Source organism: Furipterus horrens, unplaced genomic scaffold (genome assembly GCF_987537825.1).
Source record: "Furipterus horrens unplaced genomic scaffold, mFurHor1.1.pri manual_scaffold_2, whole genome shotgun sequence".
Taxonomy (NCBI): domain Eukaryota; kingdom Metazoa; phylum Chordata; class Mammalia; order Chiroptera; family Furipteridae; genus Furipterus; species Furipterus horrens.
This window is the reverse complement of record NW_028327172.1, coordinates 40,918,565-41,177,453: the sequence shown is the minus strand read 5'-3', so window position 1 is coordinate 41,177,453 and position 258,889 is coordinate 40,918,565. Positions and strand designations below refer to the sequence as shown.

General features: G+C 43.0%; 8 protein-coding genes, 1 long non-coding RNA gene and 2 pseudogenes across 9 annotated transcripts; 5 read left to right on the top strand and 6 right to left on the bottom strand.

The window, feature by feature from the left end:
* Positions 1-27,627: 27,627 nt before the first annotated feature.
* PPFIBP2 (PPFIB scaffold protein 2) lies at positions 27,628-122,681 on the top strand. The gene is made up of 27 exons (XM_090264317.1): positions 27,628-27,724; positions 39,446-39,660; positions 64,052-64,144; positions 67,967-68,080; positions 78,662-78,793; positions 88,817-88,999; positions 92,204-92,296; positions 96,770-96,881; positions 99,569-99,630; positions 100,747-100,822; positions 102,238-102,341; positions 104,167-104,234; positions 105,781-105,838; positions 106,753-106,794; positions 109,546-109,684; positions 110,856-110,888; positions 111,306-111,447; positions 112,095-112,223; positions 113,675-113,825; positions 114,119-114,230; positions 114,470-114,558; positions 114,769-114,891; positions 116,068-116,193; positions 116,855-117,043; positions 118,071-118,241; positions 120,451-120,516; positions 121,708-122,681. The coding sequence occupies exons 1-27, from the start codon at positions 27,661-27,663 to the stop codon at positions 121,777-121,779; spliced, it is 2,958 nt and encodes a 985-aa protein (XP_090120443.1). The 5' UTR covers positions 27,628-27,660; the 3' UTR covers positions 121,780-122,681.
* A 2,351-nt stretch (positions 122,682-125,032) lies between these two features.
* Positions 125,033-134,487, bottom strand: CYB5R2 (cytochrome b5 reductase 2). Its single transcript, XM_090264309.1, has 8 exons — positions 134,350-134,487; positions 134,035-134,107; positions 129,441-129,547; positions 129,051-129,180; positions 128,413-128,496; positions 127,598-127,683; positions 126,345-126,444; positions 125,033-125,460 (listed from the first exon to the last, which is right to left on the bottom strand). Exons 1-8 carry the CDS (start codon positions 134,425-134,427, stop codon positions 125,288-125,290), a joined length of 831 nt encoding a protein of 276 aa, XP_090120435.1. The 5' UTR covers positions 134,428-134,487; the 3' UTR covers positions 125,033-125,287.
* An 8,709-nt stretch (positions 134,488-143,196) lies between these two features.
* On the bottom strand, positions 143,197-157,611 carry OVCH2 (ovochymase 2). The gene is given in 13 exon segments (XM_090267280.1): positions 143,197-143,387; positions 143,901-143,994; positions 145,437-145,567; positions 145,927-146,067; positions 146,816-146,940; positions 147,060-147,150; positions 149,791-150,016; positions 151,159-151,310; positions 151,556-151,651; positions 152,000-152,169; positions 153,652-153,743; positions 155,352-155,461; positions 157,524-157,611. Coding segments are annotated over 13 exon segments (1,707 nt in total).
* Positions 157,612-165,933: 8,322 nt separating this feature from the next.
* On the top strand, positions 165,934-166,869 carry LOC150018227 (olfactory receptor 5P4-like; annotated as a pseudogene).
* Positions 166,870-184,351: 17,482 nt separating this feature from the next.
* Positions 184,352-185,323, bottom strand: LOC150018226 (olfactory receptor 10T2-like). The gene has a single exon (XM_090267667.1). It carries the CDS (start codon positions 185,321-185,323, stop codon positions 184,352-184,354), a length of 972 nt encoding a protein of 323 aa, XP_090123793.1.
* An 11,934-nt stretch (positions 185,324-197,257) lies between these two features.
* On the bottom strand, positions 197,258-198,220 carry LOC150018225 (olfactory receptor 5P76-like). The gene is given in 3 exon segments (XM_090267279.1): positions 197,258-197,600; positions 197,602-197,869; positions 197,872-198,220. Coding segments are annotated over 3 exon segments (960 nt in total).
* Positions 198,221-206,376: 8,156 nt separating this feature from the next.
* On the top strand, positions 206,377-218,082 carry LOC150018223 (uncharacterized). The gene is made up of 3 exons (XR_016509196.1): positions 206,377-206,539; positions 216,889-216,963; positions 217,643-218,082. It is a non-coding gene; the product is annotated as an uncharacterized LOC150018223 (long non-coding RNA).
* LOC150018224 (olfactory receptor 5P1-like) lies at positions 209,744-210,676 on the top strand. The gene has a single exon (XM_090267666.1). The coding sequence runs from the start codon at positions 209,744-209,746 to the stop codon at positions 210,674-210,676; it is 933 nt and encodes a 310-aa protein (XP_090123792.1).
* A 2,860-nt stretch (positions 218,083-220,942) lies between the features above and the next one.
* Positions 220,943-228,765, bottom strand: LOC150018221 (olfactory receptor 5P80-like). Its single transcript, XM_090267665.1, is given in 3 exon segments — positions 220,943-220,962; positions 220,965-221,880; positions 228,757-228,765. Coding segments are annotated over 3 exon segments (945 nt in total).
* On the top strand, positions 227,457-228,415 carry LOC150018222 (olfactory receptor 5M11-like; annotated as a pseudogene).
* Positions 228,766-257,377: 28,612 nt separating the features above from the next.
* LOC150018220 (olfactory receptor 10A3-like) lies at positions 257,378-258,358 on the bottom strand. Its single transcript, XM_090267664.1, has one exon. The coding sequence runs from the start codon at positions 258,320-258,322 to the stop codon at positions 257,378-257,380; it is 945 nt and encodes a 314-aa protein (XP_090123790.1). The 5' UTR covers positions 258,323-258,358.
* Positions 258,359-258,889: the final 531 nt, after the last annotated feature.

Below are 258,889 nucleotides of genomic sequence, written 5' to 3'. Positions count from 1 at the left end.
GGTTGTTCATGTCTCAGGAAGGACTTCTGCAGAAGTGAGTGGCGGAGTGCCTGCTACTAACAAATCTTTAGGAAAGATTGTTAACCCAGGTGAAGCTATGGCTAGGCCTCTCCCTGGGCCTACAGCTGCTGCAATGTTCTCAGGTGGCTCTGATTTGGGTACACAGGCATATCTTGTTTTATTGAGCTTTGCTTTATTGTACTTCACAGATGTTGTGTTTTTGAAGGCAGACCCTTGGCCAACAAAAAGGTTACAACTAGTTTTATTGCAATACTCACTTTATTGCGGTGGCCTGGAACCAAACACGCCAGTATCTGTTTCCTCCTTGAGAACAGGCATAGGGGAGGAGGTGACCCAAGTCTCAGGGGTTCTGTGCCTGCTTAGGGAATGACAGGGCTTGCTGGTCCCTGGGAGTGTGTTTCAGTAGCATAGTCAGAACTCTTGCTCTGACTCCCAGGTAAAGATATAAATCTATAGTGACTTATGAGCAGGAATGGAATGTAGCAGTCAGATGTAGGTGGGCCTCTCAGCTGGGCAGGGACTACTGTGGCCTGGTACTGGAGTTCTTAGCAAAGTTCTCCCACCTGCTTCTGGCAGAAGGGCCCAGAGAGCCCTGCCAGGAGGAACTGTTTGGGTTGACAATGAGAGAGAGAGAGAGAGAGAGAGAGAGAGAGAGAGAGAGACAGAGAGAGACAGAGAGAGACAGAGACAGAGAGAGACAGAGAGAGACAGAGAGAAAGAGAGAGAGAGACAGAGAGAGACAGAGAGAGACAGAGAGAGAGAGAGAGAGAGATCCTAGTCAGGGCACATGCCTGGGTTGTGGGCCAGGTCCCCAGTTGGAGGTGCACAAGAGGCAACCAACCGCACATTGATGTTTCTCTCCCTCTCTTTCATCCTCCCTTCCCCTCTCTCTAAAAATAAGTAAATAAAATCTTAAAAAAAAAAAAGAAAGAGAGAGTTATGTAGGAACTAAAAGGTCTGTGGTAGGGATTAAGCCACAGCTCATCTAGGAAGACCAAACACGGGTTATCTTTATTCCCTGCATGCATATGAGGCAACTCCTTTCTCTTCAGGGGCCAGTTTCCTTCCCCCAGTCATTTCCCCTGAATCAAGGAAGTTTTTGAATGAATAGCTAGCTCCATGGTGGACTCACTGCTTTATGGAGACAACAGAGAGGTAAACAGACCCCTCAGAAAGCTGATGCCCGAGGGAAGCTAGAGTGGAACTTTGCCTTTGGCAGATTTGACAAAGGGTTGCCTCATGAGGTAGTATTATTCCCATTGATAGGGGAACTCCAGAGTTAAAGATTTTAGCCGTAGCCATAGTTGATAGGCTTAAGTGATTAATGTTTGTGGCAAGGAGGTCCACAAGCAATTCAACCTTTGTGCCCCAGGGGTGTTTGCAAAAAAATTGTATCTGAGCCATTGCATGCCAGGGAGGATGCAGATAAAAAAATGTTGATCAGCAGATTACAACTCTTATTACTATTTTTTTTATTTATAATTTATTTATTTGTTTGTTTATTTATTTTATTTTTAGAGAGAGGGGAAAGGAGAAAGAGAGGGAGAGAAACATCACTGTGTGGTTGCCTCTCACTTGCGCCCCCAACTGGGGACCTGACCATGCAACCTAGTCATGTGCCCTGACTGGGAATCGAACCAGCGACACTGGCTTGCAGACCGACGCTCAATCCACTGAGCCACAGCAGCCAGGGCTACAACTCTTATTTGATTAATCTTTTTTTCCACAAACCTTTTACCTACCCTTTTCATCTCCTTATGAAAAGGTTGGCTTGAAATGAAATGTTAAGATGATTTTTTTTTTTTAGGTTATATAACCCTCTGTCTTCTCAGATCGCTGGCATCTGAATAAAGCACCCATAAGATTCAATCCTTGTCTCTATGTTGATTCTGGTAGTGACAGGAAGCAGGAATGTCAACTTTTCCTGTTTCATCATTTTATGGGAGGGAAGCAGGTGTGAGAGAAATAAAGTGATATTTTTAAGGTCCCAGAATATTAGACTTAATTTATTGTCTAATCAGGGACACTTTTGAGAGTGAAAGGAGGTGAACACATGCTGAATTGGATGGGACCCTGGGATGACAGGAATGTCCCAGGCACACTGGGATGTGTGGAATCAAACTTTAAATTCAATAAGGGACCAGGACATACAAGGAGAGGGGGGACTGGGGAGAATGAATTACAACAGGGAGAAGAGAGAAGTTAGAACTTGAATTTGGGTGGGAAAGGCAGATGCTTCTAATTCAACATTTTGCTAAAGCAAAGGAATAGTTCTTGACTCTGACACCTGACCTTGAGTAGATGTCATGAAAAAGTTTTATTACATAAACTCTTCCTGCAATCAGCCAAGACATCTGGCTCTTCGATACAAGGCTGCTCACCCGGTAACAACCTCCACCACCCCGTGTGTTCGGCTAGGTTTCTCTGTGCTGGCTCATTGGAAATGAGCAATGCCTCAGTCTGGGATTATTGTCCTGTTTCTGAAGATTTGGAAACTGACTCCTTCTGCGTGGCAGGCATTAGGTTTTCTCCACCATGAGGACTTGGCCTCCCTAATCTCTGAGGATCCTGGTAGCTCTAGAGTGTGGACTTCCAATCAGACAGGGCTCCATTTCAATCCCAGCTCTGCACAGACTTATTGTTGCTCCTCTGAGCAAGTATTTACCTCCCTGAGCTTTAAGTTTCTTATCTGTCAAATGGGAACAGGCCTATTTTTTTGGTCATTGTCAAGATGAAATTAGATGACGCACTGAAAATGTTGGCTGCAGTGCATGGCACATTGTAAGTAGTCAGTAAATGTTGTTATTATCATTATCATCTTCTCAGGAAGCCTGGGAAAAATGCTTTGTCAAGAGGAGTGATTTATATCATCCAGATATAAACTTACACTGAAATTTCAGGGGGAGGTAGAATTTTTGGGCCTCCAGGTGTGACACAAAGGAGAGCCGTGGTGGAGATGAGCAGAAGTCCAGGAGGCAAAAGTGCGCGGGAGGGTAGGGAACAGCCTGGTTTCAAATGGCCAGCTCAGGGCAAGGGCAGCAAACAGAGGGAGTTCAGAACCCAAACCAGCTCAGTGAGACGTGGCAGGGTGAAGTGCAAAGTCCTGTCTTTAGGCTCCAAAACCCATTGGTGTGAGTATCCTACCTGACCATGTGGAAAAGCACACATAAATTGGCTTAATTCAGCGGCATTACTAGAAGTCCTGGGTTTAGACCTTGCTCAGGGATCATCCCCTTTTCCCTGCACTGGCCAAGACTGGCCACACCTGGAGGTAGGACCCTGGACAGCACACTTTGGGAGCAGGTGGAGGAGGGACCGTAAATGGTGCCCTATACGCTTTGGAAGGACCCGGGGACAGACTGGAAGATACCAGGCTATGATTGCGATTTTCAGGTGGGTGGGGTGGCTACCATGTTCTGTGTTGCTCAGAGGGCAGAGTTGAGGGTTTGTGGTGGTGGTGGTAAAGGGAATTAAAGAGGAGGTAGATTCCAGTTTTAGGTGATGTAAGAAATTCCAAATAACTCAAGCTTATCTCTAGGTCCAGGCAGCTGTCTGAAAGCATGCGATACACTCCATGAAGAGGGTATTGTCCAAGCAGTATTGACTAGAGAGAAGTTTATGAAATAACAGGGGAGGCAGAGTTTGCTGAAAGGTTACAGTCTAACTAAAAGTGCTGTAGAATTTGGGGGCGGATAATTGGTGGCTTCTGAGCAAAGATGACTTGGAGCAAATATAGGGTGGAATGAGGGTGAGAGGCTGGGGAAGGGCAGCCATAAAGCTGTGCTGAAGCTTCTCTGTCTCATGTCACCAGCTGAAGCCCCCCCACTCAGGAACAGGGGTTGGGAGAGAAGAAAGGCTCTGAGGAAATGCCTTTGTGGGCTGAAACGGAGGCTATGATCCCAAAGAAGTGATTGTACTATGTATATTCTCTGCTGATGGTCACCTTGGCCCATTTGTCTAACAGGGGCAGGAAGACTCTTACAGAATCATGGGCCACCCTCGAAGATTTTGGGGACACGGTATCCTGATCCCTGGAGAACTGGGGCCATGTGGTCTGGGGCACTGGGCTCACAGAATGCAAGACACTGGGAATTCTGACTGTTTGCAGCCTGGGCCACAGAACAAGATTCCCGCCCCTAGTGGAGGTGGGGAAGGCCTGTGGGCAGCAGGGCCTTATTCAAGTAGCCTGAGGTTTTGGGTGGGGTGCATGAATGGGGGATGGAGAGTGCTGTGGTTAAGCAACGTGGATGTCTGAGGGGCACGATATCCCAGCCTGGGTGGCAGGGAAGGGAGCCTGATTAGACGCTAGAAGGGGAAGCCATGGAAGCCCCAAAGTCAGAATTGCAGTGGGAAATGCTTACCCTTTTCAGAGCAGAGGTAGAGTGTAATTCGTAAGTACTGTAGAGTCAATGGATTTGTGGCCTCGTGTATTATTTCAGTCACCAAAAGATTTTTGACCATCTTCTACGCTGAATACTGAGGTGGTGGGAACAGGAGATGAATAAAACATACCCTTCCTAGATGAAATTTAAAGAATGTATCATTTACTCAAAATAGGCTGTAATACCTGCAAAGAAAACACAGTGAACATTCATAGAAGGAGAAGTTGAGGCACCTGGCTTGCTGAGGAAGTGGCATTTGATGTGAGTGTAGAAGGAAAGACAGGGGCCAGAGACATCGCTTCCTATGGGGATGAAGGGCATTTGTAGCAGAGGGAGCAGCAGTGAGCAAAGAAAAGCATGGGGCTGGTAAATTATGGGCCGTGTGTGGAAAACAGCCAGTGGTTTGGTTTGGCTGGAACTGAGGAATAAGGTTAAATAGGGAACCAGGGGTTGAAGTTATTAAGTCCCTACCATGCACCAGGCATGGAGCACAGGGTCATGCACAGTGTCATCTGTGCTCACATCTCACAGGAGCCTTTCAGGGCTTTAACCCGGGAGGAAACTGACTCAGGATAAGTGACTTTCCTCTGGTTCCTCATTTGGCAATTGGCTGAAGTAAGACTTTTGTACAGTCTACCCAGTCCCTAAACCCATGTTCTTTCCACCGTGTCTTGCCATCATGTTGAGAGTCCAGCTCACTGTATTTAGTTTTAAGTTTGCTATGAAGGTCAGCTCTTCATGTTGAGGCAGGAAATTGGTCAGTGTACACACGTCAGATGACATTAACCTTTGAGAAGCATTTGGTGGATGTGGCCAGATTGTTATGATACACACCTGGCCCCAGGAAATATGTGTATATATACATACATACGCATATTTAGTAGATAAATCTCAGACAGAGTAGGAAGTTGCATAGAAACTTACTCCTTGAGTACTATAGGCAATTGCTGATTTCCTGGCTAAATTCCTCTATTTTCTTTCCCATTCAAGAAAGTATATTATAATGGGCAAGGTAATCCAGAATCTTCTCTAATTTTACAAAAAGATTCTTGGCTTTAGCTGCTTTATCATACAACTCACCTCACCTGTTGGGGACCGTGGAGGGATGATAAGATGGTGCTCTGGAGTGGGTGGGAAGGGTGGGGTGAGGGGTGGGAGTCAGAGAAACCTGGGCGGTGACCCAGGTGGGGCTGTAGGGGTAGAGAGGAGCAGCCAACACAGTTCCGTAAGCATGTTCCAGGAGCCTGCCATGCAGGGGTGTGGAGTGGGTGCCGGGATACCTGCATGAAAGGGGAGCATTGTTTCCATGGTGACATGTTCAGGCTCTGAGCAAGTGGGTGCTGGGGGTGGCTGCCTGCTGAATATGGGGTTCCTATCCTGTGTCCTAAGAGCCAGCCAGTCCTTATTGTTGAACAGGTCTGCCCAGGGCCCCATATTTCATCCATGCCTGGTACCTGCACCTTGCTTCTGTCCTCAGGGTGAATCTGGGCTCCATCCTAATGGGAAAGTTTACCTCAGCCCTGAGAGAAAGCCTAAGACCATCTAGGGAAGCTGGGGGGCTACACAGGTAGTATTTGGGCTGCAGTGACTCAGGATCTCATTTCACAGGGGACTTCAGGTGGGACAAAACTCTACCTCCATGTCCTGCCTACTAATCATGAGCACTTTGAAAGCTTAAGAGCTACTCCAGGGTCACAAACCCAGTCCTCAAATGTCATGATTAATTATATGTGAAAGAGAATTTTAAATAAACAGGGACAACTGAATAAGGACTGGCACCGATGGGAAGGGACCCTGTATCTACAAGACACGCATCTCATGCATCTGTTACGCCTCACGATCATGTGGTGAAACCTTTCTTCAGTGACCCCAGGAGTGTTCACCTGTTTGGCTCTAGGTGTTCTGTAAGATGTGATGTCCACCAGGAGCAATTGTGGGGCTTCTCTGAGTCACAAGTACAACGTGGCTATCATCTCTCAATGCCACCGCTGAGTTAAATGGGCCTCCCGAGACAAGTGCCGGGGGACTGATGCCTCCTCTCCCAGGGCAAAGCCTTTCACAAACATAATTAGGATCTGGTCGTTCCTCTCTCCATCCCCTAGAGCCCTGTTTCAGCCACAGCCTCCATGTTTGGGGTCTCCCAAATCTATCTCCCCATCTCCCCCTGCCAGTTACCTCCTTGATCATCATGAACTCTGCTCACTGACATTAAACCAGGCACCTGGTGAGACTGGCAGAATGACCGAGGAAGGGACTGTAAGAGCCTGGTGGCCCAGCCTTCCTGTCAGACACTGCTAGAGAAAGACAGAAAGCTCAGAGCATGTGCACTGTGGCTGTTCCCCCCACATCTGCCTAACTGGCTTCAAGAGATCTGGCAACTTCTCAAAGTCACATTCTCCCCCTAGATCTAACATTTAGGTCCTAGTACAGGGTCTTGGTCTTGGCTAAATCCATCTTGTGGAATAGTGCAGTTAGGGACATGTTCTTCAAGAGAAGAGAGACTGGGTGTTGCATATTTACTGGCCAGGACTGAGCAGATGGTTTACTCTGTCCTCTAACCCTCTGACCTGTGGAGCAGGTATTCTTATCTCCATTACACAGTAACCTGAGATGTTAATATGCATTACCAGAAGCCAGGATTTAAACCCAAGTCCATCTGACTCCAAGGCTTGGACTCTTTCTACTTCTTCCTGCTCTTCTTCTTCAGGGGCATGAGAAAGGAGTTGCAGAAGGCTTGGGGTTGGGCTGGGTGTGGGGACTCGTATCAGCACTGCATTCCCCTTCTGTGTCCCTTCTGAATCACACAGACTTCTCCACCTTTCATTTTGAGACTGAGGAACTATTTAGGTTTCTCCTATGGGAAAATAATGGCCCAGCTTTATGGACAAAAAGAGGTGAGAAAAGAGAAGAGAGGCCCAGAGGTGAGAAAAGAGAAGAGAGGCCCCCAGGAAATTCTGCAGAGGATGTCACTCCCCTGGGGTCAGACTGGCAGACTTCCAGGAGCAAGACCTCCCAGCCTGAGGGAGGGGAGACCTCCAGGAGTGTCGTTCTCCAGCCAGGTTCTCTTTGATCTGCAAGAGTTTGTGTACAAATGGGGGATTCCTGGATCACTTTTCCTGGGAAAGTCCCTGAGCCATTTTCTGGCCCAAGTGCTCTTAGGGGAGGGAAGTGATCCAAGTGGCAAGTGTCTTATGACTGCTGAGCCGAGGGTAGGGGCCCATCTTTGCCCGGCCCTTCCCTTCCCCTGCTTACTGGGAGTTGTTGACTTGGCTTGAAGAGATGAGGGCTGGGCCCAGGGCTCTTGGCTCCTTGAATGCAGCTTGACAGCTGATCAGGCTGAGGGATCTTAGGGTTCCTCCTTGCAGCATGCCAAAGTCTGGCCTTGCTAAATGGCCTTGGTCCCCAGTCGCAACTGCCTCAGAGCTGACTTACAAAGAAAATAAAGGACTCTTAGGAATTGTCTTTACCTGGGTGTTGTTTAAGGCTTGAAAATGTGAAGCATCTCCCTTAGACTGAGAGGGAAGGGGCACCAGTGGATGAGAACAGAGGCCCACAGCTCTAGAGAGGAGTTCTGCTTTCTTCTGATAGTCTTGCCATGTGTCCAAGATCAGTTTGCTGGGAATGTCAGCACAAAGTACCACAGCCTGGGTAAACAACAGAAATTTATTTTCTCAAAATTTCAGAGGCTAGAAGTCCAAGATCAAAGTGTTGTCAGTGCTGATTTTTTTCTGAGGCTGCACTTTTGGCTTCTAGATGTCCATCTACTCCCTGTGTCTTCACATGGTCTTCCTACTATACCCATCTGTTTCCTTGTAAGGATGCTAGTCATATTGGATAAGGGCCCACCCTAATGTCCTCTTTTTATCTTAATTACCTCTGTTATCGGAGAAACCCTGGTTCTTCTCACTGATGCAGTGAAGAATTACAGATCAGTGAGCCTGTTAACATGCACACAAAATTTATTTGTGAATGGGAGAGCAAAAAAGCAAGGGTGGCCAAAGGCCGGGTGACAAGCTTGCCCTCGGGTGGCGAGAGGCCCTGTGGCCAGAAGGCCAAGAGCACCAAGAGCGTGTGAGAGCCAAGGACCAAGATAGCGAGTTCTTTGTTCTGAGGACTTATATATAATAGTTGGTGGGATGGGAGTGAAGAAGTTACTTATTGATTGACAGGTAAAAGTGGTGCTAACTTTCCAGGACTGCAGCATGGATACCTAAAGGTGTTAATGGGCTTCTTCCTTTAGGCTCTATGGGCCTTTTCCTGCCTCTCCTTGGAATGTAAACAGTTTCAAAGGCTTTCCTTCCCAGATAGTGGAGAGAACAGATAGAATTCCAAGGACTTTTCTCTTCCTGTGCTAAGACAGTGTTTCTTGTGATATTGAAACACCTGGCGGTATCATGGGACCAGGCCCTAGACTGTAGTGTTAGCGGGTGAGATATGTCTCCCTCTGCTACTCATTCAACTGTAACACCTCTTTTTTAAAGTACATTTTATTAATTATGCCATTACAGTAGTCCCAGTTTTTCCCTCTTTGTCTCCCTCTGCCTGGTTTTCCCTCTCCCTCCAGCAATCACCCCCTTAGTTCATGTCCATGGGTCCTGTGTGTAAGTTCTTGTCTTCTTCATTTCCTATGCTTTTCTTAACTGCCCCCTATTTTATTCCTACCAATTATGCTTCTTAATCCTGCACCATTTCTCCCTTCTCTCCCTTCCCCCTCCCAGCTGATAACACTCCCAAATGAGTTCTGTATCTGTGATTCTGTTCCTGTTCTGCTTGCTTGCTTCGTTTGATTTTTCTTTAGATTCAATTTTTGGATAGTTGTGAATTTACTGCTTTTTAAAAATGGTCATGGTTTTGATCTTATTTTTCTTAAATAAGTCCCTTTAACATTTCCTTTAATAATGGCTTGGTGGTGATGAACTCCTTTAGCTTTATCTTTTCTAGGAAGCACATTATCTGCCCTTCCATTCTAAATGATAGCTTTGCTGGATAGAATAATCTAGGTTATAGGTCCTTGCTTTTCATCACTTTGAATACTTCTTGCCAGTCTCTTCTTGCCTGCAAAGTTTCTTTTGAGAAATCAGCTGACAGTCATGGATACTCCTTTGTAGGTAACCCTCTGATTTTCTCTTGCTGCTTTTAAGATTCTCTCTTTATCTTTAACATTTGGCATTTTAATTATGATGTGTCTTGGTGTGGTCCTCTTTGGATCCAACTTGTTTGGGACTCTGTACTTCCTGGACTTGTATGTCTATTTCTTTCACCAAATTAGGAAAGTTTTCTTTTATTATTTTTTCAAGTAAGTTTTCGATTTCTTGCTCTTCCTCTTCTCCTTCTGGCACCTCTATGATTCAGATGTTGACACATTTGGAGATGTCCCAGAGGTTCCTAAGCCTATCCTCATTTATTTGAATTCTTGTTTCTTCTTTTTGTTCTGCTTGAATATTTATCTCTTCCTTATGTTCCAAATCATTGGTTTGAATCCTGGCTTCCTTCCCTTCTCTGTTGATTTTCTGTGGATTATTTTTTATTTCATTTAGTGTAACCTTCATTTCTTCCTTTATGTTGTTGCCGTACTCAAGGAGTTCACTGAGCATCCTGATAACCAGTGTTTTGACCTCTGCATCTGATAGGTTGGCTATCTCCATTTCACTTAGTTCTTTTTCTGGGGTTTGGTTCTGTTCATTTGGGACATATTTATTTGCCTCCTCAATTTGGCAGCCTCCCTGTGTTTGTTTCTGTGTATTAGGAAGAGCTACTTTTACTCCCTGTCTTAACAGCAGGGTCTATGTAGAAAAGGCACCTGTAAATTGTGTGGGGTGGAGCCTTAGGTAATTTCCAGGGCAAGGTAACCCACTTCATCGCTTTTTGGCTGTGTGGGGAGGGCTTGCAGAGGGGACAATGCCTCCACCTGCTGAGGGAGCAATAGAGGATGGGGGACCCAGCCCTGCCAATGGTGGAGGAAGTTTGATTGGCCTTGTGCAACGGCTCAGCCCAGGAAAGTCTGGACAGAGCTACTCTCCTGTAGTCTGGGCTCTCTGGCTGTGGTGGTTTCTGTGTGGTGTCTTCAGCTGGCTCCCATGTGTCCCTCAGCCCTCAGTGAAGACAGAGCTGGTAATCAATATCCTGCTAACAACATCCAACCCAGGCTTGCAGAGGAAGCCCCCTTCTCTCACTGAGGCAGGAGCCAGGCTGTTTTTGCCAGTGCACAAAGCCTGTCTTGAAGGAAATTCTTTGGTCTCTTACTGGTTTAAATTTTTTTTTTAATGCAAAAGAAAAACTATTGCATTGATTCAAAATTAGAATGTTTAACAAATGTTGAAATGAGCATTCAAAATGCAGGGTAAGTTTTGCTTAATTCAATTAGTATTTGCCTAGAATCTGCCAAATTCTGGGGCCTGTGCCCCTCCCCAGGCAGCATGGGAGGCTTCTTCTATCAGGCACTCTGCATGATAGAGAAAACGTGCTAATTCAAATTTGTTTTGTTTTTTCTTGTTGCTGGGCATTCCAAAATAATAGAATGAGGAGAAATGCCTGGTTTTATCATCTATTAGGGGAAGTTACATCCTCTTCTTCTCTTGGTCCTTTGGGAGTATAATTGCATTCATCTATTAGGCTTCTTGTTCATGCCAGGCCCAGGCATGGCCAAGTCCCTCTAATGTTAGAGCTGCCTTCAGCTCTGAATATCAGGCTGCAAAGAGATGGGCCTCAATTATGGAGAAAGTGAGCTTGGAGAGGCTGCTATGGACAACTCCCCACCCCTTATTTCAGGAAGCTGACCATGTCTGTCTGTGTGTGTGTCTGTCTCCATCCCCTCTTCTCCCTTTTCTTGCCTCTCAGATACACACACCTTTAACATTTATTGTCAGGCCACATTTAATGAATGTTCACTTGTATCAGGTTCATTGCTAGGCTCTGAGGATAGAAAGATGAATAGCACATACTCTTTGCTCTCAAGCTTCTTGATTTAGAAGTGGAGACAGACACATTGAAGAATTGTATAAACAGGGCTATAAGTGAGATGATAAAGGTGGGTACCAAGTTTTTCAGGAGCAGAGTGGGGCAGGAGTGGTGTCAGGAAAGGTTTCCTGGGGTTGGTGCATTTGAATAAAGCCTTAGAATGGGTGGGATGAGAAAAGCATCCCAAACAAAGGTAATAGAGAAAACAGGAAAATCTTTCTGGATTTAGGGATTAGGGAGTGGCTTGTTGTGACTGGGCCTGAGAGTGTGACATGCAACCGAGAGGGTGGATCTTGTTGGAGAAGTTTGATGGCCAAGCTACAGAATGCAGCTTTGTTCCTGAAACAGTGGGGAGCCAAGGAACGTTTGAGAGCAGAGGAGTTATGTTACGAGCTTTATGGACACATTCTGTCTGCACTGGGAAAGAGGTGCGTTGAAGAAGAGTCAGCCAGAAGAAGCTGAAAAGTGGCAGCTTTGGCGATCCAGGTGAGGGTCTGAGGATGGTGAGATGAGAGTTTGGTTCGATGTTAGGACCTGCAGGGAGTCTGTAGAAAGAACATCATATGAGACATCAGGAATTTAGGTTCAAATCTCAGCTCTGCTGGCCCCTAGCAAGGGAAGGTGGGATCCCGTTCCTCCCTCTGGAAAAGCCCAGCTCCCTAAGTGGTGTGTATGTGTATGTTTCATCTTTTACTATAAAAAAAATTCAAGCATACAAAAAAGTAGAAGGAATGGTATAATGAGTCTCCTTACCCATCCCCCAGCTTCAACAATGACCCCTGGCTGGTTATATTTTTTTAGGTGGTAGTTTTTGATATGAAATTTTTTGGAAGTATTCAAGTTGAGGTTACATTTGAAGCATTTCTCTGAATCTGTCTATCTTCAGGTTGAGGCAGTGAAATGACTTGATGTCCATTTGTTCCTCTCTGGAGGTAAATGTGTGTGTGTGTGTGTGTGTGTGTGTGTGTGTGTGTGTGTTCTCTGCTATGAGAAGGAGGATGATGGTAGCTTTCTTTGAAGGGTGTATTCTTTCTTTGAGGGGACTGATGAGGTCCACTGCCAACAGGTTCCTGTCAATGGGGTGAAGTTCTCTCTGCCATGGGGGCAGGCAGGTGTGGACAGAGCAAAGAGAGGTAAAGATGGCTTGATCTATTCATTGAAAGATGCTTGTGGCCTGGGAGGTTGGTTCATGATGACCAAACTGACAAGGCTAATCTATAAACCAGATACCAGTGGACTAATTCACTTTGGCAGGCATTGTCCAGTGGTTATAACACAAACGCCTGCCCTCCCAGACTGCTTTCCTGGCATTATCCTACCTGGGAAAGTGAATTACAGGGTCATGTGCAGGTTGCTGGGGAGCCGGGCTCCCAGACAGGCGCCGTGTGGATGGTAGGGCTATCACTCAGGATGCTGTGGGGCATCCTTGCTAGTGACCAGTCCTCGGCCCCCAGAGATTCCTTATCAGCCACCACTGTGCCACACAGAGCAACACCGACCAGTTCTTTAACTGAGAGTGACACAGATTTGGTGGGCGATGTGGTAATTATAAATGCCACTTAAATGCCCTCTGAGTTTGGCACCAATTGAAAAAATAAGACCAGGAGTCAGACAGATGAAAACCAAAATATCTGCTCTAGGGCTAATAAAGGTACTCAAGAATGTGGCCAGTAGGGTTCGCAGTGCATCCCTTTGCTGAGTTAGCATACCCACCTCTGTTAGGGACCTAGATGAATGTAGGCCTCCTCCTGGCAAGGCAGCTCTGGAAAAAGAGAGGGAAGGGTGGGGCTGAGTCGCACATGCTCAGTTCCTTCTTTCATTCCACCAATCAGATACTTTGCTGCCCCCCCAGGTGAGGAGGTCCTGGGAAGAGAGAATGTCAGTGTCCTCCCGTTGGATATCCCCCTGGCCCCGTGAAACAAATTAAATGAAGGTTTGAGCATGTGTTGAGGGTCTCAGTAGAAGCTCTCTTGGACAGGTAGCAGTGGAGATGCTGTCATGAGGAAGGAGAATCATCAGGGCTTTGAATAATTAGTTTTGATGGACAGAGATTAGAGAAAAGACCTTTAGCTTGAGGGGACAGCATGAAGGAGGCACAGCAAAATGAGAAGTCACTCCTGTGGCTGGAGTATCAGGAACTCAGAAGACTATGGTTGAAGGTAGCCAGGCTTGGCGAGGAAGTGCTGCATAGGGGTTAAGAACATAACCTTTGAGTCAGACAGCCCGGGTTCAAACCCCATTTCTACTTCTTCCCGGGTGTGTGATTTGACTCAGTTACTTAACATCTCCAAGCTTCGGTTTTCTTGTCTGTAAAATTTAGATAATAAGAGTTATGCATATTTACATATGAGATACATATAAACAGTTGACTCAGTGCAGGGGGAGTGCTTAGTAAATGGTAGCCATTATTACCATCATGAGTCCTGGACAATTGGGGGTCTGCTGAGAAATGCCTTGAGTGCCAGATCATGAGTTTGGACTGCTGTGGGCGAGGCCAGGTATTGCTCAAGTGAGAGGAGGCACTCAGTGCCTAGGTTCTGAGTACCCGAGCCCAGGCTGGGGCAGTTGGCATGGAGGCGGTAAGACAGAGAAGAGCCTCCTTGCAGGGAGTCATCCACAGGGACCTGCCCGCTCTTGGAAGGTGAGGGAGGGGTCACAGGTGAGGCAGGATATAAATAGTTCAAAGAGGTCACAGGAGCTACCAAGTGAGGGCAGGACCACGCCAAGAATTTCTGAGAATGTAGAAATCTTAGGGGCTGCTAGGAAGTACTCAGTAAGCAAATGAGTATTTGAATATTTTGGTCTGGAGCTCACAAAATCAGTCTAGTTTTATGAGCCAAAGCATGGAGGTGAAATATGGATTGTCCAGAGAGAGACTATAGAAAGAAAAGAGAAGAGACTGAGCATAGAATCTGCCCCAGGACAGTGAGGGGAAGCTGAGATGAGGCATTTAGTGAAGGGGGAGGATCAGAAAGAACCCAGAGAGAGCTTTGTCCCAAATACCAATGAAGAAGACTGCCTCCGTCTTTGGGGTTTCAGCACTGATGAGGTGCCAGGGAAAGCAATCCCAGCCAGCACTGACGGACTGCCAGTCACAGTGCTTTCGCTGTATTAACTCATTGAGCCTTCACCACCACCTTCAGGTTAGGTACTTTTATTCTGCTCATCTTATAGATGAGGAAGCTGAGACACAGAGGGTAAGTGTCTTGCCCTAGGACACATTATGAGTGGTGCCAGAAACAGGGTTCAAAGCCAGGCAGTCTGACGCTCCGGCTTGTGCTTTAAGCCCACCCTAGACTGTCTCTAGGAATAAAAACCAAAGGAGCTCAGTTGAGAGAGCAGCAGCAGGGTACTTGGGTGGAAATCTCATCGCACCAGGAGTCAGAGAGAATAAGAGATGAAACATGAAGTGATAGCTGGGGACGTAGGGCCAAAGGAAGGATTTGGGGATAGCTGAGGCTTTAATATTTGCGGGTAGAGAGGAGGAAGCAGGAGAGGGGGAAAGATGCAGATTCATTTTAGAGAGGGAACAATTGAGAGGCTGGACCTCAGTGATGAGAGATTAGGGGATCAGGGAGCTGGGAGAAAATTTGGGATGGAGAGAAAGGGAATTGCAGGATTCCTTTTGTCACCAAAGAAAGAGACACGGTGGTTTGTTGAGGAAGAGTCTGATAAGAAGGAAACATGAGATTAAAGGTCTGGGTGCACGGCCATCTGATGAAACTGTATGCATTGTTAAGCATCGTGGAGCAGAAGGAAGAAGACACCTGAGCTTGCCTCCCCAGGCAGGGGGAGAGTCAGGGCAAGTTGTGACGGGAGAGGCAGGGTGAGCTGGGAGCAGGTGCAGTGAGAGCTGGGGAGGTGGTTGGAGAGAGGTAGGCAGCATTTCAGGGATGATCCTGCACGCTGACTGCTGACGTGCACAGGGCTGACAGGGCCTGGAGTAGAGAGGCCCCATCCTTATTGTCCAGAATGAGGGGGTGGTGAAAGAGAAGTGTGGGAGGGTGTGGCAAGGTTCCTGAGGTAGGCAGGTGGTGGGGACAGGCTGCCATTAGCCTGCTTGTACTCAGAGAAGGCGAGTTCTGAGATGGATCCTTTCCTCCGATCCTTGTATCCTTCTACATTATTGCAGAAGAACAGCAGCTTCCAGGTAGCTCCTTTCAATGGTTCCCTTTTGCCCAATCGATAAAGGTCAAGTTCTAGAGTGAAATGAGGCGAGCTGGTCCCAGTTCTTTCCCAGTTCTCTGACCACACACAGCCATATGCACAACCCCTCCCCGCCAAGACTCTTTCGTACCTCAGGATGTGCTCTTTGCTCTCCTTGCAGTGTGTTTCTGCCTGCTGTCATCTGTAGAAATATCTCTTGCTCTGTGAAGCCTTCTAGGATTGCCCCCACTGCACTGTTGCTCCTTCCTCCTGCTGTCCTGTCCTGCCTGGCATGCTGAGCTTCCCCCTCCCGGGCATGCTGGGTTGTAGCCATGCATGTGTCTTTCTCCCTCGGGATCCTTGGGGCCTCTGTGGTGCCTGGCACCCGTGCTCTTCCCCTAGGATGTTCATTATCTGTGAAATGATCAGCAAATGATCGACTTTTGAAACTCAGCTTGTCTTTGAAACTAATTTCTATGTGATGTTTTGCATATTAATGACACTAGCAGCTAACTGCCATCTGAACTTAATTTAGAGATGATGGGAATTTCAGGGAAATGATGTTTTTCTTCTCACAAGGGAATACCATGACTGCTTTAAACTTAGATCATTAATTAATTTATGAATTTGAAGTCTAAATTGGAAAAAGCCAAAGTTTATTGGCTTTGGCTCATGGATTCCAGATAGAGGCCCAATTCTACATGCAGCCCTCTTGTTCTAATTGACATGGATGAGAAATGAAAGATTTTCGGCCCTTGGTAGATAAATAACTTAGTCTTAACATTCATTTTTGCCCCCCTCATAGCATCCACTAGCACAGGTTTTTACTGATAATAGGGGGCAAATTATATTTGGAAAATGGCTAAACAAATCTAAAATAATAATAATAGATTGATATTTGTGGGTCATGCATTTTTATGCAAATTCTTTTCTGTTCTGTGTATTTTTTTTTTTTTTCAAGTAAATACTATCTGTAACAGAGTCTAAGGGAGTTGGCAGTGGGCAGCTGAGTGGGTAGCAACCAGTATGTTTCTTGGTCTCATGAGTTTTGAGCTCTGATAGTTTTGAACATGGAAACCACTTTCCTGTCACACAGCTCTTCAGTGCTTTGGGTCAGTCTACAGGGCAAGGTAGTGTAGGGAGAGAGCAAGCAGGGGCTTAGGTGATAGACAGGCTGGACTCCACAGGAGGACTTTCAGCAGCTAGTGACTTCATCACTGTCTTAATATCTTTCTTCTGCTGTCTCTGACTCTTCCATATAAAACCCAGTCCAGCTCCTATCATATGTCACTACTCCCTCACCAGCCTCATTTGGTGCTTGTAATTATTGGATTGGCCAAAAAGTTCATTCGGTGTTTTTCTGCACGATGGCTTAGTTGTCTTTAACTTCATTTGAAACAATTTTGTTAGATTGTATTGTGACAACTGTCATATCAGCGTGCATTTTTTAAAAACTTACCAAATGGGTGAATTTTTGTGCGGCCATTTTAATAATTGTAGATGAAAGAAAATATGCAACATTTTTGGCCTATTATGCTTTATTATTTCAAGAAAGGTAAAAACGCAACTGAAATTCAAAGAAAAAATTGTGCAGTGTATAGAAAAAGTGCTGTGACTGATCAAACATGTTAGAAGTGGTTTGTGAAGTTCCATGCTGGAGATTTCTTGCTGGACAATGCTTCACGGTCGGATAGACCAGTTGAAATTCATAGCAATCAAATTGAGACATTAATTGAGAGCAATCAATGTTATACCATGAAGGAGATAGCCAGCATACTCAAAATATCCAAATCAATACAGTTATTGATGAAAATGAAAAATCCGTCCTTCATTTTACAGAAAAAATGAAATGAACTTTTTGGCCAACCCAATACAATAATATATCACTTACAGCATCACCAAGAAGGTGAAATGAGATAATGAGGACAGAGTCTTCACAGGGGCTGCTGCTTCTGGAGGAGATAGGAAACCCTCCGTGTACTTCCTGAGCAGGCAGCACTTACAGACAGGTGGAAACTGCACGCACATGAAATAATTTGCTCCTTCTAGTGGGCTGGGCTGGGGGTATCTCATGCTCATGGCTTTGGGGTGGTGTTTTTCTTAAGAAGCTTGCCATTTCAAGTAGGAGACAGGATGTCGCTCCTGCTCCTGAGTGGGGGGGGGGGGCAAGCTGGGAGGAAGTCTGGCCTCATGGCGCCTGGAGGTGAGGTGTCGGTGCCTGGTGCTACTATTCCTGGTATTTTTTAGCAGAAGATGGGGAGGGGGTTCAGCTATGTGACCGAGTCGCATGCTATTATTACATGTTGGTGGAAGAGCTGGTTGGGATCTGTTGAAAGGGCTGTGGTTTGGTGAGAAGGGCCTGAGCTTTTTGGGTAAGTGCTTAAGTGGAAGCATCTGGATTTGGATGTACCAAAGGAGGCTGGTGGAGGAGTGGTGACATGTGACAGGAGCTGGGCTGGGTTTAAGTGGAAGGGCCAGAAAGCAGCCAGTGGGTTCGAGAGAGCTGGGCTCTAGCACAGATGTTCTTGGGGATCTTTGGACCTCGCCCAACAAGGAGTGGCTGGGAATGCCCAGTGCATACAACTCCCTCACCTGGTACAGTGGGAAAAAGATGCTAAGCAAGAAATATTGCTTTTGTCCCCAGCCGCCACCCAACACTGCCAGCCTACACCTAGGCTAATGGGGCCCTTTCATCAATTCTGACAGATCTTGGCCCCCACTGGTCTCAGCTTAACTAGCTGACAATTCAGAATAACCGGATCTGGGGTGTTTAGGTGGGAATGAGGCCTGGCGTGTGAAAACATTTTCGAAGCTGAAAGCTCTAAATAAATGTTTGTTATTAGGAGTCACTGATACTGTGATTAGATGGGGACAAGTTAAGCATGCTTGTTCGCCTCCGGCAGCATTCTTTCCTTTGCCACTTAAGCTTCTGTTCACTGACAAAAGAAATTAAGGCTCCACCTCTTCACTTTTATTAGGCTCAGATAGTCACTAAAGGCATTCAGCAATTCTGATAGCAGCTTTCTCAGCATCCTGGTCCCTCTGCCCTGCTCCGACTCCCCTTTGTTGGGACTGGATGTCTCTGTGTCTGGCTCCTCTGTCCTGATGGAAAGTTAATACCTGTGGCCTTATCCTTTGGTCCTGGTACAAAGTGGGTGTCTGTGGGCCCTGCCATTGCTCTGAGGCCAGGCATGCTGCTTTTCCTCACTGTCAAGTTCTTCCCTGTGAAGAAAAGACCTCAGGACTGGACCAGACCTCAGTCAGGCCTCAGGGATCCAGGTACAGCCTGTGGCCCTGGCAGACTTGCCCTGCCACTCCTGGGAGCCTCTCAGCTTTCCATTTAGACCAGTGAGCTCTTCACTTTTTTTTCCCTTTTGGAATGGGAATGTCTATCCTCTATTACCTGTCCCATTGTATTTTGGAAGCAGATAACTTATTTCACAGAGCCACAGGTAGAGAAGAATTTTGGCCCTAGTCAGCCTCCAGCTGTCTTCCTCAGGCAGATATGGGTCCCAGCAGATGGTCTTCCCCAGCAGATGGAATCTGAGACCTGCTCTGTGCCCAGTCCCAGCTGCGCTCTGGGCTCAGAAACATGGACCTGCCCACTAGGAGCTTACTGCTCAGAAAAAGGAGTCACACACTGAAGTGGCCATTGCTCTAGAGAGTTCCAGGTGCTGTGAGAGAAGTCTGTTGTCGGAGTGGAGGGGGGAGTGAGTCGGGAGCAGTGACTTCTGTGTGGGGAATGGGAGAGATCCCAGGAATCACAATGCTGGAATTGGGCCTTGGAAGAAGAGTGGGAATTGAGCAGGTGGAATGCGGGTCCTGGGGTAAAGCATTGCACAATGAGGAAGCCTCAGATGTAAAACAGGCAGGGTGAAATTAGCCTGGCTGTCGTGTCTAATGGTTGGTGCTCAGGGCGATGGCCAGGTAGGGCTGAGAGAATTATCACTGCTGTGGTTGCGAACTCCCACCAAATTACGTGCAAAGGACTTCTACGTACCCTCATCTCATTGTATCCCCGCAGTCCCACCATGTGTATATTTTCACCCATGTTTTATAAATAGGGAAGATAAAGCTTAGTGACACTGTGGAACTTGTCCAAGGGCCCAAGCCCTTATGGGAAGAACGTGGGTCCAAATGCAGACCTGACTCAAGAGTGCACGGTCTTGACTATCTCATGGGTCCTTAACTTCCTCTCTGGTATCAGGAAGCTGACGAGGTGTTGTGCAAGCACTGGGTGCCTGGATGGGATTTGTGAAACAGACCTGTCCTCCTGGCAGCAGTGTGAAAGATGCGGGTGCTTGGGGGTGAGGCTGCAGGCAGGAAAACCGGTCTGGAAGCCATTGCAGTCATTTTGAAGGGAAATGATGTGGCCTGAAGCAGGGCAGGTGAAGATGAGGGGACAGATCTGAGCTGGGATGAGAAAGGAGACTTCACCGGACATGGTGACCAACTGGCTGGGGGTGAGAGAAGGGAAGGCCAGGGATAACTCCTGGCCTGATGATTGAGGTGGGGTAGGGAGCACCATCTGCTGGGGAAGACCATCCATTGGGGCCCACTGAGCATGAGGACATGGAGAAGGACGAGGGGCCACTTGCTGCCACCTCCCCACTCCCAGCCTCCATTGTCGTCCACGGTTTCCCACCAGTAATGAAGTTTTGTTTCACAGGTTCAGTAAATCTGGGAAACTTTCTTCAGGGCTTACAGATTGGGGATGCCCTCAGGGGCCCAGATGTATGGGAGGCTTGCAGGGAGATGGCTGTGCACAGCTTCTTTCATCCCTTTCCTGCAAGGTTAGAGATGGGGAGGTCACATTTAGGTGGGCAGGGTCAAGCATGGTTTGCTGGAAGAGATGGCTTGAAGAGAAGGGAAAGCTGCTGGCCTGGGCATGAAGCAGGAAAGCAGCTGGTGCAGTCAATAAACAGCAATTAGAATTTCTCCGCTGAAGACAAGGGTGGTTAGGGCAGAGATGCACCAAGGGGTATGATGGAACTGTAAGTTGCAGCCAAGAAGTTTGAGACCTTACGGTAAAAGGCACGAATTCTACCCAGATACTTTAAAACAGAAGAGTGGTTGGGAGCTGTGTTTGCATTCGATCAGCCATTCCGTTGATCAGTCAGGTCAGTTTCAGAATATGAAGGTCAGGCCCTCTGCTATTTAAAGGAGGCTGGGCCTCTGTGCTTGTGATTCTGATAAATACCAAAGTCTGAGGACCGCTGCATTAGGTGAATCTTCACTGCAGAGTGAGTGGAGAGGCCGCGTGGAGGCTCACATGAGGTAATGTGGGCACAGGTGAGGCTGTGGGGGCAGATGAGATCACCACCAGCAGAGTTTGGAGAGGATCGCCTCTGGTCTGACTCAGCAGCACCTGGCTCCCATCCTCCACCCTGAACCCGTCATTTGGTTTCTAGGGCGCCACTTTCTCAATTATGACTGATGCTCTGTCTCCTTTGTTGGTTCATCTCCCTGATGGCTGCATGTTGGAGTGTTCCAGAGAGTCTGGGACCTCTTCCTTTTCTTCTCCTTCTCCTCTTTTCCCTCTCCTTCTCCTTCCTCTTCTTCATCCTCTTCTCCCCCTTCCTCTTCATCCTCTTCTTTCTCCTCCTTCTCCCTCTTTCTACACTAAAGTTACTTTGTGCAGTTGTTTTAAATACCATCTTTATGTAGATAGCTCCTAAATAGCTATCTGCAGCCCAGACCTCTCTCTGAACATCAGACTCAGATTTCTAAAGGCCTTCTCAGCATACCTTCCTAGGTGTCCTTAGGCATCTTAAACATTTCCAAAGCCAGTCTCCTGGATTTCATTCCCCCATCCGCCCTCACCACACACACACAGCTCCTGCAGACCTCACCATTCTCCCAGAGTCTCGGGGTGAAAACCTTGTTGTCATGTTTGACTCTTCTCTCTCATGCCCATGTCCAGTCTATCAGAACAGAATAGCTTACTGGCTTTGTCCTCAACATACATTAAGGATTAGAATATTTATCACTGTGATTCTGGTCCAAGCTACCTCCTGCCTGGTTTTTCTGTGTTCACTGCTGCGACACCCCTGACCCTTGCCCTTGGTTCATTTTCCAAGCAGCAGCCAAAACGTTCCTTTTATTTTCATTTATTTAATTATTTTTCACCGTGTAACATTGCTATACAACATATATATCAGGTGTACAACAGTATAATTCAATATTTGTATCCGTCACCTGCACTGGCGCCCCTTCACCCATTTTGTCCTCCCCTCACCCCTCTCCACTCTGGCAACCACCCATCTGTTCTCTGTATCTGACTTTGTTTTGTTTTGTTTTGTTTGTTTTGTTTTATTAGATTCCACACATAAGTGAAATCATGGTATTTGTCTTTCTTGCCACGTCCTTGTGGATTTGTCTTTCACGATAAATTCTACTATTGTCTCAGTGGGTGGCTAAATAAGGTGTTTAGCATCAATCTGCTCTGTTTATCTGAGGTCTGTCTTGTTTATTTTTGGTTAAAACAGTGTGATTGGTTTACACTGATTTTTTTAGACAAGAAAATTGAGGTTCAGAGAGATTAAACAACTTGTCTAAAGGCATACAGGCATTAGCGGTAGAGCCCAGGTTTTAACTCAAGACTGTCTTGACTATAGAGTTGACAAGGGATGTGATTTAGCACTTAGACACTGCCATCAATTTCCTTTGTGTGTCTTCCTCCCTCTTTTTTTTTTTTTAATGCTGTGCATGGCTTCTTGCTCTACTATCCCAAAGAAATACTGCATTTTTTTGCACTATAAGACACACCTCATCATAAGATGCACCTAGGTTTAGAGGAGGAAAACAAGAAAAAAAATATTCTGAACCAAATGCTTTACTAAAATATTTAATAAAATATAACAGAATAATATTTCAACCATGTGAAGTGAACAGCAGTCAACAACGGTATTAAGAACCATCATCACCTGGCTGCTGTGGCTCAGTGGATTGAGCATCGGCCTGTGAGCCAAGTGTCACTGGTTCGATTCCCAGTCAGGGCACATTACTAGGTTGCACGTCAGGTCCCCAATTGGCGGCGCAAGTGAGAGGCAACCACACAGTGATGTTTCTCTCCCTCTCTTTCTCCTTTCCCCTCTCTCTAAAAAATAAAATAAAACAAACAAACAAACAAAAAAAGAACCATTATCACTGTCATTAACAAATGAGGAGAGACTTTAAGGGTCAAGTACTCTTCTAGTTTTCTGGGAACCCCAGGAACTCATCATCGCTAGAGTCAGAATTTATGGAGCTCGGTTGCTCATAATCACTGATATCACTTTATTCACTATCTTCATATATAATACTATGTTCAGTTCCATCTAAGGCATTGCTAATGCCACATTTTTTGAATGATCATATAATGGTTTCATCCTTCACTGACAGGTAAGGTAATACACATCACGCGGTCTGTGATGCAATATTTGCTTCATAAGATGTACAGATATTTACCCTCACTTTTGGGTGGGGGGGAAGTGTGTCTTATGGAGTGAAAAATATGATAAGTTTTCTGTATCATTTAAGAGGCTTTCTCCCAAGTTTAGAGATCTATAGCATAGCCAGAGGTATTTCTTATTTCTTAACCATTTAAGAGTAGTCGTGGTTTATAGGTGACCTGCAAATTATAAGGAGAAGAGTTTGGTTTATTGTGATATGGTGACGCTCTACAACCTGCTGGCCACTTAGGGAAGGGAGAGGCATGCGATGTTTGGTGGCGGTGGGTCCTTGGCTGAGAGTTCCTTCCCCAGGCCTTGCCTTCTACTCAGGGACCTTGGTCCTCAACTGGATGCAGCCGCCAGGGAGGCAGGTCCCAGCTCTGGCACAGGAGACCCAGGAACTCTAGATCTGTTTCTGATTCCTTCCTCTCTCCAGAATGCTGTGAGCCTGCCCAAAACACTGGCGGCCCTAACCACTCTTACTGAGAGAAAAGTAGTTTATAAAATGAAATGGAAGCTTGTGATTCAGTATGAGTGGGCTATGTTGAGGTTTATTTGTGCAAGACTTACCTTAATCAGTGCTTCCTGCCTACTTCTGATTCTCCTTGGCTGAACTCAAAAGTACAATAGTTAATACATTATCTAAATCACTGCTTGCCTCAGAGCATAGCAGATGATGGGCAGCAAATTGTGGCTCACTTTCTAAATTTCATAAGACAAACAAACCCTGCATCCTAATCAAATCTAAGGAGCCAAACTGGCCTTTGTGTGGTGCAGTTCATGTGGCCTTGACATCTGTCCCCAGATACTGTCATTCTTAAACATGGCTATTCCCTCTTCACTAGCTGATCTTACAGCTATTTTCTCCTGACTGGTAGCAAAGAGGAGGGAAAGTCCTGTATCGGGGAGCGGCAGCTTCAGACGCTGTCATGGATAGAGTGACGGCAGCATCTAGAGAGGCCTTTGGGTGAAGGGAAGGAGGAATTATGAATGGAGTACACCTTTCCTCAGACAACATTTTCCTTGGTATAAGAAGCCTGCCTGCTCATCATGGTCCAGTGCAGGGCTCTTAATTGTCCCTGCGTCCAGAGAGAAAAAAACTTTCAGGCAATATAACAGCTCTCACTGTAATGATTATTTTAAGAGCAATGTCCTCCTCTATCTGCTCCTCTTCCTCCTGGGCTGGTGTGGCACCTCTCCTTAGAGTCCCAAGGGCATCTGCCTATCCCTGTGTCTTCCGCTCCACATCAGCCCCTGGGTGGCTGCTATAGCTCTCCTCTCACTGGTAGAGGACATGATTTCAGTTCTGTTTGCCACCACCTGCTGGGAGGTTGCCCTGATTTTGCTTGTCCCTTTGGAGTGTGCTCTGGATCTGGCTCTTTCTCAGTCCCTACAGTTGTTGCCTCTTTGCCTCACTTCTCTCCAGGAGGCCTCCTGGCACTCAAGCCCCAGGTCCCTGGGGAACCCAGTCTCTCAAGGGAGGTGATGGGTCTCTGTGGGGATGAACAGACACACAAGACATCAGGCACATTGGATGCTGTGAGATGACACATTTGCCTCTGAGACCCCACGTTTCTGGAGGGCAGGGGTTTTCCCATCATGCATTACTGATGGGAGCTCAAACCTTGACAGTGGTGAGGGAAGAAAATGGCGGTAGTTGCCAGATGGAAATGGTTGGTGACCTCGTGGCTTCCTGATTCAATAAGTGTCTGTGTTCATAGATGGGGGCTAGAGGCTTCACTTCCATTGCACGTTTTTCTCTTCAAAGTTCTCTTCTGTACCCCACTGACACCTCACAGCCACCTGTGGCTGAGGCTGGCAGGGCCTGTTCTTATTCAGTTGTCCTGCCCTCTTCTCAGACTGAGCTCTTCAACTGCTCACAACAGGTTCCCCACTCCTGAGAGCTTCCCATCTTACCAGCCCCAGGCTCCTGGGTTGTAAGTATGATACGCCCTTGACGCATGTTTCACCTCATGCCAGCTCCCACGGGTCCACCCAGCTTGCTGTTTGCCAGGTACCAAGTCATCACTGGGCATAGGGCCCAACGGTCATTTTTTTTTTGTTTGTTTGTTTTTTGTTTATTTATTTGTTTCCAAGTTCATTTTTTAATGGCCCTTCTGTTCCTGGGGGATATAGCCTGGGCTCTCTGGGCCTGGTACCTTCTAACTGCTCCCTGCCTTTCACCTTGGTAATAAGGCCCCAAGTGGGGCCACTCTACTGAACTGTGAGATCTTTCTTTTTAAAATCTCTGTCATGTTTATAGCTGAGGTCACTTGATTTGCTGCTCACTGATATCCAGACCCCTGAGGTCGTGGGTGTGATTCCCAAGCACTTCTCATTAATTGCACTTGTCATGCTTACGTGTATTCTCTGCAAGGTTTTGACTCATCTCTAGCAACTGGTTGCTTCTATATAATCTTGTCAATCATTTTGACACTTGCCAACTATATCCTGCCCTTACATGCTTCTCTTCCTTTTACATACCACATCCTCTGTGTGGAATAGCATCCTTCCCTTTATCTTCTGAGAAAACCCCTACTCACCCTTCAGGACCCAGGGAAATTGCATACCTACCTCTTTCAGCATGCCTCACACTGTGTCATAATGATCTGTTCATAGTTTTGCCTTCTGCTCTAGACCGTGTGGCCCGTGGGGACAGAGACAAGGTCTGATTTATCAATTTCCCCCAGTGCCCAGAATAGCAGGATTCAGGGAATGTTGGCTGCATGGATCCATCCATTTATTCACAAATATTTACTTGAACTTCCTTGTACCAGGCACTCTGCCAGGCACTGGACACACAGGGGTGAACAAGCAGATAGGGTCCCCTTCCTCCATGGAGAGGGTTAACAAGGCCAGTAGCAAGAAAACAAATATGCAGACAAAATGCTTTTTAATTGCTGTTTTTTCCAGGGACTACTTTAGACGAAGTTGTGCAAGGAAGTCCTCTCAAGATGCTCTGTAGCTGAGACCTGAAGGATGAGAATAAATCAGTGGTTCAGATTGCTGAGGACTGAGCTCAGGGCAGAGGGGATGGCAGGTGTAAAACTTGGACGAGAGACCGAACCACGAGGAGCCATCCTGCCACACCTCTTTGGTAGATCACAGGAAGGAGTTTGGATTTTTTCCTGGGAGTAGTGGGAAGGCCTCAGAGGGGAGGGTTTCAAACTTTTACTATCCCAGGTGGCTGAACAGGTGTGACTGCGCAGAATATTGCCCTGCTTCTGCTGCATCCCTTTTCCTGCTGCCTCTTTTTTCATCCTCAGCCAGGTTTGTTTCCATTCAGGCCCTGAGCTGTTCACACCGTGCTCGCTCTGTGGCCACGTGGGCTGCTCTGCTTACAGCGGATCAGCTCTGTTCCTTGTTGGAGCCTCGCCTGGCTCCTGCCCCGGTGCTGAGGTGCCAGCGAGGCTCTGCCCCTCTGCAAGCTCACGTTCTCATTCCCGAGACTTGTGCTTCTAGCTGAGAGGCTTCCACTGCCACTTTCACTTTTGAAATGGCCCGATGTGCCCTACCTAAGAAGGCTGTGGGCACACTGTCATGGGGAGAGTACAGTATTCCCTCACTTATCACGGGTATTACATTCTAGACGCCCCCGCGATAGGTGAAAATCCACGAAGTAGGAACCTTACACTTATTTTAGTATTTATATATATTTTAAGGCTTTATAAACCCTTCCCACACACTTATAAACTGTTCCCAGTTCCTTATTAACCTTTCCCACTCCCTTATTAACCTTTTCCACACTTTTTCATAAACACTACTTATGTTCTTAAACATATTTTGTACTCTTAAACCTGCATAACTTTAACAACATATGTATACAATACTGCAAAATCCTGCGATATAGCAAAAAAAAATCCATGATAAATAATTAAATATAATATTTTTAAAAATCCCGTGATCCAGTGAAGCCGCAATAAGTGAACCACGATAGAGAGAGGGACTACTGTACTGTCCCAGGAATCAGGAGCACTATCTCGTAGAATTTTATTTATTTATTTTTAAGATTTATTTATTTATTTTTAGAAAGAGGGGAAGGGAGGGAGAAAGAGAGGGAGAGAAACATTGATGTACAAGAGATACATACGTAAAGAATGCTAAGTACAATCCCTTGCCCATGAAGGGCTCAATATATGTTAGTTTTTTTGTTTTTGTTTTTGTTTTTAATTTAAATGAGGAGGTAACCTCAGGGTGTATTTGTGCCAGGATATCTCAGTGGATGAGAGGCTTCAAACTAAACTCCTTTGGAGGAGGTAGGCATGGCAAAGAAAGATAAGCAAACATGCATGTGGAGGGGGAGGGCAGTGATTTATAGGTGCAAAGGCCAAGAAAAGTTCAGGCACAGACACTACACCTCAGCACTCCTAGAAGCACAAGGCTCAGGGGAATGAGAATGGGAGCTTGAACGGAAGCCGCCCCTGTCCCGCTGCTACAGGTGACTCTGGAGAGACCTAGTGGCTTTGCACCACAGAAGCAAATGGCATCATGTGTTAAAGATTCATGGAAAAAGAGTACTCATGGCAGGACGGGGAGGCCACAGAGATGGCAGAAACCACAGGTCAGCCACCAGGATTCTTATGAGAGCTCACTGTATGACGAGGGAATAAAAGGGCTTTGCAATCTTGTGCACGTAATGTGGAACGCTCTGTAATTTTTCTTTTGTTTTTTATTTGAATTTTCAGTAAGAGCAGGAGGAGACTGAGCCGGGAGAAGGAGTCATGGCCTCTGAGGCCAGCCACGCACTGGAAGCTGCCCTGGAGCAGATGGACGGGATCATTGCAGGTACAGAAGGCTGTGACTGACGGCTCATCCTCCACACCGGAGAAACGGTTTTCTCTCACTTTGCTTTTCTTGTTGGCACACAGAGGAGCTCCTTGTTAGACCTGTTTTACTTTATTGTGCATGCCATCTCTTTTTGAAGAGTACAAACTTCTAGAACTCTGATATCTGGTGTGAGTTCAGGTCTCTGCTGAAACCGGGTAGGTGTACCATGTATTAGCGTGAGTATAACTGGGTCACAGTTTAGATCCTGGCTGCGCGGCCAGAATCTAAACTGTGCAATGAGATTGAATTTGTTGTAAATTCTTCAGGGCACATCATGGCTTCCTACAGTCGAGCTGAACCTTGAAGTCCAGCCGACTTTGCCACCTAACACAGGTGTCAGCTCACCTCCCCAGCTGGTCTGCAGTGTGTTTGGGAGTCAGGAGGCAATTTTGTATTGTTTCATTGCATCACCCAGAGAACATTCTTTATGCCATACTGCCTTTTATCCATTGCAACTGTTTGGTTTCAAGTTTGCATTAGCTGGTTAGAAGCATTTTCTAGAAAACATCCAGCAAAACTGGGTAGGAAAGGGCTGCCAGTGGGCTGTTTGAGCCAATTAATTCCTTGATAGTGGCAACCGAGCCCATATTGGTTAAAACAAACCTGTCATTGAAAGTCTTTCCCAAAGGGCCCTGGTCTTCTTTCTGTCCTTACCTAACGCAGATCAGTGGCCTGGCTTGCTGACTTGGCGTAATTCTCTGGGGCTTTGCTCCTTGTTGTGTGGAGCTGTGGCTGGAGGAGGAAGGCTTGGGCTGAGTGGCTGGAGCCCAGGATTTGCACAGGTACCTCATGCTGTCCCCTTTCAGGCCTTTGCTTTTCCTTCCATTCTGCAGAGACACATCTGACTCACTGAGGGCTCTGGGTGTTTGCACCTGGAATGGGGAAGTCATCTGTGTGTAGAAGGTTCTTCATGTTATTGGTGGCACTGTACCATGTTCTAGCTGTCATCTGTCAGCTGCTTAATTTCTCAGGGAACACAAGGGCCCTTAAGAGGTATGACTCATGTCTCAATTTCCACAGGCTCCAAAGATTGGGATGTCCTGTTCTAGGTTAGAGCCCCTGAAAACCTATTGAGAGGTAACTGTCAAGAGGGTGGATTTCCCAGCACACTTTTCAGAGAGTCTCATCCGAATGCTCCCAGGGGCTTGTGTGCACTGAGATCAGAGCCACGGAGTCAGACCCTCAGACTGGCTCCAGTTGTCAGCACTGCTGAGCCCTCAGCCAGGAGCAGGGAGGAGACTCTGAGAGTCCCTGGTAGGGCACAGAGCTCCTACGCGGCAGTGAGTGGTGAATGAGACACCTCCTGAATTAGGCAGCCTATGTAGGCTTAGTCCCTCTTCCTGTCTCCTGACATCTCCACACTGGCATTCCCAAAATGACAAAGTCTGTGACAGAATTCCCTCTGTCTCCATGAAGATTCTGTGGCTGGATCCTCGGGGCCTTGCCTTGGTCCAGGATCTGCAGGTGAGGATCTGGGGTGGGTGTGGAAGGAGTGGCCCTGGTTGGGGGTTGTGTGGAACCTGGGAGAACCTTCCTGCTCTTACAACACAGCATGCTCCCTCCTTCTTCCTTTTCCTCAGTCCTCCATCCTAGCAGGTTTTGTCTGAAAGGGCTTCCTGGGCCACTGTCAGGAACAGGTGTCAGTTTTGTAGTGTTGCTCTAAGTCATTCTTAGCATCTGGAGCCGGACTGATTAGTTCAAATTCTAGCTCTACAAATCCTACAACAAGTAACTTGTATGTTCTGTGCCTCAGTTTCTTCATATTTATTTATTTTTATTTATTATTGATTTTAGAGACAGAGAGGAAGGGAGAGAAAGGGAGAAAAACACCAATTTGCTCTTCCACTTGTTTATACATTCATTGGTTGATTCCTGTATGTGCCCTGACTTGGGAATTGAACCTGCGATCTTGGTGTATCAGGTGTATCGGGGCGATGCTCTAACCAACTGAGCTACCTGGCCAGGGCTGTTTCCTCCTATTTAAAATGAGAATGATAATAGTGCCCAGGATAGAGGGTGCTGTGCTTACATATGCAAGGTGCTTAGAACAGTGCCTGGGATGTAGCACTATAAAATGCTAGCTCTTGATAAATTAATGAGAGATTTAAAAAAATCTCTATCATGTGAAGTCTTCTCTAGAGACACAGGAGAGTTCTCATTTATTCTGGCCCTTATTTGACCCATTGGAGCTTTGAGGTTTTCATTGTGTAGGGCTTACACTTGCCTCAGTAGGCTTGCCCAGGGTCCACAAGATTAATGCATAGTCTTCTGAGTGGTCTTTGCTCCATTCTTACCCTCTTATGGACTGTCGTCCACAGTGTAACCCTTAAAACATAATTCACATCACTCCTCTCCCCAAAACTCTTCAATGGCTTCTCATCTCAGGGTAAAATCTAAAGTTGCCATAGCCAGCAATGCCCTATGTGATCTGGCCTTAGGCTGCCTTTTAGGCTGCATCTCCTACCACTTTCCCTCTGGCTTATCTCATGTTAGCCGTTAGCGGGGAGCACTGGCCGTCTCCGGGCCTCTGTGCCTGTCATCCTCTCTGCTGGAATGCTATCTTCCTGGTACACAGTAATCAGGTATCTGCTGAAATATCATCGTATCAGAGAGGCCTCCCGTGACACCTCTCCCACATCACTCTCTGTGCATGTATCTTGTTTATATTTCTTTATAGCACTTAACACCACCTGACCGATGACATCCATTTTTGTCTCTTTGTGTATTATCTGCCTCCTGTACTAGAATGTAAGTTCCACGAGGACAGAGGCTTTGCTGTTCCATCTTCATTACCTTGATTGGTCTGCAGCACATAAACATTTGTTTCGTAAACATTTGTCACATGTATGTTTTATTTACTTTTGTGAATAAGTTCTCCTTTTCATTGGTTAGAAGGCAGTTAGTGATTTCTGTACATACCTTCTATCAGGCTGTATGCTGAACTTCATTTATTATTTTCTCTATTAGTGCCTTTGTTTGGCTGGTTTCTTTTGGAATAAAAAATCACTAAACTTTTTTTTGAAAAATTGGTGGTTGGCACATCCTGTGAACCATCTCTTAAGTAGTAATTGGCTCATAAAATGTTTAATAGGCACAATTTGACAGATAATTCAACACAGGTTATTAGTGAGTGTCTGGAGGGCCTATGTTCTATGCCATTCATGATCAAAAGAATGATAATTATTGAATGCCTTTTGTGCTGGAAACTTTGCCTCAAGATTTTTAATATCCTCAGTTTTAAGTTGGTTAGGCTGAACTGGACCAAAGAGCTTAGGAATTTTAATGGTTTTTAATGTAGACTATTGGGGATTGAATCCCAGCTCAGCCACGTACCCTGGCTGTGGGATCTTTGGGTAAATTGCTTAAATTCTCTGAGTCTCAGTTTCCTAATATATCGTCGGCAGCCATCCGTCTCGAGAGACGATGGTGTAGCTTCTTAAGAGTCTATCTGCACCGCCGAGAATGGCTGTGCAGTCCGACTCGGGAGTGACATGGTATCTGTCTCCTCCCGTGTTGAATCGACATCTTGTGATGACGCTGAAGCTACAGAGCCTGGGCAGGGTAATATGGAGGGTCTGCTGTTGCCCATGCAGCAGACCCCCCCTCTCTTCGCAGCTGAAGGGTCCAAGGGAAAGACGGAGTCGATACAGCTTGGGTTCAGGTGCGCCGCAGGAGTTGCCAGTGTTGACTACAACGTCAAACCGCCTTAGGGACTCCGGCTCCGGATTTTCTGTCGGGGTTTACTCCCTTAGCCTTTCCCCTGAAGAGGTATGCCACAAGGCAGCGGAGGTTTTTTGGAGTCAGAGTTTTCCTTCTCTGAAAGTTTTCCTAATATATACAAGTGATAATAACAGTACCTATATCATATTATTGGGATGGTTAAATTAATGCAAATAAGGCATTTAGTAAATGCTCAGTTGGTATAAATTACTGCTTATTTTGCTGATATTACTATTGACTTTATTGTTTTTACCACCCAAGGTCATAGTGCTAGTAAATTGCAGAACTAAGATTTGAGTCCAGGGCTGTCCAAGTCTCTCCTGGGCTCCTTTTATTCCTGTGTTAGTTTTATGATGGTGTGTAGTTGGGCCTCTGGAACTCTGTGGGGCTGTCTGTAGGAGAAAAGAGTTCGCTGGGAGCAAGAACCAATTCTGTTTTGCTCCTTTAGCTAGAGTGACTTTGCTCTCATCTCTCTTACACATTAGACTTTCAAGTAAGGCTTCCTTTGCGTAAAGAGTGGCACAGTTAAAAGAAAGTTTCAAACTGTAGCACTATGTTATGATACCAAAGATCCTGCAGAAATGACATTTTGTGTTAATGTTTAAATCCTCATTTCTTTATTTCAATTATTATTAATTTGAAGTCAAATGATATCAAGTAATGCCAACACTACCAAAACACCATTGCTTTTGCGTCTGTTAAAGTACACAAATGGGTACCCAAGGGCTATATTTCTCACTTTATGAAAATACAATTACCACTTACTTCAATGGAAGAAAATTCTATGGACTTCCTGCACACCTCAACCCCAAATAGGAACCGTTTATGCAAAGACATTGATTCCTATTAAAACAGACACAATTCCTTCAATAATGATTATTCATAATCATAACACTACATAACAAGGAATTTCCTTTTATAAATTACTCTGTAATTTGATAGGCTACTGTTTACTTTCCAAAAAGAGTATACTTAAGTATGTGATATCAGTGTTTATGTAATTAAGTGTTTAATAACAAAAAAAGGTGCCCCCCTCCTCCAATCAATGCAGATGATGCAGGAAATTATCACTCCCATAAACAATTGGGCCTGGAATGTTCTGAGAGGACATCCTGATGCTCAAGTGCCAAATATACCCATCCTGAGCCATAGTATGATGACCTTCACCCCAGGTATTCAGAGGCTCTGAAGGCGTGTGAAAAAAAAAAAAAAAAAAAAGCCTTATAAGCAAAAATAGGGCCATTACATGAAACCTTCTTGAATTCTTGAAGCCTAAGGTGGTATATCCTGGGTGTGACTACTTCTTTGAACCCTGGAATTTTATGCCAGAAAATTGGGAAGAGGTTACTGTTAAAGACTCCAGGACCCTTGTCAAAATGATTTGTTTTTAGTACAAAAGACTCTTGTAGCTTCTGGTATATGTTAACTTTCGATCTGCTCTTCCTCTTGGTTAGTTCCTTTGATGTACCTGCAAGTAATACTATAACTGAATTACAGTGTCGATGATTGAAATTGAACTCTGCGTTGCTTAATCACATCCCTCTGGATGGCCCAGAGCAACTGCCACATATGCTAATTTTGCATAGGGCTTAATTTGTGGCCTTACAGGCTCAGTGGCTGCTCAGTGAGGCCACTTCTGTAATAGGACCAGAGAACCACATGGTGAGGACACAGAAGGAGACTTATTCCTCTTTACTGTGGCAAGTTACTCGTGTGGTTATTTGCAAGCTGTATCTATCAATGAGGAGTAGTTAAAAGGAGTCTGTTCTATGACAGTTATAAAAGAGATTGCTCTGTCTGGGCCTTTCTGCCGATTCTGGTTAGTATCTGGGGTTGGGTTTTTGGTTGTTTTGTTTGTTTGTTTGTTCTTTAGATTTAAAAATTGAGGGTAGAAAAAGTTCTGATCAAAACTGAAATTATTCACCTTGGCCCATAATGATTTTAGCTGTGATGTTATAAAGAGTCCATGCTCACAACAGATGGTTGGTCTTGTCTTTGGCTTTTTCTGAGGTAGGTCAGCATATAGCAATCATCAATAACAGACTCACCTGATTTCCATTCAGGAATCAGGTTGAGAATGTTTTGCTGTGACTTTGATCTGAAGAGAGTCAGAGTAGAAGTTTGGTGGTATCTAGCAGGCTGTGATGTCAAAGACTACCCTTTGTGTAAGGAGGTAGAAATGGCCCACAGAGGCAGGCACTGTTCAACAGCATCATATTCTCTTTTTTCTCGTTGATTTACTAAGGATATTGCCCTTTTGCATCCTGGCATTATGCAGAGGTCCCTCATCCAATCTATTCCTTTGCTCAAGTCCTAAGCTTTGTCTCTTGTCCCCCTCAAGTGGCCCACTCAAGCCCAGATATTAGGACATCAGGGAATTGGTGGTGGCCTACAGGGCAAGCACTAGCTCAATGCTTTCACCCCTGAGGTTCTGAGCTCTGAAGGTTTCCTTCAGTTTAGTTGCTTTAAAAAGTGTGTGTGTGTGTGTTTCTGCATCTTTGGAGAATTTTCTCTGTACACCTCATCTGCCCCCGCCTGTCCCATTGCTGCAATGATGCCATCACCTTCCTTTGCTTATGGCCCCCTTTCTCCATCTTCCAATAGCAGTGGCAGGTGAGTCCTCACATCTCATCTCTGATGTAATCATCAGCCTCCATTTTCTGATTTAAGAGCTCATGTGATTAATAATGCAGGATGCAAATCTCCTAATCTCATGATTCTTAATCTTAGTCACATCTGTAAAATCCCTTTGGCCACATAAGGTAACACATTTATAGGTTTCAGGGATTAGGTTGTGGGCATCTTTGTGGGAGTCATTATTCTGTGTAGCACAATGATCGGGAAAAAACATCCCTTATTCCACTCCCTAGCTTTAAACCAGTTAAGGAATAAACAGAAAGGCAGACCAAAATATCAGCTTTATCATTAGTTTTATTGATTAGGAAGGTCAGCTTGACCTAAAGCCATGATTAAGATCTTGACAGCTACCCATTCTACACACACAAACACACACTCCAAAATTAACTTAATCCCAAACTACAGACTTCTTGCTGGGGCAGAGCTGGGCTGAGAATGCTTCCCTGAGGAAAATGCTCTCAACCAGGGACAGGTGGCTTCAGAGAGAATTCCTTTTATCAGAAAAGTCATTCCTCCTTTGAGAAAAAACTGAGGGGAGGCAGGGGAGAGGCCACAAATGTGGCCTTAGTGAAAACCACCCTCCCTTCCCATGGAAACATGGATGCAGGAATGGGTCCCCCTCACAGCAGTTCCTGATTTTTGTTGAGACTTCCTGTATGGCCTCGTCTATGGTCAATTTTGAAAAAATCCTTTACATGTGCTTTAACATAATGTGCCATCTCTAGTTGTTTGGGACATATTTCACTATTTGTCCTTTGTTCCTTTGATATATCACTCCTTTATTTTTTAATTTTATTTTTGATTTTTTAAATTACATTTTATTCATTATGCTATTACAGTTGTTCCAGTTTTCCCCCTTTGCCTTGCTCCACCCAGCACTGCCCAGTCCCTCAGGCAATTCCCACATCATTGTTCATGACCATGGGTCAGGCATAGGTTCTTAGGCTACCCCATTTACTATGCTGTACTTTAAATCCCCATGTCTATTCCGTAACTACCTATTTGTACTTCTTAATCCCGTCACCTCTTCACCCATTCCCCCACACCTCCCTCCAATCTGATAATCATCAAAATGCTCTCTGGACCCATGATTCTGTCTGTTCTTGTTTGCTTAGTTTGTTTTTTAGATTCAAGTGTTGATAGATATGTATTTTTTGCCATTTTATGGTTCATAGTTTTGATCTTCTTTTTCTTAAATAACTCCCTTTAGCATTTCATATAATAATGATTTGATGATGATAAACTCCTTTAGTTTCTCTTTGTCTGGGAAGCTTTTTATTTGCTCTTTGAGTCTTAATGATGGCTTTGCTGGGTAGAGCAATCTTGGCTGTAGGTCCCCGCTTTTAATGACTTTGAATATTTCTTGCCAATTTCTTTTAGCCTGTAAAGTTTCTTTTGAGAAGTCAGCTGACAGTCTTATGGAACTCCCCAGTAGGTAACTAACTTTTATTCTCTTGCTGCTTTTAAGAGTCTCTCTTTATCTTTAACCTTTGGCATTTTAATTATGATGTGTCTTGGAGTGGGTCTCTTTGCATCCATCTAGTTTGGGACTCTCTGTGCTTTCTGAACTTGTATGTCTATTTCCTGCACCAAATTATGGAAGTTGTCTTTCACTATTTTTTCAAATAGATTTCTAATTTCTTGTTCTTTCTCTTCTTCTTCTTCTGGCAACCCTCTGATGCAAATGTCAGACCTCTTGAAGTTGTCCCAGAGGTGCTTACACTATCCTTCTTTCTTTGGATTCTTTTTTCTTCTTGTTCTAATTGGTTGTTTTTTGCTTCCTTATGTTCCAAATCATTGCTCTGATTCTTGGTTTCACCTACTCTACTGTTGTTTCCCAGTAAATTGTTCTTTATTTTAATTAGTGTATCCTTAATTTCTGATTGGATCTTTTTTATGCTGTTGAGGTTCTCACTAAGTTTACCCTTGAGTATCTTCATAACCAGTGTTTTGAATACTGCATCTGATAGATTGCTTATCTCCATTTTATTTAGTTCTTTTTCTGGAGTTTTGATCTGTTCTTTTATTGGGGCCATGTTTCTTTGTCTCTTCATTTTGGCAGCCTCCCTCTGTTTGTTTCCATGTATTAGGTAGAGTTGCTTTGACTCTGTGTATTGGTAGTGTGGCCTAATGTAGTAGGTGTCCTATAGGGTCCAGTGGCACAGCCTCCCCTATCACCCAAGCTGGGTACTTGCGGTGTGCCCTTCATGTGGGCTGAGTACCCCCTTCTCTTGTAGTTGAGACTTGATTGCTGTTGGCAGGTCAAGAGGAGGGATTTACCCAGGCCAGTCAGCTGCAAGGACTGGCTGTGACCACAGACCACCAACCTCTGCCCTCCTTGGAGGATCAGCTGTGCAGGGGCAGGGTGGTGGTGCTCTGATGTGGTCTGTAGGTATCCATTGGGTGCACAGACTCTGGGGTTTCCTGGGTGATGGAGACCAAGGTCAGACCCCACCTGTGTTCTGCCTGGGGCCACCCTACTGAGCTATGAAGCAATCTGAGATGTCTGCTACTTGTGCTGGGCTTGGAGATTCTCAGGCAAAGCCAAGCTGTGAATCTAGGCTGGTTGCTGCTAGTGCCAGGCCTAGGACCACTTAACAAGAATTCTTGTACAGGGGCTTGGAGCTCACTGAGGCCAGCTGTTGCTTGTTTGAGAGGATTTAGGAAATTGTGAAACATGACCCAAAACCAGCTGTTCATATGGAAAAGGAGCTTGTGTGGGACCAAGTCTCTGGGGATCTCCAGGGTGGGCAAACAGTATTAACCAGGTTGATGGAGTTTCAGATATGGCACCAGCCTGCTGGCTCTGTGACTCTGTAGGGGGAGGGTTCAGAAAAGGGACAATGACCTCTGCCCGCCTTTCTGTCCCCTAGTTGTTGCCTTAATGCCAGACACTTCGGATTCTCCCTATATGCCGCTAGTGCCTTTCAAACTGCTACCCTGGTGCTGGAGCTCAGATGGAGTAAGTCTAAGTTCCTGTATGGGTTCTTTAAGAGGAACTGCTTGGGACTCCAGAAGTTTCTTTCTCAGATTCAATCCTCACTGTTTTTTGCATCCAGAAGTTATAGGGACTTATCTTCCTGGCCCTGGAACCCTGGGCTGGGGGTCCTGGTGTGGGTCTGGGACTCCTCACTCCTGAGATAGCCCTCCCAAATTTGTATGCACCACACATGGATGTGGGTCCAGTTCATTCCACATCTGTGCCCCTCCTACCAGTCTGGATGGATGTGGTTTCTTTAATTCCGTAGTTGTCAGACTTCCATTCTACTCGGTTTCTGACAGTTCTGAGTAATGATTGTTCTATATTTTGGTTGTAATTTTGATGTGGTTGTGCCAGGAGGCGAGCCATGTTTTCCTATGCTGCCTTTTTGACCTGAAGTCTGTGTAAAAGCATTTGGCCTGGTATTTTCTCCAGGGGGAAAAAAATATATGGTTCAATTTTTTTTATAGGACTATTTAGATGATTTTAAAATTTAGTTTATAATTTTATCCAGTGATTGTGTGTGTGGCTGTTTTAATAATCTACTGAACATATCTACATCATTGTATGGAATGCTTAGTTTTATTTTTTGAATATTTTATATTTTTATCATTCAGTATTATAATTTTTGTACATTTCTTGATAACATCAAAGAACTAGATTTCTTTTATTCCATTATTAAAGATTTTGAGTTTGACTAATTGAGTTTAATGCATTTATAATAATTATATTTACTAATATAACCATATGTGTGTACTTACTTCTTTGTTTTATGTTGTCCAAGACCACAGAGTTGATAGAAGGTTAATAAAAATCTCAGTCTTACCACCTACTTTTGGCCTAACTTATTCTAAAAGGTGTGTGTGTGTGTGTGTGTGTGTGTGTGTGTGTATCCAGTACAGGGAAGGATTACTCAGCAGTTGTGGGGAAATCGGGGGTCTTGTTCTGCTTTTGTCCATTTTCTTGCCTGAAGTTTGCTTGGCGTCCTCCTAGTCTCCAGAGAGTGCTGAGCACGCACCAGAGTGTGGGCAGTCTTCTAGCTCCGAAGAGCCACAGACTTCTTTGTGGATTGTGATCCACTATTCCCTCTACCCTGCACTTTAGAAAGCAAACCAGCAATCAAATGGTAATTGTTTCCTTCTGTGTAGATTTCTCATTCCAGAGACTGCCATGGTAAGTAGGCAATTGGCTCTTAGAAGAATAAAGGGACTGGGATTAGATGTCAGGCCTGCAGTGTAATCATGGATGGGGTGGCCCTACAGCCCACATTTTCCAGCTGTTGGCCTTATAAACAATCCAAATGCCCTAGAAATTCCACCATCTAAACCATACTTTCAAAAGTGTTTCTTACTGCTGAAAGAAGCACAGAAATCCTTTATTAGAGTGTGTTGCCCCAGTTTTGGTTTGAAAAAAATATATCGCTGTACTTAAACAAAAAGAATAAGACTTTTTTTTTTTTTTTTAACAGTAGGGTTTAGAAAGGCAAAAACAGTCCTATTGGGGGCTATCAAATTAGAAAGAGCTGACCCAATATCCCAGATTTCTGAGGAAGTCTTAAGTCCTCTTCCTCTTAGCTATTCATCCAAGCAACATGTGCAGACATTCAGTCCAATTCCCATTCAACATCTACTGGGCAGGGGCATGGTGCTAGGAACTCAGCTAACTATGACAGGGACTCTGCCCCCAGATACTCCCCTGCCCGTAATGGGTAGTTGAGATGTGGATATACTGAGTAATTAACACAGGTTAAAAGTGTGTGTATGGCAGCGAATGCAGAGTTTTCGCAACTGGGCATATCCAGAAAGCAGTCCAAGTCACTGAACCCTCACCAGAACTGACACAGTATTACTTCTGCTGCATTCTTCTGATCAGAGCAAGTCACTAGGGCAGCCCAGAGTCAGAACCACCTGGGGACCACAGGACTGGAATGCACATACAAGAATGGGAGGAATTTTTGGTAGTCATATGTGCAGACAATCTACCACATTAATTTAAACAAAAACAAGATTATTAATCTAAGAGCTTAAGAATGGCATCTCATTGTTTTAGCTAGCATGTTTTTGGTCAGTGGGGATGGCTGGCTGTGTTTTCCCAGTTATCTAATGGTGTGAGGTCCGTATGTTAGCCCCAATGGGCACAACTATCTGCCTCTGACAGGTCTCTTCCTATCACACCCAGCCCAGGATTGAAAATGGTTTCTGCAGAGTTGACTTTGTGAGCAAGTCTGCTGAGGCTTCTTACCCATCCCTTCCCCCTCTCCTTTCACTACCGTTGCCCTTTACCAGTTCCCTGCCCATGGCATCCACCCTTCTTACAAGGTTCCTGCCTCTCTCTTGTTTTAGGCACGAAAACAGGCACAGATACTAGTGACGGTACCTGTGAGCCTGGACTGGCCTCACCAGCCTCCTACATGAATCCCTTCCCAGTGCTCCATCTCGTTGAGGACCTGAGGCTGGCCCTGGAGATGCTGGAGCATCCTCAGGAGAGAGCAGCGCTCCTGAGCCAGATCCCGGGCCCCACAGCGGCCTACATAAAGGAGTGGTTCGAGGAGAGCTTGGTGAGTAGGCCCGTGGCCAGTTTTGGGGGCCACTGGGCAACATATCACGACGTCCAAGGAATGCCACCACTGCCCGGGATGTTGCTTCCTCTGTGCGCCTTCCTGTCCTTTCTTGCTCCCAGTCCAGCTTTAGTCAGCCCCCACTGTGTGGTCCTGCCCAGGAGGAGGGTGGAACCCAGTCCAGTGGTTAAGCTACACAGTCAGCCTGCAGGTTGGGTCTCAGGTGGGCCTGTTACAGTTCAGGTTTGAAAACCTGCTCCTGATCTCCCCAAATGAAGACAGTCCTTGGTGGTCCTCTCAGACTTGTGCTGATTACAGACAGAAACCCCCATTGCTCGTCCACTCACTCGTTTAACCTTGGTTGGGAGTTGCAGGGGGAACAGCTTCAGTAGTTAGTTCTCTCTCTCCTCTCCTGCAGCGGAAGGGGCCCCCGTTGCTTCCCTAGAGTTGCATAGGAGCCCTCTGCTGTGACTGCAGCCCCAGCACCACGAGGCTGATCCGGGCTTCTCTCCAGTCACGTCCAGCACCTTTTGCACACCTCTCTGGACAGCTGCAGCTCCTATGGCCCACTTTTCCCCAGGCATGATCACCGACCTCTCCCTCTGTTCCTGCTCGCACTGCTGACTCAGGCTGCAGTGTTTAAAGATAATTTCATGACAGGTCCATAGTTCCTCAGTCTGAAGCCCTTGATCCATATGTGTTTTAGAACTCAGAGCTATTAAACTGTAGAAAGGTTAAATAGTACATATATATCATATAATGTATGCCATCTCTAGCAGATACAGGGCAGGAAACACATGAACATTCCTCAGAAAAAATTTGTGGGCATTCACGTGAAGAGGGATAAAGAAAGACTATAAATATTCTCCTGCCAGTTTAGGTTGGGTTTGCTGCCTAATACGTTTGGCACCGACATTATTTAAAAAAAAAAAAAAAAAAAAAAGACTTGGTTTTCAGAGGATTTTTTAACTTTAGAATTGCAGGTGAAAGATGATGAACTTACATGAAGAATATTCCAATGCAGAAAGCAAAACTTAAAACCAAGTATTGGATATTGGACGTCACCATTCCCAAGTTCCGTCAGCCACAGTCCCTCTCCAAGGATCACTTGCTAACTCTGTCCTTGGGCTGGCCTGTCACCACGTGCCTGGGTTCCTTTGGTAACTCCCAGCCTTCTTCACAGTTCCCTGAACATTTCATCAGGCTGCTGAGCAGTTTTGCACCTTTTTCTTTTAAATGTGCCATCACAGCTCTGCTCAGGACCTTACCACACATAACCGAGAGATTCATTGACGTGTCTTCCCTAACAGACCAAGTCTGCCCAGAGTACACAGAATAGCTAGTGTTTTCATTCTTTACTGTACAGTAACTATGTATTTTCACCTTGTATGGATGCAGCTGAATTTGTGACCATTTCTCTAATATTGACATTTCAATTGTTTTTAATTGTTCACTGATACGTGGCATTGCTACAGAGGATATATTTGTCCAAAAATATTTGCCTTTATGTCTAGATATTTCCTTACCGAGTCCTAAGAGTGGTACTACAGAGTTAAAGTAGGGCTAACAGACAAAATACAGGATGCTCACTTAAATTTGAGTTTTAGACAAGCAACAAATAATTTTTAATAAGTATGTCCTATGCAGTTTGCTAATTCTGGCAACTCTAATCCAATGTATTTTTGACACATATTTCCAAACCACTTTTTAGAAAAATTTTACTCATTTATATTTTTATTAGTAGGGCTTCCATGCATCCTGGCAAACAATAATTACTAAAATTAAAAAAAATTTAAAAATTAATAATTTCTTAAGGAAATGTTTTCTTTTTGTTGTTGTTGCATTGCTTTGTTTAGTAGGAAGGTTAAGCATTTTTTCCGTTAGTTTAGTATTTATTCTCTGAATGGTCTCCAAATTGTTAATCTCATATCCCTATTTGGAAAAAAAAGTATTCTCCTTATATACATATTCACCTATGCAGTAATATCCTAACATATGTAAATTATAATATATTTTTGAGATTTTTAAAGGACAGGTTAAAAACAGTTCCAATATTTTCTTTAGACACACCTCAGAGATCACTTTTGGTCCCTGATTATGTCTATCCTATCCTGGTCTTTTCAAATTCTTTGCTTTTTCTTTTTCTATTAGGATTTTAGTGCTTTCTTCATGTATTAGGTTGGCCAAAAAGTCCATTTAGTTTTTTCCATAGGATGGCTCTACTAGTGCTTAGTTACTTTTTAACTTCATTTGAAACAATTTTGTTAGATTGTATTGTGACAACTGTCATGTTAGCCTGCATTTTTTTAAAAACTTACCAAAACTGGTGAATTTTTGTGCAGCCATTTTAATATTGAAGATGGAAGAACATATGCAACATTTTTGGCATATTATACTTTATTATTTTAAGAAAGTTAAAAATGCAACTGAAATGCTAAAAAGGATTTGTGCAGTGTAGGAGAGGTTTCTGTGGCTGATCAAATGTGTCAAAAGTGGTTTGTGAAGTTGCTTTGTACTATTGACATTTTGGCCAAATTATTCTTCACTGTGGGGCTGTCTTATGCATTGGAAGATGTTTAGTAGCACCCTGGCCTCTACCCATGAGAAGCTAACAGCGGGAGACAGCTGACATGCTCAAAATATCCAAATTAATAAAGTTATTGGTAAAAATGAAAAATGTGTCTTTTATTTTACAGAAAAAAAGAGAACTTTCTGGCCAACCCAGTATTTAAATGACCCTTATTACTGGCCCCTTGCTTTATTTTGCAACATTTATTTTCCGTGTGTGGTTTTTAAATGTTTTAAATGTTGTTTATGGTGCTTTTTGAGACATGGAATTTTAAAGGATTGTAGTAGTTAACTACTATCAGTCTTTCCTGTTTGGGTTTCCTTTTTTCCTTTTTGTCTCTAGAAAAGCCTTTCCCAGCCTCAGGTTAAATAATAGTCACCTTTATCTTCCTCCAGTAGGTTTATGGTTTGATTTGTATTTTACGGTTCACTCCAGTTAATCTGCAATGTTTTTTAGTGTGTCATGTGAAATATGGATCTAACGTCTTAATAATTTACCCAGAAAGATTCAAAACTTTTTTTTTTTTAACTCAAAGGCAGTCGATGTGGTTATTAGCTTTTGCAGGATTCATTGCAAAAACAGCTTGTGTTCCGATTTGCAGATCTCTTTTGGGGTTATTTACAATGGTTGGGGAAATGCCTTCCTTTGGAGAGATTTTCCTAAAAATCGTTGCATTCATAAATCTTTTAGAGTAATTATGGCCATCAACAACCTATGAATGGTGTACTTTTCAGGAGTCAAAAGTTCATATAAACATTCCATGATACCAGGGCTGAATGTTGATATTTTGATTTTGGACAGAGACAGCTTGTCTGTAATTTAGGTCTTAGAGACCTGAATTTATTTTACAATCTGGGTGCACTCAGATTCCATAGTCAGTCTTATCTGTATGGAATTAGCATCTAAAGCAGTGGTGCTTTTTAGATGGGCACTTTTAGTTAGAAGCCCTTTCTACTCAAATTGCGGTCTATGGACCAGCAGCCTTGGCATCCCTGGTAGCTTGTAAGAAAAATAGTGCGGAATACAGACCCCCTACCCTAGACCCACTGAACCATTGCCAGGGGATTCATCTGGACATTAAAGTTTGAGAAGCACTGCCTCAGACCACAGAGACTCACTTGAATTCTTTAAAAAAGAAAGCACAAGTGGCTTAGAATTGGAATTGGAACTAGTAAGGCAGCTTGAGGGATCAGGCAGGCAGTCCATGTGCCTTCTCATTCATGATATCTGCATCTCTTGAATGTTTGCACTATTTTCCTTAGACAACTGGCTTTGTCCTATACCTCAGTTACTGCTTTGTCATACATTGGCCTGTCATGGTCCAACGCTGTCTGTGACATCTCTGTCAGTTGGGATTCTTTCTTCAATAGAGTGGCATAAAATGATAAGGAAATTATATGTCACTAACAAGATGTTCAGAGGATGGGGGGTGGGGAGTCCCAGGGATAAATCAGTGGCTCTGAAATGATACCAAGGGCTCTGGCTCTTCCCATCTTCCTGCTGCACCATCCTCAGGGGATTGGTTTCCCTCAGACATGTCCCCTAGAAGTTGCTGGATGGTTACTGCAGCTCCGGGCAACACATCCTCACACATATACAATCATGTATCTGTCTTTTTAACTTTCCTTTAATTAGGAGGGGAAGTCTTTCTCTGAAACCCTCCTGCAGACTCCTGTATGGACCCAGTGGTCAGTATTTGTTCATATGTGTATACCCTAGCTGCAGGGGAGGCTCGGAAATGAGTATTGGTACTTTCATTCACCAGAGTGGGAGGTGGCCTCTGTCAGGAGGTAACAGTGATGAAGTGGGGGAAATGAATGGCCCTTAGGAAGACAGCTCAGAGCAACTGTCACACATTCTTAAAGTTTTATTTTATTCTTTCGACTGACAAATTCTTTTTATGTTTTCTCCCTCTGAGTTTGTGTGTGTGAACTCAAATTCCTGAAGGAGAGAATCAGATTAGCATAGCCCATAATTTTTGAGCTAAGTCTTCGAGGCCTGCAAAGGAATGTTAAGAGCAAAAGAAATTAAAGACTTCTAATTTACATAAAATTTTGGATTAGCTGTCCTTGGGCCAGGTGTCCACTCAAGAGCCAATCAGTTGTGGTCGGAGGAGAAGAATCACATGGTAGGAAACGTGGTTTTTCTCTTGTTGCTATTCATAAGGGATTGTGGGTTTTTAGGCACAGATATTGGCATTATGTTGTACCCAAGGGAAACGGAGGCTGCAGAGGAGGCGGTGGTAGATGTAGGGGAGTGGTTGGTGGTCAGAATGGAATAAAGAGCGGACAGACTAGTCCTGGACCCCCATCTACATGTCTTCAATGGAGAGGGAGCTCTTGATTCTAGCGCATCAAACTCATAAAGACTATAGGCAGCTGCTGCTTTATGGGAGGGGGGGCTGGTTCCTCCTCTGCTGAGTGTTGACGACACAGAGTGCTTGGCAGCAGCGAGTACTCTCTGAAGGGATAATTACGAACAGGTTAGACTCATCCTAAAGACCAAGTAGAGCAGACCTGCCCAATATTCAGTGTTTCTGGGCTGCGAGTGAGTCTCCAGGGCTCTGGGGCCTCAAACAGGGTCCTTCCTTCCTTGGCAGCCAATAAAATGAGGAAAGATGGGCTCCTGGCCTTGAAGGGTTTGTGTGGGGCTCTCTGAGCTGGGGACATCCTTTGGGGCTTCAGCTAGGGAAGAAACACAGGGCCTGGATTCCCTTGTTCTAGGAGTAGTAGTATCTCTTTCTGAAATCTGGGCCTATTCCCAGAAAGCTGGTAGAGCACCAGGGAGCTTCATATCAGGCTCCTGTATAGGGTATGTTTTCTGCAGTCTGAGCGAGCCAGGGCCTGGCCCACAGAGAAGCGCTGGTGAGGCTGCCCTGTGCCGTGGTACAGCAGAACAGTGTGACCCTCAGAAGGTGAAAGGTCTTCCGTGTTTGGCAGACCAAGCTCAGGGTCAGAAAGGGCCATAGAGGGGGAAGCTGAGGCCTAGACCGGAAGGCTGAGGCATCTCTGCTGTGATGGGAACACAGTTGACTTCCAGAAAGGGGCAGCCTCCTTCCCCTCCCTGCAGCCACCTCCGAGACCTGTGGTGAAGTGTGCAATGATGCCCTGAGGGAGAACATGGTCATTTTTGGTCAAGAGCCCCTCACCCCCACCAGATGGTCTTGAAGTTAAGAAAGGAGAGCGGTGCTTATCAGTGATGCTGACTGCCATGGGCAAGAAGGGGCTGTGGCTGCGGCTGCTATGACTTCCAGGAATCTCTCTGTACCTTGATTCTGGAAGGAATGTCCTTGTTCTTCCACATCTGCTCAGCTTGGCTGGTTGGAGGCTGGTTAGGCAGAGCTAGGATCAGGATGGGTGGTAGAGGTCATACAGGAGCTAGTCAGCCAGCTTCCAGTGGGCCCTGCAGGGCTGGGGACACCTATCTGATGAGGGGTAGGGGACCCATCCTGGAGCACAGTGATGACCAGTGATGCAGGTCTCTGGGAGATACCCATGAGATGCCAGAGCCAGCAGTCTCTAAATGGAGCAGCTCTGGGTACTTCTCTAACATTCTGGAATACACTCCTTTTGGATGCAATTTCCTTAGTAAAAATGGCTGCTTATTTGATGGTCTGTCTGCAAAAACGGGCCAAGCATTCCAGTCCTGTAGTTCATTCAGGGGCTCTATTGAGCAGCTTCCTGTAGGCCCCTGCCTTTACCTTCCTCAGTGTACACCTTTGGTTTGCAGAGTGAAGACAGGTTAGGGAGCCTCTCCAGGTGCAGCTGCAGTATCAGGGCTCAGAGGTGGGGTGTGAGGGTGGAGGCTAGCATCTCAGGTACAGTGGAATAGGATGTCCTGAGTGGGCAGCCTCTGCCGGGCCTGACTGGGCTGGGGAAATGAGGCCCCGTCGAGGATATGTGCTCACCTGCTAGTCAGTTCAGGGGCCCTCGGTTACATTCTTAACTTGTCTTTCAAGAAACAAAGAAAGAGACCCAGTCCCAGTAGGGTACATGGCCACCCCCCTCATCAGTTCAACTACTTTGTCACAGATGGCACTTCTTCAGCTCCCAGATCCTCAGCAAAGCCCAGACGGTCCTGCTAGGTCTAGCTTGCAATCTTTGATTCTGGCTAAAGAAGCAAATCTGTTTACCATATTGAAAAGCCAGAGGAGTTGCAAAAAAAGGTGGGGAGAAAAAGCTGTTTTTTGAATTATAAATTGTGAGCTTGGGTTTCTCATTGGGTCTCTGTATCTCGTTATCCACCCAGGGCCTGGAACACATGATGGGTCAGGACATATACATATTGAACATTTTCATTTGAAAATTTAGACAGACGTTTCATAGGAAAACATTTTTCTTTTAAAAGATAGAAGGGGAAAATTGGTGCCTATTTTTACTTTTCAAGAATAAAAAAAGCAGAGCGTATGGGAGCCCATTTCCAGTCTGTGTTTCTTGCCCTCCACCTGTCACAGGTGTGAGCTCAGAAAGTCGGAGGTTTCGGGGCTTTCTTTCCTGTGCTCGGCTCTGAGGAACTCCTGCTCTGGGCGGGGCTGGTGTGCGTGTGGGGTGGGGTGCTTTGTGCCTGTGCAGTACTGAAAGAAGCCACTAGGTGGGAGTCAGGGACAGATTCTGGGAAGTCTAAATCCCAAGGAGGAGGGTACGGATGGACTTTACATAAGAAAAATACCTTTTTTTTCCATTTAAAAAGATGACATGAGCACCTCATTAGTGAAGCTGCTGGACAGTGCACCTGGGTCAGCTGGCAAAGATAGTTCTCTTCCATTTCCCTTGGAACCGAGTGGATAAAGAGCAGACCTGGGGGGCGCACACTGTTTGTGGTTGGGGAGAGGATAAGGGAGGGCTGAGGGCTGAGGGCTGGGGGTTGGCCCTGACCTTCCATTGTCAATGGCAACAAGGCCTGTCCAGACTTCTTAATTTCAGTGCCTTTTGCTGGGACACTGTTAGGATGGCTCCCTCCTTTCAGGAGGCATTTTCTACCCCACAGCTGCCACACCCTGTCCTAGAGAAGCCTCTAGTACTGTGGGGGATTTTGAATACACTTTTCCTGGCACAGCACCCAGATTGGGGGCCTTCAGTGATTGCAAATTTAGCAGTTTTATTTTTCCTGAACTTTGACATTTTCCTCCCCAGAAGTAATTTCTACCCTAAATTCTAGAGATCTGGCTCCCTTCAGACCTGACTTGAGGAGATTATTTCAGTCCCTAAGAACCAATGTTTATAAATGACCAAGAATGTGCAAACACTGGTGAAAAAGCAAATAAATCCTTCCCCACTCAATTTCCTGCTTCAGACCCCAGGGACATGGTGGGTGATGTTGCCAGGTTAGCGTAACTTGAGGTCTGAGCATGTAGACACCCAGCCATCAGAGAAGGCCTGCCAGAGCCACACCCCCAAGAGTCTTCTGCCCTCTCAGGCATGCAGGCTTCTGGGAATTCCTGCCTTCAGGCAAACTTGTTCAGTACCCTCTGATTCAAGGAACTTCTGAAGAGTTTCCTACTCAAATACGTAAGGTCCTGAGACCAGTAGTGTGAGAATCACCTGGGAGTTTGTTCACGATGCAGAATTTCAACCTACTGGGTTAGAATCTGCATGTTTACAAGAACTCCCTCCTGACCAGGCGGTGTAGTGCAGGTGGGGAAGCATGGTCCTGGCCCAGGGGTCTGCAATCTATGGCCTGCCTTCAGCCCGCTGCCTAGTTCTTACATAAGCGCCATGAGCTAAGAATGATTTTCACATTTTTGCATGATTGAGAGAATTCCCCTCCATCCCAAATATATTGTGATGTGAAATTGGTATAAAATTCTATTTTTAGTGCCCATGAATAGTGTCCCTGGGACCCAGCCACCCTCATTGGCTTACGCGTTGGCTGTGGCTGCTTTTGCACTTCCAGTGGCAGTCGAGTATGACATTGACTGCGTGGCTCACAAAGCCAAAAATATTTGCCATCTGACCCTTTATAGGAAGACTGTGCTGACCCTTGTCCTGACTCATCTGGGAGGTGAGTTCTGGTGCTAGTGCACTATGGGGACCTTGGGCTGCAGTGGCCAAGATGCTAGTTTCCAAGCAGAGCTTGCTTGTCAGCCCAAAGGAGCAGTGACCTGGGCTCATCCTGCTCCACCTCCTCTTTTCCCACTGTGCAGCACACGTGTTGAAAGACTTACCAGGGCCATCCTGACACCTGTCACCATGGCCCAGAGGACAAGGCTCAGGGCTGAGCCGGAGCTCAGGGTTCAGGTGATAGGTCAGCGGAATGGCACGTGACCCACAAGACCCCTCTCAGTCCACAGTTCTGCCTGTTTAGATGCTACTAACTCCTGGCAGCTGGCAGGAGGCATAAAACCTCAAGAACCCCACCCCGACTCACTCCCACATAAACCTGGGATTCTAGCCAAGTAGGTGACTGTCCCAAAGTGCCCTTGTAGGCCCTGAGATGAGGAGGGAGGGTAAGCTTCATGAGTTCCCCTGTTTAAACTTGACCACTGTGCTATCCTCGCTGTTTTCACTCCCCGAACATTTAGTCTCCCCACATTTAGTCTCCCCGTCTCCTGCCTGGTTCCCTCAGCTGGCTGCCTCACATTCCAGACACTAATGAGCGGAGTCTGCTGGCCAGTGAGTGGGCTGCTTTAGGGAAGGCACCGAGGGCTGTCAGGGTCACTGTAACGATCCTCATTTGTGTACCTGTATGGTTCCCGAGAACTTCTCTCTTTGGAGCTGGGTCCAGGGACTGAGACTCTGCCTCAAAGAGGCAGTGTAACGGAAGCAGAAACCCCACCTTGCCTCCACCCTTCCTTCATAAGGGGTGCCTAAACCTTTCAGAGTAGTAACTGCTCAGGTCAAATAAAACCCAAACTTCAGTCTTTTGGGAGTCATGGATCATTTTCTGATGAAACTTTGTTTTCAGAGACATAGTGATTTATACATACAAATACTAGTACTTTGTATACATTTTATGAACATGTTCAGGAGCCTATCTGATCCCCTAAGCCCCTCTGTGGACCACTGTGAGGTGCCCCTGTGGGATGGTCTTCTGAGTCAGACCATGCAGCCAGAGCTTGGCTCGCCAGCGCAGTGACCGGGCCACATCTGGGCCAGCTGCCACCAGGGGGATTAGTGTGTGCAAAGGTGCCTGTTGCTCCTGTATCCATCTCATCTCACTCAGCCCACCAGCCACACGCACCACCCTGCTCCTAGGTCTTTAGGAATATCATTTCTTGGATTTTGAGTTGTATTACAAAGAAATAAAATGTACTTAGGTTTTTAAAAAATGTGGGAGCGGGGGGGAGGTCCGGAGGTAAGAATTGCTACTTGAGGGTACCATCAAATTATGTCAAGAATTTAGCTGCAACTTGGGTGGATTCCTCTGTCTCTCCCTCTCCTTTCCCTCTCTCCTCCCCACAACCAACTCATCACGCATGAGTTGAGTTAATAGGTGAAACTGGCCCTGTCCTTTCCTCTTTGAGTCGAGCATCTTTACTCTGGGACGACAGGCCTTCAAGACTCATTTTCTCCACGTAGAACTTTAGTCTTTCACATCTTGCCAGTCTCACCCTGTGAGCCTCGTTCTTTCATTCAGAAGAATGTGTCAGTTCTTACTGTGTAGCAAGAACTGTGCTAGGAATGGAAGTTAGAGCAGTGAGTCAGGGCTCAGACACATGTCCTCCAGGCTGGTAAAGAGGACAGATATGTAAACTGTCAGCTGTGGTTCAATACAGCAGGGCAGGTGGGGAAGTGGAGAGGCACGGGGACACTCGGGAGGGTGAGAGGGGAGGGGCTGCCTCCTGAGCCAGCTCCCCACGGCAGGTGCGGGTTAGGCAGGCTGAGAGGCAGTCGTGTTGCCATGGGTCGCCTCCTTCCTCCTCTCACCCTGGAATCTGTGAAGGGCACCGAGCCTCCCTCCAGGGTGGGGGGGCGGTGGGGCGGCAGGGGCTGGGACTAGCCCCCAAATCAGCTCTCAGGCCTCTTCCTCCCTGGAGCCCCAGAAATAACTTTACCACGTACCATGTGATAATTCCTTATTTTTCCCAGAGCCGGAAGTCAGTTTCATTTGCTTTGGATCCTGGGCAAATGTGTGAAGACTTCATTTGACTTTCTTAGGCTCTTAGAAAAAAACTAAGAAGGCCTGCCCACCCCTGCAACCTTAGGGATGTTCTTTATTAGCACAAACTGCCATGGTTCTGGGTAGGGAACCTTGCCTGGGTGGGGCCCAGGCTGCACCCTGGAACAGGGCCGGAGGCAAGAAGGGCGTGGAGCCCAGTACTGGGGCAGCAGAGCCTGCTTTTCCTTTCTGGCCTGGGATCTGGGTGTGTCTCCAGGAATTTACTCCTCCCCTCGTGCCAGCTGCTGGCCAGAGCTCTCCTGTGATCTGTGGGCTGAGCCAGCCTCCTCTGATGTGTTTCTGCTTCGCTTGTCTTTCAGGCCCTGCTTCTGGGCCGTGGGGAATGTCGCTGCTGTGCCGAGGGGCATGCTGACACCCAGCTGAGACTTCTGTTCAGGCTCAGAGTTCCTAGTGGCTCTGGAGGGCACCTGAGGACCCCTGCAGTCACAAGATGTGTGTCTGCAAGTCATTTGCGCACCAGATCTCAGAGCCCTTTCATGTAACCACAGTCCCCACTGCACCCACATCAAAGATGGCTTTTGTAATCAGTCATAGCCCAAGGTTGCCTGTCAAGGGCTGGGCAAAGGAGAAAAACTGTTTTAGGGAAGCAGTGTGAGGTGATGGGGCAGCATCTGGGGAGCGCTGGAGAGGCCCCTGGAAAGCCAGCATGTGACCTGCCAGTAGGAAAAGAGACAAAGTGCCCGGTCTGCCAGTGACTGCCTTCCCTAGGCTCCGGCCCAGAGCTCTCCCTGCCTGATGGACTCACACAGGCATCAACCTTACCTTCCTCCTTCCCTGGCAGCGAGTCTGGAGAGGTGGACAGCTAGTGAGGCAGGCCTGGGATTTGACAGAAGATGTACAGCTCCCCCCACCCCTAACCTGGTTCAGAATTTGGCCCCAAGGAGCCCAGCAGTGGTGGCTGGCAGCAGTTGGGAGCCAGACTCCCCCACGTGGTGGAGGGCTCTGGGGTTGCAGCAGTTGGTCTCCAGTGGCTAGTGCCACCAGCGCCAAGGACAGCATACACCCAGCAGGGCCAGGAACCCAGACCGGAGCTGGTTCTGAATGTTCTTTTTTGGAAATGATAGACTTTCCTCAGGGCACAGCCAGGACAAGGGGTAGGCGTGGGCTTCGGGGTGGGGGTCAGGCTGTGTGTGGGAACCAGCAGCTCCTCCAAGAGCAGCGCTTATTTTTAGTCTTCTCCCCAGTCCCAAATAAACCGAGAGCAGCTGGGAGCCTGTGGGTAAATGCAGAGTGCAGCAGAGACAGGAAATCGGGGTCTGTCCGTAATGAGTTCCAGCCACTCCAGAAAGGGGAAGCCAGACGAGGAATTTTCTTCAGGACTGTTTCCCTCTGGCAGGCTCTGGTATTATCACCAAAAGAATGTTCCCGTCTGTGTGTGTGTGTGTGTGTGTGTTTACAACTTCTGTCCAAGTCTGTCCTTCCCCTACCTTTGTGTTAGCTGTGATAGCTCCACCGGCTCTGCATCTCAGCGCTGGTGCCTGTGAGTGTCCGTGGGGGCGGTGGGGGAGGATACCGGAGCTGCACCGTCTGGGCTGAGCCCTTGCGTATCTGAAACTGTTTAGGGAAAGGCTGGAGGAGGACACAGGCCAGGGAACCGGGGAAACTTGAACACAGCTTGACGTTCCTGAGGGGGAGGGGCAGAGACAAGGAGGAGAAGATAACTTGGTCTCTGGCCAGAAAAAGGGCTTTTCAACCAAGGAATCTAACTGCTGACATGGGTGCCCAGCATGGATGGGGACATTGATGTTTACAAGCATTTTGCGTGGCTGAAGAGGGTAAGTGAACGGCTGCTTTGTCTGGGTCTCCGTGGAGAGGAGTGATGGAGAGACCCTTGGAGGGGGCGGGTGTTGGGGGGGGAGGTATTTGTCCTGCAAAGCCCTGTGTGGCCAAGTTCTTCATGAGAATCTAATTATAGACACCAGGAGAGAAACGGCCAGCTGTCTTTGTTTCTCCTCTGACATTCTGGCGAACGAGCCTCTGTCCGGCAAGGCCAGAATGGACTGAGGAAAGTTAGTTGCTTTAACTTTGGCACTTAAACAGTTAGAGGTTCCAAACACCATGCCCAGAAAAGGGTGTCTACTGCACTTCGGTCTGAGGACACCAACTGGAAACTGCTGCCTTTGAAATGGAAATGCCCCAAATTCAGAGGCTGTTGAGCTTATTCTCAGCTCTGATGTTATCCAGTGTGGAGAGGAGGGAGCTGTCAGTCCAAAGAGCTCACAAGTTCCCAGAGGCGGGCCCTCAGGGGAGCTCTCTTCTCAGTGCTCTGGGGCTCCAGGGTTTGGGCTGCAAGTTGCTCTTGCCCTTTCTTAAAGGAATGAGCGTGAGTGTGTGGTGTGAACTGAGCAAGGAATGAATGAATGCTGGGCACTGGAGTCTCATCTGCCCTCCCAGAACTCAGGCTCTTTCCTCATTTGACCCTCTTTAAAACTGGCTAAGAGGGGTATCCCTGTATTTTCACTCTGAGGCTGGATGTTTTGCAGAGGCAGGAGGGCCCAAAGCAGCTGACAGATAAGAGATCTGGCATTGTAACTGGGGAGACATAGGAAGGACAGGAAGTATCTAGTTCAGAAGGCCCCGACCCCGATGCCCAAATATTGGGCCTGTTGGCTTTTGTGTGCACCTCCCGCACTGTGTTCAGCAAATATTTATTGAGGTCTGGGTGCTGGGAGTCCAGAGAGCAAAGCAGAGCCAGTCTCTGCCCTTGTGGATCTTCCTCTAGTGTGGGAGCTGGAGGTTAAGTAGTCCCAGCAAGTAGGTCCCACATTACTAATTGGTAAGTGCAGCGAAGAGAAGCAGGAGGCCCAGGAGGGCTATTGAAGATTGAGCGGGAGCCTTCAGGGAGTCTTCTTTAAGGAAGTAACACTTAATTGAAACAAACCTGGAAGAGAAGTAGGGGTGAGTCAGGTGAAAAAAACGGAATGAAAAACATTTTAGGCAAAGAGGGTAATATGTGCAAAAGTCAGAAAGCAAGAGGGAGTCAGGTGAGTTCCAGGGGTGAGCGCGAGGCAGTGTGGCTGAGCTCAGTGACCACAGGGAGAGGCAGGCAGATGCCAGACCACACAGGACAGTGAAGGCCGCAGTGAGGGTTGTGGCTGAGCTGGTTTGTCTAATGGGGGACTTGGAGCAGAGAAGTGGCATGGGATACACTAGTGGAACCAATTTGTATTTTAAGAAAATGACTAACTGTGATGTGGTGTATGGTAAGCAGTGTTGCGAAAAGTGAGGCAGCTGAACAGAATTCAAGAGCCCGAGGGCTTATCGGGATCAGCTAGTACAAACCCCTCATTTAACCAAGCCCAAGAGAGGCTAAGCCCCTTGTGCTCATTAGGGTTATAGCTATTAGTGGTGCACCCTGGTCTTGAACCCTGTTCTCTGTCTCCCCGTTTGGTTTTTTTCCCTCATCTCTTCTGCCAAATATGTAGAAAATGATTGGTTTAGAGCCCAGCAGAAATCCTGTCTGTGCTCAGTCCCTGCTCAGCTTTGGGATGGGGCATTGCAGCCACCAGAGAGTATGCTTAAGAGACCAGACATTTTGACAAAAGTTTGCATCCATCATCTTAAGCATTCAAAAAGCTCTTTAGGGTGAGATACGGGGGATGGTGGGGGAGAATAGATAAGAAGTACACTCCCCATCATGTAGTCTTTTATTTTCCTATATCCAAAATAAGGCCTTTTAACCATGTCTTCCTGCTGTGATTTGCCTGGGATAGTTGGTGCCACTACCTTAAACCCTGTGGCTAGATTCTTCTTTTTAAAATCCCCCTTTGAAAAAATGCTTTTTCATCCTCTGACCTAATTATAAGCCCCCAGTACTTGACCTTCATCTGGAAGAGAAAGCCCAGGCTCTTCTGCTGGCTTGACCTTAGAGATCTTTTACAACCCCGCCTTAACTTATTAGTTTTATCATTTATATCTACTTTGATGGGCTCCCAAGTATCCTCCCTCCCTTTTCTGAGCTTATATTAAATGCCCTCCTTTTCTTTAATTCCCACCCACTTCATCTGGCTCCATCAAGGCCCTCGCTGACCTCATCCCCGTAGTGGACTCTTCCCTGGAGGGCAGGTCTACGGCACTTCCTGGCTGCCCAGCTCACCCACCCCTCCTCAAGCCAAGGTGGCTTGGAGCAGGGGTTTCTCTTAGCCTTTGTTTTTCCCATTCGTTTGGGGTGGTTCTAGAAGAAGAGGAGCCTGGATGGTGTGACCTGTAGCACAGTCGAGGAGCCTTTGACCTTTGACCAGTCCAGGAGGGCAATGCCTCAGAGCAAGACAGTCTTTGAATTTAGGGCAATGAGGGAGACACCTATGGTCAGGGAGGCACAGAGCTTAGAGGGGAACCATTTGCTCAGAAAAGAAACATTGTTCAGTGGCCTTGGAGTGGGGGGAGGGGTGGATATTCATTTTTAAGTAAGGCCTGGATGGAATCTTGGTTTTGCCACACTTATCAGCTATGTGATCTTAGGTAGATTACCTCAGAAGACTGGATTGCTTCACCTATAAAATAAGGAAGATAAGTGCCTGCCACTTACAGGTTTTGTGAGGCTCAGGTAGGACGATGTATGTAAAATGTTTAGCATAGTGCCGTGAACATAGGAGATATTCGATAAGAGTGAACTGCTATTGCGCATTACCAGGCAGGGGAAATTGAAAGAGGAACAGATGGGACCAGTTGTGTTCTCTACCAGCTATGCATCGTAGGCCTTTCATTCCTTCATTTCTCGGTCCCGTTTCACATTTCAGGTCAAGGTTTCACACCAAAGCATCCTAAGGGCCTAGAAGAAGCAGCTACAACCTGGCCCACTGTGAGTAACCAAAGGCCCCAGGGGCTGTTGGCTCTGGCCAGCTTGGCACTGGCTACTGAGTGAACACTGACCAGAGCTGGTCCTCCAGCTCCTTCCCCGATAGAAAGAGGCCAGGGACCATGTAATCTCCTGCCACAAGTATCCAGAGGCTCATCTGCCCCTCAGCGATTTGATTTCTGACTCGCAGACAGCTCACACCTGACTTGCTTTGAGAGGAGTGACTCCAAGCTACTACATAGTCCTGACAGAGCCTCTAAAAGGAGCTCCAAGCAGGGTTCATTTTCCCAGGGATAGAAATCTCAACCCTGTCAGCATCTTCACACTGTTGCTGGCTTCTATCACTCTCAGTCTTTAAGCCAAATTCCAACCCAAAGTCACAAAGAAAGTGGAATCCCCCATGGATCCCCCCATGCAATTGGCTTGGGTTCTGCAATAGAATGTGGAAGGAACTCAAGCTGCTACTGTGAGAATTCATGTTGTATCATCTGGTGCTCAAATGGTTGATACAGTAGCATGGCCACTTGGGCCAGAGAGTGGCAAAGACAAATAGACACTCAGGCATCCTAGACACTGCCTGGCCTTGTACTCAGGTCAGACTGCTTCGGAAGCTGGAGAAGCAGTTGGCAGCTTCTGTGAAAGCTGCTCCTACTGGCTAAGAGCATGAATCCTGGATCAAACTCCATGAATTCATATCTCAGCTCTATGTGACCTTGAACAATTGATTTAACCTCCCTGGAATACAGTTTCCTTGACTTTAAAATTTGGATAAATAATGCAACATATGTATAAAGTGCTTAGGGAAGATTCTTTAAGTGTTGGTTAAGATGGTGATGACCTTGACCATAACTGGCAGCCTCTGGTTACTCAAGAGCCATGTGCCAAACCTTGAGAGGTTTTCCAAGACCATAAGGAGAATGACAGTAGGTATGGCTCCTGGAGGGTTCTAGATGTCTGCAATTTCCTGTAGGTACATCCCATTTTTAGCCAATGCACCCAAAATGCCTACCCCTTATATTCCCCAGTATAATTTAGGAACTAGAATTCTGCCATCTCTGATCCCTAGCACCTGTGACTCCTGTCTGCCAGCTCCTGGGAGAGGCCCTCAGGCTTCCTTCCCAGTCGGATTTAACAAAGTGGCATCACACCAGTCCTTACTGAGTAGCTTGTAGAGACTCCAGAGCCACACAGCTGTGGGTAGTTCTGTGGCTGGCAACAGCACTTGGGGACCTTGACACATCGTCCCTGCATTCCCCCCTTCCCCATCCTTGTAACAGCTCTTTCACCTTTCCCTTTGTCCGAACTCTATGCTCCCCTCTCAACTGATGCCAACACTTAGGCCACTGGAAAAAAAAAATAGCCACACTTTGATGACTCTCTCATCTTCCCTTTCTATCACCACAAAATTAACTATGTTCACAGCCATCATTTTTCAACCTTTTCTTCTGTTTCATGGGCCAAGAGTCCCTTCTCTTGGTCAAGGCTAGCCCAGTATCCTGTCCTCCTGACTCAATACTGTTCTACCTCCTCTTATGCCTCTGATTTTCTTCTCTCAGTTCCTACTCTACCTACTTGTCCCTTGCCTTTGGCAGAAAATGCTTCTTCTCAATCCTTAGGGGAAAAACAAATCAAAACCATCTCTGACCTTGTGCATGCATGCCTTTCTGAGCTAACTTATGACTTACATTCCTTTTGCCGCCAGGAATCTTAAAAGAGCAGGCTAAAAGTTCACCATCTCCTCCTGGTCACTCCCAAGCCCACAGCACACTGCCTTTGTCTCTAAAGACATCTTTAAAATACCTTCTATTATATTGTTCTCACTGCCTCTGGTTCCCAAACAACCTCTCCCATTATTTCCCCCTGAATTCTTTTCCATTTGGGAATCCCATAGAGTTAATGCCACTCTTGTGCCAGCTTCCCACTGTGGTCCTCACCTAATCCCATATTTCCACCTATGGATCTTTCTCTCATGCCTATTTGATTGTTGGCTCTTCAGATAGAAGGTCCAGGCAGTCCCAGAGGCACTGGGCAGTTTGCTTCTAATGCCTCGGGTGAGCTAAAGCAGTCATAGCACCCCCTCCACCTCCAACACTGGCACCTGATGCTGCCCCTCTGTCTCCAGTAGTCAGTGTGTCTACTGGAGTTGGCAAGATGAGGAAAGAGCATCACTCAAAGAGCCTCCATTGTTCCTCTCTGCCTGGCTTTAATACCATCCTTCATAAGATACCAGCACATGTACAAATACCCCTTCTCCTATGGCCCAGTGCTGTGGGTCCTTTATGCATCCAGCCACCTGATTAAGAAACTTCAGCAGGAACTAAGCTTGTCCAAGGCTGTGATTTTGGAAAAAGATCTTGGTAAATCGAAAGCATTTCTCTCACTCCAAATTCCCCCAGGATGATCAGTTAGGAGCCTTTCTGTGCAACACAGCCACTGCTTGGTTGGAGAACTTAGAGACAGACTGGCCTCAAGTTATCCTTTGTTCTGCTAGTTCTGGAAACTGGAATGTCTGAAGGGTAGTGATTGTTGTAGCTTCATGGATAGCCTGTCTGTATGGGAAGACTCCAAGGACGCTGCTCTCCCCTTCTCCTGGAAAGTTACTTCATAGCTTTTAAGACTTAATCATTCAAGTGGTGACTCCACTATAAAGCCTCTCCTGTCCTTTGAAGGTGTAATTGATTCATCCTTCCCTTTTGCCACTGCTGCTGGCTTATGCACAACTCTGTGGTAGTACTGATCACATCTCCTTGTAAGACTACAGAGCTTTTTGATGGCAGGAATGGACGCATTTGTTTAGCACTGAGTGTGACGTCTTGTAGGTGTTCAGGAATACTTGAGTCATTGAATACATAAATGAATAAACACAATTACATGAACATTGGTCAGCCAAGCTAATTTGCTTTATGAATTTTGTTTTGTTCTCCCATAAAGGTGGGCACTTAGATCATTTGATACTGACAACCTCACCATCAACACTTAGTCTCCACTTACATATCACTGAAACCAAGAGGCTGAGGGCATAAGAAGATCAAGGTCAGGATAGGATGTCTCTTGTTGAACTTCTGGTAGCTAAAGGTCTGATTGCACATCACTCACACTACATTTGGAAGAAACTTTAAACTATGCCAAAGGTAGTAGATTGGCTTGACTATTCCTTGCCTAGAAAAAGTGGAACTGGTTCTGGGAACTGTTGGTTTTATAACAATTGCTAGATAGCCTTTAAATCCTTACCCAGAGAATCTAGGGAGGTTTTCTTATTTACAAGCACCTGCCTATACTCACGCTGCTTGGTTCTGTTGGTGATGGGCAACCCGAGCCATGTAATGGGAATTGACTATAACTGCTGTTATCCACTTATTTTCAGTCTTTATCTTTTTGGTCTCCTTATTTTCAAGCTGTACATTTTTCAAGTTTCCAAAAAGCTTGCTATGTGAGTGATGCTTCTGAATGTGAAGTATAACTGTAGTGACTTTGGTGTGTCCCCTGTGTCCAGCAGTCATGGCTCACTCGAAATTGATTTTCTGGATTGGATAAGATCCATTTGAGCAGGCAGCCTGAAATATGACACATTTTCGTTGTTGTTGTTTTCTTATTCAGCTAAAAATACATCATCTATGTATTTAGTGGCTAAAGAAGGGAGAACCACCCCAAGACTTATTCAGGGCCAAGGCTTACCCAGCGTGTTGTGTTCAAAATCTCAGCGTATTTTCAGGCAAGGAGCCATCATATAATTTAAAATGATCTGACTGGCTGGGACAGCGTATATATTGTGACCAAGATCCTAAGGGAACTGGAATCTGTAGCTTATTAGAAGGAAGTAACTTCACCTGGTGAAGGCTGCAGACTTTGAGACCAGAAAAAGGAGGGCAGCTGTGTTTTTGAGGTCCCCAAGGCAGGAGTGCTGAGAAGCAGCTGTGGCTCTGAAGAATGACACACGTTGGTTAGAGCTGCCACACTGGGGAGCTGACTGCCTTAGGATTTCCCCACACTCCATGCTTGCATATCAAATGACACCCTCATGTGACCCCTGGTCTGCCCCACTTGATGGTTCTTGAACCAGCTCTTTGCCCACGTTCAGCAAATTGCAGTGCTGACGGCAGGTCTCCGGGGGCGTGCCAGTCAGGGAACGCTGCAGGATGCTCTCACCGCCATCCCTGGGAGTGTACCAGAGCACGTGTGGAGGCCCTGCTCTCCTGGCAGAGGCAGGGGTCATGCTTCTGGGGATTCTGCATGGCCCCCAGCCATGGTGGCAAGCACACATGCCATCCAGAGCTCTGCAGGGACCTAACATGGCTCTCCCTTGGCCCAGCTCCAGTGGAGGGGCCAGGCCAGGAGTGAGCAAGCATCGCGGAATCTGACCAGCTACGAGAGGCAGAGGGTGATGGCTCTGAGGAGGCTGCTGGGCGTGATTCGGCTGGAAGGCTCATGTTTCACCTAAATTTGACCTGACTTCTGGGTTGTAACAAATAATAATCCAAGTTTTATGATTGTTTGTTACTAGCTATTGATATCCTCAATGTGGCTCATTATAAACATGTGTATAGCATGTAGAATTTATAGTGTGTAGTAAAATGCTTATAAAGAGGGAAAAATTGTGGTCATGTAGATATGACGCAAAACACAGGCAACTTTTCAGGGACAATGGAAAAGTGACCATGTCCCTCTGCCGTTTGCACCACAATCGCAGTTCCAGCGCTCTCAGCTAGAGGGGGTTCTGTGTTGTCACGGAGGCTGCATTTTGTTTTTTTCCAGCCTGAAACTTTATGGTTGTTTTCCCTTTGTGTTGTTTGTGCAGATCTTTACAGATACTTCATAGGTGTCTTGATCAGAAATGTTGCCTCTTTTTGTTCTCTTGTACAAAAAGAGTTAATTAAAACTGTCAGGACAAGGGATGAACTGCTTCTGATGCTGTTTTGGTCTTTTGGCTTAAACAAAGCCATTTTAATGCATTCCGTATTTCCATCGTCATTCAGAAACTGTTTATATTACACAGAGGAAATATTAGAGTATCCTGCTATAAAGAGCATTTTGTACTTTTATTCTCACATGTGTTGTGTATAATGACCTGAGGGACCCTCTACGTCGCTCTGTGAGATATAATCTTCTCTATTTCAAGGATGGGGCATCTGAGATGAGGTGACCTTCCTGAGATCACACATGGTTAGAGCCATTTCTTGCTGCCCTTGTTCTGTGGGGAAGACTTAAGCCCCACCCCTGCCCCCAGTTGATGCCCATGGGCCTGCTGAATCTTGTGTCATTCCCTGTCTTACTGTGTCATTTCCCTGTCTTGTTTTACATGGGAAATGAGAATGGAGGCCAACAGGTGGTAGATAGGAAGCCATCCATTCCACACAAAGGAGACTGGGTGCCTTTTTTATCCCGGTACATCCCACATAGACGCACCCTGTGCCACAAAGTAGATCCCCATTAGCCCTTGATGATAATCCTGACTTTAACAACAGTTTGCTCAGAACCAATAATGCCATCTTCAAAATTTCCAGTTCAAGCAAATCAAGCAACAGTAGGCAGAATTCCTTTGTAATTTATTCTATATCCCAGTAGCAGGAATTCTTTCTTGTAAGTCTGTTTCCAAAGGAGTAAATTTTAGTCCATTGATTGATCAATCACCATTTGAGATAAATGCATCAACCTGGGCTTTTGGTTGCAAGTAACAGAAACTCAGTCTGAACCAGTGCAGGCCAAGAAGGGACTAACAGGAAGGGCAAGGATGGATCCCTGCCATTAGACAGCATGAACCAGGGATGAGAATGCCACCACCCTCTATCTTTTCCTGACTTTCATTTGCTTCTGTGCCTATTGGCTTCATAGCCGACTCTGTCTGCAAACCTGCTTCCTCTGCATGGAAGGGGACGTGTCCACTAACAACCTCAGAGCCTTCTAGCACCACCAATAACAGTTTTCTATTCCCAAGTATAGAAATTCAGAGGAAAGATTCCAACCAGTCAAGCTTGAATCAGGTGACTGAGAGGTGAGGACCTTCTCTAAAGAGATGACAGCCCTCACTTCTGCCATGTGGTGACAGTCAAGGTGATGATCCCAGCCTATTCTGCGCAGACAGACAATAGATTTCATTAAAGAAGGGTTCAGAAGCATTGTCTGTATTGGTCTTCTCCATTTCATTTCTTTAGCAAAGGAGAAATTGACTAGTTTGAGCTTCTCTACAACTAACGATAAGGTTTCTTTTGGGGGGCCTTAGACATCCACTAATAATCTCTACTTAAAGTGCAGTGTTTCCCAAGATATGCAAACACACTTTATTTCTTGAGTCTGCTAGTGTCCAGCTCTCGAAACATAAGGAACTTACTAAGAATAAACTTCTTTTACACTCACTGTAAGAGGGGTGGGGGCAAGACTCAGTTTCAATTAGGCTAGTGTCCTTGTGTAGCCCAAACAGCCCTTTGTGTAGGGACTCTGCCCATGCTGGAATCTTGTTGGTCAGTCCTATCCTTCCCGGGAACAGCACAGTCCACTCTCCATCCTCTGTTGCTCTCCTAAGCATTGTGGCTAGTTAACTATCACCATCAACTCCCTGACCCCCAACCACAGAACACTGCACAGCTGCTGGCGAAACATGAAGCCTCTCCCTTCCACTTCGAGATGGCTTAGAAAAGAGCCCCACCTTACACTGTTGACTGCTGAAGCTGTACATTAGGCCTGCCTAGCCCTAGTGGTGATAACATTTTGGGTCTTCTAGAAACAGACCCATAATCTGTAGGTGTCAAGGCACTGTGTTGTCTCTGTTTCTGAGCACTTTCAGCAACATCACTCTTAAGATCCGGGAAGACCTTGATCTGACAATTCCGGGCTATGTTTTATATTTTCCTTCTACAGACCTGGGTTTTAAAGGCTGCATTTCTTGCATTCAAGATTTTACCCAGCCTCTTGACAGCAACGTTTTGATAGAGGCAAGGGTGGTTTAGCTTCAAAAATGTTGACTAAAGTTGCTGAGTTATTGACTATATATATAAGAAAAACTCCTGTCCCGGTTCAATGTTGTGATACAAGAGAGGAATTATGTTTGACTGTGGCATTCATTCTTTAATCGAGATGCAAGAGGGCATAGAGACATCAATCTATTCTCTCTATTCCCTGAAAGTCACCATCATGTGAGTTCTTTGACAGAGAACCATTTGACCTGACGTTAGGAATTAATTTTCTCTCTTTTCTTGTAAGATTCTGAGAAAATGTAGGTTATAATTATATCCTTAAATACTAGTCAGAGAATTTGACCATGCGAGGACTGAAATATTAATTAATGTAACAACAATAAACTGCCATCAACACAAAGAAGCCATTTGTGATTGTTAAGGCTCTTTGTCTATGGTGTGGAAGAGTGTCCACAAACAAGATGCAGACTGCAGAGAGGCTGGTAAAAGGCAGTGGTGTGGCAATGGTCTTGGGTCTTGTCTAGCCTGTGCCTGGCACAGCCGCCCTGAGAAATGGCCCCTGTGCTCCCCCCCCCCCCCCCCCCCACTGCATCTTCAACAACCAGCCAGTGCTTCCTCCCAAGTGAGACTCCAGGCTTCAGTGCAGAATGCTTGGTCCCCATTTCTGTTCTAGGGCCAGGCTTGTTTCTGCCACCTGCCCTCACCTAGGCAGTGAATTGGGGAAGGGATGGGACAAGGGAAGGAAGGAGGTTCCCTTTCATTATGGAGCGGGGTTGGAAACCCATTCTGAAGGTTAGAATGTGGGGAAATGGGTTTAGGAGAAGGGGACCATCTCGGGTCCCCTGTGCCCAGGTTCCTCTCTGACCTCTTCTTTTGCACAATCATGACTTTCCTTTGGGGTAGAGGGTACTTTCCTCATGAACATTGGGGCATTGATTCCTGTGAAGTAGCCCAGATTATTATGACAGTCACTTTCCCGTTTAGCAATAGATCACTTTTTCAGACTGTCAAGCCCCTGGATGGCCTCTGGTTTCAGCCTCCGTTCAGCATAGAGGAAGGGAGTGTATGTTGGCGTTGGGCCAACTCTATTCCATTACCCCGCCTACAACCAGGTCAGACACACCCTGAAAGTGACTGCAGCTCCTGTCTCTAACTCAGGGCATTTTATAAGATTCTGCCTCTCCTCTGCCATTTCAAATCTCCTTTTCCTCTATTTTCCATGGTTTATGGCTACTTTCCATTTACTGTGTTTTCTCTCTGCTTAGCCTTTTGAGATCCCTCTGGGTTATTTGGGTTCTTCTCAAGATGTTTCATCTTAGCTTGCTTCTCTCAGCCTGAGCTCTGTAGAAACACAGTGTTCCAGCCTGGCTGCCAGAGACTTTATCAGGGGATGGGCTTGGCCACTTGTGGACGGGCTTGGCTACTTGTAGAAGGGACATGTGAGTAGATGAAGGGCCTTGAAGTTGGCATCCACTGTCCTCCGTGCTCACGGTGATGTTTAGGACGGACCTCCGTGCTGTGAGGTGTGCCTTGGCTCTAGAGAACGCTGGCATGAGAGTTAAGAGATACCCAGATCTGTGAAGGAGTTGCTCTCACATAGTTCCTTGGTGAATAGTACCAGCTCCCTGGTCTCCACAAAGAGTAGAACCAATTGCTGTTGGTGCCTCTGGCAGGTTGTGCCTCCAGCTAAACCAGACCCAGCACATCCTGTCAAGGCAAGCACCACTGGGGCTGAAGCTCCGCTGAGGCCTTCCCGGCCAAGGGTGAGGTCATCGAGTGGGTGGTTTTGCCAACTTTAAAAGCACACCTATCAACAGCATCTGGTCAGGTTCTTCTAGTAGTAGTTTTGAAATTCTGTGGTTTCCTGTTTAGGTGGGTAGTTTTGCACATACGATCAGTGAAACTGTCCACACAAATTACATATTTCATTTGGGAGTTGGTAAGATGTTTTTCCAACCTTTTAAGTAATTCTTTGTTTTTTTTCCCCCTTCTCTTTAGTCCCAGGTAAATCACCACAGTGTTCCTAGTAATGAAACATACCAGGAACGCTTGGCACGTCTAGAAGGAGATAAGGAGTCCCTCATATTACAGGTGGGTCCTTTTTGGTGGGAACCAGCACACCCTATTACTTCCAACTCTGTAGCTGTCCTAAGTAGGAGAGACATACAGGGATTTTCTCTGTTGGATTTATCTTGTTCTCAAAGTGTGTGTTTTTAGAAAGACTTTTTCTGAAACAAAGCAGGAAGTAAGGGCACAATTTAACTCTGGACTTGGCATTTGGGGGCTTTGAATGTGTTCACCCGTCCCTATACACTGTAAGTTCTGTGACCAGGCTGGTTAATGGGGCCTTGTCTTCTAGGAGCCCAGGAGTCTTGCAAGGATGATGAGCTCTGTCCTCCTGTCACTAATAAAACAGAGCCGTGAGTGATATGTGCCTAAGGGTGCATGTTAATGGGATCAGGCCCAAAGAATCTGTAGGTGGATCTAGACATACACTTTGAGGCCAACTCCCCTAGAGCTGGTAATATGGGTTAATAAGCCTTTGATGACTCTCTGGCTTCAAAGAGAGGAACTCCAAAATATTTCATGGAGAAAGATAGTCAGAGGAATACTTTCAGTTCTGAAAGCATGCATTCCTTGGTAGGACATAAAGTTGAGTGTTCTTCTGAGAGGCCTATTGCTGTGACCAGGGCTCTTTGCTATGTTAGCTCTCACCTGCATGAATTAAGCATCAAGGCCTGGTATGCCCTGATGATTTGGAGAATAACAAGATCAATATCCCAATCCTAGTTTTTTAAAAAGCTTGAAGAGCAGTGGACAAGACTAGTAATGGAACAGAAGAGAGGGCAGGTAGGATTCTAGAACCCTCCCAGACTGTGGGCTTAGGGCCCTGAAGTGAGCACTGGAGTTAAGAGGCCATAGTAGGTTTGTTGGTTTTTTCTTTTATTTTACCTTATTTATTTTATTCATTTTACTTTGATTTATGAATGTGAGAGTAATTAATAATTATTTCAGAAACTTTGGAAAATCAAAAAGAGTTTAACATTTTGGCCTTTTTTTCCTGTCCTACCCATAGCTTGAATAAGTAAGCTCAAACCACTAATACAGTTACACAATTTTGCATCCTAGTCTTTTTTTCCTTCATGTCATTAATTTTGTTCGTTAAAAAATATCTGAGTGCTGACAACTTGGTGGACACTGGTTTTAGGTGCCAGGGACACAGCAATAGAGCAGTGAAGAAAACAGATTAAGTCAGTCCCTGTTCTTGAGCTTCCGTGTGTGTGTGTGTGTGTGTGTGTGTGTTCAGTAAACCACACAAAATGTGTCAGGTGGTGATAAATACTATGGAGAAAAATAGAACAGGATAAGGATTGTGTAGTTAGGGAAGACCTCCCCTGACAGGAGGACACTTGAAGGAAGTTAGAGAACGTGCCACTTGAGTGCCTGGAGAGGCACATTCCGGGCCAGTGAAGGGGTGGGTCCAGCACACGCCCTGAGCTAGGTGTGTGCTTGGTGTATGAGTTGAACAGGAAGGGGCCATGTGGCTGGAGCTGATGACCTGCAAAGAAGCCTGGTGGGAACTGCCTTCAGAGAGGTAGCAGGGGCCAGATTATATGGCACATTAGAGCAAAGACATTTTGAGGGATGTTGAAGTTGAAATGCCATCTCAATGAGATGATTAATGAGTGTCCAGTTTAGAATTCTGCAGCAAACACTATGAAATTGCAAACATTTGAACCAGAAACCTTCATGGCTGACATAACACATTCCTATTTAGGAGACTACATTTTAATAAAGAAGTCCTATTTGATCATCTCTTTGTTCATGGGTTTGTTTTTTTAACTTTCAAATTCTTGAACAATCTTTATTTAAATAATTCCGACACAATTAGGAACCTGCTTATCGAAAAGTCAGAAGTGGATCCTAGCGATCTCTATTCTGCCAGGAGCTTGTGGACAGACTGTCAGAGCTGCGCTTATGTGAGCACCGCTGCTTTGCAGTGGCCCCCCCGTGGAGGCAGTTAGACAAACCCTCAGCATCGTAAGGCCTCTTGCTTAAGTCACAGGGCAGCTCAGCCAGTCAGAAGTAATTAAAGTCCTTGGCCCAGAATGTTTTCCTGGGTTTACTTATAGAAGAACAAGGAAAATCACACAGAACAAAATAGTGTGTTTCCAGGATTAGCTAAAACCAAAACAAACAAACAAAAAACAACCAAACCCCCAGTATCTTCATTGGAATATAAGTTCTTAAGGCTTTCCTTTCCTTTCCTTTCCTCTTCTTTTTTTCACTTCTGTATCTCCCCCAGTGTCTAAAATTATGCCTAGCATGCAGTAAGGGCTCAAAAAATTTTGTTTTTATTATGTAAAGGTCACATTCTAGGATCTTTATATTCCTTGTCCCGGTTCTCCGCACTTCTCCATTCATTGTGCTTAGACTGAGTATTCAGGTTCCTAAGGCCCCTGCAGCCCTGTGTACCCCGAGTCTGACATGCAGCTGAGCTATGAGCTATAGCATGCTACAGACCACAGTTGGTCCCCTGGGTACCACCAGTGCAGGGCCCAAGGCCCAAGGTGTGGTGCACACCGTTTGTGGTAATCCTCGTAATAAGATGAACCATAACACATCCTTCCCTCCCAGAAACTCTGGAACCCAGGGATCAAAGGCCACCTCCTGGAATCCTACCCTTTCGAAAGTAGAGTTAGTAATTGAAAAGGCCAGACTATGGAGGGTATTGGGCAATAAAAATTTAAAAACAAACAAACAAACTGTAATGGTTTGTGTTTAAAACGGGCTCAGTAGGCAGAAGGTGCCCGTTTTTGAACTGTAATTGAAACGTTAGCACACCATGCCTCAACTCCAGGAATATGTTTCAATAATTTATTAATCACTTGGGAACAGAAAAACGGAAAGCTTAATGTAGCCATATTAATTTAGATTAGTTCCTCTGTGAGGGGTGCTTTATAATTCATAAAGTTTATTTAAACACTCGTAAGTGAATTCACAGTAACTATTTCATGCTCCAGCTCTTATTCCTTTATGGACTAAGAAATCATTCAAAATAATCTATTGTATATGCAAGTGGCAATTGCTGAACCATTGGTGAAAAACCAAAAGGGTCTAAAATATCTCAGCTTACCAGGCACTGCTTTCTTTATTTTAGGGAGGTCACCCATTTGATTTCTTCACCTTCCTGCTCTGAGGCAACTTTTAATTAAGAAAAAGAAAAAGGAAAAGGATCCTGAGGCAGTTTGCTAATAGAGTAGGCTATGAAAAATTTTTTTCAGTATATATCTAGGGTATAATTAAAATAATTTATTAAAATGTATTTTTCTGAATTAATTCCAAAAAATGTTCTCAATGCTTTTCCCTGCCACTGTGTATGCAATGTGGCTTATGTATATTTATGACTTAGAGTCCTGTTTTGGCCTGTGAAGCACAAAAACCTTTCGGGAGCCAAGTTTTGTCAGTGCTAATACATGCCCTTTACGTCCCACATTCCTTAATTGCTTCAGAACACTCACCTGATAGGTGAGCAGTCCTCACACCCTTATGAGAGAGGTGAGGTCATTGGCCAGTCTCCACACAGCTTGGCTCGCTCCTCCACGTGGGGCAGCAGAAGCCCTGGCAGGCCAGCCGAGATATGCCTTGAGGTTGGGGCTGCCCGAGTGAGCTCTAGAAGAGGAATAAGAACAAGAATTCAGCCCAGAGGCAGTTCTCGTGGCTGTTGGGTGTTTTTCTCTTGAGTCTGCGAAGAGCAGTGGCTGAGACTCCCTGGCAAGGTAAGAAAACAACTGGAGTTTCCTTCGTTCAGCACACTGCCCCCACCTGCCACCCATCAGTGGTGTGGCTTCAAGACTCTCCCCTGTGGGGAGCCAGTCCTGCTCCTACACCATTGCTTTATTTTCCTGTCAGGTGAGTGTCCTCACAGACCAAGTGGAAGCCCAAGGAGAGAAGATTCGGGACCTGGAAGTGTGCCTGGAAGGGCACCAAGTGAAACTCAATGCTGCTGAAGAGATGCTTCAACAGGTAAGGGTGGATGGCGCTGAAGGCCCTTGGGTTCTATCAGAGCTCCTGTGTGAAAGCCCCTTTCTGTGTCAGGGTTACAGCTCTTCCTTTCCAGTCCTTCCTGGAGCCAGTGTGTGGTGTTGATTCAGCAGGTGAAACCAGCGGGGTGGGGGTGGTGGGGGAGGGCCTGACCTGCAATGAATAACCTGTTGGGCTGGTTAGACAGATTCCCAAGCAGCACTTTCTCCAGGTCTGGTTCAGTGAAGGAGCTCTCATATTATGACCCTCACATTATCACGTGTACTGCAGCTTCACTGCAGGTGGCATCTGGGGTTTTAGAAAGTCAACTAGTTAGCTTATTTTGTGCCCCTTTTCCACTCATTCTTACCCCCTCACTCTGTATAGTCTTTGTTGAAAGGTGTTACATAAATAATATTTCAATATAATTTAATACATGTCAAAATGAAAAAAAGTTAGCTCTTGTCCTACTAGTCAGATAAATAAATCTCTTAAATGTCTTCTTATTTTCTTTTGGTCCTTGTCGTTATGTATACATATAACTTGCAAAGCTCTATTCACACCAGAGATACAATTTAGTCCTTAGATTTTGGTATGCTTCATATCATAGAGCTTTTTCCATTTTTAGATTTTGCTGTATAGTTGTCTTTACTCTCTCTTATAGATTTTTTTTAAACAAAAGTATAGTTAATTGACTCTTCTTCTCTTGAACAGTTTTAACCTGTTGTAAATTATGAGCTACGATTTTTAAGAATACTGAATTATTATCAAAAGTCCTTTCAAAATCTGTTGAGAAGCTAATTAGACATTTTATTTTATGAAAATTATTAATGTATTTAATTAATACATTTTCTTAACTTGCATACTTTTTGCATTTTCAGTTATTCTGAATAATAAACCATGACTAAAGTTTATGTGTGTATGCTTTGTAGCTCCCAGTATAGTACTGGCACATAAAAAGGGCTCACTCATTAGTTAAAGAATGAAAGTCAGTCCCTTCAAATGAGTAGGTTTGATTAGATGACCACTTATAATAATCTTTCCTCCAAAGCTCTAATGGTTTTTTTTATTGCTGTGACCTTTGGTCTTAAGATAAATCTCTTAGTTCCCAGGTGTCTATTAGTTTTGTTTGAGAGTGTTTGAAAAACTATTTTTTTAAAGTTAGTATTTTTATTCAGATGCTTTATAAAAACTAATTCCAACAGCTAGAATCTTTTATTAGTTTGTTATTTTTTCATTGCTGAGTAGTAAGTTACCACATTCCTGGCTCCATTTGATTTTCTGTTTAAATTGTGTGCCATTTCTCTTCCCACTCCCTGAAAATCTGAGTAGAGATAGGAGTTGTCTTTCTATTTTATAAAAAAATTTTTAAAAAAATTTTTAAAAAGTTTGGTCTTTCTTTTGAGAACCCAGGAGAGAAAATAAGCTGATAGAAAAATCTCAAAGGGCAGAAAAGCATTTTCACAAAGAGTGCATAGGACAACCCACTAGACTGTATTTTTAAGGCTGCACAAGGTGTGGTTTTGGGGTGGGGGTGAGAGAGGAAGATGATGGAGTGTTGTAACAAAAAAAATAAATAAATAAAGATAACAGAAAAAGAAAACTTGGATGTGGCAGGGAACCTGTCATAAAATTGTCAGAAGGTGGATGTTTCAGGAAGGCAGTGCTTGGCAAGTAACCGTGGGATTTGTGGTCAGAGAATGGCTGCATTGTGGCTCCTGAGTTCTCTGACCGCCATTCCTGGCTGCTCTTCCGGGACTGCCCCACACCCTCTCTGTGGCACTGCTTCTGAGCGCTTGTCAGAGCCTCTGTGCCCAGCAGTCACGCTGGTTCCTAGCACCACCTGGGGGAGTGTGTCTTGTCCTTCTATGGACTGGATTTTAGAATTCTGAAAAAGTCTTAATCTCATTTACCCTTTATGTCTTGTGTATCCTAAATCTTCTTTCTTGTGTGCTATGGGTTTGGTAACAGGCATGTCATTTGCATGTACCATAAAAGTAGATGTCTTGGCTTGGCATCTTTTGGTGTATGGTTGCTCTTATTAGCCACCTCTAGGGTTTAAAGATCTTCCTGAACTTAGCCATAACTTTATGCTCATAACTTTCATTGCATTCTTTCAGTCTTTCAAGGGTAAAATGAAAAGAATGTAGAACACGCCTTTCGTGGAAAATTCTGAGTTGACTTCATAGGACACATATGAGCCTCAGCTCCCACGCAAGTGTTTTTTGGACATGGTGGTGCCCGAGCTTGAGATTTTTGAGGTCCCAGCTCCAAATCCCAGACTGAATGTGCTGTTGCATACGTTAATGCTTTCCCGAAGTCTACTTGATGCTGTTTTAAAAGACACTTACTTCTTGCACCACAGTGCTAATACAGTCCCAGCTGTAGCTTGGAGTACCTACGTATGTGTGTCTTCTGAAAGGGGGACAGGCAGAGACTTGCCTTTTTGACTGTGTTATCCTGGACTGCAGGGCTCTTGGCTTCTGGTGATAGGAGCAAGAATGACTAATGGCCTTGAGGCTGAGAATGGAAGCAAACAATTGCCTCTTTCTGTCAGTCCTCAGAAACCATTCCTGCCCTGAGCCAAGCCTGGCCCCTGCTTAAAGGCCTGAGGAACTCTGAAAAGTCTCTTTCACTGTCACAGCATGGGGCCTTCTGACTGCCTGTTGACACTGCTTGAGTATGCTGCTCCACACTCTGAACCTGTCTTGTCAAAGGAGGCAGCTACTACTCACCTCTAGCTGACTGCCCATGTAGGCCCAGTGTTGTTAGATAGTCCCATTTTTCACAAGAAGCTGGAAATCCAGATTTAAAGATAAGTTTCTGTTTTAAAAACATTGGTGACTAATTAAAGTGAAAAAAACAAAATACTGTTTGAACCACATGGTATGCACCATCAGGTCAAGCCTGTCCCACAGACCTCTAATCTACAACCTCCACTCTAGACTTTGCCCCCTTTACTGGCTGGAATAGCACTTTGGAGACTTAAGGTACCCAGACCCAACCAGCATAGCCCAAACCCTGTGTTTACATGGGCTCCAAAACCCCACTGAGTCTCCTCTCCCCATATTTATTCTCCTGACCAAAGTCAGCCTCCCTTCAGGAGCCCAAGAAGGAAGGGAGTTCCCCACCCAACTCATGAGCCATGCAGCCCTCAGCCTGGCTAGGCCCCTGCTAAGTACTGATCTCTAAGTTCCCATCTGTTTTCTTTTACGCATTAACCCATCCGGTCTCCAGAAATCAGAAAGAGCATTAAGACCTTGGGGTTGGATGGGCAAACCAGGACCAAACAGAATCAGCACAGGGGTGGGTCCACCTGGGCAACACATGGACACAGTTTGCAGCAAACTACTACTTGTCTGCAACCCAGTACAGCTACGGAAGGGGGCAGCTACAGCATCTCTTGGGACTGCCTAGGAATCACCTACTCAGATACAGTCTCAGAGTCACTGAGCAGCTCTGGATTTCCTGGGAAATGTACAATTGGATTTTCAAGGGGCCACAGCCTGGATCAGTTTTCACAGGTCTGTGACAGTCTTGAGTGCAGAGCTTACAGGGCTGAGCCTTGCCCTCTGTACCTTAAGCAGGTCAAGGCCTTGTCCAGCTGCATCTCTGAGTGCTGCACACTGGACTGTGTGAACCCAGAGCTCAAAATAACACCCTGGGAATACAAGCATGTGCTAGTGCCCTTCTCCTTGTGACTGGCTCAGCTGGCAACAAAACCTCTCCCCTGTGTCCAGGGAGAGTCCCCCATGGTGTGTTGATGTATCTGAGGTCCCTGGTGACTTTTTCTGAAGTGGCCTTGTGGGTTGTCTGAGGGCTGGGGTCCAGAAGGTTCATGCACAGCAAGCTCCTCTATCTCCCATCATGGACCCTTTTCCAGAGGCAGGAAGGTGATGCTATTCACTGGGTAAGAGATTTTATACAAAGCCGGCAGCCAAATGCAGCACTTTCCAGAGACTGGCCATTTATGATGTGATCAATGTCAAGAGCAGTAACGATGTTGACTGCCAAAAAGAAGAAGGAATAGGGAAACCAAGTGGATACAAAGAAAGAGAGGATACAGGCCTCCTTGTAAGGACATAGCCCAGCTTTTGGGAAACCCTGAAGGCCACCAGGCTCTATTTCAGTCCTCCTACCTGATCCAGAGCTCCAGGAATCAGGCAATCTCATTGTTTTGGCTGCCTTCTGGGTGAGGTGTGGAAAGTGACAAATTTAGTGGACTTGGAGTCAATGGACATGACTTCCTGTAGATTCACCACTTGCCTTCCTATTTAGAGAGAATGGGGATGACAATGTGGACTGGACAGTACCCACCTCTTTGCACGGTAGTACGGTTTTTCCAGTTTTGTTAAAACTGCACACTAATGGTCAGTGTGAATCAAGACACTGAGCAGGAGATACAGGGCCCAGTTCCTGCCCTTGAGGTGACTGAGAGAACAATGTGCCCAGATGTGTAAATTCAACAAAGCCTCAGCAGCTCCCCCCACCCTCCCCACTGATAAATTTCCCCAAAGCACCTCTAAGGGGGCATTTCCATCTCAAAAAGAATATTCAGTAGAGCTAGGGACATGGTACTGTGGGAGCACAAATCTGTCTGAGGGGGCGAGAGGCTTGAGTCAGGAGTGAAGAAAACAGGGTTTTGCCTGTTGTTCCCTAGAATCCCCCGGGAGATTTATGAGGCAGAAACAACCACTTTGCTCAAGTGTCTCATGTGATCTTTGATCTCCAGGCCACAGGGTGAAGTAGGTGCTCTGCCCTTTTTACAGATAAGGGAACTGAGGTTCAGGGACACGATTTCAGTGGTGGGAACTGAGTCTGGACTCAAGCTCAAGTTGACTACAAGCACCTCTCTGCACAGTGTTACTCATGAAAGAGGCTTTCCGGCAAGGTCTGGGCCTCCTACTTCAAAGGGCAAAGGACACATTTTCCTTTTCATGTCTTTCCATGGCCTGTTCTTTTATTCTGGTTTCAGATTGCCAGACTGGCTCCAGCCCTCTGTCATTGGTCAGTAACTCCCTGGGTCATGTTCCACTTAAAGATGGAGGTAATTGCTTCAATATGTAGCCCTTTAAGGAGAGAATAAGTTGAAAGGCAAACTCTTTTTATCAGCTCTAGTCTGAAACTGAGCTCTGGAAACAGGAAATGACGATTTGCTCTGAGATGTATTTGTCCTTCTGGAAGAAATTACTGGTAGTGGTGAAGTGAGAGGAGTGAGTGATAATTTTGTTCACTCGTTTTTCCTGAAGTTTTATTACCCAGTTTCATGGATCTTCATAGTAAGCAAAACAAAACACCCGCCTCCCATACTACCTCCTCCTCATCCCTTGCCCTCACTCGTTTACACAAGTTGAAACAATTGAAAGAATTGGGAGAGAAGAAGCCAGGGCTGCATATAAAACCTGTGCCCCTCATCTCCTGCCCCCTGCCTCCCCTCCCCGCACCTCCCACGCATTATGGCGGCTGCATGATTCCAAGAGATTCCCAGCAGGACCTAACCCTGCAGGTCTAAGCAGGGGCAAAGCCTTACGTTGGTTCTCCAGACAAGCAGGCTGGATCCAGAGATAGATAACTCCAGTCTTGGGGTTTGAGAGCTAGGGACCCAAGACTGTTTTTCTTAAGGGGTAGACAGAATAAAAGAAGCCAGCAAAGAAGACGGAAAAGAAAAAAAGAAAGCTCAGAAGAACTAAAAGAAAGGAAGGAGTGATAAAGAGTAGCTTTCACTGAGGAGCGGATGAGGGGTGAGTGGGTTGAGGGCTGAGATGTGTAAGTTACATCTGCAAGTTTGGACAATGGTCCCCAGAACCAGAACAGTTTCTGTGCCCTACCTAGTGGGGGCAGAAGCCAGCTTGCAGGCATGCAGACATCTTATTGAGAAGGGGCAGGAAGATGAGGAAGAAGATGCAGCAGGGGCATCTTATTCTTTCTAGAACTTGGGAAGGGAAGAGATGGGGAGAGACAGCATTCATACGTGCCACACACGCAGAGCATGCACTTGCACAGTGAGAGCACGGGAGTTTGTGGTAGTTGCTTGAGGGGAAGGCCAAGTCCAGAGGGAAGGTTCTTTCAAATGTCAGAAATTTGATCATGTTTATCGCCTGAGGAGTATAAGCTGATGGGGAGAGAGAGATTAAATGCCTGTCAGAGTGGATGATTAATGGTCCTACCTTAGAGTAGCGCACAGACTTTCTGGGAACTCCCTCAAAGGCAGCACAGGGGTGAAGGAAAGCCTAGGACCGTGTGAGCAGGCGTCATTCTAAGTTACCCTCTAGGAAAAACAGGGCCAGAACTCAGAGAGCAAAGCCAAATGCCACCGGTTAACCAGGGAAGTAGCCTGAAGTTTCATCAAGCTGTTTGAGGATTCCGTGAAGAGTCTAGAGACTGAGAAGTGGTCGGCAGCAGGAAGGTGGGTCAGAGGGGGTGATTGAGGAGCAAACTCTGCAATCCCTGTGTTTTTTCACATATGCTTTTTATGTGCAGCCTGGAAACTTCTGGGCTGGAGAACAGTTCCTGAAGGTGAAAGAGCCTGACTGAGAAGTTGCTTATGTGCAGTTCTTTCAGACTCACCTGGGAAAGGAGTTGTGGACTGGCCTCTCTAAGACGTGGATTTAAGATATATAAATGAAAGACGATTGGGGAAAATTTTGAAATAGAAAGGATATAAAAGTTCAATGAATGATCAGGTGATTAAAAAATATATTTTCAGTAACACAGGAAGGTTATTTAAGGAGAAGACAGGGGCAGGGTGGGGTTTAGGGATTGAGGAGAATGGAAAAGACTTGGAATGATCTCTGAAAGGAACCAGCCAGAGATAAATACGAATTTTGCCAGGCAGTATTGGAAGATCAGCTGTAATTAGTGTAAATTTGTATGGAAACCAGTTGGCATCATTAAGTGACTTTTACCAGCAATTCTCAGGCAAGCAGAGACAAAAGGCTTTGAGGTTTGGCATGGCCTGGGCTGTGGTAAAGCAAATGCATTTCAGGTCTAGGGGCCTCAGGGATGAGCTGGATGAGGAGTTTTCTGCTGCTGATATGATACAATTAAAATGACTAACCTCAAAGGCATAGAGAGGATAAGGAGGCAAATACTGCTTAAAGGAAGTTGATACTCTAGGAAAATAGAGAGTTATTAAGTAACTAGTGGCCACCAAGGAAGAAATTAAAGATTATTCAAGTGAGTAAATGGGACAGTTGAAAGGTCAGAGGATTGTGGCCAGGAGAGAATTTCTGAGGTGAAGATTTTAGAAGCAGAGCAAACATTCTGGACAAAGACGAGAGCCAGGTTGTTGCCATCCTGCTGAGAAGCCGAAACAAAGTGGAAGCAAAGCCTGTTCGTGTGAAGTCAAGAAACGTGCAGCCCAAGTGGATATGGAAAGGAAGAAAGACAAGGATGTTGAAGCTACTGAGGAGGCAGAATGTGCCCACAGTAGGTAAACTATTGCTCAAAAGACAAAAGCCTCAAGGAAAATGGGCAACTCTATTGGGTTCTAGATATTTGGGGAGAAGTGATATTATTGAATGCACTGCCTTAGAAGAGATGGGCAGACATAGATGATCAATAGGGACAAAGAGTGGTCTGGAGGGAGAAAGGTGTTCTGGAAGTTGGGTTGTTGAAGCGGAGTGGTCTTCACTTGAGATGACCAGGGAGGTGTGTCATATTGTGCAAAAGTCAGGACTTCAGCTTGTGAAAGAGTCGTTGAGAATGTAGGGTAGTTAAATGCTATGAAGACACATTGATAGAGGTGACAGTACCTAATAGTGGCCGGAGCCTGGCGATGGGGAAGTGGAGCTGGACTGGGATAAGCTTGCTGAAGGCTGATTTTGAGTTCAGGACGTAAGATAGTATTTATTAATGACAAAGTTGACAGGTGATGATAATGAAAGGTAGAGGTCATGGTAATAGATACAAGCTGAGAGAGAGTGAATAAAACTTTTGTTATCAATGGAATATATGAAATTAAGCAGCCCCAGGTTTCTAATTAAAACTTTGGTGTGTCAAAGTGGAACAACCACTTGGAATGTTAGTGTGACCAACGAGAGCACTGGCATGACCAATCAGAATGGCTATTGGAACGTTAGTGCAACCAATTAAAATATTATCCTCATCAGCTGGAACATTGGTGTGACCAATGACAGCCTGGCAGTTAAAATAGCTGGTAGGATTTTGGCAATGATGGGAGTAGATTAGAATCTTAGCTTTCAGGAGAGATACATGCTGAGGCTTTTTTGAATCCCACCAAAGCAGAAGCTTGAATGCTGGTTAGTAGACAAAGTGCACGAATATCATCTTATGATAGTCAAGTCTTCAACAGGGGCTGTTTTTAACTGTCATACTCCTGGGCCTTGCCATCTGGTAGATATTTAAAAGTGTGTTTGTTGAATAAATGATTGAAGTCTCATGGACGAATATTTTCCATTCTCTGCACTATAAAGCAATGTTATTATCTCATGGCCTTTGATTTATAAAGTTTTCCTTTTTACCTTTGCATGGGTGGCTGGGAGGTTCACATGCACATTATAGTCCATCTCTAGCTGTGTATAGAACTGTAATGTATGACTTCAATACTAACTATAACTCTGGCTTCAACTTCTTTTCCTATCTGCTTTAGTTTTTATTATTTATCTTCTAACTTGAAATATCTATTGTGCAAACCTCATAGAATTATGAGGTGGTGCAGGCCAAGAGGGAGAAGGAGGTAGGAGATGCCATCATCTTCACTCAGAGATGATTTCTTTAGGGACTTTTATGTTCTGCATTGCCTTAACACCAAGCCCTAGTAAAGAGTACGTAGTCAACAAAATCTTGTCAGTTTGAGCGCGTATTTCCTGGGCTCCGTGAATGTTTGTTGATTGCCTTTTTTTCAGCATGTAGTTTTTATTTCTCTTAAATTCTTGGACTCCTTCCTCTGTTTACGAAACTATGATACATTAGGCAGCACTAAGTTTTGGAGTCAACAGACCTTGGTTTGAAAACTAACTCTGCTATTGATTGGCATGTGTCCTTGGCCACCGTAGGTCAGTCTCTGGGCCTGTTTCCTAATCTGTAAAGTTGGGAAAATAATATTTACTGCTAAATCCATGGGAGGGTTTATGAAGAGAATATATGTAAAGTACCCAACAGTGTCTGGCACAGAGGATACACTCCGTGAGTTCATGCCCCACCCCTCCATTACACTGGCATGCTTATCTGGCTGACTCCTCATAACCAAGGCACCCACAATTCTAGTGTGGCTGTGCTGCTGTCTGCCTTGTAAGCCAGCTTTACAGCTGGCCGGCCAAGGAAGACCGGCCTTCTTAGCCCAGGGCTCGGGGAGCTTATTTTGCTGATTTGACTTCTAAATACTCATCCCCTCAGATAGCAGATGGATAGTTTGTATCCTGGCTTTCTGAGGTCCTGAGGGTCTTTTAGCATAGGGAATTATGTATTCCAAGTTCACATCTGTCCTGTGTGGTTTGCTTTATGATCTGAGAACAGTTCAGATATGTAAAATCACAGCTGTTGGGTCAGAATGGTGTTGAGATCACCATTCTTGTCCTAGGACTGGGCTGTGCGAGGTGTTACATAATACAGTATTCTGCCCATGACAGGGTAGTGTGTCTTTACTGTCTGCTCATTTAGCCTGCTGCTTGCTTAGTTGCTGTATTATATTTTCCTTGCTAGGACCTGTGTATTCAATGTCTACCATATGCTAGGATTTTGGACCACATGGAACATGGCTTTTATCCCATAGAGAAATGTGTTGCCCCTGGATTTTGGGAATGCTTCTGTTTGTAGAGGTTTTTCATAATTCCTAGTGGTTCTGAGCAGGTGTTTTGCCTGTCACCTTTGTTTTTTGCCTTATTTATGCCTATTAAGTATATGTATTAATGGCAAGTTTCTGCTACTGTTCTACTGATGGCAGGACTAGTAATAGCCCCATTGGGAATGCTCACAATAAGGAAAGTCTTCTTACTTATATCCCATACTTGCAAAATTATAATATGGGTACAACCCAGGAAATATCATCTCACATAATAAGATTCTACTGAGATTATTTAGTAAATACTCATTAAACATCTATGGTACTTGATGCTCTAGCTCCTAGGTTCTTTGCAGTGAGGCCTTACACTGAGATGTGTTAAAGACTGTGCTGAAGATTGATTGAGCTCAGGAGGTGATAGGGAAATTTTGGTTTTGAAAAATATATTACCATAGCTTTTTTTTGTTTGTTTTAGTGGAGAAGGACCTGCTGCGTTGTCTGAAAAGTAGATATAAAGAAATTTAGTACTTCAAGAGTACACATTCATTTTTTTCTACTTGGAAATAATGAATAATGGTTTCTATGGGCAAATGTAGTATTTCTGAAAAAGTGTAGATCACATGTCTGTCATAACACAGTGGGTAGTGGCAGGGGCTGTGCTCTCCCCTGATGACTGATTACCATCCCAGGCCCATCCCTCATAGGCCTGTGGCTTACAGGCAGCAGTCTCAGCTCTGTGTTGTCCAGCACACCACTGAGAGATTGCCTTATGTGCTTATGGAGCTAGAGTTGTCCTTGTTACCATGGAGGTTTATGATTCTGAGATCTGTGTTTGCTTGCAGGAGCTGCTAAGTCGCACATCTCTTGAGACTCAGAAGCTCGATCTGATGACTGAAGTGTCTGAGCTGAAGCTCAAGCTGGTTGGCATGGAGAAGGAGCAGAGAGAGCAGGAGGAAAAGCAGAGAAAAGCAGAGGTGAGTGTGATACACTGAATTCCAGGGGGGCCCATACTGTCTTAAGCTCAGACCACGGGACGTTGTCCTAATGTAGACTCAGACCATCTGGTCAATCTCAAGCCTGGCCACCACTGGCTGCCAGAAACATCTATGCACTAGAACCACAATGATCTGTTAATACCAAGTTATCAGATTTTGCTGTGCCTGAAAATTTCAACAAGGCCCAAACCACCCAATTTTGGCTTGAAGGCTTTGCCCTCCCTCCAGCTGCTGACAGGGATGAAAAGGGATGCAGTAGTGGGGGGAGGATCAGACAAGCTGTAAAGGGACACAAGATGTCTTCTGTGAAAGCCAAGGTAATGACCAGGTACTGGGATGAAGTCAGCTGGCTAACAGGCCAGTCACTATGTCCAAGGAATCTGATGTGCATTTCACTAACCAAATGGAGCCCTTAGATTATGTACAATATTTCTTTTCTCCTGATGGGTCATAAGGGGTGAGCACATGCGTAGGACTCTCTTAGAGAACGTTTTCTTGTTTTGTTGTGTTTTTATTTCCAGGCTCAATATGCCATTGGCTAGAACATGCTAGACTTTTTTTTTTTTTTTTGATAAACACTTAGAGAATTTTAGGCTCAGAGTGACTACTTTAGAGCGAACAGCCTGTTTGAACATTAGATAACCATCTTCTGTGTACCTCTAGCTACAAGTCCCTGTATTTTCACCTGGTGGAAATGTGAGATGTGGAAGGAAGACAGGCTCTAGGCTTAGAAATACCTTGGCTCAATTACTAGCCTAACTGCTTAATAGCTTTATGATCATCAACAAGTTAGCTACTTAATCTCTCTGAGCTTCAGTTACTTTAACCACAATATAGGTAACTATGTGAAGTCCATGTAAAATCATGAAAGTTAAGTCCCTATTATAGATTCTGGCATTTTGTAAGTAGTTGGTTTATCTTCATCCCCTTCCCCCATTTAGGCATCTCCAAAATCTAAAGATGAATGTTGTTTCTTTCTATTAATTGCAAATGGTACTGTTTACTGGTAATTGAGGCACTTCGAATATGTAGGGCATAGTCTTTGCATTGCTTTTGAGAACATGCTCATTAGTAAGAAGAACAGTTGCCAAAAGATCTCTCCATTAAGCTGAGGACAGTATCTCCTAGTGATTAAGTGTGCAGGCTCCTGAATCAGATCTCCTGGCTGTAATCCAAGCTTGGCTACTCAGCAGCTTTGTGATTTTAGGCAAGTAATTTAACCTCCAAACCTCTGTTTCTTCTTCTGTAACATGGAGAGAGTAATACATTCTTCCTGTTTCCTGGGTTGTTCTGAGTAAGGAGTGACATAATCTATGTGTAGCCAATAGTATAGTGGTGGATACACAGTAATAGCCAGGTTTTAGAGATCATTTACTGATCATGTCATTAAGCATGGCTATAAAAGGAAATGTAGACTTAAATACATTAATATAGATGACAAAGATCACACAAATGAAACTACCTGTGTGAAGTATTCGTTGAATGGGCTCTACTTCTTGAATATTCACAGAGAAACTGGTAAATTTTCTGTCGGTTAAGAGTTAATTTTACCAGTGTTTCCAGATGTGTGATTACATGTGATCATGTGTTAGAGCTTTGAAGAAAGAGTTCTGTGAGAAGGCTTCAAAGAGATAGACTCAACTCGAAACCACTTAATTTTTTCTTTTCTTTTTTTTTTTTTTTAACACAGCAGAAGGGTTATTAGCTCATAGAACTTGGAGAGGCCAGGGTTTAAAAATCCAGCAGCACTAGGCCCAGGCGACCTCACAGTGTCAATAGAAATCAGCCTTAGCTTATCACTTGGTTCTGTTTTAGCCTTAGTCTCAGGAAGGCTCTCCCCACACGGGGACAGAGATGACCACCCACAACTCTACATCCTAGGAGCCTGGCAGATGCAGATTCTCCTCAAAGGTTCTGGCAAAAGCCCCGGGATTGTGTCCTATTGGACCAGTTGGGCCATGTGCCTAGTTCTGGAGCACATACCCACACACGTGTGTGTGCACGCGCATGTGGGGGTGTCAGTGAGTCTGTGTGTGGAATCACACAGAGCCAGCACCAAGTGGGCAGCTCGGTTCCTTCGTAGGGAAGAATGGAAGGAAGGAGAATTCCCACTTCCAGGCCACATATAGCTAAAGCAGTCATTTTGCTACTCGCTTTCTTTCCTGAAAGTTTTTCAATCTGAGATTTTTGTTTTTGTTTTCCAATAGGCTACTCATTTCTGAGGCCATATAGACCTGGGAGCTGCTGGCCTTAGTCCTATCAGATAACAGCCCTTCCTAGTTGCTAGTACAAACATTAGCTTTCCACCTGGAGGAATTTTTTAGGCCGTTTAAACCTGTGATAATCAGTGAACAGCCACATGACCTGAAACACATTTTCCATTCTTGTAATTGAACAGAATGCTTCCTGGTATGTCCAGAACCTCCACACTGTCTAACTATCTGGAGCCCCAGAGGCTTAACAACACAGAGTGCTGCTGAAGCAGCACTGTCGTGTGGTGCGTGGAGATGTTTATTTTGAATGAGACATTAGCTAGCTGAGGTTACCAAAGGCTGTAGTTTCTGAGTAAAAGGAATGCTGCTTTCCATTCTGCACACTGCTGTTTTTTCCAGTGTTTAGCCTGAGGCCTGATTGCTTGTGGTTTGGAAAAGGCAAAAACATTTTTTTTTAAATTGAGGTAGCCAGATCTGTAATAAGCTTCCTTTATGTAGCCCTGGCTTTATCCTCAAATTTCATGTTATGTTTCAATGAAAAAAACGAAGATGCTGTTAAGGAGAGCATTGCAGACTGTTCTTTCTGTCTGGTCCTACTGCCTGGAGTTGTGGAAGCCATTACGGATGGTTGTCTGTAAAGGCTGAGGACTGTGAGGGGCAGGCTTCTGGTCAGATGGCAGGAATCCTTACAGCCACCTTGCTCAGGAGTGCCTCAGTGCCGTCAGCGTCAGCAGCCTGAATGAGATGGGGGTGATTGCTGGCCTTCCTGTATTTTGCTTGTTTTTTCCTTATCAGCCTTTGGCATGGGTCTGGGTCATTTCAGGGAATATTAAGTGTGGAACAATTAGCTTTACTCCTGAAAAGCAGGACTGCAGAAGAGTGACCGACCTGGAAAGTAAATATCGGGGTTAGGAGGTTGGAACACAAAAGAAAGAGAACCAGAGGCAAAGGAAAAGCCCTGAGTGGTTCAGCACGTCAAAGCCATGACCTTCAGAGGGATCTTCCGTAGAGAAGGGAGGCTGGCTTCCCTAAGCAGGGGCTGCAGGGATGCTGCCGCCGGCCCCTTTGTGGGATACAGAGGGTGCTGCGAGGAGTGCCACTCAGCAGTGTGTGGAGAGCCAGCCGGGCCCAGCATGTGCTGCGATGTGAAGTCAGCCCAGCTGATTAGGGATATGCACGAGCAGGAAGAAAGCCCTGAAGAATCTTTAGGATTTCCTGGCAGAAAAGGGGATGTCTTACAGCCCAGGTGGTGCAGCCATGCCTTCTCTCTTCCTCTGGGGAGGCCCTTGGAAGGGAGTCTGGCTTCTGAGCTGGGCAACCGGATGATGGGCTTGGCTTTCAGAACAAGGGCTGGGAGGATTGCATTTTCTCAGAGAAGGTCTGGCCTTATGAGGAGAGTTTTATTCTTGTTTTTACCTGTTTTGTCTTATGTACTTATTTTTTTTAACATAGAAAATACTCTCCAACAATTCAAAAAATCAAAAGTTCACAAAGGTATATATAGCAAAAGTCTCCTTCCATGTCTTAGCCAGCAGTCAGGAACCAATGTTATCTGTTTGATTTTTAACCTTCCAGAGTTATTTTATGTATGGACAAGCAAATTTATTTGTATATCTGTCTGTATCTGTGAATATACAAACACATATACATTCCCCCTCATTTAAAAAAAAGTTCTCGTTTATACTTATGTCTGCATATTATTTCACTATCAGCCTATGCTCTTAATTTATTTAATCAGTTGTCTTTTGATGAATATTTAAGTTGTTTCTAAGTTTGCTATTATAAATAATGCTTGTACATGTGTGAGAATATTGAAGTGGAACTGATGGGGCAAAGGGCATATGCATTTGAAGTTTTGACAGACATTTCCAAATCGCCGTGCAGGCTATAGAAGTTATATTTTTACCTGTGATGTAGAAGAGTTCCAGGACAATATGAAACTGAACATAAAGGAAGAGGGAGAAAAAGAACTAAGTAAAATTGTGAACAAGTTTAACAGGAAGGATAGGGTGGGAAAGACTCTGATTATGGGAGGTGCCCAGAAGTTTTACATAGAAAAGAACCATGGAAAAGAACTTTGATGGTTGGCAAAGCAGAGTAAATGAACCAAGATTACAACACAGAACAGCAATTAGAACCTCATAAATGTCACCTGGACTTCATGATGTGGGACCCAAGAATGGAAGAAACAGACCTGTTAAGAGAGGTGATGGGCTAGCCCTGTAGATAAGGAGTTATAAAAGTAAGTTGAAGTGCCAAACCCGGGGATGGACATGCAGGGCAACAACAATGCCACATGCGTGGGGAGGATTAAAGGACAGTGTCCCAGCAGAGTCGGGGCGTACCACACTGAGCAGAGGAGGGAAATGCGCTCCTGATGCAGATCCCAGACTGGTTGAGGCAGACAAGGGGCAGTTATGGAAGGGAGCAGCAATTTGGATAGCTCCTAAAAATCTCGAGCTAAACACTTAAATATTTGAGTTGGCTCTTGGTCCTTTCTACCTCTTTTTATAGTTTCTACCAAGAGGGCAGATAAAGAAACTGGGAAAACTACCAATCTAACTCTAATGTTGACACAAAGGGAGAAACTAGTTTATGAAGTAAAAGTGTTGGGTACCTTGAGAAGGAGTGGCCATTGTCATTTGAGAGTTCATGACAGTGAGGGAAGAAAAAATTATGCATAGATAGTCATGCACATTGCAGATCATGACTCTGAAAGTTCAGAAACAAATTAGAAGATGACTCAGGAACACTGAACTACTTTAAAATAATACAGTTCTTACTGAACAATCTCACAGACAATGCCAATAAAAAGAAACAGCTTAGAGGCACCTGGAGAGAGAAATGCATTATCAAAGGGGCTTGTACAAAAGATAGAAAGGGCAACTGAAAGTGCACCTGCATGAACAGCACCGGGAAGGGCAAACCCCAAACCAAAGGCCAAGGCTGAGGACAACAGAAAGAAGTTATGTTCTCAATAAGGTCAAAGAAAGAATGGGCGCAATTCTACTGATGTGTCTGACAGGTGCAAAGAAACCAGGACAGCAGTCCCCAAACTTCTTGCTACAAGCAAATTTTCAGGAATCCAGTGATTTATTTAAAAACTAAAAGTAAACCTCCTACTCCACTTCCTCTCCGTCCCTCTCCTCCTTCTTCTAACTGACAAAGTTAGATGGGTTTTACAAAATATAGTCTATTGAGTTTGGGGTTAACCTTGTGATGTTTGTGAGAGACTAGAAGACAAAGTAGAGATCTGTGTCCACTGAGCGTGAGTGATGTCGGATTGAGCTCATTGACTTGGCTGGGAATGCATCTTGTGGTGGTACACCTGGCAAATCCTCACTTCAGCAAGGCATCGCAAAATCATTGTTTGGAGCAGACTCATGGATATGATAGAGGAATATAGGATGAGCATAAAAATAGGTGGGTTAGCACCCAAATGACCATAGGTATATTCAGGGTGGGGTAAAAGTAGGTTTGCAGTTGTTTGTATGGAAAATAATACAATAAGTAATAATACAAGAATAAATTGTGTTTTGTATTCTCAAAAATTTTTTGCCCTACCCTGTATACTATATTACTACTATTTTTGCTCTACCTTGTATACTATATTAGTACTTTTGAAAGATATTTCTGTAGAGGGTAATAGTAATCTGCCCTTAACCCTTCTGCCTCTTTAGCATTTTTAGTCTATAATTTGACGTGTCTTTTGTTTGTTTATTTGTTTGTTGTTTTAGATTTTTATTTATTTACTTGTTTTAGAGAGAGGGGAAGGGAAGGAGAAAGAGAGAAAAAGAGGGAGAGAAACATCAGTGTGCCAGAGATGCATGGATCAGTTGCCTCCGACACTCCCCCAAATGGGGATCTGGCCCACAACCCAGGCATGTGCCCTGACCGGGAATCGCACCCCCAGCCTTTCAGTTCATAGGCTGGCACTCAATCCACTGAGCCACACCAGCCAGGGCTAGTCTATAATTTGGATGCTAATATAGAAGGTCTTGAAGTGGTGAAGACAGGAAGCCAAAGAAAAACTAAATGGATCAGTTGACACTGGACTTCATAAAAATCACTTGATTTTGATGATTCCTGAAAATTTGCTTATAGCAAGAAGTTTGGGGACTGCTGTTCTGGGTTCTTTGCACCTATCAGAGGCATCAGTGGAATTGAGCCCATTCTTTCTTTGACCTTACTGAGAACATAACTTCTTTCTGTTGTCCTCAGCCTTGGCCTTTTGTTTGGGGTTTTCCCCTGCAGGTGCTGTTCATGCAGGTGCACTTTTATTTGTCCTTTTAATCTTTTGTACAAGCCCCTTTGAAAATGCGTTTCTCTCAAGGTGCCTCTGAGGTACCTGGAGCGATAGGTATGTTGGTAGAAAAAGAGTAAAAGAGACCAGAAGAACCTAATAGTGCAAAAGCACTGGAGGTAAGGTGAGGCATGAAACACTTCAAGAGGGAGCCAAGCGGTCTGCAGGCAGAGGGCATACCTATGAATTTGACCAGCAGGACAGCACTGAGGAAGAGCAGTGCCCCTGGGTTAGTGGAGACAGAACTTGTCTACCTGGAAAGTGGAGGCAGGAAACGAGGTGCTGAAAATCAGGGACAGCAATATCCTCATCTGAGAGGTTTATCGATGGAGCGAACAAAAGAATGGAGAAAACAGCGAAGTTCTAGAAAATTATGTAAGAGAAAAGAGCAGGCCTGAGGACAGGCAGGGCCAGAGGACTAGGTGTGTGTGCCAGGGCATGGGAGCCGCTGGGCTTTTGTCATCAGGAATCAGTGTCACATGGGCCTTGACTGTGTCCTATGACTGCTAGGCATTTCCTGTTGTTCTCCCAGTTTCTCCTGTTCACGTCTTAAATGTCAGCTGATGGTACAAGGAGAAGCATTGGAGGAAGTGAACTTTCATTTCTCAGTGCCTCCCTCCTCTATGCCAGGTGCCTTACCTAAGTCTCCCTTGATTTAATCCTCCCAACAATCCTATGAGGTAGTAAGACTCTCATTGTACAAATTTGGAAACTAAGTTTGAAAAGGTTTCATAACTCACCAAGTCACACAGAAAATAGTGACAGGCTTGCATGAAACCTAGGTGATGCAAGTTCAAAGCCTGTGCACTTTTCACTGCATCATGATGTCACTCGTCATAGCTTAGCAGGACGTGACAGGCTGAGTCTCCCCCTTTGGGGAGATGCAGGCCAGTCGTTGCTGTGGGAGTCGTTTTCAACTCCATCTTTGATTAGCTGCCATCCTTCCTCCTGCCCCAGGGTTTTTGGTCAGAGGATTGGATGGTAAAACACAAAACAAAACAAAGAATAAAACCCCATGCTAATTGATTTCCAGCCTCAACTGTATTGGCCCCCTCCTTGGTATTATTGCTTTTTCCACTCCTGACTTTCCTTTTCTCATGTCTCACAATGACTATTCTAAATCTGTACCCCCTTTTGTTCCACTGTGTTCTTTTAGCAGGCAACCTTGCCACCTTCTCTACAGAGGCCATTGGGGAAGATCTCCCTTAACTTCCTGTTTTTCATCTGGAAACTTGCTTTCCCTTTGTGCTTAACCAGACCTTCCACCTGGGGCTGCTGATTCCTGCTCCTCTCCTTGCTCTGTAATTCCTTCTCCTCCAGCTTCTTGGTCTTCAAAGGTTGTTCTAGGACCTACCAGCTAAACGATGAAAGCTCCCAAAGGCTGACACTTCTCAGAAGAAAAGGCATGAACAAACTGAATATAGATGGTCTCTTTCTATTTAGTACCTTCTGATGGTGGCCCAGGCCAAGGGCTGCAGAGACAGAGCTAGACTTGACTTAGTAGCTAAGGCCAGTCAGGCAGGAACTCTCTGCCCTTGTCAGGCATCTGAGCTAAGGCAGCATTGGGTTCAGAACTTAGAGGCACATGGAACAAAGACCAAGTCAGAGCCCAGGGTCTGCACTGGGACAGTAGGTGAGAACTCAGGAGGCAGATATAGTCTAGCCCAATAGTCAGTGCCCCATCAAGGTTCATACACAGGCAACAGTGAAGGAGGGAAAACTGCTAGGGTCTAGGCACTTACTCAGGCCCACAGGGTCACCTTGACTTTTCACCCCAATCCTCTGGTCTCCATAGGGAAATACCTTGTTAGATGACCCTGAGGGAAGACAGCCTGGGGCTGTCTGTGGGTTAAATCAGGTGAGCGTGTTCAAGGGGAGAGTGACTGGGAGGCCAGAGGCTGTTTATGACAGTATCATAAGCTCTTCCCGTCCAAATGGCATCATTGGAGAGGAGAGCAGGCTGGCATGGGGTCTTAGCCCAGCTCCCTCTCTGCCCTAAGCTGTCCCCCAGGTCCTCAGTTTCTCTTCTACATTTGAAAAGGGGATTTATAGCCCTGACCAGTGTGGCTCAGTTGGTTGGGCATTGTCCCACAAAGCAAAAGGTCGCTGGTTTGATTGCCAGACAGGGCACATGCCAGAGTTACGGGTTCAGTCCCCGGTCGGGTCATGTATGAGAGGCAACCAATCAATGTTTCTCTCTCACATAGATGTTTCTTTCCCTCTTTTTCTCCCTCCCTCCCCTTCTCTCTAAAAATAAATGAATAAGATCTTTACTAGGTGGTGGGGGGCATTTATAGAACAACAAGATATGGGATGGGAGCTTTTCTTCTTTTAGACAATACTGTCACGGTTGGGGTTGGACAACCACTTCCAGCATGCCTCAGTAGTTACCATGGTGCCAGTGGGCAGACCTCTCAACACTAGCTGCCAGTGCATCAGAGGATGTCTGTCACGGTGGACAGAGAGGGGGATAAACAATTTGGCTGGCTGCTCTCCTCCCACCTCTGTTCTACTCTATTGCCAGCTATTTCCTTAAATCCTTAACCCTGAGCATAGGTTCCCCATAGTCCTCCCCAGCCTCTGGGCTCCTTCCCACGGTGAGGGGCATCATCACCTCCCCAGGCCATGACTCTGCCTCCTTTACTCCCACACCTGGCAAGTGGCTACTTGACGCCACTGAGACTCATCCCATCCCTTCCCCTTGACCCAGGCAAAGTCAGTCACTCACTGCTCGCCAAGGTTTTCTTACCTACCTGTTGTGGTTGTTATTTTGTGGGTCTGTCCCCACTCACCTGTGAGTGCCATTGGTCCCTGCAAGAGTGACACTAAATGTCTGTGGAGTAGGTAAAGGAAAGTTCAGGGGAGCTGTTAGCCAAGGATCCAAAATTGAGTAGGTGTGAATTCCAAGGACTGCAGCTAGTTTTCACAGTTGCTGTACAAGGCCGCAAAGTTCCCAAGGCTACAGGGGAGTCGGGTTTGGAATGGGAAGTGAAGGAGTACAGTTTGGTGTAGCGTGGGAGGGCGAGTCTAGGGTTGGAGGCACATCAGCAGGCATGAGCGTGGTGTGTGCTCTGTGTCACCTGCGCATGGGCGTTGATGTGTTTCAGGAGGGAGTTGGTGTGTGAAGCATGGGCGTGTATACAGAGGAGGTGTGTCCGTATGTGCCCCTTCCTCTGCTGTGGCTAGACTCTGTGCCTCAGCCGTTGACATGCAAGAATGCCCCCTCCCCGCCGTGTGGCACGAGGATCTGCCAGGTGTTTGTTCAAATTGCAGAGCAGGCCCAGGCATGGGGCAGGCCTCGGGAAAAAAGCCGTGTCCTTTGGTTCCTGTGAAGAAAGCAGGTGGTGGCAACCAGTGCCCGCCGGGTCCCCGCTGCTGCTCACCCTCAGCACCCTTCCTTCCTTCTGTGCGGCTCCCGGAGGGAGTTCGGTGTCCGAGAGCTGACTGACCCCGAGCGCTTTCTCTCCCCTCTCTCCCTCCCCACAGTCGGTTCTGAACGTGATCAGTGAGCTGCAGGAGCAGATGTGTAGGCTGCAGCTGGACATCCACAAGCAGATCCAAGAGCGCCTCTTACTCAGTAGGGGCAACCCTGAGGAGGTGGCCGCTGGCGACCGTGTGGCTGCGCCCCAGGCCTGCGGCCAGGACTGTGCCCGTTGGGAGGGGTCACCTGTAGGAACCACACTTAAGTATCTCAGAGCATGCGTGTGTGGGGTGTTTCCCTGGAGGAGGGGCTGGGGCTTTTCCTAACCAGAACAGCGTGCCGTGCCTTAACAGGGATCTGTCGTTACCTCTGGGCAGAGTTTGGGACTCACATACTCCCTCTGGACGTGAGCTGAGCTCTGTGACCCTCACTGAGCAGGGTCTGAGCAGGTGAGGCCACCCCTTGGGCAGGGGGTGCTCTCATCTCCCTCAGGGCTGGGATGAGAGCGGGGTGTGCACAGGAAGCCTTGGGACTGCCCATCCCGGTACACTTCAGACACGGATTCCTGCTTCTGGGCTGGGAGAGGAAATGAAATTGCATCTCTTGTGACATTTTTTTTAAGGAAACAAAAAAAGCATTACAAAAGAATCCCTTCAAGTTTACTTTTAAAGGTTTATTCCCAGTGAGAAAATAGAGCAAACGTTTCTGCTTGCTGTGATGATTAACTTATCATCTGAATTTGCAGCAGCATCCCCCACTGAATCACATGGAAGGGATTTCATGACCTCTGGGTCCTGTGGGCTGTATCTGACTGGGATTTTGGACTTGGCCCCTCACACTGATGTGACCTGACAGGGGCCTGGTGATGGCTGCTGTACAGAGATGAGCCTGCGCCCCCCAGGGGCCACTGTCAGAGGACTTGGAAGCCCAAGAGAAGGTTAGGGTCCCTGTAGCCATGAGCACTGCAGAGGGTCTGCCTCAGCCCAGTAAGAAGTTGCCATGGTCCATACTCAGCTATGGATTGTGTTGAAAATCTCTAACCAGACTTAGGCATTAGGGGAGGCACTCAGTGGGGAAGATTTCCTCCTGTGTTAAAGGATAAGGGGGAAAAAATGAGAGTCAAGATATAAATGTAGATTTGGAGAGGGACGCCCTGAGAGGGTGTGGGGCCATGTTGAGTGGTTACCCCAGAAACACTTCTAAAGGAAGCGAACATTTACACCAGTGTTTATGGCCACTGATGGGCCTCGGAGAGCTTAGAAGAAGGAGAATTGCCAAAGAGGCTACGAGAGCCCGGAGCTCATCATTCTCTGTCCCCACAGTGGCAGCCCCTCGGAGTAGTAACCTGCATACTGCTGGTTCAGCTATCAGCAGGCCTGGCGCCCCCAGAATGCAGGGCCAGAAATGTTCTCAGAAAATGATCCCGGACCGGTTGCAAGTCCCAATAGGCCTACAAGTCTAATGCTGTAGATCATGGATGCCATACCCTTAGCATAGAAAACTTTTTTTTTTAAGGGGCATCAACAAATGCTCGCCTCAACTCTATGAAAATCTTAATAAATTGCCCTGCAAAATTCAACTGTAAGCAATGTAACTTTCTGGTGGATTGTTTCAGAATGCAAAGAGCTCCAGGCCAGTTAAACGATGACTTGAATTTCATGGGTTCATTCATCAAGAAATAATGCATACCTACTATGTGCCAGAGGTTAGCAAAACCTCTCATGGAGTTCAGTATAGGTGAACTAGCCATTAGCAATCATACCAGCAAATGTTTAATTGCGAATGGTGTGGGAGATGTCCAGATCCAGGATGCTGTGAGAGGGTATAGCAGGGGGACCTGCTAGAGGTGGAGGTTGGGATGGCTTTGCTCAGGAAGGCCTGAAAGTTAGCCAGGAATTAACCTGGCCAGCAATTTCCAACAAAGGTAACAGCGTGGATTAAGGCCCAAATCAGAAAGAGGAACTACAAAGTTTCCAAGTATGTCTGGAGCAAAACCAGGAGACAAAGTAATATGTGAGGCAGGCAGCATGCCAGGGTCGAACAAGGCTGTGTTGGTCATGGGTTAAAGTTTATAAACTTTGAGAAGCAGGGTTGTGCCAAGATCAGATTTGTGTTTTAATGGTGTTGTTCCCCTGGATGCTGTGGGGGTGAGGGGATTCAAGGGTAAGATGACAAAGGAGCAACCAGTGAAGGGACTGAGCCGGCTGTCCACACTAACAGCCAGACCAGAGTAGTGATGTAGTCATGCTATTTCCATGGAAGAGGAGTTAACAGGGCTCAGGGATGAATTACACACATAGGAAGAAAGGGAGAGGAGGTGCCAAGGCTGGGTCCAGGTTTTACACAGACGATTTGGTGGAGGGAGCTGCCATTCAGTGAAACAGGGAAGTCTAAGGGGGCCATTAAGAGTTCCAATTGGGCCCAGACAGTCATGAGGTACCTGCACTCCGCCTGGAGAGGTTGAGTAGGAAGTTTGTTAGATGAGTCTGGAGTTGAGAAAGTCTGTGGAAGTGATCACTTTTATGCTAATTTTTCTGATAGGACCCAGTCAGCAGGGCCAATTGTCTGTTAAAGGGCCCTTAGTTTGGGTCAAAGGTGCCATCTTTGCTGAAGGGGGCGGTTTAGAAAGCAGGGGCCCTAGAATCAGAAGACAGAGGCTTGGATTCCAGCTCCTCCATGGGCAAGTTGTTTAAATATCACTTCCCCACTCAGCAACCTTCAGTGGCTCCCTACTGTCCAAGCAGTGCCATCGGAACTCCTTGTGTTCTCATCCAGAAGCCTTTTCAGTGGGGCCCTACCTTAACTTCACAGCCTCATCTCCCATCCTCTCCCCCATGCCTCCCCTCCCTCCTTTCTTTAAGCCCACACCCTCCTCTGACCTGGAACACCCAGACTGGCCTCTGCATTTGGTACTTAGCATTTGTTTCCTCGGTGTTTTATGTCTGTCCTGCTGGCTGCCACTCCCTCTGTGAAGCCCTTCAGGATCACTGACCCCTCCTCTGGGTTTCTCAACCCTCACTCAGCACAAAAAGATGCTCCCCATGAACCTGCTTCCTGCTACTTTGTCTGTAAGAAGCTTCCTTGTTTCTACATCTCTTTTCCTTATGCTCCCACGCCCTACCTGTCCTGCCCCTACACATACATGTTTGATGTAGGCACGCCCCACATAGGACTCAGATGTCAGGAAGGGGCAGGCAGAACAGGTTCTAAAAATAAGCAGAAAGTTTTCTCTTTCTTATGTCAAGACTTTCCTGGCCTTTGTTTTTAAATGGCCGGACAGCTTCTCCTGAAACAGCACCATGTGTAAAGGTTTGGACTGCAGTGTGGAGCGTGCTGTGGTTGCTCCTGCCTGGGCATCCTCTGTGCACGAGCTTAACCAGGGTTGTAGATCCAGGGAACAGCGCCCTGCTCAGTAACCATCAGAACTTTGTCTTTCTCCCTCGTCTCCCTAGGAGTTGCTGCAAGAGCTCAGGCACCTCAAAATCAAGGTGGAAGAGCTGGAAAATGAACGGAATCAGTATGAGTGGAAGCTGAAGGCCACGAAGGTAAAAGGCAGTTCTGATGCTTTTAGGGAGACACCGAGGCCCAGTGGGGAGTGTTTGTGTTTAAACTCTGGGTTTGCAGGACCCCATGCTGGAAAAATGCAAACTGACCCTACCGTGTGCACACACAGCAGCGGCCAGATTGTGGAGCAGACAGGTTTGATCCAGGAGGGCTCTTCTCATGGGGGAAAGCCCACGAGATTATGAGCTGCTGAAGTAACTGAGTCTCCCTCCTCTTGGTGTGTCCCGCAGCACCGTCAGCTGACATTGGGCCAAGAAGAGGCAAGTGAGTGAGCAAGTGATGAGTCCTTAGACAGATGAACACCACCGTTCTGATGAATGCCAGCATTATACCGGCTGCCTCATTTTAGGGTTAGCCAGTCCCTCTAATGATCAGTTTTTTTAAAAACAGCATGCTTTATTCCCAGCAGTGAATATATTCCTTTAAAAAATGATGTATACTTTGAATATTTTTAGAAATCAAATCAGGCTTCTGTTGAACTAGGGAGCTTGCTATTTAAGGGACATCAAGAATAACTTCTTTTGTAAAATAATTTTTTCTCTCCTTCCTTCATTTCCCCTAATAACTGAAATGCAGAGATTAAAATGAGTGGGCTGGATTCAGCCCACAATTTTTTTGGGGGGTGGGGGAAAGGAAACTCTCACAACCCTGGAACAGCACTCCTGCTTGCAGGAGCCTGGGCAGGGCTGCCTCTAGGTGGGGTACAGACCTGCCATTTCCCTAAGGTCTCCGCAGCACCACCTATGGGTGTGGGTGCATGGCAGCTGTAGGCATTTTCATTTTTACTACTTATTAGCATTTTCTTAATACCTAGTTTTTTAAAAATTTTTTCTGTGAGTTCTCTTTTAATGATTATAAAAACAATAATATTCATTATAGAGAATTTTTAAGCCAGAAAAGTTAAAGGAGTAAAAAATCACTCATATACCACCCAGGAGCTACCACTATTAATATTTCTTTCCTGGCATTTCTCTTATTGAGACTCAGTCTCTCTCTCTCTCTCTCTCTCTCTCTCTCTCTCTCTCTCTCTCTCTCGTATTGATAATTTATATACAACTTTATGTCATGCTATTAAAAGAAAACTCTGAATACAATGTTGATGTCAAGAGTCTATATAATATTTTTGCTTAACCATTTTACACGTGAGAAAACTGAGGCACCTTGTGGTTAATTAACTTCCCCAAGATCGCACAGCTAGTCAGCACCAGCCCTCGGAAACCCAGCTCCATTTAGCTACAGCTCTGTTTTCATCCACTCGTACCCTTGTCTGCACTGTGCTTCACAGTCACTGGGTGTAGGAGCCCTGTTTTCTCAGAGAGCTCAGAGTGTTCCATCACAGTGCTCCCCTCAGCAAGCCCTGCCTCGGTGCAATCTTTGAAGTTGTGCGTACCACCTTCTCGTATGAAACCAAACAACTCTTTCCCTTGTAAATTCCCTAAGCCCTGTGGCTTGGCATGTAGACTTGGAGACACCAAGAGTTATTTAATAACTACCAGGTGTGGAGCACGTCCTAAATGCCAGAATGCACCAAGCCCTTTGCACACCTTTTCTCATTCGATCCATAAAATTACCTGATGAGGTCTATTGGTTTATCATTCTCATTTTACTCATAAGGAAACTGAGCTCAGAGTGGCCAAGGTGAGGTTTGGATCTGGATCTGTGTCATTCCAAAATTTATGCTCTCTTTCCCATACCATCCTGATTCCCTGAAGTAAAAACCTTCACTGGTTTTGAAAGTTCTTCACTTTTCTTTGTAAAGGTTCTCAGGTCCCTAAAGAGGGTTTATGCTCCAGTGCAGCGGCAGTAGAGTGTGGTCGCGGGTTTAATGAGGCACAGCACTTGCTGGGAATCAGCACTCATGTCTGCCTGACACCAGCTCTAGCCCTGGTGGCTATGGCAGTAGCACACTTTGTCCTCATGATCAAGTAGAGGACCTCTGGGCTATTGTTGACTCCCCAGCTATGGGGACAGCTACCACTTAAAGGGTATCTCAGAGCACCTGCCATTTCTGGCCTGTTTTGTGGAAATTGGCACATGGGAGGTTGGGCCCAGCCACTTGGTTTGTGGAGTTTTAAATAGATGATGTTACCCTGTCTGGGTGACTCAGTTGGTTAGAGCATCATCCTGTGCACCAAAGGTTCCAGGTTCAATCCCTAGTCAGGGCACATACCTAGGTTGCGGGTTCAATCCCCAGTTGGGTGGATGGGAGGCAAGCAATTGATGTCCCCTCCCCCCTTCCCGCCCGGCCAATCAATAAAAACATTTTCTTGGGTGAGGATTAAAAAAATAAATATAAATAAATAAGTAGCCTCACCCAGAGGCAGATCTCAGGGAGCAGAGACTTCCTCGTGCCCGGGGTCTGCCTCATCAGGTCCGCACCACTGATGCCTACTGTGGGGCCCACAAACAAGCATCGGGTATCCAGGTTCCTAACGGAGACCAGCCTTAACCCTGTTTGCAAAGAAAGGGAGAAATGGGCATGGAGAGGTTCAAGAAAGTTTTAGAGTATTTTCCAAGAAGAGTTTGGCTCTTGTAGAACGAGAGACATTTGGGTTGATCTCCAGGGTAAGCTTTTCAGAAGGCGCTGTCACCATTCATGGGAAGCCCATGAATGAGCTGTGGAAAGCTGCTGTGGGCTGTGAGTGTCAGCAGGCAGTGTGGCACACATGGATGTGGCTCCCTCTGGCCTCTGTGGGTAGGAACCAGAGCACAGGGGCCGTGCTCCACAGGAAACTTAGGAGTAAGGACGCCCAGCCTGTGCCAACTCTTCTTCTTTACATGGTTGTCTCTGTCCCATTTGGGAGATGTTAGGGAAAGTTTATTCCGAAACCCTCAAGGTTTCTTAGGGAGCGCAGACTGTAAGAGTGGCTCTCGTTTGCCCTATTATCTTAGAAGCAGATCTGCTGTGGTAGGTGAGACCCTGCCTTTGGAGCAAGTGGGGATTACATCCTTGCCTGGTCACTAAATGGCTCTGTTGCTTGACCACTGAATCTTGAATGACTTCTATATTCTCCCCAGTGGCACGAAGGGACTTTGCTTCCTCCCATGGTTTCCTGTGGAGACAGAGAGGTTTGATGTAAGAAAGCAGCTGTCACAGGGGTCCATGCAGAGTGGCTGCCCAGTCATGTGTCCTGAAGCTGAACACAGGTCTGATTGGCAGAGGAGCCACCAACAGGACCAGTGGTCTCTTGGCTACTTGGAATTGTTCAGAGATTAACTGGTGCCTCTGTGAGAAAGGACAGCCTATTCCATAACTCCGAGGAATGAAGGCAGGGCATCACTGGGCTCCCACATGGGGAGGGGCGCAACCAGAGTAGATGTCTTTGCTGGGTGCTTTGTTGCCTGGCTCAGGGGGTCAGTTCTCAACTCCTTATTTAGTCTGGTCTGATGCTCAGGGAACTAGCTAGTTATCATAGGAGAAAGAACAGGATGAGAGCAGGAATAGTAGCATTTATTGAACACTTACTACCTACCAAGCCATTATCTTATTTAATCCTCTTTACAGCCCCATGAGGTAAATGCCATTTTTCCCATTTTATAGGTGAGCTAAGACTCAGAAAGGTGAACTCACTTGCCCAAGGTCACTCAACAGGAAGTGGGGGAATCCATTTGTTTTACTCCAAAGCCATTGTGCCTCTTGGAGTGGAACCTACACTGTTTTGATCTTCTAATGAGTATGGGAAGTCAGGGACACAACCACGCCTACTGTTAGGTGTGAAATTTAACCTGCTATATGTAGTAGGGACATGGGAACCATCATTGCACCTGCCCATGTGCATACATGTATGGATGTGTATATGCACTAGTGTGGCTGTACTTACCTGCTTTATTTGCAAAAGTATTTCTGCTCAGCACACCTGAATGCTTGTATGTATATACATGTGGATGAGCATGCCCAGGTGGGGCAGAGGCAGTGGCTATGCACAAAGGTAGGGTATTGTTTGAGGGAGGCAACTCTTTGCTCACTCTTTGTCTACCAGTAGTGATTTGTTTTCCGCTGTATTTCCTGAATGGGGTGGAAGAATGAAGAATGTGTGTACTTGTAACAGTGGAATACATACATGCCGTGGCATGACTATCTTGGGGGAAGGAAGACCACATCCAAAAAGAGATTATCTATTTCTAGATCAAGGGTAGCCCCTTCCATTGCACACAATCCCAGCTCCTCCAACCTCAGTGGCATTTGGACCACAGAGGGCAGGGGAGGGAAATAGTCTGGTCTTGTGGGAGGATGCATGACGAGAGAAGGTGGATGTTGGAAGACAGGCGGGGCCAAAATGGCCAGAAAGAATGAGTGGAGAGAGCAATGAGCACCTCTTAACTGCTCACTTCTGGCACCTCTGCTCCCAGTTTTCTAATGTGTCCCAGGACCCACTGGCTCTGGGCTCTGACTTGAAACATATCTTTATGGTTAGGTAGGCCCTCTGAACTGGTGGGGATCCTCTCTCTTCCAGGCTGAGGTGGCCCAGCTACAAGAACAGGTGGCCCTGAAGGATGCAGAAATTGAGCGTCTGCACAGCCAGCTCTCCCGGACTGCAGCTCTCCACAGTGATCATGCAGAGAAAGGTAACTGGTTTGACTGTGACAGAATGCAGTTGCCCCCAGGTCCTGTGCCTCCTCTTATAAGTGGGCATGTATGTTTATGGATGAGCATGTGAATGCCTGTGTGCTAATATGCATGTAATTATATGTGTGTGCAAACATGACCCAGTGAATGGATGCATGCATGTGTACATGACTGGGCCTATAAAGCACAGCTCTATTGTGGAATCATTGCCATGAACCTTTTCCTTATCCAGAGGACTCAACTCTAGAGGCTTTTCTGAGATGCATTCTGACCATTGAATCTCTGTGTGGCCACCTCTGGAGCTTTGGACGTTCACCTGATTGAAAGGACTTGTTTTTGTGTCATCACCAAAGGGGAGGTTTTAGCTATTCATTCAGTCATTTATTGGATACCTGTCTAATACTTGTACAAGGCCCTGAGTTTATAGAAACAATTACTTATTGCTCATCCTTTAGATCTCAATGTAAATGTTAACTGTCAGAAAGACACTTCCTGGCCTCCTTACCTCATGTAGATGCCTCTAATCCTATTTTCTAAGTCAGTGTTCTCTCTTTCTCTCTCTGTCTTTTCTTTTTTTTTTTTTTTTCCCACAGCATTTATCATACCTTGTCAGTATTGTACTTTGGGGGTTCTCTTTGTATAGACTGTCGTTTTCACTTTGGGGCAGGAACTGTTTCTAGCTTTTCTTTAAGACCATATCCACAGAGCCTAGCACCATATTTGGCCCACGGTAGGGTCCTAAGAAATATTTATTGGTGAATGATCCCTGAGGAGTTCAAGTCTTGCTGATTAGAACTAGAAGATAAATTCTCATATTAACACATTTTTAGTACTTATGGCTATTTGTTTTGTATACAACGTGATCACACATCTTCCCACTTTTCCTCTTACCTCAGGCTGCAGAGTAGTGCTGGGGGAGAGCATGTGGCCCTATTACCTAATCTTATTTTGGCCAAGCACTGCTTAGCTCAGATCCCTGGATGGGGTGGGGAAGCCAGGTAGCCATGGAACAGTGGCTTAGACTAGTGAAAGAAGTTAGCCACCAATATACCATCCCTTTCCCAGGCTTTCTCTTCCAAAGCCATTGAGTATGTCACTCACCTGCCAAGCCTAATGTGGAGGCTGGATCCCCCTAAGTATCATCCTAGACAACCTGTGATGTTAAACCAGAACAGAGAGCTCCCTGATCCATGACTTCTAGATCAGGCAGCCTTCCCCCTGGACCTAATACAACTCCACAGGCCAAGCCTTCCAGGCTCTGCCCCATTCCATCACCAGGTACCTCTTGGAGATGGTCCTTTGGTCATTTGCTGCTCACAGCATCAAGGTGTGCCAGTCCTCACATGGAGCTACTGCTTCCCTACATGCTGGGCTGCAGAGATGGCCTTCAGCTGTCAAGACCCTAGATAATGATCAAGTACTCTGCACTTTCCTCTGAAAATATATCCCTACAGCCACTTATACCAAGTACATAAATCTGTTCTTCCTATTCTTGTTGGATATAGCAAGCATCCTAAAAGGAAATGGGGTGCCTATACTTTTGTTGCCTTGTCCCCTGTACTTTTCTTTATTTTTTTTTAAATATGTCTCCTTTTTCTTTTTTTCTTTTTATAATTTATTTGTTCGGTTTTTATTTTTTTATTTTTTTATTTTTTTTAGAGAGAGGAGAAAGGAGAAAGAGAGGGAGAGAAACATCACTGTGTGGTTGCCTCTCACTCATGCCCCTAACTGGGGACCTGACGTGCAACCTAGTAATGTGCCCTGACTGGGAATCGAACCAGCGACACTTGGCTCGCAGACCGATGCTCAATCCACTGAGCCACAGCAGCCAGGGCTCCCTGTACTTTTCTTATATAGACACTGCCATTCCCTTTGCAGTACCCAGTTTGGGTATGGGTATATCCTTGTTTGGAAAATCTATGTGTACTTCCTAGTCCTCCCAATATTTGGCAGAATGACCTCCAGTGCCATTAGGCATTGGCCTTTCCAGACCACTTTGGAAAAAGTCAAGAAAGCCCCTGTTGGGTCCAAATTGAGAGAAGGCCATGAACCGTCCACCACAGACTAAAACAGATCCCTCAGCCCATAGGGAAATTCTGTAGATATGTGATGAAACAGGATTGTTTTCCTTAGCAGTAGAGTTTAGACAAAGATGTATCTAAGCATTTGTTAGTTAATTGTGGCTATCCCCTTTTAAATTAAGCTAAGTAATCAACTCTTCTACCTAATTATTCTTTGCCAGTTTCCATTCAGCTATAGAATTCCCCTCCCCCTTATTTTAAATTCTCTGCTACAGTCCATGTGACTGTGTGATTTGCTTTAAAACTAGTTTCAGCCTAGGTATATGCCCACTCAAGTTATAAAGAATAAATGTCTATATTCCTGTGAGATGTTGGTTGTGAAAGGTTTTTCTCTGTGTGACCTTTGAGTAAATGGCACCTTGTTTTTTCCCCACACTTGTCTGTAAAGAGAAGACAAAATGATAGGTACATTCACTTATGAGTCCAACAAATATTCGATGAGACTGAATTCTATGCCAGACACCATTATGGGCTCTTTAAAGAAGTAAAGAAGTAATTTATTCACATGGAAAGTCCTCTTGTTTTCACTTGAGGAGCATCTTAGCAAGTGGGGATAGCTGTCTGCATTTAGATAAATAATTCTTTCCACACCTTAATTCTTTTAGACCAAGAAATTCAACGTCTGAAAATTGGGATGGAAACTTTGTTTATTGCCAATGAAGATAAGGTAAGATTGTCACTGGGCAGCCTGTCTTCTACCTGCTGGCATCCTTGGCTCTGTTTGGTCTCTGCTGGTCTCTGCCATTTTGAACACGGCCATTCCCCTCAGGCTGTTGACTCAGGGCTGTGTCAGGAGAATGGCTTCTGCCTTCTGGAGACAAGACCTCAGCCACCTGTTTCTGGCTTTGATGTCTGGGAACTTTGTCTAAATGGAACCTCCCAAAGGCAGATTAAAGCCATGCCTGTTCATGCTGGTGTAGCAGAAAGAATATACTGTGATTACATGTCATACCTGTTGCTGAGACTTCTGGCATAACTGGAGCACATATCCACCGATCTCCCCCACGCATGACCCAGTGATAGAGCCATCAGAGAGACACCAGGCAGCATGCTGTTTGCCCTGCCGTCTTATATTCTTCACACACAGTTCCCTCGTAATTGTAAAATAACACCTCTATAAACACAGAAGACCCACCTGGCACAAAAATCACCTTGGAGGATCACACTCCTGAGTTTTGCAGATGAGGAAACAGACCCAAAGTGCTTTAGTAGTTTTGTGCAAGGTCAGGTAACAGCGGATGGCAGAGCTAGAGTTTATGCCCAAGTTTGTTTTACTCCAGGATCTGTGTGGCCTCCCAAGTTCCTAGGCCTCTGCTGAAATGACCCTCTAGGAATACCCTCTCTTGTGTAAGGAACCTCAGACTCCTAAAGATGAGGTGAGGCTATTGGGAGAAATAGACAGTTTTAGTCTTTTCATTTTTTTGTGTGTAGTTCCAGAGGCAAACACTTGGATCAGGAGGCAGATTTTAATGGTTACCTCAGGAGGGTAGGGGGACGTGAGTTTCCTGCTTCTGGAACTGTTTCAGCCCCTCGAAGGCTGTGTCAAGCAGGGATTGTTTTATGACTAGAGATTGGACTCAGCCTTCAGGGAGAGGCAGGAGTGCCGGCAGCTACCTGGGAGGCAGACCACTGAGAAGCCAGGCTCTGGGACAGGCCAGGACAACGTGTGTCCACACGGCATCTCCCCTCAGTGGGCGCAGAACACAGCCTGGGCTCCCAAATGAACTCACTAGAGGTGGCAGTGGTGGTGTTTACATGTGAGTCTGCTTTTGTACTGTGACAGGACCGTCGGATTGAGGAGCTCACGGGGCTGTTAAACCAGTACCGAAGGGTGAAGGAGATCGTGCTGGCAACTCAAGGTGAGAGCACCATTTTCTCTCAGAGGTTCCAGCTGCTGTGTTAAATCCAAGGGCAGTCCTTCCAGAAGATTCTTCATCTTCATTTGGAGGAGGTCCTCTGCTGGAAAACAGAACTGGTTAGACTGTCCTGAATTGTAAGGCAATTGGCAACTGTTAAGATTTCCAGAAATTTTGTCATAGAGTAGAAAAATACTGAACAGAATGAAGCATTGCTCCCCTTCCCCCCCCCCCCTCACCCCCCCCCCCCCCCCCAGCCCTCAATCCCTGCCAGGTATAGTAAGGTCACAATTAGTGATAGCAGTGACAATGATTAATGCCTTGCACTTTTCACAAGCTGTGTTTGGCTGGGATTCTGTTTCGGAATCAAATGCAAATTGGAGAACATTGTTCCAACTGTGAAGATTTTGCAATCTACAATGTCTGAAATAAAAAGGCATCATGCAATCCAAAAAAAATAAATAACTAAATGACTTCCATAAATTTTGCCAAATGGCACTCAGTTCAGAACTCTCAAGGACTATCCAGATCACCAAGAAAATAAAGCCTTCAAATTGAGCCCTTGGGGACCCCCATCCTTGGAAGATCTATGCATCTTCCCAGGTTACCCCTTAGAGAGTCATTGAGTGGAGTCAAACCTGGATCAAAAATCAGTTCAGTGCCGTTATTAGGGATTAGAGCTTGTCCACCTCCCAGAGAATGGAAAACTCCCCCAGCAGACTCCCAGGGACTTGGGAGGCTTCTCTGAGTCTCTAGGAGCCTAGGATTCCATAGAAAATCACAGGGCAGGGAGAGTTGTTTGCATTTCGTATTTGCTGCCCAGACTGAATGCAACATGCAGGCAGCATTCATGTTCTTATGGGCACAGTGGGGCATGTGCCAGGCTGCCTGCCTTGTTCACGCCATCGACCTGGGCTTCCATCACAGATCCCAAGGAAGCAGCTGTTTCATAGAAAGGACTGCTCTGAGGGTATCCAGGAATCTCTGATTCCGGCTGAGCTGCTGCCTCATCTTAGGAAGAAACCAAGCCCCAAACTGGGTTGAGGGTGACTGGTCAGTGCCCAGGACCTGTAAGCTCCATCCCACCACCCCAGTCCTGTACACAAGTCACTGCCCTGTTTTCTCTAATCTTTTGAGATCCTGGGTCAGGTCACTCTCAAGGCCTGATTGCCTATGGCCAAGGAGTCAGAAGGTTGGGCGGGGACACCACAGGCTGCCTTCTCTTCGTTCCACACAGAAGCTTTGATCTTAAGACAACCTTCTTGGCAGCCCTTGCTCAGATGCCCTGGAGAATCTTCCAAATGACGCTTAAGGCCCCCATGTATATTCCTCAGTTTGTCTTCATGGAGGCAAAACAATGTTAGAATTTTGTGGTACAATTATAACAGTGATCTCTTTTTCTGCATTAATGCTTCCAGGGCCTTCAGAGAGAAGTCTCTCCATCAATGAGGAAGAGCTGGAGGGAAGTTTCAGAAAGCCGAACACTACAAATAAAGGCCCCGAAGAATTATTTAAGCCAGAGGTGCTATGTTTCCCTCGGTGATGTGGGATTTCAGCAGGCTCTAAGAGCTTACCCTGAGCACAGGGGAGGATCTAGTCAGGCACCTGTCAGGCATAAATCTTAACAGGTGAAACTTTAAATCAGTGGAGTGGCTCTGGAGGCGTTGGGGAGAGCCCCGAGGACAGCAGGAGCCCCAGGCACAGGCCTGTGTTGTTCTGCTTGGGAAGACAGTATAGTGGATACTGGTCTTTCAAGGGTAGGGCTTTTCTTTTTTAATCCAGTTTCTTTTTTTGTTTTGTCTTTCCTTTCTGGAACATAAACATAGACCAAAAGTGTTGTTGCTTTTACTTACCATTGTTTCTCCAGAGTCTGCAGTAATGCCTGGTACCCAGCAGAATTCAACGAATTTCTGTTGAATGAATAGATGTGTCCTGTTCATTTAGAGGGAGAACTGTCAGTTTTGAATTGATGCATTCCTACTTCACAAACATCCCCTGTAGACCTATAACCAGCATATAGATTTTCTTTCTCCTCTTTTGCTTGTTATTATATGAATCTCTCTGGACTTAGCATAGATATAAGTAAGCAAACTTGTATATATAGATTTCAGGTAGAGAAGGGGCTTTAATCTAGGATCTAGTATCTAAAATAACAAGAAACTCCAGAACAGCCAAATTGAAGAGGATCTTAGCAGTTCAGCTCAACCCTTTTACTTAAGGAGAGAGGAAAAGTGTCACCCAATGACCCAGTTGCCTAGTTAAAGTAAGAATTCCAGATGGCTGGCAAGAATAAAATAGCAGTAACTGATACGTACTCAGTACCCCTGTGTGTCACTATGATGAGCACTGTGTATGGCTCACCTCATTTACTCCTCATGACACCCCATTGGGATCCTTATTTTATTGTGATGAAGCTGAGGCTCAGAGAGGCTAAGTAATCAGTGAATAGATGGCAGAACCTTGACTTGAAGCCAGGTTTATTGGACCAAAAAGTCAGGGTTTAACAACTCTACTATAATCCCAGGGTTCTTCCTATAGTAGACCAAAAAGATTCTGAGCTCTAGAGAAAAGAGGTGGTCTTTGCAGTCAGTCTAATACTGAAGACAGGGGACTGTGTCCTTATGCACCGCCATTAGTTCAAGTCCACGCCATCTGTGTCACTCTCTCCCTTCTTGTCTTCTTGAAGAGCCCGTTCTCAGTTCTTAAGAGTCAGCTCAAGTCGCTTTCCTAGCCATCCCATCAGTGAGAGGAGCCCTTCCCTCTCCTCTCTCCCCATGTCATGTTACAGGTATTAGTGCCATAAGGACATGTTACATTGATCTTTTATCCCAATTAACTTGTCTGCCTTCCTGGCGTGCTTGCCCCACACCTAGCCCCCTGGCAGGCCATAGATGCTGCTCATGTTTGTTGAGTGACTATATCAATTGCAGTGTTGCTCATTGCAAGCAACATAAATCTACTCTGGCTAATCTATGCCAAAAAGGAATGTTTTTGAAAGGGTTAGCAGTCGCTCACTGAATGAAAGGAAAAGCTGAAGGACTGAGCTCAGAAAGGGCAGGAGCAGCAAGAGCCCTGGGAGTTAAGTCTCAGGACTGTTGTCAGGATTCTGCTGCTAGGATATGAACTTCGGCCCAGGAAGAGAGGCAAGGGGGCCTGTGTAGTTATTTACACCTACCTCCTTGGTATCTTGAAAGGGCAAAGCGCCAGAATTGACGTAGCCACCATGGCTGTATCCAGGGGCAGAAGTGTAATTCCCCAAGAGAAATCATCCAAAGAAGGGGAAAGGATGGTAGGTGGTCTCCAAACAGTGACTGTCCTCTGTGGTGACTCTTCTCTTTCTGGTGCAGATGCCTCCAAGATGTAGCTCTCCCATAGTGGGGCCACCTCCACTTCCTCAGAAATCACTGGAAACCAGGTAGGATGCCAAAGCATTTCCGCAGAGCTGCTGTGCCCTCAGGCCCCTTATGAGATAAGCATGGCCACCCTGTCCTGGGCACACATGGCTTGCCACCATCAGGGCAGCAGTCCAGGCCCCAGCAGTGGCTACAATGGCACCAAAACCACGAACCATGCCTATCACCCCTAGCCACAGGGGGGCTTTCCTTCCCACAGTGGAGGATCTGGGTCATTGTCACTGAGAAAGGCCCTGGTCGCGGGTTAGATCCTCAGAGGAGAGATGGCTGTACCTCATCCGTGCCCCCCAGTGGCTCATCAGAGCTGAGACCATCCCATGATGTGTGCCTGCCATTTTTGTCAGCCCCTCTGAAATGTCCTTCCTGCTCTCACGGTGAATCTAACCCTGTGACAAGCCATGCTTTCTAGGAAGGGTCATTTCTCCTACAGGGAAGCTGGTCCAGTTGCTTTGGGGAAGGTTTACAGAGCAATGAGCTTATAATGGGCTGGCCTGTGGGGTCACCTGGCTGTCATCTGTCTGGTTTCCTCTCAAAGGAACCTACTTCTAGTTCCTTATGTCGGTTCTTTAGAGCACATTTCCAAGTAATGGAGATATAGAGCTTCACTGCCAAGAGCACACTGTCTTTCAGCCAGGGCATCTGGAGAAGATGGCCATAAGCATGATGGAAGCTTCCCCAGAATGGTGCTGACTCTCCAGAGCCTACACTCTCAGAGCCCTGCTTCCCAGAGACCCAGTTTTCCCAGAGCCTTAGCCCCAGAGCAAATGGTGCTGTCAAAGAGGGCCATTGGTCTGTCCTTAGTGTAGCAGAATAAGAAATTTGGTTTATGAGTTCACTCAGGAGTAAGTCAACACTGAGTAACTCATACTGACCAGACTCACAAGAGACTAATGTACAAACAGATGCTGATTTATTCATATGAACTGAGAAATATCACTTCCAAGGAGATTTGTCACAAGGTAACCCTTGTGACCACAGTTGGTGTTGCCTCTTTATTAAACCGGTGCCCTTCTCTGCAGAATAGCCCTTGAGAAAGCAAATTCCCCTGAGCAGACTGATCAGGATGTTCAGAGCCAGAGCAGAGGGTTGGAAAATTCTAGCAGGTGTTGCTTTGGAACTGGGGGTAGCTGATGTGATCATCTCCACTCTAAAGTAATTCCTCCTCCCTGGATTACTCTTAGACTCACAGACAAGGCAGTACTGGCACGTTTCCTCTGTTTGAGTCTGTAGACATTTGTCTTTATGACCACAAAACAGCTCCCATTGATGCAACAGAAATGAGTGTATTCTAGCTTTTTGAGGAATGCCAGGACTTTTGATTTGGATTTAAGTGATGCTCTCATGCCCTCACCAACACATTGTCCCACCTGGCTATCCCCAAGATGGGCCAGTCTCATCTTAATACGTAATGGTTATGATGAGAGGGTGATCTTTTCCTGACCTTGACCCAGAGCCCAAGACAGACTACTGGCTACCAATTTGGAATGTCCCCTGTATGACTGATACTACATACTCCTTCCCCAGTAACTTTCTTTTGTGTTTTTCCAGGGCTCAGAAAAAACTTTCCTGTAGTCTAGAAGACTTGAGAAGCGAATCTGTGGATAAGGTCAGTCTCTCCATAAGATTCCTGAGTTGCTTCTTCATGCCCAGCACAGTGCTAGGCCACACAAGCGAGGTCCTGGTGTCCACCTTGCAGAGGCAGAGGCTTTCATCAAGTTAATGGGGAGGCAGAAATTATATGAATGTTTTGAGAAAACCAGTCAGTTGTGGCCCAAGGGATCTTAGGGGCCAGGCAAGTCAGGAAATGCTGCCTGGAGTTGAGGTGGAAAGATATTGAGGTGGGCCCAGGCAGGCTTTGGAAAATGGTGAGCAGAAGGAGGTAAGATCAGGGCCACCAGGCATATCAAGCCCAGGAAGACCTCGAATATGGCTCTGTATCCCCAGGGCACCAAGAGTATGACAGAGATTTTGAATCAGGAAGTAATGTGGATAGCAGAGGTGATCCCAGGAGTGAGCTGCAGGATAATTTACAAGATTGGAAAGAAAGCTTTTTAAGAGTCTGGAAAGATGATCATGTGGGTGACCCCTGTGCTGGGGAAGACAGTCACAGGCTCTTGAGCTAGGACATTGGATATCAAGGGTCCTGCCCTGACAGAGCACCTTCACTGAGCGCCGCTGCATAGGATCCCTTGGTCTCCAGCAGGGCACCAGCCTCCCTGTTGATATAGTGGAAAACCGTAAGGCCTGGAGGTGACAGGAGCCATGGGCCCATTCAGTAGCTTTGCTCTTATGGTCATGTGCCTATTTCTCCTCCCGGTCAGATTTCTGGCAGCTGCCCAGGATGTCTGTCTATGGGATTGGACAGTGATCTGTGTTTCCTGCCCTGGATGGTGATTACCTGACATAAAGATAGGAAGGGAGGGGAAGAGACCTGCAGATCCAAGCTGGTCCTGAATTGTTTATGACTAACACAGGTCTCTTTTTCTCCACATAATTGGAATCCTTTTTGTCATTCCATAGTGTGTCGATGGGAACAAACTCTCCTTGGTGGGAGAACTCAAGGTACGTTAAGTACACATCCCTATCACCTCTCTGTGGTTGTATTGCTTGCTAGAGTGTTTTCATTTAGCAAGTTACAGCTTTTGTAACCCTAAAATATGTTAACTCTAAGGGATAAGAGGGTGAGAGAAAAGACAGAACTTCCCATTTTATTGTAGGTACACCCAGCTGTAGTGTGCTTTCACCTACATTATCTGTGGGATAGGGTTTCTTATTATCTTCTTTTTATAAGCTCAGAGGAATTTATCTTTAACCAGGCAATGCAGAGATGATTGCTGGGAAGGGGGATGTGCTCTCAGCACACAATTAGAAGAGTGTGGCAGCTATCATCCTTTCTGTGCTGATATGTCATGGTTTAAAAACACAGAAGTGCACTCGGCCTCAGCTGCAAGAGTCTTTCTACGGCATCCCCTAAAACTGGTGGCTGAGAGCTTGTTACACTGTAAGACGCTCCCTGTATTCTTTCCTAGCTCTGTCTCTGAGCATCACCTCTGGGCTCCCCTAGCATGTGCATCGCTGATCCTGGCTCTCCCTCTGGAGCCCATGGCAAAGTCATTCCCCCCTGCTCCTGACAGCTCTAGAATTTAAGTCCCTCATGCCCACTCTGAGCTAAACATCCCCTTCTCATGTGCACAGGTCACAAACCTTTGGCATTCCTAGCCAGTCTCCTTGGATCAGCACTAGTTTCTCAGGTTATCCTCTGAACTGTGCCCTGGACCACTGGAGCGTGATGTTCCTGATGGGTCTGAACCGTGTCTTTCTCCATCTAGAGACTGCTCTTGTAGTATTGCTGTCACTCCAGGCCCCGGCACATGACCTTTTCTGTGCCTCTGTTTATGTGCTAGGCCTGAGGCAGGAATTGTTTTTCTCTATTGAAAAACAATAAAACATTCTAAGAGGCAAAAGAGAAAGGGCTTTGCCTGAGTTGATCTGACTCAATGCCTGGCTCTTCCCCGAAGGTGTGCTGCCTCTTTGTGCTGGGCCATCAGTTATCTGCTGCTCCCTGGCTGGGACTTCCATTCCTCCAAAACCAGGCTTACTCTTCTTGGAGACCAGAGAAGCAGACCTGATTCAAGCATTTCTGTTTCTCCTGTGTCCCCTCCTGACCTTGCATGACCTTCTCTTGCAGTGAGTTCTTCCCACCTTTTCTTCTTGGCTGAAGACACCTAAGAGCCCTTTCCATTGCCTTTGGTTCCTTTTGTCATCTCACTAGTCTGGGCCTCCCTTGAAGTCCATCTGTGGGTTAGGTCCATGCGCTCTTCACATCTCAGCTCCTTAGCAAACCCACTTCAATGGCCTTGGTTGTCTCTGCCCTGTCGTAGGAAGACATGTGTGGTGACGCAACTGGAAGTCTGTTTTGAGAGTCTTTCCCACTCCCATATTTCCTGTATAATCTGGAACTTGGAGTCATGCCCTTCAATTGTCTAAATTTTTTTAATGTTGTCTTCCCTACAGACAGTGGTTCAAAGGTCTCACTGTGCATCAGAGAAATTGAGATGCTTGTTAAAAATACAGACTCCTGGAACCAAGTTGCCCTGGGTGATTAGAAAGCAGCTAGTCCATGGACTAGTACTTGGAAACTGTTGGTCTTGATCACATGTCTGATTAGGTCCAGTCCCTACCTATGGGTCATCATGAACTTAAAAATCACATGATCTCCATCTCTCAAGGTTCTGATTATCTCTACTTCACCAGCCATTCTTTCAGGATTCTTGGAGAATTTAGCTAACTTATTTATAAGGCATTAGTAGTCAATGTCCAATAAATGAATTGAATTTCAAATCATTTCTAGGACATGCATTTGTAAGCAAACTGAGTTGAGAAATATATTAGGCATGTGGCTGCTAACTAAATGAAACTTCAAAAGATGTCTCAGTCACAGAAATCTCCTGTTGCTAATCTGACTTGTCAGTTTTGACATTGATTTTGTTTTTCATATTATTTTTCTTCTGAGTCCAACCAAGTGACCCATAGTTGACTCCCTTGATGCTGCTGCTTCAATTTTTCTTATTCTTTTATTCTCACTCAATTGCGTTCCACTGTGTTTCCCTCAGGTTTGTGAATTTAGGGGCCATTATATCTTTCTCGGCCCTAAGCCCAATTCTTTCTCTTTTAGTCAACTTCTGTATTTGGGACACTTTCTATGGCCAGGGCTTATTGCATTGGGGCTAAACCTCATACAGACTGTGACCCTAAGTGCCTAGGGGAATCCACGTTGGCACGTAGCCCCCTTGCTCATTTTCTATTGTCACATACCCTGAGTGCGTGCATGCCTTCTCACTTTGCCTTAATCTGATATTTTTCAAAGTTACTGCTATCATAATATATAATAAAGATATAGTTATATTAGCTATATTATGTTAATTATATAATAAAACAATAGCTTTATTATAATTCTGTTTTATATATTCAAAGAGCTGTTAATTCATTGAACCTCTGAGCGCCAGACCAAATACAAAGGCGCCCTTTGCAAGATGGCTCCACTTTCTGCTGAGAGTCAGTTGCAGTCAGCCCTGAATTTGGGCTTTCCTCTGTCCCTGCCTCACTGTGTGTGGCCTTGGGCAAGTTTCTTCCTTTCTCAGACCTCTGGTCCCGTTTCCTGACACAGACTGAATGATCTTTGAGGGGTATTTGTGTTGGCCTGAGTGAAAAAATGACTCTTGGAGAACACGGAGTTGTTCCTGCAGCCAGAGATTTCCTAACTGGATTTGAATTTGAGATTGACGGCTAATTCAACATCTCTCCTTCCAATAGGACAACACTTTCCCGGCAGAGCACAAATACCCCACATTACCTGGGAAGCTTTCAGGAGCCATGCCCAATGGAGATGCTGTCAAATCTACTCCCATTGCCTCTCAGCCTGACCCCACAGGAAACAGCCTGCTGAGGCTGAGTGAGTGTCCAGCCCCTGAGCTGGTGTCCCCTGCTCCAGTAACCTTGGCCCTTGCGATTATTGCACAAGATCCTGTGCCCACCACTGCAGCCCACAATTGGAGTATGATGGGGGTGGGTGAATGGGACAACTCATACCACTTCCAGAGACTATGGCTCCTTGTCTGCGCACAATGTTTCCTTCAGTAAACACTTCAGAGCCCAGAAAACCAGGGTATATACCCTCCCTTTCCTTCCAGCTACAGTTACTCCGCCCCCACCTCTCTTCTTCTGTTCCTCCTCTCTTGAACCCCTTCCCTTCATTCCTCTTTTCCAGTCCTCTCAGACTCCCAATCCACCCTTCCCATCCCGTACTCTCCCTCCTCTGTCATCCTCATCTTCTCTTTCCTTTCTTTGCCTTTCTCACTGCAGCCTCACTCTTTCCAGTAGAATGATATTATGGGCTCTTCCAAGGGAGAGTGTTTCCTTAGAGAAATGGAATCAGTGGTCAGTGAGCAAGGATGTCAGTCAGCAGATATCCCTTTTGGTGCTTAGGACCCAAGACCGTGGAGGTCTTTGCTGCTTTTGACACATAAGAGGCCACCTTTCCCCAACAGCAGCAGCCCATCAATGGGGCCCAGCAGAGAATGTCCTGGGTCTGGCAGAGCTCTCCCTACCCCTGACTCCTCCTCCCCGGCTGTCCCTGTGCCAGCCCATGTGTTGGCTTCTGCCCTCGGCCAGTTCTGCCTTTGGCTGCAGGAAGTCCAGATAAACCCTTGAATGAGTATGTCCTGGTGACTCTCAGACTTGGACTTGCAGGGGCTTTGAACATTCTAGTCTGACTAAGTGAGCCCTGGCACCTGCACAAGCTGTGTGGGGCCCCGGCGTATTCCGCCCCTGCCGCCCACCCTCCCTCCCCCTGGGTGCAGATACCCCACCTGCCAGGAAGTAGCTCTAGGTGCATTCAGTCCCCTCACATGACCCCTCCTCTCACTGCGCTGACCCTGGGGGCCGAGCTTTGTTACCATGCACCCCTCCCTTCCTTGTGGGATTATTTTTCTTTCAGTTTGAGTTTTTCTCTCTTGCTCGATGACTCTCTTGTTTATTTCTTTGCTTCCCTATAACTCTGGTGGGCTGGACTTGGGCCTCTCTTGCTTCTTCATGTGGCTTCTCTGCTTCTTGGTTGGCTGGAGATCGTGGCCGGAGTGTCAGTGCCCCCGTATTAGGTACTGTACCCTTCCAGGTGAGGTGGAGAGTGAGACGCCCTGTGCCCCTACCCTGACACCTGCTCCCGAACATTCAGCCAGGTCCCTCCCACCTGCATTCTCCAATCTCCCTTGGAAAAAGAAAACAAGCTCCTTGTTGAAGTTACCTACAAGTACTTGGACCCCAAACCCTTAGATTTTAAAGACATAAGCTCACCCAGATTTGAAACCTTAAGCTCACTAATTCCTCAGAGAGAAACCTGGAGTGTGCTTGAGTCCCCTACTGAGATCTTGGTGTAAAGTTCTTCCCTTAAGGCAGAGCTGGGCAGGCTCTTCCCAACTCCCACTGAAGGATGATGGCCCAAGTGTGGGGGAGAAGTTTCTAAAGGTCATGCCCCTTCCTCTCATGGACACTTCATCCCATTCTCTCAATCTCAGGAGATACAGAAAGTGGTTGGGACGACACTGCTGTGGTCAATGACTTCTCATCCACGTCGTCTGGTACTGAGTCGGGCCCCCAGTCTCCCCTGACACCAGATGGTAAACGGAGCCCCAAAGGCATCAAGAAATTCTGGGGAAAGTAAGTTTGTGATGTTCATAATTATATGGCTTGAAATTAATATACTTCTTGACTAGGCAAACAGTTTACATAAACTACTCAATTAGATGTTGGATCAGCAGTGAAAATAGAGTGGTAATGTTAGGCGCAAGAATCTGAGTGACTTTTTTAGGGCTCAGAGAAAAGGAACTATGAAAGGCACCCATTAAATATAGCCAGTTGCCTTACATGTCACTCATTCTAGGCAATCCTCCATCCATCCCACACACCCTGAGCACATTCTCTGCAGCTCATCAATGTGTACGCTGGGAGAGACACTTTTGTGAGGCCAGTGTCTTCTTTTTAGAGGTCAGTCTGTGTCTTAAGAAATCTTGGAAGGTAGAAAGCTGACTACTTGCTGGCCCAAATGACCCAGTCTGTGAAATGACCAGTGTTCATGTTCTTTCCCACGAAGAGTGTCCCAAATCCCAGGGGCAGGAATAGAATTGAGGTTTGGGTCTGGCCAAGGAGCTGCCACAGGTCATGACCCTTGACCTCTAGAGAGGCACTGGGAAGAAGTGCCATTGAGAGTCTTGGGTCTGGCTGGCGTGGCCCTATGTAGAAGGGGGTGCGCTCACTGCACGCTTCCAGCTGTCCCTGACAGTCTCTGTGGATGCCTGTCCACACAGAATCCGAAGAACTCAGTCAGGAAATTTCAACACTGATGCACCAGGGATGACAGAATTTCGACGAGGTGGGCTCCGGGCAACTGCAGGGCCAAGACTCTCTAGGACCAGAGACCCCAAGGGTCAGAAAAGGTAAGCTCCCTTTAGTCCATCTACAAAGAACTGTGTGGAACCCTGGCCAGGGTGGAATGGGGACGAGGGCTGGATATCCCAGAGAGTCAGAGGTGGAAGGCAGGAGCTCCTAGTGCAGAGCTTCCCAGCCTTTCCCATTTGATACGAGTAGACCTCACTCATGCTTATAGGTACTCGAAGGAAGAGGCAAGAGCGTCTTCTTGTCATTCTGACCCTTTAAGGAATTCCCTCACTTGAAGAACAACTCAACCAGGCATTCAGAAAAAATATTTTTTAACCAACATGTTATGGGTACTTTCCTGAAAAGAATCTTTTGAAATAGCTAGTCTTCTAATATTCCATAAATCACCATTGATTTTTTTAAATGAATATAAACTTGCTTTGTCATCTTCCCTCTCACCAGCCCCTAAAAGACTCTATAGGGATTTTAAGTGTGCCATTAATATTCACAGTTTACATTAAAAATTGATGTCTCTAAGGATTGATGGCTTTGTAATACCCAGTCATCCTGTCTAGAAACACGATCTAGCTCTTCATTTATTCATGTCTTTTTATGTTGCTCAGTTGAATGTTACAGTTACCACTACCCCAGCCCCACACGCTGTTAGTTACACAGGACAACTCCTAGACATTTTCTAATTTTGGTTGCATTGAGTGGAATTTTTAAATTATTTCAACAACAAAAAAAGTTAGTGTCTGTGCATTGATGGTATATAGAAAATTGTTGATTTGTATATGCCATAATTATTACCTGTGTATTTTATAATCATCTACCTTACCGAGTTCTAGGTGAATAGTCATCACCTGGAAGGAATGGCTTTCTTTTATTTTTACCTTTCCAATAGCTATACTTATTTTTATTTTATCTCTTCTTATACTGGCTGCAACTCTCAGACCAGTGTTATTAGTACTGATTAAAAATATTGCTTTTTTATAGGCTTTCATGTGAATGCCCCTAGTGTTTCATTAATAAACAAGGTATTAGCTGTTGTTGATTAGAGGGTTTTTTTGTTTTTTGTTTTTTTTATGTTAGAGAACTGACCCCCTTTTCCTAGCTTCTGAGTGTTTTCCTAAAAATGGTGTTGAACCCTATTGAAAACACGATTCAGTTTTTGTTCTTCATCCTAATGTGGCAGGACTCTGGGCCCATGGCACGTGTGCATGTGTGCATGTGTGCGTGGACAACGACACATGTAAACATGGCCTCACAAGGATCTATAACTGCCCCATGCTCTCATCAGCTACAGATTCACAGTTCAAACAAAGTATTATCACAGGAAACCCTAGAGACTACTTCAAATGAGGGTGCTTTCATGGAATTTTTTTTTCAGCTAGATCCCATGGTGGGGATTGTTTGTTAAAACATAGTTCCCCTTTTTGTGAGGCTCAGTTACGTTCAGATAGTCTCAGGCCCTCCCACTGACAGGATGTGCTGTTTTCCTGCTTCCTAGTGACGCCAATGCCCCCTTCGCCCAGTGGAGCACAGAGCGTGTGTGTGCGTGGCTGGAGGACTTCGGTCTGGCTCAGTACGTGATCTTTGCCAGGCAGTGGGTGACATCTGGCCACACTTTACTGACAGCTACCCCTCAGGACATGGAAAAGGTAAGGACTGAGCCCGGGACGAGGAGATTCCCATTTTTCTCCAAACCAATGCCTTGGGAGGCGAGCCCCCTCCCCCGCTACTCCTCCTCCACCCTCAACTCTTTCACCCGCTCCTCCACACACAGGAGAGTGGACAGAGGAGGCCCAGGTTCCCTCTGTTGCTGCAAATTGATCCCTTGGCACTGTTCGGGGTTCCACTCCCACACAGGTGGAATATCTCCATCCACACAGCATCCTCTGAGGGCCAAGCTGCCTGCTGAAATTTCACATCTGTCTTCATCTTTCAATTTCAGGAGCTAGGAATTAAGCACCCTCTGCACCGGAAGAAGCTGGTTTTAGCAGTAAAAGCCATCAACAGCAAGCAGGAGGAGAAGTCTGCTCTTCTAGACCACATTTGGGTGACACGTAAGGACAGGCATACGTGTATAATGTTTCTGGAAGCTCCTCAGGGTAGACAGAGTTCCCCTGAGAATATGTGCCTTAAAGATGGCTGTCTCCTTGGGAAAGGCGGACGGATTCCTAAACCTTATGGGGAAGGAACACAGCTGGAACTCCAAAATGATCTTTGCTGCCCCCTCTTCTTGGCATCCATATTCTCCCATTCTCGTTAATCCTAACGCACCTGTTTCTTCCTCCTTCTGTAGGTTGGCTTGATGATATTGGCTTACCCCAATACAAAGACCAGTTTCACGAATCCAGAGTTGATGGACGCATGCTGCAATACCTGACTGTGGTAAGGGTTTTTCCTCTCAATATTTCAGTTGTTCCTGTGAGTACTTAGTTCAGGTGTCCCTGTGGTGTCTATTTTAAATTTGATTTCACCACCTCCTTCACATTCTTAAGGTCTTAAAATCATGTCGTTTGTCACCTTGTCTGGGAAGGAACCTCAGGGGGTCTTATCACTTTGGAAACAGGTTCATCAACCAAAACTTTCCTCTTCTAGAATGATCTACTCTTCTTAAAAGTCACCAGCCAACTACATCATCTCAGCATCAAATGTGCCATTCATGTGCTGCACGTCAACAAGTTCAATCCCCACTGCCTGCACCGGCGGCCAGCCGATGAGGTGAGGGCAGGACAGTGCCTGTCTAGGTAGGCCACCTGCACGATTGGTGTAAGAAAGCAAGAGTAACATCACCACAAAATGGCTGCCTTTCTGACCGCAGTGCTTGGGATTCTCTCCTTTGCTAGAGCTTTGTGGTGCCCTAAGTACCCAATGACCTATACTTTGTGTCCCACAGGAGTCACTGGACCTCTGAGTTCCCACCTTCCCACACATGGTATGGGCCAGATGGCAGTAGCAGCAGGTCTTTCAAAGCCATCATAATAAAGAGGATGAGGCAATGGTGCAAAGGGGAGGGAGGGGGAAGACAAAACAGAAAGATGGTGTCAAAGGAGGAAGAGGAGAGGAGATGAGGAGCCCATAAGGAACCGACAGTCTGGAATAGATCCTCTTCTTGGTAGACATGAAATTAACTGACCTCTGGTCCCAGGTGCACAGGGGATCAATGAGCAGATTTTGCTAGAGAAGAAATAGTGTAGGTTAATACAGCAACCCAAAATACTGGACAAGTCTCCAATAATGTTCCATGAACCACGGAGTTCTCCGTGGGCCCTGAAGCTAAAGGGTTGTGACTGCACCCTGTTTCTTATGTTCCTGGGAGCTAAGTCTCACTCTGCTGTAAGATTAACTCAGTTTTCTGAGCAACTGAGGACCTTCACCTCTACCCTCCATCACCTGTTTTTCCCCTATTCAACAAATATATTTTGAATGTCTTCTATATGTCAAGCACAAGCTGGGTATCTTGAAGACCCATTGCCACATAAGGGCACTTAGGCACAAGTATCTTAATGTGTGCTCTTCTAAAATATTCGGCCACACCAGGGAGGTTTTTTGTCTATAAATCACTCAGCTCATAATTGACAGTCCTGTTTAAAGTTGTGTTGAATCACTGAATGAATGACCGTATGCCTTTTGGGACTGTCGGTTCCAAAGTTAGGGAATAAGCAGGATTATGAAATCATAAATCTTAGTGTAGAAAACCATGCAAGATTCCACAACAGTTTTATTTCTTGGAAATGGAAAGGCTCTCAGGCTGTCAGTGTTGCTGCCTGAGTCACTTAGGCGTGAGCGTCGTCTTTTGGGGAGGCATCCGTGGTGGGCTCATTCCCGGGGGCTGTTCCACACAGCTCCATGGTGGGGTCTAGTAGACCTAATTTCTTCATTCTTCTCCCCTCACAGAGTAACCTTTCTCCTTCAGAAGTGGTGCAGTGGTCCAACCACAGGGTGATGGAGTGGCTGCGATCCGTGGACCTGGCAGAGTATGCGCCCAACCTCCGTGGGAGTGGCGTTCATGGGGGTCTCATTGTGAGTGGCTCTCTGGACTAGCCCACCTGCCTCGGTGAAAACTGGGCTAGTCAGAAACTGCTTTCTTAAGGGCTAGACATAAGTCCTAGTAACAATAATTAATATCTCATCTGAAACCCTTATAGAAGTTGAAGTCTCAAAGTGTTCTGATAATTTGTGTTTGAGAATTAGTATACCCCGTAGAAGCAAGACGGCTTCTGGAAGGACTTCTAGCCACAGACCCAGAGGGTTCCAGGACAAAGGGGTTGCCTCCTAGAGGATCAGAGGGATGAGGAAGTGAGGGAGAGACCACTAAAATGTAACTTCCTCATGCTGTGATACAATCCTTATCATCACTCAGATCTGTCATGTGGCAAAGCCAGCAGGGAAATGAGGAAGGAGTGGCTTGGATGTCATCCAGAGTGGACCCTGGGAGATGGCTTTATCTCAGAGATCACAGGTCTTTGCTGGTCTGTGAAAATGAGATGATCCGTCAACAGTTGTGCTAGTGTCTGTGCAGGTGTCCCCTGTGCCAGGTAGACAGGGGAGTGGGACACAGGTCAGGCGGGTAAGCTTCAGCCCCTGTCCTGGAGTCACTCCCAGGCCCATGGGGCCATGGCTTAGTGTCATCACCAGGGGCCACCATAGTCACCACTGGGTGGTTCGTCTGGTTTCTTTTAAGATCCTGGAGCCACGCTTCACTGGGGACACCCTGGCCATGCTTCTCAATATCCCACCACAAAAGACGCTCCTCAGACGCCACCTAACTACCAAATTCAATGCTCTGATTGGTCCTGAGGCTGAACAGGAAAAACGAGAGAAAATGACCTCACCAGCTTACACCCCACTGACCACCACAGCCAAAGTCCGGGTGAGTTGCTGGGCCCCTTCTGTGGTGGTGGTCATGGAGGCCTCCCTTCTGGCCCTCATGTGGGATAGTGGCTGACCCAACACCTGGAGCCAAACCAGTGTGTGCCACCCGCACGGGGAGGCTCTCTCAGCTTCTGCTCTGGTCTCACTGTCTGTTCGTCTCTGTTAGGCCAGTTCTTGCCACTATTGACTCCAATGAACGAAGTGCAGGCTTCTTTACACAGACATCATGTGCAAGAAGCATTTATTCTCAGGAGGCTAGGAGCTTGCCTACTACCCCAAGGCTGCCTTGATGAATTTTCCCGAGTCTGGGCTCCCTGCAGTCAAGCCCAGCTCTATGCCAGTGCTGTAGAGTGTCTTGGTCAAAGCTTTCCTGCCAACTCAGGGTGTGTTCCTCTTGGCAGCTGGCCCCAGTTGCTCTGTGGAGTGGCCAGCACATAGCTATCCAGAGGTCCTGAGGCTGTCCAAGCACCAGCACCTCTCACTGAGGCTCTCTGAAGGCCACAAAGCCCATTTGACCTGCCTGAGCCACATTGTCCTTACCAGACCTCCTTCACCAAGGGAGCAGGACAGGAAATGTGTCTGGAAGAGACAAGCAGAAATACTGCTGGGCAGAACTGGAGAAGTGGGGGAAGGCCACCCAGGGCTGGCCCGTGTGTCTTCACAAAGGCAAGAGGTAGGAAGGGAGAGTTCTCCTGTGTGGTACCAGCAGCTATGGAGAGGCAGGTCCTCTAGGCATCCCAGTCCCCACTCCACCCCTTGGGAAATACCAGCATCACTACTGGGATAGCATGGCATGAGTTTCAGGAATGGAGTCTCAGAGGAGCAACTCACCGTGTTCAAGATTATATATGTTGGTCTTTCCCCAGCATATAAATTGCTTATAGGAGCTCTGTTTTGTTGAGAGTTTTTCTAGAAGCAGCTGGCCTTACTTCTTCCCTCAGAGGCCTGCTGTGCAGTGTGTTGTCAGTCATACCTGCACACCAGCTTGATAATCTTCTTATAATCTTGCATTTGCTGTGTTTTAGCCAAGGAAACTGGGATTTTCACATTTTGGAAACATAAGAAAAAAGAAGTTCGATGAATCGACGGACTACATTTGCCCGATGGAGCCCAGTGACAGTGTCAGGGACAGGGTCTACAGTGGCTACCGGGGCCTCAGCCCACTCAATGCCTCTGAAGTGGATGGACTGGACCAGGTGGGACAGATTAGCTGATGCCCCTGTCACCCGTCCTCTCTGTGCACCCTGAGAACTCACAGTAACACCGTGTGTGTCACCATATAACTGCATCTCATCCCCTGCACATGTGCATGACTCTTGGAGGACAGTCCAGCGACTGTGCACCCCTGGGCCAGTCTCTCTTTGAACCCTGAGGGTGTGGAGTTGCACCTTTGCTAAGGGACCAGACTTCGGGAACTACTGCCAAAGGTGGACTCAGGAGGAAAGACCCTTAAAGATGCTTGTACATTTTTAGTAATTCTTTATGTCCATCTTCAGCACCAGTGGAAATATACGAGCTTGGACACAGGTCCAGAGACCATGGACAATCTCCAGAGGCTCAGCTCTTGGGCCCCTCCCCTGGGCTTCAGTTGGGGAACAACCTCAAGTGCCTTAGGCCTGTGGCCACAGAGTCTTGGTTGAGATCAAAGAGACAGCAGCAGGGCTTTCTGCCACAGTGACAGTGTAACTGTGGCGTGCCTTCTTACAGAGGTGGCCACTTCCTTCTGGTAATAAAAACAATATTTATGTAGAAAGCAAACAGTACAGCATATCATTAATCTTGTTGGGGGAAGAGAGCTGAGTGCATCTGGAGATGGTGTCCTGCTCCCTGCATAGCTTGAGAGCCAACGGCACTGGGCCAGGTCCTCCCCAGGTGCACCCTCAGGGTCTGCCAAGTGTCGTGGATGAGGGCGATGGGGCAAGGAAGGACCCCCCTACCCCATATCCTTCAGAGGAGGTCCTGTGGCTTCAGGCTCCACCTCCCTCGTGTCTCACACACATCCTGACTGTAGGTCACATCTGTCATGCAGACCCCAAAGTTGGCTTCCCTTTCAGCGGCGTGAGCCACATAGTGAAGGGGGTAGTGGGGAGACAAGAAGGCGGCCTTGCTGGAAGGACTTTCTGTTCTTTTATGTGTTTTGCCAGCTTCTCTGTTATTGACCTAGCTGGGCCCGTAACCATTGAGGGGTTGGTCTATCTGCATTGGCAGCGCTGCCGCAGACCTATCCTCCTGATTTAGAGGCTGACTAACTGATAATGGGTCTTCCAGACGGGCTTTGTCTGGCCAAGAACTGCATGAGAGACATGCCTTGCTAGTCTGGGCTCCTGCTCAGGAGATTCCAGTTTGTCCCAGGGCAGCTTTTGGCTCAACAGGGTCCCCTGGGGCCTCATCTGCAGAAGCATAACAGCCTCATGGTGACTGTCTGGAGGCCTGGAGCCTCGTGACCCCATTGAGGGCACTCTGAGTTGGTCCCAGAGGAAGCTGATGCTCAGATTTGCTTCCTAAACTACCTATAACTTCAGGTCGTGGCCTATGGTCTCCCCTGAACTCTTGCCAGTGGGGGATGGACAAGCTCACCAGCTGGCATGGCTGGTGTTTGATGCCAGTGCCTGGGACCACTGTAAGAGACGTGCTCCTCAAGGCTGGTACCTGGGCACTGCAGCTGGAGAGACATAGCAGGGAAGGCTCTGTCCCTTATTTCTTATCACATCCTGGTGAGGGTATCCCTGCATGTGCCTGTTTTCAAACTGCATGGACTTGCCTCACTAATTCTCTGTGCAGCCTCAAGCAAGGCCTCTACCTCTTTGTGGGCCCCAATATGCCCGCCTGTAAAATGAGGGGTTGGTTATACGTGATTCCCATGGCGGATGCGTCCAAATTTACAATGCCCGAATAGTTTCAGGGAGAAGGAGCGGACCAGCATTACCTGAGGGGGAAGGGAGGGGAGGGACATCCTGGTGGTGAGAAGCTCCTTCGGCGGCTCCCTGAGGACGCTCACCTGGGCCTATCCTGGGCATCAGTGTCTGGGGTCCTGTTGGTGCCAGCAGTTTTCAGTGTGTTCAGCGTCCTGCAGTCCTTCATCTCTGCTGCTGGAAATAGAACATTGAGCATATACCGAAGGGCTGTTTCTCACAGACCCTGTCTGTGCCCTGCTCTGGTGTCCCTTAGAGCTGGTGTCACGGTGGGGACCCAGCAGAGTGTGTGCATGGCAGTGTGGGGTCCTGGAGGCTCTGCTTTGCCCCAGGGGCAGAGCAGCATGTGCTCTGCCCACCTGTCACTCTAGGGCCTGGCCCCCTCCTTGTCTGCACCCCAGGGGAGCATGCCTGAGCAGGCTGGGCTTGCATGCCATTTCTGAATCATGAGTGGAGTCCACGTGCGCTGACCGGGCTGCTGCCCATTTTACAGATGGCACCTTCAGAAGGCACTGTGACGCAGATAGGGCTCCTCTCCCAAGACATTCACCGCCTCACGGTAGGCCCCCGACCCTCTCTTCACAGCAGGTGCTGGGAGGCTCTGTGAGTTTGCTGAGGTGGTGTACAAGGCCTGCGACAGCCCCGTCCCTGTTCCAGAGCCTGTGTCATCAGTGCCTCAGCTGGGAGGGAACGGAGAACGGTGCCGAGTGCTGGGGCCAGAGCCTGAGGCAGCAGGCAGGGCAGAGGCCTTCACTGGCCTGCTGCTGGACCTTGAGCTGTTCAGAGCGTGGGGAAGGGTATGGACCTTGAGCAAAAACCAGCTAACGTGCGCTAGGTCTCAGGTCCTCTTCCCAGTCCCAGAGCTGGTGAGGAAACCGAGATGCTCAGCAGCTCTGGGTCACCTGCCTAGTCAGCCCAACACCCAGGCCTTACCTCTGGTCTGGTAGACACCGTTCTACCCTCTTTGCCCATGAGGGCACATATATCCTTTCATGCCTCTGACATCATGGATATCAATTCACATGAGCATATCCTGGTGTGCCCAATGAGGACAAACTGTACAATGGAGAGACAGCATGGTCTCGGGAGAGGAGCAGCCTCAGAGACCAGCCTGGTTCAAGCTCCTTCTCTGGGAACTTGGGCAAGTCATTCTCTCTCTGAGCCCTGGCTTAGTTATCTGTAAAGCAGTGCTAAAGATACCCTCCTTACAAGGTTCATGGGCAGACTAGAGCTGGCAAGAAAAGGCCAGCGTCAGGGAAGTTTCACATTTTTGAGGCCCCATGCATTCTGGGGCCCATTAGTTCCCGATCTACTGCATCATTGAGCCCACTGGCTGTAGCATCTGTCCTGATGAGGCCACTGTCACTGTCCTTTGCCTGTCTATCAAGACACATCGAGAAGGCTGTATCCAAGGGCATAATGGGAGGAGGGCATCTTCCTGAATCCAAGTAGGATCATTTTTATTTTTATTTTTTTCTTGGCTCACACACTTAAATGGCTCTGCCCTTATCACCTCTAAAGGATTTCTGGTGGCCTTGAAATAGCGATTTACCTCTGAGGAATGAGCAATGTATTACCTTGATAGTGCTGTCTATTCTGACCCAATATGCGAGTCCCTGGGACACCATGAACTTACAGGGTGCTAGTATCAGACGGGACCCCACCATTGCCCTCCGCTTCCCATGTAGCTGCTGCAGGGTGGCCTTGACCCCAGCCCTGTTCAACTGCGCCCTCGGCTGTGTCCTTTCAGACCATGCTGAGCCAGGACCAGATGCTGAACGACTCTCGCCTGGCCGCTCCCAGCTCTGAGGACTGGAGATGACTTCTGCGTGGCTGAGAGCCCAGAGAGGCACGTGTGGGGGCCCTGAGGTGTTGGTTCAGTGGGGGGCTGGAACAGAGCCACCGCACAGCCCAGACTGAGGCAGGCGGGGCATCTCGGGCATGGGTGCTGACGGGAGGGAAGTGGGGCTGTGGACAGATGTCCGGGAGGTGGCCCCAGCGCCTGTGTTTTCAGCCCTGCTGTGCTCTTCACCACAGCTTTTATACCTTTTGTACTTTTATACATGACTGCAGACCACGTGTGTGTGGAGGGCAGTGAGATGTCAGCTCAGACTCAATGGCTGAACCTCCTGGTGACAGCTGGGAGGTACTTACACCAAAGGGGAAGGTCTGTGAGTTCATAAAAATCTCTGCTGGGGAAAAAAAAAAAGTTCTGAAAAATGATCTGAATATTCTGCAGTGGCTGAGCTGGGTAAAGTGATCATAGGGGCCCCCTCCCTGGGCTGCTTCCAGACAGAAGCATGTGTTCACACTCACAGGAGTCTGGTCCGATGAGGGTATTTGGGGTTAGAACAGGAAAGGAGCAGTGAGACTCCCTCCCCGGCCCTGGCTGCCCTCAGTCTACTCTGCAAAGCAAGCATGTCTCAGGTTCTCAGTGCTGTTGGGCTGCCCGGCCTTGAGCAGAGACGTCGCCGCCAAGACACACACTCAGGGGCCCTCGCCCTCACCCTAGCTGACACAGCACCGGCTCCAGCCTTTCCCTCATTGCCTCAGAGGCCATCGTCCGAGCTAACAGCTCCCCCCAGTGGAAGGCCCTCGGGAATCTCAAATCAACCTTTCCATAGCAACTCCCCATCTTCCAGAGAAGCCTACAAACCTCAGGTGTCTCACTCGTACCTGTACCCATGCCCCTGCCCTACAGGGGCCTGCCCCAGAGTGCCTGCCCGCCTCCTTCCCCCCGCTGTGATCGCTCTAGCTCAGGCTCCATCTCTCATCTGACTTTCACAGCTGGTCTCCTACTTGGCCCCTTACCTTTCCAGTTGGTCCCCTCCAGACTTCTCTACCCCATCCTAAGTGACCTTCCCAAAGTACTGGCTAGGAACTTGGTTCCAGAATTCACCACAGATTAGACTTCAAAGCCTTCACTGGCACCCAAGGCCCTTTTGAATCTTCAGCCTTCGTCAAGCCATGCTCGAGCCTGCACTTCTGTCGTTCCCTCACTGTGGGATGTACTTTTCTCCTTGTCCCGGTCCCAAGGTCCTGACTGTGGAGACCCAGCAGACTCGGCCTCTTTCAGGAAGCCTGCACTGGTGTTTCAGTTGGACGTCCCTGTGTCCCTTGAGCCCAAGCACTTACTGGCCTACCTTGAAGTAAGGCGTCGTCTTTCTCCCTTACCACACCCACCCTCAACACAACTTGTGAAGCACCGGCTGTGGGTGGGCTCCTGGTTCTCACCTGGCTCAGGAGATCCGTGCTAAGTTCACCACCCACTCACTCCTTCACACGTCAGGTTAAGTGCCTTCCATGCGGGACTAAGAAGGGCTAGGGATAAGGCATGACCGCCGAGGTGCCTGCCTATGGGTGCTGGTGGTCTGGGGAGGGAATACAGATCGGTTTCAGACAAGTGTGCTGAATGCTCCACATGCTCCAGGAAAAGTCTCTACAGCCCCAAACAGCAAGGTGTCATTTTTAATGGAGGACTGGACGCCGGTGGGACCAAAAAGGCTCCAAGATAGAGGTGTTATTTGAATTTTGAAAGATGAAGAAGGTTCCCCAACCATGCCAGAGAGGAAAGGCACGCCAGACAGACTTGGAACATCTCAACACGTCCTAGGAAGCTGGTGTGCCAAGAGCAGTTTCTCAGCTTTCGCCCTGTTGTTCGGAGCTGGACAATTTCATGTGATGGCGGCCATCCTATGTGCTGTAGCGTGTTTAGCAGCACCCTGGGCCTCTCCCTGTAGCTGCCAAAAGCACCTCTTCTCTAGTTGTGACAACCCGACTATTCCCTGGGGGGAGAAGATCCCCTCTAGTTGAGAACTGCTGAGCCAGAGAATGAGGCCAGAGTGCGAGGTCCAGGGAAGGAAGAATCTGGGGCAGTCACCGGAGCTAGGTCAGGAAAGGCCTTGTAAACCAGGCCCCTGGAATTTGTCTGGAGACCCAGGGTGGCCAGGTGGGGACCAGTGAAAGCAGTAAGAGGTTTAAAGCAGAAAAGCCTGGTGAGATTTGTGTTTAAGAAAAATATCCAAGGGCAGGATCTTACTCATGGTGCAGAGCCCAGCGGAGTACCTTTCTCTGGGTCGGGGACTCACTGAGGATGCGCTGAACATGTGCAGGGATGGAGACTGGCTGCCTCCCTGCACCCCACCCCCACCGGCCCTCTGTGAGGCCACCCTGTTCTCTAGAGCCGTGTTCCTCTCTCTCCCTTACCCCCATAGATGTTGAATAAGAAATCCACTGACACCCAGGTTTGGCAATGCTGCTGCTGTGCTCATTGTGAAAAGGGAAGGAGTGACTTGGAATGAAACAGACCCAGGTTAGAAGCCCAACCCTGCCACCTACTGGCTGAATTACCTGGGGACAATAACTTTGTCTCTGAGGCCCAGCTTCTTCCTCATCTATAACCTGAAGAACGAAAGGCCCACAAAACACGTGACTTGTTATGAGAACTATACATAATTAAGTGCGGAAGGGTTCTACCCCCTCACAGATGATGGAGAGCAGGAGCATGTCATGCTGGCCATGAGCAGCAGGTGGCAAGAGTGGTCACTTGTGCTATAAATGATTTAAGGAGTAGCTTCTGGAACCTAATTTTGTTTGCAAGTTCAGAAGCTTCTGTCTGTAACCGCCCCTCCATCACTGCATGAGAATAGGGCCTGGCATTTAGCAGATGCTAGCAAAAAGGCACCTCTTACCTCCATATGTTTTGCAAAGTGCAGGGAGTCTAGGATTCCCGGAGCCCACCTACCCTGTGGATTCACCTACTGCCCTGATGTGTTTTTAACCATTCCTATTTTGAGGGTCTCCCACAACAGAAGGAAGGGTGCTCATGGAGGGGGCCTGAACCCTCTAGTAGAACTGATCTTAAAACACTATGAGGGTGGGGAGGTGAGGTCAAGAGAGATTACTGGGAGTTGACATGACCCCATTTGGATTCTGAAATTCTGCCCCAGCACTTTTGCTAGTTCTGCCTCCCTCCCGCCCCTGTGGACACACACAAGCCAGCTTATATGGAGGGCAGGCCAAGGCCTTCGAAGTGCCTAGTGGGTCCCCCACAGAGCCACACTGCATGGGCTGTCTACTTTGTACTCAAGTTTATTCCACTAAACCAAGGGGGGAGATACTAAAATGGTGTTCCTTTAGGCCTCTGCAAGCAAGGAGACTCCAGAAGCCACTTTGTCTCCAGCCCCTTAAATCCTTCTTAAGCCAACCAAAAAGAGAGGAGCGCCAGCATGCCCAAGGGCACATCAGGAGGCACTTTTGGACATGGTGACGCTGAACTCACTTGAAACAGATGTAAAGACTAGGGAAGTTTGCTAAAAGCAAAGAAGGTGTTAGTAGGTGAAAATCATGTCCTTGGTATAACCCAGTTTCTCCAGGTTAGGGTGAGCGGCTGTCTGGATCAGGGGTGGTGGGCCACACACCAGGATGAATGTGGACTTCCCAGGGGCAGGGAGGTGCTCCTTGAGCATGTCGATGGTAATGAAGCCTGAACTGTACTTCCAACCTGCGATTAAACAGAAAAAAAAGCCGTGGAGGTGCCAGGTCAAGTCCCTGACCCTGGGCTTCTTTCTGTCCCTCCCTAAAGCCAGGGGGGTGGGGGGGGGAGGGGAAGCTGCTCTCCAAGACTCAGAAGTCTGTACTACTGTTCTCTGCAGAAAGCTGAAAAGTAGAGGACGGGAGCACCCAGGCAGCCCTCTGCAGTATCTACCCTAGATCCCAGGGCCTGAGGCTCCTGGCTGGAGTCTGCATGCTCTAAGCACTGGCGAGGATGGGGAACAGGACAGTGAGGCGCACTGTGCGAGGTGTGGTGTAAATCAAAGCAGCCACCTACAACGCTGCAGGGCAGTGTGGTGGGGTTTGTGGATTGGCTCCACTGGGTGACTCCCTCTGCTGGGCAATGCGCTATATGACAAGGCGGACACAGCTCTGTGCAGTGTGGAAGAGGCAACCTGAAGGGTATGCTGGCCTTGTGGAGTGTGGTGTGCACAGAGGTGGTTGGGTGCTGGCGGAGGCTCAGCGTGTGAGGACTGTTGTCCAGGTGAGGTGAGTGGGGGGGGGGGGGCGGCAGTGGCCATGTTAGATGCTGCGTATGTGAGCCTCTGGGATGCATGTGGGGTGGGTGTTCTGGGTGGCCCAGTGCCTCAGTGTCCCCCATGATATTCAGTGTAGTGTGCAGTATGGCTGAGATATCGGACACCTGCCTTTGCCCTTACAAGCAGGTCATCCCAAATCCTCTCTCCTTCAAATTCCTATATATCCCACGCAGAGATGGAACACAAGTCTGCAACCCCCAAGCCCAGTCTTAACAAACCAACCAACCCAGGGACTAGTCCTTGAGGTGGGTCAAGGGTTGGAGCTGACCCATGGTGGGGACCATGGGATTCATACCAACAGGAGGCCTGTCCAGGGTGTACCACAGGCTGAATTGATCTGGGCGAGTTCTCGCAACTTCTTCAAGCTCCTTTCTCATCAAGATGTCCTCCTCTGTCTAGAAAAGGAGCAGCATGAGCAAAGCCCCTCCAGGGACTTCCTACTTATTCCCCAGACGAATGAGCACATTCCTGGCCAAGCTGCAGCTTCTCTAGTTTGAGTGCTCCCCGCAGACCCCCGGGGCAAAGGAGAGTTCTGCCTCTGTTCCTGCACAGCAAGCCCTCCCGCGGGAGTGAAGGAGCTGGGTGGCTGCCGCAAGCTAGAAGGCCATGGCTCCCCAAGAGGGAGGTGGCTTCACTCAGAGGTTCCAGCCCCACCTCCAACATCCACACTGACACCAGGAACAGCAAACCCAATGGAAACAACCTTAGTGTGGGCCCAGCATCTTCTCCAGGGAGCATAAGGTGCTAAGGCAGTAATATGACGTTTTATATAGACTGTGTGTGTGTGTGTGTGTGTGTGTGTGTGCGCGCGCGCACTGGAGAGCTAAAGGAGAGAAAAACAGAGGCTGGAGCCTCATTCGGGGTAAAGGGAGCCAAAGCCAAAAGAAATCCGTCACAGGCTCACTGATGCTGCACAGAAGATCTGGGTCTTAAAACTTTATAATCCTCGTCCTAATAATTCCACGTCTGGGATTCTGTTTAAGAAATTAATCTAAAAGTGATCAAGTCCAGGCACAATTATTCACCACTATCATTTATAAAAACAACTTGAATGTAGAAGATTTAGTAAATTATGGTGCAACTTGATATAGACTCTGATGAAAATATTTATAAAGAATTTTAATGAAAATGTCTGTATGGTAATGTTGACTAAAAAAACCCAAATCTATATGTATGTAATTTTAACTCTATAGCATGTAGAGAAAAAAGACAAAATAAGTAAAATATTTTTATGTTTCTGTATTTTCCAAAATTTGCATTGAGGGCTGCTATTATTTTATACTCAGATGAACAGAATTATATATTAAGGAAGGAAAGCATGGTACTTTGGGTTGACTGGGGAGACAGAGGAGTTTTAAAAAAAAAGGAAAAACAGGTCTGTATTCAGCTTCTCACTAGCCCTCCCACAGTAACAGGCACTCAAGCAGTGGGAGCTCAGTGAGCTCAGTCTGGGGAGGAATGAACCCAGAGCCCTGCTCAGCGAACATTGCATCCAACATTCCATCCCTCCCACCCCTGCAAGCTCAGGGCTGACTCAGCAGAACTGACCTGGTTGGCAAAGATGAGGGATATCCTGGTCCTGTCTCTGGGGTTCTTGGTGATGTGGCGAATGAGCTGCAGCATGGGCGTGATCCCTGGAAAACGGGAGGTGGGCAGGCCAGCTTTCCCTCTTGGATGCCCACAGTCCCTGGTCTGCAGCAGCCTGGCCCTAGTTCTACTTCTGTCCCCAAAGCTGAAAGTGGGGAACTGCCCTTCATTCTGGTTTTCCCTTCTAATGCAACAATAAATGAAAAGCCCTTTCTCATTTTCACATGGCAAGATGGAAGCAGCACTGGCTTTGGTTTCGGAACTGGGTTTCATGCCCAGCTCCCTCAACTGACTATCTGACTGGGGTGATTCAAGCACCAGTCTGAGTTCTTCAGGGTCCACATTTGTAAAACAGAATTAATGTTGAGTAAATGTGACAGTTTTAAAAGTGCCTATTATGGTGCCTAGCAAGTTGTACGTCTCCTTACATGTTTGTTCTCTTCTTTCAGGCATTCATTTTCAAAAGATGGGGACTCAGGCTTCAACTGGACCCAGGAGTCCTTGGGAGGCCCTGTGTGGGCTTGCCTGGCCCCCAGCCTCTTCCATGTTCCCAGCCTGACTTAAGAGGCTCCCCAGGGTTCTTGGGCAGCCACAATGTTGATGAAGGAGAGCAGGGCACAGTGTTAGTTTCAAGGCCTGTCATTGACCCTGCATTCCCATCTAAAAGAGCCAGGCAAGTGACTGTCTCAAACATCACCCCTTCTAGAATCAAGTGACTCCAAAGTCAGAAAGGTCTCAGGGCTCACCCATGGATGAAGCCCCCAGAAGCCTCTTACCTGTGCCCCCAGCAATCATTCCCAGTTGACTGGCCAGTTTTTCTTCAGGCTTACTTGTTTTGTGTGCTTTGACTGAAAACTTCCCTGAAAACACAGAGGATACTTCTGACTTCTGGACTTCTTGCCTGAGAGCCTGCAAAGGATCACTGACTTCCCTTGGGATTTGCAGGACGCAAGTCCACCTAAGGAAGTGGCTGCGCCATTTTAAGCCAGAGGAGCAAGCCAGGGTGACCTCCTTGGCCAGCCCCGGTGCACTAGTGCCAAGAGTGGGAGTAGAGCTTGGGTCTCCATGGGGGAATCACTGGATCTTTTCTTCTGAGGAAGGAGGGAGGTTATGCTGAAGTTACTGGGGAGCTTCACAGAGCAGTGAGTAAATGATGAATATGTAAGGAAATGAAGAAGTGTGGACTCCATCTATCCATTTTTCAGCATTAGTAGCTTACCTTTTGTGTATCAGGTGATGAGGAAACACCAAATCATTCCCCACGTTAATGGCACTAACAATCTCGTGGAATGAATGTACGATAACTTTAAGGACAAGTCCAGGTGACCCAAATATGAGGCGTTTTCTAGAACAATGGAACCACCGCAGGAATCTTCCTCCCAGTGTGAACCCCGCCCCCCCCCCCCCCCAGTACCTGGCCCATGATAGAACAGGCGCCCAGTTGGCCCTCCAAAAAGAATGGTATCCCCAATTTTCATGTTCTCCAAGTACTGAGTCATCTTCCCTCCGCCTGGATAATTAGGGTGTGTGTTTTTGAAGTAGATCTGAAAAATAAGGCAGCATGGTTTTCGCAGCCTCAGACCTGAGGCCACAACCGCACACAACTCAGGAATGCATTTGCTATTGGAAACCATGCAGAGAAAGTCCTCTGCACTCACAGTTGCTCTAAGCTACCCTTGAAGATTTCACCAGGTCAACAGTTCACTGTTAAAGGACACTGCCCAGGGCACATGTCCCTTCTCCACCCCACCACCCTTAATAGGCTCGTGAGGGTGAAACAGCTGGACAACGGGGCATCATTTACCTTTATAATTAAGTCCACAAAGCCTTGATCATCATCACTGGACACAGGTGTGTATTGCCTCATCACTGGAACACCATCAATGTTGGCCGAGAGATGGACATAGTTACCTTTAGGAAAGGTATCAAACATCAAGTTGGCATGGCCAGCCTAAGTAGGACTCAGGACTCCCCTAAAGAACTGATCCTCAGGCAGGTGGGTGCATAGTGTGGCAGGGTGTGTGAGAGGAGGGCCACGCAGAGAAGGAGCCCACATTCAGATGTCTGACTCTTAGGCCTGTCCTTGTCACTCTGTGTGCGACCCTGGGCAAGTCACTTCATCTCTTTGGGTGAATGGGGATGGTATTCCTGCCCTGCCTCCATCACAGTGTAGTTGTGAGCTTCACAGACAGGAAGCCTACTGTAGGTTAGTACAGGCTTACTGTGGAACAGGAAGAGCTCATTGTTGGAGGCTGAGTATTAAAATGACAGAAAAGGGAGTTTCCCTTTTCAAGCAAAATATGTTGCCTTCACAAAGTCATTTCTTCCTCAACTGGATGCATCACTAGAGTCAGTGAATGAGTCACAGCCCCCTCATGTATAACCTGTTGCCTGGCACAGAGAACACCGGAGCTCACAGGTATGCAGGGCCGCAGGATTTGGACACCCACAAACCAGAGTTCTAGAAAGAGCATTGTATCTTCCTGTGCAATGGCTCTGTTAAGAGGCAGCAATGAAGTTTTGAACCATGTAATTCTGACCCTCCAGTGAGTGTAGAAATGACCAGACCAGTTGTGGCCAGAGACCTATGGATCGTAACTACATCCCAGTGCCATGTGATGGGTGGAGCCATTTGATTTCTGCTGGATCTAACATGGGAGACTTCAGTCACTAAGGCAATTAGTGGCGAGGACAGAAGCTGCAATAAAGAGATGCTAGGAGGCAGAGGCGAGAGGAAGCTCTGTGCCAGAGTATCCAAGGGAGGAGAACCTGTACGCATAGGAGGCAGAAGTGGAGACCTGAAGAGAAACAGAGAGAAGAGAAGAAGGAAAAGGAAAGAAGGAACACTGAAGGGGCTAGTCCTTCCAGTAGTTTTAGGAACATGAACCAAAGTTTTTGAGGAGGCCTGAGGCACAAACACTTTGGGTTAAGAGAGGACAGGCTCAGAGACTGACTATGGCCTGGCTGGGAACCAGGGATACCCAGGAATAAAAGCCTGAGGCAGCTTCCTTCTGAGAACTACTCTGAAACTGGAAACCTTAAAAAGGCTCTTTCAGATGCAGCCAAGCTGGGCCTGGCCTGGCAGCCTCCCCAGAGAAAATGTGGCTGCCCGGGCTGATCCCACAGGCCCCATCTCTAACCTGTTTCGTTTCAACCAGGCTGGGAAGTATCAGCAGTCTCTGAGTGCTCATAGCAGACTTTCCCAGAAGCCTCTAAGGCACCTTGTCCCACTAACTTTGCCACTGCCTACACCAGGGATAAGGAGAGAGTCATGACAGTCTTTTTTTTAAAGTGTATTTTATTGATTATGCTATTACAGTTGTCTCAATTTTTTCTCCTTTGCCCGCCTCCACCCTGTACCCTGCTTCCCTCCAGCAATCCTTCCCCCTCCACCTGCTTAGTTTATGTGTATTTGTTCTTTGGCTTTTCCATTTCCTATACTATTCTTAACATCCTTCTATTTTGTTCCTACCAATTATGCTGCTTAATCCCTGCACCATTTCCCCATTTCTTCCCCTTCCCCCTCCCAGCTGATAACCCTCCAAATGATCTCCATATTTATGATTGTTCCTTTTCTTGTTGGTTGTTTAGTTGTTGCTGTTGTTTTCTTTAGATTTAGTTGTTGACAGCTATAAATTTGTTGCCTTTTTAATGTTCATGGTTTTGCTCTTCTTTTTCTTAAAAAAGTCCCTTTAACATTTCATGTAATAAAGGCTTTGTGATGATGAACTCCTTTAGCTTTACCTTGTCTGGGAAGCACTTTATCTGCCCTTCCATTCTAAATGGTAGCTTTGCTGGATAGAGTAATCTTGGTTGTTGGCCTTTGCTTTTCATCACTTTGAATACTTGCCAGCCCCTTCTTGCCTGCAGAGTTTCCTTTGAGAAATCAGCTAAGAGTCTTATGGGTACTCCTTTGTAGGTAACTCTGTTTTCCTCTTGCTGCTTTTAAGATTCTCTCTTTATCTTTTACCTTCTGCATTTTAATTATGATGTCTCTTGGAGTGGTCCTCTTTGGGTCCAGCTTGTTTGGGACTCTCTGTGCTTCCTGGACTTGTATGTCTATCTCCTTCACCAAATTAGGGAAGTTTTCTTTCATTATTTTTCAAGTAAGTTTTCAATTTCTTGCTCTTCCTCTTCTCCTTCTGGCATTTGTATGATTCGGATGTTGGTACATTTAAAGTTGTCCCAGAGGTTCTTAAGCCTCTCCTAACTTCTTTGCATTCTTGTTTCTTCTTTTAGTTCTGGTTGAATGTTTATTTCTTTCTTTTGTTCCAAATCATTGATTTGAATTCTGGCTTCTTTCCCTTCACTGTTGGTTCTCTATGTATTTTTATTTCACTTTGTGTAAACTTCATTTCTTCCTTTATTTTGTGGCCATAATCATTTCTCTGAGCATCCTTATCACCAGTGTTTTGAACTCTTCATCTGATAGGCTGGCTATCTCCATTTCATTTCCTCCTTTTTCTGGGGTCTTGTTCTGTTCTTTCATTTAGGCCATATTTCTTTACTTCCTCAATCTGGCAGCCTCCCTGTGTTTGTTTCTGTGCATTAGGTAGAGCTTCTTTTACTCCCTGTCACAGTAGTATGGCATATGTAGCAAAGGCACCTGTAAATTGTGTGGGGCAGAGCCATCTGCTTAACTCAGCGGTTCTCAACCTATGGGTCGCAACCCCTTTGGGGGTCGAACGACCCTTTCACAGGGGTCGCCTAAGACCATTGGAAAACACATATATAATTAAATATTGTTTTTGTGATTAATCACTATGTTTTAGTTATGGTTGGGGGTTACCACAACACGAGGAACTGTATTAAAGGGTCGTGGCATTAGGAAGGTTGAGAACCATTGGCTTAACTGCTTTGTGGCTCTGTTTGTGGTGGGAAAGGCTTGGCTTCTGGAGGTTTGCCTGGCACTCACCCCATTTTTAGTCACCTCACCCACTCCCTGCAAGGGATTGGCACCCTTCTAGGTGCTGCCCTGGTGGTGAAACCCAGAGTGGGCAGGTTTGCATACATTCCAAGTCCATGTGGGCTCTTTAAGTGGCAAAAATCCAGCAGTTCCTTCTGCCACCCCAACCCCCACTGGTTTTTACAGCCAGAGGTAATGGGGATTTATCTTCCCAGTGCTGGAACCCTGGGCTGTGTGGTCTGGCCTGGGGCTGGGATTGTTTACTCCCAAGGTGTCCCTCCTGATTTTTATCTACCATATGTGAGTGTGGGACCAACCATTTCACCACTGCCACCACCTCTCCGTGCTACACCACCCTCTGCCTGTCTCCATGACTCCGCCCCTCCTACCCATCTGGATGAATGTGGCTTCTATAAATCCTTGGTTGTTGGACTTCCACATAGCTTGGTTTTCTGACAGTTCTGGATGTTATTGTCTTGAGATCTGGTTGTAATTCTCTCTGGTTGCACGAGGAAGTGAAGTGTGTCTACCTACGCCTCCATCTTGACCAGAAGTCCCCGTGACAGACTCTAAGATATTCTATTTCTCAAAGTCTTTTACTCTTTTAGCCTTCTTGCCAACAGGCCAGGCAAAGGACTAGAAGGCAGGCCAACACTGAGCTGTCATGGATGAAGACAGAGACAGGAAGCAGCATGGAGGGTGAGGAGCCCGGCTGGCTACCTAATGGGTAATGTTAACACTTTCTGGAGGTGAGGTCAAGGCTTTGTCTCATGCACACAGGCAATGGATGAGGATCTCCACCAGGCACTAGCAGTCTGTACAAAGTTCTGGTTTCCTCGGCTGTGGACCTAGCAGGGGTTTTCCACCTCAGTAAGACTGACTCAGCCATTTCGTGGTGTTACAGACTAAAATTGGGGCAACTCAGAACTCTAGGATTGCTAGGGCTAGTATTTACAATGGGTGCCTCCTTGTATTGGTCTGAGACCCCTGCTGAGAACCCATGTAGTGGGCCCCTGACTCCCTCCTGCCTCTCCATACATTCTGGGCTTGCTTCTCTCCTGACTGTAGGGGAACATCAATTTCCTTTATCCTTCCCATGTGCACAGACAGCACTTTGCAGTTTCTGAATTTTGACATCCATAAATCACTATCCTTACAACAAACCAAGAGGCAAACAGGCCTGGGAAATCCCATTTCATAGTTTGAGGCTTAGAAGGGTTGAGGGACTTGCCTAAGATGGCCCAGCAAGGTGCCTGCAATTAGATCTTAGAGCTTTTAACTCTAGATTCACTCCTTTGCAATGCTCATTGTGAGATCCATTCTGTGTCAACCCAAAGCTAACATCAAGAAAGGGAACAGACTATTCCCAAGCCTACCTCCCAACACTCTGAGATCATGCATCCCAGGAAAGGTAGCAGGGCAACTTCTACAACCCAGCTGAGTTTCTGAGTTTCATCATCCAGTCCTGGTAATGAAATCAATCAACACTCACCTACAGGAAGCCCTAAAACGTGGTCTGGTGAGGGCAGTCCAAAGCGGAACCTCCTGGTGTTGTGACTGATTTGCTAATAAAATAGAAAACAAGGGAGGCTCTGTCAGCTTTCTAGAAGCCTTGCTGGGCAGCTCAGATGCCTGGGAAAGGAGCTCCATTTGGTGCTTTCCCAGTGTGCACATACACACAAAGGCAGTGCGGAGCAAACTGGAGGCCATGAATGCCTGTCCTAGCACCATGCCTTCCCAGTGAGTACCTTCCCTACCACTCTTGGCCTCCTCTCCTTTACTTGCTGACAGTGGGATGACCCATTACCTCTTTCTCAATCAACGGCAGTGGGTACTTGATGTCAGGGTTCTGTAAGGTGATAAGTTTTCTCCTCCTTGAGTTCATGTTCTTCAGGGCCAAGAGAAGTACCGTGACCCCAATGACGGAGATGGCAAGGAGCAGGGATGGGTCCTAGCCAGACACAACGTGAGCAGGTCACCTCAGGTCCTGCCCACCCTGGGCAGGACAGTTCTCAGGAACAGAGGAACCTTTTTCACGCCCAAGACACAAAACCTGGGCTGTGCTTGAAAGAAACTGGGAGAGGGAAAGGTACTAAAAGAAAAAGTAACCCTGGCTGGTGTGGCTCAGCGGATTGAGCCCCAGCCTGCGAACCAGAGGGTCGTGGGTTCAATTCCCAGTCAGGGCACATGCCTGGGCTATGGGCCAGGTCCCCAGTTGGGGGCATTGAGAGGCAACCCCACATTGTTGTTTCTCTCCCTTTCTCCCTCCTTTTCCCTCTCTCTAGAAATAAATAAATCTTTAAAGTAAGAGAGAGAAAGCAGGCTAAGTGTACGGGGGACCCAGCAGGAATGGGTCAGTTGCAAGTCAGACAAGGAGGGATATTTCAGGCTTCCTGAACCAGGCCAAGAAGATGGCCTGGGAGTGCTAATGTCACCAGGCCCTTCCTGCCCATCTGCCTCCATCAGGGCTACAGCTACAGGTGCGAGCCCCGGGAGTCCCCTCCTTGAGGTGGAATGAATGATGACGGCGCTGCTTCTAACACGTAATTTGGAATGCAGGCCCAGTCCCCAAAGACGGAACTAGGGAGGGAGATTGGGCTTAGCATCCCCCAGAGGTGATTGAGGCTGAGAGCTCGGCGGGGAGGTCTCACTGCCCCCACTACTCCCAGCATCCAGTTTGGGCTAAGCCTTGGGGTGAGGACTTCTGACCCGGGGGTACTCCCTTACTTTATCGCCTCGGAACACAACAACACCCTTCAAGGTAGGAGAAGGACCCTGAGCACTCACCTGCCTGCAACCCCTACCCGCGCCTGGCGGACCAGGCCGGACTCCGGACCGGGTCCGCCTGCCCTCGTCTCACGCCCTGCGCCCCGTTGCCCCGTCGCCCCGCCCCGCACGCACCGCGCCCCCGCCCGCTCCGCCCGGGGTCCAGCGCAGCTTGTCCCCCCTCCGTCCCCGCTTCTTCCCCTCCGCTGCGGACCCTCGCAGTCCTGTCCGCCCACGACGCCACCTCCTGGTCCTCTCCCGTCCCTCTTTCCAACTCCGGGGATCCCGTCGTACTTTCCCTGGCGCCCGCCTTCCTTCGCGACTTTGGCCTCTTCCCCCCACGCCGCCCTGCCCTGGGAGCCCACCCGGAGTGAGACGCAGAACATGTTGGCGTGGGGCTGGCTGGAAGGCCGGTGCGCGGCTCCCAACCCCGCGGGCCCGCTGACTCGTTGCCGGCGACCTGCACCTCCGCCCGACCGACGGCAGCGCCTCGCCGACAGGTAGGGGCCCGACGCTGGGCCGGAAAACGCGCGCCCAGACCGGCGGCGGCGCGCGGCGCGCTCCCTCTGAGGTCACCCCCTACCCCTCCGGCGTTGGAAGGTTCTTTCTCACGTGACTCTGGCTCTGTTCCTGCCCTGCCCCAGGGCCGAGCAGAATCCAGGGGCTTCCACTGCTGGAGGCGGCCCCTCCGAGAGCTGGGAGCTTTCTCGTTCCAAGTGAAACACACCTTGTTTCGTGGCTCCTTCTCCATTCGGGTCCTCTCCCTGCACACTCGGAGCTGCCCTAATGGAGAGCTCCCCGTCCTCAGCTGGTTTGAATTGTGGCAAGGCTGGGAGGGGATGCTGGTAAAAGAAATGGGGATTTAGACCAATTCTGAACGTATACCTATCCATCTATCCACCCATCCATTCTTCCATTCATCCATTCAACACACATAGCAAGCTCCTACTCTGAGCCTGGTCCAGAGCGAGGTGTTTGCAGGGGTGGGGTGGGGGTGCGATCTAGTAAAAAAAGACATTCACTCAAAGCACTCATGCATTCATTTATTATTGGGAGAATCAGATGACAGGTACCCAACGCTAGACCAATGGGAGGCAGAATGGCAGGCATGATGGTTATGGGGGTTCTTCACAGTATATTTGAGAATCTTGCTGACCCTCCTCCTCTATCAGTTCTCCCATTGCCAGTGGCAAAGGTAAATTCCTGCCTCTTGGGCCTGAATGAGACAGAAGCAATGGAATCCCATTTCATTAATCCAGCCTCCGTCCCCCAGACACACCACCACAGGCCCATGTATAAGGGACACCTGCCCTAACACCTGCAGGTGTCAGGATATTATTGTCAGATATCTTAATTTTTGGCCATATAATCAGTGTAAAGTTATGGTATGTGAACCTAATTTCATTGCCTAAGGAGGTTGAGTATCTTTCATATGCTTATTTCCCATGGAGTTTTTGTCTTAAAAAAAAGTCTGCTTATGATTTTTGCCTGTTTTTCTACTGAGTTGTCTTTTCTTAATGATTTTAGAGTCTTACATATATTTTAGAGATCACTTTGCTAGTTATATGAGTTAAAAATATTTTCTCTCACTCTGCAACTTATTTTACCTTTTTTCATCTCTTTCTCCCTTTTCTCTCTCTCTGGATGTATTTTGATGAATGGAAGTTTGTAATTGCAATGTAGTCAGATTTTTTAAAAATTATATTTTATTGATTATGCTGTTACAGTTGTCCCAATTTTCCCCTTTCTACCCAGCACCCCCACTCCCTCAGGCAATCCCCCCCACCATTGTTCAGTCTTTTGCTTTTATGGTCAGTGCTTTTTGTGACTTGCCTATTTCTACCCAACGTTATGAAGAGATTTTATATTTTCTCTGACAAGATGTAAAGTTTTTCCTTTCACAATTAAGTCTGTCAACCACCTGAAACTGATTTCTGTGTATGATGTAAAGCAGGGATCCAATTTAATTTTTCAATGTGGATAATATGTTGTCTTGGTAACATTGATTGAATTGCTCACACCTGGCCATTAATCTGCATTGTCATCCCTGTCATATATCAGTTTTCACATATATATCAGTATGGTTCTGGCCTCTCTCTTCTCTTACAGTGGTCTAGTTGCTCAGTTCCTGTGGCAATACCGTGCTATTCTAATTATAATAGTTTATAACAACTGTTTATATTTTCCACTCTTAATACATTCATTGGTCTCAGCTCAAATAGCCCTTCCTCAGAGATGCCAGCTCCTGTCCCCCAATTTAAATAGATACACACATTACATTTTAATTGTAGATTTTATTTGAGTTTGTCATTATGTATCTTGAATATTCAATCGTTGAAGAACTGCTTCTCACATTTGTCTGGAAGTTCTGTTATGGGGCAGAGATCTTGTTTCCTCAGAGCTTAGCATAGCGGCTGTCATGAATGAATTAATTCATCTCTATCCTGCAGTATTTAGCACACTTACCCGGCACATGCTAGATGCTCTGTAAATACTAAAGGGAGGAACAGCCCTTTCCATCAGTGCTGTATGCTGCTTCCTTGCTTAATTTGGCTCCGTAAGACATATAACCAGATGACATACACATCTGCTTGTTCTCTCTCTCTCTCTCTCTCTCTCTCTCTCTCTCTCTCTCTCTCTCTCTCTCTCTCTCTCTCTCTCTCTCTTTCCCCCCACTATAATGTAAACTCCATGAGGACAGGACTTGCTTTGTCTGTTTTAATTCCTCTGTATCACAGGTAGAATAGTGCCAGCAATTGGTAGATGCTCAATAAACATTTATTACATGAGTGAGTGAATGAACTTCATTTTCCTTGATTCAATCTTTATTTTTGCATTTGGGATCCAAAGTCACTTCTCCTTTTCCTGTGCCTTTCTTAGTAGTTTGCCTCTCCTCTCCATTCTCCTGTCTCACTTTCCATGCACAGTCCCTCCCTATTACCTGAGAGGCAGATGGCACATAGTCCTTTATTAATCTTAGATCAGGACAAAAGGCAGACGATTACCTGGGGGCTCCCAGTAATTTTGAGAGGGTAGAGAGTCCCCTCTCTCCTACACACTTTATATGTGTTCCTCACATGCTCGTGTGCTGCCTGGATTTTGGCTCATCTTCTAATCCCCTGAAATGTACTGTGAGCACCTCTTAGTCTCTTAATGCCCAGCTTGGTAATAGGTCCTGACAAAGAGTGGGCCCTCAGCAACTGCTGGCTGCAAAAAAGAAAAGAAAGAATGAACATCTGTGTCGCTGTGTAAGCGTATATGAGACTCTGCCCCCACAGGACAGCTCCTCCAGTGCAGTACAAGCCTCCTTCACTGCTGGGACGCCCCTGGAGAACTAATGCCCTGACCAGGTTGATGCTTAATGAGCGTTTGCTCTCTCAACAATTTCCAGGCTGTTGTGGACTTTTTATTAGCTTTTTAACCTTGAAACTGATCTGTTTCCATTTTACCCCCTCACCAAATGACCTCTTGGGTGTTAGCTGTTAAGCCTAAATTGTAGTATAATGGCCCCCCAAATATACCCACATTCTGGTCCCCCAAATCTATGAATGCTGCCTTATATGGCAAAAGGGACTTTGTAGCTGTGATTAAGTTAAAGAGTGTGAGATGGGGAGGCTATCCTGGATTGGTTGGTGGCCCAACATCACAATATTCCTTGTAAGAGGGATGCAGGAGGAGACAGAGAAGAAGACCGTGTGATGATAGGAGCAGCAATTGGAGTGGTGAACTTTGACGATGGAGGAGGGTGCTGCAAACCAAGGAATGCCAGCGGCCACCAGAAGCTGAAAAGGACAAGGAAAAGAATTTCCCCTCAGAACCTTTGGAAGGAGCCAGCCCTGTGTTTAGTCCAGTGAAATGGATTTTATACTTCTGACTTCCAGAACTGTAAGAGAATAAATCTGTGCTTTTTAAAGCCAGCACATTTGTGGTAATTTCTCACAGCAACAATAGGAAATGAATGACTATTTTTTAAATATATTTTTTATCTTTTCTTTTTTAGAGAGAGTGAGAGAGAAAGAAAATGAGTTCATTGTTCCACTCATTTATGCATTTATTGGTTGATTGTTGTTTGTGCCCAAATGGGGGATTGAACCTGCAACCTTGGAGTATCTGGATGATGCTCCAACCAACTAAGCTACCGAGCCAGGGCACAACTGTTTTTGTCTCAGGGCTTGTTTGTTTTTACTTGGATTTATTCCAAAAACATATTTCCTGTGATTGGAGGAGCCAGGAGGTGACCCCTGCCCTCTGGTTTTGATGCTCTTGTTGCTGTATGTGTGTATCTTTTCTCACGTGAACAACCTCTCTCAGCGGCCTGCTGCTGCCTGCTCAGATCTCCAGCTGGTTGTCTCTGCCAGGCCACACAAGTGCCCACCTACCCCATCCCTTCCTCGTCACCCCGGCTCTGGCCTGTCTTTTGTGCATTGTGCAAAATGTCATCCTGACAAAAGGATGTCAGCAGACAAATCTAGTTTACCAGGGTGAGCTTTATGAGGGAACACTGATAGAGCACCTCACCCACTCCAAGCACCCACCACCATGACCAGTGCAGACTACTTCTTGAATTAGAGTTTCGTTGGTTTTCTTCTTTAAGAATTTTATACTAAAGTATGTCAGTGCTACCTGACCATAAGTCCCCCACTGAGCACTGCAGATGGCCATAAAGCAAAGGTGTAACACTGCTTTCTGGAATGTCTTCAGTCTCGACTTGTATAATGGAAATGTGGCATGGAAAACCTTGCATGCTCCTGGCAACCTGAGGCTTACCTGAGCCTCATGGAGTAAGACTGTATAAAGGCAAGAGGCTTGAGATGCTGGGAGTGACCAGAATTTGCCAGAAATTGTGTTTGGGAAAAGTCATAAGAACAGCTTGCAGAGTCCTATTCCCGTCATCCTTCCCACACCCAGGGGAATCCTTCCTGAGCAGTTATGTCTGCAGAGCTATGCCAGTGATGTTAGTCAAGTTCCGCACCAATATTTATAGCAGTTGCTTCAACTCTTCCCAAATAGCATCTGTTGTGGCAAGGGCTGAGTTAGAGCCTCCAGAAGGTAGTAGCTGTGAGTTCACAGCTTGGGCTGTGGAGACAACAGGAAGTAAATGGGGCAGGAAATGCACTTTCTAGGAGGAAGTTCCACCTGTGTAGATGGGGTAGGGCTGCCAGCCTGGGGCTGGGAGCTTTAGACCTGCAATAGGAGAAAGACTGGCCTCCAGGAAGGGGAGAAATGGACAGCATCCAAAAGAAAGATAGGAAGAGAGTCTTCCCACCTCCTACTTGAACATAACCAGGACTATGGTGGTTTACTCACTTGCCCCAGCCTCTGTTTCCTTGTCTCTTATAGGGACAAAAGCAGAAGGTTTTCAAAAAAGAGTTTTATTTGTGGGGACAATTTCTGTTGTTGTTGTTTTAAGAATGAACAAGTTAATATAGAGCAAACTGGGCTAAAGCCTCCATTCTGAGAGTAATTATAAAACTTTCATTTTCATAGAACTGTAGAGTTTACAAAACATTTCCCCTAATGGAACATAACCCTCTGAAACTGTTATGATCCTTTTACAACCACTTGAGTTTGGAGAAGGAACCTCAGAGAGATTCATCTCATGCTTTGTTCATATCACACAGCTTGAATATAGCAAAGCTGGTTACGCAAGCCCGCATTTGTGAATCCAGCTTCAGGTTCTTCCCCTATGCCCTGGCACCCTTTGGTACCATCGGGGCATAAGAAACATTGTGTTTGTGATGCCATGCAAACGTTAATATTCCTGATGTCGAATGTGATGAAGCACTCCATTTTTCAGCTGACAAAGCTGAAGCCCAGAGATGTCAAATAATGCTTTTGGAGGAAGGTCTGTGATTGGGTCATTTGTGTTGCTTTGAGCAAAAGGGACAGTGATTACAGCCCATGGAGCTCTCTGTGATGGATTTTTTGATGTGTCAACTTAGTTAGGATATAGTCACCCAGTTATTCAATCAGACATTAATCGAGATGTTGCTGTGAAGAAATTTTGCAGATTTAGTTTCTAATCAGTTGACTTGAGGTTAGAAAGATCATCCTGGATAATCTGGGTGGGCCTAATTTAATTAATTGGAAAGGCCTTAAAAGCAGAGCTGAGGCTTCCTCAAAACAAAGTAGAAATTCCACCCATAGAGAATAGCTTTGGTCCATGCCTATGGAATCCGGTGTCCTGTGAGCTTCCCTTTCTGACTTCCCTCTGGATTTACTTGCTTAGTTAGCTCCCACAATCATGTAAGCCAATTCCTGGTGTTTTAGCTTGCTAGACCTGCCATAACAAAAATATCACAAACTACATGTCTTTGAAGAACAGAAATTTAGTGTGTCACAGTTCTGGAGAGAGACTAGAATCAGGAAGAGTTGATGCCTTCTGAAGGCTGTGACAGAGAATCTTTTCCATGCCTTTTTCTTAGCTTCTCGTGGTTTGCGGGCAACCTTTGGTGTTCCTTGGCTTGAAGATATTGCATCACCCCAGTCTCTGCCTGTGTGCATGTGTCTCTCTGCATCCAAATTTCCCCTTTTATGAGGACACCAGTCCCACTGCATTGGGGCTCACACTGATGGCCTCAATTTACTTGATTAACTCTAAAGCTCTATCTCCAAATAAGGTCACATTCTGGGGTATTGGAGGTTAGGACTTCGACATATCTTTTGGGGGTTCTCTGGTTGAATCCTGGCTAATACACTCTGTATGTATTTCTTGGTCACATTCCCCGAAACAGATTACCGGATTCTTCAGGTAGGACATTCCATGTCTCCAGAAACATTGACTCATCCTCTGATCTGGAGATGTTTAATGCTGGATGGAAGCATAATATAATTGCTCAGATCACACATACAAGGCCAGTGCTTGGGACTTACCAGTTAATTATTATTGTTAGAATTCTGGGGCATCTCAGTCAGCTGAACTCTCTGGGTATTTTAACTAAAAAGTGGAGCAATTTAACTGTAACCTGGCTTTACCATAAGTAGCTGCTTACCCCCCTAAAAAGAATGAATGACTTAAGAGCTTTGTGGGGTTTGCACAAAGTGCACAGGGGTACGGGGGCTTGGAAGGAAACTATGTAATTCAAGTGTCTAGGGACTGGGGGTTGGTGAAGATATTTCATATATTGGAGCCCCTCTTACACGTCACACACTTGCTGGTTTAATCCTCACTGCATTCGTACCAGGCATGTTATTCACCGTTTGTAAGGTTGAAGAAAATGAGTCTTAGATGACTCTTAGATCACATATCTAGTAAGCACAGGCCAAGATTCAGACATACAGTTGATCCTCATCCTTTGCAGATTCTGCAATGGCAAATTCACTTACTTGCTAACCAGTGCTCATGGTACTTTCATGGTCATTCACAGACATTTGTGAAAAATGTGAGTCACCTGATGCATGTGTCCCTACTTGAGGTCTAACAAGGTGACACTCTGCCTTCTTGTTTCAGCTCTCATGAGAGTTCTTTCCATGGTCTGTTTAGTGCCACATTTTTTGTGGGTTTTTTTTGTTTTTGGGGTTTTTTTGGTGACTTTGCTATTTAAAATGGCCCTGAACATAGCGCTGAAGTGCCATCTAGTGTTCCTAAGTGGAAGGAGGCTGTGACGTCTGAAAATACATATGATGGATAAAGTTTGTTCAGGTTTGAGTTATTGTGGTATTGGCTGTGATTTGGTGTTAATGAATCAACAGAATATATTAAATAAGGTTACTTTCAAAAGAAACAGACATAAACCAGAGGCTCATAGAAACCTAACCCTGCACCTCCCCTAGGAACACTGGTTCAGTATCCACTAATTTAAGTGTTTGTGGTGACTTTATAGAACAGAATTGCTTCAGATAATGAGATTCGATTGGATCCATGTTGGGCTCTAAAGGCTGTCCTTGATTAACACATTATGAAGATGAGAACTTGGACCCGAGGAGCTGGTGCCTTTTCCTTCTTACCTGTTTCAGGAATGAAGGAGACTGTAGCCTGAAAGCCTCTGAAGGTCACATTTTCATTCGACTGGAAGCTGATGAACATTACACCTGAGGAGCTCAGCACAGGAGCGGGGGCAACAAAGCCACACAACCGAGCTGGTTCAAGTCCAGCCCAGGCAAGACATGGTGAAGGGCCCAGCAAATAGACGTGACATTGCAGTAAAGAAAAAAAAAATAATTGTCCTTTAGGTAACTGTGAGGAAATAAACTTTTCTGGTGGATGTCACTATTTTTTCAAAATAGACAGGCAGTTGGCTTCTTTTTAGTACATTTTTAACCCCATCAACATTTCGATTCTGTTTATCTCCCTAACCCTTGTACTAGGAATGCCACTAAGGGAATTGGTTCTGGCCAGAGGGCTTAGTGGCATTTTCCCCTTCTGACCTCTCATTCATGTGGGCTTCCCATATTTTCTGTTCAAAGGGTCCTTTGATTCTACCTCTCGCTCATCCTGCCATGATGTAGGAGAAGGAGGCGGGATGGAGAGAGTGTATGGAGGGGCAGAGGTGGTGCAGGGAAATGAAGGACCATTGAGCCAGATCCTTTTAGTTCCCCAAAAGGACTGGGTCCAAATGCAGACCAGGGAAGCTGAGCTCTAGGAACACAAACCTATTTCCTTCTTCCTTTCTGCATCGTTGTGCACTGTCATGTAGTCGGAAGTGCAGTCTCCACTCTCCTCTATTTCCAGATTCTGAAAAGAAAGCTGAGAAGACTCAACATTACATCCAGAGTAAATAATTGGAATGAATCACCTGATTTCGGTTAAGCAGAGAAGTTTAGATTGCTCAACTTGTGCGGGAGTGTGACCTTCGGTGAGAAAGTTAGTGGGACGTTCATGAGTGGGTTAAGTTATTAATACTTAGGAAAAGATGCTGTACCACAGGCTCCCAAACCTGCTGAATCATCTCAGCTGCCAAATACATTCTCAATATAAGGGTAGGAAAATATCCAAATATTTGAACTTCCTTGCTCCCTGCTAGGAGGAGCAAAGAAACAGCAAAGAACAATATTTGAGCAGTTTGACAGCACTGGCCAATTGCGCATGAAAGAGCAGTGGGACAGAGGGCTGATGAAGCAGGAGTTTCGATTTTAAATATACAGATTCAGTGGAGCCTGAGCACTCAGCCAACGGCACAGGACTGCAAGGATTGGACAGACATGGAGGCGAATGATCATTATTAGTGAGTGTAGGCATGGGGAGAGGGAACTGTGCCAGAAACAGGATTTATTCAAACGTTTCTTAAGCCCTTACTGTAAGGCTTTCTGGAAATGAGCGCTTTCCTCTCTGGGTCACGGTATGCACGCAGTTATGACTTGGGGTGCTAATTTCCAAATTACTATGTAGAATGAGGCCTGTGGGATGCTGCAGTCCCTGGTGGGGTGTGAGAGCCTCATTTCACTGATGCACAGCACTCAGTGTACAATTATTGAATAGATGTTTTTAACTTCTAGCTCTGGCATGTTCAGATTTTCAACTAAATTTGTCTTCATTCTCCTTCTAGAAAATGCTCATACTTAAACTTCAATCCCCCATCCCTGATAACAAACCTTTTTCTTAAATTCTGCTTCCTCCTGAAATGTCCACCCTGTGTTTGTGTTTCAGAAAAGTTTAAGAAAGATCTATGCTTACTTCCTCTGTGTCTTCTTCTCCCACTCATTGGCTTCTGTGTGATCTTCTTTCTGCTCCTGACATCTGACTTCACGTGATAGTTCAGACACCACCACTCCTACCTCCTCTCTGCTGTTCAATTGTCCAATCCAATTATTCTACCCTTTTATTGGGAGATGAGGTGGGGACTGGGCAGTGAATACTCAGTCCTCCTTTTCTTTAAATTCTATCTTTGTGTGGTAAATCCAAAATATTGGCCACACCATTTTGTTTACTTTGTTTAGTGTTTTAAATTAAAGGCTCCATTATAACAAAAAGTAAAGTGCGCCATCTGGTGGTAAGTCTGGGTAATTGCAGGGGAGATAGGCTGGTCTGTTATTCAAGTGTTTGTTGACAGCCTTGTATGCCAGATAGTAGGTACTAGGTACTAAATATACAGCAGTGCATAAATCAGGTAAAAACTTCTGCAATCATGGTGCTTATGTTTGCTATTCTGTGGAGTTGCCATAGCAAAGTAAGGGTAACAGAATCAGTACCTTAATCAGGTAATGTTTGGGGGCTTGAAAAACCCAGTTACAGTTGGCCATGTCACTATAGTCTTCAGGATAATGAAGACTCTGTATGGGGCCTTCTTCAAAAAGGACAGTTAGGGACCTGCAACCAGAATCTGAAACACAAGGGAAAACATCTCAACAGTGGCATTCGCAAGCACAGAGGAATCCCTTTGTTTCCCTTCCTGTCTCCCACAGGTGATGCATGAACTGAACCTTCAAGCAGAGCCAGTGAGAAGGAAGCAGCAAATGCACTGATTTCCCAGAATTCACAAGGCCCTCTCCCCTCGCTTGCATGTGCAGTAGCCAGACCCTAGGGGTGCCTGTCCCAGCATCTCACTGACCTGTGCCCCTCTCCACTGTGGAGCCAGCTGGGCCTCGGGATGGAGTCCCCTGCCCCTCACCTAATTCCTGTGGGACCTCAGCTTCTACAAAAGCCCTGCATCGTGTGTGATAAAAAAATAAATGGCTTTACCAGGAAGGTAGTTGGGTTTAAGAGCTTTGTAGGTAAGATTAAACCCAGCGGCGTAATCTGTGGCATCAGAGAAGAACTTCAGCCGTAAAGAGTTGGAGGCCACAAGAACTGATGAAGCGAAGCTTTTTCCACAGAACTTCCCTGCAACATAAGAAGATTCTTTGTTCAGAGTCTAGAACACAGCACCCATTCAAAGATGTAAGGAGAAAGGAACTAGTCATCATGGTAGTGCAGGATTGTCTAAACCAGGGTTTCTCGGCCTTGGCACTACTGACATTTTGAACTGGAACGTTTTTTGTGTTCAGGCTTCTGTGCATTGTAGGATATGTTGCAACATTCCTGACCTCTAACCTCTAGATGCCAGTAACACTCCGTCCAGCTGTGACAACCAAGAAAGCTTCTAAGATATTGCCAAGTGTCTCCTGGGAGGCAAAATCACCTCCAGCTAAGAACCAAAGAAATTTGTTTTTTATATAGGTAACTTTTCTCTCCTACTCACAAGTGTCCATTTTTAGTCTTAGCTGGACAAGGCAGGCGAAGGTCATTTCCATGCCTAGAAAAGCAGCATGCTGCTGGGAGGCCCTGAGAGGCCCTGCGTGATGTCTGCATTTCACTCCTTGTGGGCTCCGTGTGAGTGAGTGAGTGTAGGAAGTGAGTGTAGGAAGCCTGGTTCCATGGGAAGCAGATGCAGCAAATAAAATGCTCCGTGGCCTAACAGCCATCCCACACGCTCAGATTTAGTTCTTTTCTGCTGTTAGTTCTGAGACTCAAAAGCTGGAGACAGGAAATGTAGCGTTTACTGATGTCTCTGTGCCAGACAGATTGTAACCAGGCCCTGTTAAGCCCTGCTAGCACTGGTGTCCACTTGACAATGTGAAAATCCACTCACCAGTAAGTCTGTCTTCTGAAGAATGTATTGACAGGTAATTGTGGTGACAAGACTCTGCATCCAAGTGGGAAAAACTGAGTAACACATGCATTTCCTCTGGCACCAACAGGGTCCAGACACACAGCCTGCAGGCAGATGCATTAACGAGGTGTTATTTCTAGACATAAAGTCGCTGTCACAGTTAATGGGCACAGTCAGACCAGAGGTGGGAGTTGGGAGAGGGCTCATGGAGGAGGCTACTCACTGCTTGTGGTCATAATATAGGTAGGGGCTTTCTGGGAAGTGCAGCTCCCCCTCAGACTCGCTGACCTCATGATCCTTCTCACTGCATGAGGCTGGGAGGGAACAAGAATCCGGCTAAGGTGAGGGCTGGTCACAGCAGCCCTGCCTTTCCTTGACCTCTACAGACGCTGGAACCTCCTGGGTCTTCGTTACGCACGCTTCCTTTTTTCACGAAACCCTTTTCTGCCTTGGCTTCTGGGTGCCTTTTCTTTTTTATTCCTTTTAGGTACTGCTTAACCTTGAGAGTCTGTGGTTTCTTCTTCATTTTTGTTTCTCCGACCCCATACTCCATTCTATAAATACAGGTAGTTCCCAGGTTCTATCATTAGTTTTCATCTGTCTCTGCCTGAGCCCTCTGCCCAGTCTCATTCATGCCCTTGATTTCAGCTTCATCTCTACGTGTCTGAACTTCAGACCTGATTTTTCAATTGTCCCCTAGCTATCTCCCCTGAAACTTAACATGTTATAAATGACATTTCTCTTGGGTATGCACTTCTGGCTTGATTACTTTAATGTGCCTTTTTCTTAGCCTCTCATGACCAAAACATAGGTAGCATCCTTGATTCCTTCCTCTGTACTCTTGATTTAAGTGACCAACAAGTTCTAATTCTTCTTGTTTCTGTTCTCTCCTTTTCATTCTCTGGCCCTTGCTCTAGGTCAAGCCTTCATTTCTTGTCTCTGGAACTAATGCATAATCGCATAAATCTGACTGGAATTCTTTTCCCTTCCAATCAATCCCTATGTGCTGTTCTTACACTTCTAAAGTATAGCTATAATCTATTGAATTAATCAACTTACTGTTAATCAAGAAAGTCCAAACTTTTTACTGGCTCTCAAAATTTCCATAATTTGGTCTCAAAGTTATCTTTCTAATAAGACCCCATCACATATCCTGCACTTCAGCTGCTTTGATTCGCTGGGCTCTATTGCAGCCCATTTTCCTATCTCCATCCTTTAGTGTCCATCCCGGATGACGACTGGAATATGTGTTTTTCTTTACCTGTATCCCACTTTCCACCTGACAAACGTCTACTCATTCTTTGTCCTTTAAGGTTCATCTGAGAAGACATCTGTGCTCCAAAGCCACCTCTGTTTTTCTTACTGCTCTGAGCTCTCAGGGTACTCTTCCTCGCATTGCTTTTTGTAGGTAGTTCCACAGGCTCACAGAACCACTGCAGATTTGAGCTAAAGATGCCTTAGAAACCATCTGGGTCAAACTTTTTTCTTTATGAAAGAGGAAACTGAGGTCCAGAGGCAGGAAAGAGCTTCCCAAATTCACAGAGTGAATTCATTGCACTCACATAATGTAACACTGGGCTGTGTACCCTGGATAAGTAAAGACACTTTCAGGGCAAGGGCTGTAGCTTATTGACCACAGCTGCACCACTTCTCCCTCCTCCTGTAAGCCTCTGATCCAAAGCAAGGTGGCAGATGTTTGCTGAATTGAGATGGAGCTCTAGATTGACACGATGTGAAATGGGAGGGAATCTGGGGCCCCAGCTGGTTGAGGGACTATGCTGCCTGGCATGGGATGGCTGTGGGTTTTCCAAGGTGTGGCTTTATACCTAGTGAGTGAGGACACCTCTTGCAGAGGGAGACTTTTCATATTCAGAAATGCTAGATATTAAGTCATGCTTCTAGGAGTAGGCTGGAGAAATACCCACCTCTAAAGCTCTTTCTCCACTTCCCTGTGAAAGAAAAAGAAAGATGCAGTTCAAGGTTTGTGCTACCCTAAGTAGTATTTTAGGAAGTTAGCATTTCCCTGGCTTGAAAGTGCAGAGATTTTCAAGTCTGTATGCAACTAATGAAAATCTTATCCATGGATAGAACAGAAGGGATAAGCTGACAAAGCAGAAATTGGCCTTTTGTTTTAAGGAGATGATTTCACTCTCTTTATTAAATAAGTGAATTAAATGACAGGCTTTGACTAGCTTGGAGGTTACACAGAGGAAGAAGAGGTCATCTGGTCTATACTTCTCTCATATTACATGAGACAGGAAACAAGATGGAAGTAAGTCACCCACAGCCACGAAAGAATTCCTTGGATAGCCACAGCTTGAACTGAGGGCTCAGGTACCTGCCACTGGACCATTTACTTGAAAACAAAGCCAAGTTCTTATTAATTTGAATTAACCCCTTTGGGGGAAAAATAGAAGCCCTACTGAGGCCAGAAGCCACCAGTTAAGAAAACAACTAAGTTTGATTTAGCGGCAAAAAGGAAGTTTCCGTTAACTCACTGGTCAGTCTAGTAGAAGGGTGTATGTAGACTCAGGCCTTTTCAGACTTACTGTACCTGGATCTGTACCAGGCCTTCTCAACCATGGCATCGCTGACATTTGGGCTGCATCATTCTTTTATCATGGGAGTTGTCCTGTGCATTGTAAGAGGCTTGGCAGCAGCCATGGCCTGTAGCCACTAGATGCTGGTGTCACCCCCACCCCTAGTTGTGACAACCGAAAATGTCTCCAGATATTGTCCCCTGGGGTCAATATTTCCTGTGATTGATAACCACCAATCTATACTATTGCTTGCTGAATCTTGCTAGCACAGTTGAGAAGTAGCGAATACATATTTGTATGTTGTAACCACATATCACGTTTTACTCTTGTTATAGCTTAAGGAAATATCACAGTCCTTATGTGCTACCCTTAGAGTGGTCCCGACTTGCCTAGACTGCGGATGTTCTCTCTGGCCCCAGCTTCTTGAGCTTATGTGCTAACTTTTATTACCAATTTGGATGTGTTTTTGGATCCAGGGAAGCACTTTGCTAAGATCTGTGAAGATCCCAGGGGATCCTTGGTCATCTTTCTGCACATTGTTTCTCCAGCCTCGACCACAGCCCAAACCCCAGGAAGTCACACCGGCAAGAGTCCAAGCCCGTCTCTTATTCTGGCACATGAGGGGACCTCCTGAATCTCCCTGTAGGGAGAAAAAGCCTCTGTTACCATCATGGTCAGTGTCTGAGCCCCAAAGTACTCACTCTTTTCCCCCATAAAGATGCTAGATGAATACCACATGATCTCACCAAACACAGGAAACTAATGAACAGCACTAACAAACGAGCAAAACAGAACCAGAGGCATGGAAACAAGGAGCAGACTGACAGTAACCAGGGGGGAGGGAGGAGGGGATAAAGGGGGGAAAGAAGGGGAAGGGTCTAATCAAGGAACTACTATGAATGACCCATGGACAATAGGGTGGGGACTGAATGTGGGATGGGGCTGGGCTGGATAGGGAGAAGCAATGGGGGAAAAGTGGGACAACTAATAGAAAAACAATTTTTAAAAAGTTTAAAAAAAGATGCTAGGTGAGGATCAATGACATTTCTTCGCTTCTGACAATTTGGACTCAGGCCTGGGAGAACAGGCAAGTACAATTCACGTTAGATCTTCAAATATCAGTGGAGCCTATCAGTTCCAACTCCTTCTTTCCTATCCTAGGCTTTCAGCAAACATCAGGCTTTCTTCCTCTTCCTGTCTCCTCTCACAGGCTCAGAGAAGTCTTGCCCAGTAGTAAAATTGACCTCAGGTCCTGACTGCTGTGGCTCAGTGGATTGAGCGTCGGCCTGCGGGCCAAGTGTCGCTGGTTCGATTCCCAGTCAGGGCACATGACTAGGTTGCACGTCAGGTCCCCAGCTGGGGGCTTGAGTAAGAGGCAACCACATAGTGATGTTTCTCTCCCTCTCTTTCTCCTTTCCCCCTCTCTAAAAATAAAGTAAACAAACAAATAAATAATTTAAAAAAACTGACTTCAGATTTTGGTTAGCAGGAGGGATGGAGGGAAAGTAAATTTCTCATTATACATGACCTGGAAACTTCCAACCAGGAAAGAGCCAGCCATTCTTTAGAGATATTATTGGCATTATCTGTTATTTAATCATTTGCAAAAAATGAAAGGTCTCCTTTGAATTCACACTCCCTGGTATAAACAGGTTGTTTAAAGTGTCCCTTTATTTTGACTCAACCTCTCCTGTCACTCTTGACCTTTCCTTTCAGAGTCCAGTCTTACAAAGCTGAGGGAAGCCCTGCCTGGGACCCGTCAGCCCAGCTGCTCCCACCTACCTGACACGCATCTCTCCCTCCATCTGGGAAGCCTGTGCAGAGAAAGGTCCGCCCACTGATAGGTTTCTTTAGGGTTAACAGAGCTGCTGCACACTCCTCCTTGGTCAAAATGGGCAGGTTCACTTCCTGCAAGACTTGTGAGGGGACGCCGTCTAGAAAACACAGAGATAAGAGCCCCCGCAAGGCATTCTCCCACCCTTGCTGAGTTGAAGGTGCCTGCTCCATTCACGCTTGTGTCTCCTGGGAATACCTGAATTTCTAAGTACATTTTCGTATTCTCTGTTTTTAAAAATGTTTACACTTTTTTTTTTTTTTTAAAGATTAGAATTTCTATTTTCTGATTACCCAACAGAAAGTTCTGACAGCCGATTAAGGGTAGGAGCATAGAGGTTCTGACCTTCAGTCAGGCGGCCCCAACCTGCAGTTGTACAAATCAGTCCAGCCTTAAATCGTTCTCCTGGCTCTGGAAGGCACATGGGCCCCACAAACTGGCCTGAAAGAAAGAGCAAGGCAGGACATGGGGCAGAGGGCACCAGAAGCCACTCATCAGCTGGCATCTAGGTGATTCCCCCATGGTCTTGGAAGAGCTGTAATATTTCTGTCTGACACTTCAGGCATCACTTGTCAGACAATGGAAGACCCTCTCCCGACTCTATGTAATCCCATATCCAAGGCTACAAGCGAGAGCATTTCAGATAGGGGACACTGCACCCCAAATCCTTGTCTCTAAGTCCTTGACCCAGAATTGTTGGCCATAATATATGCTGTAAGGGATGTGCTATAGGACAGAACATATGGAGAACACAGGATAGATCATTCAGAATGAGCCTGAAATATCTACCAAAGTGGAAGGTGCCAGCCATCTTCAGAAGAGCAATATCGTAGTCCATTGGTTTCTGGGTGGAGAAATATGGATGTATGATGATGGTTTCAGTGCTGAGGGTTTGCTCTTCTGGCTCTGTGTGGCTCAAGTCATGTTTCCCAGCAGTAACATTCAAAGCTGCAATATTTCTATGAAGAGGAAGCAGAAACATGAATTGTTTTCATTGAGCCTCTGAGTACACTTGCAATGGTTGACAAACGGGCCTCTTCTTCAGAATGGCATGGATGGATAATGGGGGATCATGGCTGCTGAACAGAGAAAGGGAGAATGATTCCAGCACTTCTTGGTAAAAATGCAGAAATCCTCAATCTGAGTGGGGGGAGTAGTAAAGAATGGCCTCATGGAGTCGATGATGTAATAAGTCAAATACTTTGCAATGGTATTTGTAAAATGTCTAAAGATGTATATATTTACATTATAATTCAGGGGTCAAAGCTAGAGTGGACTTTACTTAGCTACCCTAGGTGGTTGGCCTGGCCTCAATATCAACAAATGATTTGTGATCCTTACTAAGTCTGTTGCTTAATTGTCGGAGATCTAATGCATAATGTATTAATATACTGTGAAGGATATAATAGCACCATAACTCTAGCATCCCAGAGAGCACACACTCTCAGGGCTTTGAAACTGATTACAACAATGGGAGGTGGGGATCTTCTCTTTACTTCCTCTATGTTTGTAATTTAGGGACCTGGCATGACACAGGAAAGACCATTCTGTTCCCCTTCCTGAAGCAAAGTTATCTGAAAGGAACTGGATGGGATGAATAGAGATGGATTAAGATCTTTGGGCTTGCCATCTGTTGAGACCTTTCATTCCCAAAAGTGATGAGTTTATAAAAAATTGGGAGGGGCATAATTTTCTTTTGGTGTACTTTCCTGGCTCTTGGCTATGTTAAGTACCTAAACTAACACACAGGGACTCGTTAGCCTTGACTCTTCTTTAGACTGCCAGCTCTTTGGGGGCAGGAATTATGTCTTATTTATCTTTGTATCTTTGGTACCCAGTAGTGTCCAGCGCCAAATAAATATCCAGCAGATGTTTGTAGATTTGAAATAGGGCAAATAGGGGAACATGATCTTGATTTCAATCTAATGAGTACCAAGAACTCTGGAAACAATAGAACATTTGAAAACACACAGGAAAGGGGATGAAGGATGGAAGCTGTTAGATTGAAGCTCATAGAGGCAGGATCAATATGAAAAAAGATATTGGAGCCTTTATGTTTTACTGGCCTCCTTCTGTTCTCTTTTATTCATTCCTTAAGATGCATTAATTAACTGCATGATTTTTTTTTTCACTGAAATTTAGGGAAACTAAGAAAACTCTCACAAATATATCTCTGTAATCCTTCTTTTTCTCACTTGGATATTATTCTTTATTAACTTCCATTCATATTTAACTCTTCTACCTCTGCAAGAGATGTATGTTTTCTACCAAGTTGAGTACCCTCTGACAACATCACTAAGCCCTACTTGTGTTACACAATTAAGATGTTCTCTTACTAGAGCATACATCACACAGTTCCTGTTTTAAGAGCTTATTGCTGCTGATTCCAAGGGAAAAGAAGGGTGATCTGACCTTCATCCATGTGCTAGGCCTTCCCTTACCTCTTTGCAACGCAGTGAGCAGCTGTAACCACCCACTGAGGAGAGACAATGGTTCCTCCACAGATGTGCTTCTGCCTTCGCTTCAGAGACACCTAAATCACAAAGACCTTAAATAAGAGCAAATCAGTGCCCTGGGATCCCCCCAAACCTGGGGACTGAGCATATTCTGAAAAATAGACCCAGATATCTTCTTCATAGATTCTAGAAATCACGGATGTAAATGTGTAAAACCTATTTCACTACAGCCCAGAAAAAGAGCAGTGCTGGCACCACAACATTCCCAGCCCTAGTTCACAGGCGAGGTGGTTATTTTCAGATAATCGGCTCTAAGTATTTATTCTGTGTAAGTTGTTGGTATTAATTTATTTTTATCATAATATTGATTCATACTGTTACTCTAACAATATAAACAATATCTGTGATTGAAGAGAAAGAAAAAGAATTCTAAGATGCAGCAGAATCCAGATGAACAGGTTTGGGAGAAAGGCGCAGGGAGAGGGTGAGGGGAGGCTTTCAGCACATGCTCCAGTTCCTCTAAGCCTCTTAGAGAAATAGTCTGGACCTCCAGTCTTCTAATACTATTAACTGTTTGACCTCCACAACTACTTTCAGCCTATTTTTTTACTCTGCCTCTCTCTTTGGTATATCCTGTTCATAATATTTGATTTGCCTTTAAAATGACTTACAGAGTACAAGTAATAATTTTAATTCCATTGTTGGAATAAGAAAGTAAGCAATTTATCAGAATTGTTCTCCTTTTGACCAACAAGTGATTGAAAAATATTTAATGCAGAGAAAAGGCTAAGAATAGACTAAAGAGCAATTTAGTAAAAGTCAGTGATTCCTCTCAGACTATAATTTGAATATGGACTTCTGAATTGACTAACCAACCAATTGACCAAGTAAGGAACTGATCAACCAACTCTTCAACCGAGTAATGAACTCATCAACCCGGTGAACACAAACTGAGTTAACCAACCATTACTAAATATCTAGTCACCTAAAAGTTAGTATGACTGACTCAAGAGAAGTAAAAATAAAGAGCTGTCACTCCACTTGCATAATTAAATGGCAAGAATACAATATAGCTCCCAGGGTAAAGAAAGATGGGGAATGTTTAAAGACAATAAATGTAAACACCATTGGCTAGGGACAGAAGCACAGAGACATTTCTGTGGCATGGAAGGATCAGGAAATTAGACTGAGACAGAATTCTTAGGCTATTAGCTATTAAGACAGCAGTAGCCTTGATTATTCCCTGAGAGGTCCTGTGCTATAGGTACAAATCTTATACCTCAGACATAAAGTAGACCTTTGACTTCCCTGGACATCTTTAACTATAATGAGATAAGTATATTTTTTAATATATGTATTAAATCAGAACATTATTTTTTAAATTGTATATTTAAACGTTTTTCATCTTCTTGAAGTGGGATATTTGTCTTAGGAGTTGAAAGTTTGGCATGGCATTTGCAATTTTTGGAACAGGTCAATAGTGCACATAACTATTCTGGACACACTTTTTCTGGATCTTAACTGGTACAGACCACGAGGGACTTCAACCCCTGCACAGACTCACGAGATCTATGGTGACGAGCTACGCAGAATGGAGCACACTGATGAGTAGCATGTGATTCTGAGAGATCCAGTCCTGAGACAGCTCATAGTTCACTCACTAGAGGATGTTCTCTGAGACTCACCTGCCATGGGTAAGAGCCCTTTACCACTTGGCTTCCCCCAACAATGCGACTGAAAATGTTAAAGTAATTCCAAGGCTGTGTCTTTACCGGACTCTGCCCACAAGTGGGAGCTGGGGAAAGAAAGGACCAAAATAAATAAATAAATAAATAAAATTAGTGATTAGATAGCTTCTAAGACTAAGGGATACAGGGAACTCTTCTGAGCAAGAAATCTGTAGGACATGGATCATGTAGAGATTGCAAAATGGTTTTAAGTTAATTGTGGGATTTGCTGTGGTTGGTAGTACAAAGGATTATTCTGTTTTTGTCACGTAGAACATGCATATCATGATATGAAGACCTAGGGCCTCAGAGGTAGATCTCCACTGGGTTAGCAGAGGAGGTGCAACCCCTCTGTTTTGAGGCTCCTCACAACACTCAGTGTACTTCTATGACATTAGTCACATGCATTATGGTTATTTCTGTGTCTTTCAACCTAACTAGACAGTGGGCTCCTGAAAGGTATGAACTTAATCTTAGAAGTACCTATATCCACAATAGTTAACACAGTTCCTGATGCATAGAAGTTGCTCAGTTAATTCATTAAGTGAATGATGCCATAGTCTGCCTTAGATTGTAATTGCATGTACATCTTCTCTGCTCCACCAGGGGGCAGAGTCTGAGACCATGTTCTGTGATACCTGGCATACAGTCAGATACTGGATTTAAGTCTCTCTGAGGGTAGAAAGTAGCAGATTGTTCAAGGAGAGTGAAGTGGAGAGAAGATTGTGTCCTGATTCACACACACACCAGACTGGTGTTAGGATAGAAGAGTTGCCAGTTAATGGAAGAAAGAACTCTTTTGTCTTCGTGGAAAAGACTTTGTCCCCGAAAAGAATTTCATTTACTTACTCATCCTCAATTTTTTGACTCCTCAGCTACGAGATGGATTAAAGATATTTGCAACTGCCTGATCATTCACTGTCTTCTGTCCCTACTGCAGATCATTCTTTTCTACATGTTTTCTAGGAGGACCTAGAAAGCCCTGCCTCATAAATTACCCACTTATTTGCCTAGCTGAGTCCTCTAATCCTTATTATTCAGCTTGGACATCACCTCAACTGAGAAGTCTTCCTTGATTTCCTCAAGATATGTTTTAAGTGTCTCTCTTCTTTACTGTGTAGTACTCTTTTTTTCCTCTCTACTTTTATAGTTTTGCTCTGCAATATTGTGATAGTGAATTGCTTGTCTCTCTTCCTCTTGGACTGTGACCTACTTGAGGGAAAAAAAACTGTGTCTTTATTCATCTCTGTATTTCCAAGATTTAGCGCAATTCTTAGCATAGGATACTTACAAAAGCTGGGTGGATGAACCAAAGGTTTTCCTTGAGAATGTATCCTTGAGAGTACGGCTATTTAGATTAATATATTAAAATATACAAAGGTCTTTCAAATAATTTCTCCTTTAACCCCCACCATTCTGTGCCTGTAAATCAAGCACTATTGTCTCCACTTTACAGATGAGGAAACAAAGAATAAAAGAGACGCATGGTTAATTCACGGCAAAGCATGGATGTAACACTAAGCTTTCTGATTCTGAACCCATTGCAACCATGACATTGGATCAAAAGCTTATTTTCTGTTTGGGCTGAATGAATCATACATACCCCAGACATAAAAGTTACTGTTTTCTGAACTCTTTGGAGCAAAGAGAGAAAACATGATGATGCTCAGGGCTGGCACAGATCTGACTGTGGAGAAGCCTGCTGAGAACTGTTCTCAGCTTTCACTTGAGCAAAAAAGACCATTTATAATACACTACAGTGAACATGCTACACATTAACCAGCATGGAAGTTTTCCAAAAAATTACAAATGCTTCCAAATTTGTGCTGATTTCCTGAATTTGTTCCACGAATGAGGATGGGATTGTGTAATATGTCTAAGTGAACAATCCCAGTTATCTCCAGGTCAGTGCAGCTTGTCCAAGTTGTATTCTGTAACCGTTTTTCCAAGTTTTATGTGCTGATTTCAGGAGAAGAGTTCAAAATAATTACAGGAAAAACAATTAGGTCTCCACAATATGTTTGCTTTTCTGGTTTTCCCAGAGGAATATAGACTGGAGTTACGATGCCCAGTGCCAGCAAAGGTTATTCCTTCAGCCTAAGGTAATTATAGAGCTTGTTTGGAACTTACCTTTGGAAAGAGAGAGAGTTGCAGATTTACCTTGTTCCAAACAGATGATTCCGAGTAGTAAAACTAGCTTATTCTTACTCAATGGCATTTTGAGATTCAGGGATTTTTCTTGAAATTTTAAAGAGAATAAAGGGAACCAAAATAGAAAGCCTTGTGAGACCAGCAATAAGCCAATTTAAAAGGAGGTTATTCATTAACCAAGACTTGAGGCATTCAACCATGTCCGTATAGTGTTTCTGACGGTGCTTTCTTGCAGAGACCTTTGCAAGATGTGGGAGTCAGCCACGGAAGCATAATCTTGATTGAGCAATATTACATGTCTCATTACACTCACATCAATTCGTTGTTTCCTGGAGTGTATCAGGCTAGCTAAGTGGTTGGTGCAAGGTTAGACTTTACTATGTGCTTGCAAACAACCCATGAGAATATGCTAAAACATTTTTTTCTTTTATTTTCCAAGTGGAAATGAGTGGTTATAACCATGTGTTAGAGAAGAAGGGTAGAGGGAAGATAGTTTGGTAGCTCAGTCAGGAAGTCAGGCTACTAGATACTCATTTAGGGTACTGGCCATTGGGGCATTTGTGAATCTGCATTCTCTCAGTGTTGTTTTCTGTTTATAGAAGACAGACTCTAAATTTCCTTTACCTTGACACCTGGTAGTTGATGTAGCATGGATGATGTGCAGGTCTTCTTCCCTGGCTGTTTGTGACACATGGTTACTGTGTGAGAAACAGCTGTAGATTGGCTGGTGCCATCTATGACCACTTAGGAATATGAGATTTTTCTGTCATCTTTTATAGGTTACCTACCCAAAATGGCAAATATCAAACCAGAAGCCCCTACCTTCCTTGTAGCAAGTTTTGCCTTTGTATCAAATAAATCTATTTAAAAAAATCTAAACACATACAAATAACATTAATGTAAAACAGAGAAGTTTTATAATAAAAAATTTGTGAGAACTACAAATTTAAGAAACAGTCAAGACTATGTCCTTACAGAAAGAAGGACACTCAAAGCCCCAGGTGTTTATTCCTTTGTTCAAAGACGACATTTCCTCTAAGCTCTTGTATCAGCGCACACTCAACGTGTATCCCAACACAACTATCGGTACAGATCAGCATGCTCTTTAACAACATGAAGCTGGTCATGAAAGGTTTGATTCTCTCATCTTTTGAGAGGTAAATTCTTATTCCTCTTACTGTTAACATCTTTCATCTTCTGGAACAGTATACCAGGCTCTGGGATACTAAGTTTCCATAAGGCCAGGTATCCAAGCCTCCTAGGGTTCTAAGGATTATAATAAATTGTACATTGTAGTAACTTGCAGAAAGGGATATATTGACCTCTATGGCAAAAATATAACCTCCCTCCTCATTGAATGTTTGTGAGAGATTTTTTTTTATTGTCCTAAGCTTCTCTTGTTTTCTGGCTTTCTCACTCACCTACATCTTCCCTGACCCCCTTCCTCCCTCAGACCACAAAGTTTGATCTTCATAAAAACTAATATCTAGGACAAAGCCTGCAGAGGTTGGAGCATAAAGCAGGACAAGAAAGCCCTATCATCAAAATTGTGTGACGAAATATAGAGAATATTTTCAAAGTTTCTATAAATAATAATTAGCTACAGAAGAACAGAACATTGACATCAGACTTCTCATCAACAATGTGGGAGGCAGTAAGATAAGGAAGCAACTCTAAGGTGTGAGATGAAAAACTATGAAGTGTGTAGAATTTTATACTTAAATAATATATGATTCAAGCAGAAGGGAATATAAAGATATTTTTATGTCATGGAGGGACTCAGAAATTTTACTAATCACAAGCCACACCTTTCTGGATGAAAAATGAGAGAACCTAAGGGCAAGAGTGAGCAAAGGGACAAATAAAAGTCTAAATAATTGTGGATAGGAAATAATTTGTAGCTAAATTTCCGAATGACCTAAACAAGATGGGGAGTGGTGAGAGAAGGAAGGAAGGGAGGTACAGACATGTTCAGATCCTTGTCTAATTTGATGGTAGAATAGAGAAACAATTCCAGAATTGTAAACAAAGTGTTAAAACTTGAAGAGTTTTAACTATAAGAGGGATAGAAATAAGATGCATGCACTCTATTTAATTAGATCAAAAGTAGTATAAAGAAAACTGGTTCAACCTAAGTAAAAAAAGAAAGGAAGGAAGAAAGAGAGAGAAGAAAGAAAGGAAGAAAGAAAAAGAAAGAAAGAAAGAAAAGAAAACATGGTAAATAGAAAACTTGAATTAGATCTGTCATATTAAATTACATTCATAGCATATGAACAAATTTGATAATAACAATTAAGGAGTGAGGGAATATGTACTCTCAGGTACTATTGGTGGGAAGTAAACTAACACATATTTTTGAAGGCTTTATAAAAATAAAAGATATAATTCACATGGAAGTTATAGCAGTTCTTAAACATTTATATACTTAATAACAGTGTTTAAATATTTAAATCAAAATTTGATAAGACTGAGAAATTGAACAATAATCATAATGCAAGGCTTTGAGAAATTGGTAGGTAAGCCCTGGCTGATGTGGCTCAGTGCATTGAGTACCGGCCTGCAAATCAAAGGGATGCTAGTTCGATTCCCAGTCAGGGCACATGCTTGGATTGTAGGCCAGCTCCCCAGCTGGGGGCATGTGAGAGGCAACCACACTTGCATGTCTCTCTCCCTCTCTTTCTCCCTCCCTTCCCCTCTTTCTAAAAATTAAATAAATATTAAAGAAATTGGTAGATAAAATAAACAATAAAAAAGTAAATTTAATATAATAGGTTATTAACATAAAGCACCAATTTTCAAATTATGCTTCAAGTGTAACTTGGCAGTATATATTAGAATTTAAATTATGCATACCTTTTGAACCAGTAATTTCACTTCTCAGAGTACATCCAAGAAAACTAACTGCTGTATGAGGACAGTGAAGCAGGGATATAGTTAAATAGATACTTTGAAGTACTATGAATCATTACAAAGAAGGAAGGAAATTAATACATACTTACATGGAATTACCTAAAAAACATTTCAAACAAATAACAATTTCAGAACAATACAAACAGTAAAATTGCTTATGGAAAATCACATGGAAATCAGGAACAAGGAAGAAATTCTTGGCTTGTGTAGGAAGGGAGATTGGGACAAAGATAAATATAAGGCAGAGAAAGGAAAAAGTATCTTCATAACTGCATCTCTGTATTTAAAGAGTCCAGCATTGGGGTGGAATGGAATCCGTATGATAAGTGAGAAATGCCAAGGCTGAGTGAGTTAAATTGTAGGTCACTTTCACACAGACAAAAGCATCATGGCCCTTCCTGCAGCTCCCTAAGGTGCCCCTAAATATGAACCACAAGACAGTTGTTCTAGGTCGTTGCTGCTTCTCAGAAATACCACAGATGATCCAAGCATAGCCTACATTAATTCTGTTGATCCTAATCATTTCAAAGCTAATTAGATCTATTCACTGTAATACCCGTATGCAAATAATGAAGAGAATAAATGAAGCCCCTGAGACCTTAGTGAGTACCTCAGGCAGCATGATGGTGTAGGTACATGTAAACACACCTGATTTCCTCAGTCTCATTGGGTTTCCTCCCATTGGATTTTCAGTGGAATGTCAGCAAACCTGTGGTGCTTATCTGACGCTGAGGTACTTAAGGTCTTGTATTCCAAACGGTCCTAAGTCCTGCATAAGCAAGCCCTGTTATACAGAGATGATGCCTGGAATCTTTCCCCCTTATAATATTTGGCCACGTAACATTTGTTATTGATTTTTAAATGTCTTGTGCGTTTGTAGTAGAAGCTAATCATTGCTTATTTGAAGTATATTCTCATTTATGGATTATCCATTTATTGCCATCCACTGTAGACATTTTAACATAAGAGCATCTCATTTAACGGTGACCGTGAGAGGTAAATGTTGTTATATCATTATTAAAAATAAGGAAATTGAGTCTCAGAAGGGTTATATAACTTTTCCAGATCACGTCGCTGTTAAGTGGCAGACCTGGAATTCATACCCTGGCGCTTTTGGCTCTGAAATCTTATTTTACTTTTATTACATCACTGTATGCTATGCTGTCCACATCATGCTGGCACTCACATTTTGAATTTGAGTCTTTCATGTAGATATTTTCTTCTAAAAATACAAGGTTTATTCCAGATTTGTGTCTTTTAAACCTCTGACCAATCCTAGGACTAATGAATGAAACCAGAAGTTTAGTATTCTTACATTAATATGTCAAATGAATCCATATAAAACTGATTAGATACACTGGTTTAATCATCACCACATAGAGTACAAGTTTTTCATCATAATACTGGTGAATGCTAGGCTTCTGATAGTTATTTACCTGTATATATTGTTTTAAAAATTGTTGATATTGATATCCTTTAAAAAGTAGCAAACACTGCATTTAGCAGTTCAGAAGTCAGCATGTTGTTAACTTCATTCCTTTCAAAAACAGTGACATATTTTCTCTCGCAAGTAGCAGGCTTATGATATTTGGTAGTAGTTGTTCCAAAGTATTATTTGATATTTGATAGTATTTTTTTATTTGATAGTACGTACTGATTTTTTTCATTGTCTGGTACTTGCTTTTCCGGTGACCTGTCTTGCCTCATAACTACTGAGTTGCTGGGTTGACCTCAAAACTATGGGTAGTTGCAGTTTAGTTGAGCTTCTCTTTTTAAAAATCTTATGTTGGCATTGTCATCACGTTTCTCTTGACTCCGCTGCAGATTCACCTCTAACACATCAAATGCTTCAGTAATCTTTATTACTGCCACATAAGCCAGCACCACATTGCACCATATTGCACCCAGGCCACTACGACAGTCTAACAGGTCTGTCTGTTCTGTTAAGTGAATCAGAGTGTGACATGGTTTACAACTTTGTGTTGTCTTTCCATTGCACTTAGGATAGCGTTTAAACTCCCATCATGTCTTCAGCTTTAGTCTTTGAGTTAATCCTGTTTTGCTCTTTTCATCCACATTGGCTTGCTTTTTTTTTTTTTTTTTTTCAGATTTAATGTGTTTTATTGATTAAAATATTACATTTGTGCCAATTTCCCTTCCCTCTGCTCCCCTCCACCCGGTGGCCCCCCTCCCTCCAGTTGTCCCCCCCTTTTAGATTATGTCCATTAGTTGTGCATACAGTTCCTCCCAACCTCTCTCCGTCTATTCCATTCCCTTCTACCTTGATCCCCAATTCTTATATCATCTCCCTCCCTTTCCCCATTCCCCCTCCCTGTTGACCTCCCCCCAATATGCTTCCCGTACCCACAGTTCCTTTTCCACTCTCGTTGCCTGTTTAGTTTGCCTTTGTTTCATCTCCTTAGCTTCTGTTTTTTAAACCAGTCCCTTTAACATCTCATATAACAGTGGTTTGGATCTAATGAACTCTTTCAGTTTTATTTTGTCCTGGAAACACTTTCTCTGTCCTTCTATTCTGAATGACAATTTCGCTGGATAGAGTATTCGTGGTTGTAGGTTTTGGATTTTCATTACTTTGAATATTTCTTGCCAGTCCCTTCTTGTCTGTAGGGTTTCCCTTGAGAAGTCAGCTGATAGTCTAATTGGGACCCCTTTGTACATAATTCTTTTCTTCTCTCTTGCTGCTTTTAAGATTCTCTCTTTATCTTTAATTTTTGACATTTTGATTATAATGTGTCTTGGAGTGGTTCTCCCTGGGTCCAGTCTCTTGGGAACTCTCCTTGCTTCCTGGACCTGCAAGTCTATTCCCTTCCCCAAGTCTGGGAAGTTCTCCTTTATTATATTTTCACTCAATTTTTCAAGTTCTAGTTAATCTTCCTCATTCTCTGGCAAACCAATGATTCTTATGTTGGGCCTTTTATAGCTGTCCCAGAGGTTTCTGATCCTCTCATTGTTGCTTCCCATTTCCTCTCTCTGCATTGGTTGACTGCTTGTTCCTTCTCCATATTCCAGTTTGTTGAAATGAACTCTGGATTTTTTTTCCTCACCATCTGTCTCGTATGCGGTTTTGTTCCTTTTGTTATGAAAGTTTTTCGCTTCTTTCTTATCTTTTTCCTGCTCTTTTGTGAATTCTGTAAGCCACCTGATAACAATGGCCCAGAACTGAGCCTCTGACAGGTTTCTTATCTGTTCATCTGTCAGGTTCTCTATCTGCTGCCTGGTGAGTTGTGTCACCGGGATTTCTATAGTTGTCTGCCACATTTTGACAGATGCGTTTTGTTTTCTTGGGCCTGCTGTCGGGGGCAGTGCCTGTGTACGCGTCACAAATCAGCGACCGGCCGGCGCCTGCCTGTCCACGACCTATTTCGCAGCCCTGTGGTGCTTTCTTTCTTTGGGGGCGGGGGTCCAAAATGGATTCACACAGTTATTCAGCTAGGAGATCGGGATCCGTCCTCCCGCCCCCCTGGGCCTCACTGTTCAAGGCGATGCGGTGGCCGCTCTCCCCAGCGCTGGGGTTGCGCACTGCCAGGGGCTTGACTGCCGCCGGAATTTTTCGCCGCCCCGCCGCTCCGCAAACAGCTTTGCCCTCTTTAACTCTTACCTGCCCGAATGGCACCGCTGGTTTATAACTTCATATGTTGGACTTCCGTGTAGTTTTATTTTCTGGAATTTCTAGTTATCCTTTGTTTTGAAGTAGTTGTATTCCTCTCTAGTTGTAGAGGGAGACCTAGCGTGTCCGTCTAAGCCTCCATCTTGGCCGGAAGTCCCACATTGGCTTGCTTTTCTTCAAATGCGCAAAGCTGTCAGTTCTCAGGACCCTTGCACTGGCTGGTGCTCTGCCCTTTTACCTTAGCACGGCTGGTTTGTGTCACTTATGCCTTATTTTAAATGCCCCCTGCACAAAGAGGGTTCTCCTGACCAATCTAAAATTAGCCATACAGCTGGCATGGTTCCAAACCCTTACGTGCAGTGATGCCTGCACAGCTGTGAAAGCACAGCGTGCTTAGTTGTGGAGATTGGAACTGTCTCTGGACAGTTTCAGTTCTGCTTCAGCTTATTTTGCTGATCACCAACTCTCACGTCATTTTCAGTTGGTGGAGGTATTATTACATGGAAGCTCATTTCTGCATGCGGAACATTTAAAAAGCAGTTAAGGCACCAATTTATCCAAGTAGTTTGTTGAAAACATATTAGCATATTTTATGTTCACAGAATTGCTTAAAGTGGAAATCTGCTTTAATTTTAATTTTTGCATTCTTTTAAATAAACCTACTCAATTTTTTGTTAGGTGAAATGACAACTTGATACTCCTTTCATTTACTATGTATTACCTTCTTGTTCTCACAAGGTTGGCTTAATGTAAGCAGGTAGGCATTTTGTCAACATATTCCAATATATTTGTTATTCATACATGATTATAAAATGTGTCCTTGTGCTGGGTCTGTATAGTACCTTAAGTATAATTAATGACCCAAAGTGGATTTATTTCTCATGTGGCTCTCAGGATTAAACTCTACATGCAGCTTCCACTTACAGCCCATCTGAAATTGTTAATCAGGTTAGGTGGTGTTATGCTGTCCTAACAAATTAACCCTGGAAACTCACTGTGGTCCAATACAACACTGACCATTTCTCACTTCTAGTCGAGTCGGCAGCCATCCGTCTCGAGAGACGATGGTGTAGCTTCCTAAGAGTCTATCTGCACCGCCGAGAATGGCTGTGCAGTCCGACTTGGGAGTGACACGGTATCTGTCTCCTCCCGTGTTGAATCGACATCTTGCGATGACGCTGGAGTGTCCTCTCCAGTGGAGCTGAAGCTACAGAGCCTGGGCTCACTTCTATTATATCTCCCGTATATTCACCACATTCCTTCAAATTCCAGACTGGTGGAGGTACTACTATTTTATAATAATATTATGCAGAATATGTCACTGTGGAAGAGAAGAGAGTGTTATCCACTGGTAATTTAATTTGATCCAAAAGAGACACATAGTTTATTGGCATGTACAGTTCACAGTCTCATCTGACTATGAAGGGGATGGAAAGTGTGGTCTCAAATGTGATCAAGAAATAGAAGCAAGGTGGATGTTGCTAAACACTAGAATATGGTCAGTCCCTCTGCCCATTCTGGTTCTCATCAGGTTCTCAAAACTTCATTGCTGTATGTGTTCACTCAGTAACTTGATCAAAGAACAGAAACGTGAGTGCTAATAAGTATGTTCTGATCTGAGTCATTGGTCTCTTGTGAGTGCCTTTAGCCTTATGTTAATGGACATTAATATTCTCAAATTATGTGTAATGTAAATGAGTTTGGAAACATTTGTAAAATCTAAGCATTAGACAAAAGTGAGATCTGTGTTTTGATTTTTAAAATATATTGAATGGTAACTACAGTAATTATGAGATTTAATTTATTGTAATATCCTCCAGTTTTTATTTCAGCAGGCATTGTTCCAAATAGATGGAGACTGGAAACCACACAGTGGTGACAGAATTCATTGTTTTGGGGTTAACATAGGATCCTACACGTTATTCCATCCTCTTTGTGGTTTCCTAGGGATCTGTGTTGCTACCAAGCTGGGCAATAGCAGCATAATCATGTTAATCCAAAGAAGCCCTCAGCTACACAACCCCGATGTACCTTTTCCTGAGTCATTTGGCCTTTGCAGACGTTTGGTATTCCACTTCAGTCACACCTATTATGATTGTGAGCTTTCTAAAAGGGAGAAGTGCTATCCCTGTCACTGGCTGTATAGCCCAGCTTGGTTCTGATGTTGTTTTTAGGACAGCTGAGTGCTTCCTGCTGGCTGCCATGGCCTGTAATCGCTATGTGGCCGTCTGCTCCCCACTTCTCTACCCTACACACATGTCTCCCAGGGTCTGTGTCATCCTGTTAGTTGCTTCCCATCTGGGTGGATGTGTGAATGCTTCATCATTTACTAGCTGTTTATTGAGCCTGACTTTCTGTGGACCTAATAAAATCAAGCATTTCTTCTGTGACCTCCTACCACTAGTGAAGCTTTCCTGTACCCCTGTTCATGTTGCTGAAATATCTCCTGCCATCTTAGCTGGGTCAGTCATTGTAATCACACTGTTTATCATACTTGTGTCTACCTGTATATCCTCCACTCAATCCTGAAGATGCGCTCTGCTGAAGGAAGGCACAAGGCCTTCTCTATGTGCACTTCCCACCCCACTGCAGTCAGTTTGTTTTATGGAACTGTCACTTTTGTTTGTCACACTGAAGTAGAGCTGCTCACCTGACCATATTAAAGTGGTGTCTCTGTTCTACACAATGGTGATACCCATGTTGAATCCCCTCATCTACAGTCTGAGGAACAAAGAGGTGAAAGAGGCCATGAGAAAATTGATGGCCAGAACACATTGGTCATGTTGAAACAAATTGAGTGTGATTCCAGAAAGTACAAAATGATAGTTTTGGGAACATGTGATGGATGTGTGTGTTGTCCATTAGCCTTATCCTTTTATGTGAACAACTATCTCAAATATAAAATACATACCAGTATATTGATATAAGACTTTATAATTTTCTAGAGTCACCAAATATATAATTTTTATGAAAATCAGCTGGGTTCAACTTAAATGTATGTATTTTAGGGTTAAGATACCTGGAGAAAATAGTTCCACTTTTTCTCTCCTTTGTTCATTATCTAGGGAGTCTATGATTAGAGAGTATTTTCTTTTTTTTTTTTTGTTAAGTTATATATTTTTAAAATGTCTTGTAAGTTACCATCTTAGAAAGCATCATGTCCTAAATGGAAATGCAATTGATGGTATATTGACAGCCCCGATCACTTTCTCTGGAAGACTTAGCCTCTTCTATACAGGATTATCATAATCTTTTGAAACAGTGATGTCATGGTTTCCCAGAGACTCAATCCAGGTAACAAGGAAAGCTTAGTCACTGAGAGTTCCCATAGTTTTCCCTACCATTCAAATATTTGTCCGCAAAGTTTTGTCAGTGACTACAGTAAAGGAAAAAATTATTGATACAAATGCCACATAAAAAAATAAATAATACACCTTGACCAACATTGGATCAAATAGGATATCAAAAAGAAATGCAAAAAATATCTTGAGATGAATGAAAATGAAAACCCAAGTTACCAAAAGTTATAGTTTGCAGCTAAAACAGTATAAGGTGGATATTTCTAGTGATAAACAACTACGTTAAAAAAGAAGAAAGATCTTAAATAAAGAACTCAAGGAATTAGAAAAAAGAGAAAACTAAACCCAGAAGGAAGGAAATAATAAGAGGTGGTTTTTGAGCAAGTAAACAAAATAGATAAATTCATAGCTAGACTAACTGAAAATAAAGAAGAAACTCAAATAAATAAAATAAGAAATTAAAGAAGAAACATAATGGACTCCTCAGAAATAAAAAGGATTATAAGGGATTATATGAACTATTATGTGTAAAGATATTGGGTAAGAAGATAGATAAATTCTTAGAAACATACAACCTTCTAAGACTGTAAGAAAAAACAGAAGTTAAAATAGAACTACCATATATATCTGAAGAAAATAAAAACACTATAGGATGTTCATTGTAGCATTATTCGCTATAGCCAAGACATGGAAACAAACCTAAGTGTTTTTCAACAGATGGATGAATAAAGAAAATGTGAGGGAAAAAGATACATATAAATAATATACATAGTAGGTAAAATATATATAAATATATATTTTTTATGGAATAGTATTCAACCTGGCCCTGGCTGGTTTAGCTCAGTGGATTGAGCGTCGGCCTGCGAGCTAAGTGTCGCTGGTTCGATCTTCCAGTCAGGGTACATCAGAGAAGGAAAACTCTGACTCCAAAAAACCTCCGCTGCCTTGCGGCATACCTCTTCAGGGGAAAGGCTAAGGGAGTAAACCCCGACAGAAAATCCGGAGCCGGAGTCCCTAAGGCGGTTTGACGTTGTAGTCAACACCGGCAACTCCTGCGGCGCACCTGAAGCCAAGCTGTATTGACTCCGTCTTTCCCTTGGACCCTTCAGCTGCGAAGAGAGGGGGGGTCTGCTGCATGGGCAACAGCGGACCCTCCATATTACCCTGCCCAGGCTCTGTAGCTTCAGCGTCATCGCAAGATGTCGATTCAACACGGGAGGAGACAGATACTACCATGTCACTCCCGAGTCGGACTGCACAGCCATTCTCGGCGGTGCAGATGGACTCTTAAGAAGCTACACCATCGTCTCTCGAGACGGACGGCTGCCGACGAGTATTCAGCCTTAAAAAATAAAGAAATTCTGCCTTTTGTGATAACATGCATGGACCTTGTAGACATTATACTAAGTGAAATAAGTCAGACAGAAAAAGAAAAATACCACATATTCTTACTTATAGGTGGAATCTAAACAAGCCTAGCCATAGAAATAGAGAGTAGAATAGTGGTTGTCAGCAGCTGGGGAGTGCGGAAAATAGGGTACATGTTGGTCAAAGGGTACAAACTTCCAGTTACAAGATGAGTAAGTTCTGGGGATCTAATGTAAAGCATAGTGACTAATTAACAGTACCGTGTTATAAACTTGAAAGTTAAGTCAATCTTAAATGTTCTCATCACACACAAAAAGATAATTATATGAGGGAATGGAGGTGTTAATTGAGAATATTGTAATCATTTTATTGAGTACTACATAGACACATATTAAATTTGATATGTATCTCAAATGATCACATTGTATACCTTAAACTTACACACTATATGTCAATAATATCTCAATAAAACTGAGAAAAGATAGAAATAGGAAGCCTGAACAGACCAATAACATAAAGCAATCGAATCAGTAATCAAATACCTCCCAACACAGAGAAGCTCAAGAAAATTTGGCTTCATGGGTGAATTCTACCAAAGATTTAAAGAATTAACACTGATTCTTCTTAAACTCTTCCAAAAGAATAGAAGAAAAGTAACACCTCCAAAGGTATTTTATGAGTCCAGCATCATCACCCTGATAACAATGCCATACAAAGACACCACAGGAGTCATCATCTTCATGATTATTCTATATATCTACTTGGTGACCATATCAATCTTAGCACAAGCTTTCCCTCTAAGATTAGAAATAAGGCCGCAGAGCTCAATCTTGCCACTTTCATTCAAGTCTTAGCCAGAGCAGTTACACAAGAAAAATAAGTAAAAGTCACCCAAATCTGAAAGGAAGAAGTAAAATTGTCCCTAATGGTATGATCTTAAATAGAGAAAACTCTAAAGACTCCATCAAAAAACTGGTTGGATAAATAAATTCAGTAAAGTTGCAGGGTACAACATCAACATACAAAAACCAGTTGTAGTTATACACTAACAACAAACTATCTTGGAAAAGAAATTAGGAAACAGCCCCACTTACAATAAAAAGAATAAAATACCTAAAAATAAACTTAATCAAGGAGGTGAAAGACTTGTGAGAACTTCAAAATATTGATAAAACAAATTAAACAAGACTCAGGCAAAGGTAAAAACATCCTGTGTTCTTGGTTTGGAACACTTAATATTGTTAAAACATCCATACTACCCAAAGCAGAGTCAATGCATTCCTTTCAAAATTTCATTGGAAGTTTTATAGAAATAGAAAAATTCTAAAATTCACATGGAACTACAAAAAAACTCCATGGCCAGAATAATATTAAGAAGGACAAAGCTGTAGGCATCACAGTTCCTAACTCCAAAGTATGTTACAAAACTACCATAATTAAAATAGTATAGTATTAGCATAAAGGCAGGCATACAGACCAGTGAATAGAATAATGACTCCCAAATAAACCTTTGCATATACAGTGAACTAATTTTTGAATACATAGTGGGGAAAGGATATTCTTTTCAAATGGTGTGGGGAAAACTATTTACATGCAAAAGAATGAAATGAAATGCTTAGTTTACATTAAAAAATAAACTTAAAATGGATTAAAGACTTAAATTTAAGACTCAGAACTAAGAAAATCCCAAGAAGAAAACATAGGGGGAAAGCTTTATGTTATTAGTCTTGGCAGTAATTCCTTCAATATGACACCAAAGGACAGGCAACAAGAACAAAAATAGACAAGTGAGAATATATCAAACAAAAGCCTCTGCACAGCAGTGGAAACAACAGAGTGAAAAAGCAAATACCAAATGGGAAGTAATATAATTTCCAAAATATACAGAAAATTCATACAACTCGGTAGCAAAAACCTAGTAACTTGGTCATAAAATAAGCTAAAGATTGAAGACATTTCTCCAAAGAAGACATAAAAATGACCAACAAGTACTGAAAATAAGCTCAGCATCACTAATCATCAAGTAAATGCAAATCAAAACCACGAGATATGATCTCACATATATCAGAGTGGCTGTCATCAAAGAAACAAAAGACAAGTGTAGGTGAGAATGTGGAGAAAGGGGAAACTCTTGTATGTTATTACTGGAAATGCGAAATTATACAGCTGCTATGGAAAACAGTATGGAGGTTCCTTAATTAAAAATAGAGCTACCATATGATTCAGTAATCCCACCTCTAGGTAATTAATTATAAAAAGAATTAAATCAGTATCTCAAAGAGATATTAGCACTCCCATGTTCATTGCACTGTTCACAATAGCCAAGATATGAAAATAACCTAAATGTCCATTGACAGGTAAATGGATAAGGAAAATTTGGTATATACATACAGTGGAATATTATTCAGTCTTAAGAAAGAAAATTCTGCAGTATGTGACAACATGAGTGAACCTAAAGGGCATTATGCTAAGTGAAATAGCCAGTCACAGGACTAATATGCATGATTCTACTTTGTGAGCATCTGAAATAGTCAAATTTGTAGACTCAAGAATGGGATGATAGTAGCCAGGGGCTGGAGTTAGAGTGAAATGGGGAGCTGCTGATCAATAGGCGTAAAGTTTAATTAAGTAAAATGAGTAAATTCTAGAGATCTGCTATAGAAAATTGTACCTATACTTAACAATACTGTATTACATACTTAAAAACTCAAGAGAATAAGTCTCATGCTCCATGTTCTTAACCACAATAAAACAAACATTAAAAAGGTAGAATATTCATTTATTCACTCAGTCATTTGTTTAGTACTGCTATATACTAGGCACTCTGCAGTGCTCTAAGAATTAAGTATTGAACAAGGCAGACATGATTCTTCCCTCTTGAAAGTTGAAGGACAGTAGGCAACCAAGTTAACAGAAGAAAGTTAGACTTCAGGTGCTGAACGTGCAATCGCGCATACAGATATAGAATTATAATGTTTTACACCCGAAATTTATGTAACAGTCAATATTACCTCAATAAATTTAATTTAAAAAATTACCAAATAAAAATTTCAGATCATTAGAACATAAGTCAGAGCCAACTCAATGCTGTGTAATACACACACAGGTTAAAAAAAGACTTTAAGCAATTACTTACAGTAGTACATATGTAACTAAGGACATAATAAGTGCAAAAAGTATTTCAGGGTTCTCTGAAACTATTCACCAGGATAATATAACTTAGTCCATAGTATCAGGGGAGACTTCATTGGTAGAATAAATTTAAACCTGAGACATAAGGAAACTGACTAGGAGTTAGTTTTCCATTGGATGGGGGTCAAGTGATGAATACAGTGATAAAAATAGTTTGTAGTTGGGTAAAGATAGAAACATGGGAATATCTGTTTATCTTTAGATCATTGCATATGTCTAATATTAGAAAGATTTTTAAAAATCATTTAATACTAATTCAACTAGCATCTAGTTAATGCCTCTAATATTCTCAGCACTGCACCATTAAAGAGGGATACAAAAATAGTCATAAACACTGCACATTCACACCAGGGAAGGAGCAAGATCTTCAACTATAATGGATATTAATCAAGTGGTGTGAACAAAATGTTAGAAGGAAGACACGGATGAAAGGAGTTTAATTCTCCCAGATGTGATCTGGGATGTTTTTGTAGAATCAGTGGCCATCTATTTTTATCATTTATCAGCCACTGTTGGGCTTCCTTGAAAACTAAAGGAACTGTGTCTTTCTAGGACAGATGGAATCTCACAGCATGTCCATTTTCTAATTTGTTGGTCTTGAGGTGTTTGAGTTGTTAGATCCTCCTAATGCTTAGCATTGTTCTGAAGGTTATTGATTGATGGGATCCCCCAAGCCCAGACTCAAAGGTACTGGGAGAATGTTCTGCTGTGTCCATGGTTCAAGAACATAACTGGAGTCCATTGTCACTGTGTGTTTATGATATCCTGCGAGTCAAGTGTGGCAGCTCTGTGTGGAAAGGTCATAAGAAAAATGTTAGTGTGAGCCTCATTGCTTTATTAGAAAGCATAGGTGTTAGAGGATCAGAGTTGGCAGCAGGGAGAGAGAAGAGTATGTGTATGTATGAGAAATGTCTCCTGCCAACAAGCATGGTGTGTATTTTAGGTGTTCTAGGACAAATCTATAATACATGTGTAAAATACATGTTTTTAAAAATATATATGTCACTTATGTTGAAAAGAATATCACAATTCCATGGGATGCACAAATTAAATAAACTGTACTAGCAAATCCAAATTATCTCTAAACATAGGGGACATGAAAACTTGGACTACTGAGTATAGCCACATTTCAGAAATGCCACAAATTGCCACAAACATATTAGTTATGATCTAATAAACTTCAGCGATGATAAAATATTATAATTTTTAAATATATATATTTTATTGACTATGCTGTTACAACTGTCTCAGTTTCTCCCCCTTTGCTCCCCCTGTGCCCAGTACCCCTCATGCCTCCAGCAATCCCCCCTGTTAGTTCTTGTCTTTGGGTTGTGCATATAAGTTCTTTGGCTTCTCCCTTTCCTATACTATTCTTAACATCCCCCTGCTAGTTTGTTCCTACTAATTATGCTTCTTAATCCCTGCACCATTTCCCCATTTCTTCCTCTTCCCCCAGCCCAGCTGATAACCCTCCAAATGATCTCCATACCTATTATTCTGTTCCTGTTCTCGTTGTTTGCTTAGTTTGTTTTTGTTTTTTAGAATCAGTTGATAGTTGTGAGTTTCTTGTCATTTACTGTCATTGATCTTCTTTTTCTTAAAAGTCCCTTTAACATTTTATGTAATAATGACTTGGTGATGATGAACTCCTTTAGCTTTACCTTGTCTGGAAAGTACTTTAGCTGTCCTTCCATTCTAAATGATAGCTTTGCTGGATAGTGTAATCTTGGTTGTAGGTCTCTGCTTTTCATCACTTTGAATACTTCTTGCCAGCCCCTTCTTGCCTGCAAAGTTTCTTTTGATAAATAAGCTGAGTCTTATGGTAACTCCTTTGTAGGTAACTCTCTGCTTTCCTCTTGCTGCTTTTAAGAGTTTCTTTTTACTTTTAACCTTTGGCATTTTAATTATGATGTGCCTTGGTGTGGTCCTCTTATGGTTCAGCTTGTTTGGGACTCCATGCTTCCTGGACTTTTTTGTCTATTTTCTTTGCCAAATTAGGGGAGTTTTTTTCCTTCATTATTTTCTCACATAAGCTTTCAATTTCTTGCTCTTCCTTTTCTCCTTCTGGCACCCCTATGGTTCAGACATTGGTACATTTAAAGTTGTCCCATAGGTTCCTAAGCCTATCCTTGTTTTTTTGCATTCTTGTTTCTTCTTTCCATTCTGGTTGAATGTTTATTTTTTCCTTATGTTCCATATTGTTGAGTCGAATTCTGGCTTCCTTCCCTTCACTGTTGGTTCCCTATATATTTTTATTTCACTTTGTGTAACCTTCATTTCTTCCTTTATTTTGTGGCCATACTAAATCATTTCTCTGAGCATCATTATCACCAGTGTTTTGAACTCTTCATCTGATAGGTTGGCTGTCTCCTTTTGGCTCATCTCCTTTTTTTGGAGTTTTGATCTGTTCTTTCATTTAGGCCATACTTCTTTGTCTCTTCAATTTGACAGCCTCCCTGTGTTTGCTTCTGTGTATTAAGTCAAGCTGCTGCACCTGTTACATTGTAAGGGATGGAATCTTAGGTATTCGTCAGTGAAGGGCAACCTGTTTCACCACTTTGTGGCACTGTATGTGGGCAAGGGGTCATATAGGGAACAATGCCGCTTGCTTGGCTCTCACCCCTTTTCCAGTCACTTCACCTGCTTCCTTCCCATAAGCGACTGACACCCCTCTAGCTGTTGCCATGGTGATGGTTCCCAGAGTGGGTGGGTTTCTGTACATTCTAGGATTCTGGGGGCTTTTTAAATGAACTCTCCTGTAAGCTGGGAAGTTTCTTCAGCCGCCCCAACCTTCACTGGTTTTCACAGCCAGAAGCTCTGAGGCTTTGTTTTCCCAGCACTGGAACTGTGAGCTGCACCATCTAGCCTGGTGCTTGGTTCGCTCCCCAGGTGTCCCTCCTGGCTTTTATCTGCCACGCATGAATGTGGGACCACTTATTCCACCTCTGTGGCCACAGCCACTGCCTTGCCACTGCTGTCTTGCCTCTGCCACTGTGCCCTGCCCACCCCGGCTCCCCAGCTTCACCCCTCCTACCCGTCTGGATGAACATTTCTTCTTTAAATCTTTGGTTGTCAGACTTCCATATAGTTTGATTTTCTGGCAGTTCTGGTCTTCTGTTTTGAGGTTGTTGTAATCCTTAAGATTGTGCAAGGAGGCAAAGCATGTCTACCTCCACCTTGACCAGAAGCTTTAATTTTTTTATTTAATTAAAAAATAAGTGGAATCTCAGGGTATTTAAACATATTTCACTCATATACTTAAAGTTTTTAATTAAAGGATAGCTGGCATACAATACTATCTCAGTTTCAGGGTACAGCATAGTTACAAGACTTACTGTAGTGATCACATCATTCATACACTTTTACTTAATCATGTTTACATGTTATTTCTCTTTCCCAATAGATGTGTACATGTAATTTCTCAATTCCAAGGATTTTCAACCTAATTTTACAAAGCACATGAAGTAATTATTTTGTAATTACAGGTGAAGTAAGTAATTCAGACCTTTTCTCAAATGACTTAAATATAGCTTTTGCTGTATGGTTAACAGTTCCTTGGAGCCTATCCCTGGTGTTGCAGTGATACTAGTTTATACTTGTTTTTTATAAAGGATACAGAATATTTGATTCTTTTATATGTACCAGTTGACTATTTCAATCAAATTACTAGTAACTGAGCATTTGTTTTATAAGTAGTGCTTAGTGTTTTTACCCATATCATATTTTTTAACACAGGAATCACATGAGATATGTATTAGTATTTCCTTTTCAGAGGTAAAGAAACAGAGATAAAACAGTGTTTGTAGCTTGCTTGTGATTCCATAGACAGTGGGAGGCAGAACTAGAAATTGATCCCAGGTTTGCATGGCTCCAAATACAGTTTTGCACATCACTTTGCCAACTTTAAAAGCATTTGTGGCTATGAGCTGACACTCATAGCCAACTTTAAAAATATTTGTGTCTTTCAAATGTCTGTTTTCTTTAAAAATACAAAATTCATTTCAGGTTTGGCTCTTTATCTAGTTTAAAAAGGCAGAACTTGAAACTTTGGACTCATAATCCTAGTGCTATTCTTACTCTTAACATATCATTGTTGTGATTCACATGTAACATTGAGTAAAATGTGCATGGGTGCTGATAGTTATATATGTAAATTTTCTTAATTTTTCTTCATGTAGAGGTTTCTACAGAAAAAAGCAAATTATTCAGAAGAATGTGTTAATCATTAAATTGGAGGAGCCATGGGAATGACCGAATGTAACTATTACATTCTCCACTGTCCTTGATTGTGTGATCCAGTTTGAACTAAGGAAATATTTTTCTGAAATGCTCATCTTTGTCTCAATCGAATTTGCTAGCTTTCCTAACTGGCTCCTTCCACCCCTGTCTTCCTATTTCCTCCCCCATCCCTATCATATACCCCCAACTTCTTAGTTCCCTGTAGTTGCTTAATAGAACTGATGAAACCAAAACTTGTTGCAGGTGTATTGATTATGAGGAAGTCATATTGGACTAGGTGGGCTCTAATCCTATGTGACTGGTATACTTATTTTTTAACTCATTTTTATTGTTATTTTATTATAGTTGTCCCAATTTTCCCTCCCTTGCCCTTCTCCGGCTATCCCATCCCCTGCTCCAACAGTCAATTCCCACACCATTATCCATGTCCGTGGGTCACTCATACATGTTCTTTGTGTAGTCCCTTCCCCTTCTTTCCCCCATTGTCCACCCCTCTGGTCACTTTCAGTGTGTTCCATGTTTCCCTGGCTGTGGTTCTGTTTTGCTTGTTAGTTTATTTTGTTTATTAGAGTCCTCTTATAGGTGAGATCTGTGGTATTTGTCTTTCAGATACTGGCTTTTTTCACTTAGCATAATATTCTCCAGTTCCATCCATGCTATTGCAAAAGGTAGGAGTTCCTTCTTTCTGCTGCATATCTGAATAGACACTTCTCTGAGGAGGACATACAGATGTCCCATAGACATATGAAAAGATGCTCAACATCACTAGCCATCAGAGAGATGCAAATTAAAACCACAGTGAGATACCACCTCACACATGTCAGAATGGCCATCACATGAACAACACAAACAAATGAGCAAAATTGAACCAGAGGCATGTGAACAAGGAGCAGACTAACAGTGACAAGGGGGACGGGGGAGGGAGATAAGTGGGGTAAGAAGGGGAAAGATCTAATATAAACGACCCATGGACATGGACAATGGGATGGGGATTGACTGGGAAAAGGGGTAGGCGGGGTGGGGGAAGCAATAGGGGAAAAAGTGTGACAACTGTAATATAAAAACAATTAAAAAATGGCCATCATTAATAAATCAACAAACAACAAGTGCTGGCGAGGGTGCAGAGAAAAGGGAAGCCTAGTGCACTGTTGGTGGGAATGCAGGCTGGTGCATCCATTGTGGAAAAGAGTATGGAGTTTCCTTAAAAAACTAAAAATTGAACTGCCTTTTGATCTAGTGTTTCTGCTACTGGGAATATACCCTAAGAATCCAGAGTCACCAATTCAAAAGAATATATGCACCCTTATAGTCATAGCAGCACTACTTAGAATAGCCAAGTGCTGGAAACAGCCTAAGTGCCCATCAGTAAATGAGTGGATCAAAAGACTGTGGTACATTTACACAATGGTATACTGTACTTATTTTTAGAAAGGGAGAATTCAGCCACAGACAACACACAGGTAGAATATCATGTGAAAATGCAGAGATATGGATTATGTTTCTACAAGCCAAGTAACTCCAGTGATTGCCAGCAAACCACCAGAAGCTAAGCAAGAGGCATGGAACTGATCCCACAGCCTCCAGACAGACCCAACCCTGCTGAGGCCTTCATCTTTGCATTCTGGCCCCCAGAACTGTGAATCAGTAAATTTCTGTTGTTTAAGCCACCTAGTTTGTGGTACATTTTTATGGCTGCTTGCCATCTCAAATTAATACAATTGCAAATCCAAATTTAGCGTTAATTTACTCCTCAAGGGAGGAGTGAGTAAAGACCTGGAAAGATGTCAGGTGTGTTTTGTTAGCAGATGTCTCTCCAAAAGGGGGATAAAGTTATTAGGGATGGTAAACAACCATTTTCTCTGAACAGTGTGTAAAAAAAAAAAAAAAAGGAATAATCAAAAACTCCTTTTGTAAGATTTTTTTGGAGGGGGAGATTTCTTTATACTATGGATTGTAGATTGCTACTCAGAAGGCAGGGATTTGAACTGGGAGAAATTTTAAAAGCTCCTGAACTATCATGTTGTTAAAAAATTATTTTCTGAGGTGGTTTGAGACTCATGAAGTCATTGGTGTTTTTCAGACTCTGTAAACCATTTACCTGTAGAAGAGTACTGGAGAAGACTGAAAGCAAAGGGGCAAGAGGTCATTTCTTGGGGCTGAGGAAATTATTGTATGTTGTGATGGGGGTGATGGCTATACAAGCATATATATTTGTCAAAAGCCATCAACCTGTATATTTAAAATGCGTGTACTTAAATTATACTTAAATAAAGTTGCAAATTGGGAAGATTCTACAAGGGAGTACTCCTTTTAATCTGAGGCAACAGGCACTGTTGACAGTATCATCAACTACCTACTCAGGCCAGTTTTATTTCTTAATTATTTCTCAAAGCTAGTCCCTCACCTATTGTACCTACTCTACTTTCCCATGTATTTATTTTTTTTAATTAAATATATTGGGATAACATTGGTTAATATTATATAACTTTCAGGAGTACAATTTTATAATACATCATCTGCGTGCTCCCTACACAAAATGTAGTCTCCTTCTCCCACCATATATTTGACCCCTTTACCCTCTTCATTCTCCCCCATTCTCCTTCCTCTCTGCTAACCACCACACAGTTATCTGCATCTATGAGTTTGTTTGTTTGTTTAATATCCTACAAATGAGTAAAATTATATGCTTATCTTTTTTATCTGACTTATTTCACTTAACATGATGCTCTCAAGATCCATCCATGTTGTTGCAAACAGTAGTATTTCAACTTTTCTTATGGTTGAGTAGAATTCCATTATATATATGTACCACATCTTTATCCAATCATTGGTTAGAGGACACCTCAGTTGTCTTGGCTATTGTGAATAATGCTGCATTGAGCATAGGGTTACATATATTTTTACATATAAGTGTTTTCAAATTTTTTAGGTAGAACCCAGAAAAGGGATTGCTGGGTCATATGGTAGCTCTATTCTTAATTTTTTGAGCCACTCCATACTGTATTTAGTAGAGGCTACACCAGTTTACATTCCCACCATCAATGGATGAGGGTTCCCTTTTCTCTACATCCTTTGCAACTCTTGTTATTTCTTGTATTACTGGTAATGGCCATTCTAACAGGTGTGATATGGTATCCCATTGTTGCTGGGGAGTTGTATGAATGCTTTACATATTTTGGATATTAGCCCTTAACAGAGTATCATTTGCAAATATCTCCTCCCATCGGGTTAATTGCCTTTTGTTTTGTAGATGATTTCTTTGGCTGTGCAGAAGCTTTTAGTTTGATGTAGTCCCATTCATTTATTTTTACTTTTACCTCTTTTGCCTTTGGGGTCAAGTTTAAAAAAAACCCTCTGAGAACAAGGTCCATAAGTTTAGTACCTATGTTTTTGTCTATGTATTTTATTGTTTCAGATCTTATATTTAAGTCTTTAATGAATCCATTTTGAGTTCATTTTTGTGTATGGTATCTCTTTTGATGAAAATTAGTTGCCTGTATATGTGTGGGTTTATTTCTGGGCTCTCAATTCTGTTCCTTTGGTTTGCGTGTCTTTTTCAAACCATACTGTTTTGAAAATGATAGCTTTGTAGAATAATTTGAAGTCAGGGAGTGTGATACCTCTGGCTTTTCTTTTCCCTTCAGTTTTTCTTTAGCTCTTTGGGGTCTTATGTGGCTTCATACCAATTTGAGGATTTTTTGTTCTAAGTTTGTGACAGTTCCATTGTGGTTTTAATGAGGATTGCATTAAATGTGTATAGCACTTCGGGTAATATGACCATTTTAACAATGTTAAACCTTCCAATTCATGAACATGGAATATCTTCCCATTTCTTTGTGTCTGGTTTGACCTTATTTCTAGGATGTACTCCTAAGGTGTAGTCCTTCAGGACTTTCAAATAAAAGCATAAGTTATAATGGGTCCCCTTAACCTTAAATTGCCTATCTAACAAACTCTTACCAAAGCAGCACTGCAAAACACCAAAACCTCTGCTCAGCTCTTCTGCCTCACACAGGCTGATTTCCAGTTGCTGTTTTGATATCTCACCAGCCCATGTGCAGCTTGGGAGTAGTCAGATTCCTTAATGAGAAATTACAGGCTCGCTTCTCTAAGTTATTTTCTTTTTCTTTTCCAGGATCTTGGCCTCACACATCTTAGCTGCCTTGGTATCTTTGACCTCAGACTTCTCTGTACTTCACCTATCACACCGCCAGAAGCCCCAAGCTGTACCTTTTTGCTCAGTCTTTATTTCTCATGGTATCATTTTGCAAATGCATTTTCTTTTGAGGCATAAGGAAGGTTTACTGGAGAAATGACATTTAAATGGAGACAAAGGGAAACAGAAGTAAAGTGGTCCCGGAGAGCTGGAACTGCAGTCACAGAAACTCTGGTGGGTGGGTGACAGTAGTGCTGTGGGAGGCTGAACTAATGATCCTTAGCTCAAGTACCGGGTCTGGTACAGAGCAGGCATTTAACAAATTCCTTTTGGTTAAACGTTAACTCTATTTTAATGAATATTTATTTAGTGTCTCCTTTATTCCCAGCACTAGGTTATTAATGGAAGGAACAAAGTTGAATACATCATGTGCTTTCAAGAAGTTAAAAATAATCAAAGGAATGTTTCTTTCAAAAATGGTTTCCATTCAAGTGATATGAATAAAGTGCTACTTGCCACGTTTTTTATCCTTCAAAAAATTTAATGCTTTATTTAGCAAAATAATATATTTAAGGCATACAATGTAATGTTTTGACATACATGTACATAGTAAAGTGGTTAATATAGTCAAGCTAAGTAACATATCCATCTAATAGTTACCTTTTCTTTCTTAGGGAGGCAGATGTGAGAGCACCTGAAATTTATTTCTTAACAAATTTCCAGTATAAAATATATTATTAACTACAGTTATTATGCTGTACATTAGGTCTCTAGAACTTAATCATCCAACGTAAGAGCAACTCTGTACTCTTTGACCATATCCCCATTTACCCTACTTCCCCAACCCTGGTAGCTATTATTTTACTCTCTTGTTTTCTATGAATTTGATTTTCTTAGATTCCACATATAAGCGAGATCATGCAGGATCCTTCTTTCTGTGTCTGGCTTATTTTACTTAGTATAATGTCTCCAGGAATATCCATGTTGTCACAGATGACAAGATTTCCATCTTTTTATGGCTGAATAATCCATTGTGTATACATACCACATCTATTGACATGATCATGTGTTTATCTTTTATTCTGTTAATGTGGTATATCACCTAGATTGATGTGCATATGTTAAACTAACCATGCATCCCAGGGATAAATCCCATTTGATCACAACTGAGACTTAATGACGTGAAAAAGCTTACAGTAATTAGATGAGGAGGTAGAAAATTTCACACTAAGCAGAGTACATTTGTGAAATGGAATGGTGAAGATTGTGTAATAGCTGGTCAGAGAACCTCCAGTCAAATTATAATTCAATGTTGAACAACAAACGAGACCTGGAGACCTGCTAGGCTCTGCAAAGGCTTCTCTCTTTGGAATCTCCTTTCTTTGCTGGGGTTTCTCCTAATATGTTTTACTTTCATTTTGGAATCTTCTTTCCCATTCATCCACTTTCCACAGAGTATATTCTCTGTCTCTTCATCTTAACTAAACCTGATTGCCTGAGAAGGGTCCATCTACCTTCCAACTCTGTTGAAGAGACATCATCTCCTCCCCTATTCTAAAGCACGATTAAACTTTGCTGACACTGTCCTAGATCCTTAACACATTTCTGAATCATTTATTTGCAGTCTTCATGACAACACAATTTACTCACACCAATATATTTTTCTCATATAATTTTAATATTTCCAGATATTTCCAGGTGATATTCCCATCACAACATTTGCATACAATTTGTTTTTATTTTTTAATTGTTTTTCGATTACACTTGTCCCATTTTTTCCCCAACCCCGCCCACCCACCCCGCTCCCACAGTCAGTCGCTATGTTGTCCATGTCCATGGGTCATTTATACTAATTCCTTGACTAGGCCCTTCCCCTTCTTTTCTCCCTTTCCCCTCTTCCCTCTCCACCCTGGTCACTGACACCAATACTATCCAGCAAGGGAACAACACACTATTGTTCTCAGAGTTCTTTATTGACCACCCAGTTTCTTCTCATTTATTAAAGACTTTGCCATTGGCCTCTTGATCCTTGAATCATCTCAGTCCCTCAGTTCTGCCACAGCATTGGTAACTTCACACCATGTGAATTAGACAATGTGACCTCAAAATGCCTGGACCTCCTTACAGCATCTAATATCTTCCCCAATCATGTGACAGCTGTACTACAGTTACCTCACTTAGATTCAGTTATGTAATCACCTTCCACCTCTGTGGTTTTTATGAATTAGAAGCTATTTGTCTTTATCTGTATTTAACTTAAATAGTGTTTGAATTATTGCTTTTTGGGGACTTGAAGAAGTTAATTATGAAAGTATCTAGCCTACTCCTTTGTTGGAGGACAGAAAGAATAGCTCTTTTGCAGACTTTTCTGTATTACTGCTGGAATTTGATGTTTTAAAAATGCCTATTTCTTTTGCAGTAACTTTCATCAGTTTATTTTTCCAGAAACTCACTGATTCCCATCTAATTTATAATGAATAGAGTTTAAAAATGTAATTTCTTAAAATTCTTTGAAATTTCTCTGTATTGTGGTCTTTCACTTCCTGCAACTCTAAATGTGTTTCTGCTTTCTCCTTTTTCAAGTAGATTAGTGATTTCTTTTCTTTCCTTCTTTCTCTATCTGCCTGTGTCTCTTTTATTCTTCTTTTTCTTTTCAGAATAATTTTTCTCCTCCTCTAAAGCCAACTAAAAGTATGAAAGTACAGTGTTTCAGAGCACTTTACATGTTTGCTACATACATATGTGCATGTATATATGTGCAAATATGCATATATATATGATAACATTTAAAATATTTTTTCTTTATTGGTTTATTGGGGTAACACTGGTTAACAAAATTATACAGGGTTTCAGGTACATAGTTCTACAACCCATAATCTGTACACTGTATTGTGTGTTCACTACCCCAAGTCAAGTCTCTATTCATCACCATTTATCCCCCTAAGACCATCTTCCACCTCTCCCCATGCCCTCTCCCCCAGCAGTCACCATACTGTTGTCCATGTCCATGAGTTTTTTCTCTTTTTATTATTTTTTGCTCAAACCCTCCACCCCCTGGCCCAGAGCCCCCCCACCCCCACCCAGAGCTGTCAGCCTACTCACTATCTGTGAGTCTGTGTTTGGCTTGTTAATTCAGTTTTTCATTAGTTCCACATATAAGTGAAATCATATGGTACTTGCCTTTCTTTGACTGGCTTAGTTCACTTAACATAATAATCTCCGGGTTCATTTATGCTGTCGATAAGAGTAAGATTTTCTTATTTTTTACAGCTGAGTAGTATTTCATTGTATAAATGTCCCATAGTTGTTTTATCCACTCATCTGCTGATGGACACCTGGGCTGCTTTCATATCTGGGCGATTGTAAATAATGCCTCAATTAACATAGGGGTGCTTATATTCTTTTGAATTAGTGTTTCAGGTCTCTTTGGATAAATTCTCAGAAGTGGAATCACTGGGTCATAAGGCAGTCCATTTAAAATTTTTCCAGACACTGCTTTCCACAGTGACTGCACTAATGTGCATTCCCACCAACAATGTACAAGGGTTTCCTTTTCTCTGCATCCTCCCTAACAGTTGTTGTTTGTTAATTTATTGATGATGGCCGTTCTGACAGGTGTGAGATGATATCTCACTGTGGTTTTAATTTGCATTCCTCTGATGATTAGTGAAAAATATTTTAAAACTACATATGGTCTGTAGTAGGAAAGGAGTGAGACCAGGGCATAGCAGACAAGTAGAACATACTTTAATTGTTTTGTACATCAGTACTAATTTTTATTTATCAATGCTCTGTAAAAAATTTTTAAAGATTTTATTTATTTTTAGAGAGGAAGGGAGGCAGAAAGAGAGGGAGAGAGAAGCATCGAAAGGAAAGAGAAACATCAATAGGCTATACCCCTCTTACACAACCCAGGCATGTGCCCTGACCAGAAATCAAACTGGTGGCCTTTCACTTCGCGGGACACTGCCCAACCAACTGAGCCACACCAGTCAGGGCTTGTTCTGTAAATGTTTCAAGAAGTGTTCAGGGCTCTTTTACTTACCATCTGAGAGAAAAGTCTACTGACATTGTCTAGTATTTTCCCTAGAGCTATTTGCATTTCCTTGTTTCTTAGGCTGTAAACTATGGGATTAAGCAGAGGAGTCAGCACTGTGTATGTCACGGCCATCAGCATATCTTCACAAAATGAATCACTGTCCTTGGGTCTCAAATAGACAAAGCCAGCAAACCCATAGTGCATGCACACTACAGTGAGGTGAGAGGAACAAGTTGAAATGGCTTTATACCTCCCCTTTGCAGAGGGCATCTTCACAACTATGGACACAATGAAGACATAGGAAATCATAATTAAAATGAAGCTGCCCACTAACACAAAGGAAGTGAATGCAAGAAGGATCATTTTCTGAAACAAAGTGTAATCACAGGCAAGGGAGACTACAGGTGAGATGTCACAGAAAAAGTGCTGGATGGTGCTGGAGTCACAAAAAGACAAGTTGAATACTATGAGGACAATGCACAGAGACACCACAATTCCAGTGACAGAAGAGGCCATCATGAGCTGAAAGCAGATCTTGTGGGTCATGAGGATGGGGTAGTGCAGTGGGTTGTGAATGGCAGTGTAACGGTCGTAGGACATGGCAGCCATGATGAAGCAGTTGTTGCCTCCCAAGCCAAAGAAGAGGAACATCTGTGCAGCACACTCAGGAAGAGAAATGGTCTTGCTGTCTGATAGCAAGTCCACTAGCATTCGGGGGATGATTACCATAGTGGTACAGGTTTCTGAAAAGGACAGGCCAGAGAGGAAAAAGTACATGGGGGTGTGAAGGTTGTGGCTGAGCTTGATGGCTGCCATTATGGACACATTTGCAGCCAATATGGTCACATGGGAGAAGAAAATCACCACAAAGAGGAGAATCTGCAGGTCTGGGAAACTGGAAAATCCCCATAGAAGGAATGTGCTCACTGTGGTATGATTGCCCATCATCTAGTAGGCTCAGTAACTCTCCCACAGGTACAGATATCCTTGAGGTCAAGATTCTGCTAAGATTGTATAAAGCACTGATGTCATCTGGACTCTCATGAAGGGTTCCTGGACAATGGCAAGACTACTCACAATGAGAGACTCTGAGAAATGGGAATTAAATGCCCCTGGATGAATTCAAAGTCACAATTCAGAGGAATGAGAAAGGTTCTAGTAGGAGAACCTGTGTAACTGTCATAAAGTACGGCTAAATATATCCTGGGAACAACCCTATTGATCACTTCTTTATCTCCTCTGCAGTCAGTATCTGCATGAAAGAGGGAAATATGAAAAATGCTTATTTTCTCATAAGCATATGAGAGGTAGAAGGTTTAAAATGTTTCTGTGTGATCTAATTATAGACTGGTATACAGAAGTACCCAACAATGTTGAGTAAACCAATGCAAATTTAAGAAGGAAGAAATTATTTTTGAATGGTTTCCAAACATTCTTGCAAAGTATGATCCCCAGAAAGCAGTGACTGCTTGGCTAACAGTTATGTCATTGAATAGACCTAATGGATCATGGTTGACCACAGGGTGGGAAAATAAAGGGATATGTTTTATTGAGTTTTAGATATGAATTCTGATAGAAAATTTAACAAAATTTATGTAAATCATAGGTTCACAAAGCTCATATTCTGGTTATACATGGCTTCCTAAGTTCATATGTACATGTGTGTATGTACATATATTTTTTGTTAGTTCTTCCAGTGAGGGTTTATTATATCCACCAAAGAAATGCTTGTTGTTCTATAAATCGCAAGTGCATAATTTTGAAGGCACAGTGAGTGATCAAAGAAAAGTCAGAGGTGGGTGTGCAGAGACACAAAGAATCAAATTGCCAGTGGTTTGCAGTGAAATTTACAATTAAATAAGCAAAATATGGAAATTGGTTTTCTTTACTCTTTCCTGCTTAATTCTTGTGATACAGTGAAATCACCTAATTAGCCTTGAGATTAGACCAGGAATTATTTAGTAATGGGATAATGAATTGAGCAGAATTAGAGGGGCCTAGGATCAAATCTGAGCTCTGCTTCTATTATATACAAACTACATATAATAATTTAATTTTCCTGATAACCACTTTTCTCCTGTATAACATGGCCCTACATATACCTCTGTGCAGGGTTACAATGCTGCGCATATAGACCTATCAGGTTATAAGTGCCCAGTACCTGCTAGTTCTATTCCCATTTGCTAAAATAGCACATAGTTTATAGACAACTCTCCTACAGGTGCTCAACAGTACTTACCTGCTCCCAGTTGCCTGTAACACTGTAGGAGCTCTTCTGCTTAGTTGCCTGTGTGAAGTCAATTCCTCTTGGCACACTTTAGTTTTGTCTAGCGTTTGCAGTCCTGTCTTCAGTTTGCAGATTTCTGACCTCCTTATTGCTGTTGTCTGTGTGCTAATTATGTCAAGAATAGGAAAGCAATAACATTTATCTTCAGTCCAACTGTACTCTTGGTATTTTCAATACCTTTTAACTATTAACACTCACGGTGACCTGGTTATTAGCAGATAGAGCACAATGTTCATGGTTAAGTAGAACTATAAAATAAAATTCCACCTTATGACAAGAGAAGTCACTTTCAGCTTTTTAAAATGAAAAAACAAACATTATGCTATATGAAGAACTCATTGCTCATGCACAGTTTTCTACAGTTCTTTCTGTAATATTTAGGGATAAGTTTTTAAGCCATTTTGCCCTTAGAATCCCTGTGATGCATTCACTGTATGTCTGAAATTACTAAATTTCTTATAACAATAGAGTAAAAGTTCTCTATTCCTTATGTCTGGAGCTGATTTTCCTGTAGCATCCAATGAGAATTTTGTGGTCACCTGAGACCATTACCCTTGACACCAGTTGGAGTTTCTTTCTCTCCATTAGATACCAGGAAGATTGTCCTCTATGGACTTAGAACTCATTATCACGTCCACAAAATGTTTTTATTCTGATGTAACATCACGATGATTCAATTGTTCTTATTTATCTGAAAAAACAAACCAGGTAATTGAAACTCAACTTGTTCAAGTACAGTTTGAAATGTGGATGACTCCTTCAGGTTTATTTTACTTCCTACTCAATACTATGTTTTTATAGTTCTGAACATTTGCCAAGCCCCATGGGTCTCTGTCCTGTACACAGGGCTACGGAGAGGGCCTGTCATACTGAGTGTTGCCCAGGGAATCTGTCAAAAGAAAGGTAGGGAAGGCTATGAACACATAGAATGATAGTTTCAGCTGCTTCATCACGAAGCAAGTCTTCTTTAGAAGATCTTACTGAACAGGATTTCTACTGTAATCGAAATCTCCATTTACTGCAGAGCCCCCCCCCCCCAATTTTTTCCTAGTATTTTATGAAATTTTGAAAATGTAAAGCCATGCTGGAAAAGTCAGACCATTAGCAACTATATATCCACTACCTAGGTTGTTCTCATTGTCTATTTTTATATAATAAACAACCCCAAAATTTAGTGAGCTTAAACAAGTAATTCATATAGGTAAGACTCAATGGAGATAACAGACACTCTGAAAAGCTTGTTCATGCTTATCTGGTTTTTGATGGTGGCTGTTGACTGAGCCCTTAAATTGGGACTCAGCCTGTCTGCATGTGCTGGTGGCCAGGTTTTGTGGGTAAGCATCCATGAGCGCCACGTGGATGCCGTTTTGGCTTTTATGCTCTACCTCGTTTGTACTGCACTCTTTTCACTCAGACAGCCTTAAACTCCCATCTCGGTTCTAGGGGATGAAGAGAGCTTACAGTTCTTTTTAAAAGTATTTATTTATTTATTTATTTATTATTTTTTAGAGAGGGGAACAGAAGAAGAAAGAGAGGGAGAGAAATATTGATTGGTTGACTCTTGTACGTGCTCCTTCCAGGCACCGAACTACAACCCAGGCATGTGCCCTGACCAAGAATTGAACCAGCAACCTTTTACTTTGTGGAATGATGCCCAACCAACTGAATGAAATTACAATTGTTTGTTTGTTTGTTTGTTTGTTTGTTTTTAGAGAGAGGGGAAAGGAGAAAGGGAGAGAAACATCACTGTGCGGTTGCCTCTCACTTGCGCCCCGAACTGGGGACCTGACGTGCAACCTAGTCATGTGCCCTGACTGGGAAATTACAATTCTTGATGAGACAGTGACAAAGTTCTGAAAGAATGTGTGGGACGAAACTATTGCTGTCATCATTTTTGAAAATTACTTGTGCCACCCATTAAGATTTCACTACATTTGCTTTATTACATATCTCTTTGTACTTTATCCATTTATTAATCTATCTTATTTTATGAGAAACATTAAAGAATATTGCAGCCATCAGTACACTTTCTCATAAATACTTTTGCACATGTATCAATAACTAGAGTTCAATGCTTTTTGTTTCATTCTATACAATTTAATGGAAATTTAAATAAAGTGAAATAAGCACTGGCAGGGTAGCTTACTTGGTTGAAGCATCATCCCATACACCAAAGGTTGCAGGTTCGATTCCTGGTCAGGGCACATACATAGGTTGCAGTTCAATCCCCGGTCAGGGCATGTATGGGAGGCAGCCAATGGATAGTTCTCTCTTGCATTGATGTTTCTCTCTCTCTCTCTCTCAAACCAATAAAAAAAAAAAATCCTTGGGTGAGGATTACAAATAAAAATTTTTTTAATGAAGTTAAATATGCAATTTTAAGCCTATAAGCACTATGTATTGGCAAATGCATCAACATTTGTAACCAAGCACTTCTCATCATATAGAATATTAACTTCAGCCTGGGAACTTCCCCTATACCCTGTCACAATTAGTACTAGCTCCCACGCATAGAGGTGCCCATTGTAGTTTTCAGTTTCTAGAGTTTCATACAAATGGAATTACACAATATGCACTCTTTTTTGTATGGTTTCATAGCTTTTTTTTTTTTTTTTTTTTTTTAGTACATACAAATGCAACTGATTTTGAATGTTGATTTTGTATCCTGGAAGTTTACTGAATTCATTTATTAATTTTAACCGTTTTTTGTGGCGTCTTTAGGATTTTCTATATATAGATCATGTTATATAAAAAGAGACAATTTTACATTTTTCTTTCCAATTTAGATGCTTTTTATTTCTTTAACTTGCATAATTGCTCTGTCTAGGACTTCCAGTACTATGTTAAGTAGAAGTGACAAGAGTGAGCATCCTTAAGCTGTTTCTGATCTTGGAGGAAAAGCTTTCAGATTTGCACCATTGAGTATGATTTAACAGCTGATTGGTAGAACACACACATTTATCAATTAAATTTACCACTTTATAGAGGCATGGTTCATGGTGCCTCAAAACAATTACAATAATAACATCAAAGATCACAAAGCACTGATCACCATAAAACATATAATAATAGTGAAAAAGTTTGAAGTGTGAGAATTTACCAGAATGTCACACAGAGACACGAGGGAGCAAGTGCTGTGGGGAAAATGTGCCATTAGACTTGCTCAGCACAGGGTTGCTATAGATACTCAATTTGTAAAAAATGCAATGTGCAAAACAATAAAATAATGTCTCTGCTACTTTTCTCTCTCACACAAAGGTGTGAACTAATTTCCCTCCCCTTGCCTTGAATCTGATTGGGCTTTAGTGATTGTTTTACCAATAGAAAATAGTGGAAGTGAAGTCCTGGGTCTCCTGAAGCTAGGTCATAGGAAACACTGTAGCTTCCTTTTTAGGCTCTTGGGACACTTGCTATTGGAGAGTGAGCCACCTTGTGAGAAATTCAGCTCCTCTGCTGGTAAGACTACATGGAAAGACTCTCAGACATCATGGAGAAGGAGAGGCTTTCAAGCCATCTCTGCCAAGGTGCCAGGCTTCTGAGTGAAGTGAAGCCATCTTGGATTCTCTGCATATGCCCAGATATCACCAGAATATCACTAAGTGACTTGTATTAATGCTATGTAGAACAGAGAAAATGCTGAACCAAGCTCAGCCTGAATTTCTGACTACAAAATAGTGGAATAGAAAAGAACGATTTTGTTTTAAGCCACTAAGTTTTGAATGACTTGTTATGCAATAATGGATAATGTGAACATCACTTTTACTCACCTGATAAATGGCATTCCACTCACATTTACTGAATAGTCAAACTCAAAAATTTCTGAGGTTCCTAAACTTCTTTCCTAAAACATATCTCAAGTATTGTATTTTTTATTTTCCAATTACAAATGATATACAATATTATATTATTTCAGGTGTATAGCATAGTGATTAGACATTTATATAATTTACAAAGTGACCACCCCAATAAATCTAATACCCATCTGGCACCATGCATAGTTATTACAATATTATTGACTATTTTCTCTGTGCTCTGCTTTACATGCCTGTGATGGTTTCTATAACTAACAATGTGTAATTCCTAATCCTTTTACCTTTTTTACCCTTTCTCCTAACTCCACTTATATCTGGCAACCATCAGTTTGTTCTCCATATCTATGAGTTTGTTTCTGTTTTGTTAATTTATTTTATTTTATTAGATTCCACATATAAGTGAAATTGTGGTATTTGTCTTTCTCTGGCAGACTCATTTCCCTTAGCATAATACCCTATAGGTCCATCCATGTTGTTGCAAATGGCAAGATTTCATTTTTTTACGGCTAAGTCTTATTTTATTGTATGTATGTATCACATCATCTTCATCCATTTCTTGATGGACACTAAGGTTGCTTCTGTATCTTGGCTATTGTAAATAATGCTGCAGTAAACATAGATGTACAGAAATCTTTTCAAACTAGTGTTTTGCAACTCTTCAGATAAGTACCCAGAAGTAGAACTGCTGGATCATGTGGTAGTTCTATTTTAATTATTTGAGGAACCTCCATACCATTTTCCATAGTGACTGTACCAATTTAGAATCCCCCTGACAATGCACAAGGATTCCCTTTTCTCCACATTCTCATAAAAACTTGTTTGTTGATTTCTTTAAAGATAGCCATTGTGACAGGTATGAGGTGCTATCTCATTATGTTTTAATTTGCATTTCTCTGATGATTAGTAATGCTGAGCATCTTTTCATAAGTCTCTTAGCCATCTGTATGTCCTCTCTGGAAAAATGTCCATTCAGGTCCTCTACCCATTTTTAAATCAGATTGGATTTATTTATTTATTTTTGGTGTGTGTGTTGTGATATGAGTTTCTTACATATCTTGAATATTAACCCCTTATTGGATATATCATTGGCAAATGTCTTATCCCATGCAGTAGGTTATCTTCTTGTTTTGTTGATGGTTTCTTTGCTATGCAAAATCTTTTAGTTTGATGTAGTCCCATTTATTTATTTTTTCTTTTGTTTCCCCTGCTCAAGGAGACATATTAAAAAAAGTATTACTAAGAGTGATTCAAAGAGTTTACTGCCTGTGTTTTATTCTAGGTTGTTTTTATATTTTCAGGTCTTAATTAAAGTCTTTAATCCATTTTGAGTTTATTTTTGTATATGGTGTAAAAAAGTAACTGAGTTTTATTTTCTTAGCATTTATCTATCCCATTTTCTCAACTTCATGTATTGAAAAGATGGTCTTTACCCTATTGTGTATTTCTGCCTTCTTTGTTACAGATTAATTGACATTGGCATAGGTTTCTTTCTTGGCTTTCTATTCTGTTTCATTGACCTATATGTCTGCTTTTATACCAATACTGTGTTCTGATTACTATAGCCATGGTAGTATATCAGGTATCATGATACCTCCAACTTTTTCTTTCTCTAGATTGCTTTGACTATTCGGAGCTTTTTTTGGTTCCATATAAATTTTATGGTTATCTGTACTAGTTCCGTGAAAATTTTACTTAATCTGTACATTGCTTTGGGTAGTATGGATATTGTAATGGTATTAATTCTTCCTCTCCATGAGCACAGGGTATTATTCCATTTATTTGTATCACCACTTCCTTTCATATAGTTTTCCAAGTATAGGTATTTTATCTTCTTGCTTAAATTTATTCCCACATATGTTTTTCTTTTTGATGCAATTGTAAATGGGATTGTTTTCTCAGTTTCTTTTTGTGATAATTTGTTATTGGTGTATAAAAATTCAGCTGATTTCTGAATATTAATTTTGTATTCTACTACTTTATTGAATTGATTAATTCTAAGTGTTTATTAATAGATTATTTAGGGTTCTCTATATATAGTTTTATGTCACCTGTAAATAATGACTATTTTACTTCTTCCATCCCAGTTCAGATGCTTTTTTTTTTTTTTGTCTGATTGCTGTGGCTAAGACTTGTAATACTTTGTTGAGTAAAAGCAATGAAAGTGGAAATAATTGTCTTGTTCCTTGATCTTAAACTAAAAACTTTCAGTTTTTTACTGTTGAGTATAATGTTATCTGTGGGTTTGTCAAATATGACCTTTTATTATGTTGAGGTATGTTCCCTCTCTTTCCACTTTGTTGAGAGTTCTTATCATGAATGTTGCATTCTGTCAGATGCTTTTACTGCATCTATTGATATGATCATATGATATTATCTTTTATTTTGTTTATGTGGTATATCACATTAATTGATTTGTGGATATTGAATCAACCTTGCATCCCAGGAATAAATCCCACTTGATCATGGTGTATGATCTTTTTAATGTATTGCTGAATTTGATTTGCAGGTATTTTGTTGAGGATTTTTGCATCCAAGTTTATCAGGGATATTGATGTATAATTTTTTCTGAGTAAAGTACTTCTCTGGTTTTGGTAACAGGGTAATGCTGGCCTCATAAAATGAGTTTGGGAACCATCCATCCTCTTCAATTTTTTGGAATAATTTGATAAGAATAGGTATTAATTCTTCTTAAAATGTTTGGTAAAATTTACCTGTGAAGCCATCTGGTTCAGGACTTTTGTTTGCTTGGAGTTTTTAAATTACTGGTGATATTGTTAGTAGTTATTAGTCTCTTCAGATTTTATTTTTCTACCTTATTCAGCCTTGGGGGATTGTATGTTTCTAGGATTTCATTTATTTCTTCCAGGTTGTCCAATTTGTTGGGTTATAATTGTTCATAATTTTTAAATAATTTTTGTTTCTCTGGTGTCAGTTGTCACTTATCTTTTATTTTCCTGATTTTATTTGGCCCCTGTCTTTTTTTTCCTGATGAGTCTTGATAAAGTTTTATCAATTTTGTTCATCCAATTAAAAAATGGGCAAAGGATCTGAACTAACACTTCTCCAAAGAGGACTTACGAGGATCCATAGGCATATGAGAGAATGCTCAACATCACTAGCCATCAGAGAGATGCAAATAAAAACCACAATGAGATACCACCTTACACCGGTCAGAATGGCCATCATCAACAAATCAACAAACAACTTGTGCTGGCGAGGATGCAGAGAAAAGGAAACCCTAGTGCACTGCTGGTGGGAATGCAGACTGGTGCAGCCACAATGGAAAACAGTATGGAATTACCTCAAAAAACTAAAAAGAGAACTGCATTTTGAACCAGCAGTTCCATTGCTAGGATTATACCCGAAGAATTCTGAAACACTAATTCAAAAGAACTTATGCACCCCTATGTTCATAACAGTGCTATTTACAATAGCCAAGTGCTGGAAACAGCCTAAGTGCCCATCTGTAGATGAGTGGATTAAAAACCTGTGGTACATTTACACAATGGAATACTATGCAGCAGAGAGAAAGAAGGAACTTCTACCATTTGCAACAACATGGATGGAACTGGAGAGTATTATGCTTAGTGAAATAAGCCAGGCAATGAAAGAAAAATGCCATATAATATCACCTAATACAGGAGAATAATGAACAACACAAACGAGCGAAATTGAACCAGAGGCATGTAAACAAGGAACAGACTAATAGTTACCAGGGGAGAGAGGGTGAGGGAGAGAAAGGGGGTAAGTAGGGGAAGGGTTTAGTAAAGGAACGAGTATAAATGACCCATGGACATGGACAATAGGTTGCAGATTGACTGTGGGAGAAGGGGTGGGCTGAGTGAGGGAGAGAAATGGAGGAAAAAGTGGGACAACTGTAATAGAAAAACAATAAATAAGTCAAAAATTTAAAAATATATATCAAAAAAAGTAGCTCTTGGTTTCATTGATTTTTCCTATTGTTATTTTATACTCAATTTTTTTATTTTCACATTACTCTTTATTATTTCCTTCCTTCTACTCAATTTGGACTTGGTTTGTTGTTCTTTTTCTAGTTCCTTTAGATGTAAGTTTAGATTGTTTATTTGAGATTTTTCTTCTTTCTTGAGGTAGACCTTTATTACTATGAATTACCCTCTTAGAATTGCTTTGTCTCTGTATCATAGATTTGGGGGTTATTATAGTTTCATTTTCATTTCTCTTAATTTATTTTTTTATTTCTTCCTTGATCTAATGGTTAACCCATTCATTGTGTAGTAGCATGTTACTTAGCCTCCACATGTGTGTATGTTGTTCAGGTTTCCTCTTGTGATTTTTAGTTTCATACCATTGTGATCAGAGATGGAGCTGGATAAGATTTCAATCTTAAATTTATCGAAACTTGTTTTATAGCCTAACATGTGGTCTATCCTGAAGAATATACCATGTGTGCCCTGACCAGTGTGGATCAGTTGGTTGGGCATCTTCCCACAAAGCAGAAGATCACTGGTTCGAATCCCGGTCAGGGCACATGCTTAGTTTGCTGGCGTGGTCCCAGTTGGGGTATATGCAAGAAGCAGCTGATCAGTGTTTCTCTAACACATCGATGTTTCTCTCCCACTCTTTTTCCCTCCCTTTCCATCTCTCTAAAAATAAATAAAATAGTTTTTAAAAAGAAAATATACCATGTGCACTGGAAAAGAATTATATTCTGCTGCTATGGGGTGAAATGTCCTAAAAATGTCTAAATTCATCTGGTCTAATGTGTCATTTAGGACTGCTCTTTCCTTGTTGATTTTCTGTCTGGGTGATATGTATACCCATTGATACCAATGATGTTAAAGTATCCTACTATGACTCTATTACTATTCATCTCTACTTTTATGTCTGTCAATATTTGCTTTATATATTTCAGTGCTCCTATGTTGGGTGCATAAGTGTTTACTAGGGTTATGTCCTCTTGTTCTAGTTTTCATTTTATCTTTATGAAATGCCCTTCTTTGTCTCTTGTTATGAGGTCTGTTTTGTCTCATATAAGTTTAGGTACCCCAGCTCTTTTTTGTTTCCATTTGCATGAAATATATTTTTTCATCCCTGTACTTTAAATCTATGTGTCCTTCAGTCTGAAGTGGGTCCCTTGTAGGCAGCATATGTATGGATCTTGTTTTATTCTCAATGAGTCCTTCAGTCTGTCCCTTAACAGAGTATATCCCTAAAAGAAGGAAATGTATTAAGAGGATATTTGTGACTTTGAGTTTTTGCTTAACCTTTATGTGTCCCAGTTATGTCATCTGTAACATACAGGTTAAAAAACCTTCATAGGGATGTTTTGATAATTAATTAGCTGAATACTTGTAGGTCTCTGAGAATAGTACCTGGAATGTGGTAAACAATCTCATATTGCTAGCTTCTATTGCTAATACTCTTAATACTGCTATACTACCCTTACTAGTATTTGACTTCTTGATCTTCTAACTCTCCAACCATGCCAAGATACAGGGGAGGCATTATTCAAAACACAGTGTTTACAAAACTTTTAATAACTATACTGATATTCTAGTTGCTAATCTGAGTTCTTCAGTGTGGAGGCAAGGGCAGAGTTGTGGTGAGCATGAGTTTGTGTAATGGCCTGTCACACTTGCAGCAAGATCTGATACAAACATTCAATCATTTAAATCAGGATAAAACATTCAGCAGATCAGTGGTCAGGATTCAAAGCTACCAGAGCCAGGGATTCATGACACAGAAAAAGTTTCATTCAGCTAACCATTCATTTATTAATTGTTTCATTCATTTCAACAAAGCATTTATGCTGCTATGTTACAGGAATTGTGTGAAAATAGATGCATGGATAGAGAGGAAAGACATAGTAGCTGTCTACATGAAACTTCCAACATTGTGGAGAAAACAAATACTGAATGTTCAACTACAAGTGCATTGAGTATTCTGAGGAAAATATACAGTGTTCTGCAGAAGGATACTAGGTGTACTTAATTCGGTCTGGAATTTCAGGACTTTCCAGAGGGTATAAAACAGCATTTACATTAGTACCTATGACATCATTAGGCTTTACCCAGGTGAGGAGAAAAATGCATTTCAGGTAGAACTACTGCATATGAGATGGTCCTGGTGTGGTAAAGAACATGGACATGTTTAAGGATTTAAAGAAAATCAACTGACTCATTCCTAGAGTTTGTGTGTTTAGAGATCAAGGGAAGAGAGGCAAGAGGCAAAAAGAAACACATGTATGTTTAAGACTTTGAAAGCTGTGTTCAGAATTGTTGCCTTTACGTTAACATCTTCGGGGGATATTAACAAAGGAACTAATCTATTTAGATTTGTGGTTATGATTGGTGTATGGAGAGTGATAGGAAGAGAATAAGAGCAAGAAGATGAAAACTAGTTATGGTAGTATTAGTATTCTCTAAAGAAACAAAACCAATAGGAGATAGATAGAAAGATAGAGGGATAGATAATTGTGGCTCAGATAATTGTGGAGGTAGCAGTTGCAAAATCCAAAGGCAGTCCAGCAGAATAAAAATTCCAGTAAGAATTAATGTTGCTGTGTTGAGTTCTAAGACAACCAGGAGACAGAACCAGTGTTTTATCAGGGACCTCTGTTTGTTTTTTGTTTTTGTTTTTAATCATTTCAACTGATTGGATGAGGGCCACCCACGTTATTTGATACCAGAAAATTTACCTCCTATCGTCAAAAAAGTTCCACATTGGCTAATTACATATATATAAATATATTTTGACTGCAGACACTCAGTTTCCTTTTATTGTTTCATTTATGGTATATTATCATATCAAATTCCACAAAATAACAGGCCTCCCTAAGAAAATACTTCTTTTGTGAAGCACTCTTTTCAGAGCCCCCTTAATTTCATTGTTTCGGAGGCTATCAATGATGGGGTTCAGCATGGGAATCACCACAGTGTAGCACACAGACACCACCTCGTTCTGGTCACTTGAGAAGGTGGACTTGGGCACCACATGTATGAGTGTGATGGCACTGTAGGACAGGGTGACCACTGTGAGGTGGGATGAACAGGTGAAGAAGGCCTAGTGGTGCCACTTGTTGGAGCGCATACTCAGGACGGTGATGAGGATGTAGATGTAGGAGACAACTATGACAAACACTGAACACAATAATGGAGCCAGATACAAATGAGGGGACAACTTCAGGGGTACTGCTGTCAAGACAGGAGAGTTCAACTAAAGGAGCAAAATCACAGAAAAAATGATTGATTTGATTTGGTCTACAGAAGAATAAAAAATAGAAGCAAATAATAAAGGAGAAAGCATTGAGAAAACCACCCATGTAAGCCACTATGAGGAACTGAACACAGACTTGTGAGGACACTTTGGTTGAATAAAGCAGTGGGCTGCAGATTGTCACAAAGTGATCGTAGCCAGAAGGAAGCACATGACTGTCCCAAAGACAGCATTTGAACCAAGCTGCATGCCACATCCATGATAGGAGATTGGATTTCTCTCCACCAGGAAGTTTACAAGCATATTGGGTGTGACAGAAGTTGGAAAACATATATCAGCAAAAGTCAAGTGGCTCAGAAAAAAATACATAGAATGATGGAGCTCAGAAGAGGTTCTGATAAGAATTGTGCTGAGATTTCCAGATATGGTCACCAGGTAGATACACAGCATGATCACAAAGAGGATGACTCGAAGGATTGGGTCATCAGTTAAGCCCAGTAAAATGTTCCCTGTCACTACAGTGTGATTCTCATCCCCCAGGGAATCCATGAGATACCGTTTCTGCTACCGTAATGAACCTGTGATGAAACATTACATTAATACCATCACTCATATATGGAATCTAATGAGCAAAATAAACTGAAGAACAAAATAAAACAAGAGGCATGGATACTGACAGATCTCAGAGGGGAGGTGAGTGGGGAGGATTGGAAGAGATTAGCCAAGGAACACATGTATGTATGCATAGCTCTAATTTGGCAAAGGAAATAGGCACAAGTCCAGGGAGCACAGAGAGTCCCAAAACAAGCTAGACCCAAAGAGGACTACACAAGACACATAATTAAAATGCCAAAAGTTAAAGATAAAGAGGGACTCTTTTTAAGAGCAGCAAGAGAAGAGAGTTATCTACAAAGGGGTACCTATAAGTCTATCAGCTGATTTCTCAAAAGAAACTTTGCAGGCAAGAAGGGACTGACAAGAAGTACTCAAAGTGATGAAAAGCAAGGACATACAACCAAGATTACTCTATCCAGCAAGGCTATCATTTAGAATGGAAGGGCGGATAAAGTGCTTCCCAGATAAGGTAAAACTGAAGGAATTCATCATCACCAAGCCCTTATTGTATGAAATGTTAAAGGGACTTCATTAAGAAAAAGAGAATCGAAACTATGAACATTAAAATGACAACAAACTCACAACTGTCACCAACAGAACCTAAAGAAACAAAAAACAAAAACAAACTAAGCAAACAACCAGAACAGGAACAGAATCATAGGTATGGGGCTCATTTGGAGGGTTATCAGCTGGGAGTGGGGAGGGGGAGAAATGGGGAAATGGTGCAGGGATTATGAAGCATAATTGGTAGGTACAAAATAGACAGTGGGAAGTTAAGAATAATACAGGAAAGTGTGAAACCAAAGAACTTATATGCATGACCCATGGACATGAACTAAGGGGGTTGGGACTGCTGGAGGGAAGGGGGCACTGGGCAGAGGGGAGCAAAGGGAAAATAAATTGGGACAACTGTAGCAGCATAATCAATAAAAATATACTTAAAAAATTTAAGGAAAGTTTGCTTCTTGTTTTTACCCATTGAGTATCATGGTTAGCTGTGGGTTTGTCATTTATGTCCTTTATTATGTTGAGGTATGTTCTCTCTATTCACTCTTTGCTGAAAGTTTTTACCATAAATGGATTTTATTAAATGCTTTTTCTGCATCTAGTGATGTGACCATGTCCTTTTTATCCTTCATTTTGTTTATGTGGTGCATCATGTTTATTTACTTGCAAATATTGTACCAATCTTGGATCCCCAGAATAAATCCCAATTGATCATAGTGTAGCATCTTTTTAATGTATTGCTGGATTTGGTTTGCTAATATTTTGTTGAGGATTTTCACGTCTGTATTCATCAGGAATATAGGCCTATAATTTTTCTTCCTTGTGTTGTTACCTGATTTTGAAATTAATATAATGCTGACCTAGTAATATGAGCTTGAGAGTCTTCCTTCCTCTTGAATTTTTGGAATAGTATGAGAAGGATGGGTGTTAGTTCTTCTTTGAATGTTTGGGAAATTTTGCCGGCGAATACCTCTGGTCCAGGACTTTCGTTTGCTGGGAGTTTTTTGTTTACTGCTTTGATTTCATTAATTGTTACTGGTATATTGTGATTTTCTGATTATTCCTCATTCAACTTTGGAAGATAGTATGTTTGTAGAAATATATCCATTTCATCCATATTGTCTAATTTCTTGGCATACAATTGTTTGTAATATGTTCTTACTACCATCCTTTGTATTTCTGTGATGTCAGTTGTTACTTTTCTTTCTTTTCTGATTTTATTTTTTGGGGACCTCTTTTTTTTTTACTTGGAATTTCTTTCTTGGTGTTTATTTGTTTGTTTATTTATTTTTAGAGAGAGGGGAAAGGAGAAAGAGAGAGAAACATCACTGTGTGGTTGCCTCTCACTCGTGCCCCCAACTGGGGACCGACATGCAACCTAGTCATGTGCCCTGACTGAGAATCGAACCAGTGACACTTGGCTCACAGGCCAGCGCTCAATCCACTGAGCCACAGCAGACAGGGCTGGACCTTTTTTTTTTCTTAATGAGTCTGGATAAAGGTTTGTCAATCTTGTTTATCTTTTCAAAGAATCAGCTCTTGGTTTCATTGATCTTTTGTATTGTTGTTTTTGACTACTTAATTTATTTCTGCTCTGATCTTTATTATTTCATTCCTTCTACTCACTTTGGGCTTTCTTTTTTGTTTTTTCCTAGCTCTTTTAGATATAAGGTTAGATTGTTTATTTGGGATTTTTCATGCTTCTTGAGGTAGGCCTGTAGTGCTTTGAATTTCCCTCTTGGAAGTGTTTTTGCTGTGTCCCGTAGATTTGGGGTTGTTTCATGTTCATTTTCATTCATCTTAAGGTAAATTTTGATTTCGTCCTTGATCTCATTGTTGATTCATTCATTGTTTACTGGCATGTTATTTAGCCTCCAGGTTTTTGTGGGTCTTTCAATTTTTTTTATTGTAATTGATTTCTAGTTTCATACCACTGTGTTGGGAGAATATACTGGTTATGATTTCAATCTTCTTGATTTATTAAAACTTGTTTTGTGTCATAACATGTGGTCTATTCTAGAGAATGCACCATGCGCACTTGAAAAGAATGTATATACGTCTGCCCCGTGCATATATATATATCAATTAAATATCAATTAAATCCATCTGGTCTAATGTGTTGTTTAAGGTAAAATACCCTATTATGACTGTGCTACTGTCAATCTCTCTCTTTATGTCCACCAATATTTTTTCAATATATATAGGTGCTCCTATATTGGGTTCATATATATTTACAAGGGTTATATCCTCTTGTTGGATTGATCCCTTTAGTATTATGTAATGTCCTTCTTTGTCTCTTGTTATCGCCTTTGTTTGGAAGTCTGTTTTGTCTTATAAAACTATTGCTACTCCAGCTTTTTTGTTTGTTTTGTTCACATGGAATATCTTTTTCCATCTCTTCACTTACAGCCTTTGTGTATTTTTTATTCTGATTTGGGTCTCTTTTATTTTTTATTTATTTATTTATTTTTTGATTTTATTTTATTTTATTTTTTTAAGTTTTATTTTTTGTTATTCAATTACCGTTGTCCCATTTTCCCCCATTGCTCCCCCCTCCCAGCCCATCCCTTCTCCCACAATCATATCCCTCCCCGTTGTCCATGTCCATGAGTCATTCATACACGTTCCTTGACCTGACCCTTCCCTTACTTATCCCCCTTCTCTCCCTCCCCCCTCTCCCCTACTGACTACTATTCTAGTCTTTGCCTATTTAGTTCGTTTGTTTGTGTTGCTCTTTAGTTTCCTGTATTGGGTGATACCATAAAAGAAGTGATTTGGGTCTCTTTTAGACAGCATATATATGAATCTGTTTTTTTAATACATTCAACTACCATATATCTCTTTTTTTTTAGAGATAATTGGGGAAATTTATTTTTTAATTTAAATTATATTTTATTGTTCATGCTATTACAGTTGTCCCAATTTTCCCCTCTTTGTCCCTCTCCATCCAGACTCCACCATTCCCTTGGGCAATCCCCATACCATTGTCCATGTCCATGGGTCATACATATATATTCTTTGGCTACTATATTCCCTATGCTCTACTCTGCAGCTCCATGATTATTCGTAACAACCAATTAGTACTTATTAATCATTTCACCTTTTTTGTCCATCCCACAGATCCCCTTCCCATCTGGCAACCATCAAAACATTCTTTGTATCTCTGATTGTGTTTCTGTTCTTGTTCATTTATTTTGTCTTTTAGATTCAATTATTGATAGGTATGTATTTATTGCCATTTTATCGTTCATATTTTTTATTTTCTTCTTCTTAAAGAAGACCCCCTTAATATTTCATATAATAGTGGTTTGGTGATGATGTACTCCTTTATCTTTTTCTTGTCTGGGAAGCTCTCTATTTGTCCTTTCAGCTCGCCTGAGCTAAGTGCTCCAGTAATGTCTTTTTTGTGGATTGTGTGCACCCTCCTGTTATAGTTGAGTCTTGAATGCTGTTTGCCCATTCATGGATGGGGTTAACCTTCAGACTGGCTGACTGTAAGGATAGACTTCAGTCACAGTATAGAGTCACTCTGCAGGCGCTGTCCCCAGAGGCGGAGTTCCCAGCAGGGTCTCGTACCTGCTGGAATCCTTTGGGTGTGCCACTTGTGTTGTTAGTTGTGTCAGGCTCTGTTGTGGTCTGAAGCCCACAGTTGTGTTGGTTTTGAATCCATTTGAACAGGTGGCTCTGGTGCAGGTCAGTGTCATAGGCTGCGTGTATCTGGGCTTGGGCTACCTGTCTGGAGCTATCATGCTATTCACTGTTTGTGGCTGTCTCTACTGGGCCTGGGTGTACATGGGAGGTGCCAAGCTGTGTGTAAGGGTTACATTTTATCGTTTATGGCCCAGGGGCAGATCAGTAAAAGGTCCAAGGCCCCCTGAAGTCTGCCTACACCTGTCAGCTACTTCGCCACCCCCTGAGGTTGCCTCCTTTTCCTCCAGAGCCTTCTGAAGAAAGTCTGTAGAGTGGGCCACAACCCTCAGACCCTTACACAAGGTGCGAATTTGGTAAGGCAGCACAACCAAGGTGGGGAGAATGGGAATAGTAAGCCTCCTACTTGGGGGCAACATGATCAAACACTCAGTGTGGGGGGAGGGGAGGATATGGTCCCTACTCGAGTCATACCACTCAGTCTGCCAGATTCTCCAACCCTAACTCCCCCAAGGGGAGTGCTTTGCAGGTTCAGGTTTGATACAGCCAGCCAGCCCCTCTGCAGGAGCAAGCTCAGCAGGGCAGAGCCCTAGGAAGTGGAAGGACAAATCAAAAAGACCTCCTGTTGTGGGAATGGTGCTGGCTGGGCTCACAGGTGGGCTAAGGATGGCCTCCCGAGCCATGGCTGCACAACCCAGTGCTCATTTGAGTCCTGACAAGAGCTTCTCAGGGAGACATGCTCTGAAGTTTCCAGCCCTGAGCAGCATGCTGATCCCCCTGCAGGGCTGAGCTCAGCAGGGTGGGGCTCAAAAGGACAGGTCTGAAGAGTCTCCCATTGGGTGGGGGTGGCAGAAGCTGAGCTTGTAGGGAGGTAAGAATGGCCCCTTTCTGCTGTAGCCTCACAACCCAGTGCTTGTCTGAGTCCTAGACAAGAGCCTCCGAGGGAGACATGTTCCAGCTCTGAGCAACACTGATTCCCCTTTGCAGCCGAGCTCAGCAGGGCAGAGCCACCAGGAGTCAAAAGGACAGGCCAAGAGAATCACCAGGTGCAGGTGGGGAGTACCAGCTGTGCTTAGAGTGGGTCAAAATTGGTCCTTGTTCTGAAGCTACACAGTTCAATGACTGTCTGCCAAGAGCTTCTCCAGAAAAAGAGCACACCAAATGTCCCTGTTGGGTGAGGCCAACAGATCTCTGCAGGACTCGAGTTTGGCAGGGTGGTGTTGCCAGTAGTCGAAGGATGGGGCTGGTGCACTCCCCGGGCTAGTGCTGTAAGAATAGGAGTGCTCAATCCTCGGAAGGTTACGCCTGGGGGTGGTGTGGGATAGGGACTTTTCTTCCCAGCACTGGTGGTGTGGGTTGGGAAGCTCTGTATGGGGCTAGGACCCCTTCACTCCCCAGAGGAGACCTGACCCCCGTAGCTGAGATATCCCTCCATAACTGATAGATCCCAGTTCTTAACTGCCACACGTGGTTTGGGATCAGCCCATTTTGCATCCCTGCCCTCCTACCAGTCTGGATGTGGCTGCTTCTTTATATTCTTAGTTATAGGAACTCTGTTCAGCTAGTCTTCAAGTGGTTCTTAAGGGTGGCTGTTCTATAATTCAGTCACAATTTTGATGTGGTCATTGGAGAAGGTGAGCACAGCATTTACCTACTCTGCCATCTTGACTGGACGTCTCTTGATTTTTTAAAACAGAAAACAATGAAATTTAATGGAGAAAAGATAATCATTTTAACAAACTGCTAGAACAAGTGAATATCTGTTAAAAAAGAAACCCCACCTCAATGCTGACTTCACACATAAAACAAAAATAGGACAAAAGATTTTAGGAATAAATATAAGTAGATACTATAAAATTTCAAGAAAAAAGGTATAGAGGAAATTTTATTTGACCTGGGGCAAAGATATCTTATATACAACACCAAGCACATGAACTTGAAAAACAATAAACCAGACTTCATAAAAATTAAAGCATTAATAACTTCAAAAAGACATTGTTAAAAATAAAAGGACAATCTACATATTGTAATAAAATATTTACCATATATATCTATTAAATAATTTGTATCAAAGACATATAAACAGCCTTCATGTCTCAGTAAGAGAATAAGCAGTCCAGTTTTTTAAAGGTGTTAAAAGATTAGTTTATTCCAAGTTTATAAAGCAGCTGTAAAAAACCATAATGATCTAATTTTTAAATGACTACTGCTTTCTTTCCAATAATGCATCTAGTTTTAGAGTGCTGTTCCCACCTACTGCTGGAGATACACAGTTGCTAAATGGCCCTCATTTCACAACAGTATGCAACCCCAGGTTACTCCTTTCTTGTAGTCTCACCTCAGAAGCAGCAGCCAGTCAGAAATGATCTCCGCATCCCCTTTCCTCTCCTCAGAATCCTTCAGTAAGAATCCAAACTTTTCAAAAGACAAAGTCATGTGGTGGTCCTCTGGAGGACAAGCACTTAATCACTGTATTGAGCCAATAAACTTTATTTGCATTATAAGTTTGTTTGTGGTGGCCTTTGGCTAATTAGGCTTTAACACCATATTTTTAGTTTTACATATTTATTCTTAAAAGGCACAGAACTGAAAATTAGTGATATTTAAGGTATGAGTTTGATAGAGGGTTTCATAAATAGAGAATGGATGAATAAATGCTATTAGAGTCAAGAATGCAGAGGAATTTTAGGTTATTGGTTGAAATGTGCAAGTAATTAGAAGTTGCCCTTGCTGATGACAAAGAAAGAGATGGAGAGGGAAAGTTTAGTGCAGGTACTAAAGTCCTCAAGGAATGAGGAGGAATGGCAGGGAGATCAGTGTGGCAAACGGAAGGTGTTGTAGTTTCAATGTAATGGATCTCAGAGGAGGAAGTGTGTGGGATTGAGGAAGAAATAAAATAATTTACAAAAGGTAATAGGGCTCCATCCAATTCTGATGAGTGTGACCTGTCCAAATCGAAACATTTAGGCAATTTCTTCTATTTGTCATATGTTTGAGACACATCCGTAAGTTCAGCTCACTTTTACACATAACTATATGTTATGCCATTTAAATCTTAGGACCAGACTATTAGATAGGAACTATTAAACCCATTTTAGAAGTCATGGAATTGAGTCTCAAAGAGGTTAAACAGTTTTCCTGAGCTCATACACCTCAAACTGAACCCAGGTCTCCTGGTTAAAAAGGTCACACCTAGGTTTCTCAAACTATTTTTTAAGCATCCATGGATAAATAATTTTTAGAAAATAAAATTATAGAAATAAAAATATAAATATAAATGCATTTTTATTATTAGAATTAACACACTTAAAATACTCTATTACTCTCTCAAAATGCAGTCAAAGTGTATAAATGGTTACCCTCAATCTCTGGCCCTTACTTTGTCATGCAGTGATAATAACAATTTGCTAATGGCCTCCAGTCCATTGGCTACATTTTGAGTAACAGTGGATTGTGCTTTGTTTTTGCTTACTTACTCGTGTTACTCCATGACTTTCTCCCCACTACTTGAAGTCCTCAGCTGAAGGGTCCGTTTTGTCTACAGAGATGGAATTAGAGCCCTGGTGGGATTACTGTTGTCTCCATCTCTCCAGCCAAATTTCTATTCCAGCAGTTCTTTGCCCAATTCTCTAGGCAAAGCTTCCGTCAGAATCCTTGAAAATACACCTTTGTTAGCACCTAACCTATTGATGCCACCTTCTGTGATCAGCTCCTTAGATGCAAAGTAAATCATTCTTTCTCCTGTATTTCTGAAGCAGCTTCTATATGCCTTCATTGTAGTACTGATGACACTGTGTGATAAATTGCATCTGGGTTGAAATTTGGTTGATTGTTTTATGTTTTGGATAGCAGGGCCTCAATTTAGTTTGGATGTTGTATTGATTAAATTAGTGATTAAATGAATGATGGGTTTGCTCTCAACTTCTCAGGGCTTATGGAGCACTGACCTCTGTCACTGTCCAAAAAGATGAATAATTCAATTTAACGCAGAAGAAGGATTGAGCAAGATGCAGATCTACTGACAATCACCATTTTAAAGATTTGGACCTGCTCCTTCTTATTCTGGATTTGCAACCCACTCTGCTTCTTGAAAACAATGTGAGTACTTTTTAATAGAGCTGACAAAGTGAGGGGGCTTATATGTTGCAGTAAAATATTTTGATGGTTTTAGGTTGAAGGATATTATTTCACATGCAGTCAAACAGTTCTGGAATGAGACCATGGGACAAATGAATGGTAAAAGAAGTAAGGGAATCCAGCCCGGAGTAGAACTTGAGGGTGGAAAATGATGGTTGTAAATGGCAAAATAAATCAATTGGAGATGCCTCATCTTCTCAGAATGTGTGAAAATAGCTGTAGAGATAATGAATCTCAATGGTAACCTTTAGAAACATATAAAGGAAGGTGGTGTATCTAATGTACTGGCTATTGCCTGCTGGCCCAGTGGAATGTGGGTGCTTAGATGCCTCAGAAGAGTTTCTTGAACTATTGTGTGGGAGGTAGAAGAAAAGAGTTCTAGGACACTTAAATAGGGGACCATCCTGTATATATGAATTCCAAAGAGAATTGTCTTAATTTTTTCTACAGTTAAGTAGTCACTAAGTCAAAGTAATAATTTTCTTCTTCCTCTACTTCAATTCTAATGCTCCTTTTCATACTAACGTAAAGGGTATTTTATTGGAAAGAACACTGGTGTCATCCATCTAACCCTGATAGAGTAGTAAGTTATTGTTCTGAATGATTCCCATGTTCTGGGAGACCAAGAACTTTCTCCTTCATTTTCATTAAATAAGGGAGAAGGAATTCCAAAGGACACCATGACATATAGCTGTCCCTTTGGGAAGGGCAGCCCGGCCTTAATGAGTCACCAGGCTTTACAAGGTTTTCTGTACCAGAGAACCTTTTTCTCAACGGGGCAAGCAAAAACAGCCCCATGGGATTTGTTATGTTCTATTACAGTCTTCCTTTTCCTCCCACCACACACACACAGATGACCACCCTCATCCTTAGAGCATTTATGTAACTGTGCTCCTTGATCAAAGGGAACATTCAGTGGTTTATACTATCAAGCATTCAGTCCACAACTGCTTATAAAACTAAGTAGAAAACTTCTGCTTTATGAAATTCTCTTTGGCGTTCAACCTCCACAATTCAGGCACTGAAGGTCAGTACAATATTTATGGATTTTAAGTACTTTACTTGTTTGATGAAATTAAAAGAAACTCTCTCATCAACTTAGTTCTTGACCTCTGTGGAAACTGAGGCCTCAGCAAGGGATGCACTGCAGAATGGTTATTCTGGCCACTTAAACCAGGCTGCCCGGCCAGAGCCACTGCTGTGCTTGTGTAACTGAGTCTATGGAAGGAAGTCATGAAGAAAACATCAGGTTGGGTGAAGCTCATAGTCCTATGCCTTCTAGTCACCATGCACTGAGTGAAAGGATAGTTGAAAGTCAGAGTCCCTGCTGAGGGGGGCAAGCATGAATGGATGGCAGAGTGAAGAGCTCAAGAACGAACCCTAGGTGACCAGTGGAGAGGAAGAGAACAGTGAGGATCAGTTACCACATTATGCATCTGAATGGCATAGTCCAAAAGTATGAAGGCATCAGATATTATACTTCAAGTCTTATTTTAGATTTGTAGTGAAAATCTCCTGCCATGTGTTGAAAGAAAATCTATATATACTTCTCATAAAAAAATTAAACAACAGAAAACCTACCAACACTTCATTTTTACCTAATAAAAAATAGTTACTTAGCACTGATGTGTGATCAAACACCTTTGGGTACTTTATAAATATCATTTCTTTGAATCTCACAACAAAGCTGCATTACAGAAACAATTGTTCCCATTTTACAAATGAGAAAACTGAGAGACACAGAGATTTCATGTGCAAGTTCTAACAGCTGGCCAGTGAGAGGCCTGGGATCTGTTTTTCTCTGTTCATCATCAAAACTCTGCTGTCAGCACAGATCGAGGCTCACACAGTGTGCACGGTGATGCAAAAATAGCCCCACAAATGCTGCTCAGTGCTTGGCCCTGTTGCTCATCCCAGTGTGTATTCAGAGGTTGACAAGGAGCATGTGAGAGGTCTGAAAAGTGTGCCAGGGTGGAATGGTCAAAGACCTATATGGTTAATTTTAGGAAAGGAAAGGCAGTAGAGGCGAGCTAGCTATATTCAAATATGTCAGAGTTTTTCTACAGAAAGGAGAGGGTTTGCTCCTGGAGATCATTGATAAGAGGAAAAACAGATTTTTACTGATAGAGCTTACAGCAATGGCAGCAAGCTACCTGTCACTAGAGAAATTTAAATGTACTTAATGAAATCAAAAAAGAGATAGAATGCATTTTTTTAATGAACTGCGGATTCTCAACTATTGGTTCATTATATCTTACCATTCATTCATTCAAAGAACTAAGTCCCACTACTGGAAATATTAAATGCTTTCTAATTCAAAAATAAGACATTTTAATGATATTTAGTACCAATATTTACCACTTAGGGTAAGTAGTTAGAACTTTAAGAACTCAAATAATGTTAGTTTCATGTTAACATGACTCTTAAAAGCACAGAAATTGCAAGGAAACATATATAGGAAGATACACTTAGAAAAATAACTGGAGATAGATTATGAAGCTTCATGAATACCATGCTAAGGAGCTTGACATATTTCCCATCCAGCATTTCAGATATGAAAATTCTTAGGAAACTGAGATATATTTTATTGATAATATTGATTGAAATTATAAATTACAAAAATGGAATATGTTATATGATTACAAATACATAAATACTACTTATACCACCTAAGTACAATAAATCAAAATGGATTGTGAGACATTATTAAAGATTTGTAAGAGAGTCTTTCTTTAGTTGTTAATTATATGTAAAAAACATAAAAGAAAATGTATGCAAAAAGGATTTCTAAATCTGTAGAATGTATCTGCAGGAATTTTTATTTAGCTGAAGGTAATCGGAAAAAATATGTGCTTAAGTGAAATTTTCAGGTAATTACAGTATCAATTAAATTATTTTATGTTTTACAGAAATATTTAAAAATTATTTTCACATTTTTTTCTCATTCTGATAAATAATTTTCTAATTTTCACTGAATCTTTAGTATATGCTGAAATTATTGCATTGTACTATAATTTCTCTGTCTTCTCTTATTCCCCATTAATTCTGCTTTCGCAGGACTGCCTCAAAACAGGAACTTTGCCTTTAGTCACAACACAAAGGCAAAACATGGGGAAGCATAAAAAATATTCACATTTCTCTCAACAGGAATAATTCACAGAGGGCATGGAGGTTGGAAACCACACCAGTGTGACTGAGTTCATCATTTTGGGCTTAGCAGAGAATACTACAATTTGTGTCATTTTATTTATTGTGTTTCTAGGAATCTATGTTGTCACATTAATAGGCAATATCAGCATAATCATGCTAATCAGAAACAGCCGTCAGCTTCATACACCAATGTACCTTTTCCTCTGCCATTTGGCCTTTGTAGACATTGGTTACTCCTCATCAGTCACACCCATTATGCTCACAGGCTTCCTCAGGAAAGGAACCTCTATCCGTGTTGCTGGTTGTATAGCCCAACTCTGTACTGTGGTCACATTTGGGACAGCTGAGTGCTTCCTGCTGGCTGCCATGGCCTATGATCGCTATGTGGCCATCTGCTCCCCACTGCTCTACTCCACCCACATGTCCCCCAGAGTCTGCATTCTTTTAGTGGGGGTGTCCTACTTGGGTGGATGTGTGAATGCTTGGACATTTACTGGCTGTTTATTAAATGTGTGTTTCTGTGGACCGAATCAGGTAGATCACTTTTTCTGTGATTTCTCCCCTTTGTTAAAAATTTCCTGCTCAGATATCTCCATTATTGAAATTATCCCTTCCATCTCTTCTGGATCCATTATTGTGGTCACAGTGTTTGTGTTATCTGTCTCTTACATTTACATCCTCATCACCATCCTGAAGATGCGTTCTGCTGATGGACGACATAAGGCCTTCTCCACCTGCACCTCCCACCTCACCGCAGTTACTCTCTACTACGGAACTATTACCTTTATTTATGTCATGCCCAAGTCCAGCTACTCAACTGACCAGAACAAAGTGGTGTCCGTGTTCTACACAGTGGTAATCCCCATGTTGAATCCTCTCATCTACAGTCTGAGGAACAGAGATGTGAAGGAGGCCTTGAGAAAGTCAATTGTCAGATTATCTTCTTAGGATCCATTCTTACCATATCTGATGAAGTATAAAGTTTGTGCTTATCTGTATCATACTTAGGACCTACCAAATGCTGCATAACTGATTGCTTAAATTAAGTTTATACTTCTCCTAACTCTCATTTTTATATACTTGTAAACCAATTATTATTACTATAATCATCACTATTATTAACACCTATAAGTGCCAAGCACTTTTTCTTTATTTTTTAAGTATACCTTATTGATTATGTTGTTACAGTTGTCCCAGTTTTTATCCCTTTGCTCCCCTCCACCAGTACCCCCATTCCCTCCAGCCCAAGCACTTTTTCTTATTTAATTCATTTAGCAAACAATAATTTGCACTTACTATATGCCAAGCCCTATTCTAAGTACATTACATATATTAACTAGTTTATTTCTCAGAAAAACTGCATGAAGTAGAATTAGTATTTCTATTTTACAAATAAGTCATTTAGGCAAGGGGACATTAAGTAGATTGCCCAAAACCATGCACCTAGGAGGTTGTACATCCAGTGCTTGAATCCAGAAAGTCTGGGTCCAAAACTTCTATACTTCTCCATTTAATTTTCACAGCAATCCCATGATCCTGACATTGTAAAATTTCCTCAATGTACGGATTAGAATACTGAATCTTAGGACCATCCAGTAGTTTGTTGGGAGAAATGTGGACTCAAGTCCTCTGATTCTAGAGGAATCAAATCCTCTGTTTCCATGCATTTAATCCATACTGTGATGCCACAATCAGTTGAGTGACTTTGGCTGTTACTGTTCTAGAGGATTTGAGTAGCATAAATCAAGCCTTTGTATCAGGCTCTTGAACAAACTGTAGCCACAGAAGGTCTAGGTTGTGAAGAGTCCAAAACAAATATGAGGATGGGAAAACTGGGTTGATTCCCATCTTTTAGGAAATTAGATCTGGGCGCCACAATCATAAGATTTGACTGGAAGTTTATCCATGTTTAATTAAACACATGTTAAAAACAAATAGTTCCATTTGACATAATACAGTTTTCTTTAATGGTAAGAATTTCAAAAGGGTATTTTTTAAAATTCTAAGCCTTGAAATTAAATTGTTAACAGCGATCATAGTTCCATAGTCTGGATTTACAGGGAAATTAGAAACCATTAAAAACTAGCAATGTTGTCATAGATTACATTAAATGTATTTCTTGGGTAGTGATCTACCTTCATTTACATCATCACCACGAGACTAGAAAGGGTGAGGAGATTTTCTGGGCTCAGGAATTCCCTGCTCAAAGCCGTTGATAACTATTTAGAGCATCTGAAAGCAAGACTTAGATCATGAAAGTCCATGTCTCAGTTTAATGGGATGAGAGAATGAGGATTGGGAGGTATAAAAAAAGATGTAATAAAATGGAAATATTTAAAATAAACTGTTAAATAAAAAGGTAGAGTATAATATTGCAAATTTGGGGTGGAAAATATGTACTAACGACTGAAAGGTAACAGATAAATTTAAAAAGCATGAAATGATTAAATAATGGGTAAAGGAAAACTGTTTCTCTACTCACACCAAATATGTGGTGTTTTTGCCCCATACCAACCAACTGGAAAACCAATACTTTCTAAATATCCAGATATCAGTTTGATACTCCTGGCACCCCTCTTACTCAGGAAATTACAAGAGTTTTAGGATCTTTGTAAGAGGAACTGGGAGCAGAGGCCAAAGGTATATTTCTATCGTATAGCAGTCCACCCAGGTCACTTCACAGCAAAATGATAATAAAAATGCAAAGATACTGGCACATTACTAGACTTTCACTCAGTCAATAATTATTTAGTCCATCATCATATATGAAAATGTCTGCCAGAGTGAGACTATTCATATTCACAGATTTCCATTTGATACTAAAAGCAGTAGTGGTATCAGCAATATATGGCTTCACCCTTTCATTAATTGGCATAATTGAGCTAAGAGACAATATCATCTTTTGCTCTGAGCCTATTTTGAGGTGTTATTGTAGTGTTGGATTTTTGATAAACAACATTTTCAATTGTTCTGTAAAAATTCCAGGTGCACCCTGACTCACATGACGTCTCAGAGCTTTAGCTACATGAACCCTGAAATTCAGAATATAAAAGTTAGCATCCCTCTGGACACTATGGTTTTATATCTTAGAGCTGTCGGAATATTCTGTATTTTACCCCAAGTATCATTAGGGATTTGCTAATTAGAAAATAATTCAAGTCAAAGACCAATAACAAGAACTAATTTTTATAGACAACACACACACTCATGCGCGCGCATACATACACATTTTCTTAGTGTGTGTAGATAATTTAGGAAGAAGATGAGAGAGAGAGCCTCAGATATTAATAATTGTCTTCCATTGTGACCTCAAAGTCTATGAGGAATATTTGATCCAGGCCTTGAAGTCATTTTACAGGTAGATATATGATAGCCATTCATTTCAAAAATATTTATTGAATCTTGATTATATTCTAGCAACTGAGTAAATACTGAAGATATATTGATGAATAGAGTTCTCATGCAGTTGAGATTTTAATGGAGAGACTCTAGAGAAATAAATAAACATTATAAATACACCACATGATAAAGGGTGTGGAAGAGACAATAGGGTTGATGTGACTTTATAAAGGGTAACTGAGATGTGGGTGGGGTTACCCTAGAGTGACAAGGAAGGCCACTTGGAGGAGGTGATAGTTCAGTAGATATGGAGGTGATATGGAGAGTGAGGGGAAATCAGCAAGTGCAAAGATCCTAATAACTCAAGAAATAAGGAGGCCTTGGCAAACCAGGAGGACAGAGGTACTCAAAAACAGTGAGATCATGGGGAGCTTCATAGGCCAAGGAAAAGTGTTTGAATTTTACTCTAAAAGGAATGGGAAGCCATTAAATGGTGATTTAAATAGGTTTAATCTATTGAGCAGTTTTTTTTTAAGATCACCCTTATTCTTGTTGAAAGAACTGATTATAAAAAGAAAGAGTGGGAGCTGGAGACCAGAGAGGTTAATAGTCACGATCTGAGATGATGATACATTGGGCTAGACAGTTGCAGTGTAGAGAGAAATTAGCCTATTCATGATCCAGTTTAGGTAAAAGACCAAAACGGTTTGGCTGATGAATTTGTATAGGAGGTTAAAAAATAATTTGAGGAAACCTCAGACATTTTTGGCTTTGATTATTTGATGGATGTGAGTGGGATGTCATTAATTAGCTAAGGAAAGGTGATTTCAGGTTATCTATTGCTGTCGAACAAGTCACTTAAAACTTAATGGCTTAAAACAAAATTATATTTTTTTGAATTCCATTATTCTGTGAGTCATAAATTCAGGTTGGCAGCATGGCTGGAACTGGTGAATGTTATGCTAAGTGAAATAAGCCCGTCGGTGAAAGACAAATATCATATCATCTTACCTTTAAGAGGAAACTAATGAACAAAATAAACTAATGAACAAAAATAGGCAGGGAAACATGGAACAGACTGAAAGCGACCAGAGGGAAGTGGGGAGGTGGTAAGTAGGAGAAGGCACTAGAAAATAACGTCTATGGATGGCCCACGGACATGGACAACAGGGTGGGAATTGACTGTGGGAGCAGTATAGGGGGTGGGATGAGCAGAGGAGGGCAAAGGGGGAAAAATTGGGACAACTATAATAAAATAACAATAAAATATTTAATAAAAAATAAATAAAATAAATATAATTACCATTTAAAAAAAAAGAAATTCAGGTTGGCCTTGGTTCAGCATTTTCTCTGTTCTACATAGCATGAATACAAGTCACTTGGTGATATTCTGGTGATATCTGGGCATATGCGGAGAATCCAAGATGGCTTCACTCAGAAGCCTGCCACCTTGGCAGAGATGGCTTGAAAGCATCTCCTTCTCCATGAAGTCTGAGAGTCTTTCTATATAGTCTTACCAGCAGAGGAGTTGAATTTCTCACAAGGTGGCTCACACTCCAATAGCAGGTGTCCCAAGAGCCTAAAAAGGAAGCTACAGTGTTTCCTGTGACCTAGCCTCAGGAGACCCAGGACTTCATTTCCACTATCTCCTATTGGTAAAATAATCACTAAAGCCCAATCAGATTCAAGGCAAGGGGGGGGGTTAGTTCACACCTTCGTGTGAGAGCGAGAAGTAGCAAAGACTTTGCAACCATTTCAAATGTACCATAATCCCTCTGATGGCAATTATTTATATACAGGCATAACATTATTTTATTGTGCTTTGCAGATTGCAAATTTTACAAATTGAATATCAATAGCAACCGTGTGTTGAGCAAGTCTGTTGGCACCATTTTTCCCATGGCACTTGCTCCCTCATGTCTCTGTGACATTTTGGTAATTCTTACATTTCAAATTCTTTCATTATTATATGTATTATATATTATGTGGTGATCAGTGCTTTGATGTTACTGTTGTAATTGTTTTGAGGCACCATGAACTGTGCCCATGTAAGTTGGTAAACTTAATTGATAAATGTGTGCCTCAGGAGACTCATTGTCACAAAAAAAAAAAAAAAAAAATCACTGAAGCCTGTCCAGATTTCAGGGGAGGGAAATTAGATTGCATCTCTCAGTGAGAATAGCAGACTTTGGAATTATCTCCTGTCTACGATAATTCCTCTTACCACAATTATTTATGTATTTCTTGCCTACCAAAATACATTTATACCCTCCTTCGTTTCCCCAAAACATTATGGCATTACAGTATCAGCATTGAGTCTATCATCATGAGATCTATATAAGGCCTGGGTGAGGTTCCTTAGGCACAGCTCCTCAGTTACAGTCCCTCTTGATTTGAAGACCTAGGAACTGAAGAGACAAGGCATATGAATATGACCCCTACACACCTATCAGGTATTGTTGATACAGAGGTAGAAAAACTGCAGTAAATACTCCTTTTCATCACCTAGCAACACTGGCCCACAGAAAGCTCAAAATCCAACTAGAGCACAAGAACTGGGAAAGGAACTTAAATAACATTCGGCTGTGAAAAGCAGCGGGTTTCTGTCTGCCATGTAGAGATGACTTGAGACACAGAGAGCCTCTTAAAGGGCCAATGCAAAAATTTCACCTGCAGCCACTTTACCGTGGGCTCCCGCAGAGGGAGGGCTGAGTGGACCAGAGACACTACTAAGTGGTGGAATCTAGTTGTTAATATCAGTTCAAATCCAGTATGCTTCTTTAGTAACTACGCCATAAATGAAATTTATAATAGTCATGATGAAGTAGAGTCTCTTGGAAATAGATGGACAACAAATTATCTTTTCTACTGTTTGACAGACAATGTATAAAAGAGGTGCCTAGTTAATCACAAAGTTTACAATTTCTCTTAGTAAAACAAGACCATTTTTAAAGGAGAATTACAAAATTTTTATAGGACAAAGAAGAAATAGAAAAGAATTTCAAATTAAGTTTATGAATAAAATCACCTTTATAATTGTGTATATTTAACATTTACAATTAAAATATTGTTTTATCGAGTTTGAAATATCAATCTAAATTACTACACAAAATGTTATTTAATATTCAAGACATAATTAAAATACATTTATTCAAATAAATTGAATCATTTTCTAATATAACAATGCTTTATAATTAAGAGTATTATCGCATGAAGTAATTTTAGTTTCAAAACAATAAAATGTTTAGAAGTTTATCCAGGTTCACCCAGCTCATGGCAGGTTGAACCTCACCTCCAAATTTTCTGGCTGAATATTCTTGACTTGGTCAAAAGCATCTGGTTGCCTGTAAGCTAAAACATTCAAAGCAATGAATAAAGGAAGATTTCTCACAGAACATTTACAAACAGTAAGTCTCCAAAGCATCTCAAAGCTAATAAATTTATTGGCATTATGATTGAGTGCCAAGTTTAGTGTGAAAGGCCATGTGATTTTCTGGTCTCATGGTTGGATTAATGAGGAATCCTGCTCCCTTGAATTATGCCTGTTTATACACACTAAGGAGAGTGTGGAAAGTTAGATTAATTCAGCTAAGGTTACTTGCTAGCTGACTGTTGGATTGCATCGGCCCTGTTTCTCCACCATGGCTTGTGAGTACAATTTTAGAGAATAAAGTATTTTCAAATGGTAAATGGAAATCATCCTATCAGATTATTCACAAAAGCCAAATTCTTACCTCTTGATATAGGAATTCGTTTTTCAACTGTAAATTCAAAGTCATTGTTGTTATATACTGGCCATATTTTTATTGTTTGCCTTTGAGGATAAATCTCTGAAGATTGTAAAGATTCAAATGTGAATTCCAAAGCAGCACCAAGGATCATCATCACATTCTCAAGTGAGTATTGACAGTTCACTTCACACTTGTGAGCACTGGCTCCCACCTGGTCCCAAACCTACAGTTTTTGCTTCCCACTCTCAACACTCTGCCTAATTCCCCAAAACTGGCTAGAACTGCAGCCTGACCCTGAGCACCAAGTCTGTACTCAAGATCCTAACTTATTCTCGTGTGCTCACCCGTGATCAACTCCTGTTGATCTTACCTCCTAATTCCTATCATGTGTTCACTTCTCTTTATTTTGACACTGCAGAAGCTGTTTAATTTATTTTTTTATATGTTCATTTGGTCTTCTACAGAACAGCCAGAGTGAATTATTTATTAAAATAATGTGAAATTACTAATTTGAGTGCTATTAAGTAGTACACATACTTCGTTAAAATGACTCAGAAGAAAAAACTACCATGCATTTCCCTTTCTTTACACATCTGTAGTACAACTTCCTGCAGATAAATTTTGGCTCTTTAAACTCTTTTGTGTTTTTCCTTGTGGCTGGAAGTGGAGGCACAGCGGGTTCTGAGACCACAGAGCGGTCACCTGGGACATGTATTTGTAGCGCACTGGGGATGATCGTCATCTCTCAGACTAGGCCCTTTACCCCTGCGACTGCCGGGAACGTGGTGTTTGGTCCTTTGCGAGTTAGGCGGCCGGTTCTGAGACTTCTCTGTCTCCTGTGTAGAAGCCTCCCCAAGATGAGTGGGGTAAAACCCAGAACGCCATGGAAGCCGCCTTGGCCTTGGAGAAGAACCTGAACCAGGCCCTTTTGGATCTTCATGCCCTGGGTTCTGCCCGCATAGACCCTCATCTCTGTGCCTTCCTGGAGAACCATTTCCTGGATGAGGAGGTGAAGATCATCAAGAAGATGGGTGACCACCTGACTAACATCTGCCTGGCTGGCCGGCCCCCAGGCTGGGATGGGCGAGTATCTCTTCGAAAGGCTCACCCTTAAGCACGACTAGGAAGGAAGCCTCCTTTGGAACCCAGAGGCCTTTGAGGGGGCCCCTCTACATTTCCCTGGTGTCTGCCTTTTGCCTGAGTCTCTCCCTGAAACGACTAGACACCCCCTTAACCACCCTGGAGCCCTCTCCTGTGCATTGGACCAAATGGAAACAATAAAGCTTTTTGAAAAATAAATAAATAAATAAATAAACCCTTTTGTGATTGAGATTTCTCAATATCTGTAAATAAAATGCTTTACTAAAGAAAACTTAGAATTTCTATCTGTATTTGTGCATAGCTGATACAAGGAGAAAAAAATGGTTTTTGAACATAACTGATACAAGGAGAAAAAAAGTGGTTTTTATAAGTTTGAGAGAATCATTATGAATATTATTTATTGAATTTATTATAACAAGGTCAGAATAATCAACAGATTAAATATCAAAAAGAAAATAAATTTTAATTAATATATTTCAAAGATAAGATAAAAATTAATACTTTTTACATATAACAAGCACTAGAATGCAGTAGTATCAAGTTTTGAAAGGTATATAGATAGCAATAAATGGGTAGTGGAATCACATAGGCACAGTTATTACAAATAAGCTACTCAACTTTATTCTAGCTAGGAAGAGAATAAATATAAATCTTACCCCCCAAAAAACTCATGTTTTCAGTTATCGCACCCACCTACCAGCTCTGTGGCTCTGTTGGGGGAGAGCTCAGAAAAGGAACAGTGGCCTCTGCCAGCATTTCTCTTTGGGAGAAAGCTGCACCTAGCTCTTGCCCTGACTTGGTGAAGGAAGTAGACATACTAGTCCAGGAAGCACAGAGCATCCCAAACAAGATGAACCTAAAGAGGCCCACACCAAGACATACATCATAATTAAAATGCCAACGGTTAAAGACAAAGAGAAAATCTTAAAAGCAGCAAGAGAAAAGCAGTTAGTTACCTATATGGGAGCTCTCAGAAGATTGTCAGCTGATCTCAAAGGAATCTTTACAGGCTAGAAGGGATTGGCAAGAAATATTCAAAGGGATGAAAAGCAAAGGCCTACAACCAAGATTACCTGGCAAAGCTATCATTTATAATCAAATGACAGATAAAGAGCTTCCCAGACAAGAAAAAGCTAAAAGAGTTCATCACCACCAAACTAGTATTACATGAAATGTTAAAGAGCCTTCTTTAAGAAGAATAAAAAAGATCAAAAACATGAACAATAAAATGGCAATAAATATATATATCAAAAATTGAATGTAAAAAACAAAATAGACAAATAAGTAGAAAGGAAATATAATCATAGTTATGGAGAACATTTTGATGGTTGCCAGATGGGAGGAGGGTTGGGGAAATAGGCAAAAAAGGTGAAGGGATTATGAAGTACAAATTGGTAGTTAAAGAATAGTCATGGGGATGTGAAGTACAGCATGGGGAATAGAGTAGCCAAAGAACATATATGCATGACCCATGGACATGGACAATGGTGTGGGGATTGCCTGAGGGAGGGGAGGATCTGGGTGGAGGGGGGCAAAGGGGGAAAATTGGGACAACTGTAATAGCATAAGCAATAAAATATAGTTTTGAAAACACCACAATGAGATCCCACCTTCTATCTGTTAGAATGGCTGTTAGCAACAAGATAAGAAATAAGTGTTGGAGAGGCTATGGAGAAAAAGGAACCCTCATTCACTGCTGGTGGGAATGTAAATTGGTACAGCCACTATGGGAAACAGTATGGAGATTCCCCTCTACCCCAAATTAAAAATAAGCTATCATGTAACTCAGCAATCCCTCTTCTGAATATTTACCCCATAATTCTGAAAACATGTATTTGTAAAGAGATATGTACCCCTAGGCTCATTTGCAGCATTATTAATGGTGGCCAAGACATGGATACTACCTAATTGTCCTTCAATGGATGATTGGATAAAGAAGACGTGGTACATATATACAATGGAATACTACTCAGCCACAGGAAAAGATGAAGTACTGCCATTTGCAATGAAATGGGTCTTGAAAATATCATGCTAAACAAAATAAATCAGACAGAAAAACACAAGAACCATATGATTTCACTCATATGTGGGATATAAAATAGAAACAAAAACCTCTTCAACAGAAACAACAGTGTGGTAGTTACCAAAGGGGAAGGAGGATAAGGGGACATAGAAGAGGGTAAAGGGGTCAAAATGTATGGTGAAAGAAGGAGACTTGACTTTGGGTGGTGAGCACACAATACAATATACAGATGATGTATCATAGAATTGTATACTTAAAGTTTATATAATCTTATTACCCATGTCATCCAATAAACAATAAAATTTTTTTAAAGTATGCAGCATACATTTTACAAGACTGAAACAACCTTTTAAAAAAGTAACCTTTCTTCTCCATCTATAAAGGAGCCAGGTCATGCGAATCAGCTCCCAGTAGGGTTTTTTCTGGAGACTCCTAATGTATTTTGTCAAATAGGTTCCTGAAAAGAAAAAAACTTGTAGCTAAATAGAGCTTTCAGGTACCTTCTGATTCGGCTTGAAGAGGCTCACCTGCAGAGGTACTGTGGGAAGAATCCTGTTGGTCACACTCAGATCATAGGGCACCAGAAGCTTTACAACTACCAGAATCATTTATTTCAGTTCTTACATTATCTTTACAGCATGAACACCACCTCTTAAGATGATGAGATCTTGGATGGCAATACTACATTTTATTTCCCATCCAAGGAATTTCAGATGCTTCCAGCTATTCCAAAGAATGCCTTCAAAGAACATAGAGCTTACTATTAAAATATTTGTACAATACTTGCAGATGCAACAAATGGTGGGTGAAGTAAGGCTAAAGCAATTATTTTTTTACTAGATATTCCTGTATTGGTGGATGCACATTTATTCTTTACACTGAAAATTTTTTTGAGACTAACAATGAAATTCATGAGTCTAGAATACTATGAATATACAATGAAATTTACTTAGTATATTATCCATTCATCTGCAGAAGAGGTCCTCATTATACAGTGTTTATTATTACAATCATATTATTTTAGGACCGCCAATGGGTCTAGCCATCAGTTTTCGCATGGCCTCTTTCACCTCCTTGTTCCTCAGACTATAGATGAGAGGGTTCAGCATCGGGATCACCACCATGTAGACCACAGACACAACTTTGTTTTGTTCAGTTGAATAGGTGGACTTGGGCATCACATAAATGAATGTGATGGTCCCATAGAACAGGGTGACTGCTGTGAGGTGGGATGAGCAAGTGTAGAAGGCTTTGTGGCGCCCCTCAGTGGAGCGCATCTTCAGGATTGAGAAAAGGATGTAGCCATAAGACAGAACGATGATAAACACCGTGACCACAATGATGGACCCAGAAGAGATGGCTGGAATTACTTCAGAAGGAAAACCATGAGAACAAGAAAGCTTCAAAAGTGGTGGATAGTCACAGAAAAAGTGATTGACTTTATTTGGTCCACAGAAGGATAAACTTAATAAACATCCAGTAAATGTCCAAGCATTCACACATCCACCCAAGTAGGACACCCCCACTAAGAGAATGCAGACTCTGGGGGACATGTGGGTGGAGTAGAGCAGTGGGGAGCAGATGGCCACATAGCGATCATAGGCCATGGCAGCCAGCAGGAAGCACTCAGCTGTCCCAAATGTGACCGCAGTACAGAGTTGGGCTATACAACCAGCAACACGGATAGAGGTTCCTTTCCTGATGAAGCCTGTGAGCATAATGGGTGTGACTGATGAGGAGTAACCAATGTCTACAAAGGCCAAATGGCAGAGGAAAAGGTACATTGGTGTATGAAGCTGACGGCTGCTTCTGATTAGCGTGATTATGCTGATATTGCCTATTAATGTGACAACATAGATTCCTAGAAACACAATAAATAAAATGACACAAATTGTAGTATTCTCTGCTAAGCCCAAAATGATGAATTCTGTCACAGCTGTATAGTTTCCATTCCCCATCTAGACTGGAATGGTGCCCACTGAAAGCAAAACAAGATTAGAACAGAAGAAAATAGCATAATTTGCATACTTATTTTACAGTGGCTATATAATAAAAGTTGCAAAAATATAGACACAGTAGTGTAAATTTGGTACAAAGTGCTTTCACATACAATACCTCATGTAAAGCTTGATAGTATATATATATTTGTTGATATAGGCCGGGAATAAAATAATTTTTTTAACTTAACCTAATTCATAGTTGCATCATGTTGTTAGGTGTCAGGTGTTTTTTGAGCCATAGAGACTAATTAAAATTTCAGAATAATATTTTTTCTTCAAATATTAAGTGTCAAGAAGATTGAATTCATATACACACACACCATCATGATCATGTGTTTTACCAGCTGCATGTCAGTTTTATTCTTAACAGAAATGTTTGAATACTGTTGCATGTGAATTAACTAAACAATAACATGCCATGTTATGAACACCTTGTAATTATAAGTCTGAACTTAAAAGCCCTAGCTTCCTTATCTTTGTTCAGGACAGATGTGGAGCTTTATTAACTAACTATGGACACAAGACTGAATGAAAGCTTAGAATTTTAAAGAAAATAGATGTGTATGACACAAATTCAGAGTCAGTCACGAGTGCCATTATAGCCTGGAGGCAAAGTACTGTGCAAAACGCCTGAGCTTTGGAGCTATACAGGCTTGGGTTCAAATTCCAGCTTTGCCACTACCTGTGGTATCTTAGACAATTTACACAAACTCTTCCACCTTCATTACATTATTTGTTAAAAAAATATATAGCTGGTGGGCTTACTGTGTGAAATAAGATTATGTACATGATAACAGCAAGCCAGCTCAGAGAGGTAATTGGATGCTCAACAAATTATTATTTCCTCAGAATAACCAAAGCTTAACTTCTAAAACAAAAATTTAAAAAGCATGTCTATATCAATATATTAAAAATTATTACCTGAAGATATCGGTATCTCAGCACTAAGGACAATAGCCAAATAATTGTCACTGTAGAACAAGGCTATATTTATGAGATTTGGGCTCTTTTGGGATATAGTCCCTTGAGTACATCACTTGCTTGTGAACAGTCCACTGAAACTCAAGACAGAGAAAATTGCAAGTACATATGTGCCTCATCTAAGAACATCTGAACATTCTTTTGAGTGTGCAAGAAAACTTTTGATGGATTGCTAAATCATTCTAACTATTTTGGGACTCACAAGAATAACCATAGTGTAGCAGATATAATTTCATTTTGAAATAGAAATCCTTCAAGGAAAAAACAAGTGTTTACATTTTTTACATATTTCTAGATGATGCACCTTTATATTTAAACTAAATGTTTTATTCTGAGATAATTGTAGATTCATGTACAGTTGTATGAAATAATAATACAAAAATCCCATGTACCCTTTACTGAGTTTCTCCAAATGGTAACATCTTGCAAAATTATAGTATTATGTATACAGTAGCATTTCAGGAATTTTTTATTATGTTACATCCCTCTCTGTCTCTAGCAATTTTCCTTGCACTGAAGACTACACATTAATACATCCCCTCTTGCTTTCTTCTAGTTAATGTTTACATGCTATGTCTTATTTCATCTTTTAACTACTTTCAACCAGTTTATATTACATAAATTTCTGTAATAATTAAGGAGATGAGTATTTCAATTTTTGTTTTTGTTTTCAAGTTACATACGAAGTGTTTTAAGCTTGTACATTTAGAAGTTAAGTACTTGGGGGAGGAGTATGCAACAAATAATAATAGTACAATGACAAATGCACACATAATATAAAACATGGGCCAAAATTTTTTAAAATTTCAGATTGGGCATGAGTAAATATGAAGCAAAAAGATCCTCAAAGTCAACTACATTTGCTTGTAAATAAGTTAAAGTGTCTGGAGACAGTTATAAAGCCTAGCATGTGACAGTAGCTTTGAAGCATGAATTAGTTAATGGCTACAGTTCTAGGTATGCAGTTGGTCATTAAAGTACATTTTTCACTTAAAGTCATAATTAAAAGGGCAAGAAAGAAAAGGTCATGAGGGTGCAGTCTAGGAATGAATGTTCTGCAAACCCTTTGAATGACCATCCATGTAGAAAGAGGACACACCTGCAGTAGAGTCAAATACTGACACCTTATTATCTTATCACTAACACAACTTTATCTCATTATGCTTTAAGTTTAGTATGAAAAATTCAGTAGTACCCCATATTTTAATACAAAAGTTACATTTCACTCTACACCAAATACAGCCTAGAAATTCTCCCCTCTAACAAGAATGAAAAGTCATAGATTTTTATGCTACAAGTTATTTAAAAGGGCAAAATTGACTAGGAAAGGCCATTAGAACTGTATCTACAGATCTGACACAAACACACTCCTGTTCCAGTGTCCTTCTCTTTGGTATTAATTGCTGAACTTGGGAAATGTTGAGAGATAGAAAATGCACTTTCTAATTGAAGAATACTGTCACCTTAGCTCTGCCTTGCTGTGAATGCTGAGGTTGAGGGCAATGCTAAATCACTGTAATTAATGGCCTAGAGAACCAGACTCTCTTCTCTTTCCTAGTGGCCATGAGGAAAGACCCAATGCATTGAAATATTGACCTGGCCACAGCAGGTAGTACAGATCTATCCAATTTCAATACAGAGGGAATTGGGGAGAGCAAAAGTAAGGAGACTATGGGACCAGTAGAACATTTAGTCACTCACATGGTTTTGAATATGATTTTATTCCTTAATTTGATTCAACACGAAGTGTATAACAATAGGGAAAATGATAAAAGGAGAAATGAAAACTATTTTTCTCATATACTATCTTTTGTAATAAATACGCTAGCCAAGGCCGTGTTTTCTTTGCAAGCAAAGATATTCCATAGGTCTATCTTAGTCACACAATCTTTGCATGGCCATACCTAATTCCCTATAAAATATTAACTGGTCCTCCCCTGCAGCCACAGCTTCAAGACTACCCACTGCAGATGCCCTGTCAAGGGCAGGAAGTCTGGCTAAGCATCCGAGAACTTGGGAGTCATCCGGAGAGCATGCACCAAAGCATCATAAGCTGAGGCATCATTAGTTACCAGGATGACTCAGGGATTTTAATTCCCAAAGGTGGTTTAAATAAGATATAAAATACTCACAGAACCTTCCTTGGTACCCAGGAAGCTCTGGAATAACAAGAGAAAACAGGCTCTTTACACTTTAACTTTATAAATACTCACAGGTTTGTTGGTGTGCAACACAGAAACCAACCCTTCCAGCAAGACATGAAGAAGCCTGTTTGTCTGATTGGAAATACTCTTAAGTGGATGCTTCCTGGGCATTGGGAATCCTGACTGTCCGATAGGTAGTGGGTAAGTAGTATTTACTTGTAAGGCTGTTGTAATACAAACGACAAGGCAGCCAAGAGACGAGTTTCAGTTCTAGAAGAGGAGAGGGCTTTGAGACAGATGTACTTTGCTTCTCAGAGAAGTAAATGGGAAAGAATTGGTTGATTCTTACTTGAAAAAGCTGGGATTTTTTGTCATTGTATTAGTCTATGAGGAAACAATAACAGGGACCTGATAAACTCATGAAGCCTCTGAAATTGCATGCAAAATTTTGTGTGAGAGAAACTTCCTAGGAACAGATACTTAGCTTCCTTCAGATTCTCAGAATTGTTCATGTGCCCCTTCCTTCCCTGGGACTAAGAATATTTCCTAAGTTAGTCAACAAAGTTGTTTGACTTATTCAAGCAATGAATAGTAAAACGCAAAACTACATTCAGAATTATCAAAGGTTGACTGTATCAGTTAAACAACAATAAAGGCTAAAATGCCTGAAAGAACTAGAAAAAAGCATGACTGAACTCACCCTAATATGCCTAAAATTCTCTCATAAGTGATCAAGTTAGAAAAAGATTTTAAAAATCATGAAATGTATACATTCGGGGGAATCGTAAATGGGGAGGTGGTATAGTTTAAGCTGAGGGCTCTGGAATCAGCCTACCTGGTGTCAAATCCTGGCTTGTTTACTTTATCTGGTTTGTGAATTTGGAAAAGCTACTGAATAGTTCTATGTCTCAGTTTTCTCATTTAAAAAATGAGAGAAATGATAAGTATATATTAAAATAATGTATGTAAAGTAGAATCTTGGCACATTTAATATATTCAGTCACTAGCTATCATTAAGTTTGAGAATAATTGAATCAAAATATCCTGTATTTTGTTTTTTAAAGAAGCTATTAGCTTTCTCTTAGGTGGAAAATTATATATCAAATATTTATTATTACAGATTTATTCTTTTGTTTTTCTTGAAATTTGTCATCAGGTCTAGTTATATTCTAAGAACTAATAGACCAAACACTGATATTATCAACTAGCTTCAATCTTAATTACCCTTGAGGAAAGGGCAGAATAACATCTCCTTTGGATAAATGATGAATAAATGTATAGCTAATGGAAAAGAAAATTTTTTAAATATAGAAACCCAAAAGCATTAATCATGTTTAGAAACTTCAGGGACAAACATGCCATTATATCATTATAGATAACGTAGTAAAAATATATCATACAAAAGCTGTTGAATAAGGCTAGAGTCTGCCCACTAGCTTCTTGGCTTCTTGGCTACTTCCATGGTTACTAAACCATTCCAGTTAGTAAGCTAGACCAGTCATAATTTGAAGTGAGAACAGTTATACAGACAGTCCCTGACTTACAATGATTCAGCTTACAATTTTCTGACTTCACAGTGGTAGGAAAGCAATATGCCTTCAGTAGAAACAGCACCTTGAAATTGATCTTTCCTACGCTGGTAATACGTGGTACAACATTCTCTTGTGATGTGGGGCAGTGGCAGCAAGCCGCAGCTCCCAGTCATGCATGTGATCACAGGGTAAACAGATGGCACTCTATAGTGTACTCTGTTGCCAGCATTTTTTGAATATTGTGTTTTGTGTTTTTGCATTTCATTATGTCTACAGAATGTCCATCTGTGTCTCCTGCTTCTGGTAAGAAGAGGAGGGCAATTACTAAGTGTTCTAAGCACATTTAAGGTAGGCTAGGCTAAGCTATGATATTTGGTAGGTTAGCTGTATTATGACTGATATATTCAACTTAAAATGAGTTTATTAGGACATAACCTCATTGTAAGTTGAGAAGCATCTGGAACAAACAATTGACAAAAAGCTAACCCCTAATCATAACTTTTTAAAATCATACAAATCAGGAGGACATGAGTTACCAATAGTCACCCCCACAGTGACAAATGTTTAAAATTTTATAAAACTGGGTTTGTGACAAAATCAGTATTCTTATACAGTATTGTTGGGAGTATAATTTTGTGCAGTTTCCTTGAAGGTCAATGTATCAATCTCCATCAAAACAGAAAATGACTAAGCTCACACTTTTCTGGGTCTGTCTTAGCAGAATAAAGCCTGTTGGCTAATGGCAGCCTTTAACCATTGGGCGTGTGAAGTCCAATTTTTGTCATCTGGCACTGGAACAGAGGTAAGAAGCTTTTGTTTTTAAGTAATCATTTTGAAGCCATATTTTTTTTCTTTTTCCCACAAGAGAGTGAACAAAATGGCCAGCGGCAATCATACCACAGTGACAGAATTTGTCCTCATGGGATTCACAGGCTGTCCTGAGCTTCAGCTTCTGCCCTTTGCGGTGTTCCTGTTCATTTATCTCATCACCCTGTTGGGAAACCTTGGCATAATACTGCTCCTCAAGGAGGATTTCAGGCTCCACACTCCCATGTACAATTTCCTCAGCCATCTGGCATTCATTGACCTTTGTTACTCATCTTCCGTTGGGCCCAAGGTACTGCAGAATTTATTGGTGAAGAGAAAACCATCTCCTTTTCAGGCTGTTTTGTCCAGCTGTACTTCAGTGCCTTTGTCACTACTGAATGCTTCCTCTTGACCACAATGGCCTGTGACTGCATGGCTGTCGGCAAACCTCTGATTTACATAGCCATTATGACTCAGTGGCTCTGCAAGGAGCTGGTGGTATGGGTCTATACCTATGGCTTCCTAAACTCTGAGGTACAGACAGTTCTGACTTTCCACTTGTCTTTCTGTGACTCCAGCATCATCCATCATTTCTACTGTGCTGACCTCCCTTTTCTTGCCCTCTCCTGCTCTGACACCCACACAAAGAAAAGCAGCTCTTGATCTCAGCAGTGAACCTCACTGGGTCCTTCCTGACTCTCCTCGTCTCCTACATTTGCATCCTCTTTTCCATCATAAAAAATCCAGTCTTCTGAAGCCAAGTACAAAGCATTTTCTACTTGTGCCTCTCACCTCACTTGGTTATCATCTTCTATGGAACGTGGTTTTTCAGGTACCTGCGACAAACTAAAGCAAGGAATTCATGGAAGTACAACAAAGTGGTCTCTGTTTTATCGTCTTGTAATCCCCATGCTCAACCCCCTATTATGTAGCCTGCAGAACATGGAAGTAAAGGACACCCTGAAAAAGATGATAGAGGGCAGAGTCACAGTGAGTGTGTTATCAGAATTTACCATTGAGAAAGTATGATAAACTGACACAGTATGACCAACATGATTGAAAATTAGCAGGCCAGTTGCTCTCCAATCAGGAATCAGACTGGCAATCCCAATTGTATTTTTAAAATTTTATTTATTGTTTTCCTATTATAGTTGTCCCACATTTTCTCCCATTGCTTCCCCCTACCCTGCCCACCCCTTCTCCCACAGTCAGTTCCCACCCTGTTGTCCATGTCATGGGTGATTTATACTATTTCCTTAACTAGACTCCTCCCCTTCTTTCCCTCCTTCCCTCCTACCCCGTTCCCCCTGGTCACTGTTAGTCTGCTCATTGTTTACATGCCTCTGGTTGAATTTTGCTCATTTGTTTACGTTGTTCATTAGTCTCCTGTATTAGGTAATATCATATGGTATTTGTCTTTCATTGCCTGGCTTATATCGCTAAGCATAATACTCTCCAGTTCCATCCATGTTGTCACAAATGGTAGGAGTTCTTTCTTTCTTTCTGCTGCATAGTATTCCATTGTGTAAATGTACCACAGCTTTTTGATCCACTCATCTACAGATGGGCACTTAGGCTGTTTCCAGCACTTGACTATTGTAAATAGTGCTGCTATGAACATAGAGGTGCATAAGTTCTTTTGAATTGGTGTTTCAGGATTCTTTGGGTATAATCCTAGCAATGGGATTACTGGATCAAAAGGCAGTTCCATTTTTAGTTTTTTGAGGAAATTCCATACTGTTTTCCATTGTGGCTGGACCAGTCTGCATTCCCATCAACAGTGCACCAGGGTTCCCTTTTCTCCACATCCTCGCCAGCACTTGTTTATTGATTTGTTGATGATGGCCATTCTGACTGGCATGAGGTGGTATCTCATTATGATTTTTATTTGCATCTCTCTGATGGCTAGTGATGTTGAACATTCTTTCATCTGCCTATGGACCATCTGTAAATTCTCTTTGGAGAAGTGTTTGTTTAGCTCCTTTGCCCATTTTTTAATTGGATTGTCTGTCTTCTTGGTGTTGAGTCATATAAGTTCTTTACAGATTTTGGTCAAACTCTTGTCTGAGATATCATTGGCAAATATGTTTTCCCACACAGTTGATTTCCTTTTCATCTTGCTGATGTTTTCTTTTGCTGAGCAGAAACTCTTTAGTTTGATGTAGTTCCATTTGATTATTCTTTCCTTTATTTCCCTTGTCTTAGGAGATATATCAGTGAACATATTGCTATGTAGGATATTTCAAATTTTACTGCCTATGTTTTCCTCTAGGACTTTTATGGTGTCACTGCTTACATTTAAGTCTTTTATCCATCTTGAGCTTATTTTGGTGTATGGTGTAAGTTGGTGGTCTATTTTCACTTTTTTGCATGTCCCTGTCCAGTTCTGCCAGCAACATTTGTTGAAGAGGCTATTTTCACTCCATTTTATGTTTCTTCCCCCTTTGTCAAATATTAGTTGACCATATAGACCTGGGCTTATTGGCTCTCTATTCTGTTCCATTGATTTATATGTCTGTTCTTATGCCAGTACCAGACTGTTTTGATTACAGTGGTCTTGTAGTATAGTTTGATACCAGGTATTGTGATTCCTCCTGCTGTATTTATCATCCTTAAGATTGCTGTGGCTATTCAGGATCTTTTTTGGTTCCATATAAGTTTTTCAAGTATTTGTTCTAGGTCTGTGAAATATGTCATTGGTTTTTAGTAGGGATTGCGTTGAATCTATAAATTGCTTTGGGTAGTATGGACATTTTAATGATGTTGATTCTTCCCATCCATGAACATGGTATATGCTTCCATTTATTTGTATCTTCCTTAATTGCTTTCTTCAGTGTTATGTAGTTTTCTGAGTATAGGTCTTTTATCTCTTTGGTTAAGTTTATTCCTAAGTACTTTATTTTTCTTGTTGCTATAGAAAATGGGATTTTTTTTCTAGTTTTTGTCTCTGATATTTCATTGTTGGTGTATAGAAATGTCTTTAGTTTCTGAATATTGACTTTGTACCCTGCTATTTTGCCGAATTCACTTATTAGGTTGAGTAGTTTTTTAGTGGATTCTATAGGGTTTTCTATGTACACTATCATGTCATCTGCAAATAATGACAGTTTTACTTCCTCTTTTCCAATTTGAATGCCATTTATTTCTTTTTCTTGTCTGATTGTAGTGGCTAGAACTTCCAAAAAAAACTATGTTGAATAGGAGTGGAGAGAGTGGACATCCTTGTCTTGTTCCTGATATTAGGGGAAATGCTTTCCATTTTTGCCCGTTGAGTATGATACTGGCTTCAGGTTTCTCATATATGGCCTTATGTTGAGGTATGCTCCCTCTGTTCCCACTTTGCTGATTGTTTTCATCATAAATGGGTGTTGAACTCTGTCATATGCCTTTTCAGCATCTATTGATGTGATCATGTGATTTTTGTCTTTCATTTTGTTTATGTGGTGTATTACATTTATTGATTTGTGAATATTAAACCATCCTTGCATCCCTGGGATGAATCTCACTTGATCGTGGTGTATAATCTTCTTAATGTGTTGCTGGATCCGGTTTTCCAATGTTTTGTTGAAGATTTTAACATCAATGTTCATCAGTGATATTGGCCTGTAGTTTTCTTTCTTTGTTGTGTCTTGACCTGCTTTTGAATTAGGATAATACTGGTCTCATAGAATGAGTTTGGGAGTCTTCCCTCTTTTTGGATGTTTTTTGGAATAGTTTGAGAAGGACAAGAGTTAGTTCTTCCCTAAATGTTTGGTAAAATTCGCTTGTGAAGCCATCTGGTCCAGGGTTTTTGTGTGCTGGGAGTTTTTTGATTACTGCTTCAATTTTGCTAGTCGTTACTGGTCTGTTCAGGCTTTCTGCTTCTTGATTCAGTTTTGGAAGATTATATGTTTCCAGAAATTTGTCCATTTAATCCAGATTGTCAAATTTCTTGTGATACAGTTGTTCATAGTAATTTCTTACAATTCTTTGTATTTCTGTGGTATTGGTTGTGATCTCTCCTCTTTCATTTCTGGTTTTGCTTATTTGGGTCCTCTGTAGGGTTGAATATGATCGGAGACGCGGAGATAATTCCAGCAAGCAGAATGATTAAACGAACGGAGGGCTGTAGCACACTTTGACTATCAGCAAAGAGCGAGAAGCCTTACCATCCTTTTATTAGGATTTCAAGAGTTACTAAAAATAGAATAGGGAGGGTGAGCTTTACAGCCAACAGTGAAAGAATTTTTACAATGTATGATTCACGTGTAAGGTACAGCCAGGGTAACTTATGGTTTAGATAGTAACTATCAGGGATACAAAGCAGACCTATTAATCCTCAAGGCCGGCTCCAGTCTAAGACGTTATCTACAGGGAGGCAGATGGAGTACTTATCAGACCTCTTTGTTCTCAGGATTCCATGACCCAGTGGCCTGGACAGCCTAAAGCCGCAGGCGGAGACAAGACCAGCTTGTCTTCTCAATCCCAGGACACCTGGACGGAGGGGCATGGGAGAATGCCCCTACCCAGAGATCTGAGTTCCTGCTACAGTCCTCTCTCTTTTTTTCTTGATGAGCCTTATTAAAGGCTTGTCAATTTTGTTTATCTTTTCAAAGAATCACCTCCTGGTTTTATTGATCTTTTGAATTGTTTGTTTAGTCTCTATGTCATTTAATTCTGCTCTGATCTTGATGATTTCCTTCCTTCTACTTGTTCTGGGCTTTGTTTGTTGTTATTCCTCTTAGTTCTTGTAACTGTAGGGTTAGACTTCTCATTTGATATTCTTCTATCCTTTTTAGGTAGACCTGTATTGCTATGAATTTTCCTCTCAGGACTGCCTTCACTGTGTCCTACAGGTTTGAGGCTGTTGTGTGTTCATTATTATTTGTTTCCAGAAACTTTTCGATTTCTTCCTTGATGTCAATGTTAACCCATTCAATATTTAATAGCATATTATTCATTCTCCACGAATTTTAATGCTTTTGAGTGTTTTCCTTGAGGTTGGTTACCAGTTCCAAGCCATTGTGATCTGAAAAGATGCTTGATATAATTTCAATTTTTTAAAATTTGTTGAGGCTTGTTTTGTGTCCTACCATGTGGTCTCTCTTTGAAAATGTTCCATGTGCACTTGAAAAGAATGGATATTTTGCTTCTTTGGGGTGACAGGTTGTATATATGTCAATTAAGTTCATTTGATCTAGAGCAGCAGTTCTCAACCTGTGGGTTGCGACCCCTTTGGGAGTCGAACGACCCTTTCAAAAGGGTCGCCTAAGACCATCGGAAAACACATATATAATTACATATTGTTTTGTGATTAATCACTATGCTTTAATTATGTTCAATTTGTAACAGTGAAAATACCTCCTGCATATCAGATATTTACATTAAAATTCATAACAGTAGCAAAATTACAGTTATGAAGTAGCAACGAAAATAATTTTATGGTTGGGGGTCACCACAACATGAGGAACTGTATTAAAGGGTCGCGGCATTAGGAAGGTTGAGAACTACTGATCTAGAGTGTTGTTCAATGCCTCGATATCCTTAGAGTTTCTTTGCCTTGAAGATCTGTCCATTGTTGACAATGGGGAGTAAAGTCCCCTATTAGGAGTGTGTTGCTGTCAATATCCTCCTTGAAGTCTTCCAAGATTTTCCCTTTATATTTGGATGCTCCTATGTTGGGTATGTATATGTTTACCAGGATTATATCTTCTTGATGTATTGTTCCCTTAAGTATTATGAAATGCCCTTCTTTATCTTTTAATGGCCTTTTTGTCAAATCTCTTTTATCTGATATAAGTATTGCTGCCCCAGCTTTTTTCTTTTTCTTCATGTCCATTTGCTTGGAATACTTTTTTTCATTCCTTCACTTTAATTCTGTGTAGATCTTTTGTTCTGAGATGTGTCTCTGTAGACAGCATATATGTGGGTCATGTTTTTTTATCCATTCAGCTATCCTATGCGCTTTTATTGGAGCATTTAAATCATTTACATTTAAGGTTATTATTGATAGATACTTATTCATTCTGATTTTTTTCTTTTGTACCTGTGTTCTGTCTTTCTCTCGTTTTCATCTTCTTAAAGCAGTCCCTTTAGCAGCTCTTGCATTGATGGTTTGGTGGAAATGTATTCTTTCAGTCTTCCTTTGTCTGGGAAACTACTTATTTCACATTCCATTTTGAAAGAGAGCCTTGCTGGGTAGAGTAGTCTTGGTTGTAGGCCTTTGCTTTTCATCACTTGAAATATTTTTTGCCATTCCCTTCTGGCTTGTAGTGTTTCTGTTGAGAAATCAGCTGATAGTCTTATCGGAAGCTCCCTTGTATGTTATTTGCTATTTTTCTCTTGCTGCCTTTAGGATTCTCTCTTTGTCTTTGAACATTGCCATTTTAATTATGATGTGCCTTGGAGTGGGCCTCCTTGGGTTTATCCTCATTGGGAACCTCTGTGCTTCCTCTACTTATGGGACTTTTTCTCTCCTTGTGTTTGGGAAGTTTTCTGTCATTACTTTTTCAATCGGGTTTTCTATCCCTTGCTTCTCTCCTTCTCTTTCTGGTATCCCTATGATGCAGATATTATTACGTTTCATGTTGTACTGCGGCTCTCTTAAAACCTCTTCATTCTTTTTCAGTCTTTTTTCATTTTGTTGCAAGTCTGGGAATTTTTTTTCTATGTTGTCTTCTAGCCCACTGGTCCAATCCTGTGCTTCATTTAGTCTGCTTTTGATTCCTTCTACTGTGTTCTTCAGTATAGAAATTGTATTCTTCATTTCTTCCTGGCTCTTATTGATAGCTTCTATGTCATTTTTAATGCTAGTGTAGTTCTCAGAAAGTTCCTTGTAGCTTCCCTGGAGTGCTTTGTAGTTCCCCTGGAGTTCATTGTAGTTTTCTCTGAGTTTGTTGAGTTGATTTGGCTTCCTTACTAACATTATTTTAAATTCCATGTCTAATAGTTTGCTTGTCTCTATTTCATCTATCCCTCCTTCTGGGAATTCCTCCTTTCCTTGCAATGGGATGTTGTTTCTCTGTCTCCCCATTTTATGTGACTCTTCTTATTTGTTTCTGCTTCTTAGATTGATCAGCTTTTTTTTCCTGCCTTTGTGGCGTGACCTTCTGTGGTAGGAATTCTGTGGAATTCAGTGATCTCCTGAACTTGATGCTCTTGGGATGCCCTTTATGTCATTTATTTGGACTCTCTGGTAGTATTTTGGTTTTGGTTGTTGTGTTGCTCTTTGGAGGTCCTTCCCTCCAGCTAGCTGGCTAAGAGTCACTCTGCCCACCTGTCTTGTAAACAGTTGTTGAGCTGCTGCTAAAACAATGCCACAAGTCCAGGAAAGAATTCCACACTCACAAAGATATCACTCACCCTCAATTACTGTATCAACTTCAAATGAGCCAGTATTAATAAGGATGTATAGAGATTAAGACTATTAATAGGAAAGGAAAAATGAGTAAGAGTTGACTAACTGAAAGAAAAGTGATTTTTGAGAAGGGAGAGGAAGAAGCTGTAATAGTAGGGAGTAGGGACAAGGCAATGAAAGAAAGTAAAATTTGTATTGTATATAAAAAAGGGAGGGAAGAAGACAGAATGAATTAATAGAGGGGAAACATGTAGTATTAGGTTTAAACAGAAGTTGTACTATATATATATATAGTGTGTGAAAGAATAAATGCACACACATGCCGAAAAATAAGGTTGTTGAATGAGAAGAAAAAAATAGGCAGCAGATTAGAGAAAAAGTTTCACCACAGCACTTTCAATAACCTATGAGCTAAGATTAATATACGTGGGATGGGACTAAGCAGTAAAAGAAAGGAAGAAAGAAAGAAAGAGAGAAAGAAGGAAAGAGAGAAAGAGAAAAAGAAAAGAGAAGCTTAACAGATGTCTGGAGGAAAGGGAAGTGATTTTGAGATGATAGGGGGAGAAGGAATGCTAAGAGTGAGGAATGAAAACCAGGCTAGGACAGGGAAAAATTCAGATTTAAAATTAAAGAAGGAAAAGACTGGAGGAAGGTACAAATGGAGAAGGAGAGGGGGTTGATAAGATTTGAGATATGCAATACCAGAACAGTGAAGATCTATGAATAAAGTTGCAGAAATGTCACCACTATCTCCCTCTCCCACTCAATGGGCACTGATTAATCAAGGTGGAGAGAGAGTACGTGTATTTTATGATGGGAAAAAGAATGTGGGCTAACTAATGACAAGAAAAATGGTATGAGAGGCTGGAGAGGTAAGAAATAATGAGTGCAGATTGGAAACGAGTTGTAGTCAGAGAAAAGTTAGAATTTAAAACAAAAATAGGAAGTCAGGTGGTATAATTAACTGAGAAAAGGGAGGAGCAAAATATGAGATTTGAAATATACTATAATATAAAGACTAGTTATTTATAATGCATAGACTGTGAGGACAAAAAAATGACTGTTGAAAGGATATGCAGGAGACAGAAAACTCCTGTAGAAGATCTCAGTGGAATTGGTCTGCATAGTTTGTGCCACTTTCTTCTCTTTCTGGATCTGCCCCTGGAGTCGCAGTCTAAGCAGCCTGTTTGTGCCCGCTAGTCCTCCACTGCCCGTGTCTGTCTCTTTTGATTGTTGTTTGCTCTATTCACTCTGTAATCTGCAGTCAGGCTTAAGCACCATGGGGTGGGGCCAAGTAATCTCTCTGAGCAGGGCTTCTGCTCACCCTCCAGCTGATGCCACTTGGAGGGGAGTAGTCTGCTTAAAAGACTTCTCCCTAGCACTGGGGGTGAGTCTGCACTGGGATCCGGTCTGCTGCTCCCCCAGCTCTTTCTCTGAAACCAGTGCCCAAAACTTTTCCAAGGCCTCTCTAGTTCACTTCTCCCTCTCTCTGCCACAGCCCAGGGCAAGCGACACAAATGCGCTCCTGCACATGCTCCTCTCAAGAATCGCACCCCACCTCCAGCTGTTCCTCCCCAGTCAGCAAAAAGCAAACAAACAAACAAAACAAAACTCAAAAAACACAAAAAATATGCTGCTCTTTGCCTCCTGGAGCCAGATGCCACCTGCCTCAATCTCGGTTCTGCCAGTGGGCATAGCCTGGTCTCCACCCCCAGCTCCTCTCAGGGGGAACCCTTGGGGCACTGAAAAATCTCTGCACAGCCAGCCGCTGCCCGGGGAGTCAAGCCAGCCAGTACTCATGTCTCTCCCGCCATCTTCTTCATGATCCTCACCAGACAGGTCATTTTGAGGTGGCTTCCTCTGCCACAAGGCTACCAAATCGGATTTTTTAATGACCAAAAGTACTAGGCCACTTGCTAGTAATGTGTTATCCAATCGATTATCATAGACTAATCAGAATTTATAAGCTAGACTGTTAATAACTATGTCCTTCATATATTAAAAATGAAGTGACTTTCTACCAGTTAGGTAAATAATATGAGCTCTAAAATAAAAAATATTTTTAACCAGTGCAGAAGGAGGAAACAAAAAGAAAAGAAAGTGAGGAGAGGATCAGAAACCTCTGGGACAGCTATAAGAGATCGAACATTTGGATTATAGGATTGCCAGAGGGAGAAGAAGAACTAGAAATTGAAAAATTATGTGAAAAAATAATGAAGCAGAACTTCCCTAACTGAGGGAAGGAAATAGACTTACAGGTCCAGGAAGCACAGAGAGTTCCAGAAAAACTGGACCCAGGGAGAACCACTCCAAGACACATTATAATCAAATTGTCAAAAATTAAAGATAAAGAGAGAATCTTAAAAGCAGCAAGAGAGAAGAAAAGAATCATGTACGAAGGGGTCCCAATTAGACTATCGACTGACTTCTCAAGGGAGACCCTGCAGGCAAGAAGGGACTGGCAAGAAATATTCAAAGTAATGAAAATCAGAAACCTACAACCACAAATACTCTATCCAGCGAAACTGTCATTCAGAATAGAAGGGCAGAGAAAGTGCTTCCAGGACAAAATAAAACTGAAGGAATTCATTAGATCCAAACCACTATTATATGAGATGTTAAAAGGATTGGTTTAGAAGAAGGAGGATCAAAACTATGAACATTAAAATGAAAACTGCATCACAAGAACCAACAACAAAAGCTAGAGAATCGAAACAAAGGCAAACTAAGTAGGCAATGAGAGTGGAAAAAGAACTATAGGTATGGGGAACATACTGTGGGGAGGTCAGCAGGAAGGGGAAGGGGGAGAGGGAGGGAGATGGTATAGGAATTAAGAAGCATAGTAGGAGGGAATGGAATAGACAGGAAGAGGTTGAGAAGAACTATATGCACAACCAATGGACATGGACTAAAAGGGGGGGACAGCTGGAGGGAGGGGGGCCACTGGGTGGAGGGGAGCAGAGGGAAGGGAAATTGAGACAACTGTAACAGCATAATTAATCAAACATATTTAAAAAAAAATAGGAAATGGAGAAACCAAAGAACTTATATGACCCATGGACATGAACTAAGAAGGGGATTACTGGAGGGAAGGAGGGTACCGGGCAGAGGGGCAAAAGGGGAAAATTGAGACAACTGTAATAGCATAATAAAATATATTTTTTTAAAGAAGGGAAAGAGTCTAGTCAAGGAACTAGTATAAATGACGCATGGACATAGAGAATGGGGTGGGAATTGACTGTAGGAAAGGGGTGGGCAGGGTGGTGGGGGGAGCAATGGGGTAAAAAGTTGGTTAACTGTAATAGAAAAACAACCAAAAAAAGTTAAAAAATGTAAAAAATAAAAATCACATTGGACAAAAACAAGTAAATCATATATTAAACCCAAATTATCATTGCCGCATTCTGCAAAAATATAAGTTAGGAGAGAAATCTTAAACAATGTCAATATGAGAGATGATAACACAGAGCAAGGGAGTGGGTTTCGAAGGAAGGAAATAAGAGTCTACTACAGTTGTAATGTTATTGAAGGAGTAGGATATAGTAGATAGAGATATTGATTAATTATAAGTTAAAATTTTTAAGAATTTAGCTTATTCAAAAACTTAAACCATCAATTTATATTGGAGTGTAAATTGGTGCAACCATTTTGGAATACAGTTTAGCATTGTCTAGAAAAATTGAAAATATGCATAATCTAACTACTGTTTTCAGCAATCACTTTGTTTTGTTTCCATTTAAACTTGGTTGTACTTTTTTCTTTATTCTGGAGATAATTGTTAAGGATATGTCATTTTCCTTCTAGAAATAATGTTTCATTTCAGAAGTTATCTTCAGCTCCCATTCCAAACCCTCACTCACATTCACACCAATTTCATCCTAATACCTCCCCAATTCATCTATTCTCCCCGTCCCTTCAGCCACCACCCCAATCCAGCCCACCACACCTCTCAGTTGGACAGTCCTAAGCTAATTAGAATCTCTGTATCCACACTGGTTTCCTTATAATGCATTCTCTCTAACTTCTCAAAGGACTTTTTAACACAAAAATCTGTTCATGTTTACCCTTGGCTTAAAATTTTTCATTGCCATTAGGGGTATACAAGAGACTTCAATAATTGAAGTCATATTATTCAAAGGCATTATTCAATTATAATGCTTTATTTAATTTGGTAGTAGTTACCATGAATATTCTTTACATTCATCTCTATACTCCATATGTGAAATAGTTCTCATACAAGAAAAACAGCCAAAAAATTTCAAAACAACAGAAACTCAAAATATAGCAATAGAGCCTTTTCAATAGCTTGCTTAATACAGCATTAAGATTTTACTTGCCTGTCCCTACTACTTCTCCAGTCCTGTATCACACACTGAACTTCTTTGGGTTCTTTGCCTGGGATTTGATTCTTGTTACTACCAAAACATTTGTTTCTGCCCATGGCACCGTCTCCACCCACCATCCATGAAGTTCCTCGCTAACTCCTACTCAAACTTCAGATTTTAATGCAAATACCACTTTCTTGGAACTATCTTGACCTCTCCAGCCTAACTTAAGTTCATGTGCGTGTGTATTATTATGTGGTATAAGTAAATATACCGGCGGTGCAGATAGACTCTCAAGAAGCTACGCCATCGTCTCTCGAGACGGACGGCTGCCGATGATGATGATGACGATGATGATAAGTAAATATACAATATATTTATATAATGATAATATAAATACAAGATATCTAAAGTATAAGTAAGGTAAATATATAATTATATATAATTGGTTTGCATTATGCATCCCTTCAAACAGTTGTTGACTTGTATATATGCTGATTTGTGGGATTATCTCTTTTGCTATTTACCATGAGCCCCACATGGGCAGGAACAATGTCTGTGTTGGCTCCTTGTGTTAGGATTTGGCATGGAGTGACCCCTCAGTAAACATTAGTTGAATGGAGAAGTGAATGGGGCATGATGATTGCGGACTGGTAGACTATGGTCAGAAACTTGGGACTGGGAATTGAAGGGAAAGATGTTCTGTTTCCACTGCTGCTTAGGCTTGGACCATGTTCTTCAGCTCTCCACTGCCAGGAGTCCTGTGGAAAAGGAAGGTTTTAGTAGTGCCCAAGCCATGGAATTGTTGAGAGCATTGAGGGAGCACAGTGCCCAGCTCCTAGAAGGCACTCAAAAGTTTTATTGTAACAGAACCCCTGGGCTGCTCCAATTGAAACAGAACCCACGGGCTGTTTAGTTAGGGGCCCGATTGCCCGCCGCCAGAATTATAACCCTCAATACCAGAGTTTAGTGAAAAGAAAAAGAACTGTTTATTTAACAGTTATATAGATTTAGATTATTTGCAGATTTCTGCTGTTAAGTCTTATGTTCTTTAAAACACCCACAAACACATAGTTTGCCTCCCCCTACCAAACCAGGCTAGTTTTAGAAAAGTTAGAAATACCATTTCCCTACTTCCTAGACACAGTTCAGCTTTACAGGTAGCTGCCAATCATTCAGTTCTGATTGGGGAGGCCTTTCTGTGTTGTGGTGTCCACCAGCTTTCAATGCAGAACTGTGTGGATTCTCAGCCACCTTGTAAACTGCCTTCTCAAAGCCACACGGTGTTTCCCTCCCAAAACTGCATGGAGAACTCTGCTTCTTTTATCCACATGGGGAGAGAGAGCGCCTTCTTCCTGCAAACTGCGTGGATCTCCTCTCCTTCTCAAAACCGCGTGGCGAGAGCCCCTTCTTAAAGTAGCAAGAAGAGCCAGTCCTTCTTAAAGCAGCATGGAGAGCCCCGCTAAAATGTCTGCAGCTGCTTTTTAAATCCCTGACTGCGTCCTCTGACATAGTGGGTATATCAACCAGTTCTGACCATTCACAGAACCTTATGCAGGCTCTGTAAGCTCTTTCAATACCACCCCATGGTCCAAGACCCCTCCCATCTCCCTGGGCCTTGGAAGTTTCAAAGCCATTTGTGCAACAAAGTTACCAGCCACTGGCCCCAGGCATGCAAAGGCATCTTAAAAGCTGCTTCCTTTTCTCCATCCCCCAGCCACAAGCTCTGGGGTTTTTTTGGACACCCCCCGTCTGTAACATTATCTATTATATTTTGTGCTTTTTAAATTTTCTTCTATTATTACAAAATTTTCATATCGAAATGTTCTGTTGGCTCATTCTCTTTTGGATGTAATTTGATCTTTCAGGTGCTCCTGAACCTTTGTTTCATTCCAGGCCACCTACAAAGCATTTGAATGACACTGAGGAAGGGCGATGAGTGCACTGCCATTCCATCAGACCTGCCCTTCTTTGTAAGAAGATGGGCTTAGCTGCAGCCTGGGCAGGGACTCCCGTGGGGTGACAGGAAGTGTCACTGATGTGGAAGCCTCTGTGCTCTGCCCTTTGGTCTTTCCTTTCACTTCTATGGAGTTCTCAGCATTTTTTTTTTTTTTTTTTTTTCGGGGAAAATATCTGCGGTTGCTTATAGACTTGTTCTGTTTTGTTTTTACCTTAGATTTATGTGCTTATATTTGACAAGTCTTAAAGCCTCAAAGTGTTAGCTAGGGAAAACTGCTGCTTTTTATTTAGAGTTGAGACTGTTCAACTTGTCAGAAATTCACAACTGACGGAAGCTATCTGAAGTTTGGCCGCGGCCAAGTCTTTGATCCTCTTCCTGAAGTCGGTGGTGACAAAAGGAGAACATCTGGATTTAAAGTAGACTTTCATTACATCTCACTCTTACTCTAGACCAGAGTTCAACCCCAGAGAGAGGCTTAAATGTGTGCCTTCATTAGAAACGCAGGACATTTTAACCTAATTGCTCCCTTATCACAGTGTAAAACTGACATCTAAACCTTTAAGAATGAGCTCATAGTCCCAGATTCCTGACACCCTTCTCTCAGAGGACCTGAATGCTCTTCCCAATTTCAGTAAATGTTTTCATGATCTTGGCTGTGGAGTTAATGTTTAACAAGTTCCAGAGGAACCAATTTCCAGCTTGAGGAAACTTCCTTACCAAGCTCCCTAATTATTCCCAGTCACCACCCTCCTGAATCCAGCAGTCAAGAGATGATGTTAATAGGCCACAGGTGGTGGCTACAGTTTAGTTACCAAGAAAACAGATCAACTGTACAGAGAGGCTATTGAAGACCAGGGACCTGTAAACACATGTATTTCTTTTTCTTTTTCTTTTCTTTTAGGAGGAGGATACATCCTCCTCTTGGCATCACTGAGAAATTGTCTACAGTTGAATTCTCTAAACCACCATCCTCAAACATTTTAGTTTCAGAGTCCCTTGCACTATGACAATTTATAGAGAACCTCAAAGAACTTTTCTTTATACAGATTATAGTAATTGATGTTTACTATATTAAAGTAAAGATAGGCATTTTTAAATATTTATTTAACTCATTTTAAAATAACAATAATAAGCCATTACATGTTAACAGAAATAACATATTGTGATGGAAAATAATTGTATTTTTGAAATATTTAGAAGAATGGCACTGTCTTACATTTTTGCAAATCTCTTCACGACAGACTTGATAGAACACAGCTGAATTCTCGTATCTGCTTCTGCATTCAATCTGTAGTGATATAATGCATCATGTAGCTTCTGGAAAACTCTAACATACATTTCTGAGAGAATTAGAGATAAAAGGAAAATCATATCTTAATATTACTATGAACACAATTTTGACCCCTGAAGGGATCTCAGGGTCTCCAGGGGGTTCCTAAACCAACTTTGAGAACCGCTACTCTAAACAAAATTGCAATAAAAGGTGGTCATTGGATAGCTTTATTTCTGAATGAAACGTAAAACAATAGACTAAGAAAAGTGCTTGTGGTCGTTAAGATGGAAGTGTCTGTGCCCTCCTCTTGCTATTTCCACTGCTTTAGGCCAGCCCAACCTATAAGGAGTTCTCGCCTTCTGCTGAGACATCCTTAGTGACATCTGGATGCTCTTCCCCCTGTTTATTGCCAGATGATTAAACAAACAAACAAACAAACAAAAATCCATAAATATTCCATCTAGAAGCCCTAGCACCCAAAACAAGTTTACTATAATTTTATTTTGAAACAGTGACCTGTTTCAAAGGCTACAGTGTTGGGAGGGAATCACTTAATACTTGGAAACAGTAATAACAAAAATTGAAAGGATTTTCATGTGCAATGAATGCCTGGTTTTCCCCTCTTAAGGCCTGCCGAAGAAGTCAAAGGATAGGGGAAACATGAACTTTCTAAAAAGAATTGCCTTTTTTTATTTCCCCAAAGCAACTGTATTGTATACCCATCACTCATGTTGATGGGATCTTTTTGATCCCTGACAAGCTTCACAAGGACACATGAGGATCTCATGTGCTGTATCTTTCCTGCAAGAACAGCCAGTATTGGTGAACCGTTCTTCCCATGATCTCTGCTTATGACTAATTCCAGGCAAACAGTGACACCCAGTGTAGTTACCTCCAGGAGTGTGCTCCAGCCTGGGGTGTACATTGGAGCCAACAGCCCAGTGCACGGCCACTGCAGCAACCCCTGGGGCACATAAGCCTGACTTCTGTCACACAAGAGACAACTGAGCAAGCCTGCTGGCCCAAAGCGTGAACTCTGAAGTCCAAGAAAACTGTTTCCTAATCCCATCTAACCACAAAACAATTTTGAATATTTGGACAAATTATTTAGTATCTTTCAACTCCTCTGTTAAATGGGATTGCAAAGAGTAAAATGAACTCATCCATCTAAGGGACTTAGCCAGGTCTAATAAATACCAGCTATTTTTAAAATGTAAATTTTATTTTGTTTCACCCCTGTGTAACATCTTTCAGTGACTCCCTATATCTTTCCAAATTGAATTCAAACTCTTGTGTAGCTCATAAACTCATTCACACTCTGAACTCATTTGCTGTCACTCCCCAAGCATCCTATGCAGCTGTCACTCAGTGCTCCTGAGATCTTAGAAGCCATCACACTTTCCAGACACTACCTTTTCTCTGTCTGTAAAGTCCTCTTTCTTTTTTTTTTTTGCCATATAACTAACTCTTACTAGTCTTATGTCCTGTGACCACATTCACCTTCTGCAGGAAGTCTTTCCCTGACTCCTACTGTTAAGACACAGTGAAGTCTCACAGCATAAGTGTGAACTACAGTTCTAGCGCCCACCAAACCATGTTGTATGAGTTTATTTATCCACTGCAATATTCAATTGTGAAGTCTTAGAAATGAGTGACTGTGCCTGATCCTTGTGCCCAACACCTAGCACAGCGACTGGTACATGGTAGGTGCCCAATAAACGGTTTTGACTCTATGAAGGATATTCAGCTGAGATAACAGACATAGTCCATTATTGTGAATGTGAAATGTGCGGGGTGTGGGATGATGATTATGCTGCTGCTGCTGCTGATGTGATGGTGGTGGTGGTAGTCATGGTAAAGAAGAGAGCAAAATTGGGAAAGGAAGTGAAAGGGGTTAAGAATGGAGGATGCCCCTCAGCCTTTCTTGTCACCTATACCTAGTAAGGACATGGAGATTGACACTGCCTTTGCCACCTGCCCAAATTTGTTGTTCCCAGAGTCGATATGATTGATTCTATTATTTTCTGTGAATTCATCAGAGATGATATTGGTGAACCCATGAACAAGTTTAGCTCCCCTGGACTTTGAGTGGTGAGATTATAGCAATCACATGCTTGAGCCACTAGGTGGCAGTGAGAATCTAGTCCATCTTTGGGGATAGTTAACCAAATCCCTCCAAGAACTTTCATTCATTAAGTGCCTGGAGGCTCCTTCCCAGATCCGCTTCCTCCGTCCCAGGTACCCTGTCCCATAGCCCCCTAATATGAGTTCCTTGGTCCCCGGAATCTCTACAACTGCACAGCTCTCTCTTTCATTCTGTTATTCATGTAGCTCTTCATCCATTAGTGTCTGTCTCTTCATCATATAGAAACACGTTAGCACAAGGCCTGAACAACAGTAATTCAATCTCTCCTTCTCTTTGGGATTCTTTCCATGGAACTTCAAACTCTCTGCAGTCTCTGCATCTTAAGAACGCCCTCCCTGTATAATGCATCTCTCTCTAGTTCTTGCCCTGTAGCTCTATTCCCCTATTCAGATCTTCTTTCTGAGCCTGATTGGTATATCCCAGTTATCTACTTGACTTCAATTCCACACAAATATCTCCAACTTTACTCATCCCAAACTGATTTCACCCCAAAAAGTCTTCCCTTCCAGGATTCTACATCTCAACAAATGGAACCCTCATCCACACTCTACTCCAACCAGAAATATGGGTTCATCCTAGACACCTCTCTCTCTTCTACCCCTCCCACATAAAATTTATTACCAAGTCCTATCAATTTGATTTTTTTAATTTGGGTAGATTCCTTCTTGCTGCTCCATCTCCACTGCCACCATCCTAGCCCGAGGCACATCACTCTCACCTGGGCTATAGCAATTACCTCTCCCTTGCCTTTTCCTATTCTTGAGCCTCACCCATCAGTTATCTGCTCAGCAGTCAGGACATTTAAAAAGTACAAATATGTCCATGACATTGCTTTGCTTTACACCCTCATTGGCTACTTTTCGCTGGTAGGTGAAATTCAGAATTCTTATTGTACCTACAAGACTTGGCATGGTCTGGCTCCTGCCTACCTCTTTTTATCATTCCTCCCTCTCTCTCCAATATTCTCCCTTTCCTGGAATGACACCAAATTCCTTTACATTCAGGCTTTCAAACACATCATTCTTTCCTCCTCGACTGCTCCACCCTCCGAGATTTGGCCTAGCTAACTCTTATTTCCAGGGAGGCCTTCCCTATTCTTCTGTCCCTTTTCTCTGCCCCACCAGCTCCAGGTTAGATAAGGTCTTTCTGTTATAAACCCAAGGTATGTTGTGCTTCCTCTTTACAACAGTAAATACGATTGTAATATTTTTATTATGTGTTTATTTGTTTAATAGTTGTATTTCCCTAGACTATTTTACTTATCTTTGTGTTCCAAGCACCTGGCATAGTATCTGGTACATAGAAGTCATTCAACCAATATTGTTGAATAAAGGTTAAATGGCTTGTCTTTCCTTTCTCAAACTGATCATTCTTCCTCCCACCAGTGTCTTTTCATAGACTGTTAGAAAGTCACGGTACACACACACACACACATGCACACACACACACTGGCTATCTAGCAACTCTATACAAATAACACAGCACTCATCCTTCAGTTCTTAATTCAAGTATCACACCACCAATACCACCATAATAGAACACTAAAAGTTGACACTGACTCTAGGCTGGGACCAAATCTGACTGAGGAAGTTTCCAGGCAGAATATCAGATGCTAACTGGTTTCTTTTAGCTACATTGTAATAAAATACTAAGACCAAAAAATGAACTAGAGACAAAACTATGAAGTTTTTCAGCAGAATTTAGAGAAAATATGAAGAAACCAGAACTTTCTAGATTCAAAAATAAAACTGTTTCTCATTTCCAGTCTCTCCAAGAAAACAATTTTAAAATAAAGAAATGGGCAAACATCAAATCTAGGAAGTGTTTTGGAAAACCTCAGAAAGGTTTTCAATGATTTTAAAAGAGCTCTATCCCTGCTTGCTTGACAGAATACTATAGAACTAACACTGCACCAGGTTATGGGATCAGGCCTTGAGTGACTGGTACCTTCCAGACTATTCTCAGTCTGGGTGTCTTGGTGTGTGGAGGGAGGGTTTGGAGGGTCTTGGGCACGAACTACTTGTTGATGCCTCTTATCAAAGACTTAATAGGTCTTTAGGGAAGTTACTGAAATGAACAATCAAGTTATTTGCCTGGAGACCCAGTCAAGAGGCTCCTGGAATAGTAAAGCTATGCTAATAAAGACAATGAAAATATAAAGCTGTGTTCTTGCAGAGAGTTAACTGCGTGAGGGTTTGGTAGTTTCGGTTCTTTCAGTACTCACTCTATATGAAATAATAGTAAAAGAGCTGTCAAAGTAGGAACTGAACTAGACCAAGTTAAACAGGCAAAAGAACTTTATTCAAGACTATTGCAATAGGGGAGAGAGATTGAACCCAAACTCTGCTGAAACAAAGGACTGGAGAGATTTTGAGAGCTAGCATGAGGGAAATCATGAGCCACCTGTTTGTTAACCAATCTCACCCAAAAGAAAAGTAGACTTTATTATATCTCCATAGCAAGAGGTAGTTTCAAAGGAGCCAGAGAAAGAATTTGCATTTACCAGTGTTCTAAAGTGCTGTACAAAAAGTGAGGTCAGGGACCTCTAATCAGGAAAAACACCTGTCTGAAGTTTCCTCAAGCTTCAGCGTCACTGAAGCCCTTGTGGTTAGAGTGCTCATGTTACTTAACTTGAAGGCATATTTCTCGTTCTGCACTATATCATCTGGGCTTTGCTGTACTGTCATCCTTATTGCACAAGCTTTTGGTGACCCAGGTGGTTGTGCAATTTGAGTTGGGAAATAGGTGTAAATTTTTAGCCCAGTGAAGAAATGTCTTAAGTAATGCCTTCACTTAATTCTGGCCTGTTCCGGAGGCTTTTGGTCTCAAAAAGATATAAAAGTGCAATAATAGATACTGGGAGCATGGCCTCTGGAAAGTGAGGGCAGGATGGATTACCCTGATACTCATTCAATAGCTTCTCTTCATAGGAACAGGCACACCCTGTTTGATCATAGACTTATCTGTTAAGCCCACTGAGTTAATGCTGAATAAAAAGCAGGAAAATTTAGGGAAGGAATTAAGTGGTAAGAGTTTGTGGATGTTCTTTCCAGGACACTACCAAGACTCTGATTGCTACAAGTATTTATTTCCGGGTTAATCAGGTATGAGGGACAGTGGAAGTGAAGCAGCAGTATATCAGTAGCAAAATCCACTCCGGTATGTGTTGGGACTGGGGATCTCTCAAAGAAAGGGCAATGGTAACACTGGAGTTATTTCAGTGAAGCAGCAATGAAACTACAACTTAAGAATTATAGGCATTTCATGATGTAAGAATTATTGCAACAGAAACAATGACACACATGTTTGAATAAACTTTTTATGCAGTAGAAAAAGAGCTGAATTTTCCAGTTGAAAGAATTCACATTCTAGGCAAAAATCAGTGAATAGAAACCAAAACCTAGATACATTCTCTGGAAGGAAAGGTGAATAATAAAAAAAATGTTTTTTAAGTACCTTACATTGTGTAAACACATTATTTCAAATTCACAACAAACAAAACACATCTATTGTAGCAGTTAGGATCCTTTTGTTGCAAGTGGCAGATATCACATTGACTTACACAAAAATAATATACAATCACATAAATAAAGGACTTAAGGTTGAAAGTGGTTCCAAGTGGATCATGATGTAGGGGCTCAAACTAGGGCTTGATTTTTTTGGAAAGAAACAAATACTATCTGAATGAACACAGAAACTGTTTACTCAGACTCAGTTGTAGAAAGGGAGTCAGGCAGCCTCACTTGACTTGGGTCTAGTTCAGAGGCAGGCTGAAGAGTGGGAAAACTTCATAGTGAAAAAAGGGAAGACTTCAAGTATTTTCTGTTTGGAGGTTCATGGCGTGAGAAAGCTGGAGGTGGCTAACCAGAAGTGGGCATCTTATGTGATTGGTCTGGAGATCATATTCAGCTTTCTCTGGTTTTTCTGAGTTGGAGGGGAACGTGATAATAAATAGCAAAATGGCAGTATTGGACCAAAACTTAGGGTAACTGGCAGTTATTGATCAAGTTCTGACTGTTCTGGGGTGATTGTTGTAGAGGTTGCAGGTCAAAGCTCTGTTGTTTTATATGGTTTGCCCATTATACAGTTTCTCAGTTTATTTATAATTGTCAGCTCATAACTCATAGTGTGCTCACTCCGTTCTGCATGTTTTATCCTGGTAGTTTTAAAAATGGCTCCAGCAACATTAGACTTTAGATTCTTTCTCAATTAAGTTTATCAGAGTAGAATAAGACTCTCTGTTCTAGAATTTCTGGGATGGGGTGGAATTGGTCCTTGTATTTCATCATCTCTGACTGTATCATATTCCACATGCCAGCCAACTGCAGTGATGGGCAAATAGAAATCATGCACTGTGAGCATTTGAGCTGAGTAGGGAGGGGGTGGGAATAAATCCTCAAACAAAATTTGTGGCTAGTTTGGTTTGAATGTTAGGATCATATCCAATAAATACCTATTGCAGAAATAAATGAATAATGGTAAGGCTGGCCTCAGTCTTTTTAACACTGGACCTCAGAATACAATTACAATAGTTTCACACTTTTTAAAAAATTTGTTTGTTTATTTATTTATTTATTTATTTTTTTGTAGAGAGAGAGGAAAGGAGAAAGAGAGGGAGAGAAACATCACTATGTGGTTGCCTCTCACTCGAGCCCCCACCTGGGGACCTGAAGTGCAACATAGTCATGTGCCCTGACTGGGAATCGAACCAGCCACACTTGGCTCGCAGGCCGACGCTCAATCCACTGAGCCACAGCAGCCAGGGTTGTTTTTACACTTTTAAAGAAAACTGTGCCTTGGCTGGCATGGCCCAATTGGTTGGGTGTCATCCCACAGAGCAAAAGGTCATTGGTTCAATCCCTGGTCGGGGCACATGCCTGGGTTGAGGGCCAGGTCCACCATTGGGGGTGCGTGAGAGGCAACAGGCAACTGATAAAAGTTTCTCTAACACATCAATATTTCTCTCCTTCTCTTTCTTCCTCCCTTCCCCTCTCTCTAAAAATAAAATCTTTAAAAAATGATAAAACTGCTTGTGATAAAAAATAGTGTCACTAAGACATGTTGTCACATGTGTGAAGGCAATAGAACTACATTCTGTTGTGCAATTACTTCTAAAAATAGTCCACACTTCTATTTTTCTTTTAAAAAAAAATCACTCTGGTCAGCCATTGAAATTATGAACTCAAGAATAGTAATAGTCCATTTTTAAGAGGTTATAGACTCTCTGGCAGGACTAACAGAGCTGTGTACTGACCCAGCTTCCAACTCATAATAAGAACCCTCAGGGGAAATAGTACTTCAGCACCAAACCTGCTTAAAATCCTAAAGTAATGAAACTTCAAAAATGTAAGTGGAGTGAGTTTTTTAAATTGATTTTTAGAAAGAGATACTAAGAGACAGAAAATCAATTTATTGTTCCACTTATTTATGCAGACTTTGGTTGATTCTCATTTGTGCTCTGACTGAGGATCAAACCAGCAACCTAGAGTGTTTTAATGTTCACGATGGAATTTATGTGAAGCTTAAGGCAAATTATTGAACTACTGATTGTTATCCCTCATTAAAAAAATATTCCTGCAATTGCATGGAAGAAAATCCATTCAAAGAATCATTCTGGCAGGCATAATTCTTATTGTACTTCTTAAATATATATTTATAGATACCAAAATATTGTTTTGTTGATTTCAAGTCATGGAGCTTCTATAAATTTTCTTTAGTGAACAAATATTTCCTTTCAATGAAAAATAGACTTAAATATCCCTCCTAAATATCCATGTATTAGTTTTATAGGGCTACCATAACAAAGTACCATACACTGGGTAAGTTAAACAACAGAAATTTATCACCTAACAGTTCTGGAGGTTAGAAGTCCAAAATCACGTTGTCAGCAGTTTGGTTCCTTCTGAGGGCTGAGGGAAGGATTCCTTCCAGGCCTCTCTCCTTGGTTTGTACATGGCCATCTTGTCCCTATGTCTCTTCACATTGTCTTTTCTCTCTGCATATTTCTTTATTCAAATTTCCACTTTATAAGGACACCAGTCATAAGGGATGATAGCTGACCCTGGTGATCTCACTTTAGCTCGATTACCTCTGTAATGATCCTGTCTCCATATAAGGTCACATTCTGAGGTATGGGAGTGGGTGGGTAATAGACATCAACATGTGAATTGAGGATGAACGCAATTCAATCCATAGCAATCATATTTCATGGTAATTGTAGAAATACACAAGATATGCATGTACTTCAGATTCTAAGAAATACAGTAGCCCTAATTAATGATGTCAGAATTAAGAAACAATCATCTTGCTATTCCCAGGACTCTGGCACCACAGGATGGCCTCTAGTGCTGTAGCTTTTTCAGGACATCAGGAACTGGGCTGTCATCTCTCGTCCCTCCCAGCTGTCCTGCCTCACTGCTGCAGGGTGACTTCAGTAGGCTCAGATGACATATGTTGATTGGACATACAAAACAGCCTGTCCCTAGAATTCCATTGGGTTGTGTTCTTAGTTGTTTTACTTCATTTGCTTGGCAAAGACACTGAACATTTGCCATAACACCACTCACTGACTGAGAGCTCAGCAATAGGGCATTTCTCTGACCTCATTAGCATGTGGAGTCCCTCCGGAGGTCATAGGAGGTGACCCTTGCACAACCTGCCCTTTTTTGCTGGCTGCTATGATCTCCCAAATGTCAGCGGAGATGTGGTTTTCCTTCCTCTGGAACTAGACACATACTTGTGAAAAAGCTGTGGGTGCAACCCCGCATTACGTCATTCAACAGTACCAGATAATCGACATTTTGTGTGCTGAAAACCAATCCTATGTACACCTGACAGAAATGAAAGGGCCATCCTTATAAGTCAGTGAGGGTGTTCCCCCAGGAAAGTCCTTGGAAATCACCCAGTTGGCACAGCTTCAATCTGGAAGTGTGCTAAGTAAAATGACATCTTTGTCTCAGCAGGCTGCTCATATGCCTGGGAAGGTCAAATAAAAGTGGTCTGCCACAACCAACCTAGAAAAAAAAGAAATTAGCCCAGCAGCAATGCCCGCTGAGATCCTCAGTTACCATACTAAGTACATTTGTTTGTCCCTCGGAGTCTTCACAGTCACAGGTATTTCCAGGACCCTATGTAACTAGGCAGAGCAAAGGGCAAGCCTGTGATCTGTTGGCAGGAAGTAAATCGAGGGACTTTAGAAACACAAAATTCTCCTTCTGTTAAGAAGCTGATTCCAGCCCTTGACTCCAAGCCTCATGTGTCACAAGCTGTATTAGTTTGCTAGGGCTGTGTACAGGTACACACACACACACACACACACACACACACACACACCCCACACACCCCACACACCCCCCCCACACACACCGCTTTCCAAAAGTTTACTTTCCGCCAATTCTCTTTTGCAAAAGAGCTCCATCAGTACAGTAATGGCTTTTTTTTTGTAATGCAAAAATCCTCTTCAGACTTCTTTTGATTAGAGAAAACATGTACCAATGTAGGTCTTTTGTAAAAGCCAAGTGGCACAAAGTGAACTTTTGAAAAGCAGGGATACCTGTACCTGTTTGTGCTAAACAAAATAATCTAAGGAGAATTTTTGCTTTTACACACACACACACACACACAGGCAAAAGCAAAAATAGCGGTCGGTGTTTGTTTTGCAGCGGGCCTCTAAAGGGGCAGCTCGCAACCCACGCAGCGAGAGTGGCACCTCCAAGCTCCTGTCACAGGAATATCCCAGCATCAAGCTTATTGGCTTTGAACTGTGTCTGTGAGCACCTGTGCTTTATTTTGATTTGTTTTGTGCATCTGTTAGCAAGATGTGTCCTAAGGTATTAGAAAAGGCTAAGAGAGCTCCTAAGGGTGTTATTAAACTTAGGGTAAAGCTGGATTTAATTAAGCGTTTCAGTCATGGTGAATGACAAAGATATTGTGCCTCTGTTGAATTTGGGATCTGGAAATGCTCAAACACTTTTCCATATAAATTAATGGTAATTATGTCTTCACAGTTTTGGCATCAGAAAGGCTTCCTAGGAAAACTTTGCTTTTGGATAGTGGGGGAAAGCTGTATTAGTGAAAAACCTCAAGTTTTCCACCTGTTATTGTTCTTTATTCTCAAATTACTACCACATAGACAACAATTCTGGTCAGCAAATGCATGGGGCTTTTCCCCACACCAAGGAATTCTCTACATCACCAGCTGGGTGTCCTACAATTGAATTCAATTCTTACACTTTCTATAATATTTGGAGATAGCATTAGACCCTACTTAGAATTTTCAGCGCCACCTCCCACCCTGCCCATTCATCAGAGACCTGTGACATAATAGAAAGAAGATATATTGGTCTCTGCCCCTGACACAGGGCTCCTGTAAGCCTTGTAATTTCCTGGGTGATAGGAGTGTCTTTTGTTCTGATGAGGCAACTCTGGGTGGACTCTTGGATGGCTCCTGAATGGTGGGGCTGGTCACTGGAAAGACCAAGCCATCCACAATATATATTTTTTATTATCTCACAGATCCATGATGAATATAGATGTTAAAATTCTTAACATAATATTAAACTCAACAGCACATTAAAAATATTGTACTCAGCCCTGGCCAGATAGCTCAGTTGGTTGGAGCGTCATCCGGATACGTCAAGGTTGTGGCTTTGATCCCCTCTCGGAGCACATAAAAGAATCAACCAATGAATGCATGAATAAATGGAATGACAAATTGACGTTTCTCTCCTTCTCTCTCCCTCTCCCTCTTTCTCTCTCTTTCTTTCTCTCTCTTTCTCTCTCTCTCTCTCAAATCAGTAAGTTAAAAAACAATTTAATATTGTACTTGAAAAAAATTATGATCGATGATCAAGGGATGCCGCGACCCGCGCAGCTCAATGTCAAAACCTGAGGTACCAGAGAGGGGGGCGACCTGGAGATTAAAAGAAAAACACAGACACAAGACACAAGATTAACGCAAAGCTGGGGTCAGGGGGTCCATTGCCCTTGGATGGAGAGAGAGTGACACCGGCCTGAGTCCACCAAGTTTATTTATAATGTTCCGTTACATCAGCTACTGACGTCAGTAGTCAGGAGGTAAAACTAACAAGTGAAACTTCTAGGAAAGGAAACTCCTGAGAAAGCTGTAGGCGGAGTGTTCTCAGATATCTTGCAAGTAGCTCCTGCTCTAATCTAATAGGATGGTCCCTGCTCCTGCTTTGTTTCCAGCCCCCACGGCTCCAGCTTTCGTTATCAAAAGGCTACATGTTGCAGACGTATTCAGTCAGGGGAGACCTTGCAAATACCTGACCCCAGCCAAGCGAGTTGGCCTTCCTTTCCTAACTTTAGCTTTCACCGTCCCCTACAAATGGGATTTACCCTTGGGAAATGAGGATGATTCCACATACGCAAAGCAGTAAACATATACACTACATTAATAAAATGGAAGTTAAAAATTACATAATTTCAACAGATGTAGAAAAAGCATTTGACAAAATTCTACATCCTTTGATGATAAAAGCTCTCAGCAAAGTGGGTATAGAGGGAATGTACTTAAACATAACAAAGGCCGCATGTGACAAGCTCACAACTAACATTATCCTGAAGCTTTTCCTCTAAAATCAGGAACAAGTCAAGAATGCCACTCTCACCCCTCCTATTCAGCAGAGTAATGGATATTCTAGTCAGAGCAATTAAGCAAGACAAAGAAATAAAAACCATCCTACTTGGAAAGGAAGACATAAGATTGTCTGTTAGCAGGCAATGTGATCTCATACATAGAAAATCTTAAAGACTCAAAGAACTGTGAGACCTAATCAACAAATTCAGTAAAGTTGCAAGATATGAAATACATTTAGAAATCAGTTGCATTTCTATACACTAACAATAAAATATATGAAAATGAAATTTTTAGCATCAAAAAAAGGAGTAAATTTAACTGAGGAAGTGAAAGGTCTGTATAATTAAAACTACAAGACTGATGAAAAATATTGAAGAAGACACTAATAAGTGGAAAAATATTCCACAATTAATATTGTTAAAATGTCAATACTACTCAAAGCCATCTATACATTCAATGTAATCCCTATAAAATTCCAGTGGCATTTTTCACAGAAATAGGAAAAAAGACTAAAATTAATATGGAACTACATAAGACCCAAATAACAAAAATAATGCTGAGAAAGAAGAACAGAGCTGGAGACATTACACTTTCTAATTTCAAACTATACTACAAAAGTATAGTAATTAAAATAGTATAGTACTGGCATAAAAATTGAGAGCACAGAAATAAAACTTAACATATATAGTCACATAACATTTGACAAGAGAGCCAAGAAGACTCAGTTGGGAAAGGATAACCTCTTCAATAAATGGTGTTGGGCAAGTTTGATAATCACATGCAGAAAAATAAAATTTGGGCCCCTATCTTATACCAATCATGAAAATCAACTTAAACCTAAGAACTTATACCACAAAATTCCTAGAAGAAAATATAGAAATCTCCTTGACATTGGTCATAGCAATCATTTTTTGGACATGATACCAAAAGCATAAGTAAAAAAGCAAAAACCAAAATGGGACCACATCAAATTAAAAAGTCACTGCACAGCAAGAAAAAAACCAAATGAAAAAGCAACTTACAGAATGGGAGAAAATATTTCAAATCATATATCTGTTAATAGATTAAATATCAAAAATATATGAAAACTCATATAACTCAATTACAAGAGGAACTGAATAGACATTTCTCCAAAGAAGACATACAAAAGGCCAGTAGGTACATGAAATGATGCTCAACACCACTAATCATCAGGGAAATGCAAATCAAAACAACAATAAGATATCACCTCACACCTGTTAAATGTGTATCATCAAGAAGACAAGAGATGACAACTGTTGACAAGGATGTGGAGAAAATGGACTTCCTGTGCACTGTTAGTGGAACTATAAATTGGTGCTGCCACTTTGGAAAACAGAAAGGAGAGTCCCTAAAAAGTAAAAAATAGAACTCCCATATGATCCAGCAATCCCAGTTCTGGGTGTATATCGAAAGAAAATGAAAAAGGGATTTTGAAGAGTTATCAGCACTCCTGTGTTTATTGCAGCATTATTCGCAATAGCCAAAATATGAAAACAATCTACACGTCTTTCAATGGAAATGGATTAAAAAATGATATATATATAATAGAATAGAATATTTTCAGTCATAAAAAGGAAGGAAATCCTGCCATTTATGACAATATGAATTATCCTGGAGGGCATTATGATAAGCGAAATAAACCAAAGACAAATACTGTATGGTATCACTTACTACCTGGCATTTTATATATATATATATATATATATATACACATATATCGTCGTCGTCGTCGACAGCCGTCCGTCTCGAGAGACGATGGTGTAGCTTCTTAAGAGTCTATCTGCACCGCCGAGAATGGCTGTGCAGTCCGACTCGTGAGTGACACGGTATCTGTCTCCTCCCGTGTTGAATCGACATCTTGCGATGACGCTGGAGTGTCCTCTCCAGTGGAGCTGAAGCTACAGAGCCTGGGCAGGGTGATATGGAGGGTCTGCTGTTGCCCATGCAGCAGACCCCCCCTCTCTTCGCAGCTGAAGGATCCAAGGGAAAGACGGAGTCAATACAGCTTGGCTTCAGGTGCACCGCAGGAGTTGCCGGTGTTGACTACAACGTCAAACCGCCTTAGGGACTCCGGCTCCGGATTTTCTGTCGGGGTTTACTCCCTTAGCCTTTCCCCTGAAGAGGTATGCCGCAAGGCAGCAGAGGTTTTTTGGAATCAGAGTTTTCCTTCTCTGATGTGCCCTGACTGGAAGATCGAACCAGCGACACTTAGCTCGCAGGCCGACGCTCAATCCACTGAGCCAAACCAGCCAAGGGCCATACACACACACACACACACACACACACACACACACACACACACACACACACACACATATATATATATATATATATATATAATTTATATATTTATTTATATAAATATTAAGTCTAACTTGTACAAAGAGACAGTAGAATGGTGGCTCCCAGTGGCTGGGGGTGGGGGAGGTGGGGAGATGTTGGGCAAAGTGTACAAACTTTCAGTTATGAGATGAATAAGTTCGGAGGATCTAATGTTCAGTATGGTGACTAGAGCTAATACCATATCGTATACTTGAAATTTGCTGATAACCTCAAGTGATCTCAACCAGGAGACAAAAAAAGTTAACTATGTAAGGTGATGGATGTGTTAATTAACTTGATTGTGGTAATAATTTCACAATGCATATATATCAGATCATCACATTGTACTCTAAATATGTCAATTTTAATTGTCAGTTATATTTCATGAAAAATTGGTTTCTACAATCAATAAACAAATGAACTAAAGAATGATTAAAAGGAAACCCTGTATTTAGCTTCCTTTTTGTTTGTTTGTTTTAGATAAACTTGATTTTGTTAGTTTTTCTAAGAACTATGAGAAAGAAATTTCAAGATATCAAGGAATAGGATTCAACCAAACTTTTTTGCTGATGCTACTTTAATATTTGCCTGAAAACAGTATTATACAGCTTTCAGATATTACCCACAGTTTCAGCAATCTGCCGATGAAATTTTAAAGAGTAATTTGGTAATATTTATGAAAGTTTGAAAACCTACTCTGCAGAAATTAAAGCACCAATATTTATGAATGCTTTTTTATTTAGCATATTCTAAAGGAACAAAAATCTAACAAACACCTGTATGGTCACCAATAAGCAATTTTTAAAAGAAACTGTGTTATACCCAATATAAAGGAATATAAGGCATCTATGAAAAAAACATGTGTATAGAAACCCTAATATATTAGCAGATTTGTAGAACTCAAAAAGTTAAGCATACTCGTACTAAGAAATGCAAACTATTTTCACCATTTATTCAGTTTAGGAGTTCAGTCAGACAGTGACCAAATATCCCATGGCTTCTGAGCATAGTCATAATATGTGTATATCTACTTTTCTTTGCCATAATTTTATCAAAGCCCTTTTCAGCTCATTGTTTCGCAAGCTGTAGATCAGTGGATTCAGCAGAGGCGTAAGAAGTGAGTAAGTCAATGACATCAGTTTCTTGGTTTCTGGAGAGTAGCCCGACTTGGGTTGTAAATAGGTCATGCTGGCCGTGCCATAGAAGAGGGTAACAGACGTGAGATGGGAGGCACAGGTAGAAAAGGCCTTCTGCCTCCCAGTGGTTGATGGCATCTTCAGGATGGCAAAGAGGATTTGAATGTAAGACAAGAGTATCAACAAGAAAGGAACAATGATAATCAGAATGGTGCCAGTGAGTGCATAGATTTCAAACAAAAAGGTGTCTGCATGTGCAAGCTCTAACACTGGGGGAGTCTCACAGGAGAGATGATTGATTTCACTGGGGCCACAAAATGGAAAACTAAACACCCATGATGTCTGCACAGTAGCCACCGTGATTCCTGAGACCCATGAGAATGAAACTAATTTCAAGAAAACCGTTTTGTTCATAATCATTGGGTAGCTCAGAGGATGGCAGATTGCAGCAAATCTGTCATATGCCATTGTCCCCAGGAGAAAGCATTCCGTCCCACCAAAAAGAAGAATGAAATACATCTGTGCAAAACAGCCTGGAAGAGTCATTACAGTTTTCTCAGTGGAGAGAACCACCAGCATTTCAGGCATAACAACTGCACTGAAACTCACATCCACCACAGACAAGTTCAGGAGAAACAAGTACATGGGAACATGGAGGCTGCGTTCCAGGGAGATGATGACGATGATCATGGCATTTCCCATCAGGGTCATCAGATAAATAATCAGGAAAACTGCAAAGAGCTGCTCTTTTAGTTCAGGAAAGTTAGAAAAGCCCAAGAGGATGAACTCAACCACAGAACTTAGATTTTGCCTTTTCATTTCAGTAGTAGAGCATGTTTTACTTTTATGGACATAGTATATGAGTTACTAAGTCACCATCCAATACCTGAATCTGTGTCTGCATTCACCCCAGATATTCTTGGCAGATGATATAAAAAGGAACTCATCCTGACAGCAAATTCACTGTGGCAGTTTTGGAGACTGGCCAGTTACTCGGATTAATGAATCTTTCAAATAGAAAGGAGGAAGTGAAAAATTCTGGCTCAGAAATCTTGTCTGTAAAATACAAAATATATAAAAATTCTTTTTCAACTTTTACATAAAGTAAAATTAAACATAGCCTTAAAATGAAATTAATGTTTTATAATTTAGATTCCATCTTCATGACATTGCTACTATTATCATTCATTTTTCTCAGTTTTAAATAATATGAAATTTAAGACTACAAAAAATAAAGTATTAAAAAGTAGACAAATGGAAAAGATACCCACAAAATTTTGATAACAACTTAATAGTTCAGAGTTCAAAGTTGTTTTGTATTTATTATAAATATTTATCATGTTCAAAATAATTATGTGACTTGGCTAAATATGAAAATGATGCAGG

Bases quoted from the DNA above. Each gene is read 5' to 3' on its own strand.
- PPFIBP2 (XM_090264317.1), top strand. From the start codon at position 27,661: ATGGCCTCTGAGGCCAGCCACGCACTGGAAGCTGCCCTGGAGCAGATG. The intron at 110,889-111,305 runs GTACTGTACCCT...TCTCAATCTCAG, and splicing joins TGTCAGTGCCCCCGTATTAG to GAGATACAGAAAGTGGTTGG. The intron at 114,231-114,469 runs GTAAGGACAGGC...CTCCTTCTGTAG, and splicing joins AGACCACATTTGGGTGACAC to GTTGGCTTGATGATATTGGC.
- CYB5R2 (XM_090264309.1), bottom strand. From the start codon at position 134,427: ATGAACTCAAGGAGGAGAAAACTTATCACCTTACAGAACCCTGACATC. The intron at 128,497-129,050 runs GTACTGGGGGGG...CTGTGTTTTCAG, and splicing joins CCTGTTCTATCATGGGCCAG to GGAAGTTTTCAGTCAAAGCA. The intron at 127,684-128,412 runs GTAAGAGGCTTC...CCCGTTTTCCAG, and splicing joins AATGATTGCTGGGGGCACAG to GGATCACGCCCATGCTGCAG.
- LOC150018226 (XM_090267667.1), bottom strand. From the start codon at position 185,323: ATGATGGGCAATCATACCACAGTGAGCACATTCCTTCTATGGGGATTT.
- LOC150018224 (XM_090267666.1), top strand. From the start codon at position 209,744: ATGGAGGTTGGAAACCACACCAGTGTGACTGAGTTCATCATTTTGGGC.
- LOC150018220 (XM_090267664.1), bottom strand. From the start codon at position 258,322: ATGAAAAGGCAAAATCTAAGTTCTGTGGTTGAGTTCATCCTCTTGGGC.